This window comes from Eleutherodactylus coqui, chromosome 1, assembly GCF_035609145.1.
Source record: "Eleutherodactylus coqui strain aEleCoq1 chromosome 1, aEleCoq1.hap1, whole genome shotgun sequence".
NCBI lineage: Eukaryota > Metazoa > Chordata > Amphibia > Anura > Eleutherodactylidae > Eleutherodactylus > Eleutherodactylus coqui.
In genome coordinates, this window is record NC_089837.1 from 432,138,959 (window position 1) to 432,427,316 (window position 288,358).

Sequence of the window (288,358 nt, forward strand, 5' to 3'; positions counted from 1 at the left end):
ATAATATTATATATACTGTTTCCCTCTGCCGGGATGACAGCGGTGATGTAACGGAGACAGCAGAGACAGTAAACAATTTTGCGCAAGCCTGCTGTAACGCTTAGCTGCGTATTAATTAGGACTACTACCGCCAGCAGACACGCAGTAAACTGTACACGGTCACAGGCAGCCCAAAGATAGTATTTTTCCCCAATTTTTTTGAAAAAGCCCACTGCCTTTATAGACAGTATATCTCTTTCCCTGCCTCACCAGTACTGGCCCTATACTCTGTGCAATGACTGCAGACTGAGGACGCAATACTCTGCACGCCCGATATACAAAAGAAAAAAAAAAAATTGTGCAACACTGCTAAAAGCAGCCTCAACAGTCCTGCACATGGTCGGATGTGGCCCTAAGAAGGACCGTTGGGGTTCTTGAAGCCTAATATAACTCCTAACGCTCTCCCTATAGCAGCAGCAGCAGCACTGTCCCTGATCTCTGTCAGAATGCATCTGTGGCGAGCCACGGGCGGGGCAGATTTTAATACTTGGGTGTCACCTGATCTCCCCAGCCACTCACTGCAGAGGGGTGGTATAGGGCTGGAACATCACAGGAGGAAGTTGTAATGCCTTCCATGTCTTTCTATTGGCCAGAAAAGCGCGCTAATGTCTCAGAGATGAAAGTGAAAGTAACACGAACATCGCGTGGTGCTCGTCTCGAGTAACTAGCATCTCGAACACCCCAATACTCGAACGAGCATCAAGCTCGGACGAGTACGCTCGCTCATCTCTAATATTTAAGCTTAGGGTTTAAAGGTGTTTTGCAACCTCAGGATAGGTCATCAATAAAAGATCGGTGGGGGTGCTGGGTGTCAGGTTGATGCCCTATCATGAGGATCAGCTGTTATACTGAGTCGCGGCATGCCATAACAAGCACTCCCATTGCATTGAAGAGAAGAAAGCCTACAGTACCATACTGGTCTGCTACACAGTGTATGAAGCTATGCTAAGTCTGGCATGCAGTGGCTTGGAAAAATAGCTGATTGGCAGCTGTGCCATTTGTCAGATCTGTCGTTAGGATAGATCATGAATTAAAACAAGTCTGGAAAACTCTTTAAAGAGGTTTTCCAGGATTACATTATTGATAACCTACCCTCAGGACAGGTCATCAATAGTTGATTCTCCAGGTGCATTGCTCAGGATATCCACTGATTGAAGAGGCCGTGGTGCTCAGGTGAGCACTGTGGCCTCTTCTCATGGCCTGAAAGTAGCTCAGTTCCATTTCAGTGAATGTAACTAAGCTGTAATAGCAGGCACAGCTGCTATACAATGTATGGCATACTACCAGGTATGGACTAAAGTTTCAGTAAAGCTCACCCAAGCACCGTTATTACTTCAACTAGCTGATTGGTAGGGATCCTGAGTGGTGGACCTCTGCTGACCAAGTATTGATGACCTATTTTGAGGATAGGTTATAAATAGTTTAGGGCAGGAAAACTGTTTTAAGTGTGCACTAAACAATAACAACATTTGAAACACCTGATGATGCAATGGATTTTGGATACTTTGTATACCATATAAATGCATACATTATGATGCAGTATTCATCTTAGAAGGACGACCTGATTGAATTAGCAAAAGTGCCATACAACATTATTCTCTTAGGATAGACAACTAATCTCAGAAAACTGAGTTTTAAAGCTTTTTATCTTCACCAAATTCCTTTTGCCTATTTAAAGCCACAAGGTACAACATAGACATAACTCCCACTGAGCTGTGTTGCTGTTTTAATGACAAAACGTCTTAAAACAGTGGGGTGATTGCACATGCTGATGAAAATCATGTTTTATGTTGAGCAGGTGGTTCATAATTGATGGGAATGCATGTCATTATTGTATTAATTACCTGGTAGAGTGTGAGGAAAGGGACTTACTGTATTAAATCTAAATACCATGTAATTTTGTAGTAAGAAGCATAATAAGTAAATGGCACTAGAATTAAAATACTGTTGCTAGTCAAATAAAAGAATAGTGTAATCATTTCTAATTTGTTAAGAAGGTCCTCCACCTTTCTGTTTTGATTTGAGCCACATTTACATGAACCCCATCACAGACTTTTATGGAGTAGTGATAGGCGATTAGTGGAATAATCGGTTAGAAAAGAATAGTGTAGTCATTTTTAATTTGCTAAGAAGGTCCTCAACCTCTCTTTTTTGATTTGAGGTACATTCAAATGAACCCAATAGGAGGATTTTATGGAGTAGTTGTCATGTCCGTGCGGCACAAGAGCCTCACGCTCAGCACAGACGCAGGGCGACGTTCACACTGAATGCAAGTATGATACACCATGCAATGCAGGACAGTGAGCACTACTCCAGGTAGATAGAAAGAACCTGTCCCTAACAAACAGGGAACTGAGGTGTCCCTGCCTGCAAGCAGAGTAATTGTCCTGATAAGGACAGCCCTGCTGTCTTCCTCTGGGCCCTGCAGCAGGGTTCCCTATAGGAACTCCTGGAGAGATGGACTGACACAGTAACAAACAATAAAGGTAACCAAACACAATAGAAAAGATAAAGCAACACTTAACTGAAATGGGAGCTTATCACTTAGGATAGAGGATCACACCTACTCCAACCTCTCCTCTATTGAACTGAATAACCAGCAAGGAGGAAAGGGTGGGGTAAGAATATAAAGCTCTCCACATCTGCCGATAGGAAGAGCAGCTAGAGAACCACACTCCCAACTCTCTCCCAGGTATGACTAATAGTCAGCATGCAATTATGCAGCATACAGAGAGATAGCAAAGCAATATCTACCCAACATGCATTAACCCTTGTCATGCACAGCAACAGGGTGACAGGTCTGACCCTGCGTCATGGCCACCATGCCATAGCGGTGTTGCTACCAACAAGCCGTGACAGTAGTAAAAGGCGGTTAGTGGAATATTCAGCTTGAAAAAGGGGTATGGCGTAACCCTGAAATATATTGCCAGGCATTCATCTGTATGCACAAGTGTCGATACGTATTGGATATTTCATCAATAAAGAAATAAAAGAAGAAACCTTACGACCTCCAGCCTTCAAATCATTACAAGCTGACCTGGAATGGGGGGAAATGCGTAATCCCAGATACCCCCAGTGAAGTAAGTTTATCTTATTTTTTCATTTTTTTTAATGGAGTTTGTTTTTGCTCTTGATGTTTTGGCTTGTTTTTCCATTTCTTTCTTTGGATTACAATTTGTTACTTCCTTGCCTATAAATACAGAGACGTTTATCTTGAGAAACTACTCATAGACTATGTCATAAGGTTCGCACCCAAAGAGACTACTTGGAGAACCTTTTCAATTAAATTGTTGATTATCCTTTTTGCTTTCTCGTTGCCTAAACTAATCATCTCTTTCAGGCTATTTCATCGCCAGCATTAATGGAAATCAATAATTTCAGTTGTGATTCATGACTTGACTCATTTTTACTCCTTTCTATGTTGTACAGCAGATAGTTTGTTTAATATGTGTACTGCATTTTATGCTAAAAATGTAATTGCATAATGTAGCCTTTGGTGAGAAGTAAAATGTATAGAAATTGTATCCAGCACACATTTTTCTCACTGCTGCATGTGCGAGTCAAGGCTTCAGGTTTCTCCGTGAAACCTGTTGAAATTCACCTGTCCATTTTTCAAACATATACATGAGGTGAGCTGAATTGTTTCCTTTTTTGTTTTCTATATAGAATGTATAGACCCCATAGCCATTTGAGACCTTGGGTTCCGCTATAGCTCAATCTATTGTCCCAGGAAAAATGAACAAATTTGTTCTTTAATATCAAGCTGCCAGATCAAGCTGTCAACTTAAACCAACCTTTGAACTCATAGAGTAAACGCCGAGGATGGCTGTAGTTTTAGTAAGGGGGATTCTGTAGTGACTTGGATTGGCACTACAGGATAGAAATAATTTACCTGCAAGTTAAGAGCAACTGTTCTAACTACCAGTGCATTTAACAAAGAGTAGTTATGCTGGACTTCATTTAATGAGAAGAGGGAATCAGGATAGGGAACTAAATAGTTAATGGTGATTAGGCAGTTCATTGTCTTAAACCACGTAGCTGGAGCTTAGCTGTGACAAGCCCCAAGTGAGGAAAAAAGAGGGGGTTTCTGGCTCATTTTGTGTTGCGCAGTTAGAAATGATAACAGTGTTGAGAGACGGAAGTCAAGGGGAAGTATGGAGTGAGTCAGTGAGAAGTTCAGTGAGAGTAGAGATGGACCAAGAAGAAGGGGGTAAGCATGGCCACAGCCATGCTGCCCTCTCCTCTGTCCTGCTGTAATTAGAGACACATTATGTAAAGTGCCAAGCAATCCTGTGTGCAGTAGCTAATAAATCACCCCAACGCTGAGAGAAACTGTTGGTTCTTCAAAACCTTCCAGCCTGCTTTCTACCTGACAACAACACAGACACAAGCTTCAGACAAGCAGCAGAGAATCTTCATAGGAATTTTGGGAGTACTGGAGAAAGCCTGCGCACAGTGTTTCATGGTGGGCAATTTACTGTTAGTCGGAAGAAAAGGGTTTTCAGATTTCGTCAGTTCTCTCTCTATAGCTCCCCCTTAATTCAGATGCTGCCTCCCCAAGGCTTGTTTATCTGTGCATAAAGTGTTAAACTGGGAATATGCAAGTTGTATATGTAATTTTCTGGTGTTTATTATTATTGCAGACAGCCACATGCCCAAAAGTAAATTGTGTTCCTGTTGTTTACTTACATACGTGTGTTAGTCTTATTTCACTACTCAGTGCTTTTAACCTAGGCACTGACGTAATGATCACCTAATTCTATTAGTCGTCCAGATCCTGTTGTATTCCTTCCATGGGATGTGAGATTATAAAGAGCGTGCTGCCACTATGGCACGGCTTCTCAGCCACATCTTAGAAACCACTCAGAGAGTGCAGGTCTTTTCCCGCTTGCCGCACGTTGCAGCACCAGCAACAGTACCTTGAGAGCACAGTGTGCTCCTAGTGAAAACATGGGAGCTGCAGCTCTGTACTTCCATATTGACATATCTTTCATTTGTAGGAAGGAGGAAGAGGAAACATCGTGAAGGCACAGTGGGATCTTTGATGTAAATCTATGCTCAGATATATGTGAGTAAAAATTGACAGCATGCTAAATTATCAGGGGAATCTGACATGGCAGTGCAGAAGTCAGGTGAAATACATTCCTGGTTCATTTTTATAAATCTCAGGTGATCCACATTGTCAGTGGACAGGTGGATGTATCTCTCAGTTATCATACCCCCCAGATATGCTGAATACCCTTTCTGATAGCACACTGGTAGGGGCAGGCAAGCACCTCTAAAATATGTTGTGCAAGCTCGGGCTACTCGTCCAACTTAGACACCCAGAAGTCAAAGGGGCCAACACCATGTCTGAAAACATCCATGTAGGAGCTTACATACTCTTGGACCATCACGGGATGAGTACCACCTGTGACTGTGAGTCCTACCTTGTACTTTTGCTGCAGGCCGTGGTGAGCTGAAAAAACTATGCCACACCTCTGTTAGGTTTCCATTGCCAGCAGTAGTAGTGGTGGTGGTGCTGCTACAGCAGTCTCCTGCTCGTCTGCCATGAGCCACAAAGATACCATCCATTGCGGATGCATCCCCAACGTAATGGGAAAATGCTGTGCTCAAACTGCTAAACAGTCTGTCTTGATAGTGCTGCATTTAGAAGTCCCTCTCAACTACCAAAATGAAGAGTGGCCACCCAATAAGGATCTGATGTTTTGATGTGGGCTATACAATTGTCCTTCTGCAAACACTGCAGCATAAAAGCACTTATATGCCTCAAAGTGCCTAAAGGTGAAGGCCCACATATCTCAAGGTTAGGCCTAAGAGTGTCCTCCAGCTGGTCTTGCCATCTAACATAGTAAGATAGTAACATAGAATGTTAGGCGTCATTTGTCCATCTAGGTTAGCTTACTACCACCCATTAAAAAAAATTCCTTCCTGACTCCTGGTAATTGGAATAATTCCCAGATTAACAACCCCCTCTGAAGTAATTAGTGACTATAACATGTAATATTGTAATGCTCAAAAAAGGCATTCAGGCCCCTCTAAAACCATTTAATTGAATTCACCATCACCACGTCCTCAAGCAGAGAGTTCCATAGTCTCACCGCTCTTACAGTAAAGAACACCCTTCTATGTTGGTGTGGAAACCTTCTTTCCTCTAGACATAGAGGGCGCCTGTTTGTTACAGTCACAGCCCTGGGTATAAATAGATCCTGGGAGAAATCTCTGTATTGACCTCTGATATATCTGTACATAGTTATTAGGTCGCCCCTTAGCCATCTTTTATTTTAAACTAAATAATCCCAGTCTTGATATTCTCTGTAGGTATTGTAGTCCACCCATTCAATTTATTACTTTAGTTGCCCACTTTTGAACCTGCTCAAGCTCTGATTTGCCTTTCTTGAGTACCGGTGCTCAAAACTGTACACAATATATTCCATGTGTCGGGATACAGAATATCCATTGACTCTACCCGGTCCAGTCTAGAACGTATCTCCTTGTAGAAGCTTATCAGATTGGTTTGATAGAAGCAACCCCTGCTAAACACATGCTAATATGGAGTTTTACAATTATTTTCCTTGAGCATATCTTAGAAACACTTCAAACATTTTATCCATAATAGAAGTACTTACTGGCCTATAGTTTTCAGGTTTTCGACCCATTTTTAAATATTGGCACCACATTGGTGATGCACCAATCCAGTGGAACAGACCCCATAACTATAGAGTCCTTAAATAAAAGGATGTCTATCATATTACTTGATTCCCTTAGAACCTGGGGGGTCTATGCCATCGGGATCCAGCAGTCTATTTTAATTTTTTTAAGGTGGGTCTACACTTCTCCCTGGGTTAAACTGGTGACATTTAGTGGAGAGTTTACTTTATCACTCTGCATCTCATCTCACATTTCATTTTCTTCTATGAATACACAAGAGAAAAAGCTATTTAATAGATTTACTTTCTGCTTATCATACTATACAGGTTTTCCTACATTATTTATTCCAAGCTGCCCCTCACATTGTACCCCTATTATTCTATTAGGTCTGTTGGTTAATATTAAATCCAAAATGGTTATCCCTCTAGTTGGATCCTGTACAAGTTGGGTAGGATAATTATCTTTAGTTATTGCCAAATGTTACGATCGTGTGGGCAGGCAAAGCACGGGACCCACACGATCATGACCAAAGGGGACGCACACGGGATTCATGCAACTGACCCTGTGCTAACGGGAGGTAGACATGGCCCTACCTAAGCGGGGGCATTGCCCCAATAAGGGCAGCCCAGCGGTCTTCGGATCTGGGCCCTAGCTGATCCTAGGAGCCACGCACCAGAACAGGATGCATTCGCATGCCACATGACAGACCCAGAATACACCGCATACAACATGCAACCACTAGTAACAGATTGGAAGCTGAATATAAACACCAGGTATTGGTTGACATTTTGTACAAGATGTTGAAAGCTAGCAGGCCACTTCACGGCTCCTGGCTATACTGCTAGTCCCTACACTAACCAGGAGTCCAGCAGAACCGGACACCGTTCACACCGCATGCTGCAACAGGACAGGACACAGATTGCAGGACACACAGCAAGCTAACACAAAACTGACAGAATTTAAGCATACAAACGGACATGAAACAAGTCACACTGCAAACCTCACCAGACAAGCATTCATGACTACTCACCTGAGGGTCCATGCAGTGACTGACCAGGAGCTGGGTTTATATGTGAGCACAGATCCAGAGGATTGACTAGCAGACAGTACCACACCCAGCCAGCTCAATCATAAACACTGAGAGTGCTGTGCTGCTGGAATCACCATAGTACCAACATGTCTCAGCAGCACACGTAACACCAAATCTGCAGGTTTCAGCTTCCCAGTTTATATCTGGAATTTTAATGTTGCCTATAATAATTACCTCGTTGTAATTTGCTGCTTCACCTATTTTCTTCAGTAATAGATTTCGGTGGCCTTTGTTATATTTGGTGGCCTATAGAAAAACCCCCTTTTTATTATTGTTTTTCCTCCCATGTATCTCTAACCATAGGAGCTCTATATGTTCACCTCCCTCACATATATCTTCCTGTAGTGTGGGCTTTAAACAGGATTTTACATAAAGACAAACCCCTTCCCTTGTTCAAGGATTTTATGATGCCTTCTGACCAGACTCCAACCCTCTAAGTTCACCACCCTGTCACAGCTTTCATCCAACCAGGTCTCCATTGTTTCCACTATGTCGTAGTTTTCCTCAGACATTATTACTAGAGATGAGCGAACACCAAAATGTTCGGGTGTTCGTTATTCGAAACGAACTTCCCGCGATGTTCGAGGGTTCGTTTCGAATAACGAACCCCATTGAAGTCAATGGGCAACCAGAGCATTTTTGTATTTCGCCGATGCTCGCTAAGGTTTTCATGTGTGAAAATCTGGGCAATTCAACAAAGTGATGGGAACGACACAGCAACGGATAGGGCTGGCGAGGGGCTACGTGTTGGGCTGCATCTCAAGTTCACAGGTCCCACTATTAAGCCACAATAGCGGCAAGAGTGGGGCCCCCCCCCTCCCAACAACTTTTACTTCTGAAAAGCCCTCATTAGCATGGCATACCTTTGCTAAGCACCACACTAGCTACAACAAAGCACAATCACTGCCTGGATGACACTCCGCTGCCACTTCTCCTGGGTTACATGCTGACCAACCGCCCCCCCTCCCCCCCACAGCGCACACCAAAGTGTCCCTGCGCAGCCTTCAGCTGCCCTCATGCCACACCACGCTCATGTCTATTTAGAAGTGCATCTGCCATGAGGAGGAACCGCAGGCACACACTGCAGAGGGTTGGCACGGCTAGGCAGCGACCCTCTTTAAAAGGGGCGGGGCGATAGCCCACAATGCTGTACAGAAGCAATGAGAAATAGAATCCTGTGCCACCGCCATCAGGAGCTGCACACGTGGGCATAGCAATGGGGAACCTATGTGCCACACACTATTCATTCTGTCAAGGTGTCTGCATGCCCCAGTCAGACTGGTAATATGTACCTTAACAGTAACCGCGTTGGTGGTAATGTGGTGGTGATTGCGGACCTAGTAGCGCGGTTTTATTTTGTTGGTTTTCGGAATGTGGCCAGGATTAAGTGGGCCGTGGCGGGGGGATGGTGGGGGGGCTCTCTTGTAGTGTCGGTAAAGGTGAAATTCTTGGACTGCCACCAGACGAACCAATGCAAAGGCATTTGCCAAGAATGTTTTCCCTGTTGGAGGAGGAGGGGGATGTTTTTGAGGCACTACGTGTCCTCTCCACGTGTCCGTGGTTATATGCACCTTAACAGTAACCGCGTTGGTGGGAAATGGCCTCGCCACCATCATGTCTTTGGGAAGCCTCTGTTTCCACACCCCAGAGACATACCATTAGCAGCGGTATAGGCAGAGCCCATAATTCGTAACATTTCAGCCGTAGCATTAGGACAGGCCCCACTAACATATCACTAGCAGCATTATAGGAGGAGCGCAGTCTTCGTTCCATGTCAGCAATAGTAGCACTCAAGACAGGCCCCAGTAACAATTCCGAAGCAGCAGTATAGCGGGAGCGCAGTCTTCGTTCCATGTCAGCAATAGTAGCACTCAAGACAGGCCCCAGTAACAATTCTGAAGCAGCAGTATAGTGGGAGCGCAGTCTTAGTTCCATTTCAGTAGCCTTAGTATAGCCAAGGCCCAAGTTACATTTATGTAGCTAAAGTGTAGGCCAACCCCACACACACTTCTGTACCATGAGTGCAGGCGAAGAACATACAAATTGCTATGATTAAACTGTAGGTGAGGGCCCCAAAAAATTGGTGTACCAACAGTACTAATGTACCTCAGTAAACATTGGCCATGCCCAACCAAGATGGCAGGTGAAACCCATTAATCGCTTTGGTTAATGTGGCTTAAGTGGTAACTAGGCCTGGAGGCAGCCCAGTTTAACGAAAAATTGGTTCAAGTTAAAGTTTCAACGCTTTTAAGAGCATTGAAACATATAAAAATTGTTTCGAAAAATTAGATGAGTGAGCCTTGTGGCCCTAAGAAAAATTGCCCGTTCAGCGTGATTACGTGAGGTTTCAGGAGGAGGAGCAAGAGGAGGAGGAGGAATATTAGACACAGATTGATGAAGCAGAAATGTCCCCGTTTTGGATGGTGAGAGAGAACGTAGCTTCCATCCGCGGGTGCAGCCTACGTATTGCTTACGTATCGCTGCTGTCCGCTGGTGGAGAAGAGAAGTCTGGGGAAATCCAGGCTTTGTTCATCTTGATGAGTGTTAGCCTGTCGGCACTGTCGGTTGACAGGCGGGTACGCTTATCTGTGATGATTCCCCCAGCCGCACTAAACACCCTCTCCGACAAGACGCTAGCCGCAGGACAAGCAAGCACCTCCAGGGCATACAGCGCTAGTTCAGGCCACGTGTCCAGCTTCGACACCCAGTAGTTGTAGGTGGCAGAGGCGTCACGGAGGACGGTCGTGTGATCGGCTACGTACTCCCTCACCATCCTTTTACAGTGCTCCCGCCGACTCAGCCTTGACTGGGGAGCGGTGACACAGTCTTGGTGGGGAGCCATAAAGCTGTCCAGGCCCTTAAAGACTGTTGCACTGCCTGGGATGTACATGCTGCTCGATCTCCGCACCTCCCCTGCTACCTTGCCCTCGGTACTGCGCCTTCTGCCACTAGCGCTGTCGGCTGGGAATTTTACCATCAGCTTGTCCGCAAGGGTCCTGTGGTATAGCAACACTCTCGAACCCCTTTCCTCTTCGGGAATGAGAGTGGGCAGGTTCTCCTTATAGCGTGGGTCGAGCAGTGTGTACACCCAGTAATCCGTTGTGGCCAGAATGCGTGCAACGCGAGGGTCACGAGAAAGGCATCCTAACATGAAGTCAGCCATGTGTGCCAGGCTACCTGTACGCAACACATGGCTGTCTTCACTAGGAAGATCACTGCCAGGATCCTCCTCCTCCCCCTCCTCCTCAGGCCATACACGCTGAAAGGATGACAGGCAATCAGCCGGTGTACCGTCAGCAGCGGGCCAAGCTGTCTCTTCCCCCTCCTCCTCATCCTCCTCATGCTCCTCCTCCTCCTCCTGTACGCGCTGAGAAATAGACAGGAGGGTGCCCTGACTATCCAGCGGCATACTGTCTTCCACCGCCCCCGTTTCCGAGCGCAAAGCAGCTGCCTTTATGGTTTGCAGGGAATTTCTCAAGATGCATAGCAGAGGAATGGTGACGCTAATGATTGTAGCATCGCCGCTCACCACCTGGGTAGACTCCTCAAAATTACCAAGGACATGGCAGATGTCTGCCAACCAGGCCCACTCTTCTGAAAGGAATTGAGGAGGCTGACTCCCACTGCGCCGCCCATGTTGGAGTTGGTATTCGACTATAGCTCTACGCTGTTCATAGAGCCTGGCCAACATGTGGAGCGTAGAGTTCCACCGTGTGGGCACGTCGCACAGCAGTCGGTGCACTGGCAGCTTAAAGTGATGTTGCAGGGTGGCAGCGTCCGTGTGGGACTTGCGGAAATGTGCGCAGAGCCGGCGCGCCTTTACGAGCAGGTCTGACAAGCGTGGGTAGCTTTTCAGAAAGCGCTGAACCACCAAATTAAAGACGTGGGCCAGGCATGGCACGTGCGTGAGGCTGCCGAGCTGCAGAGCCGCCACCAGGTTACGGCCGTTGTCACACACGACCATGCCCGGTTGGAGGCTCAGCGGCGCAAGCCAGCGGTCAGTCTGCTGTGTCAGACCCTGCAGCAGTTCGTGGGCCGTGTGCCTCTTATCGCCTAAGCTGAGTAGTTTCAGCACGGCCTGCTGACGCTTGCCCACCGCTGTGCTGCCACACCGCGCGACACCGACTGCTGGCGACATGCTGCTGCTAACACATCTTGATTGCGAGACAGAGGAGGAGGAGGAGGGTGCTTTAGTGGAGGAAGCATACACCTCCGCAGATACCACCACCGAGCTGGGGCCCGCAATTCTGGGGGTGGGTAGGACGTGAGCGGTCCCAGGCTCTGACTCTGTCCCAGCCTCCACTAAATTCACCCAATGTGCCGTCAGGGAGATGTAGTGGCCCTGCCCGCCTGTGTTTGTCCACGTGTCCATTGTTAAGTGGACCGTGGCAGTAACCGCGTTGGTGAGGGCGCGTACAATGTTGCGGGAGACATGGTCGTGCAGGGCTGGGACGGCACATCGGGAAAAGTAGTGGCGACTGGGAACTGAGTAGCGCGGGGCCGCCGCCTCCATGATACTTTTGAAGGACTCAGTTTCCACAACCCTATACGGCAGCATCTCCAGGCTGATGAATTTTGCTATGCGGACGGTTAACGTTTGAGCGTGCGGGTGCGTGGCGGCATACTTGCGCTTGCGCTCCAACAGTTGCGCAAGCGACGGCTGGATGGTGCGCTGAACTACACTGCTGGATGGGGCCGAGGACAGCGGAGATGAGGGTGTGGGTGCAGGCCATGAGGCGGTAGTGCCTGTGTCCTGAGAGGGGGGTTGCATCTCAGTGGCAGGTTGGGGCACAGGGGGAGAGGCAGGGGTGCAAACCGGAGGCGCTGAACGGCCTTCGTCCCACCTTGTGGGGTGCTTGGCCATTATATGTCTGCGCATGGTGGTGGTGGTGAGGCTGCTGGTGTTGGCTCCCCGGCTGAGCTTTGCGCGACAAAGGTTGCACACCACTGTTCGTCGGTCGTCAGGCGTCTCTGTGAAAAACTGCCAGACCTTAGAGCACCTCGGCCTCTGCAGGGTGGCATGGCGCGAGGGGGCGCTTTGGGAAACAGTTGGTGGATTATTCGGTCTGGCCCTGCCTCTACCCCTGGCCACCGCACTGCCTCTTGCAACCTGCCCTGCTGATGCCCTTGACTCCCCCTCTGAAGACCTGTCCTCCTGAGTAAGCGTTGCACACCAGGTGGGGTCAGTCACCTCATCGTCCTGCTGCTCTTCCTCCGAATCCTCTGTGCGCTGCTCCCTCGGACTTACTGCCCTTACTACTACCTCACTGCAAGACAACTGTGTCTGATCGTCATCGTCCTCCTCACCCACAGAAAGTTGTTGAGACAGTTGGTGGAAGTCCCCAGCCTCTTCCCCCGGACCCCGGGAACTTTCGAATGGTTGGGCATCAGTGACGATAAACTCCTCTGGTGGGAGAGGAACCGCTGCTGCCCAATCTAAGCAGGGGCCCGAGAACAGTTCCTGGGAGTGTTCCCGCTCCTGAGCAGGTGTCATTGTAGTGGAGTGAGGAGGCTGGGAGGAAGGAGGAGCAGCAGACAGAGGATTCGGATTTGCAGCAGTGGACGGCGCAGAACTGCGGGTTGACGATAGGTTGCTCGAAGCACTTTCTGCCATCCAGGACAGGACCTGCTCACACTGCTCATTTTCTAATAACCGTCTCCCGCGTGGACCCATTAATTGGGCGATGAATGTGGGGACGCCAGAAACGTGCCTCTCTCCTAATCGCGCAGCAGTCGGCTGCGACACACCTGGATCAGGAGCTCGGCCTGTGCCCACACCCTGACTTGGCCCTCCGCGTCCTCGGCCGCGTCCACGTCCTCTAGGCCTACCCCTACCCCTCAGCATGCTGTATTACCAGTGATTTGATTTCACAGGCAGGAAATAAATTGGCGCAAGACTGCAGGCCAAATATAATTTTTTCCCTTTTTTGAAAACGAAAGGCCCCACTGCCTCTAGTGAATGAATAATCTAAGTTTAATAACTGTGCTGTGGCCCTGCTAATGTGTCACAGAACTTGAGGGTAGCAGAGTTATTATAACTCTGGCAGAGCAGGTATTTTTTTCCCAATTAAGGAAAGCAAATGGCGAAGCCAGCAGTAAACCGTAGCTGGGTGCGTCTGATTTTTAAACGTTGCACACGCAGCCGACACGTACACACAGCCCTTAGGACGGACAGAGGCAGGACAAATAGATTTTTTTTCAGTTTTTTTCCACCAAAAGGCAGCACTGCGTATATTCAATGAACATGAGAAGTTTAATAACTGTGCTGTGGCCCTGCTAATGTGTCACAGAACGTGAGGGTAGCAGAGTTATTATAACTCTGGCAGAGCAGGTATTTTTTTCCCAATTAAGGAAAGCACATGGCGAAGCCAGCAGTAAACCGTAGCTGGGTGCGCCTGATTTTTTAACGTTGTACACGCAGCTCACACGTGTCCACACTCCACAGGACGGACAGAGGCAGGTCAAATAGAATTTTTTTCACTTGTTTTACAAGCAAAAGGCTGCACTGCGTATATTCAATGAATAATAACTGTGTTGTGGCCCTGCCTACACAATTCTTTCCCTGTAGTATCAATGGAGGGTGCAATGCTCTGCAGAGGCGATTTTGAGAAGAAAAAAAAATGCAGCACAGCTAACAGCAGCCAGCACAGTACTGCACACGGTTAAATATGGCCCTAGAAAGGACCGTTGAGGTTCTTGAAGGCTACACTCACTCCTAACACTCTCCCTGCCTATCCAACACTTCTGTCCCTAATGCCGGGTGCAACGCTCTGCAGAGCCGATTTTGAGAAGAAAAAAAAATTGCCACTGCTAACAGCAGCCAACACACGGCTATCAGTTGCCCTAATAAGGACCTTTGGGGGTCTTGAAGCCTACACTAACTACAAATTCTTTTCCTACAGCAGCTCCGGTACAAACAGCACTGTCCCTTATCTAACTCACAAGGCATCTGAGGCGAGCCGCCGGAGGGGCCGACTTTTATATTAGGCGGACACCTGATCTTCCCAGCCACTCACTGCAGGGGGGTGGTATAGGGCTTGAACGTCGCAGGAGGAAGTTGTAATGCCTTCCCTGTCTTTCAATTGGCCAGAAAAGCGCGCTAACGTCTCAGGGAAGGAAGTGAAAGTAACCCGAACACCGCATGGTGTTCGTTACGAATAACGAACATCACGAACACCCTAATATCCGCACGGATATCAAGTTCGGACGAACACGTTCGCTCATCTCTAATTATTACTTCTATGTTTTTCAACCTTATTGGTCAGACCTCTAGCATTATTCTCCTTACAGTTTAGAAAGTTTTGGTTATTTTTTATTTTAATTGTATCCCTATTAACTGTTCTGCTAGGTCTAACCCTACCGCTCCACCCCATTTTCATTACTTAGTTCCTGCCTCCTTATAGACTGAACACTTCTTGTTGAACGAGTCAACGATGAATCTGCCAAGCTGCATGAGAGTTAACAATCTAGTGATGACGTCACCGGTTTGTTCACTTGTGTAAACGAGAATAGTTCAGTTTAAGAAGAGCCTTAGTGAGATGACTGCTGAAAAGCTTTCTCTACACATGCCAGGAAATAGACTACTATTAGGGCGCCCACCCACTGGCGATTTTTTTTTCTTTGCGTTTTGCGTTTTTTCTCAAGAGCAATTAGAATTGAATGTACTCCTGTCCACTGGCGTTTTATTTTGCGTTGCGTTGCGTTTTTTAACATAGGAACTGTCAGTTGCATATGTGTCCTTATTTTTCTCCTAATGTACCCATGAAAGTCAATGGAAATTAATGGAAAAGCCGCGAAAACGCCGCGAAAACACGGCAAAAAACGCCCCTTTAAGGTTCCCCATGGAAGAATGCAGACACAAAACAGTTTTTTATCTCAGACGTGTGCATCGCACGCAAGACATACTTACCCCCCATGAGTTGCTCATTCAATAGAATTTGAATAACAATTCAAAGTTATGAAATGCCTTTATCTCTCAAGAACATAAAATCTCAGTCATGGATTTGTTTAATTTTCACAACTAATGCATAGATGAACCTTTACAGATTAGTCTATCTTTTCTACAATATAAAGCATTGGTGCATGAGTTTTCTGTGACATAATATCAATGTTTTATTTACTTTTGCCTTAGGATATTCAGTTACTCTCATTGCTGCACTAGTTTTCAGTTTATATCTAGGTATAATCTACATAAGTAGTGGAATTAGAGTTGAGCGAGAGAGAAAAAAGCTCGGCACCCGGCGTCCCACATACAAAAATGCTTGAGTCTCCCATTGTAGTCAATGGGGTTCGTTACTCAAGTAGAGCTCTCGAATTTTACGAAAAGCTCGAATCAAATAACGCGAACCTGAGCATTTGGGTGTTCGCTCATCTCTAAGTGGAATAAATTATATGCATTGTACATTAGTGTACACACATAGCATGGGAGAAACAGAATAGTTTATGGTTAACAGAAGAGAAAACTGAGATGTGTTAGGCTTATTTAATACTTCTGTGTACAGATCTATGACAGGTATTCAGTATTACCAACATTAGTCAAGACAAGTAGCAGAAGTCTTCAGGAAGTCTCTCCTTTTTAATTACCAACTCAAAAGTCTAATAATTTGCTTAACTTTACTAATCCCCAAGTGAACTCTCCGGAGGCTCATCAATTCCAATGAAATCAGTATGTTGTAGAGTGTCGACCGCAATCACGAACTTGAGCCCAGGTGGCATCACCACATCAGCCCCAGCCCACATGATCACACTTTTTGCAGATGCCCCCAGTCATTCAGTCCTCAGTTCAGATGAATGCTTCTTTCCTGTCACTGCAAAAGTTCCCACAGGTGTTGTTTGTTGGGAATATATCAGTGTTAAATGTTCCTTCCTTCTCTTCCCTGCTACAATATCTCCTGTGGTTTATGGCTTGATTGGCTGACAGAGAGGTGTCTACCCTAGCCAGGTAATCAGCCATAATGCAAGTATATGTATTATGGGCCCGTATCTACATGGGTCTGTTTATTTTCCTGCTCGAGTTATCTGGTGTGGCTGCCCTCATCTGCAGCTAAGTACTGCACTGGTGATACTTTTACTGTGGAGTTTATTTACCTTTGCCTTGCATTTACATCTACTATATATCCTTCCCTATCCTCCAACTAGGGACAAACTAGGGTTGAGAGTTAGGGACGTCCTTTTCAGAACGATAACCCTACTTCTTAGCAGGACCCTCCTATATTGGTGCTTCCTACAAGTTGGTGTCTTAATTCACGTATATTTTTGTCCATTCCAAACATAAATCAAGTCAAGCTTTGACGTGTTGGTGACATCCGTGAGGGTCACTGTACTTGCGCCCTGCTCAAACATAATTTTGCTGCCATGTTTAGAAGATTAAATAAACTATGTTTATCATAACCTGTAGACTGAAATGGATCTTCATGGGAAGAACAATTCTGGTGAGACAAATCTGATTTATAGAGGAGGTCACCAAGGATCGGAATTACTTTATCTTTGGAAAGCGCTACGAAATATGGGTTTATTATGAGTATTTCAGCTCTACACCTTAAACATTGATCATTTGTCTTAATATTTATCATTGTAAGCTGTGAAGGTGTTCTATAGCATTTTGTCAGAGTTTTAGATGAGTTCTCTTGTATTCAAAGGTATTTTGAAAACCTAAGGGAGCGTGCTAGTTGAAAGCATTTTAAAGAATGTATGTGCTGGGATTGGTTGTTGGTCCAGTGATTTATTTTAAATGATAGTTGGAATTGGGAAGGAATTGTTTTACTTAAGAATAGGAAAATTTGCTTCCACCTTGAAGGGGTGATTTTCCCTTTCTCTGGATCAAAACTGCAGAGCAATAGATAATAGACGGACTTATATCTTGTTTCAACCTTACTAGGTTTGTTGTGCTTATGAGATATAGAATTCTGCTAATGATTACTGTTAATACCAATATCTGATTTGGTCATGTCCAATCATCACTTATAACATTTAATTCAGAAAGAGCCCACCTAGTGGAGCAGCAGGAATAACAGTAGGGGCTTTTCTCCACTCTTTAGGATATGCCATCTAAATCAGATCAGTTTGGGTCTGACTCCCGGCACTACCATCGATTAGTTCAGGTAAGCACTGAGACCCCTATCTTGTATACTAAGTACAATGTAATAAATTATATAGCAGCGGTGCCTGCTCTTGCAGGTCAGTCCCATTCACCTAAATGAGACTGAGCTGCAAAAAGACCATGTGACTGATGAACGGGACATCACAAGTGCCGTGACCCTTTCAAACAGCTGACCAGTCGGAGTACTAAGAGTCAGACCCCCACTGATTTGATATGGATGGCCAATCTTAAGAATAAGTCATCATTATTCATGTTCAGGAAAACTGCTTTCAGATGAGCGTATTTTAAATTCGTATTTAATGCGTGTTTTGCAGACCATAAAACGAAGCTAATAGAAATCTATAGGGCTATCCCCATGTGTGTTTTATGGAAGTGTTTAAAGTACACAGCATGTGTTACATTTCTAATTTTTTAAATTAAAAATACACCCATTAAAGTCTATGGAAAGCTATTAAAATAAAAAAGGCATCCATATTGTATCTGTATTTCACCTGTATTTGTATCTATATTTGCATTCATTTCTCTTTTCTATTGAGGAAAAAATAAAAGTCATTATTGTCAATGAAACCAATGAATGTAAATACAGGGGTAAATACAGACAACATACTAATGGCATATTGATACAAATTCAGCTGTAATACATCTGTATAATGGATTTATACGCTTGCATTAAACTGCGCTTAAATCGGGTTTCTGGGCTATTTTCATTGATGACCTATTCAGGATAAGTCATCGATAGTTGATCAGTTGCTGTCTGTCGCTTGGGATCCCCAATCATCAACTATTCTAGTGCCCGCTATCACATGCAAAACACACAGGGTACGGAGGGGAACTAGATAGCTCCGAACCCCCTGTAGTGGCTGGCACTGGTAATTGCACATGCAGCTCTCAACCTGAGGATAGGCTTATAATAAAATTACCTGTAAATCCCCTTTAAGAAAGGTCAGAGTTAAAAAACAGTTACTATAGTGTACTTGCACAGACTGAGGGTGGTGTAACAGGAAGCCTGTGTATTTCATGATAGTTGTGTGTTTAATACATACCATGTTTCCCCGAAAATAAGACCCTGTCTTATATTAATTTTTGTCTGGAAAGAGGCACAGGGTCTTATTTTTGGGGAGGTCTTACACTTCCCTAGCAGGCATCATGGTCCCTCCTGCTGCATTCTGGCTTTCCTGAGAAGCTTGCTTGCAGTTCTCAGCTCCGACAGAACATCGCTTGCTGGTAACGGAGTTTGTAAACTCCGCCTCCAGAAAGCAATTGCTCTGATTGGTTCTTAATCACCGCAGCTTAGTCAATCACTGCAGTACTCGATAAACCAAGCACAGCCATTTATTGAATAGCTGTGATTGCATCATCGAGTGCTGGCTCTGATTGGCTGAGCTGCAACGCTCGAGAACCAATCAGAGGCGTTACCAGCAAGCGATGTTCTGTCGGTGCCAAGAACTGCAAGCAAATCTGCCGAAATGCCAGAGAGCAGGGAGAGGGACCTGTACAGCGCCTGTAAGGTAAGCATTGCTTTTTTTTCATGAAGTGTAGCTAGGGCTCATTTTTGGGGTAGGGCTTATTTTTCAAGCCCCCTCCCCTGAAAATCAGGGTAGGGCTTATTTTAGGGGTAGGTTTTACTTTCGGGGAACGCTGTATTACTCTACTGTAGGTTTGTCATATTCTTGGAAAACTGATCTTGGTATCCAAATTGTGCTTTTTCCACAACAAAAATAACTATGAGGCAAATGGCATACAATATTTATTTGACTTTTTATAAGCGCAGCATGTCATAAAAACTGCATTTCAGCAGCAATTTGAGAGTTAGATTTTTTTTACTCCATTGACTACAATGTAATACGTTTTCTTGTGTCTAGACTATACTATATGTATATACCCTTGCTGACCACTGCTCTAATTTAATGGAAAAGCTAAGAAACCTGGATGATGGGGAAGACAGAAAACAAGTGTGTAGGATACCGATAGAGAGACAGCAGATAATGTAATGCGAGAGCACTTAGATAAAGACAGGAAGAAAAAGAAGGGAAAAGTGAATACATAAAAATCATAGTCTATTAATTTAGTAAAATTATATGCTGCTGATAGTAGTCCTGGAAAAAGGGGCTTCATCCACGTTTCCCTCCCGGCCCTTTGCAATTCAGCAATGCTTCCTGCTATCCCTCTACATTAGAGATGAGCGAGCGTACTCGCTAAGGCAAACTACTCGAGCGAGTAGTGCCTTATTAGAGTACCTGCCGGCTTGTTTCTAAAGATTCGGGTGCCGGCGGGGGGCGGGGAGCGGTGGGGGAGAGCGGGGAGGAACGGGGGGGGGGGGGGGGGATCTCTCTCTCACTCTCTACCCCCCGCTCCTCCCTGCTCACTCCTGCAACTCACCGCTCTCCCCCGCTGGCACCCGAATCTTTAGAAACGAGCTGGCAGGTACTTGCATAAGGCACTACTCACTCGAGTAGCTCACTCATCTCTACTCTACATCCTTTGCAATCTCAACAGGCCAATGATAATAAACTAAATAACACTTCATCTGTGAGCAGATAATTAAAACATAAAAGCAATCCTTGTATGTACATAGACAACACTGTCATCGAGTTGATAATACAGGCAATATCAGTGTAATGGCAGTCTACTTATCAAACATGTCTCTATTCATCATCCAGATTGGTTCTTGTAGCTCGGTGCAGAAGTCTGATGTAAAACCAGGTGTCTGGAAATAGCAATTTTAAGCAGAGAGACAGAAAATAAAGTGCATTGACAACCTAAAGGATTAACACTTCCTCTCAATTTTTATTTCACAAATAACAGAGTCCTAAAATTAAAGAATTTCAGCTTGATGGGGCTCTTGACAAGCGATCTGATAGCTTCAGAAGTGTATTCCAGCTCTATTAAACTGCCAATCAAGAGAATAACAATGGAAAGCACCTTCAAAGGTGGAATGGGATGTCGCCCCGTCTTTTTATATTCATCTCAATAAAAAGGGAATGGAGGTCTAAACTAGCAATCGCTTTCCTGCACCTTTCCCCTTTGCTTATGAAAACAATGTAAAATACTGTAAGATGTTCAACATGAAAATGGAATATATATTTTGTTCTTTGGAAATATTTTTTTTAAGAACTTTTAGTTTTATATGGAAGACTTGAAGAAGCTTTTAATTGCCATTAAAGGGGTTCTGAGATCAGAAAAGGATTTGCTGTCATCCAAAAACAGCACCACTTTTGGGCATAGATTGTGCCTGGTATTGCACTTAAATGGGATTGAGCAGTAATAACAGGCAGCCTATTGAAAAGAGTAGAGCTGGAAAAAAACGATTTTTAAAATCTTCTAATCTCAGAAAACCCTGTAAAGTGAAGATCCAGAAGGAACTACAGTGATACCCCGGATTACGAATGCCTTAGCTTGCGAGTTTTTTGATTTGGGAGCAGGCTCTCCCCCGAATTTCTGCTCTGCTTTATGAGCAAAAATTCAGGGTACGAGCCTGCTTGCAAGTCAAAAAACTCACAAGCTAAGTCTCAGGGCAGTAGTCTATACTCACCTGTTGCCGGCGTGTCGTCCTCCTGATGGTCTACAGCACTGCTGCAGGCTGTCGCTCCCTCCGCCATGCCGACAGAGCATTGCTTTCATGATGCGGGGCTTGAATGCCCCGCCTCCAGCAAGCTAATGCTCTAAATTGGTTAACTCAGCGCAGCGTCAGCCAATAAGAGCCGGTGCTGGGTAAACCAATCACAGCCATTCAAGGACATCATTGAATGGCTGTGATCACATGCGTGGGATAAAAATCACAGCATGCTACATTTTCTGCAGATTCCCACACGGCACGGGTTTCATTGAAGTCAATGGAAGCTGTCCGATCCGTGGCACACACGCAGCTGACACTGCATACGTGCCGCGGATCCATGGAAAATCAGGAATTTTGAAAAAAAAATGTCCTTGGCTGCAGGCACGGGTGGAATCCACTGCGGGATTCTGCACTTGGAATCTGCTCATGCCCTTGGACATCAGGCCTTATACGGGTGCTTTCAACTTCAGCATGCATAGTCATAGAATAAACCACTTATGCCTGAGAGGACGGACTCCTACTTCTGGGACCCTCAACTATTGGGAGTCCAGATTACTTTGTTAGGCAATTCCCTGAAACCACACAGAGCCTTCATAGAGTTCAGTGAAGAGATGCTTGCATGTGATTCTTTCCATTGGACTTTGTAGACTTCAATAGAGAGGGCCCTTATGGAGAATATAGTGGCAGGGAATAAGAAAACAGAGTTACTGGACCCCTTTTTTCCCAATAGTTGAGGGTTCCAGGGAAGGGACCTGCACTCACAGTATTAGGCATGTATATTATAATCTATAAATATGTCTTAAAGGGGTTCTGTCATAAAAAAAAAAAAAATCCTTCACTCACCTATTCCTCCCCTGTCAGTCTACTTACCACATCTTCTCCCCGCTGATCTTCTACGGTCTACTGCAGTCACAGGGGGGTTACCTCACCTCCAGCTGGCTGATTCTTTTGCTTCCTCTGACAAAGTATTCATTCACACGCATTCTTTTTCCTGCCCGGCAATGTATGCTACGTCACTAGTGACATAGTGTTGACAGCCTAGCTGGGAGTGCCGAGCAATTGCAGCGACTCTGCATGTGTGCTGTCTCTGCAGTAGATCAGCATTCTCCCTAGCCAGTGAACACTACGTCATAGTGACGTAGCGTACATTGCCGGGCAGGAAGAAGAATGTGAGAAATGCATGCTTCATAACAAGAAGAAGAGGATCTGGATGGCTGGAAGTGATGTGATCCGAGGGACTGGAGAAGATCAACAAGGAGAAGATGTGGTAAGGAATATGCCTGGGGAGGAATAGGTGAGTATAGATTTTTTTTTAAATGACAAAACCCTTTTAAGGGCCACTCCTGTTAAAATTAATATTTCATTCATTGTGTAAATAGCTTCCAGAATATACAGTATGTCAGCCAGTATTACCTTATTTAGTTACGAGGGGCTGCTGATAAGTCTTTGGCTTCGTGTTCTTTTTTTTGTTTCTATGGTAATGAATGTTACATCACCTGAAAGCCTTATGTATCTAATATATGTTTTCAAAATTTTGTGTTTGTAACTTATGGCAACAGTGATCTAGGCATGCGGGAAAACAAAATTGCGGAGCCAAAGTGGGTCCCCAAATGTTTGACAACAGATCAGAAAAGCATGCGAGTGAAAACTTCCCGGTCCATTTGTCAGCGTTTCCGGACTGAAAAGAACTTCCTGGATCGACTGGTCACTATGGATGAGACCTGGATTTATTTGTATGACCCTGAAACCAAGGAGCAGTCAAGAGTGGAGGCACAGTGGTTCTCCTCGCCCAAAGAAGTTCAGGGTGCAAAAATCAGCCACTAAAGTGATGGCATCTGTGTTCTGGGATAAGGAGGGCGTGCTGCTAGTGGACTACCTTCCAAATGGTTCCACCATCAATGCAAGGTATTGCATTGAACTTTTGGACCAATTGAAGGCAGCTCTGAAGGCCAAAAGGCGCAGCAAGCTGTCCAAAGGAATCTTGTTCCTGCAAGACAACGCCTCCGCTCACACTGCACAAGCGACTATGGCAAAACTGGGGGAGCTAGGCTTTCAGCTGGTTGACCACCCACCTTATTCACCAGATCTAGCTCCCTCTGACTATCATCTGTTTCCAAACCTGAAGAAACACCTCAAGGGTACCACATTTCACACCATTCCTGATGCCATGGTTGCTACGGATGACTGGTTTGAGGCACAACCGAAATCCTTCTTATTGCAAGGCTTACAGAACTTGGAATACCGATGTAAGATGTGTGTTGACATTAGTGGAGAGTATATGGAATAAATGTAAAGTTTCATCTTCCTATCTTGTTTCTTTCTGGGTAAAGCCAAAGACTTATCAGCAGCCCCTTGTATCCCTTTCTATCAGTAAATTTCTAATATTTTTCTCTTCTCATGGAAAAAAATTAGAGTTAAAAACAAGGCAAGCACTCTGACAATAGAATGAAGTATCCAGAGATAGCAAGCAAAAATGGGGAGATCTCACCTGGTGTGACTGGATTGCCCAATGAGGACAAACCATTACACCTATGGTCCTAGATGGCCATACTGAATACCCTGTCCAGTTGATGGACATCCACAATGGGAAGATCCTAAATGGCCTCAATCATGTGCTTTTTTTATGGAGGGTGTCTGGTATTCAAGTTCAGCCAGATTCAATTGAACAGAAATAAGCTGCAATGCCCGGAACAGACCATGGACAAGGTTAGTGTTGTTTCTGGAAAAGGCAGACCTTTTTTCTAAGCACTCAGATGGCCGTATTACAGACACTATCCATGTAGGAATTACATTTTGAAATCCTGTTAGAAATAATATTTAATTCCATAATGTGTTATCAGTAAAATCTTACCCAAAGATGTTTTTAGATAAGGTCTTCCTGATTATACATGACAGGTTCTGATTCTGATTTTGTATTTAAATATATGTTTCTTACATATGTTATGGATGTCTGAATGCAGCCTAAGGCTAATAATTAGCACATTGGTGCCATTCCAGACGATAAGGGTCCAGGTCAGTTCAGTATTCGACAGCTATAAAACGGAATGTTTGGGGGGGTAGCACATTTTGGAGCTCATCCCTTGGACACCAAAGCAGCTGGCCCTGGCAGAATTATGGATTTGTTTGCTTTTAACCAAAACCATGAGTAGATTCTAGAAAAAGAATGAAGGACAAGTTTTAAAAAACACAATAAAACCTTATAAATTACATCATAATTATCAGTCATTTCCTGACTATAGATGCAGGGTACAATTAAACTTGTGGTGTTGCAAAACTTGGGACCGAATGAGTCTCTAAGGACCCAAAGACTAAATGTCCACTTGTTTATGACTTCTTGCCATAAAAGGAGAAAGCAACTTGAGAACATGGAAGAGGTAAATTGCAGTGTTTGTAATTTATGGGGACACAGTGCCTGCCTGCTACTTTTGTATGGAGCTCCTCGGACGGTATTATATGGACAGAATACTTGCCATCATCCAGCATAAATCTGAATGATTTATCATTCAGTGTAAATGCATGCCCCGATTGAACGGCATATGAGAATTTGTTTGCTTCTCATTCGTTGTTCAGTTTCTGCATGCAGAAAACAGAATGATGGATTGGCCCATGTAAATAGGCAGTTGTTAATTTATGAACGACTGCCTGCTTACTGTGAATGTCAGCAGGCGGACGGAAACTATCCCCGGCCCGCTCCACCTCCATTTGCTCAGCAATGCTTGTTCCTGTGTGATAGCACAAAAAGGATTATTGCTGGGATGACCTTTCGAGCATCTGCACCCAACAAGTCGTCCCATGTAAAATGTCCTTAAGTTATGGTGTTGTTAGCGGAGGTGACAGGTAACTGGGGATATATATTTTTTTATACCCGCTCACTACCTGGCTCCTGTGCTGTGCTACCATATGCTGGAGATTGCGCGCACATGGCTATGTGAAAAAAAATCACATTTCTGGGTGGTACCCGATCTACGGCAGGTGACACTGCTGGGCCTAGGGAGCAGCTGACTATAGAAAGTACATCACCCTGATCCCTGTCAGCTCCCCTAACAGCACCATAACTTAGCCTATATACAAACACAACAGTTCAGACAGCGCCAACGGATATTAAGCAGGCTCCCCAATGTGCTTTTCTCCTATCCTCCGTGAAGGAGGAGAGCTGCAATGACAGTAAGGGGGGACTCTCACCAGGAGAGTGGACCCCCAATAAGAAAACAAACAGTAGGTTTTAAGTAAAAAAAGTTATGCGCTCGTGGATAAAGCAGCTAGGTCAAGCCAAATATAGAAAGTGTCCGTCCTGTGAGGGACAGAAAGGATATAAAATAGAATGGCACTTACTCGGAAGGAGGGGGGTGTATAGAACAAGAAGCGTACATAGGCTTGAAAAAGGTGCATGTCGCACCGAAACGCGTTGCCTTCTTGTAAACTTGATTTTATATGAATAAAACTGGACAAACCAACTTGCTTCCCGCAATTACCATCGGCGACTGAGAGGACTTAGAGGAGTCAGCACACAGAGGAGGGGGCTTCTTGTTCTATACACCCCCCTCCTTCCAAGTAAGTGCCATTCTATTTTATATCCTTTCCGTCCCTCACAGGACGGACACTTTCTATATTTGGCTTGACCTAGCTGCTTTATCCACGAGCGCATAACTTTTTTTTACTTAAAACCTACTGTTTGATAACTTAGCCTATGGTGCTATAGGGAGGTGACCCATTATCTTTAATATATTAAGAATAATTAATTACAAGTATAATTAAATATATCAATGACCCCCTTACCCTGGACAATAAAATGGAATATTCTAGGAATTACAAGTGCCCAGTTATTGTAGACCACAAAAGCTCAATGAACAGGACTGCCGAATTCTGAACTGTGTGTAAAAAGTTTAATTTTGAGTTTCAATCTACTTTCTGAAGTAATATGATAAGTTTTCACCAGGAGCTTTATGGGCCGCCGAAGCACAGTGCTACTGGCCTATTATAGTAGTTAAAAGATGAGCTTTAGGGCGCCCACCCACTGGTGTTTTTTTTCACTGCGAAATTCGCAGGTTTTTGTTTTTCTGCAGGGGGTCTATGGGACTTGTAATGTAAAAATCGCGATCGCGCAAAATCGCGATTTACCGCGATATCGCGATTTTGCGCGATCGCGGTTTTAGCTTTGCATGTCCCATAGCCCAAAGACCCCTGCAGAAAAAAAAACCGCTGCGAATTTCGCAGTAAAAAAACGCTAGTGGGTGGGCACCCTAAGAGTAACAAATCTACATTTCACCATCTAACACTCTGACAGAGGATTGAATGCCACAAAGAGATTTCCTATGTAAATAGTTAGTGCCAACTTACCTGATGAAAAATAATAGTCAGGGGTTCTTGTCCAGGCTTTCACTTTTGCCCATTTGCTTCAGAAACAGGACATCTAAATGCTAAATCCAACACTAAAGAGTGAGATTTTAGCAAATTGTGTACTTTGAACTTTGTAGCAACATTTTGAAGAAATTAGCATGGTAGTGCCCATCTGCACAAATGGTTTGTTGAGTTTGGGAGGAAGGAACTTGTCTGGTCTGCACTCATCCATGATCTAAAAGCCATTACATACTAGAATGCTGGACAAGAAACGGGTTTCATCACCCATCGGTGCCAAAATTCACTATTGTTCTTCCAATTTAATAAGTGCATGGAAATCCAACTAGCCATATTCCAATCTAGTGAAAAGGAGGAGAGTGAAGGCCTTTACTGCAGAAAAGGGGAATTAAGTCTACATTGGGGTCCATGATTTTGGACTCAGGTGTTGAACAAGCACATATTGATGCACTGTATAGGTGTCTGCATTATTATACCAATGTTATGTGTATATACAGTAATTCGCATCCTATACTAGCAGAAAGGTCAGGAACTCAGCATGTATAGTGCAGAAGCTGTTTTGCTTTTTGTACATCCCAAAGCAATCTATTTCAGTGAACCCTTGAATGTAGGATAGTATTTCAAATTACTTTTATTGATTGACACATTTTACACAGCTAGTTTTATGCTGTGAGAAGGAAAAAAGAGCACACAGATGCAGCTGTGCTTTGAGCTGAAGCCTATATTTTCCCACTCCAGTGACTTAACAGGTGACAGCACACATAATTTGTGTAATTGCAATGCAGCAACATTATAGTGTATACCTAGACTGTGAATCCTTTCATGTGAAAGGGAAAGACATTCTAGGTTGACAGCATGTCACTCTTCAATCTGTTGCTGAACGGTAAGTCCCAGCAAGCTTTACCAGCTACCTGCCAAGACAGTTTAAACAATACGTGTAGCATAAGGATAGAGAAAAACTAAAATAAAATCAGGACTTTTCAGAGTTCTTACACTAAAGGCATTGCAACTTTTCCATGTTCTTCAAACTGGTTTGAGACGGCTGTAATGTACATAAAAACTTTAAGATCCATATAATAGTGGAACAGATAATATTAAAAAAATTAATGGCACCAATACATTAGGCTGTCAACATAGGTAAGAATATTAAAAGGAAGAGAGACACACCATTGGATGATGCCATGACATAATCCAAGCACATTAAACTAGGTATTGCATCTGGAATCAATCATCTTGTACGGGCATGGGTTAACTAAATAACAATCCTCCCCAGAAGAACAGCTTCCTCGAAATCCACAAGCATGGAGCAGCCATAACCCAATAGCCATCTCAGCACAAAAAATATGAGAATAGCGTCTAGGTTGTAGTCCAAACTGAAGGACGTCTCCAACAATAGTACTAATACATAACTCGGATATATACTCTGATGGAGGGGAAAGAGGACCTGTCGGTACCACTCGATTCCCGAGATCTGAGACAGGTGTATAATAATCCATAAATGGAAAATCCAGTCCAGACAGATTAGGATTAATAACCATACACCAAAATGTAATGCTTTTTAGGGAAAACATACACGGTATATCTACTTTATCTCATGTTTTTTAAATTTGACTCCTGAACAAGTGGATACAGAGGTTTTCCCCATTCAGTTTTTGGGGATTTTATGCAAGAATTCCTCATTGCTGTATGATTATTATTAAATGAGCCTGTTTTTATTATTATATCCATGTTACATATTGGAATTATTATTAATCATCTCCCAGTTTGGTTACAACTGTGAGCAACTTTCCCATATTTTTTTCTCCTGAGACAGATATTATAGCAGAAAGACTCAAACTCCCAAACCCTAAGGTGATGTATGTTCAGTACGGCAGAACTAGACAGGGTCTGGGTCTTGTAGGCATAATATGGAAGTTAAAAATGCAGTCAGAATACTCTGAGGAATGGAAAAACAATACATATTAGACTTCTGTCTAACTTTTGATTATGCAATTAATAAACTATATTGGCTGAAACTGGAATTCTTCTCTAAGGCCCAATTACATATTACAAACCACTGCTAAACAATGGAGCCACTTTAATGGCAACCTGTTAGCACCATAAACTAAGTTATGGTGCTTATAGTTCAGGTGATGGGGAGGCTGTGTGCGCGTACTCACAGGGCGATGAATGGGAATGTGTACACAGCCTTCGGAAAGAAAGTCAAGCTGTTGTGCGCGCTGACTTTGCCAGGGAATACCGTAGGAACGGAGTCCAGGTGAGTATGAGACACAGTTCCCCAGACTCCCCATCACCTAAACTATGAGAACCATAACTTAGTTTATGCTGCTTATACTGGAGTTCGTTATAAAGTGTTTGAAAGGAAATTACATAACTATCAAATTTATCAGAGTTGTCCTGTATCAGTGTGTGTAATTTGGTAATAATCTGGTGGGTCTGATTCCCCAATGTTGCTAATATGGCATCATGAGTTAAATGTAGACACAATTTATGACAGTCTGGCAATTCTGTGCTTACATTCACTGATGTACTGATGAGCATCATGACTTTGCAGGTATTCATGCTTTTCTGTAAAGAAGTAATTCCAATGTTGCCAATATATTAAAGGGTTTGTCTCAGGAAGTCAACTTCAGTCCTTATACCATACAAGCAAATATGGACCTCATAAAGTGGGATCCCCTGCTCAGGACCTTCTAGGAGCTAAAACAGAGAGTAGTTCCATAAGAGCAGTTCCCACTGTGACAAACTCTAGCTGTCCATTCATCTAGAAGGCTGACATATAATATTATATTTGCCCTGCAGGAAAAAAGATATCTACATCTGGATTTGCCGGTTGGGGTGAAAGTCTGACCAGTGCCGATCAGCTGATGATGCAGCTCTTTAAGGAGACGTTATTTATGCAACTTCGTAATACAATCATTAAAGTGGATTCAAATTCTTGATTCTTTGGAAGCCTTCAGTCTCACACACTGGGCTTACCAGGTGTCAAACTTGTCTGGTAGGTGGAAGCCATACACAGTCTTCTGAATTCCACTTCTTGGGGCTGTTTGGTGGATGACTATAAAGTCCACTAGTTTAATAGGTTTATTGATATCTTGTTTGAGTTCCTCTCCAGAGTGCACATTATATATAACGCTGCACTTTTAGGAATGGTATCTTTGGAACTTGTGCTTTGTAATTCCATTATACTTACCCTCCATGCTGTAGATATCCACATTGCGTTTGCAAAATTCATTTGACTAAATATTATATTTCCATTTTAGAAGAAAACTTGGCTTCATGTAAACTCTGGGGACATGTTACCGAACAGAGCATATACTGTTCTATGCACATATTCACAACGCAGATATGTATCCCAGCCAGCAATGGTCTCCTGAGAACAGACATTAGATGTGGTAGATTTAGCACCTCTATTGAATGCTGACATCTTGGAGTGATGTTGAAATGCTTGTATCTGTTTTGCTGATTCCTCCCATCATTAACTACAGTGCTCATTGACCCAATAAAACATGAAAATCAAAATGTAATCTCAGAAAAAGCATAACATAACCGCTTTTTAGTCGATTAAAAGTCTCAACTTGCGAAAGTCATTTGAGCACTGACCTGCTTGAGAAATACAAAATATTTAACCTCTTAAGGATCCAACTATTTTTTTTGCCTTGGAAACCCAAGAAAGGTTTTTCCTTTTTGCCTAATTCAGAGTCCCATTTTTTAGTGCAGGATATTATATGAAGACGTGCGATTTTGTGCCACCGTTTATTGCTACCTGCCGTGTATTTACCACACACCGGCCCCAATATTTTATTTAAGCTTCCCTATTATTATTCATACTCTGTTCCAGGAGAAGGGTGAGTGCAGCATACTGAAGAAGTCCTGTTTGGATAAGATGAAAAATAAGCTCCCAAGAGCAGCATAAAGAAACTTGGGATGCACAAGCATGGTGCACGGACCAAGAAGTTAGGGCAATATCTTATACAGAGCACACACTGTCAACTTGACAGGCATTTAATGGTGATTTGAACATCTCTGATAAAGAAGTGGAAAAGCTAGTTTAAGGGCTAAGTAAAGATAGACATACGAAACAAGATTAATTGTTATTCTCCAGCTGGAAAAGCAAGAGTGTTTTTTTAAAAGCTAGTTCTAGATAGATGTATGCTTTGATTTACATTATGGGAGAAAAACAGAAAATACGTGATTCTATCAAGTTTTGTTTGTGCACTATTCACTGATCATGATAAAAAACCATATACATTTTTTGTACAGATTTTTACGGTTACAACCAAATGTGTCTATTTTGGTGTATTCCAATGTATATTTAATGACGTTTCATGTTTTGAGACATGTCCATTGGCACAACCTAAGAATATGGGCTAAAGACTGTCTCCATGAATTTGTTGAACATGTGCATAATAGACCTAAAACTAATATGGGGCATGTTCATTCTTCCCAGAAGAGCACGTGATTGGTTCATTTTTGTGGAATGCACTGTGACATCACTTGATTAACTCAACATGGTGAAACTATTTACAGTACTCCAAATTGATGAGAATGCAATTTTTTTATGAATTAGATAGTTTTTCTCTGCACTATGCCTGGAGTATTAAAGAGAGCTATTTTATATAGTTTTGGGCCTCCCGAACCGGAAGACCCAGCGTCATTTGGGCTTCTAATATTGGTTTATGGTATGTCCTTGATGACATCTCTGCTGAGCCTCCTGGTTGCTGCAGTGGTGATGTGAGTAAACAACTATGTGACCGATGCAGTCCTAAGTGAAAAGAAGACAAGAGGACAGGAGTGGCGGTGGGGAGGTGAGTAGTATGTGCTTTGTTCACTCCACTATGGATGAGGCATTTTCATGGTGCTGTTTTACCACAAATTTTGGAGCTGCTTCACCGCCTGCATCCCGCTGCGGCCATCTCTCTCCATAGAGAGGAGAGCGGCCACCGCGGAAACGGGAAAAGAATTGACATGCTGCGTCTTTGAATTCCGAGCTGCATGTCAACTTCAGTGTGGCCTGGCCACAACGGATCGCTCGCAGCGTGTGGACGAGATTTTTGCAAATCTCGTCCACTTTGCTGGCTAATTCCAGGATAAAAAGCCGCAGGCGGAATTTCCGTGCAGAAAGTCTACATGGAAATTCCGCAGCAATTACGCCCGGTGTGAACCCAGCCTAAAACATGAAATCTGCGCTGTAACTAGTTGTTATGCGCAACAAAGAGAGTTTTTCTGTTGGACAATTTTCATGAATCTGAATAAATGTGAATAAAAGCAAAGACAATAGTTAGTACTCTTAACCGGCAAATTGGAAGAACAACCGTAAAGTTCTTCAATGGACTTTCCGCCTATTTGCCTAGCTGCTGATCACGTCACAGGGCTTATGGACAATGTTGTGAACATTAAATCTAAGTGCCATGGTGCAGTAATATGTCTCTGGGGGAAAAGCACACCCATTGGTGCTGTAATATCATACTGCCGGAACGGGTTAAAGGCAGTGTTCACTTAAGCTGTGCACCTAGGAAAGGAAAGAGTTAAAATAACATACCTGTACGAATCCAAAAGGCCTAAAACAGCTCTACCTGTGTGCAGAATTTGGAATGTTTTACTCTATTATTTCCAAAGCCCACTGTTTATAGGAATCAGTGGTTATATAAGTTGAAAGTAGCACTTGAAGGGATGCAAGTAATGTTCTTCTAAAAGTATTTTAGTAATTGATTTTTAAGGTCATTAATGTAACATGTCAAATTTTGCCACATATTATCATTGCATGCCGTGCAAGCAATTGAACCATTTGCCCTGCAATCTGTCTTGTCGTTGTTACGTGTGCTGCTGCGATCTGTAGTTCTAAGCTTCCTAGCAGCATAGACCTCACAGGGTTAATTGATTGAGCTGGCTGGGTGTGGTACTTCCTGCTAGCCAATCTCCTGGGTCTGTGCTCACATATAAACCCAGCTCCTGGTCAGTCTCTGTCTGGTGTTCAGGGTGAGCAGTCATGAATCCTTGTCTGATGAAGTTTGCTGAGTGATCTGTGTCTTGCTGGTCCATGTCCGTTTGTTCATTTATATTCTGTCAGTTTTGTGTCAGCTTGCTGTGTGACCTGTGATCTGTGTCCTATCCTGTTGCAGCTTGCTGTGTGAACTGTGTCTGGTGCTGCTGGACTCCTGGTTAGTGTAGGGACTAGCGGTATAGCCAGGAGCCGTGAAGTGGCCTGCTAGCTTTCATGTTTTGTACAAAATGTCAACTAACACCTCGCATTTATATTCAGCTTATCATCTGCTATTAGTGTTTGCATTGTGGCTGCTGTATGCTGTGTATTCTGGCTCTGTGTGTCCTGTTGTTCAGTCCCTGTCATGTGGCATTTGAATTCATCCTGTTCTGGTGCGTGGCCCCTAGTATCAGCTAGGGCCCAGATCCGAAGACCGCTGGGCTCCCCTTATTGGGGCAATCTCCCCGCTTAGGTAGGGCACTGTCATTCCCTGTGTAGCACAGGGACAGTTTGCCAGCAACCCGTGTGCATTCCAAGTCCTCTCTTGGTCGCGATCGTATGGGCCCCGTGCTTAGTTTGCCCACACGATCGTAACAGTTGTCATGCTCCTATCCTATAATTTACAGTAACAGGGATGATGAGATAGATATAGATAGATAATAATACCACTAAAGTCATCTCAAAATACAAAATTCAAATATTTATTGTCTCTTAGCTCTCTTTTCTTTTGAATGGGTAACGCTGAAAACTAGAAATATGCTGCCATAAACTAGCAACATTAACATGATCCAAAGCCAGTGAATAAAAAAGTAATAATACCAAAATTGCAGATACGGAATGTACTATATGCACATGGCATGACTTATTAGATAAATATTCAAGCTAAATCATGGCTTGACATTGCTGATAGTATATATCAATGTAATGTATATAACAATACATATACTGTGCATATACCATCTCAACTACTGGAGATCTCAGCTCAGGGTCTACATTTTTAAACAGTGTTAATGGCAAACATATTAAACATTTAGGAGGAGATTTACTAAACAAAATGTGACCGTGTTCTGTTGCAAAGTGAAGTCTGCAGCATGCACCATTTTTTGGGGTGTTTTAGACTTTTTTTATACTTACATAAACAGTTTTTAGATAGAAGAGCAATCGTAAACTACACCAAATATAGTAATGTGCCTTTTTTAACTCAAATTATTGGGCAATGAAATGGCATAAGGAAGAGAAAAGTGTTTGACATGCCTAACAGGTTGCAACTAATTTATCATGCCATTTTGATAAATTTTGCACAATTTACGCCATTTAATGCACTCTTCAACAATATTGATAAATCTCCCCATTAGTGTTAATAAAATGAAGCTTGATGTGTTGGCCAGAGAAACCCTTGACACTCTGTTTTTCAATCAAAAATCATATGTGAGAATGGTAAAAATTAGTGGAGTGAAGGTTTAAAAACCTATAAAAATAAAGTTAATACTAACAATACAAATCAGAAACAAGACACAGAGCATTGCATTATGGAACTTTCCGCCTCTTAAACTGATATGGAAAATATGCTACAAAACGAAAATGATAAGCTCTTGGCACCCCTGGCAATCAGTTGATTATGCCATGGAAAGTCACAGCCAGCCATGCATTTTCCTTGCAGCAGCCACTGCAGGGGAAATGTAGTAGCATAGGAGAGCAATTCACATGAATGGCCATCCTGTAATCCATGACAGCACAAGGTCTGCTAGAATGGGAATGTGGCTCCTTCAGACAGACGTATGCGAAATTGCACACAGTTCACGGTGAAATGTATTTACACCACGGACGAGGTGCCTTTACGTACGCATTGACGTATTTTACTGTACCTTTTGCGCAAGCAGGGCATGTTCACACCCTTTACTGCTGCGATTTAAAAGGCCATGCGGCCTAATGAGGTCCAGATGTGTTCTTTTTATCATAGGATTGTGCAGCATATTGCACATTTGCGTGCGCATTGAAAACGCATTTGTGCACCTCCAATAGACTTCAATGGAATTCTTTTTGCGCAAATGAACACACAAAAAAAGCATGTCTTATTTTTTTTCTGCGCATGCAGAATTTGTGGCCAATAACAAATCAATGGGTTCTATTCTCTGTGTACTGAGTGTGCAAATTTTGTTACGCAAATATGTCCGTCTGAAGGGGCCCTTAATGAGCGGCTCTTCATTCCAGGTCATAGAAGGGGTCCCTAGCGCAGGAACCTCAATCTATTCCTTTGGCACAACTCCACTAATGCAATTAACATGGTAACACAAACCATGCAGCCCAAAAAGTTTTGTGATAAATTCAGCTCTGCCACATCAGGCTGTTTATGATATTAAGTAATATATCCTAACTGTAGCAACATAAAAGAACATCTAAAAATAATATTATTGTTACAGAAAGCAAGAATGCAATACTAACTGAAAAAACAAACAAACTTCTGAATCTATTATTCATCATCCACTGGGGGGGCCACTGATGATATTTGTATCTATAACTCCAGATAAACAAATATGGACATATAAATATACAACAGACATGGAAACAACAGATATCTTCACATGGTATCCTCCTGTCAATAGCTCTTGATGGGTCAAAAAGTTTTCACAGAAACTAAATCTAAATACATTAAAAAGAAATATTGCTTATACATTTTTGTCAGAACAACCTTTTCCTATATACAAGCGCTAAAAAGCCGAGGGAGAATAAAAAGCCCATTCGTTTGGATTTCCATACACAGATGTCCAGCAAATTACATTTCAGGTTGAGTAGCACAAAGTTTGCTTGCAGTTATTGCTATTCCAATGGCCAGACTTCCATTATCAGCAAAGAGCTGAGCCACTGAGGCATTAAGCACAAGGCAATCACTATCTGTAATTATAGAGTCAACACAGTCTAAGACAGAGCGGGGACTGGATTCCCACGTCAGTCTTCTCCGATTCCTGTTCAACTCTAGTTTGTAGTTGAAATTCTCAGCCTGCGCCGGCGTGCCAATCAGCATCATTGTAGCAAAAAATTGTGGGTATCCTTCATATTTTTCTTGTTTTCTGAGCACAAGCAAAAAGTGATGGCCCAGACATGAATGCGCAATTATCCAGTCCACCGGCGCTGGAAGGTGCATATCAGTAGCAAGAAAGACAATTTCTGTTCCATGTAGTATGTTTATTGTATGAGTTTGTGTTAAATGAGCAACAACCACCTCCAAGTGACCTTCCCATTTACAGGCATACAAAGGGCAGGAGCATGAAGTCAGCTGTGGGTCATGGACCGTTTCATGGCAATGATGATGCCTGATTTGTGGAGCAGAATCTTCAGGGACTGCACATCTGTTTGAAGCATTCTGAAAGAAAAAGAAATTACTGTAGAAAATAGGCAATAACACTCAACATTTATGGAATCCCTGAGCACAGAAGCAGTCAGACATTAAACAGGAAATGCATGATAATTAGTACATAGATTAAAATGGGAAAAGGCAGTAGCTGCGTGAACAAAAGCTCCTGGATTACACAGCGGGTGCAGTAAACTTGATGTTGTGTAATAAAGTCCCTGCTAATACTTGTCTAGCTGGAGGAGGCATTCGATTTTACTTGTAACTGTATTTATTTGGAAAACATATGAGACATGACATAGTAGTTAATTTAATTGCACACAGAAGTATTACACTGAAACAATGTGCAATGCTCGTGTAAGACTGCCTTTAACTTGTATTCGGGACATCAGATTCTCTTGGATGTCTTTTCTTTTTATAAAGGAAGGGAATGAATCCTAGCTCGAAGAGAAGGGAAAACTATCAATGAGTAAATTTTGGGAAGATTTATTTTTTCCTTTCTAATTATATCCATTCCCATTCTGCTAAAAAAAAAAGTAGAATGATGCAGCCTTGAAAAACATAAGCCATCATGCATGTGGCAAAGCCCCTAGAAGCAGTGTATCTATAGGAGGACACATCGCCTACCTCCTGTCTGTACACCACCCAGCCCGCTCACTCCGATCCGCTAACACACTCAGACTAAACACCCCTCCAATACGAACCTCACACGCTCACCTCCAGGACTTCACCAGAGCAGCACCCATCCTCTGGACCGCTCTACCCCAAGCCATCCAGACAATTCCCAATGCACGAAAGTTCAGACGCACCTTAAAAACGTACCTCTTCAGGGGGGCATACAAAATCCCCTGACCTAGTCCATTGCCCCTCCCTATGGCTCCCCATGCCTTCCACCCTGCCTATCACATATGACCTCTTACCCTGCACCTCCTTACCGCCCCACCCTGTTTGCTTTCTAATAACTGATTTCCACATGAAATCCGCTACTGCCTGTGTTCCCCGATGCCTCGCTCCCCCTCCCTTGTACCTCCTGTACCACCCCCCCCCCATTTGTTTCAAACTCATTGTACCTCACATTGTAATTGTTGTATTGTTTGCATTTATCCCATGCTTGAAAGAGCTGCAGAATACGTTGGCGGTATAAAAAAAAAGATTCTAATTATTATTAAAAAATAGTACAAATGTAGCAAATGTTAACTTGACATTTAACATGCTATGATAACTTAACTCAGCTTTATAGTACATTCCAGTTATCAAGATGTGCCAGACCTGTTAACGGTTAGCTACAAGATGGTCCTATGGAACACCATGGCACTATAAGACAGAGCGGTACAACACAATTCGATAGTACACCAGTGTGCATAAGTCCAAACTACAAATCAAATTCCTCCCAAAATTGCAGGTCACCGAAACTTTTGCATCCCACAATACTATTGTACTATTGCACTATCCTTTTTAGGTCCATGTACATTGCTATTGTCTCATGAATGTAGCACAATTGCACAACTCTGAAGAGGTTCTACTAAAAAAAATATCATGGCCATTACATTTAGAGCCCATTTACATGGGACGAATGTCGGCCAAATGATACGTGACACTCGTCTCCGCATGTACTCACTCCTGAGCAGCCGCACAGGAGCGTGTATCGCTGGCTCGTTCACAGAGCGGCCAGCAAGGGGCCGGGACAGCTGGAGGAGATTTCTTTCCCCCGCCTGTCTCCATTCACTTAACACAGAGGCCGTTCAGTACTGAACGGCTGATGTTTACACTGAACGATCATCGTTCAAGGTTTTAAGCTGCATACCTGCTCGCTCCATGTTTTTGTTTATTCCAGGCCCTTTCGCATTATGCCAAAGATTTTTTTTCTCGTTCTGGAACAGATTTTAGAATTTTGCTTTGCAGTTCCACAGTGTATTTTATTCCATCTATTTTCAGTTTATGTAAGCTGATTGTACCGCAGCTGTTTTATAGCTGAAATGGTGTATTTTGACATGCAGGTTAGAATTCCACACTTCTCCAGTGCAATTAGCTTGGATCTCCTTACAATTATGAACTTAATTATATATGTAATTATTGTAATTTCAGAGTTTAAATTCAATCTTCACTCAGTAATAGCTTGATCTGAGAATCTTACCATGTTCAGAACAGGCCTTGCAGGAGACATGGGTATGGCACACAGCCGCTGCTGCCATGCTCAATAACACTCACAGCACTGGGTAAGCTGCACAGGCTTGACAAATCTCCCATCACAAAAGCGCAAGGGAAGTGTCTGAGCAAAGGCTTGTAGTTCCAACTTCTGTCCAAGATTGAGTTTAAAATTTTTGGACTTGAGATTTATTTTAACAGCTCTTGTTATTGTTTGCATCGACATTTTGGCTTCCAGTTCAGGATATACCGTATGTACTGTAGAAGCATTCACTGGAGACACTTGGAGGCAGGCAACACATGATTCTCAGGATTCCAGATAAGGGTGGTAGGAATCTGTGCTGTTTTCTAACTATGAAGATGTCAAGGTTGGCAAATAAGGGAGGAAGGCATGACCCAAGGGTTAACACACCCTATTTCTGCATATTGCGTCATAGAAAATAGGGCTCTGCTCAATAAGCAAAATAGGACCCCTCCATTCCCATTTTTAGACAGTTGTTCCTTTGAATTTATACTATATCTAATTAATGGCAAATAATACAGCCATGTAGTGCTCAAATAACACCACCATAAACTGCCTAAATAATGCTTCTATATAATTGTCACAGTAATCTACCCTGGATACGCCAGCCCGGGTTGCCCTGAATCTTACCCGCAACCCCTGTCCCTGCCTACTTGCCTCTACTCCTGGCTAACCCCAGGCGGGCAACTGGGCTGCGGTCCCTACGCTATCTAGGTACCGAAAAGAAGCGCTGGCATACCTAGATGAAATGAGTAGACTACTGACAGGACAGGCAGATGAAAAAAAAACAATACTGATAATATCAAGGCAGATGGAACAACATAGCAGATGGTAACAATATAGCAGACAAGCTGACAGAGGCAGGAGACCTACAGATGCAGACTAGCTAGCAACATAAGGGAAACCAATAACTGGCAGTGATTGCAGTCACTGCCAGAATTTTAAACGGAGGTGGAAAGAGGGAGACAGCCAACTCCCCATAGCACATCAAAAGGGAGCTCGTGCACGGCAGCTGCACTCCCAGGTGCACGCGTACACGGCGCTGCCAGGACTACTGGGCATGCGCACCGCACCACGAGCCACCAGCACCAAGCCGGCCTGGCACTCGCCCCTCCAGCAGCCGGACCACAAGTTAGGGGAAAGCGCCCCGACCGCGGGACACAGCACACCTGGGTCTCGGGAGGAGCTGCAACCACCACATGGTAACAATAATATTCTAATATTATTATCATATAGTGCCCACTTTGTATTCTCATGTATTGCTCAAATAAAACTGCTATTCAGTATACTGATAACTCCATAAGAGACCCAAGTAGACCTCCTTTACAAAGTCCACCTAATACTGCTTATACAGCCCACATTATACTATTATATAGCACCAAAATAATACTGCCATATACTAGCAATATAATACAACCATACAGTGTCCAAATGATATGCACTATGCAAATGTTACTCTTCAGGAGAGGCAACATAATTTTGCCACAAGATTTCCACATAATTGTGCCTTCACACATAGCGGATTTTCTGCAGTGGAAAATGTACACCAAAATCCGCATCAAATTCTGCATTGAAATCCTCATCAACATCTGCACTATTGATGTGAACGTTAATGTGGATCCGCAGCAGACTGCACCCCTTCAATTGAAACAGTGAAATCTGTTGTGGATCTGTATCAAAAACCACATCAAAAAGTGCACATTTTGGGGGGTGGGGCTTAGCAGCCGAAGGGAGAGGATGCAGGGCTCTATCACTCCTGTTGTCTGGGGTTAAAAAAGGGCTTTAAGCACCTCTATCGGCCCTAAGAGGCAGCAGAGCAGATCACCCTTACCCTCCTCGACTTGGGTCGACTGCATCTTCTGCCGACCAGTGGCACTAACTTGTGGCCTGCTCTGGCCTGCTGGAGCCTGTAAACCTCCTGCCTGCAACCTCAGCCCCCCCTTGCCAGCCGACGTACCCCAGGTACTCCAACATACTGACCTGCGTCTGGCTCCTGCTCCTCTCTGCTGGAATAAAGGGGTTTCCCCTGCATCACCGGAGGCCCCAGTTACTTTTGTTGGCTCCTGCCCGCGGCACCGCGGACTTCCGGCACCGATGAGAAGGCTTCGCCACACTGCTTACTGCCGCTGAGCTCGTCCCTGCAGGCACAGGAGGCTGTGAGTGAGATATCGCTCTCCTCCCACCCCCAGACTGTTAACTGATAAGGGGCTCTGTAGCCCAGGATTTGCTGCTGTGGGGCTGCTGGCCCAGGATGAGGAAGCCCCCTGCACACTGGGAAGCCACCATCTTGTGAAGGCTCTACCCTGCAGCTGCAGAGAGCAGTGACGGTAGGAGGGCAGAAAGGCTGTAAAGCAAAGTGAAATGAAGAAGCGGTGAACTGAAGAGTCAGGGGAAAAGTACGAATAAGAGTGGAGTGGGAGACAGCCGCAGGCACCAGTGACCTGGGGATCCCCACAGCCTGATAGCTCCCCACCCCACCCCCCACTGTGTGACAGCAGCAGACATCTTGTCATCCTGCAGGGAGAGAGGAGAACATCTGCAGAGTGCCAGAGCAGCATTACACACACCCATTAACACCCCAGAGGCCCCTCCACCAACATATCTCCACATCCTCCCTGGCTTGCGCTCCATTCATCCCCTGCTACAGACTACCAGCTGGAGCAAACCAAAGACTTCCCCTGAGGTCCATTACATTTATCCTCTCTGATTAAGACTGCCTTTACCCTTTGAAGTACTATAAGGAAGCTTTAGCACCACCCAGTAGTGGGAAAGCAGTATTACAATCTACAATTACCTATAGAGGCACTAGACCTGAAGGACCTGCTATAATAAAACATAGTATGTGAACACAGTCTATTCTCCACCCTCCCAGCGTAACGTTATCCAGACAGGCAAGATGGGAATGCTTACAAAAATAGCAAATACTGAAAATGCCAGAGAATCTAAGACATCAAAAAGAACCCAGGATCCTGCGAAAAACTTCAGAAAATCCCCTCATGATATTCCTCATATAAACCAGCTAAAACAGATGCCGCCTGAAGAGGATAATAAAATCTACACCGCTTCCCCTCCAGGCTCAGAAAGTGAATCTGAAGACGACTCGCAGATAGTTTCTGACACAGAGTTAAAAATACATCAAAACCCTGCCCACCAAAGATTGCATTCTTTAAAAAATTCACACAAACAGTTAAAGAAGAGATATTAGATCTAAAAAAAGATGTACAAGAAGTACATACTAGAATCAACACCCTTGAGGAGTCATGCGCACAATAATCACTCATGCAGAGAAAGTTAAGGAGATCCTGTTCGACAAGCATAAAGAACTCTACCTCCAGAAATCCACATAGATCATCTGGAGAACCGCTCCAGACGGAACAACATACGTACACGGGGGTTTCCAGAAAGTGTACCTGACAAAGAGATCTCTAATAACCTCTCCCAGATTTTTAACAGCTTATTGGAGAGAGATGAAGGCATGGATCTTGGCCTGGAAAGGGCTCCTAGGGTTTTGAGATCCTGGTTTGTGAAATTGGATAGACCCCGCGACGTTCTCTGTTGCCTCCAAAGCTTTAAAACTAAAGAATAAATCTTACATAAAGCCAGGGTAGTCAAAGGAATAGAATACGACGACAAAGAAATCCAGATCTTCCGAGACCTCTCTAAATTTACATTAGATCTAAGAAGGCAACTTCAACCTCTCACAAGAACACTGAGAGAAAAACAAAATACCCTATAAATGGCTCTTTCCTTTTGGCCTGGCCATCCCAACTGAAAACAGAACTTGGATCATCAAAACACCGGAGGACCTCCCCCTGGTCTTAAACAAATTAGACCTTTCCCATATCCAGATCCCAGATTGGACATCAGCGGAGGAATCCCTTGACCTGCCTCCTCTTCCCAAAGCAGATTCCTGGAACCAAGTCACCCCGAATAAGCCAAGTAAGATGAGAAGAACGGAATCTAATCACACCAGATCACCCAGAAAAAGACCCCTGCCAGATGATCCTTAACCAGACGGGACATCACTCATAGCATTTCGCTCTCCCCTGCGGAGATAAGTAGTGATTTCATGTTTCTCACAAATGCAGTTTGCCTGTTTTCTATTTTTCTCTCTCTTTGTGTTTTCTAATTGTATTTTTGGTTACGCTGGAAGAAATGATGTGAACAAATTTGATTTGGTCCATTCAGTTGATCCTACCAAAATTTGACAATATAGGAGCGTAAACGTTCCTACCTTGTTTGTGGGCCCCCTCCCCACAAACTTTGATTACTTGCTTTTGAAACTGAGCAGCAGTTGACATTGTCCATAATCTCCTGCGCAGCTGCAAAACGTTACCAATTGTTTCTCTCAATTTCATTCTTACCGTATATACCGGCGTATAAGGCGACGGGGCGTATAAGACGACCCCCCAACTGTCACCTTATACGCCGGTATACAGTGGAGAAAAAAAAAAAATTTTTATTACTCACCTCCCCCGGCGTCCTGTCGCGCTCCGGCAGGATGTCGCTCGCTCCGGCAGGATGTCGCTCGCTCCTCGTCCCCGGCGCAGCATAGCTTTCTGAATGCGGGGCTTGAAATCCCCGCTTCCAGAAAGCTAATACACACGCCGGCAGCCATGACATCATTGAATGGCTGTGATTGGCTAAAGCACACGTGGCTTCAGCCAATCACACTATTCAATGACATCATTGAATGGGTGTGATTGCTAACACGTGCGCCTTCAGCCAATCACAGCCATTCAATGATGTCATTGAATAGTGTGATTGGCTGAAGCCACGTGTGCTTTAGCCAATCACAGCCATTCAATGATGTCATGGCTGCCGGCGTGTGTATTAGCTTTCTGGAAGCGGGGATTTCAAGCCCCGCATTCAGAAAGCTATGCTGCGCCGGGGACGAGGAGCGAGCGACATCCTGCCGGAGCGAGCGACATCCTGCCGGAGCGCGACAGAACGCCGTGGGAGGTGAGTAATAATTTTTTTTTTTTTACACTTTTTTTTTTTTTGTATTACCGGCGCATAAGACGACCCCCGACTGCAGAGCAGATTTTTCGGGGTTCAAAAGTCGTCTTATACGCCGGTATATACGGTATGTTGATGATGAAGTTTTTCCCTATTCTCAGCACTGCTGATCCTAAAATACAACTAAACCCAACCTTTATAATAATGAATGTCTAAGCTACACATCATATCCTTTAGGGCTCAGTCACACGGGCGCATCGGCGCCCGTTTTACTGCAGGAGGAAGACAGCCGTACCTCAAGACGGACGTCTCTCTGCAGTGCCAGGTGAAAGAACATGTGACCGGCTTCATTGCCGGTCATGTGTTCTTTCTTCAGCGCTGCAGAGAGACGTCCGTCTTGAGGTACGGCCGTCTTCTTCCTGCAGTAAGGGCTCAGTCACACAGGCGCATCGGCTACCGTACACAGGTGTCGATGCGCCCGTGTGACTGAGCCCTTAATGTGAAAGACATTAATGTCCCACAAAAAAGATCCCAGATCTTACACTATGTAGAAACTAACAAAACGGATATCGCTTTTTTTTTTTTTTTACAAGAAACGCACTTTAAGAAGAGCTACACCCCTTTATCCAAAAACAAAACATTCACTAAATGGTATAACGCTTCTTCTCTGCTTAAAAGACACAGAGGTGTGGCGATTATCCTAAATAAAAATCTCCCATTCCAATTCTTAGATGTTCAACAAGATCCAGAGGGACGTTATATATATTCCTCAAAGGCACAATCCTAGATAAAACTTATACACTAGCAAATGTCTATGCCCCAAATAATAATTAAGTAAACTTCTTTCTCAAAACTTTTGACCAGCTAGAAAAATTTAAAGAAGGACATTTAATCCTTGGGAGCGATTTCAATGTACCCCTTCAGCTCTCGTTAGACGCATCTAATGGCACATCCTGAATATCTTACTTAAACTTAAAGAAAATTAAAAAAAATTTTCTCTGAGCTAAATTTGGTTGACCTCTAGAGCACACAGAATCCCTCCACAAAAGACTTTTCTTTCTATTCACCAGTGCATAAAAAATACTCCAGAATAGACGACATATATATACCGCACCATTTACTCAGCTCTGCGATCAAATCATCCTATGACTCAATTCTTCTTTCGGACCATGCTCCATTCTCCCTGGAAATAGCCCTTACAACAACAAAAAAAGATGCCCAACTAACTGGATATTAAATGATAGCCTTCTTCAAAACACAGAGGACGTTGATACTATCAAACGAAATATCCAGACATATTTCAAAGATAACGCAAGTTACCTCACAAAATCTGCAATACTATAGGAAACTCATAAGGCGGTAATACAAGGCCTCTTAACACAAATAGATTCTAGAAGGAAAAAAGAAAGAGAGAAAGAAGAGACATAGCCAAACAAGTTTGTGCCTACTACTCTGACTTTTATAATATTGACAAACAAGATAAACCAGACCCACAGAAGCTTAAACAAATCCAAAAAATCCTTAAATCCATCTCCCTACCACAAATCTCAACACCCCAGAAAATAGCGCTGAACAACCCAACCTCCCCAAGAGAAATCGAGGACACCATTAGCGCCCTCCCTAAAGGCAAAAGCCCAGTCCCAGATGGCTTCAGCTCCATCTATTATAAAACATTAAACCCTTTCCAATCCACTGTCTGATGTCTTCCTACATTCTTGTACAGCTCTAATGTCAGAGGACATCCAACAGGGTATTCTTACCGTCTGTTGCCAGCCACTCCGCTGTCGCAGCTTTAGCCAGCAGATGGTACTGTTGTATAACAGCAAAAAGAGAAAGCCTTTATGGAAACCCTGAATGCAAAATTGTATTGGAAAGGGTTAAAGATAACTCGAATCCCGGCCCTACACAAATATTTCAACCACATTAATGCCACAAATGATTTCCCTAAAGAAGCTCTTACTACTCACATCTCCTTTATTCCCAAGGAAGGGAAAGACAATACCCTTTGCAGCAGTTACAGGCCAATCTCGGTAATCAACAACGACATCAAACTGTATGCAAAAATCTTCACTAACAGAGTTAAGCTGCTTCTCCCAAACCTCATCAACATGGAACTAGTGGGATTCACCCCCCACAGGGGAGCAAAAGACAACACTACTACACTTCTTAATGTGATACACCATGCCAGATACCCCATACCCCCTAAGCACTTCTCACCACTGATGAAGAAAAGGCGTTTGATAGGGTTAATTGGCAATTTCTCAAAATGACCCTAGAAAAATTTAGTTTCCCCGACAATTTCATCGAAAAGATCATGACCCTTTATAAAAAAACCCTCAGCCAAAATGAAAGTTAACGAAAACCTTTTCCCCTCCTTTAATTTTAAGAATGGTACAAGGCAGGGCTGTCCACTTTCTCCTCTTCTATTTGTTCTATCGATGGAAGTCCTCTTGGAAAGAATTAGGCAAAACCAACACATCACAGGTTTAAAATGTGGGCGAGTAGAACACAAGACAGCATTCTTTGTAGATGATATCCTGCTATTCACATTCAACGCATACTCCTCTCTCAAACCACTGTTGAGAGAATTTGAGCTTTTTGGTCAAATCTCAAATTTTAAGCTTAACTTTTAAAAATCAGAGCTTCTCAATATAAATATAGATAAGATTATGTGGGCCCATTTATCCAAAATATCCTCGTTTAAAAATACCTGCTTCCACGTCACATATTTAGGAACCAAAATCCCCTCAGACTTGTCTGACCTACACAATCTGACCTGTATTCTGCTACTATACAAATTGAAAAAGATTTAACTACATGGATAGCTCTCCAGACCAGGGGCGTAAGTAAAGGTTCAGGGGCCCTGATGCAAAAGGTGAGCTGGGGCCCCCCTCTATCTGTATCTGTACCCATACCCATACCTAAACCATGCTACACACAGACATAACTTGAAGCTTCTGGGCCCCAATGCAAAACCTATAACAGGGCCCCCAACTATAATGTTTTATTCATAGCACTGGGCTCCCTATATGGAGAAGAGAGGCCTTATGGGCCCCCTAAGGCTCCTGGGCCCGGGTGCAACTGCATCCCCTGCACCCTCTATAGTTACGCCCCTGCTCCAGACCTCATGGCTAGAAAGGAAGAGCCTAATTAAAATGATAGTTTTACCAAAAGTCCTCTACCTGCTACAAGTTCTTCCTCGAGAAATACCCCAATCCTTTTTTACTAAGCTGAAATGTCTAATTACTAAATTTATCTGGCAGGATAAAGGGCACAGAGTAAGCTACATAACTCTAATTAAGCACAGTAATCTGGGGGGCATTGGCTTACCTGATTTTGAATCCTACTGCAATGCTGTTCATGTAGCCCGAATAATCAAACTTACACACTTCTCCAACAACAAACTTTGGACCGAACTAGAACACCAACTCCTAGGGACCAAGTTCCACTCATTAACCTGGTTAACCCCACACAATAAACCCTTGCTGAAAGAAATCTCTACCCCTCTCACCACAACCTTCTTTAAAATCTGGCACAAATTAAACAAAAAACGCAGATTTATACCATATATAAGCGAATATTCTCCTTTCTTGAATTTAATGCCAAACAAACTTAAAAAACGCCTCAAAAGCTACCTTTTGCAACATGCTAAATATCTCACGACACCATCCTTGAAGCTTTTCCACAATAACCTGTTTATCTTAATACAAGATTTTCCAAAGGCGTTATTATGACAGCAACTCAATGAAAGGGACTATGATGCAATCAACAACTCAGTATCAGTTTTCCAGTCAGACATCCTTAAAGGGGTTGTCCCGCGCCGAAACGGGTTTTTTTTTTTTTCAACCCCCCCCCCCCGTTCGGCGCGAGACAACCCCGATGCAGGGAGGTAAAGAAAGCTCACCGGAGCGCTTACCTGAATCCCCGCGCTCCGGTGACTTCTCTACTCACCGCTGAAGATGGCCTCTTCCTCCGTGGACCGCAGCTCTTCTGTGCGGTCCATTGCCGATTCCAGCCTCCTGATTGGCTGGAATCGGCACGTGACGGGGCGGAGCTACACGGAGCTACACGGAGCCCCATAGAAGACTGCAGAAGACCCGGACTGCGCAAGCGCGGCTAATTTGGCCATCGGAGGGCGAAAATTAGTCGGCACCATGGAGACGAGGACGCCAGCAACGGAACAGGTAAGTAAAAAACTTTTTATAACTTCTGCATGGCTCATAATTAATGCACAATGTACATTACAAAGTGCATTATTATGGCCATGCAGAAGTGTACAGACCCACTTGCTGCCTCGGGACAACCCCTTTAATACCAATCATGACTTGCCTGTTCATAAGCTTTTTGGAAAAGGTTACCCCTTCAGAGGGATTCTCTCTAAATTGTACCATACACTCATGTATAACACAGATCACTCTTCATATATCAATCGATGGGAAAGCAATCTTGGCATAGCACTTTCACAAGATAAAGTTAAGACTATCTTAAAAAACTTGCGCTCAGTCCCAACATCAATGAGATACCAAGGGCTAAATAGTAAAATAATCTCCAGAGGGTACAACAGCCCAGATCTCCACAAAATCGATCCAAAACACCCCCCTCTATGATGGAGATGTCTCAAAGCGGAAGGTACACTCTCACATATACTGTACTCATGCTCATCTCTACAGCCTTTCCTGCTCGAAGTGCAAAGAATACTACATCTTATTTTGAAAGAGAAAGTAATACTCTCACCAAACTTTTTCCTGCTGAACATAATCCCCCCGACTTTAACGGGAAAGATGAATTCATTACTCCCATTCTTAATTGACGCAGCCAAAATACTAATCCCTAGACACTGAAAGGAAACGGAGCCTCCCAAAGCCCGGAAATGGCTAAACGAGACCGGCATATTTGGCAGCCTGGAAAAAACAAGACTTCTGTGAGAAGGAAAGGTGGAGAAATATCTTGAAATATGGTCTAAGTGGATTTCCTTTAAGAACAAATAATCTCCACCCCACAACTAATTTCATTAGCCAAGGTATGTACTTCTTTAATACGACTCACTTTTATTCAGCTCTGTGAAGGGATCAACAAGCAGAGCTTCTATCCCCCCACCCCCACCCCCTCTCAGTTCCTGTCCTGCACTAGAGATGAGCGAGCATACTCGTCCGAGCTTGATGCTCGTTCGAGTATTAGGGTGCTCGAGATGCTCGTTACTCGAGACGAGCACCACGCGGTACTCGTCTCGATTAAACGAGCACTGACCATTGAATTCAATGGAGCCGGCAATACAGCCGGCTCTATTGAAAGCAATGGGCTGCCGTCATCTAGAAATGTGTAAAAATAAAAAATAAATATATACTCACCTGGTCCCGGCAGAACCATGTTAGCCCATTGAATTCAATGGAGCCGGCAATACAGCCGACTCCATTGAAAGCAATGGGCTGCCGGCGATCGCGGGATGAATTGTCGGGAAGGGGTTAAATATATAAGCCCTTCCCTGCAATTCATCCAGAAATGTGTAAAAATAAAAAATATATATATACTTACCGGGTCCTGGCAGACGGAGTTCAGCACGGCAGGCTGCAGTTCTCCTGAACTGCTCTGAACAGCTGTGAGTAGTATTCAGCAGCCGGGGATTTAAAATCCTCGCCTGCTGAATGAGATGCCTCTGATTGGTCACAGCCTGACCAATCAGAGGCATCCCTGACTCACACCCATTCATGAATTCATGAATGGGTGAGTGAGGGCTGCCTCTGATTGGCTCAGTGGCAGCTCTCAGCTGTCCCTGTGCTAAGCCAATCAGAGGCAGCCCTCACTCACCCATTCATGAATTCATGAATGGGTGTGAGTGAGGGATGCTTCTGATTGGTCAGGCTGTGACCAATCAGAGGCATCTCATTCAGCAGGCGGGGATTTTAAATCCCCGGCTGCTGAATACTACTCACAGCTGTTCAGAGCAGTTCAGGAGAACTGCAGCCTGCCGCGCTGAACTCCGTCTGCCGGGACCAGGTAAGTATATATATATTTTTTATTTTTACACATTTCTGGATGAATTGCAGGGAAGGGCTTATATATTTAACCCCTTCCCGACAATTCATCCCACGATCGCCGGCAGCCCATTGCTTTCAATAGAGTCGGCTGTATTGCCGGCTCCATTGAATTCAATGGGCTAACATCGTTCTGCCGGGACCAGGTAAGTATATATATATTTTTTATTTTTACACATTTCTGGATGAATTTTAGGAAAGGGCTTATATATTTAAGCCCTTCCCGACAATTCATCCCGCGTACTCCGGCAGCCCATTGCTTTCAATAGAGCCGGCTGTATTGCCGGCTCCATTGAATTCAATGGGCTAACATCGTTCTTCTCTGCCACAGCTGTTACAGCTGTGGCAGAGGAGAATGATCTTTACGCTGACAGTGGGGGGGGGGAGGGTCTCACTCTTGCCGCTATTGTGGCTTAATAGTGGGACCTGGGAACTTGAGATACAGCCCAAAATGTAGCTCCTCGCCTGCCCTATTCGTTTCTATGTCGTTTCCATCACTTTCTTGTGTTTTGCAGATTTTCACAAATGAAAACCTTAGCGAGCATCGGCGATATACAAAAATGCTCGAGTCACCCATTGACTTCAATGGGGTTCGTTACTCGAAACGAACTCTCGAGCATCACTGAAAGTTCGACTCGAGTAACAAGCACCCAAGCAATTTGGTGCTCGCTCATCTCTATCCTGCACCTTACCCTTGTTAACTCAGTCTCACTTTTTGTAATCCTACTCATTGATGTTGCAATTTTGCAATTTTGCAATCATGATTGTTGTGAGAATTTTGGTGTGCTGTTACACCCATACACTCATTTCCCTCTTTTCCTTTTGTATCGCCTCAAACCTATAAATAAAGAATTTATATAAAAAGTGTAGATTTTGGTGCGGATCCCCACCAAAATCCACAGGGCAAATATGTGTCAAATTTTGGTGCAAAATTTGACAGATAACCAAAATCAGCTATATGTGAATGCACCCTAAGGCCTCATTCACATCAGCATTTTTACATGGCTAATTTAGCTGCGATAAAAAATCATGACCATCTAAAGCATTAGATTCCAATGCATTCATTCAGATGACTCATTTTTAGCCACGCCGAGAAAGATAGAACATGGGCGACTGAATACGGTGGCCAATTTTATACACACCCGAAAAAGATAGGTCTTGTCCTATCTTTTGGCCAATATACGTTGACGGCTCACATAGACTTTTATGGGAGCTGCCAAAAAAGGGAAGAGGAAGACGTTTAGCAGCGTCTGAGCCATTAGAAATAATTCCGGAAATTTATGCCAGCTGAGGGTTTTCTGGGCTGCGTTGTACATACGCCGCAGCCGCTTGTGTGAATGGACAAGAAAACGCAAATTTTGGTCGCGACTTAATCGCGGCTATAATTCATTCATTTCGTCCACAATGCAGCTAACGTGTGAAGGCCTAACACAGCAATCCAATTCTGAAATTATCCCACAATACACTGCTAAACAATACAGGGTATTCAAGGGTTGTTTCTTGTCTAGGGTGATAAGCTTCCTGGTTACGTAGGGTAGTGGAGGAAAAATGAAATCATTTTTTCTCCAAGGTTGCTGTAGCAGTGAGGTACTCTCTAGGAAATTTGGGTCCTGGGTGATAACCCAGTTTGCTACCCCATAAAAGTAGCCCAGCTCTTAAGTAGCGTAAAGGATGGAGATAAAAATGAAACTGGATGCCCTTATTCCCTGGAGAGGTAGAGATATATAGTGTTAGCAATAGAGGAAGCCCCAACTTTTGCTGTAAGCCCTTTTTCTATATGTATCCCCGTTTCTAATTCATTGTCCCTTCTCCTACCCAGTACAATAAAAAGAATAAAGAAGCTGCTTCTACAATGCTACATTTCACAGTTTATTAAAAAGCGCAGATAAATACACACAGCCTAGAACAGCATCCAAGACATTCCCCAGATAAGAGAAACTTATAATTATTCTTTGCCTGCTTGGTGGGCATTGACGATATGATTAATTTAACATCCTTTGGTAAACAATGTAGTGCCTGCAAACCACCAGGGATATTTTCATCTCAGAAATTTTAATAATGTCACAAGATGAATGCCAGTACTCACATCTAATACACTTACTGTAATTACTTCCACTAACCAAACTCTTAATGCAACATTAGCAATTAGACTAATTAAAAATAATGAACTTTCCTTTGCATTCTACTAAACCCCTTAGTATGAGTCAAGGTACTTAAAGCCCTCCATGACTATAAATGTTTCTATTAGGAAGCTGATTTTGAAATACCCTCTAAAATGAATATGACAATTAGAATTGGAAATGTTAACTTTAATGCATTAGTTCTTTCAAAAAATGGAGATGATTCAACATTTACATTCCGTGAACCATTAAATCTGTTAATTGCTTTCGCATAATTCATTAACCTTTAACAGTGAAGCTAATCGCAAATAATGGCAAGGTAAGACTTGTTTATCATTAAAGCATATAATAGATGAATAGTGAGTGAATGACTAATATATGATATATATATAATATAACTAATGCTAGTGTTAGGTGGAAAGCCTGGTGGTGAACTATGTCATGTGCCATGTGCACTGCCATTATGACACCCCTCACTTTCTGCTATGCTCAATGCGTAAAGTACTATGGATATTTGATATGACTAGTTTAAATCCAACTGGCCCCTACGCTTGTGTTGTATTATATACTCATATAACATAAATGGATAAAGCAATCGTCTATGGTACGTGGATACATAAATCAAAAAATGCCTTGTAGTTGCATTAAAGCATACTGCAGCCAAAACATCAAAATTGTACCACTAAATTGTAGCTCTTATGGTTCTTAGGGCGGTTTCACATCTGTGTTGGGGGTTCCGTTTTTCTGCTCTGTTTGGGGCACAGGAGAGGGGAATCTCTGTAGCCAAACAGCTCAGTCTTAGGACGGAATCAAACAGTGCCTATAATGGGGTCTGTTAGGTTTCTGCTCAGCTGCCCAACTTTTAGCTAGAAGAAAAAGTGTTGCATGCAGTTCTTTTTCTCCCGGTATTTTGTGTTGGATCTGCGGCGGAACGTCTAACCGGAGGTTCCAACACAGATGTGAAACCACCATTAGAGGGTTCTTCTCATTCACGGTCAACCAATTTCCTGGGAACCCAACTCTCTATTCCTCTAACTGTGTACAGATATGTTTGACTGTATCTATACCTGTAAAATGTAAAACTTGGTGGTATCAGTGACCAAATTGTTTTCTTGTCCATCAGGGAAGTGTCGCATCAGGCAGACACCGGTAATTCGCCCTGATGTATACAAGTTTAGCAGACATTTTTTCTAAATTTAAAAGCAGTCGACGGAAGAGACTTCTGTTTTTTGCTAGAAATAAATACAAACAACCTACCGTAGGAAAAATTTTCAAAAAGCGTAGCTATAAGATTAAAAAAAATAAAATAATGTAATTTCTTGTCGCCACATATGTCTTGAAATACATGTTTAAAGCTTTCGGAAAAAAATTACTTAGAGCTCTAAATGACTACATTATGGATACTAGAAAATACCATAAATATCTATGGCCCTAATAAATACTCTATGACCTTTAAGCCACTCTTACACACACGTTTTTTACAGCGTTTAGTGCGGCATTTGAAACGCCATGCTAAACGCTTTGAAACACCTCCATTAATTTCAATGAAGCTTCTCTAAAAGTGCTAGAAACGCTGCAATTTTCGAACGCTGTCTGCTCTACTTCAGTGCGCTTTCTGTGATTGTTCTCAGTAAGAGAAGCAAAGTAATGTTGTAGATATGACACCTTTCAATGGCTAACAAAACGAAATGATGTTATAGCGAGCTTTTGAACCTACGCAGGGTTTTTCCTCAGGCATAAAAGGAATAGATCCGAAGAGGCATATATATATATATATATATATGCACATATGTGTAAAAAGGCACAGACATGGTGTGATTAATTTGCACTTAAAACAATACCAGAAGAGAATGAGTAAGTACTTAATTAGTCAACTAATTAGGGATGTGAAAGTTTTATGGTCTCTAAAGTGGAGTTGAGGGGTTAGCACTTTTTAACGCACCTCATCACCCATTGTAATGATGGAGTGCATTAAAAAACGCTGTTGAATGCATTTCAAAATGCCATTCGAAAACGCTTTAAAATGCGGCATTTAAAATGTTGTGTTTTAACAGATGCCTGTGTGAGTGCAGCCATATAAAAAGCAAAATTATGGGGAATATATCAAAATTTGAGAATCACTATGAATATATGGGTTATTTGCCCAAACAAAATGTTAGCGCTTGTATGGATGTATTTGATGAGAAATCATTCTATAATTTAATTTGCTAATGTGATAACTTGCAAAAGTGCAAGTCCCTTTATTTACCTAAAATTACATTCTTGTGCGTAACAATTCCTGTAAAGTACTGGTCACTAGCGATCTCACTGCCTTCTAATTGCTCTCAATTGCCTGCTACCAAAAATGCCAGGCTCTCATAATAGATGGAGAAGAGGAAGTAGAGAAGGGCGATGACTCAAGCTGTCTATAGCAGTCTATGCAGAGGAGATGTGGAATCGAGCTCCTGGTGGGAGACGCAGGCAAAAAAATCAAACAGACATGCCTGCTGCTAATAGTAAGTGATTTACAGGAATCACATCTATAATGCTTAATACTGATGTATAAAAAAGACAACCACAAACTGGAGCAAGCTCAGAGAAGAGTTACCAGGATGGTGAGCGGTCTGCAAATCATGTCCTATGAGGAATGGTTAAAGGATCTGGAAATGATTAGCTTGCAAAAAAAAAAAGGCTGGCAGGAGACTTAATTGCTGTCTACAAATATCTAAGGGCTGTCACAATGCAGAAAAGACACAGATTAGATATTAGAAAAAGCTTTCTGACAGTGAGGGTGATCAATGAGTGGAACAGGTTACCACGGGAGGTGGTGAGTTCTCCTTCAATGGAAGTCTTCAAACAAAGGCTGGACAAATATCTCTCTGGGGTGATTTAGTGAATCCTACATTGAACAAAGCTTTGGACCTGATGACCATGGAGGTGTCTTCCAACTTTATGACTGTATGATTCTATTGCTATATGAGGATGTTATGCCTGTGTATACTACAGAGAGTTAGAGAAAAATGTATCCTGCTGTTCTCTGTGCACAGTGTATAATAGCAGGTTCATTCCACCACCTGAAAGAGAAATGAAACTAGACCTACAGCCTGCAGAGGGGTAAACTGGTGATATAATCTGGATACAAGTCATGTAATAGCTCCATATAGAGTTATTCTTCATATATACACATGGTAACTTATTTTTGAAAAGTGATTGAAAGTGCGAGTGTGCTTTAAAAAGGAATCTGTCACATCCTATAAGCACCATAAACTAAGTTATGGTGGTTATAGGACACAGAACGAGGAGTGTGGTGATCTGCTTTTCATATTTACTCGACTCCCCATTCCCATGCTGTCACTAGTGGAAGTCAACTTTAGGTCAGTCAGTCTGGCTCTTTTTTTCGGCCAGTGCATGTCCGATCCAATAGAGAACAGTGTGTATGTGTGCGCAATGACTGAAGAAAAGAGTCAAACTGACTGACCGAGTGCTGACTTCCACCGGTGACAACACGGGAATGGGGAGCCAGGTAAGTATAAAAAGCACATCCTCGGACTTCTTGTGCTTCTAGGACGCATCAGATTCCCTTTAAGGAAAAGCTAATAAAATAAAATACCTATATTAGATGTTATTATGATGGCATGTTTGCTCATTACTAATTAGTAACATGATAAAAATGTGTACTACAAATGATAGCATTAACACACCCCAGCCATCGTCTGACTCTATAGGAAGACTCTAAGGGCTCATGTCCACGGGGAAAATATGATTTAGGATCCGCAGCGGATTACCTGCACGCGGATCCGCACCCCATAGGGATGCATTGACCACCCGCGGGTAGATAAATACCCGCGGATCGTCAATAAAAGTGATTTTAAAAAAAATGGAGCATGAAAAAATCTGGACCATGCTCCATTTTCATGCGGGTCTCCCGCGGGGACGGCTCCCGCGGGCTTCTGTTGAAGCCTATGGAAGCCGTCCGGATCCGCGGGAGACCTAAAATAGGAATTTAAAGCATTTACTCACCCGCAGCGGGCCGCGAAGCTCTGCTCTTCCTCACGGCCGCATCTCCCTTGCTTCGGCTCGGCGGATGTGCCCGGCGCATGCGCGCGGCACGTCGACGACGTGCCGCCAGCGTCAGGAATTCATCCGCCGGCCGAAAATGAAGATCCGGCCGCGAGGAAGAGCAAAGCTTCGCCGCCCGCTACGGATAGGTAAATGCTTTTAAATTGCTATTTTCAGCGCTCATGTCCGCGGGGCAGGAGGGACCCGCTGCAGATTCTCCATGTAGAATCTGCAGCGGATCTGATTTTCCCCGTGGACATGAGGCCTAAATGGCTAGTTAACTCACTTCACTATATGCTCATTTGCTTCCATCATATGTAGCTAACTAGAACAGCATGAAATATCTAACTGCTATTTTTCCAGTACAGAAAATGATATTGTGGTCTAACGTAGGAAAATCAAAGCACAACTTTGAATACCAGAATCTCTTGTTCAGGTCCCCAAGGAAAAATGAGAATCATAACAGATGCATTTCATATCCAAATGGTATTGCTGCCCTTGAGGCATTACAATGATAGCTTGTGTTCTTGAAAACAAATTAATGGAAAAGTCTTTCCCACTCAGTCTCATGGCTGAGGATGATATGTAGGCTTACTTTCTTAAGTTTTGAATGCAACTGAATTTATAGAAAACCTTTTGTCTGGATGTTTTAGCTGCGTGATTTGTTTTTATGGTATTAACGTTCTCTTTCATATCAGAATACGTTGCTTATAAATAAAAATGAAGTGTTTCATCTGTACAGCAGAGAAGGTCAGTAACCTGCAAAATACGCCGAGGAAAAATGCATTTACACCATATATATTCTCCGGAGGGGTTTTCTACACTATTGTAATCGTGGCCTCTTTAATATTTTATCTGGCGCCATTTATCATGCTGCGCAAGAAAGCTGTATTTATTTGTGGACTCTTAAGGTAAAAGCATGCTCAAGAATGATAAATCACCAGTTCTAAACACACACGTACAGTATATATATTACATCAATTACCGTATTAAATTATAAATAGGTTTAAAAGGACATAATCTGTGCAAGTGTGTGTGTGTATATATATATATACACACACACACTTGCACAGATTATGTCCTTTTAAACCTATTTATAATTTAATACGGTAATTGATGTAATATTTAATAGGGCAGGTTAACAGATGTGTTCACTAAAGTTTTCTGGTTTCACAATAGTTTTCTGGTGAAAAAACTATGAAAAGCATATTTTGGTCAGAATACCATATTTACAAAGCCCCTGGGTCCCTCTTTCTGACCTATTTTAATTTACTGTAAAAAGTTGAATTTAATTATGTTAAAATGGCATACAAAAAATGGCGAACACACAAAAATAGTGCTTTCTTTCCCAAGAGTAAGTAGGTATGTAAATATGCAGTGTTTTGAGTAAAGCTCTCTTTCAAGCACATGGAGGAGCAAGGAAAAGGGACCAAAGTTCGCCTTTGGGGAATTAGGCTGGTACATCACTTTGACAGTGTGTAGTATTACTATATTTCCCACAAAGTCTTTATATCTTTTGTGTGTCCAGTGCCATGAAAAAGCATTTGCCTGATTTCTTGATTTCTTTCCCATTTTTATATATTTGTCACATTTAATTGTTTCAGCTCTTCATGCAACATTCAGTATAAGGCTATCCGCACAAGAAGCAGCCAAGTCACAATAAATGCCAAGAACTGAGCAGCAAAACCCACAGGTGGTTTACCTTCAACTTGTTGCAGTTTATCAGCAAATACAAGGGAAATACATGGCTTCTACCGAGTGTACAGGCACTCTATGAGAAAGACAACTTGGGTAAACATAAACTCAGCTATGAGCTTATTAAAGGGCGGGCATCATCCATCAACAATTGATCCTTTGTGAAATAGTAATTGCCTTATTAGCGTGCATTCACATGGGACGGAATGGCAAATGAACGTTAAGGCATGAAATATGAACACAATGTGACCATATGATAATTATGTGCGAAGAGAAAATGGACCACACAGAAAGCATATGTTTTAGCGAATTGGCCTGTTTTTACAATGCAGTTTTGGCGACGCAGCTTGTACTGGTGAAGCACATTGGAACCATGTGCTTTATCAGTTGCGTTTCAAAAAACCACATCCCAAAACAATGATAGTTTAAAAGATTCTGCTGTTTTGTCATGCGGTTCTCAGCAGCATGGCACACTATCTCCCCACCGCCACATTTCGCAGTCAAGTTATTTTCACAAATGGAACTTTGCTACATTTAAATAATGCTTTTATATAGGAAGCCTTCCTCTTTTTTAATTCACTGCTAAAACTTAGATTTTTGCATAAGAAGTATTGTTGATTGTTAAATGCAGTCCACAATGATAAACAAGCTTTGCGTTTACACTTATAATATCCACGGATATTCCAGGACTAATGTTAGAATAGCGCCACCTGCTGTTACTATTCTGTGTCCTCTTTAGTAATTCTTCCAAAGTGGTCACACATGCTCAGTCTTATAAAAGATAGTTTAGAACTTTAAAATGCGCCTCTCATGCTTTAAAAATGCTGTAATAGAGTATTATGGTGGACTTACCTGGTGCTCGAAGGGTTAATCCATTGATAAGTAGTTAACCCCTCGGCACCTGTTGTCCACGTTAGCCTCTAAGCGGTTTCTTTCCTCTCCATTAATCTTCTTTTGGGAGTGGTGTCCAAGGAAATACCTAGATCCGTGTTTGCAGACACGGTCGGATTAAACAATATGCCAAAAAGACAAAAAAAAATCTCGCGCCGTGGAAGAAACAATTTTCTTTTTAATGTAGCAATGCGTTTCGACAATCTCTGTCTTTGTCAAGCTTACAAAGCTTGTAAGTTTGACAAAGACAGAGATTGTCGAAACGCGTTGCTACATAAAAAAGAAAATTGTTTCTTCCACAGCGCGACATGCTCAGTCTTGCTTCTCTTTCTGCTTCTCTAGGTAGTGTATGTGGAGGGATCCCTGGTGTGGTGAAGCTCCAGTGTCCACATACTCATCGGCGCAGAAAGAATATGACTGAGCAGGTGTGACCATAGGAGTCTGTGGAGCCGCCAGCATGTTTTGGTTAAAAGATAGGGCAAGACCTATCTTTTTCGACCATGTGTAAAATGGGCTGCTGAATTCGGCTGCAGATGTGCTATTTTTTTCGGCCATCTGATTTTGCTTGGTTAAACATCGCCCATCTGAATGAATACATTGGAATCCAATCCTTCAGATGGTCGCAATTTCCGTCTGACATTTTTCACCACTAAATAGCTGCGTAAAAACGCTCATGTGAATGAGGCCTTATTCTGTGAAAAGCAGAACACATCTGAAACTAGTGTTTTAAATTATGGCACTGCATGTTCAAAAAGTAAAGTACTATGCACTGATACACCCGCAAATATTTTGAATGGAGTCTAATACACAAGTGATGTAAAAAAAATTGTGGTATGCTTCAACTTTTCGCGTTCCTCGGAACGCATCGCCTATTGATTTCAATGCGAGTTTAAATGCCTCGCATGCTGTGAAATCAATGGGAAACACTTCTGATTCTCTATTGCGCGTGAAACTTACACGAGAGGATTGGAATTTTCCCAATGCAAGGTGTTTTTGCCTGAAAATCGCCTCGCATCCGTGGGTAAATTGCACATAGGTGAATGCGATATCGCACTTGTCGTGTGTAGATAGTTTCACACTGAGATCCCCTTCACACAACCATATTTGTGGGCGTTTTTGTGTGTGCCGTATGCAGAGAATAGAACTCATTGATTTCATTGGGTTCATTCTCATCACTCTTTCTTGACCGTTTAGAAAAACGTGATTGTTCTCAGCAAGAGAAACCAAGTAATTTTGTAGATATGATAGCTTTTAATGGCTAATAAAAATACATGATCTTATAGCAAACTTTTGAACCTCTCAGGGTTCTACCTCGGCATAATGCAGTATTCTCTGTTCTTGTGAGCATTTGCACAAATACGCAGGTCCTATTTTTTCCGTGTGACCAAAATGTACCCTAAAAAAGACTTGAATGTGAAAGAACCCATTGACATTATTGGGTTCTGTTATGTGCGGAAAACACACACAAACACATCTATCTGACACCACCATGAGGGCCTCTTCACACGAGTGTATGCCTAAAAACGCTTGCGTAAGCTCAATGCGTTTTTGCCCTGAATTATGCGCTTTTGCGTGTAATACAGTAATTTTTGCGATTCTAGAGCCAGATCACATGGACGCGGGACACACCCCACCATGATTTTAAAAGCTAATATAGCCTAATGATTTCCAAATGCGTTCTTTCTCCTCCAGAATTGCACAGCGTCTTGCGCAACTGCACACATATTGTCTGCACACATCCCATAGACATCTATATGGACCTTTGGTGCACAAATGTGCACAAAAATATAGCATGCTGCGTTTTTTTCTTTTTTTGCAAGACCGAAAAATTGAAATCAGTGGGTTCTTTCCTCTGCATATGGCATGCGCAATTACGCTTGTGTGAAGGGGCCCAAACCATTAGAAATAGAGCGAATGATAACAGTATCTACGAGAGTTGCCTAGCAAAAAACACTGCTAACCAAGTGGAACAGAGCAGATTATATTTGCTGATCTATAACTCATAGAATCGCTTGAATTTAAGATCCGGCTGTAGAATTGGGTTTTGTTTGATCCAATTCTGTAAGGAGTTTTTTAGAAGCACTTGCTGTGATCATTACTGATAATGTAACCCATCAATGTCCAACACGGCACACAATTTTCCAGGTGTAGACAGATCAGTAATTACTGTTCTCCTGAACCCATTATCTTGTTTGCTTCTACAGCAGCTGTCTGGTGGGTTACACTCTACTAATATTCCCAACTCCTCTTCCATCTCAATTGCATGGAGCTGCAGCTCCCGTAATCTGCTCGTAGATTTGTTAGCAGGGTCTAAGTACATAAAATTACATTTTTGTTCATATCTGACCCAAATACCTTGAAAAGCAGCAATTCCAGCAGCAGTTTATACTTTTTTTTTATATGAGGGCCTTTTTTTATATTTGCGCACATAAAACTTCAATGGGTTGACTCTTATTTCTCATTTTTGTTTTTTTAAGTGTGTTTGCGTACCAAAGGTGCCCATAGAAGTCTACGCTCAATACACTGCCATTTAGTAAAAAAAACACATCTGGGCCTCATTAGGCTAAATAGGCTTTTAAATAACTCCAGGGGAAAAAACTGGGGCTGTCATGTGACCATGTGAACTATACCTGCCAGCGCAAAAAGTACAGTAATAAGCGCCAATATGCATGCAGAAACACAGCGTTGTTCACAACGCAAATGTGTTGCTCGTGTGAAGGGGCTCTTAAAGGGGTTGTCCCGCGCCGGAACGGGTTTTTTTTTTTTTCAAACCCCCCCCCCCCCCGTTCGGCGCGAGACAACCCCGATGCAGGGACGTAAAAAAAAAAAACGCTCAGCGCTTACCTTAATCCCTGCGCTCCGGTGACTTCTATACTTACCGGTGAAGATGGCCGCCGGGATCCTCTTCCTCCGTGGACCGCAGCTCTTCTGTGCGGTCCATTGCCGATTCCAGCCTCCTGATTGGCTGGAATCGGCACGTGACGGGGCGGAGCTACACGGAGCTACACGGAGCCCCATTGAAGAAAGCAGAAGACCCGGACTGCGCAAGCGCGGCTAATTTGGCCATCGGAGGCCGAAAATTAGTCGGCACCATGGAGACGAGGACGCCAGCAACGGAGCAGGTAAGTATAAAACTTTTGATAACTTCTGTATGGCTCATAATTAATGCACAATGTACATTACAAAGTGCATTAATATGGCCATACAGAAGTGTATAGACCCACTTGCTGCCGCGGGACAACCCCTTTAAGTAGATACAAAGCCTGCTAGTTCAGGCATGTCAACTCACCTGAATATACAGGGAATCGCTACATTCTTAGCCTCCTTCACCCAGTCACCCTGTGATATATAGCGGCAGGGGAGAGAGGCTGAAAATAGGGCACATGTGCAAAAAAATATACAAAAGAAAATCAGAACTCGAAGTAAATCAATAAATAGAGGCCTGTGTGCTTAAAACAACACTCCTGTTTCGGGACAAAATTCCGTCCTGGGAGCGGAGGGGGAGGCGGTGTGTATCGCCTGCAGTTGCTCTTCTCTGCAATCCCTCTGATCCTCTGGCTCCAACCTCTGTTTTCAGCCCTCCAATATGGATGATGCAATCTTCAGACAACTTAATCGTTCACATTACACTGGTTCTGTTAGACTACTAATGCATTAAACCTGCTTTCTGATTGGACAGATCTGTTCACATGATCAGCATTGGCCAATCACAGAGGAGTGTGCAGTGTGTAACATAGTTACAAAATACCTGCAAGTAATATACCCCCCTCCTGACCTGGGACAAAATTATGTCCCAAAATCAGAGGGTCGCTTTAAGGTCGTTTTACATAGGCTGATTATTGGGCCTGAATATTCTTCCAAGTGCTTATTCAGAGGACAATCTGGGCATGTAAGAGGACTAATCTTCAGCCGATGAATGAGATAATATGCGTTTGTCAGCTGTTCAGTTTCAGCAAGCATAAAAATGCTCTTTGATTGGCTGCACATCTCCCGAATTGTAATATTTCTTTAAATCCTGTTTCTCATACACTAACATAATAAAACAGCATATACTCACCTAACGGGCATTTGATTTACTCTGCAACCGGAATCAAGCCTACAACTAATGGATGTATGCACATTGGAACTCCAATAGAACAGAATCTTTGCTTGATGGATCTGTATTTATCGAGACATGTAACTATCATGTGGTTCTTACATTTGTGAAACTTTCTATAGTTGCATATGAGTAACGATTATGAAATATTAATGTTATCCGTTACGGACAACTGCAGGAACCTAGGGCTGAATGCACTCTACCACAAAGGTAGCAGAGAGTAGTGAAACAGATGACACATACTACAAACTCCAACAAATAGGGCAACATAAACAGACACAGGCAAATCCCCCAAAGACCAGGGAACACATCAGATAAAACATATTTTTAAACAGGTGTCTGCACACCTAAAGTTGGAGAAGAATTCAGGCATCTGCACATCTATGGATGCAGGAGAATTCAGGTGTCTGCGCACCTATGGGCGAAGGGGAATTCAGCTGTCCTCACACCTATGGACTGAGGGGAATTCAGGCATCCTCACACCTACAGACAGTGGAGAATTCAGGCATCTTCACACCTATAGACAAAAGGAAATTCAAGTGTCCTCACACCTGAAGACAGAGGGGAATTTTGGTGTCCTCCCACCTATGGAGGGAGTGGAATTCAAGCATACTCACACCTACGAATGGAAGGGAATTCAGGCATCTTCACACCTATGGACAGAAGGAAATTCAAGCGTCCTCACACCTGAGAATGGAGGGGAATTCAGGCGTCCTCCCACCTACGGATGGAGGGGAATTCAAGTATACTCACACCTACGAACGGAGGGGAATTCAGGCATCCTCATACCTACAGACAGAGGGGTATTGAGGTATTCTCACACCTGAGGATGGATAGGAATTCAGGCGCTCTCACACCTACAGATGGAGGGGATTTCAGGAGTCCTCACACCTAAGGATGGAGGGGATTTCAAGAGTCCTCACACCTATGGATGGAGGGTAATTCAAGTGTTCTCACACTTATGGATGGAGGGGATTCAGGCGTCTGCTCACCTTCTTAAAGAAAGGGAATACAAACAGAACCACAAACCAGAAGAACAGAAGTAGACACCAACTAGCACACAGAGATCTTCATAGCATTCAATTGCCAGTGTTCAGTTAGAAGATGAAAAGGTATAATGATCAGCAAGAGGGGCTGGTACTGATGTGCACAGACCGATGGTGATTGGCTGGAGCAATCCACACAACAGCAAGCAAAATCAGCCCACACCTGCACAGATGTGCCCCTGAAAGTGCATAGCACCATAAGATCCATATGACCAGCTATTTATGTATGGGATATTTGATTGTTCAACAGGCATTCTATTGGGGTATGTTCAGGTGGATAATTTTCAAGTGAGCCACTAGACACATGTGATAAACATATGACATGAATAACTGTAGATAACTTGAATATTTAGACCCTCATAATGTATCTCAGTGGATTATTATAGTACATGAGTACTTGATTCCAGATGATTTATAAGTGTAATTATGACTTTAAAGTATCCTTCCAGAAATCAGACTGATATATATATTTGGATATTGAATTAGTAATAAGAGATATTTACTTTATCCCCTGAACATGGGGTACAACAGGACATATATAATATATAACAGGTCTTATATATAAGGTTCCTGTTGGGATCACCCTTGTCAGGGCAGATTTAGATTTCTCAAGATTAATAGTGGGGGGCTGTTTTTGGTAGGGTCAGAATAGGTATAGCTTTACCTTGTCTCTCTTTGTCTCCTTTCCTGCTCCTTCTATTTATTGGATTATACACTATAGAAATTAGTATTTTAAGGTTCTAATAAAGGTTAAGTTAAAATGGTAGTCCATCTTGCAAACTGATTTATTATTTTTTGGTTCACCCTGTGATTTCTTGACTGCATTATCTAACCTCAATACGACAGATGCTGTGGATAACCAACAATTTCAATAAGTGTGTAAGATTCCCAGAAGACCACATCTATTATTTTTTATGATAGCTGGGTTTGTTTACTTACATTCTTTACTCTCATCATTGTCCTGTTCATTTGTTTGTTAATAACATATGGATTCTGCTTAAATATAGAAACCACAAACCAAAGGCGTAGCAAGGGGAGGTAGCCAAGGCACTTGCCCTGGGCACAGTCAGGCAGAGATGTTCAGGACATGGGTATATGTAAACTGAACATTATTATTGTGTACTGCTCTGCAATTGTTCCAGTTAAGTTAAAGGGGTTATCCAGGCTTTAAAAGTTGATGGCCTTTCCTCAGGATTGGCCATCAATATCTGATCAGTGTAAGTCTACCAGCCAGGACCCCTGCCTATTGACTGATCGAAGAAACAGAGCTGATTGAAGGGACTTGTGGATAATTCTCAATTTTAATCTTGATTAATTTTTATTTATTTTTTGCTACATGAACTGAAACAAATATATATATATATATATATATATATATATATATATGAGGCCTTGTTTTTTTTTTGCAGGATGAGCTGTACTGTTTATTGGTACCAGATTGGGATAGATATAATTTGTTTATCTTTTACAAATTTTGTTGGGGGGGGGGGGAGTGGAAAAAACACACAGTTTTTTTTTCTCAGTGGTCGCTACATAGCAAAAGGCAGTGCAGGATTTAACATTTATTGCCTCGCCTGTAATATGTAATTTTAACATATCCAGCAGCCCCTTTATCATGTATCTTCATATAAGTATGTCCCAGTGGTCAGACTTCAGCGATTGGCTGCAGCAGTCCGGTGACTTCCTGTGACATCATCTTGCACAACATACACCAGGAGAACAGTGAAGTTACAGTACTGGATCCCTACAGCAGAAGATGGGTAAGTACAGCTTTTTGTTATTTTAACACAGTTGGTGGTACAGAGGAAATGTTGTCCGTTAGCCAGAAAACCCCTTTAACTTGTCAACAAGATAGTTTCAGACAACACAGTCTAGTTGAGGTAAGTAGGGGAAGTACATAGTTTCATGCTAATTTAGTGGATGAAAAAAAGGACTGCACCCACAGAGTAATTGGAGTAGCATGACCGTCTGCCCATGTAGCTGACCTGTGTTTCCTATACCTGGGAATGCAGATGTGAGGACCATTAAATAGACTGGAGAAATGTAGTGTGACCACAGACCGTAGCCCACGTAGGAAGTGCCTGCATGCCTTAAGGCTGAGGATGCAAAAGCAACTGAGGCCAAATGGTGTAGCATCCTGAAACTGCAAAGCTGAAACTCTAGATGTAGTACCTGAAAGAATGAACTGCTATCTAGAGAGGAAAAGTAGTGGCTCTCACACATAGGAAAAAGCGCACACCGATGAGAAATGCAAGAATATATAAATCTACAGTGCAGAGATAATCACATTCCTGGAGGTACAGCCATATTGGGAGAAAAATCAAAGCAGGCACCATTACAAGAAACACTGTAGCGACAACTACCACACTAACAAGTAAGACTACTTTCACATCTGCTCTTGAACCTCCGGAGGTTCTGTCGCAGATCAGGCATAAAATATCCGCAAAAAAAGGGGTGCTTTTTTGGCTGGTAAAAGGCCGTGCAGCTGAGCGAGAGCCAAACGGATCCTATTATGGATCCCATTAGACAGATCTGTTCGGCTAAATTATTCCCTTTTCCTGCTCTCTAAATGGAGCAGGATGACAGAATCCCCAAGCGTTCAAGATAAGTAAACTGAGCCTCTATGATCAAGAATAATCTAACCACTGACCTTTTATTCAAGCAAACTGAGTTTGATTAAACCTGTCTCCTGGACTTCTTTGGGGTTTGTACCACTATTACATCACTACATATCGCAGGGGACAGTATCTCTTGATGTACCTTAGGCTGTCCACGGGTGTAGCAATATCCCGCGGCGGAGCCACCTCCTGAGAACTGGAGCATGCAGACGGATCTCCGCGGTCAGCCTAACTGACAGATAGGCTGACCGCGGAGAACCGCGGCAATTCGCAGCATGCCGCGGTTTGATGTCCGCGAGCGAAGAATCGCTATGATTCTCCGCTCGTGGACAAGGGGGCTGTGTTTTCCATAGCAGCACTATGGAAAGAGTGCATTGCGTTCCCTGCAGCCGGATTATCATTGCGCGGAATGCAGTGCAAAAACGCCTGTACATAGGCAGCCTTACTATTACACTGTGTGATAACTGGTTTGGGTAGCAGTACAGATATGGCCACTGTATAGCGAAACATCCAACACTGTGACTATTACAACTCCCTTGTTTCTATCCCCATCCACAGCCACCATAAGAAGAGTGTGCAGCAAGTTTCAGTTGTGGCTGTAAGCAGCATATTGATGGAGAGCCACAGCATTAATTGCCTGGTATGTGAGATTGGAGTTTGGACTGACCACCAGGCCACACTAAAGCTATTGATCCTGAAATCCTGTTGGGTGGTAACCTACTATCTGGTCATCTTGATCTGCACTCACTGCAGCCTTGCTTGGGAGTGAAGGATCTGATGATGCCCTTTAACTGGAGGTGTCCCTGGAATACTGGAGCACTTCCAGGCTGCTTCCTGGAAAGAGAGAGACTGTACAATGGGTTCAGCAAAGCTCAAGTGAATACTGCTATTTGTGGTCAGAGACTGTGGAAGTGCCAGCCCAAGTTCAGTAAAAGGAGTTGTCCAGTGGTAAACTATTCAAAGTTACAGTAATGTGTATGCCCCTTTACTGCGCCATACTTGAGTGGGGCCCTGCAATAAGGTCATGGGTCATATCTACAACAAACTCTCTTACATGCGTTTAAATGTAACGATTATCGTTCAAAAAATTGTTCAAACAAGTCAAAATGAACGATAATCATTTGGTTTAAATGTGAGCCAATGGCCAAACAACTAACAAGAATCGTTCAACTTTTCATTTGTCGTTCAGCTTTAACCAGCATAAAAATCATTGTCGGCCCATTCACTTATCATTCCGTTTAAACACTCCCCGCTCAGTGTTTCACTTGGGAAAGTTCTCAGTAAAAGAAACCAAGTAATCTTGTATAAATGATACCTTTTAATGGCTAATAAAAATACATGATGTTATAGCAAGCTTTCAAACCTACGCAAGGTTATTCCTCAGGCTTAGTGGAATAGATCAGAAGAGGTATATATATATATATATATATATATATATATATATATATATATATATATATACATATGACAAGGCACAGAGATGGTGTGATTAATTTGCGCTTAAAACAATACCCAAAGAGAATGAGCATGGGAGTAAATACTTAGTTAGTCCACTGATAGTATATGATCTCTGATTTTATGTTAGGGGGTAACCAGGCCTCTGTGCTTCAGATTTATCATATTTTCCACTGATGCAAGAAACCCCCTCTGAGGTTCATTCTGGTCCTAACAGTGTCAAGGTTGTTATAAATTTGTACAACTGCTTCTGTGATATTGGGATTTAAAGTTGCCTTTTAATATAATAACTTGGTGCAATCTACTATGCTGGACAAGCAGAAAAAGGAAGTATTCAATATCAATATGCAGGAAAGAAGGGCCATCTATAAACTCAAAAACAAGGAAATTGCCATTAAGCCTGCAGATAAAGGTGCTGCTGTAGTCCTCGTGAATACATCAGACTACATGAAAGAAGCAGACAAACAGATGATGGACACCAGATACTACACCAATCTGGATTAAGACCTGACTCAAAAATATGGGAGAGAATTGGGAAGGGCCATCAGAAGTCTGTCTATGGGCTCCACAAAACTTTTTAACTTGATACCAGTGAATCCCAGGGTTGGTGTATTCAACATGCTTTCCAAACTACACAAAGCTCACCAACCAGGGAGGCCAATTATCTCAGGTATGGGAACCCTCACTGAAAAAATCTCAGGGTGGGTAGAAGGTGCCCTCAAACCACTGGTGAGAAATACAAGCAGCTACTTGCAGGACACCTGGGGCCTTCTGAGCAAACTGTCAACCATGGGTCCAATCCTTATATTCCAACATGCCACACAAATATGGACTGACCGCCTGCCAGGCACACTTTGAGGCCAACAGGGTTGCCTTTGAATCAGTGTTACAACTCACAAGATTCATCCTCACACAAAATTATTTCTCCTGCAAAGAAAACATAGACAATATGAAAATTATTATATTAAAAGGCAATTTTAAATCACAACATCACAGAAAAATTTGGGAGTACAAATTTAAAACAACCTTTATCACTGTCAGAACCAGAATAAACCTTGAAGGGGGTTTCTTGCATTAATGGAAAATATAATAAATCTGGAACAGAGATAACAAACAGGCTTGGTTACCCCCTAACACAAATTCAGAGACCATAAAACTGTCACATTCCTATCAGTGAACTAATTAAGTATTTACTCTTATGCTCATTCTGCTCTGGTATTGTTTTAAGTGCAAATTTGTGAGGGTATATATATATATTGCCATATGTTCTTTATACTTTTATACCTATATGCAAGTTTTATTCAATTCCAAATGAGAAAAAAACTTATATGTCGCCTTACATCAGATATTCCAAGGCTTTAGAAGGCTGAGAGAGATGTTCTAGAAATTCAGAGATGATACCGAACCAGACATGAAGGACGCGTGTACTTGGCCGTTTTCCCAGAAGCCCATATCAAGATGTTCCACTATGTACATAATTTTCACTGTCCCAGGCCGGAAATCCGGACTTCTTAGAATTGAGTGGGTGATTCTTTGCACTGGAGTTAATTAAATACGTGATTTTCTGTACAAGCCAGAGGCGCCTCACTGTCTAAGGCGGAAATCCGGACTTCCCATATATGGTTATAAGCCCATCACCCCTTGATGGGGATGGGACAAAGGGTATAAGATCTCATGTAATCTGTAATAAAGCACGTTGGCACAGCTGAGAGCCATGTCCCGTGTGAGGAATTATACCAGACCTCTGTGTGGTGTTTTCTTCTTATCGCCGGCAGCGGGCAAGTGGGGGTGGGCCCGATTGGTGCTGTACTTAGAGAATTTTATTACCCTGATAAATGGCGCCCAACGTGGGGCGGTAAAACCAGGAGCTTACAGCGCAATTCACCCGGATCCACGCCACTGAGAAGCCGTCCTGCTGCAAACCGAGCCTGATCAACTCACAGAACTCCAGGTAAGACAAACATATATTTATGTTGTGTTTTACGCTGAGAGTCTTGCAGCAGGACTGACTATCTGTGGTTTGTGACCGGACGGGTTGGGTTAAGAGTTCTACACGGTAACTCGTGTGGGCTCCGGGTTTGCCGTCATGGACCACTGACCGTGATATGCGCACCAATCGGTCACCCAGAAACTAGTCTGTAGTCTATTTGTACTTTGAAGTTTTAACGTTTTAATAATAGTGGAGATTGTTGTATCTGCAGAAGTTTTTTTTCTCTCTTTATTTTCATTTAATCTCACAAGAGAAGGGACCCTCAGTTTAGTTTAGTTAGTTGTTAATGGTTTAGCAGAGAGGGATGCATTTTGTGAGATAGGCTTCATAAGAGAAGGGACTCTCGGTCGTTTTGCCTTATATATGGGGCTAACGATCTGATTTCAGAGAGATGCATTTTATGGGGCTGGTTCCATAAGGAGAAGGGACCCTCGGTTGTCTTGCCGGTATATAAGGGGCTGACAATTTGAAAATTAAGAGGGATGCATTCTATGGAGCGTGTTATTATTATTATTGTTGTTGTTGTAATATGCGTAAGACCTTATTAAAGAAGATAGAGCCCCTCAAGGGCTGCCGCCGTGTGGATGAATTTGTAGAATGTAAGAAAACTCTAATGAAAATGTGTGACACCGACCCGCACGGCAGATTACAAAATGGTGTCTGGGAGGAGGTCTTTAGGACCCAGAGGTGCCTTGAAAGACCAAGGTTTGCTAGAAGGAGAGTGAGACAGTCAGAGAAAGTATATACACATTATTTGTTTAAGAAAGTATCCGTAAGTGAAATGTTGAAAAGTACAGTAAGTGATCAAGAGGGCGTCAGGAGAGTGTCTATTGAAGGTTATATTGGCAGTTAGGTAGGGGAGAGAAGTATAAGGAGCAGGCAAAGTCGATAAGAAAGTTACAATGCATGTGATTTGTTGGCAAAGAAAGGAGGAAAATGTGTATAATACAAGATAGATAATAGATATGGATATATGTGTGTGTGTATATATATATATATATATATATATATATATACTGTATGTGCAAATAGTTAACTGAGCTTGCTTTTAGGGGAGAAGAGTTTTGTTGACATGTAGCTGCGAGTCTGTGTAAGCTTTCCAAGGTCAGAAGATAACAGCGAGAGAGAAAATGCAATAACAACCTTGGTTAATATCGCTGCTTGCTTACAATGAATTGAAATGAATTTAATTAGTTATACTGTCTTAGTAGGCAGGGAAATATAGCAATTTCTAAAACATATATTCTTACTTATACAGGGGTTGAAAATGAATGTTGCAAGGTCTCAGGATATGTGTTAATTATGATTTCAAAATGCAGGCAATAGTTTACGCTAAAACAATTCAGTCTGTGTTTCATAATCGCGGAGAGATAACAGTTTGTTTTAAAAAAAAGGTGGGGGCTTTTAGAATTCACTCCAAATTCAGGGTCACAGATTCTAAAACACTTCAGCGTTTAATACAGCATATAATAGCTTCAGTAGATAAGAAATATAGAATGTATCAGCAAACTTTTTTCACATAATTTGTCAAAGATAGCGCTCATTCACAATCTCATCTCAATAGAATCATGTACTTTATAAAATTATAGCACTCACCTCGGTGTTTTTCAGCTGATGTATGTTTGTTTGTCAAACTTTTTTTGTCTGTGCATCTGTATGGACTGGTACACCTTCAAGAGGGGTGACGGAGCAGACTTGAGAGCATGGATGGATGAGAGTTAGTGACCCGTGTTCAAGCTGTGGTGGAATGTGTGATGTGGATAATTGACTGGGGATAAAAGTCCTCCCCATGCATGGGACTTTGCTTGGTTGAGATGTGGACGTGTGGACTGTTACGCTGAAATGGAGTTGGGAAGAAAGTCGCAAGGAGCCAATATCGAAGGGGTGGAGCTAGATGATGTAATAGTACGGAATGTTTCATCCCTCTTGTCCACAAGGGAGGGGTGAGGATCTTGAGCAGCTAGTAAAAGTTTTTGTTTTGTTTTGTTTTTTTTTTCTCCCGTCTAAGACATTGCAGGCAGGAACAGACTAATAATGAATTCACTTAAAGGGATCTCACATTTCAAATATTAGTAGATGTTTTGTAGGTTATTCTGCCCCGATGTAACTCATGTTTCTGTTATAGGTGCTAACATCTTACAGGCCTTATCTGCATCCATCAAATCTTTTTACAATGTTGTACTACCTGAAACAGGGTACCCTTGTTCCAATTGAGTACCCTGGTTTAAAGGGGGGGAGGAGAAGGCATAGGTGATCTAGTTATTGCAAGTCAGCCATTTTTAAATTCAGCCATTTTTAAATTTTTTGCAAGCCATTTTTTAATTTTTTAATTTTTTGCAACAAGATTCTGATCTTTTTAAAATAGAATACCAGCCTGATTGTCTAGCAGTGATGCAACAAGAAAATTTAAGTTTTAAAAAAGTTACTGAAGCCCTTGTTAATAATGCATATTTTGGGTTGTTTTTTATAGATGGTACCCAGGGTGATTGACGATTCCACACTGGATATGCAGTGGTTACACAACAAGATGTCCTAAAAGCAGAATGTCTCCGCATGTCGCAGTACAAGAAGCGGAATTAAAAGCACTTACGGAGGCGTGTAGAGTGGAGGAAGGTAAGACGGCAAACATTTACACTGACTCCCGGTATGCATTTGGCATAGCTCATGATTACGGCCCAATAGGGAAGGCCAGACAGTTTTTTACCTCAGCAGGACAGCCAATTAAGAATGTTGCAGCGGTGCAGTCTCATGGAGACCCTACTTCTACCTGACAAGGTGGAAAGCTCACACCAATTCCTACACCAGAGAAGCAAGAGGCAACGCCATCACAGACCACACAGCAAAAGCAGCGGCCCTGAAGCTGTGGAAGAACAGAAGAAAAGAAGAATTTGACAAAAACTTGGACTTTGATAAAAACTTGGACTTTGATAAAAACTTGGACTTTGATAAAAACTTGGACTTTGATAAAAACTTGGACTTTGATAAAAACTTGGACTTTGATTTGAACATTGGACTTTGATATGCTAAAGACTTTACAGTTACGAGCCAGCAAGGAAGAAAAGGAAAAATGGACTAAAAAGGGACGGCGTATGGTGAACAGTCAACAGAACTTGCTTACCATAGTCCCTGTGCCCCATGATGACCCAGCTGACGCACGGAAAGACGCACCTCTCAAAGCAGTAATGATGTCGACGCTTGAACAAGGACGGGTGGCTCCTTGGTTTTCTGTAGCTGCTGCATCATTTGTCCAATTTTGCATGATCTTTGCCGTAAAGCAACAGGGCAGAAGTAAATTTGCCACATAACACTTGCCTAGACCACTCTACCCATTTCAGGGATTGCAAATTGGCTACACTCAGCTCCCACTTGTTGGAAAGCTTGAATATGTGCTTGTTGTTGTTGATGTCTTTTCAGGTTGGAGACCTACCCTGTTACCAAAGTAAATAAGCAGGTAATCGCACAGAAGCTCATGAATGACGTAATCTGCAGATATGGGGTACCGGAAGTGATTGAGTCAAACAAAGGTACACACTTCACAGGTGAAATAATGCAACACATCATGTCTGTTTTTGGGTATATTTCAGGCTTTTTTCACACACCCTACCATCCGCGGAGTAGTGGGAAAGTAGATACAAAAGGCAATGAAGAAAATGGGTAAATCTTGAATTGAGTGTCTTCTATTAGTTTTTCTTTTTCTTAGGAGGGTATATGCCACAGTAGATGAGTTTGGGGAATGATTTTCTTGTTAATTTTGTCATGGGTCCCTCCAAGGAATTGTTAGTAATCCATTCTGCAGTCTCTGCTTTCCTCCCAGGTTCTACAGATGAGTGTCACAATCTGAAACCAGGTGACAGGGTTTATGCGAAAAAGTTTGAAAGAGAGACCCGGTTTGAATGTCCTTACCAGATGTTGTTCACCACCCCAACTGCAGTCAAGCTTGAAGGAAAGCCCACTTGGATCCACACTTCGCATTGAAAGAACTCATGATCCTGCATATCCTTTACATGCTATAATGTGGTACAATTCCTCTAACACACACCTTTGACTACTGTACACTAGCCCCCTGTTTCAGAACAAATTAATACAATCAAATGTGCAATATGAAGACTACACTGAGGGTGAGAATCCAACACTGCATCGTGCTAAGAGAGAAGTTGACGCTCCAGGTGGTAACTTTGACCCACATGTATACATAGATACAATAGGAGTGCCAAGGGGGGTGCCAGATGAATTTAATTCTAGAGATCAGGTTAAAGCAGGTTTTGAGTCCTTATTTGCTATTGTCACTGTTAATAATAATGTAGATTGGATGAATTATATCTATTACAATCAGCAGAGGTTTGTAAACTACACCAGAGATGCTTTGCAAGGGTTAACTGACCAGTTAGGGCCCACTGCATCCATGGCGTTCCAAAATAGAGTGGCCTGGATATGGTTTTAGCAGAAAGAGGTGGGGTATGTAATTTCCTGTTTGTGTATTATCCCTTTAATGGTGACCAAAATTTCCCTTGTTTGAAAAAGATGAAGAGCCAGTTCCGATAATGCCAACCAGGTACGTTACCAGAAGAATGGAGAAATGGACTAGTACTGTGTCTGCCCCGGTCTCATAAGATGGACTGTCAGTGGAATTCCCATTTGCCTAGGGAAAGTGCAGAAGACCTTAGGTTCCGGCGAGGGCACACCCTGCGGGGTGTTAACTCGTACAGATAGAGGGTATGGATGCCCGGAAATAAGCCCAGGGAATCCATGGCCTCCTTCTGAGGTGAGGTAGGGATCCCTCCCTTTTAGGAGTAGGGACTTACGGGCAGTGGAGAAACCCTGACGCAAGGGAGAGGCGACCGAGGAAGAGTGCAAAGTCTGATGCTTGATCTCCATATTAAGTTTTTTAGGGGGGTTTGTGAGGGTATATATATATATTGCCATATGTTCTTTATACTTTTATACCTATATGCAAGTTTTATTCAATTCCAAATGAGAAAAAAACTTATATGTCGCCTTACATCAGATATTCCAAGGCTTTAGAAGGCTGAGAGAGATGTTCTAGAAATTCAGAGATGATACCAAACCAGACATGAAGGACGCGTGTACTTGGCCGTTTTCCCAGAAGCCCATATCAAGATGTTCCACTATGTACATAATTTTCACTGTCCCAGGCCGGAAATCCGGACTTCTTAGAATTGAGTGGGTGATTCTTTGCACTGGAGTTAATTAAATACGTGATTTTCTGTACAAGCCAGAGGCGCCTCACTGTCTAAGGCGGAAATCCGGACTTCCCATATATGGTTATAAGCCCATCACCCCTTGATGGGGATGGGACAAAGGGTATAAGATCTCATGTAATCTGTAATAAAGCACGTTGGCACAGCTGAGAGCCATGTCCCGTGTGAGGAATTATACCAGACCTCTGTGTGGTGTTTTCTTCTTATCGCCGGCAGCGGGCAAGTGGGGTGGGCCCGATTGGTGCTGTACTTAGAGAATTTTATTACCCTGATAAATTAATCATGCCATCTCTGTGACTTGTCAAATGTAAGTTTGTATATTTTTATATACATGCCTTTTTTGATCTGTTCCATTTAATCCTGAGGAAGAACCCTGCGTAGGTTCGAAAGCTCGCTATAACATCATGTTTTTTTGTTTGCCATTGAAAGGTATCATATCTACAAGATCACTTGGTTTCTCTTACTGAGAACAATGAGATTTTGCTAACACGGTACTAAATGTTTTTTTATTTTACTACATGGGAATGTGAAACACTGAATAGGAAGTGAACTGCAAGAGAATTGCAATGACGATCTGCCTGTCTAAACCTATGAAACTGTAAGAATTCAGTAACACTTAAAGGACAGGAGAAATTCTGTCCATAAGCCCAGGACTAGTGTTGAGTAAACTGAAACATTTGAACCCTGTTTCGAGTCGCATTTCATGAAAAGTTCAAAAATCCGAACCTCAGCCGCTTAGCTTGACCAAACCTATTAAAATTATTCCTTTTTGTAGCTTGCACTACTGCCTTGCAGTGCTGTGGTCCTAGGTTCAAATCGGGAAACATTTACCTAGAGGACCTAGCACTTCAAGGCAACAGTGGTAACTACTGAGCAACCATTTTGATTATTACTTCTTCCTCTAGAGGAGGAGAAGTAGAAGGAGATATTTGGAGGAAACAGAAGCACGGTGCCTAGCACTGTTTCCTTGCAGTGCTGGGGTTCTAGGTTCACATATGACAAAGGACAACATCAACAAAAATGTTTGTATGAGTTTGAAAAAACTCCTAAAAACTCTAGGCAAATGTTTCCCGAGGACAACATCTGCATGAAGTTTGCATGTTCTTCCTGTGTTTGTGTGGGTTTTTTAAACTCATACAAATATTCATGCAGATGTTATTTTTGATCAGATTTGAAACTAGGATCCCAGTGCTGCAAGGAAACAGTGCTAACCACTGAGAGGGGAAGAAACAGTTTTATGGCTCAGAGACAGTTTTATACACAAATTGTAGGTGTATCAGTGAAGTTCTAATTAGGTCCGAACTAAGTTGGATCAGCATGAAACATTTTGCTGAAATTGGGTGAACCAGCCAAGATGAGCTTTTCAAATTTTTGCTCAACACCATGCAGGACATATGGAAGTCATGTGGTGAATCTTCTGCTTGGGACCTCCCTTCATGCACCAGAGCAGAGATCCTTTCATGGGAAATGTACAGCTGTTTGCAACTTCACATACTTGGCAATTGATTTTATTCTCAGAAGGAGCTGTCATCATGAGACAACCCCCTTAATAATAATTCCTTTACTCAAATTAACAACTTCGATGGAAACTTTAGGCCTACTATATGAAAGCAAATAAAACACTTACTAACTCATCTATTAAAAAAGCATTTCAGGCTATATCTTATAAAACCTGAGACATTTTCTTAAATATTTTTATTTTATTTTATATACCTGAACCAAACTTATAACATAAATACATCACTCAAACCAAACTCATAGCATAAATGCAGCACCAGAAGAAAGCTCATAGCATAAGTACGGCATTAGAACTAGAGATGAGCGAACACCAAAATGTTCGGGTGTTCGTTATTCGGAACGAACTTCCCGCGATGCTCGAGGGTTCGTTTCGAACAACGAACCCCATTGAAGTCAATGGGCGACCAGAGCATTTTTGTATTTCGCCGATGCTCGCTAAGGTTTTCATGTGTGAAAATCTGGGCAATTCAAGAAAGTGATGGGAATGACACAGAAACGGATAGGGCAGGCGAGGGGCTACATGTTGGGCTGCATCTCAAGTTCACAGGTCCCACTATTAAGCCACAATACCGGCAAGAGTGGCCCCCCCCCCTCCCAACAACTTTTACTTCTGAAAAGCCCTCATTAGCATGGCATACCTTTGCTAAGCACCACACTACCTCCAACAAAGCACAATCACTGCCTGCATGACACTCCACTGACACTTCTCCTGGGTTACATGCTGCCCAACCGCACCCCCTCCCCCCCACAGCGCACACCAAAGTGTCCCTGGGCAGCCTTCAGCTGCCCTCATGCCACACCACGCTCATGTCTATTTAGAATTGCGTCTGCCATGATGAGGGACCGCAGGCACACACTGCAGAGGTTGGCACGGCTAGGCAGCGACCCTCTTTAAAAGTGGCGGAGCGATAGCCCACAATGCTGTACAGAAGCAATGAGAAATAGAATCCTGTGCCACCGCCATCAGGAGCTGCACACGTGGGCATAGCAATGGGGAACCTATGTGCCACACACTATTCATTCTGTCAAGGTGTCTGCATGCCCCAGTCAGACCGGGCTTTTTAATTCATAGACACAGGCAGGTACAACTCCCTATTGTGAAGTCCCTGTCGACCCACAGCATGGGTGGCTCCCTGGAACCCACCGGCGGTACACAGAAATATCCCATTGCATTGCCCAACACAGCTGAGGTAGTAATGTCGTGCTTAATGCAGGTGGGCTTCGGCCCACACTGCATGCCCCAGTCTGACTGGGGTTCTTTATAAGTGTACAGATGTAGTAAAAACTCTGTGTGCACCTACAGCATGGGTGGGTGCCAGGAAGCCACCGGCGGTACATAGAAATATCCCATTGCATTGCCCAACACAGCTGAGGTAGTAATGTTGTGCTTAACCCTTTCCAATCCAATTTGTATATGGTTTTCCTAGGGGGCTTACTCTTTTTCTGCCGTTATACAACGGCGCTATATGCTGGCTAAAGCCAGTACTGCATGAGCTGACACGTAGGATAGGCTCCGACAGCAGAGAGGCTGGCAATATACAGTAAGAGAACCCCGACGGACGTCTACCAACAACGGAGCTGTACAGCCTTAAACCCTAATGTCTTCACAGGTCACACAGTGGACTGGAAAGGGTTAATGCAGGTGGGTTTCGGCCCACACTGCATGCCCCAGTCAGACTGGGTTTCTTTATAAGTGGAAACAGATGCATTTATAATTCCCTGTGGACCCACAGCATGGGTGGGTGCCAGGAAGCCACCGGCGGTACATAGAAATATCCCATTGCATTGCCCAACACAGCTGAGGTAGTAATGTCGTGCGTAATACAGGTGGGCTTCGGCCCACACTGCATGCCCCAGTCAGACTGGGGTTCTTTAGAAGTGGACACATGTATTAAAAACTCCGTGTGCACCTACAGCATGGGTGGCTCCCTGGAACCCACCGGCGGTACATAAAAATATCCCATTGCATTGCCCAACACAGCTGAGGTAACGTCAGCTGTAATGCAGGTGGGCTAAAAATTAATTTGATTACACTGTAGGCGAGGGCCCACAAAAATTGCTGTATCAACAGTACTAATGTACATCCCAAAAATTGGCCATGGCCAGCCAAGAGGGCAGGTGAAACCCATTAACCGCTTTGGTTAATGTGGCTTAAGTGGTAACTAGGCCTGGAGGCAGCCCAGTGTAACGAAAAATTGGTTCAAGTTAAAGTTCCAACGCTTTTAAGCGCATTGAAACTTATAAAAATTGTTCAGAAAAATTATTTGAGTGAGCCTTGTGGCCCTAAGAAAAATTGCCCGTTCAGCGTGATTACGTGAGGTTTCAGGAGGAGGAGCAGGAGGAGGAGGAGGAATATTAGACACAGATTGATGAAGCAGAAATGTCCCCGTTTTGGATGGTGAGAGAGAACGTAGCTTCCATCCGCGGGTGCAGCCTACGTATTGCTTACGTATCGCTGCTGTCCGCTGGTGGAGAACAGAAGTCTGGCGAAATCCAGCCTTTGTTCATCTTGATGAGTGTTAGCCTGTCGGCACTGTCGGTTGACAAGCGGCTACGCTTATCTGTGATGATTCCCCCAGCCGCACTAAACACCCTCTCCGACAAGACGCTAGCCGCAGGACAAGCAAGCACCTCCAGGGCATACAGCGCTAGTTCAGGCCACGTGTCCAGCTTCGACACCCAGTAGTTGTAGGGGGCAGAGGCGTCACCAAGGATGGTCGTGCGATCCGCTACGTACTCCCTCACCATCCTTTTACAGTGCTCCCGCCGACTCAGCCGTGACTGGGGAGCGGTGACACAGTCTTGGTGGGGAGCCATAAAGCTGGCCAGGCCCTTAAAGACTGTTGCACTGCCTGGGATGTACATGCTGCTCGATCTACGCACATCCCCTGCTACCTTGCCCTCGGTACTGCGCCTTCTGCCACTAGCGCTGTCGGCTGGGAATTTTACCATCAGCTTGTCCGCAAGGGTCCTGTGGTATAGCAACACTCTCGAACCCCTTTCCTCTTCGGGAATCAGAGTGGGCAGGTTCTCCTTATACCGTGGATCGAGCAGTGTGTACACCCAGTAATCCGTCGTGGCCAGAATGCGTGCAACGCGAGGGTCACGAGAAAGGCATCCTAACATGAAGTCAGCCATGTGTGCCAGGGTACCTGTACGCAACACATGGCTGTCGTCACTAGGAAGATCACTTTCAGGATCCTCCTCCTCCTCCTCCTCCTCCTCAGGCCATACACGCTGAAAGGATGACAGGCAATCAGCCGGTGTACCGTCAGCAGCGGCCCAAGCTGTCTCTTCCCCCTCCTCCTCATCCTCCTCATGCTCCTCCTCCTCCTGTACGCGCTGAGAAATAGACAGGAGGGTGCCCTGACTATCCAGCGGCATACTGTCTTCCCCCGCCCCCGTTTCCGAGCGCAAAGCAGCTGCCTTTATGGTTTGCAGGGAATTTCTCAAGATGCATAGCAGAGGAATGGTGACGCTAATGATTGTAGCATCGCCGCTCACCACCTGGGTAGACTCCTCAAAATTACCAAGGACATGGCAGATGTCTGCCAACCAGGCCCACTCTTCTGAAAGGAATTGAGGAGGCTGACTCCCACTGCGCCGCCCATGTTGGAGTTGGTATTCGACTATAGCTCTACGTTGTTCATAGAGCCTGGCCAACATGTGGAGCGTAGAGTTCCACCGTGTGGGCACGTCGCACAGCAGTCGGTGCACTGGCAGCTTAAAGTGATGTTGCAGGGTGCGCAGGGTGGCAGCGTCCGTGTGGGACTTGCGAAAATGTGCACAGAGCCGGCGCGCCTTTACGAGCAGGTCTGACAAGCGTGGGTAGCTTTTCAGAAAGCGCTGAACCACCAAATTAAAGACGTGGGCCAGGCATGGCACGTGCGTGAGGCTGCCGAGCTGCAGAGCCGCCACCAGGTTACGGCCGTTGTCACACACGACCATGCCCGGTTGGAGGCTCAGCGGCGCAAGCCAGCGGTCGGTCTGCTGTGTCAGACCCTGCAGCAGTTCGTGGGCCGTGTGCCTCTTATCGCCTAAGCTGAGTAGTTTCAGCACGGCCTGCTGACGCTTGCCCACCGCTGTGCTGCCACACCGCGTGACACCGACTGCTGGCGACATGCTGCTGCTAACACATCTTGATTGCGAGACAGAGGAGGAGGAGGAGGAGGAGGAGGGTGCTTTAGTGGAGGAAGCATACACCTCCGCAGATACCACCACCGAGCTGGGGCCCGCAATTCTGGGGGTGGGTAGGACGTGAGCGGTCCCAGGCTCTGACTCTGTCCCAGCCTCCACTAAATTCACCCAATGTGCCGTCAGGGAGATAAAGGCCCTGCCCGCCTGTGCTTGTCCACGTGTCCGTAGTTAAGTGGACCGTGGCAGTAACCGCGTTGGTGAGGGCGCGTACAATGTTGCGGGAGACGTGGTCGTGCAGGGCTGGGACGGCACATCGGGAAAAGTAGTGGCGACTGGGAACTGAGTAGCGCGGGGCCGCCGCCTCCATGATACTTTTGAAGGACTCCGTTTCCACAACCCTATACGGCAGCATCTCAAGGCTGATGAATTTTGCTATGCGGACGGTTAACGTTTGAGCGTGCGGGTGCGTGGCGGCGTACTTGCGCTTGCGCTCCAACACTTGCGCAAGCGACGGCTGGACGGTGCGCTGAACTACACTGCTGGATAGGGCCGAGGACAGCGGAGGTGAGGGTGTGGGTGCAGGCCAGGAGACGGTAGTGCCTGTGTCCTGAGAGGGGGGTTGCATCTCAGTGGCAGGTTGGGGCACAGGGGGAGAGGCAGGGGTGCAAACCGGAGGCGCTGAACGGCCTTCGTCCCACCTTGCGGGGTGCTTGGCCATCATATGTCTGCGCATGGTGGTGGTGGTGAGGCTGTTGGTGTTGGCTCCCCGGCTGAGCTTTGCGCGACAAAGGTTGCACACCACTGTTCGTCGGTCGTCAGGCGTCTCTGTGAAAAACTGCCAGACCTTAGAGCACCTCGGCCTCTACAGGGTGGCATGGCGCGAGGGGGCGCTTTGGGAAACACTTGGTGGATTATTCGGTCTGGCCCTGCCTCTACCCCTGGCCACCGCACTGCCTCTTGCAACCTGCCCTGCTGATGCCCTTGACTCCCCCTCTGAAGACCTGTCCTCCTGAGTAAGCGTTGCACACCAGGTGGGGTCAGTCACCTCATCGTCCTGCTGCTCTTCCTCCGAATCCTCTGTGTGCTGCTCCCTCGGACTTACTGCCCTTACTACTACCTCACTGCAAGACAACTGTGTCTGATCGTCATCGTCCTCCTCACCCACAGAAAGTTGTTGAGACAGTTGGCGGAAGTCCCCAGCCTCTTCCCCCGGACCCCGGGAACTTTCGAATGGTTGGGCATCAGTGACGATAAACTCCTCTGGTGGGAGAGGAACCGCTGCTGCCCAATCTAAGCAGGGGCCCGAGAACAGTTCCTGGGAGTGCTCCCGCTCCTGAGCAGGTGTTATTGTAGTGGAGTGAGGAGGCTGGGAGGAAGGAGGAGCAGCAGACAGAGGATTCGGATTGGCAGCAGTGGACGGCGCAGAACTGCGGGTAGACGATAGGTTGCTCGAAGCACTTTCTGCCATCCAGGACAGGACCTGCTCACACTGCTCATTTTCTAATAACCGTCTCCCGCGTGGACCCATTAATTGGGCGATGAATGTGGGGACGCCAGAAACGTGCCTCTCTCCTAATCGCGCAGCAGTCGGCTGCGACACACCTGGATCAGGAGCTTGGCCTGTGCCCACACCCTGACTTGGCCCTCCGCGTCCTCGGCCGCGTCCACGTCCTCTAGGCCTACCCCTACCCCTCAGCATGCTGTATTACCAGTGATTTGATTTCACAGGCAGGAAATAAATTGGCGCAAGACTGCAGGCCAAATATAATTTTTTCCCTTTTTTGAAAACGAAAGGCCCCACTGCCTCTAGTGAATGAATAATCTAAGTTTAATAACTGTGCTGTTTTCCTGCTAATGTGTCACAGAACGTGAGGGTAGCAGAGTTATTAACTGTGGCAGAGCAGGTATTTTTTTTCCCAATTAAGGAAAGCAAATGGCGAAGCCAGGACTAAAAAGGAGCTGGGTGCGTATGATTTTTAAAGGTGTCACACGCAGCCGACACGTGTCCACCGCCCTTAGGACGGACAGAGGCCGGACAAATAGAATTATTTTCCGTTTTTTGGCACCAAAAGGCAGCACTGCGTATATTCTATGAACATGAGAAGTTTAATAACTGTGCTGTGTCCCTGCTAATGTGTCACAGAACGTGAGGGTAGCAGAGTTATTAACTGTGGCAGAGCAGGTATTTTTTTTCCCAATTAAGGAAAGCAAATGGCGAAGCCAGGAGTAAAACGTAGCTGGGTGCGTATGATTTTTAAAGGTGTCACACGCAGCTGACACGTGTCCACCGCCCTTAGGACGGACAGAGGCCGGACAAATAGAATTATTTTCCGTTTTTTGGCACCAAAAGGCAGCACTGCGTATATTCTATGAACATGAGAAGTTTAATAACTGTGCTGTGTCCCTGCTAATGTGTCACAGAACGTGAGGGTAGCAGAGTTATTAACTGTGGCAGAGCAGGTATTTTTTTTCCCAATTAAGGAAAGCAAATGGCGAAGCCAGGAGTAAAACGTAGCTGGGTGCGTATGATTTTTAAAGGTGTCACACGCAGCCGACACGTGTCCACCGCCCTTAGGACGGACAGAGGCCGGACAAATAGAATTATTTTCACTTGTTTTACAAGCAAAAGGCAGCACTGCATATATTCAATGAATAATAACTGTGTTGTGGCCCTGCCTATACAATTCTTTCCCTGCAGTATCAATGGAGGGTGCAATGCTCTGCAGAGGCGATTTTGAGAAGCAAAAAAAAATGCAGCACAGCTAACAGCAGCCTGGACAGTACTGCACACGGATAAATATGGCCCTAGAAAGGACCGTTGAGGTTCTTGAAGGCTACACTCACTCCTAACACTCTCCCTGCCTATGCAGCACTTCTGTCCCTAATGCCAGGTGCAACGGTCTGCAGAGGCGATTTTGAGAAAAAAAAAATTGCCACTGCTAACAGCAGCCAACACACAGCTATCAGTGGCCCTAATAAGGACCTTTGGGGGGTCTTGAAGCCTACACTAACTACCAATTCTTTCCCTACAGCAGCTCCGGTACAAACAGCACTGTCCCTCATCTAAATCACACGGCATCTGAGGCGAACCGCGGGAGGGGCCGACTTTTATGTTCGGGTGACACCTGATCTTCCCAGCCACTCACAGCAGGGGGGTGGTATAGGGCTTGAACGTCACAGGGGGAAGTTGTAATGCCTTCCCTGTCTTTCAATTGGCCAGAAAAGCGCGCTAACGTCTCAGGGAAGGAAGTGAAAATAACCAGAACACCGCATGGTGTTCGTTACGAATAACGAACATCCCGAACACCCTAATATTCGCACGAATATCAAACTCGGAAGAACACGTTCGCTCATCTCTAATTAGAACCAATCTCAGTTCATAAATGCAGCAGCAAAAGTAAACTCATAACATAACACAGCACAAAGCAAACTCAATATATAGATTCAATACCAAAACCAAGCTCATAACATAAATACAGCCCTAGAATCAAGCTCATAACATGAATGCAGTAGCAGAACAAAGCAATAGAGTTACAGGACATTAGAGGGGAGCCAGGAGAGGGATGATCAAAGGTACATCTAGTCAAATGCGCATTCTTTTCTGGGATTAATGATCCCAGAGCTGAATTGAGGAGTTCAAGGTATCTAAAGGGTGGTTTAGGGATAAACATTCAGATTTACTTTCAATTTCTACAGTAGATTTAAATTCTGAAAATGTAAGGACTTCCATCTAAAATAATTTCATATGAAATGAAATCATGCTGGGAAGGATCAAATTTCTGAATCTATTCCAGTCTCAGTTATAGATTATAACATGGTATTAACAGGCTGTGAAATGAACCATTTACACAAAGTCCTTATCACTACCCGATCCATTGTCAACAGTTGCATAACTCTCAGTACGAATGGGCCATATTCCATCCCTAGTTCCAGATGTAAACCTAAACTCCCGCCAACAATTCATACAATTCCCTGCGATATATTCAAAGACAAGAAATGGAAATCCTTTTAATCTTTGCATTCATGTCTCACTTACTATCTTCCCTGCATATGCTAATGGGATTTTGTAAAATCTCCGGGATGAAGCAAATCTCTTTGGCAAAGCCTTAGTATCCACATCAGAAATTAAGTTATCAAAATGAAGCCACAGTGTGAGAGATTTGCTAACACCAGGATCACAGGAATACTTTTAATTATGTAGAGTAAGTCTGAGGCTTAATTTGAGAACATTTGACAAATGGCATGGAAAGATATCTTTGAATATGTGATGAGGGACACTGCTATTTATCACAGCTTGCACCAAATATTAAATTGTCACAGACAATTTTATTACATTGCTCTAACTTTTTTATGTATTTATATTAATGAGGCACAAATTTAAGTAATACAAATATATCTGCTTGGATAAATGCATGTCATTGCTCTGAACAGCCCAAATCATTACTATGGCATCCATATCTTTTATACTGTATTACCTGCAGTTGTTCTTCTCTTCCACTCCTCCAATTCGCCGGTTCTATCCACCATTTTCAGCTGTCCTAGATGGCTGAATCAATTCTCTAACTTCCTAATTCACATTATGCACTGCTCCCTGATTGACCATTGCTGATCATATGAGCAGCTCTGGCCAGTCAGGGAGTAGGTATAGTAAATTATTAGTCTAACACTAACAATGCATTGTGGGGATTAGGTAGTCTAATATTACATTGGCCATCGTGAATGGCTAAAAACAGGACCTGGAACTGACAGATTGGAGAGATGGTATAGAAGAACAGCTACAGGTAATATACCCCCTTCCCCTCCAGTACAGGGACAGAATTTAGTTCCGAAATTGGAGGGTTGCTTTTAAAGTGTAAAATCGACCAGTCATTAAGGAATTAAAGAGAATTATTTTACATACAGTATGTTCATATTACTCGGGACGAAATTTTCGCGATGCTCGAGGGTTCATTTCGAATAACGAACCCCATTGAAGTCAATGGGCGACCCGAGCATTTTTGTATATCGCCGATGCTCGCTAAGGCTTCCATTTGTGAAAATCTGGGCAATTCAAGAAAGTGATGGGAACGACACAGCATCGGATAGGGCAGGCGAGGGGCTACATGTTGGACTGCATCTCAAATTCCCAGGTCCCACTATTAAGCCACAATAGCGGCAAGAGTGCCCCCCCCTTCCAACAATTTTTACTTCTGAAAAGCCCTCATTAGCAATGCATACCTTAGCTAAGCACCACACTACCTCCAACAAAGGACAATCACTGCCTGCATGACACTCCACTGCCACTTCTCCTGGGTTACATGCTGCTCCCCCCTTCCCCCCGCACGACCCAGTGTCCACAGCACACACCAAAGTGTCCCTGCGCAGCCTTCAGCTGCCCTCATGCCACGCCACCCTCATGTCTATTTATAAGTGCGTCTGCCATGAGGAGGAACAGCAGGCACACACTGCAGAGGGTTGGCACGGCTAGGCAGCGACCCTCTTAAAAAGGGGCAGGACGATAGCCCACAATGCTGTACAGAAGCAGTGAGAAATATAATCCTGTGCCACCGCCATCAGGAGCTGCACACGTGGGCATAGCAATGGGGAACCTATGTGCCACACACTATTCATTCTGTCAAGGTGTCTGCATGCCCCAGTCAGACTGCGGTTTTTTATAAATAGTCACAGGCAGGTACAACTCCGCAATGGGAATTCCGTGTGCACCCACAGCATGGGTGGCTCCCTGGAACCCACCAGCTGTACATAAATGTATCCCATTGCAGTGCCCTGGACAGCAGAGCTAACGTCAGGTTAAATGCAGGTGGGCTTCGGCCCACACTGCATGCCCCAGTCAGACTGGGGTTTTTTATAAGTAGACACAGGCAGGTACAACTCCCTATTGTGAAGTCCACGTGGACGAACAGCATGAGTGGCTCTCTGGAACCCACCAGCTGTACATAAATATATCCCATTGCAGTGCCCTGGACAGCAAAGATAATGTCAGGTTTAATGCAGGTGGGCTTCGGCCCACACTGCATGCCCCAGTCAGACTGGGGTTCTTTAGAAGTGGACACATGCAGTTACAACTCCGTGTGGACCGACAGCATGGGTGGCTCCCTGGAACCCACCGGCGGTACATAAATATATCCCATTGCATTGCCCATCACAGCTGAGGTAATGTCATGTTTAATGCAGATGGGCTTCGGCCCACACTGCATGCCCCAGTCAGACTGGGGTTCTTTAGAAGTGGACACATGCAGTTACAACTCCATGTGGGCCGACAGCATGGGTGGGTGCCAGGAAGCCACCGGCGGTACATAAATATATCCCATTGCAGTGCCCAGCACAGCTGATGTAACGTCAGCTTTAATGCAGGTGGGCAAAAAATTAATTGGATTACACTGTAGGCGAGGGCCCAAAAAAATTGGTGTACCAACAGTACTAATGTACCTCAGAAAAATTGCCCATGCCCAACCAAGAGGGCAGGTGAAACCCATTAATCGTTTTGGTTAATGTGGCTTAATTGGTAACTAGGCCTGGAGGCAGCCCAGTTAAAATAAAAATTGGTTCAGGTGCAAGTTTCAACGCTTTAATGAGCATTGAAACGTATAAAAATTGTTTACAAAAATTATATGACTGAGCCTTGTGGGCCTAAGAAAAATTGCCCGTTCGGCGTGATTACGTCAGGTTTCAGGAGGAGGAGCAGGAGGAGGAGGATGAATAGAATACACAGATTGATGAAGCTAAAAGGTCCCCGTTTTTGATGGTGATAGAGAACGATGCTTCCATCCGCGGGTGCAGCCTACGTATTGCTTAGGTATCGCTGCTGTCCGCTGGTGGAGAAGAGAAGTCTGGGGAAATCCAGGCTTTGTTCATCTTGATGAGTGTAAGCCTGTCGGCACTGTCGGTTGACAGGCGGGTACGCTTATCCGTGATGATTCCCCCAGCCGCACTAAACACCCTCTCTGACAAGACGCTAGCCGCAGGACAAGCAAGCACCTCCAGGGCATACAGCGCGAGTTCAGGCCACGTGTCCAGCTTCGACACCCAGTAGTTGTAGGGGGCAGAGGCGTCACCGAGGACGGTCGTGCGATTGGCTACGTACTCCCTCACCATCCTTTTACAGTGCTCCCGCCGACTCAGCCTTGACTGGGGAGCAGTCACACAGTCTTGCTGGGGAGCCATAAAGCTGGCAAAGGCCTTGGAGAGTGTTCCCCTGCCTGCGCTGTACATGCTGCCTGATCTCCGCGCCTCCCCTGCTACCTGGCCCTCGGAACTGCGCCTTCTGCCACTAGCACTGTCGGATGGGAATGTTACCATCAGTTTGTCCGCCAGGGTCCTGTGGTATAGCATCACTCTCGAACCCCTTTCCTCTTCGGGTATGAGAGTGGAAAGGTTCTCCTTATAGCGTGGGTCGAGCAGTGTGTACACCCAGTAATCCGTAGTGGCCAGAATGCGTGTAACGCGAGGGTCACGAGAAAGGCATCCTAACATGAAGTCAGCCATGTGTGCCAGGGTACCTGTACGCAACACATGGCTGTCCGCACTAGGAAGATCACTTTCAGGATCCTCCTCCTCCTCCTCCTCAGGCCATACACGCTGAAAGGATGACAGGCAAGCAGCATGGGTACCCTCAACAGTGAGCCAAGCTGTCTCTTCCCCCCCCTCCTCATCCTCCTCATGCTCCTCCTCCTCCTCCTCAACGCGCTGAGATATAGTCAAGAGGGTGCTCTGACTATCCAGCGACATACTGTCTTCCCCCGCCTCCGTTTCCGAGCGCAAAGCTTTTGCCTTTATGCTTTGCAGGGAACTTCTCAAGAGGCATAGCAGAGGAATGGTGACACTAATGATTGCAGCATCCCCGCTCACCATCTGGGTAGACTCCTCAAAGTTTCCAAGGACCTGGCAGATGGCTGCCAACCAGGCCCACTCTTCTGTAAAGAATTGAGGAGTCTGACTCCCACTACGCCGCCCATGTTGGAGTTGGTATTCCACTATAGCTCTACGCTGCTCATAGAGTCTGGCCAACATGTGGAGCGTAGAGTTCCACCGTGTGGGCACGTCGCACAGCAGTCGGTGCACTGGCAGATTGAACCGATGTTGCAGGGTCCGCAGGGTGGCAGCGTCCGTCTTGGACTTGCGGAAATGTGCGCTGACGAGGCGCACCTTTCCGAGCAGGTCTGACAAGTGTGGGTAGCTTTTCAGAAAGCGCTGAACCACCAAATTAAAGACGTGGGCCAGGCATGGCACGTGCGTGAGGCTGCCGAGCTGCAGAGCCGCCACCAGGTTACGGCCGTTGTCACATACGACCATGCCCAGTTGGAGGCTCAGCGGCGAAAGCCAGCGGTCGGTCTGCTCTGTCAGACCCTGCAGCAGTTCGTGGGCCGTGTGCCTCTTCTCTCCTAAGCTGAGTAGTTTCAGCACGGCCTGCTGACGCTTGCCCACCGCTGTGCTGCCACGCCGCGCGACACCGACTGCTGGCGACGTGCTGCTGCTGACACATCTTGATTGCGAGACAGAGGTTGCGTAGGAGGAGGAGGGTGGTTTAGTGGAGGAAGCATACACCGCCGCAGATACCACCACCGAGCTGGGGCCCGCAATTCTGGGGGTGGGTATGACGTGAGCGGTCCCAGGCTCTGACTCTGTCCCAGCCTCCACTAAATTCACCCAGTGTGCCGTCAGGGAGATATAGTGGCCCTGCCCGCCTGTGCTTGTCCACGTGTCCGTTGTTAAGTGGACCTTGGCAGTAACCGCGTTGGTGAGGGCGCGTACAATGTTGCGGGAGACATGGTCGTGCAGGGCTGGGACGGCACATCGGGAAAAGTAGTGGCGACTGGGAACTGAGTAGCGCGGGGCCGCCGCCGCCATCATACCTTTGAAAGCCTCCGTTTCCACAACCCTATACGGCAGCATGTCCAGGCTGATAAATTTGGCTATGTGCACGTTTAACGCTTGAGCGTGCGGCTGCATGGCGGCGTACTTGCGCTTGCGCTCCAACACTTGCGCTAGCGACGGCTGGACGGTGCGCTGAGAGACATTGGTGGATGGGGCCGAGCACAGCGGAGGTGAGGGTGTGGGTGCAGGCCAGGAGACGGTAGTGCCTGTGTCCTGAGAGGGGGGTTGGATCTCAGTGGCAGGTTGGGGCACAGGGGGAGAGGCAGCGGTGCAAACCGGAGGTGGCGAACGGCCTTCTTCCCACCTTGTGGGGTGCTTGGCCATCATATGTCTGCACATGCTGGTGGTGGTGAGGCTGGTGGTGGTGGCTCCCTGGCTGATCTTGGCGCGACAAAGGTTGCCCACCACTGTTCGTCGGTCGTCTGCACTCTCAGTGAAAAACTGCCAGACCTTTGAGCACCTCGGCCTCTGCAGGGTGGCATGGCGCGAGGGGGCGCTTTGGGAAACAGTTGGTGGATTATTCGGTCTGGCCCTGCCTCTACCCCTGGCCACCGCACTGCCTCTTCCAACCTGCCCTGCTGCTGCACTTGCCTCCCCCTCTGAAGACCTGTCCTCAGTAGGCGTAGCAAACCAGGTGGGGTCAGTCACCTCATCGTCCTGCTGCTCTTCCTCCGAATCCTCTGTGCGCTCCTCCCTCGGACTTGCTCCAATTACTACTACCTGAGTGATAGACAACTGTGTCTCATCGTCATCGTCCTCCTCACCCACTGAAAGCTCTTGAGACAGTTGCTGGAAGTCCCCAGCCTCATCCCCCGGACCCCGGGAACTTTCCAAAGGTTGGGCATCGGTCACGACAAACTCCTCCGGTGGGAGAGGAACCATTGCTGTCCATTCTGGGCAGGGGCCCGGGAACAGTTCCTGGGAGTCTGCCTGCTCCTCAGAATGTGTCATTGTAATAGAGTGAGGAGGCTGGGAGGAAGGAGGAGCAGCAGCCAGAGGATTCAGAGTTGCAGCAGTGGACGGCGCAGAAGTCTGGGTGGTTGATAGATTGCTGGATGCACTTTCTGCCATCCACGACAGGACCTGCTCACACTGCTCATTTTCTAATAAAGGTCTACCGCGTGGACCCATTAATTGTGAGATGAATGTGGGGACGCCAGAAACGTGTCTCTCTCCTAATCCCGCAGCAGTCGGCTGCGATACACCTGGATCAGGAGCTCGGCCTGTGCCCACACCCTGACTTGGGCCTCCGCGTCCTCGCCCGCGTCCACGTCCTCTAGGCCTACCCCTACCCCTCAGCATGCTGTATTACCAGTAGTGCAGAAACAGAGCGCTGTAATTAAATGTGCCGCTTATTGGCCTGTGGTTGGAGGCTGACTTCCCTTACGGAACGCACAGCAGAGCCAGGAAACAATTTTGCGCACGCCTGTAGTGAGACGTAGGTGCGTATGACTGAGCTAGTGGAATTCACAGCGCAGAAGCAATCAAGTGGCCAAAGGCCAGTAGTAGGCCTTAAGTATTTTGCTTCTATTTTTTTAAAATGCTGAGCTGATACAGCAGACAGATACTGTAGGCAGCGTATAATATTATGTATACTGTTTCCCTCTGGCGGGATGACGGCGATCATGTAACAGAGACAGCAGATCCAGGAAACAATTTTGCGCAAGCCTGCTGTAACGCTTAGCTGCGTATTAATTAGGACTACAACCCCCAGCAGATAGATACTGTAGGCAGCGTATTATATTATGTATACTGTTTCCCTCTGGCGGGATGACGGCGATCATGTAACAGAGACAGCAGATCCAAGAAACAATTTTGCGCAAGCCTGCTGTAACGCTTAGCTGCGTATTAATTAGGACTACAACCCCCAGCAGATAAATACTGTAAGCAGCGTATAATATTATGTATACTGTTTCCCTCTGGCGGGATGACAGCGCTGATGTAACAGAGACAGCAGATCCAGGAAACAATTTTGCGCAAGCCTGCTGTAACGCTTAGCTGCGTATTAATTAGGACTACAACCCCCAGCAGATAGATACTGTAGGCAGCGTATAATATTATGTATACTGTTTCCCTCTGGCGGGATGACAGTGCTGATGTAACAGAGACAGCAGATCCAGGAAACAATTTTGCGCAAGCCTGCTGTAACGCTTAGCTGCGTATTAATTAGGACTACAACCCCCAGCAGATAGATACTGTAGGCAGCGTATAATATTATGTATACTGTTTCCCTCTGGCGGGATGACAGCGCTGATGTAACAGAGACAGCAGATCCAGGAAACAATTTTGCGCAAGCCTGCTGTAACGCTTAGCTGCGTATTAATTAGGACTACAACCCCCAGCAGATAGATACTGTAGGCAGCGTATTATATTATGTATACTGTTTCCCTCTGGCGGGATGACGGCGATCATGTAACAGAGACAGCAGATCCAGGAAACAATTTTGCGCAAGCCTGCTGTAACGCTTAGCTGCGTATTAATTAGGACTACAACCCCCAGCAGATAGATACTGTAGGCAGCGTATAATATTATGTATACTGTTTCCGTCTGGCGGGATGACGGCGATCAACTGTGTATATAGCCTGAATATCTCTTTCCCTGCCTCACCAGTACTGCCCCTATACTCTGTACAATGACTGCAGACTGCGGACGCAATGCTCTGCACGGCCGATATAACAAAAAAAAAAAATGTGCAACACTGCAAAAAGCAGCCTCCACAGTACTGCACATGGTTAGATGTGGCCCTAAGAAGGACCGTTGGGGTTCTTGAAGCCTAAAATCACTCCTAACGCTCTCCCTATAGCAGCTCCGGCATCAGCAGCACTTTCCCTGAGCTATGTCAGAATGCATCTGTGGCGAGCCGCGGGAGGGGCCGATTTATATACTCGGGTGACACCTGATCTCGCCAGCCACTCACTGCAGGGGGGTGGTATAGGGCTTGAACGTCGCAGGGGGAAGTTGTAATGCCTTCCCTGTCTTTCTATTGGCCAGAAAAGCGCACTAACGTCTCAGAGATGAAAGTGAAAGTAACTCGAACATCGTGTGGTACTCGCCTCTAGTAACGAGCATCTCGAACACGCTAATACTCGAACGAGTATCAAGCTCGGACGAGTACGTTCGCTCATCTCTATTGCTTATGTGATAGACCTGGGCATAAACATGGCATATTGACCCCCTCTGGGGCCATGCATCAGACCACACTAACACCAGCAATAAGTATTAGGGCTTAGTCACACGGCGCATCGGCACCCATACACGGGTGCATCATGACTGAGCCCTTACTGCAGGAAGACGTCCGTACTTCAAGACGGATGACTCCCCGCAGCGCTGAAGAAAGAACATATGACCAGCAATGAAGCCTGTCACATGTTCTTTCTTCCGGCGCTGCAGAGAGACGTCCGTCCTGAAGTGCGCACATGTGACTAAGCCCTTAGGGTGACTACCCACTAGCGTTTGCGAATTTGCTGCGTTTTTTTCCCCCAGGTGTCTATGGGGCTCTCTAATGATAAAAACGCATCGCGACAAAATCGCAATTTACAGGAAAATCATGATTTTGCGTGATGCAATTTTAACATTAACAAGTCCCATAGACCCCTGGAGAAACAAAACGCTGTGAATTTTGCTGTGAAAAAGAACTGTAGTGGGTAGTCACCCTTAGGGTATAGTTACACGGCAGAATTCACCGCTGCGTTTTCTGCGTGAATTTCGCCTTTAACCCTTTCCAATGCACTGTCTGACATCTAAAGACATTCTGATTGAAGGCTGTACAGCTCCGATGTCGGAAGAAAGCCCCCTAGGAAACCCTGAATCCAAAATTGGATTGCAAAGGGTTAACCCTTTTCAATCCATTGTCTGACGTCTTCCTACATTCTGATTGAAGCCTGTGCAGCTCCGATGTCAGAAGATTCCAGCAGGGTATTCTTGCTATATATTGCTGGCCGCTTTGTTGTCGGGGCCTCTCCAGCATGTCACATACTGCAGTACTGGCTCTAGCCAGCAGATGGCACCATTGTATAATGGTAGAAAGAAAAAGCCCCCTAGGAAACCCTGAATCCAAAATTGGATTGCAAAGGGTTAAAGTCCACAGCAAAATCCCTGTCTTTCTACCACAGCTTTTGCTGTGGATCCACATACAGATTGAGCCCTGGCAATGGGCCAAGTTCATGTGCGAAATTTCCACTTGTTTTCGCATCAAGAAGTGACGTCACTTCCTGATATGGAAACGCAATTTTCCGCATTGGAATTTTGCCCATTGACAGGGCTAAATCTGCACATGGATCCTAATGAAAAACATGGCAGAAAAACACAGATTTTGCCACAGTTTTTAAAGGTGGAATTTACAAGGAAAATTGTGCTGTATAGACATATCCTATATGTACAGGTTTTAGTGTTTACATGTATGTATAGTCTAGATTTTAAAGTTTATTCCATAACTATACAATAATATTTATTCTATAATATTATAGGTATTATGTTAAAGTTATTCAATTGTAAGGGATTACATGTAAATGGACACATAACTACAGTTGCAATGAGTTTTCCAGGTCTTCCAAGCAAAAACAATAGGGTCCATAAGGACATTTTAACTGTTCCCTTATTGCAGTTATCAAAAAATGCACTTGATTTATATTAGCTCTTTGGCTACATAGTAACATAGTCATTAAGGCTGAAAAAAGACATGACCATCCAGTTCAGCCTATTACCCCCCAATGTTGGTCCAGAGGATGGCAAAAAAAAACCAATGAGGTAAAAGCTAATTTTCCCCATTTAAGGGGAAAAAATGTATTCCTGACTCCAATTTGGCAACCAGAATAATCCCCGAATCAACAGCCATTCTGAAGTTATTAATGATTATAACATATAACATTGTATCGCTCAAGAAAGACATCCAGGCCCCTCTTGAACTCTTTTAGTGAGTTCGCCATCACCATGTCCTCAGGCAGAGAGTTCCATAGTGTCACTGCTTTTACAGTAAAGATCCCCCTTCTATGTCGGTGTAGAAACTTTCTTTTCTCTATATGAAGAGGGCGCCCCATTGTTACAGTCACAATCCTGGGTATAAAAAGATGATGGGAGAGATCTCTGTATTATCCCCTAATATATTTACACATAGTTATTAGGTCGCCCCTCAGACGCCTTTTTTCTAAACTAAATAATCCCAATTTTGATAACCTCTTTGGGTATTGTAGTCCATCCATTCAATTTATTACTTTAGTTGCTCGCCTTTGAACCTGCTCAAGCTCTGATATGTCCTTCTTAAGTATCAGTGCCCAAAACTGTACCCAACATTCCATGTGTGGTCTGACCAGTGACTTGTAAAGGGGAAGAACACTGTTCTCGTCATGTGCCCCTAGATCTCTTTTGATACACCCCATGATCCTATTTGCCTTGGCTACAAAAGAAGAATAGCATTCCTGTTATATTCAGCTGTTAGTTCATTTCGATTTGCTCGGCACATCACATTTTTACTGGCTGAAGTTAGATTAGAAGGGAAATTAAAATGATTTAAAGTTTTTGCTTGTTCTTGAAATTCATTTCCATTCCTCCTGGCACATGAATGATTACTGACCCATGATACTTATTAGAGATTGCACAGGGGTCACCTCATTTGTTTTCTTAACACCAAAAATTAAAGGATGTTATAGTCCTGTCATTGGAGCACAATTTATAAGGAGCTTGTGTGTCATCTTTATTAGGAATTTTAGCGCAGTCAGAAGGAATGGTATCTGCAGTGATTAATATGAAGAAGGGTAATGTAATTCAGAGAACCAGTCTTTATCAGGAACATAATTCAGAATAGGCAGTGTTTTACTGTTTTACTCATAATTATAGTTTCAAGGTATAAAAGAAAGCACACAAATAAAAAGCCCACACAAACTGATTAAAAGGGCTAATATACTGTTATTTGACATGCAATTATGTGCAAATATCCAGGCTTTTAGGTTCAATCATTAAATGGTAAGTAAATCTTATTTATAATTGTAAATTACCACTTATTGAAGTCCGTACAACCCTACTGTAGGTCTAATAATATGTAAAAACATATATGACTTCTCAAAGACAGTAGACCTTTATGCCATTGAAAGCCATAGGGTTTTCAAGCTCAGCAATTTAAATCTACAGAAATTCCCAAATCATATGCGGATATGGGCTTCTTCTGACGGACATATTTGCACGAGTTTTTGTATACACCAAAATAGTGTTCACCAAATATAAAAAATAGAACCTATTGATTTCAATGGGTTTGTTCCCTTCACCCTTATTGCGGGCACTGAAAAAAATAGGTCCTACTCTATCTTTCAGTGTATTTCTGCAGCAAGGGGCCCCATAGAAGTCTATAGGAGATGTGCAAATATGCACAGGGATGTGCAATTCAAAACCCACGAGGAAAAGGACACATCTGGACCTCAGGCTAAATAGCCTTTTAAGTCAGGGCCGGGGGTGTCGCGCGGATATGAGCATTCCCTGCATGCGCAAAAAAAAACAATATAAGGGTGGCTTCACATGAGCGCAAAAAAAAAAAACAATATAAGAGTGGCTTCACACGAGCTTGCGCACTTATGTACTAGCAAAAACATGCATGTATGCAGCTATGTGCATTGCTTTCAATAAAGTCGCGGCTGCTGCCGGTGGCTCCATTGACAACAGTGCTCTGCCGTCACCCCTGAATTGTTTTTCATGGAAGGGCTTTACATCTAAGCCCTTCCCTGAAAACAATCATTTTAGTGTAAGAAAAAAAAAACTTGCCCTCCGCCGCTGCCATGACCCCCACGGGGATGAAGAACACATCTGCCGCATGCAGCAGATGCTTCCTTCACCCCCGCTAGTTAAAAGAATTCCCTGCTGCTACATCTACAGATGCAGCAGAGGAATTCTTCAGTTCTCTACCGCAGCTGTCACACATGACAGCTGCGGTAGAGAATCCTGCTGCCGGCATCCCCGTCATTGGATTTCAGTGAAGGGCTTTAAACATAAGCCGTTCCCTGAAAATCCAATAGATGTAGTGTTAAAAAAAAAAAAAGCATACTCACCTTTCTTCAGCTGCCGGAGCTCAGCCGCGACTTCTGGCGCTGTCCCTGGCTCTTTAGTTCTGAGCTATTAGCAGCCAGAGATTCAGCCAATCACAATCAGAGCTACCAGCAGGCAGGGATTTTAAAGCCCCGCATGCTGATAGCTCAGCAGTGCTACAGAGTCAAGGACCTCAGCCGTCAGCAGCCGTCAATAGATTTAAGGGAAGGGCTTCACAAGCCCTTCCCTGAAAATCTATTTAAAATAGTGTAAAAAAAAAAAATAAAAAATACTCACCTGCCTTCAGCTGCGGGCTCAGCCGCGACTTCTGGAGCTGTCCCCGGCTCTGTAGTTCTGAGCTATCAGCAGCTGGGGATTTTAAAATCCCCACCTGCTGGTAGCTCTGATTGTGATTGGCTGAAGCGTTCAGCCAATCACAATCAGAGCTACCAGCAGGCGGGGATTTGGATTCCCGACTGCTGATAGCTCAGAACTACAGAGCTGGGGACAGCGCCAGAAGTCGCGGCTGAGCCTGCAGCTGAAGGCAGGTGAGTATTTACTTATTTTTTTAACTATTTTAAATGGTTTTTCAGGGTATGCTCGCTCATCTCTAAATGCTAAGTTTTCACAGAAATCTCAAACCTAGTGGAAATTTTCACTAATCATTAGGTTTATACAGTAGTAAACTAAGGGTACAGTCACACATTGCTCTTTTGCTGCTTTTGGCTGTTGTACCATCTAAATAAAGTAGAAACCAGTTCAGCCTTTTATCTACGGTCTCTTCAATCATAATATACAAGTCAGACATTTGGCTTACATTAATGTCATTTTGCTTGTTACAGTCAGGGTCTACCTATCCGTATAGCTGTCACTCTGCACACAGATGGACAGCTCTCTATTCGGCTCGTTCCACACTGCCAGTGAAGAGATGTGATGTTGGATGAATCAATGGTGCAGAACAAAAATATCGGATTCAGCAATGCCGAGACCTAAAGTCTTTCTCAGAAATGTAATTCTGGGTATATTCAAAAACAGAGATGTGTAGTGTCATCCCCACGTATACGCAACTAATAAAGTGAGGGATCAACAAGTCCTCCATATAGTAATACAGTCTTTAACATAATGCAAATATTACAGCAGGGTTAAATGTAAGCATATTAAGACAGCAAATAGGTATCCTTTCGCTAATATCAGTACATACAAAAAGGAAATCTTTCTTAAGATTTAAATCTCAATGATTTGGCTGGAGGAGCTAAATGATGCCAGACCAAATTATTTTCTGAATTAATGTTCAACATAAGTAGCAGGATAGCAGGATCCAACCTCAGAAATGGAGCAAAACTCACTTGTGGCAACATTGCTTCTTCAATGTTATTTCTGCAGGTATATGGACAGTTATAGCAGCCAGAGAGCCTTCTTAGGCTGCATGCACACGGGCAGGTCGGATTCTGCAGGCGTGAGCCCTCAGCGGAATCCAAACCCTCTGCCCAGCCGGCATCCGTGCGTACCTGTATTTTCTTCTTCTTCTCTGTACTGCAGATGTTCCGCACGGTTCGCCGTCAGACATGCTCAGTACAGTTTTGTTTTTTTTTAAACTCCTGCTTTTCCCATGAAATCCACGACCCATCCGCAATGTTAATTATGGACCGGCTGTAGGTCAGACGGCTTCCATTGACTTCTGCAGGAAAATGGATCATGCTGCGATTTTTCATCCGCGAGCAGAAACCACAATCATTTTTGCATTGCATGCTATGGGTGGTATTTGCTGTGGAATCCGGAGGCGGTTGCCCGCTCCAGATTCCGCAATTCAAATTCGCCCATGTGCATTCACCATATGAGTGGTGAACCAGCTCCGATGCAAAAAGCCCTTGCTCCTGATGTTCGGCATTTTCTAGACTGGGGGCACAGTGTTCTTGTGTAAAGCAGCAGTCAGCAAAGGTAATAGTGCCATTATTGCTCTACACTGGAGTATTGTGCTGTAGCGTCCTCAGATTAAAAGTAAAGCTGGAAAAGAGAAGTGGTGGCCTCCTTGGTAATGAGTGCATCACCCACTTGTAGAGGAGCAGAGAAGTGCCAAGCTTGGTGTCACTATCTGTAATGTGGCATATACCACATGGAGAATTACAGCACATGCCCATATATTGGCTGTGTTCCCCTGCTGAGGAAGTGGGACTGGTTCCCTGCACATGGCTTAGCACAGGGACCTGTGTAGATCTGGGCAAAGTGTGTAGCACAATATTCAGCTAGGAACTCCAGGCAGTGGTCACTATGGCTGAGGTGACCAGAGGTTGGCTGCAGATACCAGAGGGGTCCAGTGAGAAAAGAGTTTCATTCTCACATGACCAAAGGTAATGACCAGGCCCAGGTTAGAACTAGGCAAGAGAGAGCAGAGTGTATGTGAGGAGAGAAAGTCTCCCTCCCGTAGGGTGACACCAAAGTGAAGGTGTCACGTTGTGCTCCTGGAGCTTGCAGTACCATGTACTTCCAGGAGCGCATCACTGCAGATATGAGTTAATTGGGCTGACTGATTTATGAATTGCTTCAATCAGCCAATCACCATGGGTCTGTGCATTTAAATAAAGGGTGCTGGTCATTATACCTACCTCTTCATTTCCTTTCAGAACACTGGTGATTGTAGTCATGTATGCTGTATGGAGCTTTGTATGTTTTTTGAGTTAAAGCTAGTTTGAGTCATTATCCTACATTCTCTGAAGATGGTCTGGACACCTGATTCCCCTTGTTTGCATGGTCTGTGGGCCCCTTCTCCCTTACCCTTTTGTCAGGTGTGGTTCCAAATATCGGATGTCTTTACTCTGTTAGATGGGTGATGTCTGACACCATAGTCCCTACTCCATCAGATGGGTCATTTCTGATGCTCTTGCTCCTTTCCGTTTGTAGTTGCTGCGTTTGTATTTGCTCTGATCCTGTCTTCTGCTCCCTGCCTTTTCCCTATTTCCATCTAGGGTGAGCCAGGATACCCTAAGTTCCTGCGTGGGGCCATCCTTATCGGGATGATCGCCCAGCTTTTAGGCAGGGTTCCCTGACTTCTGTGGTGTAGGGTCAGACTTTCCCCTTTCCCTAAGTTTGTTTTACATTTGGTCTGTTTGGTGATGATATATTATGTTCGTATAGGTCACTGTTCACATGGCCTGCTCAAACTTAACAGATAGTTGTAGATGACAGTGCTACAGATTTAGCAAAGTTTAACTTGACATTCCAGTGGAAACCAGTTATGAAGTAGAGACCTGTGCTTTTCCTTAGGCATACAATAATCATAGAGAACTTAGCACTTCATAGATGAATCAAGGATTGAGCGCCTTTTCACTCAGCTATTTATGTTGCTATTATCCCAAAGTTCAGCTACGACTGAGAGCTTTTCTTGCTTCCTGCAATCTGACTGTCTGCGGATGGTTCATCAACTAGACCAAAACATCCCTTACAGTGTCTGTGGATTGCTTATTAAATAAAATCACCATTCAACTATTTCCCCAAGTGTTCTATGATTATTGACTTGAGTGGAATCCTACTCAGGTACCACAAGCAAATGGACTGCTGTGTAACCTCTTTACAACATGCAGTATTTAATAGGGATACAGACATTAACTCCTACACCTACCTAGACTACCAAAGCTACATACATTAAAGGGGTTGTCTAGTTACAAACTATTAATGCCCTATTCTCAAACTGGGCTGGAGTGCCATTTCACTGCTCTGGTGCCACATTATGTGACGTGACCCAGTCTTCATGTCCCAGTGGTGTCTAGTAAATAGGTCAAGTAGGATTTTTATATAGAAACCCTTCCCTGCTTACGGGACCTCACTGATGGCATCTCATTTTAGGACCTAATATTGACTGCTTCAGCCACTGTAAGCAGACACTGGCTGGAGGATTGGTACGGCAGCGGCAGAACAGCTGGTCAGCGTATAGCTTTGAGTATATTTGTTTTTCAGATTTTCATCCCTGCCTCCTACTGCCACCAATGATTGTTTTAAATCAAAAAATTTTTCCTTAGGGTCCCAAGGATGTTAGCATTAATACCATCAAGTATAGACCTGAACACTATGGGGTACTATATGACTGCTGTATGGTTGATTATATGGGTTTATATAGTAATACTTATTTGATGCTGTTTTGGATTGTCTTAGGCCGGCTGCACACAACTGGGTCAGATTCCGCATGCGGGAGTCCGCAGCAGAATCCGGCTCTGACCACGGCTGGCAACCCTGCGTACCTGCCTTCTGCTGTGATTTAAAATCCCCACAAGGAAATCGCAATCGCTATTTGCTCACATTAGCGGATATACGAATGTACTATTTTTTCAATGTTTGCAGAATTCCATGGATCGTCCGCGTGGTTGATGATCGTGGATTCCGTAATTCAAATCCAGTTGTGTGCAACTGGTCTTACTTAGAGGGAACCGTGCCCAGGCCCCCTACTGCAGGGCTCACTTGTAATAAAGGGAATATTGCTTTTACAAACATTTAAGTGCACCCAGCAACTATGTATAAACTGATACTACTGGCCAGTTTATAGATGAGAGTGGCTTGTTTTAATTACGCAAAGGGTAGTAAAGTAGATTGAATCTGTCAGATTGCGAAGTAAAAAGCACGCTAAATTAAAGCTAAATAGTCTTTATTTTCTTCTAACTTTGTGAACTTTAGGCAGAATATAATTTTCATTTCATTTGGATTTCTTTAATTCCGGAAAAATACTCTTTGCAAAGCTTTAATTCTAAGCAAATTGAAATGCTGTATAAATGGCACTGAGTTAATGAGTGCTATGTGAAATGCCGCACTGCTCTGTGAAAAATGATACTGCTGCCGAGGTATTATAGTCCCCTCTGGTTCAGAACTCTCTGTAATATAAATTAACCAATTTTGCATTTCTGGCATGTTAAAAGTACTGATTCAGAATTGCTTAGTGTAGTTTCTTCTTTGTTACAGTCACGGTATAGCGTTAGAATATCATTCTTTTTACTGGAAGCATTTTATTATGTGCACAATTGATTTTGTTCTACCCTAAGCATAAATATCAATAAAACAGAGCCTTTGTCTGAGCCTAAGAGCAAACCATGATTTATGAGTACAATCACTTTCAGTTATAGTGAATTAATGTTAAATATACTGACGCAAAACTTTGGATTTTTTAAACCTTTAAAAACTCATGAGGGATCCCCATTGACAGGACAGGGGTCATTGTACAAAACCTGTTTGTTATTAGACAAATGGAAGAAGCAACACGCATAGGGCTGCAGGAATCCTGGCAGTAGATTAAATGTTACACACTTCAAGGGGTTTTCCAGATTTAAACTATTGCTGACTTCTCCTATGACCCATTCACTCCCATGGGAATTCTGCATGCTATATAATTTATTACATTAAATTAAAGGAGCTGTACCCGAATCAATGTTTACCAACTATCCCTAGGACAGGTGATAAAAGTCTGATCAGAGGGGGTCTGATCGTTCAGGTCAACAGCGATCCCAAGAACGGCGGTCCCATGTCCCCCTCTTCTTGTCACTGCAGGCTCACTTCCCCTACCTGCAGTGATGTCACATTAAATGGAGCAGTGGTCGTACATGCACGGCACCGCTCCATTAATTTGAATGAGGCTAACAGAAATAACCAAACACTTGTATTCGGCTATCTCCAGCAGGCCCATTGAAAATTAATAGAGCAGCACCACAAATGCGCTCCGCTCCATTCAATATACTCCTCACTGCAGGGAGTGCAGTAATCTTAGGCCGCCTGCACACGGACTGGTCGGATTCCGCATGTGGGATCCTGCAGCGGAATCCGACACCATACCCAGCTAGTGACCCCATGTACCTGTACGCAGTCTTTTAATCTGTGCTGCGGATGTGCCGACCATCGCAGCGGCACACATGTGCAGTACTGATTATGCTGCACCATTGCTAGGCAGTGACAGGGATCCCGTGACCTTTCTGCAATGATGATAGTGGGAGGGCCACTGGTTGGACGCCTTCTATTGACTTCAATGGAAGCCGTCCGCACAGAGTCCGTCTGAAAATAGAGCATGCTACGATTTTCCTCCTGCAAGCAGAAAATCGCAATTGATTTCATCTCGTGGGAAGGAAAAATTGCTTTTCCATAGCATGCTATCGAAGGTATTTGCTGTGGAATCCGGAGGTGGACCCCTGCTTCGGGTTCCGCAATGCAAATCCGTGTGTGTGTGCAGCTAGCTTTACAGTGAGGAGGAGTCCCCATGGAGGCCCAGAGATGAGACTCCATTGATCAGACTTATATTAAATTAAAAATTCTAAATTAAATATAAAATAAAATGAAAAACAGTATATTTCTAATAAGTCTCCTAAATTGATCAAAAACATTCAACATTTTTCAAATGTTCTTCCAGAATAAATTAAACAAATATATCTGATAAACAAATTGTACAATATGTATGCACATATTTGACATACTACAGTTGAAAATATGAAAAAATTGCAATAAAAAAATCCTCAATTTTCTTTTTTTTGTTTTTTTTAAAGATTTCTGGTATACAAGATTTGTAATTTTGATGCAAGCAACAACATCATGAGTTTTACAAATTTTTAAAAAGTGTGCAGAGCCTAGTGCTAGAGAGCAGGGTCACTAACGGCCCATCAGATTTAGTATAATTTATACCAAAAAGTAGCTGAACTAAATTACAACTGAAACCTACATCGGCTTATAGCTGATGAAGGCTTCAGTCTAGAACATGGAGGTTCCACTAGATCGCCTCTAAATAGATTTACTGCACTAAGGTCAGAGCATATGGCCTCAAAGCTGCTGCTGATGAAACGCTAGTCTAAGTAAATGTGCTCTATAGTACCTTCTTCTTTGACCTGCTATTCACCCATAAATGTCTGTAGTTGTCTTGATGAGTGGCTAATATTGCTGTGACCACCCAAGTGTCAACCACAAACGGCAGCCACATAGGTAAGCCCTTCACGTAAGGAAATGCATTAAGATAGCTATGTTTGCAGAAGCTAGAGAATATTACAACACTCTTCATTATGAATGGTTGTATTTCACATAGATGCATCTGGTATTATGGAAATTGTTCTGTAATTATGAAGCATCCATGAACTTGTTTTCCATTTCTTCCTATTAGTATTACACACTTTTCCTAACAAAGTCAGCGGTGTCCTTAAGTGCTCCTTACAGGTCATGTCTGGTAGGTTTCCAAGTGAATTTATCTAAAGAGTAAACAAAAAGATTACTCCAATTGTACTCATGCATGTCTAGTCATTAGCTCCAGGACAGTCGCAGATGGGATTAATAAATCCTAATGTAATACCGTAACTACTCCCAGTAATGTAATTTATTTTCCTGAAACAACGTGCAGCAGAAATATTGTATATACATCTGGATTATACAAATTGCAAAAAATGTCCCCATGTTAACATAACCTTGTTTTCTTCTTCAATTTTAGGCGCAATCAAATTATAAAATAGGGCTAAAATTAAAGAAAGTGTAAGCAGTGCTATTAATGATAGGATATCCATCATTGACTAAATCAGACATCTTATTGGGTTTTCCTAAGTGCTTATAACGTTTGTGGATTGTCTTGGGTGATTCTACAAACTCGATTCAATGCAACTTGAGATAAACATTCATTTTCAGAATGACAATGCAATCATATTTATGAACAGTTACGCTTTTAAACTTATTCCATCACCATTGTTCAATCTCAACCCATCTCAAAGAGCGGCGGATAGGATTTAGGTTCCATAGGGGAATACTGAACTGTCAGATTATAGAAGACAGTGACACAATTCCATCTAAACTCTAATAAATAATGCTGAAAGGATTTCCATCATAAAACGCTCCTTCCTATTCCACCTGTTAGATGACAATTTTGATTTGTGTGTAATTTTTCCCAGTCTATAAGAGGAAGAGAGGATGGGTGAGGATGAAGATGAGAAAAATACGTAAAAACTATGATGCTGCTAAATTCGTTTACATTGCTAGTAAAATTATATTTTGATCATCTTCACTACTGTCAGGTATGATTTGCATCAAGACAACACTTTGTGCACAGTGCTTGTAAAACTGCTATTTATATTGCTATATAATTATGTATTATCACCACATGGCGCCAAGATTTTCTCTGGTGCGCAGTACTAATCAGGACTGAAAACATAAAAATACAAGTATAATTATTAGAGCAAAATTGTTTCTAACATACATTTTGTTCAGTCTCCTAGTAGACACCCACTTCTCAAATAACTACAAATTTCTACATAAATTGTGTACAGTTTCACTAATTTGCACACTTACATTATAGAGATAAATGTTATTAGCATAAACCCTTGTTCCTTTTAGGGCTCTTTTACACAAGCGTATATTGGCCGCGTTTTCACGGCCGGCCAATATATGCTACCCATCTGATGCATTGGTTACGATCTCTCCCCCTCTCCACCCCTTGCCAGCGGTTTGCAATGAGGGAGTGGGCGGTTTGGGTTGGGAGCTAGTGTGCTAACGTCCTGCTCCCTCCCCTTGCCGGCAGCTCCTATAGGCTGGAGTGGAGAGGGGGAGAGTCTAGCTCTGCTAAGCTCCTGCCCACCTTGTCGTAAGCCAGCAAGGATGGCTGAGAGGGCGTGGAAAGGGGGTGGGAGTTTAGCAGAGCTAAACTCCCACCCCCTGGCTGATGGTATCCTGGGGTTGTGGCTTATATGTGTCACAGCCTCGGCCATCTGAATGGGCATTAAAATGGAAGTTGCAGCCGTGATTTGGTCATGTCTGCCTCTCGTGCATGCAACTCTCGGCTGCGCTGTGGCCGTGATACGGCGGGCCGAAAATCTTACTGCCCATGTGAATGAAGCCTAAGGAGGTATATTTTCAGTCACTTCCATGCAGTGCAGCCCCTGTCTGAGGCTTATCAGAAACTAGTTTGATGTTGCTTTCACTTTTCTGGCTATCAAGCTCATGATGTATCAGCACAGCAAGAGAACCAGCACCATCTTTGCCTGGTGGGGGAGGGGCAGTTTAATTATCATTACCTTCTATAATCATCAAAATAAGCTACAGGCAATATGTATACAATCAAGTGGATGAGTTGTGATCTCCTTTATTATAACTATGTGATTGGAGTTGTGTGATCATCATCAGTAACTGTGATAGGAGTGCTTGTATCCCCCTTTGAAGAGCATGTGTGGTACACATCATGTAATAGGATCACACACATATTAGGCTGATTAAGAAACTGACTAGTTTGAGAATACATAAACCCAAGTAAATCTGAGCTGGTCAGAATGACATCATATGACCCACCTAAAGAAAAAGAGGCTGGGAGAATCAGGTAGAAACGAATAACTAACCAAGGTAACACTAGCTCACTTATATAGATTGGGGAATGCTACTCACATAATGAATTTTTAAAAATTCACTGAAGTGGCCCTATAACACCTGTCTTACAGTTTGTGGAGAGAAGACAATATAAACCACTTTAATTCTATGATCAGACTTTGTGTAGCTCTTCAAAGATGACTTACTGCACAAGACAGTTCACACATAATGCGGAATGCCTATATGCTTTAAAGGATCTACAAATTTTGATGTTATAATTTCAGTTTCTGACTTTTTACACCGATTATGTTGACTGCCTATGGCACAGTGAAAACAGTAGATGTGTATTCAGAGGATCAGTACCTAGTACCTTGTCACCTATACAGAGCAATGCATCTGTCTAGCTTATGGATCGGAGCAGATAAATCATCTGAAGTTTCACAAACAAGTCCACCAAAGCAGTAACTGTTAGGCCTTAGTCAGACGGGCGTTTTTTGCCGCGATTTGCGCATGCGCATGCGTCCGGCGATTTTTTAAAACCATTGCTTCGCAATGGTATCGGACACATGAGCGCTTTTTATGCGCTCGTCCGAAAAATTATAAACAAAAAATCGCAGATCGCACCTATCTGCGATCTGCGATTCCTGTTCGCTTCTGTATATGCGCTCAATGGGGCCGGCGGCAGCAGCGCCGACCCCATTGAGAACATATAGAAGACAAATCATTCTTCTCTGCCACAGCTGTAACAGCTGTGGCAGAGAAGAACGATGTTTGCCCATTGAATTCAATGGAGCGGCAATACAGCCGCTCCATTGAAAGCAATGGGCTGCCGGCGTGCGCGGGGTTAATTGTCGGGAAGGGGTTAAATATATAAACCCTTCCCTGCAATTCATGCTAAAATGTGTTAAAATAAAAAAAAATTGTATACTCACCTTTCCGCTGCAGCCGGAGTCCAGCCGCGGCTGCTGTCAGTTCTCCTGAACTGCTTCTCGGCACTATTCAGCCGGCGGGGCTTTAAAATCCCCGCCTGCTGAATGATCTGCTCTGATTGGTCACAGCCTGACCAATCAGAGGCCGGTTTCACTCACACACCCATTCATGAATTCATGAATGGGTGAGTGACTGCTGCCTCTCAGCGCTGAGCCAATCAGGGGCAGGTCTGACTCACATCCATTCATGAATTCATGAATGGGTGTGAGTTAGGCATGCCTCTGATTGGCTCAGCGCTGAGCCAATCAGGGGGCAGGTCTGACTCACACCCCCTTCACACCCACTGCAGGACGGCTGCCCGGAGCTGCAGGCAGAAGGTGAGAATGCAATTTTTTTTATTTTAACACATTTTAGGATGGATTGCAGGTAAGGGCTTATATATTTAAGCCCTTACCGACAATTCATCCTGGGCTCGCCCGCAGCGCATTGCTTTCAATGGAGACGGCTGTATTGCCGTCTCCATTGAATGCAATGCGCTGGACAGCTCCGGCCCGTTTCTAATGAAACGCGGCTAGGAGCAGATTTTCGGGCGATTTGCGGGCGACTTGCGCGCAACGGTCACGCGATTTGCGGATGCGCATCCGTCATGCGATCCGCAAATCGCGGCAAAAAACGCCCGTCTGACTAAGGCCTAAGCTAGCAAGCATAAAAGCTTCTATGGGACTAGCATCTGATAGAGCCTTTTTCAATGCCAATTACATAGGCAAAAGTAAGCTAATTGGCTCACCCAAGAAGACACATCTGGAGTAAAGAATAGAAGTGGTTGGAGATAGACTTCCACTGATACAGTAGAATGAGTGTAGAAGGCTAGTTACAGCACTACAGGACCCAATTACAGCAGTTACTTGTCTATGCCATATGCCTTACTGTCTATGCCATATGATAACTTCCTAGTAATGCTCAAACTTTAGAGTTATCACTTCAGCAAGGTAAAAACTAATCCATAGACTGTCAATCTACCTAACCAAGTGGTCTCCTTAATTAGGTTGTTTGTTTCTGTAGTGTTCTACTCTCGGGAGACATCATAATTGACTGCATTACTTAGTCACAATACCAACCTTGCTATCTGTTTCCAGTAACATACTAATTCCACCCAAATGTAACACAATTCTATGTACTGTTGCAGTCAAAGCAACAGCAATTAGAAAGCACATTGTGACTTTTTTTTATAATTACTAAGTGGTGTAAGATTTACATCCCTCGTACTTTTTTTCATACAAACAATACTATATATTAACAATCCTGGCAACATTATTACTAGAACCACCCAGAAAAACTGCACCAAGAACAAATTAGTTTTTAACTCCTTCCTGCTCTGCACAGTAAATGTATGATATAGCTGGCAGGTATTTCCTACAAACCACCATACACTTAAGTCGCTTAGATGGCATGGGCTCAGGAGATAAGGCCATTAGCAGCAAATGTCAACTCAAGTCCTGGACACTCAACCTCTTAGATACTACGATCAACAGCAATCATGACATTTAAGCAATAAGACAGCAGGAGGAGGCTCCTTTTCTCAGTCCATTAGCATCTTGGCAATGCATTTACAGGGTGCTAAGAGGTTGTCATGGCAGCTGGGGGTCCAATTAAATATTCCTATTATCCTTATTACTATGTTAAAAAAAGAATGTCAAAAAAAGAAGAAAAAAAGCATACAAAAAATCCTCTAAAAATAATTCATTTTGTCAGTAAAATCTAAAACAATAGAAAAGTACACATTACAGGCATTGCCGCAACCATTGTAACAGTCCATACTATAAATTAAAACATTATTAGTCCTGCAAGGTGAATGCTAAAAAAAAACCTTAAGGAAAAATACTAGAATTGCTGTTTTTTTGTTCATTACACCTGAAAGAATGGATTAAAATGAGATCAAAAAGCTGAATGTGGCCCAAAATGGTACCAATAAAACTACGGCTCATCCCACAAAAACAAGACCTCATAGTGCTCTGTCAATGGGCCTCTTTTAAAAGGTTTTTCTGTCCGTATTCCATATGTATTTTTTATGGACCTAATATAGACAGCATACAGCACCAATGATTTGCAATAGGGTATGCAGTTGTGCGTTTTCAACACATGTACTTTGTGCGCTAAACAAAATCACAGTATGTCCTATTTTGGTCAACCAAAAAAAGTTTGGTACCATATTAAGGCCCATTTAGATGGGCCTTAACATGACATATGATGCCCGACACTCGTCCTCGCATACATTCACTCTTGTGCTGTTGCACAGGAGCTAGTATCACTGGCTCGTTCACAGAGCGTCCAGCAGGGGGACGGGGAGGCTGCAGGAGATTTCACTCCTTGATCTCCCTTGCTCTTCTCTATTGACTTAACATAGCGGCAGTTAAATACTGAATGGCCGCTATTTACACTGAACGATCAGCTTTCAGCTCATCGTCCACCATTTATGCAGCATAAACGATGGATGATGAGCTGAACAATCATCGTTCAGTGTAAATAGCAGCCATTCAGCATTGAATGACCGCTATGTTAAGTAAATGGAGAGGGGCGGGGTAGAGAGAGCCACTGTGAGCCAATGATACTAGCTTCCTTCCAACAGCACGAGAGTGAGTATGTGCGGGGATGAGTGTCGGGCACAGTTTTCTTGACATTCATTTCGTCTAAAGCCAGTAGAGCAAAATGTGATTGTTCTCAGTATGACAAACTGAGTCATCTTGTAGACATGATACCTTTTAATGGCTAACAAAAATACATGATGTTATAGCGAACTTTCAAAACAAGACAGTTTTTCCTCAAGGTTAAATGGAATAGATCAGAAGAGGCATCTATATATACACACATACGTATAAAAAGGCACAGTCATGGCATGATTGATTTGCACTTAAAACAATACCAGAACAAAATGAGTAGAGGAGTAAAATACCTAATTAGTCCACTGATAAGGGATGTGAAATTTTTAGGGAGCCATCAGGCCAGCGTGTTATCGCTGCAGATTTTTCATATTTTTCACTGATGCAAGAAGCCCCCTCTGAGGTTCATTCCGGTCTTGACTAGAAAAGTGCTCGGACACAGGTAAGTCTGTTCTTTTCTCTTTAATCGTGTGGCGATGAGATCTCATCCTTGCTTTCAGTTTTTGTCCTGTTTCTACAACATAAAGGCCCCCAACAGGACATTTACTGCACAGGATCAGGTACCCAACATCATTCCTGTTGTGTGTTGGGGATTTGCATCCTGTCCGTGGTCAGTACATGTGAGCAGGTCTTACAGCTCCTTACATTACAGTGACAAGTTTTTTTTTGTGTGTCAGAGGGAAAAAAATTCATATTCCTTATCAGTGAACTAATTAAGTAGGTTCAAAAGCTCACATTAACATTATGCATTTTTGTTAGCCTTTAAAAGGTATCATATCTACAAGATTACTCAGTTTCTCTTGCCTAGAACAATCACATTCTAATTTGATCCAAATCATTGACTAAAATCACCCATTAAGGGCTGTCTCACATGGGCATAAGCACATATACACTTTCTATCATGATGTATATGCACTATGCAAGGCGCACGATTGCGGGCTTTTACACCCGTATCGGCTCTTTTTTCTGTACTTTTTTGCGCTGCCAGGAATTCTGGTCCCAGTAGCACCATTTTTGTGTAGGCAGGGCAGCCTACTTAGTAAGCGGGTCAGCTGACTTGGTAGGCAAGTAAGTTGACTCAGTAGTCGCGTAAGCTGACTTGACAGGCCCAGGTGTTCTTGTTTAAGTCCTCGAAAGTGCGCATTTCACTGTGTAATTTTGGGAATATGGGGGCTTTCGGTGCGCAATTGTGCACCAAAATAGAGCATATCACAGTTTTTACCCATGCTCTAAATACATGCGGCAAAAAACCACATGCGAAGGAACCCATTGAAATCAACGGGTTCAATTTGCTGCACATTCAGCATGCAGAATTTGCAGCTGCAAATGCACGTGCAAATGCGCCATGTATGGTCACCTTAAGGGCACGCTCACATGTTTGTGTAGAACATAGCACCCATTGCTTTCAATGGGTTCATTCTCTCTTTTGCTTTTGCATACGCTTTTTGCGCACACAAAAAGAAAATGAACTGTGAGGGAAAAGAAAAAAAGCGCTCATGGGTATGACTGCATTCCAAAGAGTGAAGTTCATGTTCGCACGAGCTTTGTACGTCTTGCCATGCACAAAACTCTTACGAGATTTACACTCGTCTGAATATAGCCTAAGCAGTGTAGCAAATTGATTTACACTTCATGAGTATTCCTTGCTGATGATCAGTGAACCATTAGTTGTTAGTTGGGCATACTTCAAGATTACAGAAATTGATATGAACTGTACCATAGGTTTTCTCTTTGTCCACTGAGTCACTTTCATGGATGATCAGAAGTATATTTCATTAACAGATGATGTTATTAAGGCTCCTCATTTTGTGGATAAAGCCTCCCACTACTATCAGCGGGAATATCCAATGCAATTCATTTCTGAATAAACAGCATGCAGTAAATCTTTACTTTACAAATGAGCTTACACTTACAATTGGGACTGCAGTGGTTGTATTGATATTTCTCACTTGATTTAGAGCTCTTCCTGCTGTGTAAGAAATCATGGGATGACAATTTTCTTCTCATGTGCATTATGCATTAATCGCTCAGTCTTTTGTTTACTTTGCTTAGTATAAGGCAAATATAAATTATAAATGTAGTACATTCAGATGAGACATCCATCAGTTGGATGATTCACTTAATACAAGAGCTGTCACTCGCTCCTTTCTTCTACAGTCACTCACTATCTCAATAGCCAGAGTGATTAATATGCACTTTGCATGGGCTTTATTTTGGAAATGCAATGAAAGTAGAATCTGCATTAGCAAAGTAATCTGTGATTTTACTGGTTTGTATTGGGATTAGTCTGAACTGGATGCTGCTCCATTAAGTTCTCTCGCATTTTTTTTTACAGTTTGCTATGAAAACTCCAAAACTCTGGAATATAGGCCAGTCAGTTTTCACAGCCATTTACTTCCTACAGTACTTTGTGAATTATACTTGAATGTTCCAGTCCCATTTTTTATATATCTTTTATGTGGTGACAAAAGGGCTAGACATCTAATGTGACTGCACTGCTCATTCATATTTATTATTGTAGTGAATTTGGCTGGAGAATAAAAGACTGTTGTGCAATGTATTAACCCAATATGCTGTACCGGGAAGTGAATCTCCACCTTTGATTCAGGAGAGCTGCTGTTTCTCCTTGTGGAGAGCACCAAATAGGATAGAAATGCGGTATGCACATAGAAGATGGTATAATGCCTCTGCAGTGCCATCTATTTGAATGTAGCTTCCCTATAAATACATGTGCAAGCTTTTAACAGGCTTTGTAAGATAACTGGGGATATAAACCAAACAAGAGTTTACTCCAGAAGAGCCATGTACAAAGGCTCAGTCACACGGGCACATTGGCACCCGTACACCGGCGCCGATGCGCCCGTGTGACTGAGCCATTACTGCAGAAAGAAGACGGCTGTACCTGAAGACGGACGTCTCTCTGCAGCGCTGATGAAAGAACACATGACCTGCAATGAAGCCGGTCACATGTTCTTTCCTTTGGCGCTGCAGAGAGACGTCCGTCTTCAGGTACGGCCGTCTGCTACCTGCAGTAACACGGGCGCCGATGCGCCCGTGTGACTGAGCCCACAGGCTGTTTTGGGGGGTTTGCCCTTTGTCAGTATAGAATAGGTACCCAATTTCCCCGAAAATAATACAGTGTCTTATATGAATTTTTGTTCCCAAAGATGTGCTAGGTCTTATTTACAGGGGATGTCTTTTTTTATGAGAAAGAATTCCCATTTATTGTTGAACAAAACAAATGAACATTTATTATATACTGTACAGTAGTTGTCATCACAAACCAGCATAACCAGACAAACTGGGCATCCTATCAAGAATTTCTTGTTACTACCATTATTTCCATGCACAACAATCTATGGTACATTTACCGTTTCTGATATTTATGAACACAAAGCAAGATTTATCCAATGACAGTCATGTCATCATGTTCTGGATCATCATAACAATCCAAACCCTGAATTTCCTGGTGAATTTCTTGTGACTCCATTTCTTTCAGAATCATTGGCCCACATCTCCCATGTCTAGCAATAGCACTGTCCTTAAATTAATACTTCTTGTCTTGCCTGACTCAAACACAGGGCCACAAAAAATAAGGGCTGTATAGTACCTGGCTCCCACACACTGTCTGGAGACTGTAACGATCACCCACAACAGTTCCTAGACCACTTGTACAGCAGGGACGGTATTGCAGCTTTCGGCCACCAGGAGGAGCTCATCATTATTTTTAGGGGATGTCTTATTTTGGGGGAAATACGGTATCTGGCTGGCTGGATGAGAGGTCTGTGGTGTGGGTTGGGAAGGGTATACCTTCAAATAGGTGGTGCCACACAGGCATTGTACCATGTTGAATTTGCATACCATGGTCTATGAGTGTCCTGCTTGCTGATCTCTACAAAGAGCCCTCCTGATCAACATCAAATTTATCCCTCCTGATCAACATCAAAGGCCACTACACTATTCTATCCAGCTAAAATCCCGGAAACCTTCTTGCAGCTTTAGTCTCCATTTCAGTAAAGACAGCCTACGGAGCCATTCAAAGTTCTGTCTAAATGCCATTTTCAGGATTTCAGATGGAACCCCCGAAAAGGAAGGCTGAATGGACCCAAATGCTATGAGAATGTAGCCTAACAGAATAAAAGAGTTCAGAATCCCCTGCATAGACATATTTAAAAGATAACATGCTGGTTACCTGTAGGCACCTCTACATGGTGCATAGGAACTTTGTTTATACTGTCCTATTGAGTTTAATTTATAACAGTTCCTGTGGTCATATTGAATATTTTGATGGAGGGACTACTTAGTTCTCACCTTGCTAGCCTGTCCTCCTTTCTTCTTACACCCTCTTACAATGTCGGTTGTTTCTGACTGTAACACTTCAAATAAAATAATTGATAAGCTAAGACATTGTTGTGTGAAAGGTCCTAGCAGGGCTGTAGTGAAAATTCTCTTATTTCAGTTGCGGCATATCACAAATTTCTGAAAAACTTTACTACATTGCCAGTAGGGAAAAAAAAGTTTAACTTAAAGCGGGCACTAGATATTTTTATTTAAATCACTATATAATTATGTAATTTGTGTTGGAATTTATATTTTTTTCAAACTTCTTTATTAAACTTTTCCAAAGAGCAGTTAGGTCCTACAATATGGAAATGTTGGGTTTCACAGGGTCTATTCAAATCTCAAAAAGTAGAGTGGGATATAAATTATTCTAACATACTGGTGGTATTAAAAGATGATTAATGATAGTTCCTGATAAACATAATCAGCATTTTGGGGAATTATTTATATAGGGGCAATTAACAATAAAGATAAGAATTAGAGATGAGCGGGCATCCTCTTCCAAGCTTGATGCTCGTTCGAGTATTAGGGTGCTCGAGATGCTCGTTACTCGAGACGAGCACCACGCGGTACTCGTCTCGATTAAACGAGCACTGACCATTGAATTCAATGGAGCCGGCAATACAGCCGGCTCCATTGAAAGCAATGGGTTGCCGGCGATCGCGGGATGAATTGTCGGGAAGGGCTTAAATATATAAGCCCTTCCCTGCAATTCATCCAGAAATGTGTAAAAAAAAAAATATATATATACTCACCTTGTCCCGGCAGAACGATGTTATCCCATTGAATTCAATGGAGCCGGCAATACAGCCGGCTCCATTGAAAGCAATGGGCTGCCGGCGATCGCGGGATGAATTGTCGGGAAGGTCTTAAATATATAAGCCCTTCCTTGCAATTCATCCAGAAATGTGTAAAAATAAAAAAAATATATACTCACCTGGTCCCGGCAGAACGATGTTAGCCCATTGAATTCAATGGAGCCGGCAATACAGCCGGCCCCATTGAAAGCAATGGGCTGCCGGTGATCGCGGGATGAATTGTCGGGAAGGGCTTAAATATATAAGCCCTTCCCTGCAATTCATCCAGAAATGTGTAAAAATAAAAAATATATATACTCACCTTGTCCCGGCAGAACGATGTTAGCCCATTGAATTCATGGAGCCGGCAATACAGCCAGCTCCATTGAAAGCAATGGGCTGCCGGCGATCGCGGGATGAATTTTCGGGAAGGCCTTAAATATATAAGCCCTTCCCTGCAATTCATCCAGAAATGTGTAAAAATAAAAAAAAATATATACTCCCCTGGTCCTGGCAGACGGAGTTCAGCGCAGCCGGCTGCAGTCCTCCTGAACTGCTCTGAACAGCTGTGAGTAGTATTCAGCAGCCGGCTGTGACCAATCAGAGGCAGCACTCACTCACCCATTCATGAATTCATTTCTGGATGAATTGCAGAGAAGGGCTTATATATTTAAGCCCTTCCCGACAATTCATCCCGCGATCGCCGGCAGCCCATTGCTTTCAATGGAGCCGGCTGTATTGCCGGCTCCATTGAATTCAATGTGCTAACATCGTTCTTCTCTGCCACAGCTGTTACAGCTGTGGCAGAGGAGAACAATCTTTACGCTGACAGTGCGGGGGGGGGGTCTCACACTTGCCACTATTGTGGCTTAATAGTGGGACCTGGGAACTTGAGATGCAGCCCAACATGTAGCCCCTCGCCTGCCCTATCCGTTTCTGTGTCGTTCCCATCACTTTCTTGAATTTCCCAGGTTTTCACAAATGAAAACCTTAGCGAGCATCGGCGATATACAAAAATGCTCGAGTCGCCCATTGACTTCAATGGGGTTCGTTACTCGAAACGAATTCTCGAGCATCACTGAAAGTTCGACTCGAGTAACGAGCACTCCAGCATTTTGGTGCTCACTCATCTCTAATAAGAATATATCTTGGAAAGTTAAACAAGTAAGAGAAGTATAATCAGTTGTACAAGTTGGAAACTAAGGGATCGGTGCTGCATAAGGTTAGACAGGGATCCACTCCAACTATTTCTGGAATTTATATTATATTGATGTGTAAGCAATTATTACCATAAAACCTGCTACCTCTAATTAAAAAAGGCTACATTGATCACATGAACAGATTGATGGCATACCAAATAATAACATATAAAATGCATATCTTAGCAGTATATCATGAAGTACCAGTTATCCTTTTAAAGGAATTACATCAGTAGTTTTGCCAATGCTAAAGTGCTGAAAGATCTACAAAGAGGTCGGGTAATAGGGAGGCATCATACCTTTATTAAAGCTGGTAGTTAAAGCATCATTGTCAAATTCGACTTTTTAGTTTCAACAAGGCTTTATTGAATATTATCACAGAATAAATGGCATTTTAAAGTCTTAATTTCCCACGCAGGGGGGTAAATATTGCAAGTTTTGAAAACTACAAACTTTATTATAGCATTTAATTCCAATAGCAAAATGAGTAAGAGGGAGGGGGTAACAAAGAACACATAAAAGGGGGTCGTCAAGTATCCACATATGTTCTCTATAGTTTCCGTAGTTGGGAGTCGTAGCTAGTTAATGGTGGACAGGTTAGGTTGTTGAGATATTAAAGTATAGCCCCGGGGCTTCCAGGTGATCAATCCAGGGGTGCCAAATATTCGTTAAATTCAACTTTTAATCCCCAACACATGCCCACTGGAAATGCTTTTCTTCCTCCAGTGCTTTCTTCTGTGTGTGATCGGCTGCTTCACACTGAAGGAAGAAGTCCTGCCCATAGAGCACTCATAGACACATGCCAGAGACGAAAAGTTGAATTTGCCACTACTACAAGCTGTAATATTTAGGATGCCATACGGCTCCTCAGAAGCTACATACAGAGGGGAGCAGTTTTGCATGGACAAGACTGCTGGAAGTGATCTTGATGCTGAGACCCCTTACTGATTGCTGAAATGAAGTGCTACAGCACTCACCCAGTCACTTCAGCTGTGTTTGTTTCTCTTTGGCTGTTCTTGGCGGCGGAAGAAAGGCTCATAGAAGTCTATAAGGCCTACATAGCAGTATAACTTTTTGCATAATCATTAGTAGATGCCAACATTTTCTACGGGTAAATAACTCCATCATAGGGCATCTAATGGAGCATTCTTATGAAATCAGAGGCAAATTCTAGAGTGGAGACCTGTAGACTTTTATTGGTGCAGAATTATGAACCTGTACAACACAGAACTTGATACGGCCATGTACAGGAATCCTTAGGTACAAAATCCTCTAGCTTACATTGTCTCCTAGAGAGTCTATCCTATTCTCCAGATAAAAGCATATGGAAAATAAATGTTTTTCTAGTTTTTCATACTGTGAGTTGTTTGCTTCCCATAGCTGTTTGCTGTAAAATATGTCACCAACAAATAAAAACTAATTATGAGTATTAATTTACCGGGTTTAATCGGAGACCAGCTGATAGTCCATCTCTGTGAGGGATAGCAGCATGTAAATTTACCACATTATGGTGACGAGTGGGGTACCATCTGTTACTTATTGCTGACAATTAATATAGCATCTGTAACTGTCTTTATGTTGTCACAAATAAACATATTTATATCTTGTTGTGTGTTCGCAATGATACAAGCCATGGCTGAGTACATATCGAATAAAGTCAGTATTTCAGTATCCACATTTTGTATTTATTTTTAGGCTAACACTTCATCCTATTGCTATTCCCATCACACGCTCCGACTGTACAGGAAGTGGTTTGTGGTTAGTTACAAAATTCAGACTTAGCTTTGCCTTTAACATTTATGTTTTATGTTAGGAAACTGACATTCTGCACATATTTATGATGATACACAAACATGCAAGAAATTTGTCGAAGAAATCTAACGCATCTAATAAATCTGGCCCTAAGTCATCAAAAGCCATAAATGTAAGAAATTAGATGCAATATGCTGTATAGTAATAGATGATATGCCATCTGCCAGTGAAGGCAATCATTCTTAGCAAATGTGGAAGCCTTGAGTCAACTGAAAACTGGTTCCAGGTCACTTAGTAAATATAAGACGGATAGGGAACCAAAAAAGTGAGGTGTGCCTGACAGCCACCTCTACTCTGAAGACAAATGGTTCTGCTGAAGTTTAGATGCAAAATCCTGTATAAGGGCATGTTCACTCATTGTAGATTGTTTGCAGCTAAGTAACATAATAAGAAATGTATTTATGAAGCACATATCAACAAGTAAAAAACAAAGGAAGATCTTCCTGCGCTGGCCCCTCGTTTTAGAATTTAAAGGGATTGTCTTGAAATGGATAGCACTTAGAGCACCTTCCAGCATGCAAAATAAGAAAATGGTAAACACTACTCTAATATATGAGCAGGTGGTAAATAAAAATAGGAACTATCCTTAAAAGTTACAAAAAAAGTGGGGTGCCCGGCGTATCTCTCACCATACATTGCTGGCTTCATTTGGTTACAGACCCTTATTAAATGCCTTGTGTTGATTTATTAAGGATACCTCTCATCATCGTATATGCTGTGCCTAGTTGTGTGTAGGTTTGGATATGGAGCACTGATTGTATTTTTGTGTTCATAATACTGATTTGTAAATTGATATGACACTGTAGTGTTAATTTCTCTGTGTTTGGTTAATTATTCAATTAACCAAGTTTAAAAAAATGCAAAGGAAACTAGGAATTCACCATTAGATGACAAAGGCAGTAGATAATGGTAACTAGAAGGTAAGGTTGAAACTGGCAGTGGAAACTGAAACAGATGATATGGAACTTAAATAATGACTATAGAAACATTGCTACATTAACTATCCTCTTTCCTTAATCTTTCCTCAACACTATTCGTCAATGTGGGAGATGTCTTATATGTATTTTCTGTATTTTTGTCAACTGTGAAGATGCTATGTTGTGTTTCTGGTCTAAACCTCTGGGGGAAGGGAACATCACCCCCCACCTCCACAAGAATTGGAGGAGCAGTGCTCTGTGTCCATAAACTGGTCAAACCGGTTCTAACTGGCAAAAAACTATCTAGGATTGTCTTTGTCTTTATCTTGGTCAAGAAAAGAGGAGAAACAGGATGTTCTTCTCATGAGACCAAATTGAAGAATGAACTGAGCGTGCTTACCGAAGTTCCTCCCAGATGGATGACATCACAAGCTACCTCACAAATACCTCCTTCTGAGAATGACCTATCAGCTCACTAAATAATGTAACTGTATCCTAAATTACTTCACTTCCTGTGTTGAGATTTTATTTAATCTTTTACGCGCGTTAATAAAGACAGACTCTTTTGGGGACACATGATGGTCAGACGTGTGGTCTTTGAAAGGCTCTCCAGGCCTGTACATATTATCTAATTTGGAACACACAGTATATCGAATAGCGATAAATTGCGCTAACATCAACACAGGACACTACTGTCCCTACGTAGCCCTCAGTTGTCTCTACTGGTGGCCCTGCTAGAAATACTATCCTTCAAAACAAGAGGGTACTAGGATCCAGGCAAATAACTAAACAAGCAATGCTGAAATATGAACCAACACACATGGAAACAGGGAATGACATGGCAAACCGCAGAATCCTGACTAGAAGTAACTAGGGAACAAGGCACTCTGGCTAGCTAGAACAAACTAGACTATACTCAGATACTTGGAATTTAAAAAAAAAAGGTATACTGGATTAGACACATCCAGTTACTAGTATCAACCGCACCACACTGCTGAAGCCATGAATACTTAAAAAGAGGCTATTCAATGAAGAAATTTGGGCTGCAGCTGTGGGGTCAGATTATCCATTAAACTTAGATGACATGAGAAGACGATGCAGCTGGGAGAACCTTTGCTGATCATAACAGATTGGTTGCAACAGTGTAAAACATGGACAACCTGGCCTTTGTGCACCAAAGTGTTCCAAGAAAAATTGTCAATGTTCCCCATAGCAGCCTATCAGACTCTAGCTTTATACCTTCCATTATTTAAATAAGTCATGGGACATTATTAAACTCTCAATCTCTGCAGAAGTGCCCACAAGACCCCCAAAAACAGCCTAGTTTGGGTCATATTTGCATAAAGGAGTAAAGGAGGTCCATTTTACAAGAGCGCCTAAAAAAAAAAATGACAGGTGAGAAGTATGCCGCTTTCTTCTTGCTAGTGTTTATTATAAAAAATTAAACAAGAGTCTGATTGGTTGCTGTGAGCAGCATAAACTATTTTTCTTATTACACTTATCGTACATGAGGCTCCAAAACTTTTAACCAAAGTAAATAGTATACTTGTTGCGTCAGTTCTGGAATCGCTTCCCTGCTAGATAGTCTGGTGCAGGTTTTGTGTGTGTTTCTGTCTTCTGGATCTGGTGGGAGTGGTATTAGGTGAGACATGCTTGATCTCACCTGTGGGTATCTTGTCAGGGCTATTTAGCCAGGCCTGGGACTTGGCTTGGGTGCAGTTTATTTTCAGTCATCTGCTGGCTGTAGAGGAAGCGGGAAGCTTGTAGCTGCTTCCTCTGTTACCTGTAACTACGCTAAGCTGAGTACAGCCATTTATATTTATCCCATCTTGTTTTCTGTGTTATTCCTCTATCCCTCATAGGGTTAGCTAGTGGCCAAGGTACGAAGCCAGGTTCATCCTTGTCAGGGCAGGTAATCTGCGGGTTAGGCAGGTCCCTTCCCTGGTTTAGTTTATTAGGGAGAGTTAGTTTCTTTTATGCGGTTGTCTTTATAATTTTGTACAGTTTGGTGTGCAGTAGCATAGTGTTTTCAGTTTACGTATCCAGCGCGTCCTGTGCATGCGTGACAATACTTATTGACTCTTCACATTATGCAACTGATATTCCTTTTTATGCTTTTTTGATTCTTCTAAATCTAATAATATCTTGTAACTAATAGTTTACCAATGAGCTAATTAATTTTCAACTGATCAAATATTTGTCATTAGATATGTTTTGTGGGCCCATGAATGATACTGGACCAATTACTCTTTTGTATTGCATTACATATAACAAATTGGGGAGTTCACTGTAACTTTAAAGGAAATCTGCCTTCAACTAAACTAAATAATGAATTCAGGAATGGGTGATTGCTGCCTCTGATTGGCTAAGCGCAGGGACCAATGAGAGGCAGCTCTCAGCTGTCATTTAATAGCAGAGAGCTGCCTCTGATTAGTTACAGTGCTCAGCCAATCAGAGGCAGCCCTTTCAGCAGGCGGGGATTTTAAGTTCCGCCTGCTGAATACTACTCAGAGCAGTGTAGGAGAAGAGCCGGCTGGACGCGAGGTGAGTATAGATTTTTTTTTTTACACATTTTTGGATTGATTTTCAGGGAAGGACTTATATTTGAAGCCCTTCCCCGAAAATCACTGCAGCGCTTGCCAACAGCCCATTGCTTTTTAATGGGGCCGGCTGTATTGCCGGCTCCATTGAATTCAATGAGAGAACATCGCTTTCCTCTGCCACAGCTGTAACAGCTGTGGCAGAGGATTTCTTCATCTCAGCGGGGAGTCCCATTTTCACTAGACACTGTGACAATGCTGTCACAGTGTCCAGTGACAATGGGACTCTCCGCAGAGATGAAGAAATCCTCTGCCACAGCTGTCACAGTTGTAGCAGAGGATCGCGATGCTCTCTGTATGACAATGGGGCCGCCACAGCTGCCGCCGGCCCCATTGACCACAGGTGAAACCCCTGGATGTGACAGCATCCAGGGGTTTAACATCCAAGGAATCCCCTGCTGCAGCTGTCACAGCCGCAGCAGGGGATAGCGGGCAGTGCTCTTTTTGAGCGGATAAATGCTGCTACAGCATTTTTTCCGCCATGACGCCCGGTCACGTGAACTTTTGAACGCATAACTGATGCATTCAAAAATGTGTGTCAAAATGCCCGTGTGACTGAGGCCTGAAATAGTGCAGTTTGCTGCAATGTTTGGTCCAGGATTTTATGCCAGATCTGTGCCAGAGGGTCCAAACAAAGCCTCTGATGCAGATATGAATGTGGCCTTAGAAATATTTAAATCTATTCCTTTCTATTGCAAACACTTAGCTTCCATGTTTAATATTTGCTAAAAGAGCAATGAAGATGCTAAGAATGTAGTTGTAAATGTAAGTTTAAATTTCATAAATGAAAGGCCCCCAGTTGTTGAAATTGGATGTGGAGCAAGTCAATCTCTGTTTACACAGAATTGTGGTTGCACATTGACTACAAGTGATCATATATGTTGCAACTTTACTGTCCAAATCATGTTCCCTGCCAACGACTACATTTGGTGAGAGTCAGAGAAGTTATATGCTGTCCAGATCTCTTCGGGCAGCTTCACACAGTACTGCTTTTTGTGGCCATGTTTATTTTTTACTCCCAAACCAGAAATAGATCAAAGGGGTGAGAAGTTTTCTTCTTTATACTATTCCTCCCTTTATGATCCACTCCAGTCTTAAAAAATGCAGCAAACTGTACTTTATAATATTAACCAAACAGATCCTAAATAATGACACATCAAAACCATGGACTGACATACCATATGTGTAGCCTATAGAGCAGCAGAGGAGCCCAGTAGGTAGGGGACCCGATGAGACCAATAAAACAGCTTCATATAGTCTTCTAGACCAGTGTTTATCAATTCCGGTCCTCTGGAACTGCCAACAGGTCATGTTTTCAGGATATCCTAGTAAGAACACCTGTGGTAATATCTGAAGCACTAACCATGATTACATCATGTGTGCAATACTGAGGAAATCCTAAAAACATTGCCTGTTGGGGGTCCCTGAGGACTGGAGTTGAGTAACATTATTCTAGACTATATATAAGACATTAGGATAGGTCATCAATAGTTGATCGGCTGGGATCCGTTGCTCGGGACCCCGACCGATCAGCTGCGCGGGTGCATGCTGTCAGCACCCCAATAACAAAGAGATTGAAGCCGTGCCGGATGGCACATTCGCAATACGGAAAGGATGACTGTGGACAGGTACGCAGGGGTCACTGGCCAGGCACAGTGTCGGATTCTACTGCTGGATACGACCCAGCCGTGGGCATTCAGCCTTAATGTAGGGGACATGAGGTTACTAATTAAATCTAATTTATTCATGTAGTAAATCCATGTATGCAACTAACTTTAACGCCATTTGCCTTATATTAAACGTAGTAACACTAATGTGAGCCATGTGGGGCTACTAATTTAGCATCTTAATATATTTTATTTAACAATTTTATATTTTGTTTTTGGATACTGGAAACTGGAGACAGTGCACAGCTGCAAGAGAAAAGCACAGAGAAGGCAGTTCACAGTGACGCTGTGCCTCACCAACCACTTTCTCCTCCCTCCCTGAAGCTCAGTTGGTAGCAGTGGCAGCATAACTACTAACTTTTCAATGAACAAAAATAAGGACATATGAGGCGGCCGTGACAATATTTTATACCAAACCATAACAAATAAACTGGGATCAGGTTAGCGCTCCTCCAGAAGTGAATAAATGATGATTAGTGGAAAATTCAAAATGGTGAACTTAACCGGTACTTAATGAGGACCCATGGATGGGGTGCCTCACTAGTACCTCCAAATCCTGGAATGCCTATAAAGTGGATAGTCCTCCTTCCCAATCCTTGATGGAGAGCTGCTTGAGTTTTTGTGTCCCCAAAATAAAGGGGACCCAATGGTGAGTAGCTCCAAACAAAAAAAGAAAAATGACCAAAGCGCTTCTTGGGAGATAAGAGGGATCCACTATAAGGATTTTCGATTTGCAGTTTAATGCAAAGCGTTTCAGCCCGTAACCGGGGCCTTTTTCAAGCATGTATATAGTGGATCCCTTTTATCTCCTGAGAAGCGCTTTGGTCATTTTTCTTTTTTTGTTTGGAGTTATACCAAACCATGTAATTCCTGCCACAAAACACCCAGCTGTGCCCAGTAAGGGAAATGGGCCCGCTTTAACATTCAACTCAATCTTGACAGTGCTGCGATGAAGCAAGCAGTCAGGAATACATGTACAGGTGCGGGCACCGATGGGTCTCAGTACGCAGCTCTGAAGCTAAGAGGAATGTTTAGATGAGAGAAGTGTGGCTACCGCAGTGGGACAGTTAGAACTCTGGGGCCAATATAGCAGGAATGTGTACCATCCTCAGCTCTCTGCTGCTGCAGCATGTAAGCATTCATTCCCTTGCTTACTTTGTGCTGCTGCAGCAGGGAGCTCAGGAGGAACAATCTTTCAGCACTACAGTCTGCAACTGAACAGAGCGCTCATCCTGACTGAGGAAGGAGCACTCTAAAGCTGCACAACCACTGTGTTGTGCAGCTTAACAGGAACATTGCCCATTTCCCCATTTGAATAAAGTAACAATTGAGCATGCAGATTGCAGCTCCTTTTTAAGTCTATGGGACTGTTGGAAAGAAGCCGACTAGAGTTCCTGCCTACCATCTCCAGCCATAAAATTTCAATGGAATGGCAACGTTTCATGTTCTACCACTTAATTCAAACAGGGACACTGGACCCCAGTTCTCGTGAATAGTGGGGATCGCAGCAGTCAAACCCTAGCAGACCAGTTTTGACTTTGGGAAAATACTTTTAAGAAAGCTTTTCTGCTGCCCTTGCCATAGACATATATATGCAGTTTTGGTCCAACACCTTATGTATCTCTTATAGATACAGTTTGCAGAACGTGACACAATATATTTAAGCATATTACCATGTCTGTGTTCATACAGCATTGGCTGACGTATATGTTCTACAAGAAGCTAGAACTTCTGCTCTTGATTGAGTACCACTACAACTATGACAATCTAGAACTTTGATTAGTGATACATCTTTAAGTATTGATCCCTCCTTGATATATAATTGTCATCTTCAGTAGCGAACAGCAGATTTGTTGAGGTGCTTTTAAACTTTCTAATTAAACCGAACACATCCTTAAGAATTAAGAACTAATTAAGGACATCTTATTACAGGACTGTATCCATGATGGATGATAAAGACCATGGATATTGATTATTCTTTGCAGATGCATTTACACTAATGGCATTCATTTACACAGAGAAATATTAGAACAGACACATACTATGTATATTTCAATTGTTAGCTGTCCACAGCTGACTTTGGAACATCATTGCCTCAATTGTCCTTACTAGTGTTCAGCTTAAATCACTGGATTTTATGCTCTGAGTTTAGGTTTACTAATGGTGAAGGTACACTGTATGCTGGAGACTGTAGACATTTCTACTATATTCTTTTGATGAGTATTACTATACACCTCTATACACCATTCCACCAAAATATCACCGACTGTCTGTCCACTGTCTCTAACACCATGTCCTCCCTCTTTCTCAAACTTAACCTATCAAAAACTGAACTTCTTGTCTTTCCATCTTCCAGCTGACTTTCCCCAACATCTCCATAACAGTATCTGGGACCATAATAATCCCCAGACAGCACGCCCACTGTCTCAGGGTCACACTAGATTCTGATCTCTCCTTTACCCCCCACATCCAATCCCTGGCCCGAACATGCCACCTGCACCTCAGAAATATTGCTAAAATCCAGCCATTTCACTTATTGTCGCCCTCATCCATTCCCGACTCTACTACTGCAACTCGCTGCTCATCAGGCTTCCCTGCACTAGACTCTCCCCCTCTCCAATCCATACTAAATTCGGCAGCTAGACTCATCTTCCTATCCAGCCACTTCTCAGATGCCTCTGCACTATGCCAGTCACTGCATTGGCTGCCCATCCATTACTGAACTAAATTCAAACTTATCACCCTCACTCACAAAGCTTTCCATGGCGCTGCGCCACCCTACATTGCCTCCCTCCTGTCCATACATCACCCAGCCCACACACTGTGATCTGCTAAATGCCCCTCTAATACAAATCTCACAAGCTCGCCTCCAGGACCTCTCCAGAGCACCACCGGTTCTCTGGAATGCACTATGCATATCCGGACAATCTCCGACGCACGGAACTTCAGACTCCCCTTAAAAATGCACCTTTTCAGGGAGGCATACCAAATCTCCTGATCTAACCCCCTACCCCCACATGCCCCTTGCCCCTCCCTATGGCTCCACACACTTGCCTACTGTACACATTTTCTGCCCCTGTACCTCGTTATCACCTCCTCCACATTTTGTTTCCTAGTAACTAAATACTACTTGTAATCTTTGTACTGTTTATTTTCCCCATGCCTCATCTCCTGCCCCTGTACCTCCTGTATCACCCCCACCCCGACTCTCTCCAAATAATTGTACACAACATGTAATTGTGATTTTGGTTGTGTGTTCCCATGCTTTAAAAGTGCTGCGGAATAAGTTTGCGCTATACAAATAAAGATTATTATTAATATTAGAACGGATACCTTTATAAGATAGCATGATTTAATAATTAGTGCACAGGTTCATATTTCCTGCTGTTGTCCTGCAGATTCATTCTTAACACTACCCCAATAAGAAAATGACTCACTTGTATGGTAAAGTGTTGTGGGCATGCTTTGTGACCTGCACAGAGGACACTGTATGTTGGGGAAGGAAGTTAGCTGTGACCATCACCAATTCTCAGTGGTATCATCCTGTGTTATCTGTCAACAGCTTTACAACAGAGATGTTACCTTTCATTCTACCCCTGTCTATAATGATAATTATGATAAAATCTCAATTAGCACTGTAAAGTAATTTCTTCTGCACAATTTATTAATTTTACGAAACAAATGCAGGTAATAAAGAGTTTTCAAGTTTCTCTTTTATCATTAATTATTAAAGAATATTTTGTAAAAACTTAGTTAAAGGCTTTATATACCTTTGCACTACTTTTTTTTAATCAATGTGTCTTTGAAAAGGAAGACTTTTTGTAATTGCTTTTCATTAAAAAAAAAAGATTTTTTGATTTCTATTCTTGCATTGGTTTCCAAGGCAAGGCAGATTTGAAGGCTGACATATTAGCAAAATCTGTCAGTGAAAGTAAACTAAAGGCTGCTTCTCAGCCCCTCCTCCTGCTTGCAGTCCTGAGCATATAGTGAGAGACGGCCAATTACACAGTGAGGGATTTGTGATACACGACCATTCAGGAGCTTTTTGCAGTCTCAAGAAAAAAGCAGGTTATAGTCATTTGTAAGTTCATATGAATCTTCCACACAGGTAAGTGCAGTCTATGGAAAGCAGGCTGTCATTGTTTACTAGGGCTCAGTCACACCGGGTGCGGACGTCTCTCTGCATGACCGGCTCCATTGCCGGGCATGTGTTCTATCTGCCGGCCGGTGCGGAGAGTCGTCCGCACTGGCAGTGCAGCGGTCTTATCCTTCAGAAACACAGGCGCCCGTGTGACTGAGCTCTTACAGTGAATCCAAGTCATAAGTTGTAAAAGAAGATAGAAAACCTGTGATATGTCTACAGGGAGAAACTTTACTACAGAGGGCCTTATGACAGTGTTGAGAGATGTAAGGAGATTCTGATCATCAGTCCCCATGCCCTAGCATACTGCACCTTGTAGTACTACTATTTTGTCATGCTCTACTCTGCTCTCCATCCAGATCATTTGTCAACACCCTCCTGTCCATAGTACAATTAGGCTGTGTTTTTAGTAGACCTCAACTCCCACCACCTTGTCACTTGATCTAGAGATAGCACACCATTGTAATCAGCTACACCTAGCTTGTCTGTTCCACCACCGATCTGCCCAACACTAGTAAATAGTAAAGGAGAGATTGCATTATGTAGTGTTGAGTGAGTGTCGGTACACAGCCTCTGAAATAGGAGAAATGTGTAAAGGCTAAAAAATTGGTGTACTGGCACTGCCCTCCAATGAAGGTCACAAAACAGTAGGATAAAATATCCAACTTCACTTTTATTAAATTAATTGAAAACCAGCAGATACACTTTTCGGGGTGAACCTCTTCATCAGTCAAGCTGGGTATAACATCATTCTTGGGGCTCGGAGATGTGGACCCAAAAGTGCTGGTGGTACCAGCAAAGTATATAGCCAGGACTGGGAGCATCAAGTTACAGTGGACAGTTCTGGTGCTTGCAGTCCCGGCTATATACGATCCTGGTACCACCAGCACTTTTGGGTCCACATCTCCCAGCCCCAAGAGTGATTTTTTTACTCAGTTTGAGTAATAAATAGAGATGAGCGAACGCGTTCGTCCGAGCTTGCTATTCGTGCGAATATTAGGGTGTTCGGGATGTTCGTTATTCGTAACGAACACCATGCGGTGTTCTGGTAAATTAAACTTTCTTCCCTGAGACGTTAGCGCTTTTTTTTGGCCAATATAAAGACAGGGAAGGCATTACAACTTCCCCCTGCAACGTTTAAGCCCTATACCACCCCCCTGCTGTGAGTGGCTGGGGAGATAAGGTGTCACCCGAGTATTGAAATCTGCCCCTCCCGCTGCTCGCTATGGATGCATTCTATATGCGCTCAATGGGGCCAGCGGCAGCAGCGCTGACCCCATTGAGAACATATAGAAGACAAATCCTTCTTCTCTGGCACAGCTGTAACAGCTGTAGCAGAGAAGAACGATGTTTGCCCATTGAATTCAATGGAACCGGCAATACAGCCGACTCCACTGAATGCAATGGGCTGCCGGCGATCGCAGGATGAATGGTCGGAAAGGGGTTAAATATATAACCCCTTTCCTGCAATTCATCCAGAAATGTGTTACACTAAAAATATATACCGGCGTATAAGGCGACGGGGCGTATAAGACGACCCCCCAACTGTCACCTTATACGCCGGTAATACAGTGGAGCAAAGAATAAAAAGCATTACTTACGTTTTTAGATGATCTGCGGCGCTCCTGCAGGCTGTCACTCCCTCCTGGTCCACGGCAGACAAGCTTTCTCCACGAAAGACTTTAAATCCCTGCCTCCAGAAGCACATGTGCCTTCAGCCAATCACAGCCAATGACAATGATGTCATTGAATGGCTGTGATTGGCTGTGTTTCTGGAGGCGGGGATTTCAAGCCTAATCTTTTTATTCTAAAACTACTTCTTCAGTAAAATGTATCTTGCATATATACTTAGGAGAAGAACCAGACTAATAATTTGTGCTCCAGGGTAAGTTTTATTATATTACTGGTATTTCACTCAACAATTCACTCACTGTTAGTTCATCAAGCCTATAGTGGACTGCTGTAACATGACACATGTCTAACTGAGTCATCCTTAGTGCTAGATTGATGATGGTTTTTAAACATTAAGAATTGCCGTACATGAACAAGCATTTATCCACAAATGACGTTTCTTCATATATTTTCTCAAAATATAGACAGATATTTAGTAGATACAAACAATGATAGTTTAATACCTTACCAGTTACTGGTGTTATGAATTTAGAATTCTACATGGGTACTTTAATTTAAATAATAGAGGATGCCAGTGGATGATGAGGCGATTTTTCTTGAACTAATTGTATTCATAAGGCCCCATGTGCATTATGGTTACAATACAGCTTCATCTTGCATGGGGCCTCTTCTGTACCTTTGTTCGTCTCAGATATCAAACAGAGTTTGTTTTTTTGTGCTGATTTCTATATGAATCCGACAGACAGAATATCATGGTATATTCAATGGCATTCCTTATATACTGAGCATTGAATCTGGAGGAGAATATCTCCATACATATGGCACCTGACTGTGCCTGTACAAGAGCTCATGGAGGCCACAAGGCTTTGCACTAAGGAGGCATATGGCCTCCATGCACTGCTATAGAGGCTCCTTGCACACAGCTTTACTATGTATGTGGTGTCTTTTTGTACATGAACTTCAAGAACTTAACTCTAAATCTCAAGAATGTGCATTCATTGTGGCTGAAGAGCAGGGAATTAGCTCACGTTTCATATGGTGCACGCATTCACAATTAGCTCCTGCAGCCCACCACAAAATCCAACAAGGGAAAAGAAAGACCTGCATTCAAGTACTCCCAGAATGTTGTTCTTTATTATAAGTTTGAAGAGATAAAACCACAGTAATAGTCAGAGAGAAACACAGTCTAAGGGCTTAAATAGACGAACGTGTTTGCGCACATGAAAATCACACCCGTATAATGTGACGAATCAAAGCTATTGATTTTTGGTTCGTTCTCATGAGCATGTTTCTTCCACCCATTTTCTACGCAAGAGTTTCCTACGCAGCATGTTACGTAGAAGCTGCCATAGGAGTCTATGGCAGATTTAAAAAATCAGTGGAAGGGTGTGATACTGCCTGCGATGCAGGGAAAACAACGCAGCTGCCCGTTATTTGACTTTACATAGGCATTCTATTCTATGGAAAGGGAGTAACGTGCGCGTGTGAACTGGCATTGGGAGCACAAAAATTAAATTACTATGCACTGACACGTGCATATCAGCCTAATTATTGCCATCTCAAAACCTTGTTCATGCGCAAATACACTCCGTTGCAGCGAGTGTATTTGCATACACACTCGTCTTTCGAAGTGCTAGGCTACACATCCCAGACCTGTACAGTCCTTATTCGTGGCTGAGCGTATGCTAAAGTGTGTTTCTCTAAGTCTATTGCTGTTTGCATGGTTTATGCCATCAAATCTATAATAAAGAGAATAATGCTGGGAGACGAGTGCCGGTCCCTCTTTTCTACTCACTGTGTGTTGTTTGAATTTAGTGGATTACAAAATAAAAATCACAAATTTTTTAAAATTACCTAAAAATATGAAGTGTTATTGTGCTTTTAGGGGACGTGATAGGGAGCCGGGTAATGCATTTTTTACTTGTCCACTTTCGCGATCCAGCGGTGTTCCTCTCTGAAGTTGGTGCATAGCATGAAAACCTGACCCTTTTCAGAGTCCCATGTATGCACTTTTTCTATACAAGTCTATGGAAGAGCATGTGCAAGGGACTCTAAAAAGAGTCAGTTTTGCATGCTGCGTCACGACTCCAGAGAGGAATACCGCTGGATCGCCGATGCAGGTGAGTATAAAGAATACGTTATCCAGCTCCCTATCATGTCCCCTAATGGCATCATAACTTAGTTTATAGTGCTGTGGGGACGTGACAGGTTCCCTTTAAAGGAATGTGAGACTGCATCACACTCATAGTGGGTTGTCTTACTTTGCAAGCATTCCATACTTTAAGGCACACACAACATCTAGAAATAAAAAAAACTAGAAAGACAAATACATAAAAATCTTATTCAAAAATATTTATATTTGCCATTTAAAAAATAAGCTAAGATGGGTGAGGGTCATCATTATTTTAAATGACATAGATCCAGGTGCCCCCCTAAGGTGTTAGAAGTCATTCAGTAGTACTCGGCATCTTTGGGAGGACCACTACCCATAAAGACACATTTTCAGTGACTGATTTGCAATGACATTTTAGTCTGTAGCAGTCTTCCTTAAAAAGATCCCATTTGTAAAGATCACGGTAACAATTTTTTTACTCTTCTCTGCGCTGAAATAAATTGCAGCACAGAACAGCCAAGTCTAACAGAGGAAAGGAGGTCACAGAGGAGGAGAGGGAGCTGCCAAGCTTTGAATCTCCTGTCTTGCTCCTACTTCACAGTGCTGATACATCTCCAGATTGAGTGCTGTGCACTGGAGCAAGGTGTCGCTTACTGGAGAATGAGGGCGACTGAGGAGGGGGGTTGACAAACTTTATGTTCAGCAGATAACATGCTGCATGTGAATAGAGCTCAGTCCTTGCCATAAGCTGAAGTACAACCTACCACTACCTGTTGAGGAAGGAGCCACAATTTGAAAATAACTAAATTAACCATGCTGGGCAAATGAAAATGATATTAGTAGCATAAAGTCCTGAGTTATTCTGGAGTTGAGCCTTCCTACTTAAAGACTGTGGCTCCCTGTCAAAGTGGTTGAAGACACAGTGAGTGAAACTTGTTTTATTCTGTTTTAATACTTTTAAAAGTGAGAGAAGAGGCTATGCTAGGGACTGAAAAAAGGGAAGTTATGCTGGAAACAACAGCTCCCAGGACTCCTCATCCCTCTCAGGTGCACGTCGGTCAGACTCCATATTCCAAATATTATTTGGAATAAGGACTCCTCATCCCATCTCTCTTGAGCCCCATAATTTAGTTTATGGGGTTCAAACATACTAAAGTTCCCATCATGCACTACAAGTCATTGGTGGGGTAATCTGAGAAGGCACAGTATAGTGTAGGACAATGCTTTTCAGATGCAGAGAATTAAATGGTCACTTACTTTTTAGCAAACTTGTGCTTATATGATGGCCAATGCAATAACTAGCAAAAGTACAAATAAGTTTATTGACCTAAATCTATATTTTTGTGTTGAAAAATTGCTCTAAAGTGCTGCCCACCAGGTGTCTCACCTCCTAATTTGCTGTCCACTTACTGTAGTGTAAGTGAAGTTCATCTTTAATAGAGACAGTAAGACAGAATACAGGAAGTGAAGGAGGGTGATGGCTCAAGTTGTCCATATACAGTGGGGGGAAAAGTATTTATTCAGATACCAATTGTACAAGTTCTCCCACTTAAAAAGATGAGAGAGGCCTGTAACTGACATCATAGGTAGACCTCAACTATGAGAGACAACATGAGGAAACACATCCAGAAAATCACATTGTCTGATTTTTAACGAATTTATTTGTAAATTATGGGGGAAAATAAGTATTTGTTCAATAACAAAAGTTCATCTCAATGCTTTGTTATTAGAGATGAGCGAGCACGCTCGGATAAAGCAGTTATTCGAGCAAGCTACTCGAGTAACTGTTTACTGGTCCGAGCATGCTCGTGGTGTGTGGGGGGGTGAGCGGGCGGGGGGTAGCGGGGGGGAGAGTGAGAGAGATCCCCCCCCCCCACTACCCCCCACCGCCCTTTCAAGCACGCTTGGACCTGTAAGCAGTTATTTGAGAAGAGTAACTGCTTTATCCAAGCGTGCTCGCTCATCTCTTTTTGTTATATATACTTTATTGGCAATGACAGAGGTCAAACATTTTCTGTAAGTCCTCACAAGGTTGGCACACACTTTTGCTGGTATGTTGGCCCATTCCTACATGCAGATCTCCTCAAGAGCAGTGATGTTTTGAGGCTGTTGCTGGGCAACACAGACTTTCAACTCCTTCCAAAGGTTTTCTATAGGGTTGAGATCTGGAGACTGGCTAGGCCACTCCAGGACCTTGAAATGCTTCTTACAAAGCCACTCCTTTGTTGCCCTGGCAGTGTGCTTGGGATCATTGTCATGTTGAAAGACCCAGCCACATTTCATCTCCAGTGCCCTTGCTGATAGAAGGAGGTTTGCACTCAAAATCTCACGATACATGGCCCCAATTATTCTTTCATGTATACGGATCAGTCGTCCCGGTCCCTTTGCAGAGAAACAGCCCCAAAACATGATGTTGCCACCCCCCATGCTTCACAGTAGGTATGGTGTTCTTTGGATGCAACTCAGCATTCTTTCTCCTCCAAACACAACGAGTTGTGTTTCTGCCAAACAGTTCTACTTTGGTTTCATCTGACCATATTACATTCTCCCAATACTCTTCTGGATCATCCAAAGGCTCTCCAGCAAACGTCAGTCGGCCCGGACATGTCCTGGCTTAAGCAGTGGGACCTGTTTGGCACTGCAGGATCTGAGTCCCTGGTGGTGTAGTGTGTTACTGATGGTAGCCTTTGTTATGTTGGTCCCAGCTCTCTGCAGGTCATTCACTAGGTTCCCCTGTGTGGTTCTAGGATTTTTGCTCACCGTTCTTGTGATCATTTTGACCCCACAGGATGAGATCTTGCATGGAGCCCCAGATCGAGGGAGATTATCAGTGGTCTTGTATGTCTTCTATTTTCTAATTATTGCTCCCACAGTTGATTTCTTCCCACCAAGCTGCTTGCCTATTGCAGATTCAGTCTTCCCAGTCTGGTGCAGGACTACAATTTTGTTTCTGGTGTCCTTCGACAGCTCTTTGGTCTTCACCATAGTGGAGTTTGGAGTGTGACTGCTTGAGGTTGTGGATAGGTGTCTTTTATACTGATAACAAGTTCAAACAGGTGCCATTACTACAGGTAATGAGTGGAGGACAGAGGAGCCTCTTAAAGAAGACGTTACAGGTCTGTGAGACCCAGAAATCTTGCCTGTTTGTAGGTGACCAAATACTTATTTTCCACCATAATTTACAAATAAATTCATAAAAAAATCAGACAATGTGATTTTCTGGATGTGTTTTCTCATGTTGTCTCTCATAGTTGAGGTCTACCTATGATGTCAATTACAGTCCTCTTTCATCTTTTTAAGTGGGAGAACTTGTACAAATGGTATCTGACTAAATACTTTTTTCCCCACTGTAAGTTTATGAGAGAAAGGTAGGGAACAGAAGAGAGAGAAGTAGAGACTTATACATATGCAGCTTCTAGAGCTAATAGTAAGTGATTTACTGTCCAGCAACTACTGAAATAACATATACACTGCTCATTAATATTGTGTAGTGTCCTTCACGATGCACTTTTTTATGTTTGTGCAACAGAGAGCTAGAGAGCAGAATCTTCTGTTTTCTTTGTGCAGTGTGATAAGACATCACAGCAAAAAAGGTTGTATATAAGTCATGCCCTTTGTAATGAAGCCACATCCATCTTTAGAACTTTGCAAAAAAAAAAGCATCTGAAAGTGTCTTTAAGAATGACAGCCTTCTGAATGCGATAGGTGCTGCTCTACATGCTAGCTACTACAAGCTCTATGAGACAACTTGAGTAAGGACTAATTCACACGGGCTTATTTTTCATCAGTATTTTGGGAGCCAAAACCAGGAGGGAGTCTAAAATACGGAAGAAATGGAAATCATTCCGTTATACTTTCTTTCTGTTCGTTCCAATACTGATGCAAAATACGGTTGTGTGAAGGAGCCGTAAGATCCAGGAGCACCAAAACATCTTGACAAAGGTGTTGCATTTACAATTACTATCTCTTCTATTTTTTTTGCAAGCATGCTTGTATTCAAGATCGTAAATAAAAATAAAAATTTTACATCAAACAATGTACTTGCCTCAGAGTGCTGTGAATTTATCGGCTAAAAGTGTCTAAACACATATTTGTGGTGTAAATTATATAAGACAGCTTTCTAGTGCAATTTGCATTTTCAATAGTAAATCTGACCCATACTCCTTTTTCTCTGCCCTTTTTTCACATACCCAGAACATGCTGCGATTTTGAAAAAAATGCCACAGACAAAAAAAAACACACACCAAAAGCAGATTGTTTGTAGTTAGAGATGAGCGAACACCAAAATGTTCGGGTGTTCGTTATTCGGAACGAACGTCCCGCGATGTTCGAGGGTTCGTTTCGAACAACGAACCCCATTGAAGTCAATGGGCGACCAGAGCATTTTTGTATTTCGACGATGCTCGCTAAGGTTTTCATGTGTGAAAATCTGGGCAATTCAAGAAAGTGATGGGAACGACACAGCAACGGATAGGGCAGGCGAGGGGCTACATGTTAGGCTGCATCTCAAGTTCACAGGTCCCACTATTAAGCCACAATACCGGCAAGAGTGGGCCCCCCCCCCTCCCAACAACTTTTACTTCTGAAAAGCCCTCATTAGCATGGCATACCTTTGCTAAGCACCACACTACCTCCAACAAAGCACAATCACTGCCTGCATGACACTCCACTGACACTTCTCCTGGGTTACATGCTGCCCAACCGCCCCCCCCTCCCCCCCACAGCGCACACCAAAGTGTCCCTGCGCAGCCTTCAGCTGCCCTCATGCCACACCACGCTCATGTCTATTTAGAATTGCGTCTGCCATGACGAGGGACCGCAGGCACACACTGCAGAGGTTGGCACGGCTAGGCAGCGACCCTCTTTAAAAGTGGCGGAGCGATAGCCCACAATGCTGTACAGAAGCAATGAGAAATAGAATCCTGTGCCACCGCCATCAGGAGCTGCACACGTGGGCATAGCAATGGGGAACCTATGTGCCACACACTATTCATTCTGTCAAGGTGTCTGCATGCCCCAGTCAGACCGGGCTTTTTAATTCATAGACACAGGCAGGTACAACTCCCTATTGTGAAGTCCCTGTCGACCCACAGCATGGGTGGCTCCCTGGAACCCACCGGCGGTACATAAAAATATCCCATTGCATTGCCCAACACAGCTGAGGTAGTAATGTCGTGCTTAATGCAGGTGGGCTTCGGCCCACACTGCATGCCCCAGTCTGACTGGGGTTCTTTATAAGTGTACAGATGTAGTAAAAACTCCGTGTGCACCTACAGCATGGGTGGGTGCCAGGAAGCCACCGGCGGTACATAGAAATATCCCATTGCATTGCCCAACACAGCTGAGGTAGTAATGTTGTGCTTAACCCTTTCCAATCCAATTTGTATATGGTTTTCCTAGGGGGCTTACTCTTTTTCTGCCTTTATACAACGGCGCTATATGCTGGCTAAAGCCAGTACTGCATGAGCTGACACGTAGGATAGGCTCCGACAGCAGAGAGGCTGGCAATATACAGTAAGAGAACCCCGACGGACGTCTACCAACAACGGAGCTGTACAGCCTTAAACCCTAATGTCTTCACAGGTCACACAGTGGACTGGAAAGGGTTAATGCAGGTGGGTTTCGGCCCACACTGCATGCCCCAGTCAGACTGGGTTTCTTTATAAGTGGAAACAGATGCATTTATAATTCCCTGTGGACCCACAGCATGGGTGGGTGCCAGGAAGCCACCGGCGGTACATAGAAATATCCCATTGCATTGCCCAACACAGCTGAGGTAGTAATGTCGTGCGTAATACAGGTGGGCTTCGGCCCACACTGCATGCCCCAGTCAGACTGGGGTTCTTTAGAAGTGGACACATGTAGGTTAAACTCCCTGTGGACCCACTGCCTGGGTGGGTGCCAGGAAGCCACCGGCGGTACATAGAAATATCCCATTGCATTGCCCAACACAGCTGAGGTAGTAATGTCGTGCGTAATACAGGTGGGCTTTGGCCCACACTGCATGCCCCAGTCAGACTGGGGTTCTTTAGAAGTGGACACATGTATTAAAAACTCCGTGTGCACCTACAGCATGGGTGGCTCCCTGGAACCCACCGGCGGTACATAGAAATATCCCATTGCATTGCCCAACACAGCTGAGGTAGTAATGTCGTGCGTAATACAGGTGGGCTTCGGCCCACACTGCATGCCCCAGTCAGACTGGGGTTCTTTAGAAGTGGACACATGTAGGTTAAACTCCCTGTGGACCCACTGCCTGGGTGGGTGCCAGGAAGCCACCGGCGGTACATAGAAATATCCCATTGCATTGCCCAACACAGCTGAGGTAGTAATGTCATGCTTAATGCAGGTGGGCTTCGGCCCACACTGCATGCCCCAGTCAGACTGGGGTTCTTTAGAAGTGGACACATGTATTAAAAACTCCGTGTGCACCTACAGCATGGGTGGCTCCCTGGAACCCACCGGCGGTACACAAAAATATCCCATTGCATTGCCCAACACAGCTGAGGTAACGTCAGCTGTAATGCAGGTGGGCTAAAAATTAATTTGATTACACTGTAGGCGAGGGCCCACAAAAATTGCTGTATCAACAGTACTAATGTACATCCCAAAAATTGGCCATGGCCAGCCAAGAGGGCAGGTGAAACCCATTAATCGCTTTGGTTAATGTGGCTTAAGTGGTAACTAGGCCTGGAGGCAGCCCAGTGTAACGAAAAATTGGTTCAAGTTAAAGTTCCAACGCTTTTAAGCGCATTGAAACTTATAAAAATTGTTCAGAAAAATTATTTGAGTGAGCCTTGTGGCCCTAAGAAAAATTGCCCGTTCAGCGTGATTACGTGAGGTTTCAGGAGGAGGAGCAGGAGGAGGAGGAGGAATATTAGACACAGATTGATGAAGCAGAAATGTCCCCGTTTTGGATGGTGAGAGAGAACGTAGCTTCCATCCGCGGGTGCAGCCTACGTATTGCTTACGTATCGCTGCTGTCCGCTGGTGGAGAACAGAAGTCTGGCGAAATCCAGCCTTTGTTCATCTTGATGAGTGTTAGCCTGTCGGCACTGTCGGTTGACAAGCGGCTACGCTTATCTGTGATGATTCCCCCAGCCGCACTAAACACCCTCTCCGACAAGACGCTAGCCGCAGGACAAGCAAGCACCTCCAGGGCATACAGCGCTAGTTCAGGCCACGTGTCCAGCTTCGACACCCAGTAGTTGTAGGGGGCAGAGGCGTCACCAAGGATGGTCGTGCGATCCGCTACGTACTCCCTCACCATCCTTTTACAGTGCTCCCGCCGACTCAGCCGTGACTGGGGAGCGGTGACACAGTCTTGGTGGGGAGCCATAAAGCTGGCCAGGCCCTTAAAGACTGTTGCACTGCCTGGGATGTACATGCTGCTCGATCTACGCACATCCCCTGCTACCTTGCCCTCGGTACTGCGCCTTCTGCCACTAGCGCTGTCGGCTGGGAATTTTACCATCAGCTTGTCCGCAAGGGTCCTGTGGTATAGCAACACTCTCGAACCCCTTTCCTCTTCGGGAATCAGAGTGGGCAGGTTCTCCTTATACCGTGGATCGAGCAGTGTGTACACCCAGTAATCCGTCGTGGCCAGAATGCGTGCAACGCGAGGGTCACGAGAAAGGCATCCTAACATGAAGTCAGCCATGTGTGCCAGGGTACCTGTACGCAACACATGGCTGTCTTCACTAGGAAGATCACTTTCAGGATCCTCCTCCTCCTCCTCCTCAGGCCATACACGCTGAAAGGATGACAGGCAATCAGCCGGTGTACCGTCAGCAGCGGCCCAAGCTGTCTCTTCCCCCTCCTCCTCATCCTCCTCATGCTCCTCCTCCTCCTCCTGTACGCGCTGAGAAATAGACAGGAGGGTGCCCTGACTATCCAGCGGCATACTGTCTTCCCCCGCCCCCATTTCCGAGCGCAAAGCAGCTGCCTTTATGGTTTGCAGGGAATTTCTCAAGATGCATAGCAGAGGAATGGTGACGCTAATGATTGTAGCATCGCCGCTCACCACCTGGGTAGACTCCTCAAAATTACCAAGGACATGGCAGATGTCTGCCAACCAGGCCCACTCTTCTGAAAGGAATTGAGGAGGCTGACTCCCACTGCGCCGCCCATGTTGGAGTTGGTATTCGACTATAGCTCTACGCTGTTCATAGAGCCTGGCCAACATGTGGAGCGTAGAGTTCCACCGTGTGGGCACGTCGCACAGCAGTCGGTGCACTGGCAGCTTAAAGTGATGTTGCAGGGTGCGCAGGGTGGCAGCGTCCGTGTGGGACTTGCGGAAATGTGCGCAGAGCCGGCGCGCCTTTACGAGCAGGTCTGACAAGCGTGGGTAGCTTTTCAGAAAGCGCTGAACCACCAAATTAAAGACGTGGGCCAGGCATGGCACGTGCGTGAGGCTGCCGAGCTGCAGAGCCGCCACCAGGTTACGGCCGTTGTCACACACGACCATGCCCGGTTGGAGGCTCAGCGGCGCAAGCCAGCGGTCGATCTGCTGTGTCAGACCCTGCAGCAGTTCGTGGGCCGTGTGCCTCTTATCGCCTAAGCTGAGTAGTTTCAGCACGGCCTGCTGACGCTTGCCCACCGCTGTGCTGCCACGCCGCGCGACACCGACTGCTGGCGACATGCTGCTGCTAACACATCTTGATTGCGAGACAGAGGAGGAGGAGGAGGAGGAGGGTGCTTTAGTGGAGGAAGCATACACCTCCGCAGATACCACCACCGAGCTGGGGCCCGCAATTCTGGGGGTGGGTAGGACATGAGCGGTCCCAGGCTCTGACTCTGTCCCAGCCTCCACTAAATTCACCCAATGTGCCGTCAGGGAGATGTAGTGGCCCTGCCCGCCTGTGCTTGTCCACGTGTCCGTAGTTAAGTGGACCGTGGCAGTAACCGCGTTGGTGAGGGCGCGTACAATGTTGCGGGAGACGTGGTCGTGCAGGGCTGGGACGGCACATCGGGAAAAGTAGTGGCGACTGGGAACTGAGTAGCGCGGGGCCGCCGCCTCCATGATACTTTTGAAGGACTCCGTTTCCACAACCCTATACGGCAGCATCTCAAGGCTGATGAATTTTGCTATGCGGACGGTTAACGTTTGAGCGTGCGGGTGCGTGGCGGCGTACTTGCGCTTGCGCTGCAACAGTTGCGCAAGCGACGGCTGGACGGTGCGCTGAACTACACTGCTGGATGGGGCCGAGGACAGCGGAGGTGAGGGTGTGGGTGCAGGCCAGGAGACGGTAGTGCCTGTGTCCTGAGAGGGGGGTTGCATCTCAGTGGCAGGTTGGGGCACAGGGGGAGAGGCAGGGGGGCAAACCGGAGGTGCTGAACAGCCTTCGTCCCACCTTGCGGGGTGCTTGGCCATCATATGTCTGCGCATGGTGGTGGTGGTGAGGCTGTTGGTGTTGGCTCCCCGGCTGAGCTTTGCGCGACAAAGGTTGCACACCACTGTTCGTCGGTCGTCAGGCGTCTCTGTGAAAAACTGCCAGACCTTAGAGCACCTCGGCCTCTGCAGGGTGGCATGGCGCGAGGGGGCGCTTTGGGAAACACTTGGTGGATTATTCGGTCTGGCCCTGCCTCTACCCCTGGCCACCGCACTGCCTCTTGCAACCTGCCCTGCTGATGCCCTTGACTCCCCCTCTGAAGACCTGTCCTCCTGAGTAAGCGTTGCACACCAGGTGGGGTCAGTCACCTCATCGTCCTGCTGCTCTTCCTCCGAATCCTCTGTGCACTGCTCCCTCGGACTTACTGCCCTTACTACTACCTCACTGCAAGACAACTGTGTCTGATCGTCATCGTCCTCCTCACCCACAGAAAGTTGTTGAGACAGTTGGCGGAAGTCCCCAGCCTCTTCCCCCGGACCCCGGGAACTTTCGAATGGTTGGGCATCAGTGACGATAAACTCCTCTGGTGGGAGAGGAACCGCTGCTGCCCAATCTAAGCAGGGGCCCGAGAACAGTTCCTGGGAGTGTTCCCGCTCCTGAGCAGGTGTTATTGTAGTGGAGTGAGGAGGCTGGGAGGAAGGAGGAGCAGCAGACAGAGGATTCGGATTGGCAGCAGTGGACGGCGCAGAACTGCGGGTAGACGATAGGTTGCTCGAAGCACTTTCTGCCATCCAGGACAGGACCTGCTCACACTGCTCATTTTCTAATAACCGTCTCCCGCGTGGACCCATTAATTGGGCGATGAATGTGGGGACACCAGAAACGTGCCTCTCTCCTAATCGCGCAGCAGTCGGCTGCGACACACCTGGATCAGGAGCTTGGCCTGTGCCCACACCCTGACTTGGCCCTCCGCGTCCTCGGCCGCGTCCACGTCCTCTAGGCCTACCCCTACCCCTCAGCATGCTGTATTACCAGTGATTTGATTTCACAGGCAGCTAATAAATTGGCGCAAGACTGCAGGCCAAATATAATTTTTTCCCTTTTTTGAAAACGAAAGGCCCCACTGCCTCTAGTGAATGAATAATCTAAGTTTAATAACTGTGCTGTTTTCCTGCTAATGTGTCACAGAATGTGAGGGTAGCAGAGTTATTAACTGTGGCAGAGCAGGTATTTTTTTTCCCAATTAAGGAAAGCAAATGGCGAAGCCAGGAGTAAAACGTAGCTGGGTGCGTCTGATTTTTACAGGTTGCACACGCAGCCGACACGTGTCCACCGGCGTTAGGACGGACAGAGGCAGGACAAATAGAATTATTTTCCGTTTTTTTGCACCAAAAGGCAGCACTGCGTATATTCTATGAACATGAGAAGTTTAATAACTGTGCTGTTTTCCTGCTAATGTGTCACAGAACGTGAGGGTAGCAGAGTTATTAACTGTGGCAGAGCAGGTATTTTTTTTTCCCAATTAAGGAAAGCAAATGGCAAAGCCAGGAGTAAAACGTAGCTGGGTGCGTCTGATTTTTACAGGTTTCACACGCAGCCGACACGTGTCCACCGGCGTTAGGACGGACAGAGGCAGGACAAATAGAATTATTTTCCGTTTTTTTGCACCAAAAGGCAGCACTGCGTATATTCTATGAACATGAGAAGTTTAATAACTGTGCTGTTTTCCTGCTAATGTGTCACAGAACGTGAGGGTAGCAGAGTTATTAACTGTGGCAGAGCAGGTATTTTTTTTCCCAATTAAGGAAAGCAAATGGCAAAGCCAGGAGTAAAACGTAGCTGGGTGCGTCTGATTTTTACAGGTTGCACACGCAGCCGACACGTGTCCACCGGCGTTAGGACGGACAGAGGCAGGACAAATAGAATTATTTTCCGTTTTTTTGCACCAAAAGGCAGCACTGCGTATATTCAATGAATAATAACTGTGTTGTGGCCCTGCCTACACAATTCTTTCCCTGCAGTATCAATGGAGGGTGGAATGCTCTGCAGAGGCGATTTTGAGAAGCAAAAAAAAATGCAGCACAGCTAACAGCAGCCTGGACAGTACTGCACACGGTTAAATATGGCCCTAGAAAGGACCGTTGAGGTTCTTGAAGGCTACACTCACTCCTAACACTCTCCCTGCCTATGCAGCACTTCTGTCCCTAATGCCAGGTGCAACGCTCTGCAGAGCCGATTTTGAGAAGAAAAAAAATTGCCACTGCTAACAGCAGCCAACACACAGCTATCAGTGGCCCTAATAAGGACCTTTGGGGGGTCTTGAAGCCTACACTAACTACCAATTCTTTCCCTACAGCAGCTCCGGTACAAACAGCACTGTCCCTCATCTAACTCACACGGCATCTGAGCCGAACCGCGGGAGGGGCCGACTTTTATATTCCGCGGACACCTGATCACCCCAGCCACTCACAGCAGGGGGGTGGTATAGGGCTTGAATGTCACAGGGGGAAGTTGTAATGCCTTCCCTGTCTTTCAATTGGCCAGAAAAGCGCGCTAACGTCTCAGGGAAGGAAGTGAAAGTAACCAGAACACCGCATGGTGTTCGTTACGAATAACGAACATCCCGAACACCCTAATATTCGCACGAATATCAAGCTCGGAAGAACACGTTCGCTCATCTCTATTTGTAGTGTATGTCACACAAAAATGACAAAATGCCATATTTGCAAAGAAGACTGTGTGACACCAACCTTCGATGCTTTTACCTGAATTTTGTATATGTTTCTCTTTGACATGACCACCCCCATGAAAGACCGACTTTTTATCCAAAGAGATTTGGCCGCTAACCGTTGGATTTTTCTGATACTATGCTAAATTATTCATATTTTGTAACTTGATGTTATTTTATTTTCTAGAAACAGTCCTAAAAGTAAATTCCAGGAGTAAAGTCTATATAGAAAATAGGCACTTGAGTTATTTTTGTTACTTTGTTGCTCAGAAACCTCATTCTTTTTGCCTCATTATAAGCCTATCCCTCCTGCTGCTCCCATGCACAGTTCTGTGCCTGAGTTTCCCTAGGCCAATACGTGTAGACTTAATATATTCAATCAGTCTCAGCCTGGAGCTGCATTATAGACTGTAATGTAACGGGGAGAAACAGTTATTTGAGATGTGAAGAGACTGCATTTACCAGGTTTCTTTTTTTCCCTTCTTGTGCTGTGACAGTAACACAAGGCAGCACAGGATGAGATGTAATAGCGCTTACTAATGAAAATCACATATGAGTAAACATGACAAACGTAAAAAGCCATTTAATCACAAGCTCTGTAGTCATAGGAGGCAGTATATCAAGCAGCACCTGGGGCACAACAAGCATACCTCCCTTATTACCAAGGCAAAGAGTGACAGAGAAAAATTCTTTCATGGAGCAGTTCTAATAAATAATATATTACCGATACCGATGTAGAGGGATTGTCCACAATCCGAAAGAAAGTATACTTCAATTTAATGAGCTGACATTTCTTTCATATGCTCTCTTGATAACTAAAGCTAGGTTCACGCTTGCGCTATGTTTTGCCATTGTGTGGCTTCTCATTAGTAGGCAAACTACAGAAAAAAAACTCAAGCGCTGGATCTCCAAAATGACAGGCTTAAACGGTGCCCATCTTGTTTCCCGTCATGCCCTCCAGCATTTTGCCAGTCAGGGCTCATTCACATGAATGATATTCTTGTGCCAGTTTTGTGCAATGCGCACTAAACTCGCACAAATATATAATCCTTTCATTCGCACAAGTGATCTTTTCCTCACAGCATCAATGTAAATGCTATCTTTCGGTGTTTGCTTGAAACGCCTCGCCCATTGTTTTCGATGGGACCTTCAAAGACATTGCATAGCGCTGTGATGTTCAGGCGACTGTGATGTTTCTCATTGAAGGTAATGGAAAACACTTGTGATCCTTTAACGTGCGTGAAACACACACACGAGGATTGTAAGTCGATAGAAGCGATGCGAAGGTACACATTTAAGCAAGAGTTTTTCCATTAAAATAAAGTTTTTAGAGTGGTTTCACATGAGCCTAATACAGGCTGCATATGTATAAAATGGACCTGACCTTGGGTCTAATGATTAAAAATCTTGCAGCATCATAAATACTTGTGATTCACTTTGGTCAGATCATTCTACTCATGGTTGATATAGGATTTACGGTGCTAATACCAACAAAAAAGTGTGTGCATTCATCTCCTGTAGAAAAGGCCTCCATCGTTGTACAATTAAAAGCCATACAACTTCCTAGAAAACTTTGAATTCCTAACAGTTTTCGAGTTTTGTTGATGTCATCAGTGAATGGGAATAGTCTTGCTAACCACCAGGGGCTGAAATCTTTTACATTCCGAGTACTTTTCACAGCTGACATGTGAACACAATTGTTGCCAATTCTGGCAATCCTCCGAGAGCTAAATAAATCAACAGAAACAGCACAATTTTTTTTTCCTGCCCTGTTAGTTTGTTCCCGAGGACTTATATATCATAGAGGAAGCCCATGCGGCAGTTAGGGGGAACCTGGAAAGATGGCTTTTTTCAAGCTGGTCACAACCACTTTTAATGGATTGTGAGAAGCTCTACAGGTGCTCTTATGTTGGCAAAGAAGGAAGTGGAAAATGTACTTTAAGATGGGATAGGCCCCCCAGGAATTCCTCTTATGAGTTGTTAGGAGTGTTTGGGGGTGTTAAAGAGCACTTGTAAAGTGGTTTAAAAAGACTTTCAAAAATTCCTGTAGTTTGAAGAATTTTGCATTCATGTAATAATAATCTAATAATGATTCCTCATCTCAACTCTAAAGCTTACAATTCCAGTTCAGTATCATCTTTTGCAGCTTAGTAAATGGTATTGAGCTGCAATAAGTATAAAATATATAAGATATAGGCAATTAATAAGGCTCTTACCTCAGTGTTAGCTACCTCTGACATGGCTTTGACCCAGGAACCAAATTGTGGTGATATGCAGCTGCCTATATAGCTGGGAAGACACATTTAGGAGGTCTTAGAGCCAGATATGGGTCCTGAGCCCCTGGCTATAAAACACTACTCTAGAGACACTGTAATATTCATTACCATTTAAGATCTGTCAATGACTGGAAACACTCCAGGAAAATGTCCAGGGGCTGAAAACCATAGGGGTATGTTCATCCGAAGAAGATTTTTCCATGTCGATTCTGCCTTAAAAACCATGGCAGAAATTTCCATATTTTTGCTCTGCATTTTACCGCTGATCTTCATGCAGATTTAGACTTGTCAATTTCCAACAATATTCTGCTCATCTGTTGCTTTTTAAAGCATATCCATGACGAAGAGCATCAGAAATTGCGCTCAAGAATTTTGCCCATTCACAGGAAATAAATCCGCGTGCAGATTCCTCAACAAAAGAGAAAATTCCTGGCAGAAACACTGGAATTCATTTTATGTATAGAGCCAAAGAGGGGTGCGGGAATGGGTGGGAGGGTTTTGGTTCATTTGAAGAGAAGCACAAACTATCAGGCCATTGAGATTTGTTTATGACCCCTTCCTTATTTGGAAGCGATCAGAAGAGTCATTCAAAGATTTTGTGACATCTATCAATGCAAATGAACGGGACATTATATTTACTCCCCATACAGTACCATAAAAATAGAGTGTTTAGATCTACATAGGAACTAGACAATAACAACAGTCGCCCATTGGTTTCATACATTTGCCATCTTTTGCTATGAAGTCAGATTAAAATAAAAACTCAACAAATTAGCTGAGAACATTATTACTACTGAAATGCTGCATGTATTTCTTGTAGGAAATGAGAACAAAACTTATAATAACAGCAGTTTAATTACTGCGGATAGTGGGAAGTGAAGTCTGAACTATTAAATATGGCTTTTCAAAGAACAGTGGATCAATACCCAGAGAATGTGCTGAATACTATTACAGGGCAGAAGGTTCTGGTTTCAAGTGTATAAAAGATATTTAAACATTTCCATAGGATCTCTACATCATAACTAATGAATAAAGTATATGGTTTCCGCAGAAATTCAGGCTTCAGCAAAACTTCATCAAAAATTAAGTACGTTATAATGTAGCAGCACACATTTCCTCAATTTATTCTTGATTGTTTATAGGGTATCCAATGACCTCATATAATTACTGTAAACATGTGTATTAGTGGAGTTATCTACTCTTTTACTAGCAGCAGGCACTTGTCATATTTTTGCTGATAATGTCATGCTTTCGGTCACTTTTAATGGAGAATTTCTATTTAGCTTTTAATGGAAAAAGTTGCAAAAAAAAGTAAGCGAACCCTTTGAAATTACCTGCATTTCTGCATTGATCATTAATAAAATGTTATCTGATTGTTATCTACGTTCCAATTACTGTATAGACAAATACAGTCTAACTAAACTAAAAACACGCAAACAGTCGCACTGCTCATGTCTTTTATTGAGTACACTGAGTAATTATCCAACACGCCGAGAGGAAAAGTAAGTGAATTTCTGTATTAATGACTTCATCAAGAGCTAATTGGCAAAAAGCATTTCAAGAAAGCTACTTCCATCCAGACACATTTTGCAGATTTCAATGTAGCCCTATGACATGGGAATCTAATGGATGCAAATGAGGTTGGGTTGTGGCTCATAATTTGCCATGACTTCAACCTGATGATTGCAAGAATTGCAAACCTGTTAGATTTCTTGCGGCTGTTGGGTCACGGTCATGACAACTTGCAAGACACAATCCACCCTTATTCGCATCCTTTAGGTTCCGATGCTGCAGGGCCACACTGATGTTGGGTTCCATGATCTGTGTCACAGTTAAAGTCACTAGCCTTAAGGAGATAAGATTGCAAATGTGTGTTCTTCAGATGCTTTGCTCATTAAATGAAGGCACACAAAGATTGGTTACTAACATATCTGTTCTTCTCAAGAAAGATTGGTTAGTGTAAATCATGGTTCAATGCAAATACTTTTCAAAATACTTCAAAAGACATATTATAGATACACATGAATCTAGAGAAGACTACAAGGACACTGTTAAAAACCTAGGTATACATCAGTCCATAGTTAGACAATTTTTTTTTCAACTGTAGAAAATTTGGGACTGTTTTTACTCTCCCTAACAGTGGGTGTGCTATTGTGGTCACTCCAAGATAACCATATGCAATAATGAAAGAGGTAAACAAGTGATAAGAACCCAAAGATAATAGCTAAAGACCTACAGAAGGCTCCACAAACTACAAAAACCTCTGCTCACGTGTGCACTATTAGAAAAGCACTGAAATGCAAAGGACACCACAATTTTTCCAGAAAAACATTGCGAACAGTTTCAGGTTTGCCCAAGGCCACCAGAATGTTCCACAGAAGTTATGGAAAAATGTTCCACGGACAGATAAAACAAAAGTAGAACTTTTTAGAACATATGAACAATGCTATGTTTGGAGTTGAAGTAGCATTGTATGGGCTGCTTTGCTACCTCAAGGCTTGAACAACTTGTAATAATTTTGGAAAAAATAAATTCTAAGGTGTATCAAAACATTTTATAGGGCCACCAACTGAAGAGATGTTAGCTGACGTAACTAGACAATGACCCAACACACACAAGTAAATTAATTTAGAATCATTGAAAAAAAGATCTGTGTTTTGGAATGGCCAAGTCAGATTCCTGACCTTAACCCTGTTGAGATGTTTTGGCATGATCTGAAGAGGCAAGGTCCGCCACTGCAGTAGGAATATTTCTTTTATGTAGTATTGGGCATGGGGAGCCCAATATTATATAAAATAAATAATTCAGAAAGCATTTTTAATTATTTTGGTTTCCATTGACTGTTGACACATCATTTTGTTCTCAATGAATTGTGTACTTTATATCAGTAAAGATTTTCAACATGAAACTTTCATTCATGGAGATTTGATGTGTGATTTAAAGGGGTATTCCAGTTCCAAAAAGTTATCAGCTATCCATGGGATAAGGGATAACTAGCTGATCATGGGGGTCCAAAGGTGGGGACCCCCACTGATCAAGTGGGTTCCAATTCATCTCCAAATGAAGGAAGCGCAGGTCGGGCAGTGCGGGAAGCACAGATCAGACAGGACTGCACTCTATTCATTGCAATGAGAGCACCGAAGATTCTCAAGTGCATGACTTGGCTACTGTGCAATTTACGGAGCTGTCTGCCTGCAACAAAACAACTTGAAATGGGACAACCCCTTTAAGGGCTGCAATTTCTCATTAAAGCAAATCAAAACAACATTGCAACATGCTAGAAAAACACTCGAATTCTGCAATACAACATGATACAATATTGTGAAATCATGTCATTTTGAAAAGCTGCTTATCTCTTGGCACACATATCTGATTATATCCAGTGAAGGGAAAAGGTAAGGAAGGACACATTCATATGATAAATGCAGTTTTTGTTTATATATTTAATTTCCAGCCATTGTAATGGGTAATGAATTGTTCAAACACACACATATGCACAGCACAACATATGCACACAAATTAACTTTTTAAGAAGTTTTCAATTAATATGAGAAATTTAGAATGCAACCATATTTAGAAGTTTAAAGGGACTAGGCCAAATTAAAGGTATCCCCAATCCACAGGATGACTACATGATTGTTGGGGGGCTGATCACTGGGGCCATTGCAGATAGGCAGAATAGGTTTCCAAAAGCATCCCTGAAGGAATGCTGTGATGGTCACATATGCTCACCACCGTGCCATTCATTTTGGTGGGACCGTCAGAGATAGTCGAGTGCTTGAACTCTGCTATCTTCAGCAGTCTCATTTAAATGAATGGAGAAGTGGTGTACATGTGTGGCCATCTTTGGAAAAACTCCTTTAAACTCCTGGACTGTGTGGCCTACTCCATATAGTTCACATTTAGTCCCTCTGTATAGGATGATTATGCTTCAGTACCTGAGCTTTTTATCTTTCAAGGCCAGAGAGAGCTGTTAACTATATGGAAAATCTGCAGCTAAACTAATATATATTATCATTAGAGTATAGTGAAATGTGAAGGCCTTACAAGATAAAAGCTTCAGCGTATGATTAATGATAGCAGGCTATGACAGAACATTGACATTTTGAACCATTCACTGCAAGCTATTAGCTTTCTTTCATACTTCCCCCTGATACAGATGCATTAGGGTCTGCTCTCTAGAATTAAATTCATTTTAAAGTTACAGATACAATAATGTCTCCAATTTTTGATGTGTTTATGCTGCATTCCCTGCTGCTTATTTTACTTACCTAAATTATAGGCTTTTTTAAATAAACAATTTTACAATGTACGGTGTGCCAATAATAACACTATGCAGCAAATTTGTAAAACTTTTTCGTTACAGAAAATAATTGATACGTTTCTGTAAAATTAAAACCTGCTGATTACACCGGTAAAACTGAATAATAGCGACGCGTCTCATTTTTAAGTTATTTAACCCCTTAGTGACCAAGCATTTTTTTTGTTTTCGTTTTTTAAAAAAAATGGTAACTCCTTTATTTATCCATCAACGTAGCTGTATGAGGGCTTGTTTTCTGTGTTTTTTTTAATGAAAGACATTAAATTTTTTTTAAATTATTTTCTGCCACCATTTTCCGCGCCCAATAACTTTTTTATTTTTCCGTCCACAAAGTTGTGCAAGGGCTCCTTTCTTGTCGGACATCCTGTGGTTTGCGTTAGTACTATTTTGGAATACATGCAACTTTTTGATTGCTTTGACAGCGGGGTAGGGATCCGGAATTGGCTCCTCCCCCACACATGACAGGTGTCACATGATCGCATAGGATCGCAGTCATAGCAAAGTGTGCATCGTAGCCGGCATTAGGCTGCTGACAGCGGGGCAGGGATCCGTAATTGGCTCCTCCCCCACATGTGACAGGTGTCACATGATCGTATAGGATCGCAGGCACATCAGTGCTGGCCGGCATAATAGTCTGTTCAAAGCAGGGCATCTATCTGCACCGGGCTCCGTCCCGACGGGATGTCATGTTATTATACACGAATAGCTGTGTTTGCAGACTGTTTAAAAGCGGGGCATGGTACCGTAATTGGCTCCTCCCCTACACATGACGCGCGGTCACGAGATCACACGCTGACATGATGATGTCATCGGCGGCTGTCATCCGATCTGCATAGTGGCAATCTTTGCAATCGGGCTTTTCATCATTTAGCTGCAATCGCCGCTAGTCCGCTTTTATCATCTAACTCAGAGATCTGTCTGAACATTGTTTTTTTTTGTTTTTTTTTTTCTTTATGCCTCATGCCCTCCATAGCAATGGGAGACTGGATCCTCCCAAGGGGGCGTATTTCTTAATTACCCCTGCGTAGACATTGGTTAATGGGAACACACCCCCAGGGGGGAGTGTACCATTCAGCCTCTTTAAATAGACACAGTCACTCATAGACCACATTAGCCTCCAGTCTACCATCCAGACTGGAGGTGCTGCTGCATATCTCTGTCTCTCCTATCCTACCTTCTTGTTATTTTGCTCTACTGGTGCCAGCATAGGTTACCCGTCTTTTTGCTAGTAGACTAGCTGAGATTTTTTGGTCATATACCAACCTATTTAGGTTTTACTGTTGAACCACTATTTTATGGTTCAGCTGACCATTTACCTACACTACCATCTCCTTTAGGTGTATGGCTTTGGTGTTGCCTTCTCACCACTTAGGAAGGAGTGGGCAATGGGTGCACAGTCTGAAGGCCACTAGAAGGTTATTATCGGGCCATCTGCCTAGAACTGGTGCATACCTCTTGTCCTTAGATTACGGCAGCCCTATACTCATATATTGCTACAGGTTATTTTACCCACTTTTGGGATGACAATTTTTCCACTATAAGGTTCCTGATGAGTCAGTTCTTGACAGAAACGCGTTGAACCAAATAACATTTGTGAACCAATGAATCCGTGTTGTCCGGTTTATCTGGATAACAGGCATATGAGTCGTGTACCTTACCTCTGGCATCATTCCAGAACTATAATTCTCATTGCCAAAACTATGAGTCATTGACCTTCATTTTGGTCACTAGCCCCTAATCACGGCCGGCTGGCACTAATCTATAGGTGCCACCACATTTTTTCCGTGAGTCAATTCTCAAAGTAGGGTGCTCTCATAGTATTTCTGGCCACTAGCTCTTTGTTGAGCTTATTTTTGTTTTGTATGTCTATTTGTGTATGTGATATCGTGTCAGCGAGGCACCTCGAGTTTTTAAATATTATGTATTAAAAGTTATGTTTTAAGGAATACACACAGTGAATATTTCCAAAAGAATTTCTTTCCTCCAGTATTCCTCTGCCTCTGTGATTCCTGATTCTTTTATTTAGTCTAACCCATGACCTGTAAAAACACAGTTCATTATTTACAACTTACTGGTGGAGGATCTGCAGTGTTTTCACCAGGTGAAAACATACCCTATATGTTACATAAACCTACCCTTATTGTGTTCAGTCAGCATGTGGTGTGTAATTGTGATTGCAAAATAGTTGCACATTCACTTTTGTTATTCTTTTTATTAGGCAAGGTTACTGGCGGGCCTACTGGATTAACTGTATAGGCATATTTCAAACAAATACAATACAACGGCAATTGGATTACATTATTTCCCATAATTGGAAAACCTTACGTGGCAGAAAAAAAACGGATATCATATTCAAATTCAGCACACTAAAGTTACTATGAGCCGCCTGTATCTGCTTGTCGGTTACAAAAATTGTATTGCACAGTGTTATCTTATGTACCATCATTAATAAATCAACTTCTATAACAGCACTCTACAAAGATTGGCAAGGGAGTTTACTGCTGTCTTATACTTGCTTCCTCATGCATTTGGGGCAAAATACATGGAAAAGCAGCTTAAGGAAAGCTGAGAGCTCTCAGTATTAACCAGCATTAATTGCAGAGGGTGGAGAGAGTTAGAAGTCTGTATGGTGTATTCTCAACCAACAGCTGCAGAGCTCTGAGAAGGGGGTGCAATCTTGGCAACATATGCTGCATGGCCCACTGGGTTAGGAATGGTATGATTTCTCCTTAGGGAGAGCACCTAGAAGGCATGAGCAGACTTATAAGGCCATGCATGCTCCTCTTGGAAATGTATGCAAATAATAGGATGGAATAATGCTTCTACAGCACCACCTATTGGAAAGCTGCATTCTTGCAAGTCAATATCGGACCTTTTAACAAGCCTCATAACAATGGCTGAGAATATAAGCTAAAGCCAGAGCTTTATTCAAGGAGAACCATGCCCAAACAGACTGTTTCAGGGTTTTTGCTCCCATCAGTGTGCAGTAGGTTGCTGGTTGGGCTAAATGAGAGGCCTATGATGTGGGTCATAAAGGGTATGGTTCCTCCTTAGGAAAAGCATTTAGAAGGTGTGAGGAGACTTACAAGGCAATGCATGCTCCTGTGGGAAATTTATGCAAATAGGAAGATGACACAATACCTCTGCAGATCACTAACATGTAGCCATTTTATTATTTCCTGTGGTGTTAAGGACTTAGGCCTCAGTCACACGGGCGCATTGGCATCCGCACAGCGACGCCGATGCGCCCGTGTGACTGCATGAAGGAGACGGACGTACCTGCAGACGGCCGTCTCTCTGCAGCACCGGAGGAAAGAACATGTGACCGGCAATGAAGGCCGTCTTAAGGCACGTCCGTCTGCTGGTGTCAGTCACACGGGCGCATCGGCGTCGCTGTACGGATTTGTTGAAGCAGAGTAAAAGAACTAACAGCCCCGCTATGTTAAATGACCCTAGTCATAGCTATCAGAGAGGAAGCTATAGAAATTGAAGTTGCCACATTAGAAGATACAGTATTTTAAATGTCACATATTAGAGAAAGGGAGGGGGGGGGGGCAGTTCACAGAAGCTTCAAGTTACGCCTTAGGCTACCATGACATCTTATGTCACTACCATATTAGAAGATACAGTATTATAAAGGGCACATGGAGGACAGAGTGACCCTATAATATTACGTATTTAGCTTCAAGGCCCAGAAGCTTCAGGTTACTCTTCAGGCTCCCGCAACATCTGCTCTTATGCCTATAACAGAAGTGCACAGTGACTAATAGACAGTGCATCCTGTGTTACAGTATCTCTCAGGGGTAATACCAATATAATAAATATTATAAAAAGACTGCAATCAAAAGTAAATTTGAAAAGGATGTTGAGGACAAACCTTGCATTATGGTAATTTTTACACTAAACTGCTGCCTTTCTTATCAAAGTTCCAATTAATCAACATATGTTGACGTACATGCACATAAGGGAGCTTTAAAACAAACGCCTTTAAACCTGTTGATGACGGGCAATAAATATATTCTTCACTTGAACAGTGTTCTCTCAAGTAACTGTATTCATTTCTTCTGGGACAATCATTGCATATGAAAAATATTGTAACTTGGGACCTTTACTCTACAAAGATGTACATACCCAACAAGGAAACCATTCAAACATGGCTTCAAACAATGCATGGAAATAGCTTATAAGTGGAAAAGAAGTAACAGTAAATGGGATGACATCTGCTCAAAATCACATATAAAGGCCATACTTACTGATACAAGGGCAGGTATCAATCCTAATTCCCACCAGCATGCTGAAAAGGTGAAATGCTGTACTGGCTGGGGTGGGGGAAGAAAAATACTAAAGAACATTCACTCACACGCCTACCACATTCATCAGAGGGATGGTTGCTCAGTGTTAGATTTGCACATAGATAAGTCTTGCCTAGGGTGCCAATCACACAGTTACATGTAGTACACCATGCAGGTTTACAGCCTATTAGTTATGACCATAATATTAAATCAGGCATGCTTTCCCAAATGTTCTAAAAGAACCACACAAGGTACTGACACCCCAGCCTCCCCTAACATTTCACAACTAGACTGTTTCCTGCACCAGATATTAGTTGATACCTTCGACCAGATACTGTGCGTAAGCTCACAACCCATGTCAGGAGTCCTCATTTTTTTTTTGCAAAGTTCTACACTAACTTTGTATACATATGTACAATACATAACTGTGTGACTGGTACTCTATCAAAGTCCTGTACAAGTACAGTATACTGCTAAGCAGCCACCCCACCCCCTTATGTATGGTAAGTGTGTAAGTTGCTCTTCAGTATTTTGCGGCTGTGCAACCTCTCTCATATAGCATTTGGCCTTTTCTGCATGCTGTTGGGTATTGGTCTTTGCCACTATGTATCAGTAAGACCTTGTTCCTATTGGCACTTTTGTGTACCATTTTCTGCTCCATTATGGGAGCAAGGAAACGACACCCAGTGGCTGAACTGAACCGTTATATGATGGAACCGAAAGGAACCAAATAGACACCATTGACTATAATGGGGGTCATTGGGTTTCTGGCTGGGGTTCCACATTTTTTAAGACAAAACAGCACAGCATGCTGCGCTGTTTTGTCCTGTTTTAATAGAATTCATTGACAAAGGTTCTGAAGGGTCCTCTGATGTGGATATGAACAAGCCATAAGTATGGCTCTTTGGATAAAGTATGTTTGACGACTTCACATACCTAACAAATCTCAGAGCCTATAACTTTTTTTCATTTAATCAAGCTTAGCAAGTTCAGTTCACTTGTATTAATCATATTTACAACATACATAAACAAATGATTTGGGGTAAAATGTGGAGAATTGATTGATTCTTATTGCAAAAATGCATTTGTATACTCTTATAGATCTGTTATTTACAATGCTGTCATACTTGACAATCAACTGCCCTCAATGAACTAATTTCCATTGACCTATGTTCTTGGTAAATATGTGTTGAAGTAACAATATTAGTTATGAAGCAAATGTACTTTATTTCAGTTTACCAGACCAGAGTGAACAAAGTGTTATGAGTTGCTTTGGATCCTTTCAAAATCATATAGTTATTAATGTAAATGCATCAATATACATATTACTCCACTATACATTAAGAATATTAGACTGAGCTCTGTATGATTAAATGGCTTTCTTGTGTTTTTAACAAAAGCCCATTCATTTACCGTAAAAAAAAAAGTTAGCAATGGGTGCCAAATTACAAAATTAAGATGGTGAGAACATCAAGCAATATAATGCTTTTAATTCTAGCAAATCACATCTAACCGTCTATTTCAAGGCCCCTAACAAAAGTCACCTATCAGAGTAGCTCTTTGTAATTGACTGATTGTTACACATTTCTTCATCCCACATCTCTTTGTTTACACCTCTACCTGCTTCCCACACATTGGCGCTCTTACTAAATTATAGAATGAGATATATATAGCAGTTATGTTGCTGATACAAATTTCTGTAGTGGCTTCACCATTTATATTACCCATACAGCATACCATATCATCTATATAGGCAAACTCTATAAATTAATTACAGACAAATATTATAATAAAACATATTTGGACAACAAATTTATAAACACTGGATATTAGACAAAAATTTTGTAAACATTAAAGCAATGACACTTTAGAAAATAAAAGGTAATTTAAACAAATAAACACTGGTGATATTGAAATTTATCAGCTCAGTTCAAAGCCAGTCAACAGCATGAGTTTAATTCAGAATAGTTGTCATAGAGTATATTACACAGTACCATACATTATATTCAGCTGCACTGCACACACAAATAGTAATTGCTGACCCATGGGAATTAGTCCTATTATTATATATACCTCATCATTACTAGTAGCAATTACTGATCCATAGAGCTATTAGTCTAATGATATACTGTATACTATAACATTACCTCCTGCTTAAATGTAGCTGTACATCACTGGATGACTGACATCTCACAGTGGTCTATCAGGGGTTGAAAGCAGAAACTGATTCTAGAAATCACTATTCTATTCTTAGAATACCTCTAATGACTAGATACAATAGACAGACAGATAGATAGATAGATAGATAGATAGATAGATAGATAGATAGATAGATAGATAGATAGATAGATAGATAGATAGACCAGAGGCACTACATAAATGTTCATAGTAAGGAGAAAAAGCGTAGTAGGGACATGTATCTGGCTGCTATACTTCACACCGATAACTGTTCAGCTTCAGCACCAGCAGTCATGGACAGCAATAACAGCAGCTTTTCCTTCTATAGCTGTAATGAGCTGTCTAGTTCAGACCTACAGAAATAGTACCAGTTCAGCATTAACACATAGGGGCTACAAGCTGCCACACACCAACAGTTTATCATCGATTTCCTGGAAGTCTGTACACATCCTATCATTGTTATTGACTACAGGCAGTTACTAATTTGCCTACACACAGTGTCAACCAGTAAGGATTAATCACCCTACACATGAAAGCATGTAGACTATGTTCTGCGTATAGACTCCTTTAAAAATGATAGCTCTTTTGGTACAGATGTCTTTTCCTTCAGCTTGACTCTTAATGAGATGTGATGTAGTATACTGTGCTTTCAGGATGATTTATTTACACTTTAAATTGCTTTGCAATAGGTTGTGTTGTGTTAAGATAAGAGAACAATAGCTTTTTAATGGGTAAAGATAAGATAACTTTCTGCACAGTGCTATCACAATCAAGATACAATGTGCTGAATATGTCCTTCTTCAACATTTCTGATGCTGGCTTCCACATCTATTGAAGTCCACACAAAGTCTATCACGTTCTACCAATAGTAGAAACTACTTTTGAGACTCAACCAGATCATTTAGGACTGTAATCTGTAAAACTCTCATGCACCTACAAGTGGCACAGATTATGCAGGAGATTTAAGCCATCATCTCGGGTGCATCTATAGTAGCAGTGTAAACACGTTCTCTTTCCTTCACCACATCAAAGGAACTTAATGTAATTGCTTTCCGAGATTAAAACCCATTTGCCCTGCAGTTGAATTTTAACATGCAAATTAAATTATGAATCCCATTATGAATGCTCTGAAAATCACCTCTTACATAACACACTAGCAGAGCAGCCGAGCAAGGAGAGAAGCAATGAATCAATAGTGCTGCTGAGCAGAAGAAGGGAATTAAGAAAAAGCAAACCTTTCTTACAGATACATATACCAATGCATTGGCTTGTATGGCTGTCCAGGGTAGACTCACCTTTGAGTTTTGTCTTGGGGTGACCACACAGACCAGTTGTCCAGCTGAGGAGAAGACTCTCTTTGCCTGGTAGTGCTGAAACCTCAGGTGAATAAGATCTAACACTGCCCCAAAGCACTGAGTAAAGAAAAGCATCACAACAACTTTCTGCCTTTTCCCCTGTCTTGTTCAGGGCTATGGGAAGAGAGCAGCCTGTCAGTCCTGGAGAGGAGTGTAGCCTTGTGTGAGCACTACACTCCTGCACAGCCTAGCATGCCTTCATATTTATCATCAAAATAAGATGCTTAGAATCTTGCAGCAGTCTACTGACCAATGAAAAGAGCAGGAATGTTATCCTTGAGGACCAGAGGCAGCCAATAACAGATGCCTCCCCCTACTGAAGCTCCCTGATGAATAGAGGTAGTGCTGGGGAACGTACTATAGCACATTACCATACATCAGCGCATCACATTAATCTTTCCATTACAGACTAGCCTACCCAGCGTTACACAGAAGCCTGCAGAAACTGATTGCTTAATGTCTTCATTTATTAATTGACTCACTTCACTCTCTCAGCTCTCTTTAGCATCGGTATTAAAAAAAAAATCAAGCATTAAAAAAACTCAGAGAAAGTTAAAGAGCAGCTCAGCTGTGGTTTACATTACTTGCAAGCTGCTGTGATGGTACTTCTAGTGTTGAGGATTGAGAGCTGTTAGATAAGGTTTACAAACAGTGTGTCACTGGTGTGATCTTCATGGTGACATGCCAATGTCTGGAGCTGGAAAGCACATGCCACGCACAGGCAAGGGCACTGCAATAGTATGCAGGGAGCATAGCAACGTCTAATGTACAGTTGTGCCTCTAAAAATAGCACGGGCATGATAAGTGATTAATGCATGAACACAGAGTACGGAAAGTCACAAAGAGAGGGGAGAGAGGTCTGCAATGTACACTGCTGATCTGCACATTGGCAAGCAACAAATTGCTCTTACACTGTGCATTGTTCTAGACAAGAAAGAATGGTTAAGGGGGAAGGATACCACATGCTAATTCATGAATTGCTTGTACAGTTTCTATATATTTTCAGGCTTTTAATATGCTGGATTTGTGTTTGATTGCTACATAAGACCTAATATATGTCCTCCTTACTCACATGTTCTGGAAGATATATTGCATTGCTATTTACACTGGAGGAGCTACAGGGGTTGCAATTGTGACTGCAGACCCTAAGTAAGGGGGTCCACAGTGGTATAATTAGCAAGGGGACGGGGGAAATAGTACTTTATGGGAATGAGGTGGTGAATAAAAAATACCCGTGCTCATAAGAAAAGTGTAGATATAGAAGCAGTACTTACTGGGAGGGGAGGGATCTATTATCAATAGAAAACCCCTCCAGAATGGCGTTAAGACAGCGCAATAAATGGTGGAATGTTGATGATGAGAAGATTTATTTTTTAAAACACAGGTAGATATCAAGAAGGTGCGTTGGGATTTTGTTTTCCAAAATTGTCCATTTTGGATCTCACTCTGACGCTCTCCTACTCCTTGGATGCATTAAATGCATAAGAAGTGCATTTGGCTTCCAGTTGACCAGGGTTCAAGGTGTGGTAGCTGTTCTTTGATTAGGCTAGTCATCCACACCAGGTGAGTCTTTTTCCGTACTTTCCGTTTTATGTGTTTTTTCGCACAAGGCGCTATTCTTCTGATTTCTTATATTACTTTATAGGGGAGGCACAAAGAGGGATTATTATTATAGTAGTGTGTATTATTACTGTGTAGGAGCATTAATAATCTGTACTATTCCTGTGTGGCATATATAATACATTATTTTGTGATGAGCACAATGAGTGAATTACTAGTGCATTGTGGTGGCACTGTTACTTAGTGGGTCATAAGAAGGAGCGCTTATACAGTGTGGAGCACAAAGGGGGCACTATTACTGTGTAAAAGCACAGTAAGGGCACAGTAAATCACTGGATTTAACCACATTGTTGTCACATTACATTGTGTAAAACTGGTATCTGACCATAATTTAGGGTACTTCTACAGGGAACAATTACAGAAGGGATCATGGCTCACTGAATGGAGGCAGAGCACACCAGAGATTTTTTTTGGTCACCCGTCCCCATTCAGAGTAAACAGGCAGTCATTTATAGATGAACAACTGGCTGTTTTCATTGGCCGACAGTCACTTGGATCATTGGTGAGCTAAAAACCAAGCAACTCCAACAAGTGAGAAATTATCGCTCACTTGCCATGCTGGGTCTCATGCTTGCATGGGTCAACAGTTGCCCTTGCTGCTGTTTTGACAACTGTACTTGGGCAATTGTAAAAGTATCCCAATCACTGCCTTATTTAGAGTTTAACTAGTATGCATAAACTCAAGATGCTAAATCTAAGCTGGCCATTTCATAAAAGCTGTCTTACAGATATGCTGTCTATAATACATATACAGTTATAAAGAAAATTATTCAATCCCCATTTCAAATCATCAGTGTTTTGCACCTGTGCAAGCTCCTCCTCCTGCAATTTGACTGTTCACATGCTGAGGGATGTGGTGTCTATACCTGCTCTTGCATTTTGTATTAGTATATCAACAAGTATGGCCGCATTCTGTGGTTTTTTAAAATTTACATATCCCTCTTCTCTCAATGCCAGTGTGGTTCACTTTGAAGTGCAGGGCAACCCACTGAGCAGAATTGTATGTGGCGTCATTAATAGGTTGTAAGCTTGCATGGTGCACTACACGTATTATTTGGCCTGGCACCCTTTGTATGCCTTATCCATGTGTGAGTATAATACTAAGCAGCCATTCCCCTCAATGTATGGTAGGTATGTGAGTGGCTGTGCTTATACCTGCCCTTATATTTTGTATCAGTATATCAGTAAGTATGGCTGCATTCTGTGATTTTTTTTAAATTGATATATGGCTCTTCTGTGATTCCCTCTGCAAATTAGGTTTATTTGCTAAATGTGCAAACTTTCAGTTGTTCGTAAACAAAAAACAATCAAACAAAGAACAATTTAAATAGTTCACCACAATTAATATAATAAGTGGTTTCTCCAAATTCAATATAAAATGCCACTTTTAATTACTACTGTAGTCTCGAAAGTATTAAATCCATTCTCGACAAGCATCTTTAGTACTTACTAGAACACCTTTTTGCTGTTGTCACCTGCTGTAAACATGATACATAGCCAGACACCAGCTTCTGACTGAGTTCTCGAGGAATCTTTACCTATTTGTCATGGATAATGGCCCCCAGTTCACTTATATTCTTGATTTGCTTGCTCTGCAACTGTCTTCTTCGAAACTCAGCAAAGATTTTCTATGGGGTTCACACCAGGCGACTCTGATAGCCATAACAGAATCTTCTAGGATTTCTGAAACCAAGTCTTGGAGGACTTTGGGGTATGCTTGGGATCATTGTCCCGTTGGAAGGTCTAATGGCACCAAAGCTTCAGTTTCCTCACAGAAGGCATTACGCTTTTTCCTAGGATTTCCTGATACTTGATTGAATCCATCTTGCCCTCCATATGCAGAAGGTTTCCAGTGCCTAAGCTAAGAAGCTATTCAGCCACAGCAGAACTGCTCAACAGACTTTTCTCCACTTCAATTACTCAGATCTCTGAAGGTCTCTTGGGGAAGTCAATGGCAAACCACCCCGCAAAAACAGTCTGCCAAGAAAACGTCACGTTATGATGTCACCCCAGGAGTCAATCATGACTCGGTGCTTGCGCCAGGGGACTTTACTTTACCTTAGCTGAAGGTCTCTGAAAAATAAGTGGTGCTAGATAATTCCATGTCAGGAGCAGGTAAAAGCACTAAAGTTCAAGCAGAAAGGTCCAGCACTCGGTCCAGTGAAAAATATACTGTATTCTTCTGACTATAAGAGACAGTTTTCAGCAAGATAAAATCTTGCTGAAAAGTGTTTGTTCCTTTTTGTTCAAAGGCACGAAGGTCTGATAGATCCAGAGACCCCTGAATGCTGCCTTAGGCCTCCCTCACACAGGCGTTTGCAGAAATGCTGAAACTACTCCTGGGCCGCCTCCCCCTGCAGAGAGAGACAGCATATATCGGCTGGGCGTGAAAACCTGGCTGATATACGGACGTCTGAATAAGCCCTAACTATGCAAATGGATTCTCAGAAATCTGTAGCCAGTTTTTTTTAACTTAGACCTTGCAAACTATGCTTCCAACTATATCTCTGGAAACATTTGATACATTTACTATCCTTTAGTATCCTTTTCCTTGTTTGTGCAAGGCAATGATCTCTTCTCTTTGCCTTTGGACCCCTCTGTTGACTTAGCCTTATTTCTAGCAAGCAGTCAAATGTCACAGCCAACAAAGACCCAACCAGTCCAGGTATTTGATGTCATTTATCTCAAGCACACCTGATGCTACTTATGAAGTCCTTGATTAGTTGCATCAGGCATGCTTAAGATAACATCTAATTTGCAAATATGTACTTTTAGGGCTCAGTCAGATGAACGTTTTTTTCACGGAGTATAGGTCCATGAAAACGAATCACAAAACACGTTTTTAAAAATTGTGTGACCGAAGCAGCAGATGCGTTTTTAAATGCACACTTGTTTTCCGAATCCCTGTGTTCAGTGACAAGGGGACTCCTTACAGGGATGAAGAATTTCCCTGCCACAGCTGTCACAGCTGTGGTACAGGAGCGGGATGTTCTCCCATTGCTTTCAATGGGCCGGCGCTGCTGCTGCCCCATTGAAAGCAATGGAATGAAGGCAACCCCCGCAGGCATTTTTGGGGAAGGGCTTTAAATATAAGCCCTTGCCTAAAAATCATCCTTAGCTGTAGAAAAAAAAGGTAACTCACCTGGAAGCGCTGTCTGGCTCTTCTCTCCATCCCCGACAGTCATCTTCTGTATTTGGGTGCCCAGGGATTGAAAAAACCCCACCTCCAGAAAGCGCTGCATCTGATTGGCTGAGCATTATGACCAATCAGAAGCAGTGCTCAGCTATTCATAGTGCGGCCCCATTGACAACAAGGTGAAACCCCTGGATGTGACAGTATCCAGGGGTTTCACATCCAAAGAATTCCCTGCTACAGCTGTCTCAGCCGCATCAGGGAATAGCGATCCTCTCCCATTCAATGGGGCCACACTGTAAGTGCGGATTTTACATGCATGTGCGAATTGCTGTCCTATTTTTTGCAGGTGCGAATTTTTGTGCTTGTAAACATCTAACATGCGGGGGGGAAAACGCTCGTCTAACTGAGTCCTTATGAGGGAGTCTATCCAGGTGGTTAAATAGTTCTGAGTAACCATTACAAATTCACAAATGTAATGTTGCAATAGGGTTTGAATTTGAACAATATATATATATTTATATACACTGAACCATTAGCATTTAGATTCACGCAATCAGTGTTAAAGGGGTTGTCCTGCGAAAGCAAGTGGGGTTCAGCACTTCTGTATGGCCATATTAATGCACTTTGTAATATACATCATGCATTAAATATGAGCCAAACAGAAGTTATTCACTTACCTGCTCCGTTGCTAGCGTCCTCGTTTCCATGGAGCCGTCTAATTTCAGCGTCTAATCTCCCGATTAGACGCGCTTGCGCAGTCCGGTCTTCTCCCTTCTGAATGGGGCCGCTCGTGCTGGAGAGCTGCTCCTCGTAGCTCCGCCCCGTCACGTGTGCCGATTCCAGCCAATCAGGAGGCTGGAATCGGCAATGGAACGCACAGAGCCCATGGTGCACCATGGGAGAAGACCTGCGGTCCACCGTGGGTGAAGATCCCGGCGGCCATCTTCGCAAGGTAAGTAAGAAGTCACCAAAGCGCGGGGATTCGGGTAAGTACTATCCGTTTTTTTTTTTAAACCCCTGCATCGGGTTTGTCTCGCACCGAACGGGGGGGCTATTGAAAAAAAACAAAAACGTTTCGGCGCGGGACAACCCCTTTAATGCAGCGTGCAGTCATTCGCTTCTCTTTCAACGCTCAGTTTCTGCATGCAAAATACTGAACGACGTATCATTCCGTGTAAACGGGTAGTCCTTCACTTATAAAAAAAACAGCTTCTTACTTTAAATAGAAGCGAGCAAGAACAATTTCCGTCCCACTCTGCTTCCATTTACTACTGCCCCTCTATTCAGTCAGTGATGCTCATTACTGTGTAAAAGCAAAAAATTCACAGGTGCAGTGAAATCTCTAATTTTTAACAAGATATTCACAGGAAAGGGACCCTAAAAAGTAACTTTTATTGATATAATTAAAATTGATTTGAGGAAAAAAGACTAAGAAACAGAAAACAAAAAGGAGACACACACTCCTCAAAGTGTGGGGTACACCACTCAGAAGTAGGTATCCCACTGAGGATGGCAGTGAAACAGAAGGAGTGTAGTATGGAAGTATCGAAATATCTGTATACGCAGACGACCTGCTGTTCTTCATATCCAACCCAATAATGACTTTCCCATGTTTAATCGAAGAATTCCAAAAATTCCAAATGATTTCCAATTTCAAAATAAACTTTCAGAAATCAAAAGCACTAAACATATCACTATCACTACCTCAATCTTTACAAAGCTTTCTCTCCTCCTCATTCCAATTTAAAGGGTTCCATGAAGCCATCAAATATTTGGGTGTGTGGATCCTAAAAAATCTAGATGAACCCTATACACGTAACTGCGTTGCTATTCTCAGGGTTATCCGGGAAGACTTATCTTGTTGGTCTAAGGGCCTACACACTTGGTTTGGACGATGTACGATGTACAAAATGAACGTGTTACCACATATTCTATACCTCTTCCAAACCCTCCCTATCAAAATCCCAGAACATTTATTCAACTCTGCTTCCTCAGACCTGAAGTCCCAGGCTGTGGGGCTACCTGACCTACAGTGTTACTATCAGATCTCAATATTACAAAGAGTCCTCGTCTAGTGTAGTCATGCCTCCCTTAAACAGTGCTTTTAAATTGAACACACCTTCGCTCCAACCCCTCTACATCTCCTCCCATGGGTATCCACACTGCTTCAACCCTCACTAAGAAGACACTCAACTATAGTAGGAAAATGTTTCCCAAGGAGACTTTAACACCAGACCCTTCACATGCTTTTCCAGTAATAGGGGACCCTCAATTCCCCGTGGGGCTGTCCCCTGGATCATTTCAATCCTGGCACCTTGCTGGCAGGGGTACATTTCCTAGCAGTCTCCAAATGGATGTTCTTTGCTTTTGGAGGACCATTCAGATAGCTCCCTTTTTGTGAGGAGTTGACAGTGATTCTGTTGATCTAACTTCGGCTTATGTTGTATTCTTAATTGATCTTTACAGAATATTATCACAATGTTGATAGAGGTAAATACAAGAACATAACTAGGGCAGGGCTGGCGGGGCATGTGCTGAAGGTTTTGGTGACAACAAACCACTTTTGAAACTATACTCGGGTGAAAGAAACCTAAGCCATGTGTCTGTTGGCTGATATATCTGCTCTGCTTTGCTAGTAAGTAACCACCCTATCTAGTTTAAATTGGGCAAACACTGCAGACACAGATAACACTTGACATAAATTATTGCTCCTGCCACTAGGTTGTTACATAGGTCAAGTGATAAGGCTCAGAAACATCTTCAGGTTGTCATTTGTTGCCAAGCAGTTTTGTGTTTACAATGCTCCACCATTTTCCAGACTGCAAATGTTTTTGCAGCTAATGTAATTACTGACAAGTTCACAGTAGCAGATGAACTGGAAAGCAAATGTCAGGATATAATTTCATTTTTTGGATAAGACCAATCAATTAAAGGGTCAAAGAGTTAATGAAATTGGGGACTGGAATCAGCCCATCATAATGAGCAGTGAATGTGGGACAGACAGAGCAGAACATTGACATTATATCATTTTATTGAGTTGTCTTAAAACAACCTGAAAAAACCTTTTTGAGGCGGTAAGTATTGCTCAGGAAGCTCATTACATTGTGTGTCATTACACTGTTAGAATGATGGGTCTCTAGTGCAAATCAATACTGGAGTATTTTATTTGCTAGTGTTCTGAGCAGAATGGAAGAGCACCATTTACATAATGCAGACACTTGGCCATTGTCATGCAATCAGCTAGAAGAGGGGGATCATTTTTATGCTGTGGAGGTGTTTATCTAAGTTCTTTATTACCCTTGGCTAGTACCAGGAGACACGAGAATTAAATTATTGACAAATACATATTAAGAGGTGTATCTGAAAAGGTATCCTGCAGTATCTATTTGTAACTTTTGCAGCCAGTTACCTCTTATTCAAATCAGGAAATGCATGCGCTGCAGCTGAGTCGTAAGTATCAGTTATGACATTTATGGGAAAGATTCATATTAAAGTAATTGAATAAAAATCTATTAAAGCTGAAAGATGAAAAAAATCAACGCTGCTATGTTGTGATGTAGTTTACATTGTACAGTAACTCCACTCTCTTCTTCTTAATTTACCTCTTGTTCATGGTCACATATTTTCAAAGAAAGGAAATGAAGGCTGCAATAGTAATGTTAATCTTCAGCTGTAATATTTGTAACTCCACCTAAAGATCCTTAGCACTTTAACTACCGGCCATCTTTCAGGTTTTCATTTTTGGGATTTTTTTTTTCATCTCTCCAACGAGCTGCTCCACAAATCTAATTGAGACTTGTAGTTTTCAACCAAGAGATAACAAGTCATTCAGAGCTTAATCAGAGAAAACAGCAAATTCTGCTCCCTAACTCTCTATAAATAACTTCAGCATAGAGAACAGTTCTGAGCAGTATAGATGTGATTACAGTAGCTATGGGACAGTAAATCACCATTAGAGGTCACATCTGTGTGAGTCTGCTTCTGTTTGTTTTCCTCCACAACCCTCTCCTTTCTATAGACTTCTATAGGCAGCGTGAGTCATCCTCCTCCTCACTTTCTTTTCATCTTGTGACCTGTGTTACTAGGGACAGTTTTCACATGACAAGTAGTCAGAAGATTGTGGTGGCCATCTTCGAAGACCCAAAATGGTGCCCATAAATTAGCAGCTCTCAGGGTCAACAGTATAGGGTATAAACAGCAAGTAATATAACTTCCCCCTCCGTTCCCTGGATAGAATTCTGCCATGGAATTGGAGAGTCATTTTCACTTATCTGATCCTAATGATACAAGGAAAATAAGGGGGCATTCAAACATTGCAGAAATTGATTTTCCAAAGTGAAAATTATTACTATTAAAGTGAATGGGATTAAATAAATCTGGTAAACATTTAGAAGAAAAAAAAGAAATGTGAATTTTCTGCCATAAATGTACTGTAACTCGAACCTGAGGTTTTGCAGTGGAAATTCCACAACAAATTTGCAGCATTTCGACAATGTGTGAATGCACCCTGAGGCCTTAGTCACACGGGCGTTTTTTGCCGCGATTTGCGGATCGCATGACGGATGCGCATCCACAAATCGCGTGACCGGGGCCGAAAAATCGCCCGAAAAAACTGCTCCTAGCCGCGTTTTAATAGAAACGGGCCGGAGCTGTCCAGCGCATTGAATTCAATGGAGCCGGCAATACAGCCGGCTCCATTGAAAGCAATGCGCTGCGGGCGATCTCACGATGAATTGTCAGGAAGGGCTTAAATATATAAGCCCTTCCCTGCAATTCATCCAGAAATGTGTAAAAAAAATATATATATATACTCACCTTGTCCCGGCAGACGGAGTTCAGCGCGGCCGGCCGGCAGTTCTCTGAACTGCTCTCTGTAGTATTCAGCAGCCGGGGAATTAAAATCCCCGCCTGCTGAATGAGCTGCCTCTGATTGGTCACAGCCTGACCAATCAGAGGCAGCTTTCACTCACACCCATTCATGAATTCATGAATGGGTGTGAGAGCTGCCTCTGATTGGTCAGGCTGTGACCAATCAGAGGCAGCTCATTCAGCAGGCGGGGATTTTAATTCCCCGGCTGCTGAATACTACAGAGAGCAGTTCAGAGAACTGCCGGCCGGCCGCGCTGAACTCCGTCTGCCGGGACAAGGTGAGTATATATATTTTTTTATTTTTACACATTTCTGGATGCATTGCAGGGAAGGGCTTATATATTTAAGCCCTTCCTGACAATTCATCCTGCGCTCGCCGGCAGCCCATTGCTTTCAATGGAGCCGGCTGTATTGCTGGCTCCATTGAATTCAATGGGCAAACATCATTCTTCTCTGCCACAGCTGTTACAGCTGTAGCAGAGAAGAATGATTTGTCTAGTATGTGCTCTCAATGGGGTCGGCGCTGCTTCCGCCAGCCCCATTGAGCGCATATAGAGAAGAGAACAGGAATCGCAGATCGCAGATAGGTGCGATCTGCGATTTCTGTTCTATAATTTATCGGACGAGCGCATAAAAAGCGCTCATGTGTCCGATACCATTGCAAAGCAATGGTTTTATAAAATCGCCGGACGCATGCGCAAATCGCGCGAAAAAACGCCCATCTGACTAAGGCCTAAAGGGGTTGTCTTGCTTTAAACTATTCATGACTTATTGTCTCCTGGTTGGATGCTACTGCTGTCAATCAGATCTGTACACTCTACATGAAGAAAACAGCAAATAATGCTCCCTAACTCTCAGTAGCATGCACACAATCATTACTGCAATTACTCGTCCCTGTACCGCTATGAATGGTCAGCTACACATCTCCCTGTTTACACTGAGAAGGAAGCAGCCAGCCACCCTTTTTATGCTTGCATAAACAAACTGATCAGCCAATGATAGAGCGATTCCTTTTTTTAAAAATTTCAAGACATTTATACATGCACTAGCTGATATACCCGGCTTCGCCCGAGTTAATTTAGTACTGGTGTTTATCTGGTGTTCACATGGAAAATCTTATGAAGCGGTGGTTACTTTAGAGATACTGAGGAAAAAAACATGCAACGTTTCCTTTATATAAAATGACATCAGGAAGTGAGAGAATTAGATTACGTACGTAAAATTTGGATGCTAATTATTTTGCGCTTAGAATTGAATAATCGAGTTGGGACCCATTGGCTTTTCCTATTTATCACATAATCAATGCTCGTGCCAAATTTCAAGTTTCTATGACATCAGGAAGTGAGAGAATTAGATTCCGTACGTAAAATTTGGACGCTAATTCTTTTGCGCTTAGAATTTAATAATCGAGTTAGGACCTATTAACTTTTCCTATTATGACATAATCAATGCTCGTGCCAAATTTCAAGTTCCTATGACATCAGGAAGTGAGAGAATTAGATTCCATACGTAAAATTTGGATGCTAATTCTTTTGCACTTAGAATTGAATAATCAAGTTGGAACCCATTAGCTTTTCCTATTTATCACATAATCAATGCTCGTGCCAAATTTCAAGTTTCTATGACATCGGGAAGTTGGAGAATTAGTGGCGAGTCAGTCAGTGAGTCAGTCAGTGAGTCAGTCAGTCAGTGAGGGCTTTCGTCTTTATATATATAGATAAGTATGATATATATAGAACATATCACTACTTCAAATAATACAATCAAGCATAACTATATTTAAGGAAATCATAATGACCCCCACCCCCCCCCCATCCTTCCCCCCCAAAAAATGTAGCTACATACAGAAACAAATAACCTTCTCACCCTCATCCCCTCCAAATCACAACAGCTTTTCTATAATACCTCAATACAACCAACACTCAATATACACTATCTATTATACATATCAGACCATCTTCAAACTTAGTCAAACAGACTCTTTTTTTATATATACCCTTTGCAAAGATATAATCTCTCTTATTTTTGCATCAAAATCTCCTATTGTCAGGAGGTCTGCATCTGACAGACAGTAATCAGCTTCTGGGCCTGATACAGTGCTCTGTGAATTCCCAAATGAGTGTGCCCATCAAACACACCAACATTATCCAATATACAAGTTCTGGGATTAAGGCCAAGATATATTGTTTTAAATGATCTCTAGTAACCCATTTGATAAAATTATAATGGTAGATTGTCACCCATTCTTGAATGTCAATCTGCCACCTTTCTGATTTCAGGAAAATTGAGTAGATCTAGGAAGATGGAAAGCAGAGCTCATCATTCATTCAACTATCTTTTACACTTGTACAAGAGGGGCCTTTGATCCAAGGATGTCCTTTGTTGCAATGATAGGAAAGTTCCTAAGTTACAATGGGATGTCAGTTGTTTATATCCCTCCACCATTGTCTACCATCCTGCCTGAAATACGCATCCTCCAAACTTGCTGACTACAATTTCCCTCCATTGAGATCAGATAAAGGAAAAAAAATCAATAACGGACATTATGGGTCATCCAAAGGTTCTAGCTCAACAGCAATTATATTTTCAAAACTGTATGTGTACCAGAGATGCAGTGCATTCACTCCTGTCACTGTGCAACACCCAGGAACTACAGAATCACATATCTGCAAAGCTAATCATCTGACACATCTCATATATGGTATCCACGTGTAGGTAAATTCATGATATAAAACATGGTAGCCATAGCATTCCTATTGGAGTGCTTCCTAGGGAAATATTGCTGAAATATTAAATTGGGTTTCCATCTGGAAGATGTATGTGTGTATACTCAGCCCGGCCTTTGATGGTATCACAAGGGAAGACAGAGGTGTGACTCAAGGAGGGCTTTAAAACTAACCCCCACCCCAAATTGTCTGATCCAAACTTGCATCTAAATGTAGGACTGTCCACCTTTCCTTCCTCTTTGTTTTCATACTGTTTTGTGTGTATTTGTATGCTCTTTACCCTTTTGTAAATATCTTCTTTTTATATTTGTATATAAGCAGTGCCAACCCTTTTTAGAAACCAATCTGCCATTGAACCCCACCCCATTTCTTTCACTACACCCCTTCAAATGTTGCAATTAAGACGCCAGGAAATATATCCAAGCATTTGGAATTGTCAACTGACTAGATCGTTTATCCCTTTAAAGGGTCTCCAATTTTATCCTAGCTGATTTGCTATTCCATTCCAAAAAAATATCATGATGGAATCCAAACTGGAGAGTTTAGAAGTATATAAAGGAGTTGTAACATCAAAACCATTTTGATAAGATTTTCCCTGCCAATTATTGACAATAGGAGATGATTCCAGACCCTGACCTTAACCTTAAACATTAGAGATGAGCGAGCACGCTCGTTTAAGACTGATACTTGAGCGATCATCGGTCTTCTCGCGTAACTGATTACTTATCCGAGCAAATGCAGGGGGGCGGCAGGGGGCAGAGTGAGAGGAGAGAGAATAGGGGATGGGGGGGGGGGGAGGCTGCCTTGTTCACCTCTCTAACATCATCTGTCCAAAAATACAACTATTTACTCTCAGAAGCATTCTATAGAAAACAAAAAAAATAACATGTTCCTAGAATAACCGTTCAAATTTTATAGCCGAAAATCTTGATTTGGGGGAAAAAAATTGCTGTTTTAGAATACTTTATGGCTGATGTGGCAGGTCTTAATGTTATACAATCGAGCTGAAACTTTGACAATCTCACTTTTACACCAATTGGCAACTTTTTAGGGGTTCCTGTCGAAGACACGATGGAAACACTTTCCCCCCTATGTTTTGCAACCACCCTTTTGAAACACATGGATGAAAATCCTTGTGGTAATAATGGATAGTGAAAATGGTTGCGTTTTTTAAATTTAATGTATCCGTAATTAGACAATTATTTAAGAAAGAAGAGTCATGGCTATTTTAATTCATCTCTTCAAAAACATCTAGAATAAATTCCGTTCTGAATGTATGGTATGGTGGGGGATTTGTGAATATTAGGACTTCCTCACACAACCTTATTTGCAAATGTTTTTGCATGCAAAATACAGAAAATAGAAATCATTGATTTCAATGAGTTTGCATCCATTATCATGTTTAGGCCTTGCATTTTGCATACACAGATAAAAGTAGTACCTGCTCTATCTTTCTGCATTTTGTGCAGCAAACGCCCCCATAGAAGTCTATTGTAGGTGCGCAAATACGTAAGGGGATGTGTGAAACACTGTGCAAAAACGCAAAAAAAAACAAACATCTGGACCTAATTAAGCTAAATAGCCTTTTAATTCATGGAAGGGGAGTGTTTTCCTTGTGTGTGAACTAACCTTGAGTGTGCAAAAAGTACAGTAATATGCACAGACACCTGCGAAAATATATCTCATTAACCTTGTTCATGCGCAAATACCTTGCGCTGAGGTAAGTGTTTTTGCACAAATGCTCATGTGAAGCCGCCTTTAAGGGCTCGGTCAGATGAGAGTGGTTTACACACTGCTACAGTAGCGTGTAAACCAAGCTGCTATAGCAACAAATAGGTTGCTATGGAAGCGTTCACACAGACCCTTTTTAGAAGCGTAGGATCTGCACTTCTAAAAAAGAACGGACAGTGAGTGCTGACTCACCTGTCAGTTTTGTGGTGTGTGCTGTGCAGGGTGCTTTCCATAAGCTCCTATGGGAGCAATGGAAGCACGCAGCCCACACCACGGATGTGTGACCGGCCTGCTCCACGGAGCTAGAGACAGCCTGGTCACATGATTCTTTTCAGGATGACAGCAGCGTGGTTTACAAGTTGCTTAGCAGCGTGTAAACCGGGCTTGTCTGACCTTGGCCTAAAGGTAGATGTTTTTTAGCTACTTTAATGTAATTTATGATCTGTATACTTTGGGGATTTGGCTTTTTTTCTACTAGCTCTAAGTCTGAACACATTCATATGGTGAATGAATTGAAGCAGAAAAAAAGCTGAGACAGCAAAATATTCTCACACTAATGATGTACAGTATCAGCTCATTATCCAATATCACAAATGTCTCTAGCACACTAATACATTTGGCTAATGTACTTTTGTCCTAAGCTGATAGGGTGAAAATTTGCTTTTACCAAAACATCTAACTATCTGTTAACTCTAATTCTGATTTCTCCTTGTCTTTTGTGGCTGCAGTGTATCCAGCAGGAACATGAGACAATTTTTTTTAATGTGAAGGGCACAATTAAAACACTTCAATCTACCGTGTTTTATCAGAATTATATGAGTTTAGCAACACACGAGTATACTGGCACATTGTTAATGTTCTTGCATTGCTACAGACTTTAGTATTGTGCAAAATTAACAATGCCGCCCACATGACTCATTATAAAAGTTCATTTACAAAATAACATTGTATCTCAGCTGCTTATTCTGTCATACCTGCTATCAACAGCGTACATATAACCTGAAATTGTAAGATGTGAATGACCCTAATATTCCAGGCAAAACCTCTGGTCATTCTGGGGAATACGTTATACAGTTAATGTAAAAATACTATGTAGCCATCCATCTGTTGGTCAGCTTTATATAACTCTACTCCTAAATAATAAAACAACATGGCAGGATGTGGCCATATATAGATATCGACTGTAGGTCTAGATATACCTATGGCCACAGTTTCCCCCAGAATGAGGTGAAATTGGCTTCTGCCTCACTGGATTTTTTTGGCCTTCCTCTGGATCAACAAGGGGGAGAGAATAGGCTGAACTGGATGGACAATTGTCTTTTTTCAGCCTAGCAGACTATGTATGTTACTTCTCTGTGCATTAGTATGTAGCGGTAGTTTAAGACACTGCATGCTGTTCCTACTGGCCAGCACTGCTCATGTGGGTAACACTAGTCAGTCAAAGTAGATGTAGTGTCTTAGACTAATGGGCCATTTACACTGGCCGAGCGCAAAAAAATCACTCACTATTCGTTATCGCTGACTTTCAGTCAGCATAAAAACTATTGCTGGATCATGGGCTTGTCATTCAGTGTAAACGCTCCCCGCTCAGCACTTCGTCTTCTATGTGGGAAGCTAGCGAGACCCAGTGGCAAAGTTTGTCTGTCTAAACGCTCTGCACGAGTGCTAACAAACTTAGTGGTGACGTCAGCGCTCCAGCAGTTGTTTAGCCATCTGTAGGCTTATGTAAAAGGGCCCAAATGTTTCATACTAATGTACAGTGTGCAGCTGGTAGTCAGAGAAATGGTACAGCCATCTTTGTTTATCCAGGCCTGGAGAGTCCTTTACCTTAAGCCATTAAAAGAACTATGGCTCTCTTATCAACAAAAGTGTTTGGAAAGTAATTGAAAGGGTAAACAAACTGGGGCACAGCGAATTATCATTAAGCATTACAAATCTGTATCACTTAAGGCATGATCTACATGATGGATGTAGGTACGAAGGTACCAAATGGTACCTTTATACTGAACAACTGTCATCTGGATAGTCACTCAGAAAGGTTGCTGAGTTGTACAAACAACAGTTATTTGATAGCTTTTACATGGAATACTTATTGTTCATTAGTTGTTTGCCGAGATATTCTTCGTAGGGGGTATTCCCATGCAAATTTTTTTCACAAGTCGTTCAAAAATGAATGACTGTGACATTTAGCAACATAAAGAACCAGCAAGGGAAAACGTGTTTTGGGTCGAGCCCCCTCGTCAGTTTGGCAGGATTAAACACGACAGGATGCAGGGGGTGACACAATTCCAAAGGTTTTTGGATGTGCCAAAAGTTCTGTATGTGACAGGGAGACAGGGAGGAAAGAGGCTCTTCAGGCGTCCTCTCATGTTTAATCCAGCCAAACTAACGAAGGACCTCGACCCCCAAACACGTTTTCCCTTGCTGGTTCTTCATGTTGTTAACTAAAAAGAAGTGCTTTCACTATCACATCTTGGATATTTAGCTTCCAACTAGCTTAGAGTGTTGCGCCTTCACCACCAGTATTTTACCACATTCTCTTTTGCTATACTCATACCTACCTTGGTGGAGCGTCATCTGGTTGGCAGCACCTCCATCATGTGAAACACTTTTTACTCCACAACTATTTCAACACTCTTACTGGGTTATGCTCCACCCTTCTTTTTTATTTTTTAGTTCTCAGATTTTTTAGGTGAGCCGAAACAAACTGACTAGCAATCAGTGAGCAAATTATCACTTTTCACCTGTTGGTGGCCATGTTGACACAGAGTGACTGTTGTTTGCATTCCCCATTTCAAGCAATACATTTTGCTGGTTGCTTCTTCCAGGGGTCAAAATTGACCGAGTATTGTGCTGGAAGAAGCAACAAGCGAAACATACTTCGGGGCTTTGGGATGGTTTGTGTTTGGGCTGAATGTGGTGGCAGTGCTTATTTGCACTAGATTTATATGATATTTGCCTTTCTATCCATTGATTATGAGATATAGCTGATATATATGTTATGGTAAACAGCCTTCACACATATCTACGTTATGGACATTACATTCTTTATTCCAAATTTTGGTATGCAGTTTTAACTCTTTGCATTATTGAATAAAGTATTTTGCTTTCACACTTTCTTGCCCTGTGTGTGGATTTTATTTGGTGCCCTATTTGTGGTCACAGTAAATCATACTTATTAATGGGATTACTTTAAGTGACGGTGTAGCTTTTACTAAACCTGCCAAGCATTATGATGATATGTCAGAAGTGGCACTTTCCTGACAAATGTGCTATCTGTAATTCGCAGAGTGCTACTTTCACTTCTTCCATTAATATTACTTTTATTTCTGAAAAGCCAATTACAAAAATGGGGCATGGCCATATAACGAGTGCCACTTGATTAATTCCAAATAGAGGATAAACTAAGGTAAACTAGGTCAGTTTTCTTGTATACTTTACTTTGCTACACACGATCTTTCCCAAATATAGACTTATGTGCAGAATCATTTAACAATAGAAATTTAGCAATATCTGTGAAATGACAGAAAACGTAGGACTATTTGTAACAAATAAACCAGAGTGTATCTTGTGGTAGACATATTGAATATATGCTGCACTAGAGCTTTCAGGCATTTCATATGATCACTATTTCCTCTGAAACCCCTGTATACAATGTAGAATGTGAATGGAAATGATTATCAAAATGAGTTAAAGAGCAACTATCACTTTACTGATTGCTGTATTTATTAGACATTTCTATATCAGTAGGTTCAGTGATGTGCATGTTAAGTGCCATGTTTTATATATGTTATAGGCTCCATGCTATAGGGTAAGCATGCTCTGTATAACTTATTCCACAGCGCTTTCAAAGCATGGGGGAAACACAAACAATACAACAGTTACACATAGTATATATTTTTGGGAAACACACCGGTAGGGGGCCTACACCGAGTAGCTTACACACAACAAGGAGGAGGTGATACAGGAAGTACGGGGGCAGGAGATGTACACAGAGATGTAGTATATTGTTTAATTATTCTATATTATTAAAGGGGTAATTCCAAGAATGACTTTTATCACGTATCCATAGGATAGATGATAACAGTCTGATCAGTAGGGGTTTCACTGTTTAGACCTTGGCTGGTCCTGAGAACAGGAGTCCCACGTCCCCCTAGCCTCCTCATTGCAGGCTTACTGCAACCCCAATGGTGACATGGAGACTAAATGGAGTGGGGGCCGAGCATGCATGGTGCCACTCCAATCATCTTTAAAGGGACTACCAGAGATAGCCAAGCACTTATACTCAGCCATTTCCATTAGCTCTATTGAAATTAATGGAGCGGCACCATATACGTTCCAATGTCGTTTTACTCTGCTTCCATGCTATTGCAGGGGGAAAGTGAGCCGTAGGGAAGATCAATGGGGAATACATGACCCCACTTCTTGGGATCGGTAAAGGTCTCAGCAGTCAGACCCTCACTGATCAGACTTTCATCACCTATCCAGTGGATAGGTGATAAAAGTCAATTTCGAGAATAGCCTTTTAAGCTTTATTATACAGCCCTAGGTAATACTCTGCATTATAGAGAGAGACTGAGGGCAGTGAGTTACTATTATATTTGCACTAATGTGGTACTACTAGATATGCATTATAACCTGTAGTATGACCAAGCGAATTCTACATTGTTAATTAATTATCTGTTAGCAAATTTTTAAAAAGTTATAATTTTTTTAAATAAAGGAAAATGGAATTACTGTTTTACAATTTAAAATATACAGATCAGATGTTATATACAAATGTCGTCTCTTACATGAAAGTGTAGCACAGCATGGAACTTCTTTGACCAAGAGCAATGCCAATCTGGATTTTCCTCAGTATCTATAAATGTGCACAGACAGTAATACCGAGGGGGATAATGTAAAGAAATATAATCTGACTTATAGTTATACAAATATATAGTAAAAAAAAACAACGTGCATCACGACCTTGGTAAATTCCAGCTGCACTTTACACAGATTGAGATATATATATATATTTATATATATATATATATATATATATATATACTGTACTGTGTAAACGTTTTAGGTCGGTGTGGGAAAAATGCTGCAATTAAGAATTCTTTCAGAAATAGAAGTATTAACAGTTTATTGGTCAATAAACAAAATGCAAAGTGAATGAACAAAATGGAAATCTAAATCAAAGCAATATTCGGTGTGACCGCCCTTTGCTTTCAAAACAGCATCAATTCTTCTTGGTACTCTTGCACACAGTTTTTGAAGGAACTCAGCAGGGAGGTTGTTCCAGATATCTTGGAGAACTAACCACAGATCTTCTGTCTCTTCACGTAATCCCAGACAGACTTGATGATGATGATGATGATGAGATCAGGGCTCTGTGGGGCCATATTATCACTTCCAGGACTCCTTGTTCTTCATTACGCTGAATATAGTTGCTAATGACATTGGCTGTATGTTTGGGGTCATTGTCCTGCTGCAAAATAAATTTGGAATCAATCAGATGCCTTGTATTTCTAATTTGCAGCATTGTTTTCCAGACCTGCCTAAAACTTTTACATAGTACTGTACTTTATAACTGCTTATGTGACCTATAACCCAATTGCTCAGCCACTGATATAAAAAATAAATTCCTCTGTCAAAAGAAAAATGACATTTACTGTTTGTTTCAATTATTTTCTGTGAAATAGATGTGCCAAGTTATTTCTGTACTTTTTTCCTCTATGTAATACATAACAGCTGGACTCCTGAAATACAGTGTTATACCGCTGTAGAACACACTGCTGTACAGGTAGTCAAGTGATTGCCAGCAAATATAGCTTCATTTAACACAACAAGGCTGAACAATGTAGATTAAGGAAAATAAAATGTTTATTGCCTATATTTAATGGGTTTACAGGGGCTTTCTTTTAAAGCCCCATTACATGCATATAGGAAAGTTTGATGTTCATTACCACTTTGAGATCTAATAATGTATATCAGATTTGTAAAGCTCCTGAAAGATGTCATACAGCAAGGACTGTCTATTATTTACTGTGCATTTCCCTTGTAGGCATAAAAAACAGATGTTGTTGCAGCCTGTGGAAGAATTGGAAGTTTGGAGGTCTCAATGCTAAATATGTAATATTGTAGAGTATTTATAATACTGTGTCGTCTAACATGGGGGACTCTATAACATGTATTCCTTATAGCTATTTTCCTGATGGTTATGTGCAGATATACTGTAAACCCAATGTTGTATTTATTTACTACATCAAAAAACGAAGGAACTTTGCAAATTGTCTTGATTAAAAATATCCTCCCATTTTGTGTATACAACTCCTATGCGGACATAAGTGTCTATATGGCTGCATAATACAAAGAAACCTTAAGTATAGACCGATCCTTCAATCATGTGCTACCCTACTCTTCAGCTGTCTGAAGGGGGTGGTAGAATTGGAAAGATACATGAGTGAAGTATCAGACTGCACAGTATTTGTAGTCTGTAACCAAGGATTATAGCAATAGAAACCTTGATTGCACAAGTACAGATTGACACTCTGCTCATGAGATCCATTCTCCTTGCACAGGAATGAATCATATCATAAAAAAGAGAATGGACACATTCCCAAAGGAAATGATTGCAAATGCGTCCCTTCTTGTGTGAGCTTGGATATATTCCAAGGACAAGAGAGCAGGTTTGAAGAACCAGTGCCAGCCTTAAGTTTAATGGCACCCTCTGTGGAATTTTTTTTTTTGCGCTCCTCATCATGGAGCACATATGTTGAACTAATAGGCAGTCTACCTGTATACCACTGGAGTGAAAAGCAGCAAAATAGCAGCATAACCACACCAGAATAGCACAGTGAATAAGTACAGCACCAGAACCAACCTCAATACATAAATACAGCACCAAAACCAAGCTTATAACAAATACAGCATGAACCAAATTCATAATATAAATACCGTAGCAGAACTAGCAACTGTGTTGCGGGGGCACCGATGGGCTAACACGGTGCCTCAGAACATTGGAAGGGAAGAGACAGAGCCAGAAACAGGATGATTCATGTGACTCTAGAAGACACAGAGATCCTCTGGCCGGGCAGACCCATTGGGGATGATTGCCCCTAGCCTTTATCTGCCTGATGCCCCCTTATAAGCTGGTGGCCAGCAAGGTTCAGACATAGCTAAGGCTAGGCATGTCATGACCACAGTGCGACTGAAGTTTAGGGAACTCGTCGATCTGTGATGAACAGAAGCAGCAAATTTCGTTTTTGTTGTCAACCTTCTTGGTGAGAGATGAGCTTCAATATTTCATCGTGTGTTACATTCATATTGCACAGTTGGACCCATTAGAATCCATGAATAATCTACTTGACAGTTAAACTTCTAAATGGATTGTTGCTCCTATATGAATTGCTCTATCTATGACACATAAGGAAATCATATGTGTCAAATCAGTACCCAAACAAGCACATCAGCATTTCTGTATTATTACTTATTGACGTTGTCCACTTTGGATAATTTATTTTTGTCAGAAGGGTCCTGACAATAAGCTGGTAAAAGGATGCCGCGAGGTCCCTTCCAACTCTACCATTCACGTACAATAAGCAGGTACAGCAGCACACAAAAAAACTCCCAAAAGGGTAAGGTGGATAAATTGCAAGCCACAGTGAGAGCCTAAACCACAAGACTCCAATAGCAATTTAAGTATACCTGATTATAGTGGCAGCATGAGCAGAAAAGCAATTGTTTAAATAAAAAAAGCTTTATGAATCCATGGTCAATAAAAAGTAAGCAGGCTATGTTTCGGCCATATTAAGCCTTTTTAAAGCTTGGGTATACCCAACTCTACGATTCAATGATGCCCCGCTGTTGAGACCTCTATAGATCAGTTATAATATTTGGGAAAACCTGAAGGCAGGTGTCCTATTGACATACAGCTCCCCTGTAGGGAAAATAAAGCATTACACACCATCCATTCAAATCCATAGGCTTTCCACGTAATGCATGGATGTGCAAGATGAACTAGAGTGAGAGGCACTCTTTGTGGCCAATCTCTACTCTGGCTAATAAATGAGGGCACTGAAATGCTGACTCCCCTTTGTAATTTAGAATTATCTAATGGAGTATTTACATTTTTTTCTAAACTAGACAACTTCTTAAATTGTATACTACACAATACTTTTTAAACTTTTTTCATGCAGCATAAGTCCTCAGTTTTATACACTTAGTAGTTGGAATTCATTAGTTTATATTAATTTAGTGACTGATTAAATAATGGATTACGATAAGTATTTTAAGATAAAGTGTTTAGATTTGAAGCCTTGTCATTTCCATACAATTTTGTGTTGGCATTTGACTTCATTTCTATTATTGTTGTACAATTATTGCTTGGCATTTTGTGAATAATTGTAAATGGTCCATTTTTAATATTTCACATGTCAAGCAGCGCTTTGTCTTCAAACAAGAGTTTTGAGTACATCATAAAAATGTGCAACTTCTATCCTCCATCTCTTGACATATCCACTTAAAGAGGAATTGTTAATTTCAGCTTTCTGTATTCATTGACACATCACAAACACTTAAAATTGTAGGTCAAAAAGGGACTTGCATTGGTTTTATGTGACACAAAAAAATGGCTGTCAAGAAAGAATCAATAATTAGCCTGTTAGCTGCCTGTGGCGAGATATAATTATTTAATTGTCATTTTTCAAACATGATCAAATATCCTCCATTTATGATTTGCCTTGTAACCACTAGTTAATTACATTAGTTATTGTTCTATGTACATGGCCTGAAAGAACAAATTTGAATGGAGCTGCCTTAGTTGTGGCACCTGATTTATAACATTTACACAAGTAAATATGCACACAAAATGGCACATATACATATAGATACAAACACTTGAACATACATGTGAACACATGGATGTATAGATACTTACAAGTACATATACTATATGTATTCACTTACAGAATACGGCAATGTACGCTTTGTCACAGGAAGAAGAGGATCCCGCCGACAGGAGGTGAGGTGACCTGGGGGTGTGGAGGAACCAGGAGAAGATAGGTGAGGTGAAGATCTAGTAAGAAGGCTGCCTGGGGAGGAATAGGTAAGTGTAGAATTTTTTTTTTTATGACAGAACCCCTTTAAGAGTACTCTCAGATAGTGTAACAACCAGACTGTCACAAGAATCATAGATATGAAGCTTGTTTGAACACAGTAATAAACGCAATATGAAAAGAAAGCATTTAAACCACTAAAACAAGAAGGCAGTGAAGAAGCATTAAAAAGCTATAAGGGAAAAAATTAATCATGTAAAAAGCAAATAAAAGCAGCAAAGGTAGAGAAAGAGAGACTCATCGCCAAAGAGAGTAAAAATAACCCTAGACTGTTCTTCACAAGTCTAAGCCAGGAAGAAGTGCAGATCTGCCTTAGGCCTCAGTCACACGGGCGTTTTTTCCCGCGATTTGCAGATCGCATAACGGATGCGCATCCGCAAATTGCGTGACCGGGGCCGACAATTCGCTGAAAAATCTGCACCTAGCAGCGTTTTCAGTGAAAGGGCCCGATCAAAGGAGCGCTGCCCGCTATCCTCTGCCACAGCTGCGGCATAGCTGTGGCAGAGGAGAACGATGTTCGCCCATTGAATTCAATGGAGTCGGCAATGCAGCCGGCTCCATTGAAAGCAATGGGCTGCCGGCAAGCGCCGTATGAATTTTCGGGGAAGGGCTTAAAAGATAAGCCCTTCCCTGAAAAGCATCCTGCAAATGTGTAAAAATTTTTTTAAAAAGTATACTCCTTTTTTCTGCAGCCGAAGTTCAGCCGCGTCCGGCCGGCAGTTCTCCTGATCTGCTCTCTGTAGTATTCAGCAGGCTGGGATTTAAAATCCCCGCCTGCTGAATGGGCTGCCTCTGATTGGTCACAGCCCTTACTAATCAGAGACCGCTCTCACTCACCCATTCATGAATTCATAAATGGGTTAGTGAGTGCTGCCTCTGATTGGCTGAGCGCAGGGACCAATCAGAGGCAGCTCTCAACTGTCAGCCGGACGCGGCTGAACTCCGGCTGCAGAAAAAAGGAGTATACTTTTTTCACACAATGTTGTGTGTTACTATGTTAAATTCAAACTAGGGATTCACCATTACATGACAGGGCAGAATAACAGTATGATGAGAATGAAAATGATGATGATGAAACTGACAGTGACAACTGGAGCAGATAGCAAGTACAGAAATAAACAAAGAGAAATCCTCTTCCTAATTATAGCTCTACTTACCTTTTTCTTTAATTTTAAACTGACACTGTCCTTCAAGACAAGACACCATTGTCCCTAAGTAGCTCTTAGCTATCCCTACTAGCAATCCTGTCTGAAATACTGTCCCTGTGATCAAGAGGGCACTAGGATCCTGACAAGAAGCCAAACAAACAAGTTGAATAATTAACCAATATTAAGCAGATCCAAACAGGGAATGAGCAGACCAAACCAGATGCTAGGAAACAAGACAGGTCTAGACAACTGTAGCAACAAAACTACACTGACAAGAGCAAATTAGACTAGAACAGGATACTAGATCTTAAACCAAAAATACTGGATTTAAACACACATTATTACTGCTATCACCAGCAACCACACCGCAGAAGCCACTTAGAGAGAGGCCAGCCAAACAGGAACTCTTCCCTAAATGAAGTTGATTGAGCAATGAGGTCTACTAAACCAGTGTTCCCCAACTCCAGTCCTCAGGGACCGCCAACAGGTCATGTTTTCGGGATTTCCTCAGTATTGCACAGGTGATCTAATTGTCGGTGCCTCAGACATTGCCACAGGTGTTCTTGCCATAGGATATCCTGAAAACATGACCTGTTGGTGGTCCCTAAGGACTGGAGTTGGGGATCCCTGAGCTAAACTACTCCAATAGATCAGCTGTAGGAACAGTTGCATAGCAACTATCCCAACAACAAAATAGAAAGTGGGAAATGTTGGTCCAGCAGAAGAATTCCTGTTGATCATAACATACAGTATATATAAACACATAACTGTGGAATGTGAGCCCCATACTTAAAAAGAATGTGTTAGGTATAGCATAGGTCTGCTACTCTGCCCTCTCTGTTATCTGAGTTTGTATTTATTTTGCTTGAGCATCTCCGTAGTTAATGGTTCCTGACTAGAGATGAGCGAGCACTAAAGATGAGCGAACACCAAAATGTTCGGGTTCGCGTTATTCGAAACGAACTTCCCGCGATGTTCGGGTGTTCGTTTCGAATAACGAACCCCATTGAAGTCAATGGGCGACCGGAACATTTTTGTATTTCGCCGATGCTCGCTAAGGTTTTCATGTGTGAAAATCTTGGCAATTCAAGAAAATGATGGGAACGACACAGCAACGGATAGGGCAGGCGAGGGGCTACATGTTGGGCTGCATCTCAAGTTCACAGGTCCCACTATTAAGCCACAATAGCGGCAAGAGTGAGACCCCCCCCTCCCCCCCCCCCCCCCCCCGCACTGTCAGCATAACGATCGTTCTCCTCTGCCACAGCTGTAACAGCTGTGGCAGAGAAGAACGATGTTAGCCCATTGAATTCAATGGAGCCGTCAATACAGCCGACTCCACTGAATGCAATGGGCTGCCGGCGATCGCGGGATGAATTGTCGGAAAGGGGTTAAATATATAAGCCCTTCCCTGCAATTCATCCAGAAATGTGTAAAAATAAAAAATATATATATACTCACCTGGTGCCGGCAGACGGAGTTCAGCGCGGCAGGCTGCAGTTCTCCTGAACTGCTCTGAACAGCTGTGAGTAGTATTCAGCAGCCGGGGATTTAAAATCCCCGCCTGCTGAATAAGATGCCTCTGATTGGTCACAGCCTGACCAATCAGAGGCCAGCCCTCACTCAGAGGCATCTTATTCAGCAGGCGGGGATTTTAAATCCCCGGCTGCTGAATACTACTCACAGCTGTTCAGAGCAGTTCAGGAGAACTGCAGCCTGCCGCGCTGAACTCCGTCTGCCAGCACCAGGTGAGTATATATATATTTTTTATTTTTACACATTTCTGGATGAATTGCAGGGAAGGGCTTATATATTTAACCCCTTTTCGACAATTCATCCCGCGATCGCCGGCAGCCCATTGCATTCAGTGGAGTCGGCTGTATTGCCGGTTCCATTGAATTCAATGGGCAAACATCGTTCTTCTCTGTCACAGCTGTTACAGCTGTGGCAGAGAAGAAGGATTTGTCTTCTATATGTTCTCAATGGGGTTGGCGCTGCTGCCGCCGGCCCCATTGAGCGCATATAGAAAAGATTTCTCAGGGAAGAAAGTTAAAGTAACCCGAACATCCGAACATCGTGCCGTGTTCGTTACGAATAACGAACATCCCGAACACCCTAATATTCGCCCGAGCATCAAGCTCGGACGAGTACGTTCGCTCATCTCTAGCGAGCACCAAAATGCTTGAGTGCTCGTTACTCGAGTCGAACTTTCAGTGATGCTCGAGAGTTCGTTTCGAATAACGAACCCTATTGAAGTCAATGGGCGACTCGAGCATTTTTGTATATGACTGGTGCTCCGCTAAGGTTTTCATTTGTGAAAATCTTAGCAAATCACCAAAGTCATGTAAAAAACACAGAAATGGATAGGGCAGGCGAGGAGCAACATGCAGGGCTGCATTTCGGGCTCCGAGGTCTAACTATTAAGCCACAATAGTGGCAAGAGTGAGACACCCCCCGCACTGTCAGCATAAAGATTGTTCTCCTCTGCCACAGCTGTAACAGCTGTGGCAGAGAAGAACGATGTTAGCCCATTGAATTCAATGGAGTCGGCAATACAGCCGACTCCATTGAAAGCAATGGGCTGCCGGCGAGCGCGGGATGAATTTTCGGGAAGGGCTTAAAAATATAATCCCTTCCCTGAAAAAGAAACATTTTAGTGCAAAAAAAAAAAAGAATAAAAAAAAACGTACCTCTCCGCCGCTGCTGTGACCCCTGCATGCGGCAGATGTATCCTTCACCCCCGCTAGTTAAAAGAATTCCCTGCTGCTACATCTGCCAAATCTGTGGCAGATGCAGCAAAAGGAATTCTTCAGTTCTCACATGACAGCTGCGGTAGAGAATCTTGCTTCCGGCATCCTGTCAATGGCTTTTCAGGGAAGGGCTTCATAAGCCATTTAAATTAGTGCAAAAAATAAAATTAAAAAAAAACAATTCCCACCTCCCTTCAGTTGCCGGGGCTCAGCCGCAACTTCTAGCGCTGTGCCAGGCTCTGTAGTTCTGAGCTATCAGCAGCCGGGGATTTAAAATCCCCGGCTGCTGATAGCTCAGCAGCGCTACAGAGGCGGGGACAGCGGCAGAAGTCCCCGCTGAGCCCCGGCAGCTGTTAGTGGCTTTGCAGGGAAGGGCTTAATAAGCCCTTCACTGAAAAGTCTTTTAAAATAGTAAAAAAAAGACAAAAATAGGTACTCACCTCCCTTCAGCTGCTGGGGCACAGCCGCGTCTTCTCCTGCTGTCCCCTGCACTGTGTTGCTGAACAGCTGATCTATCAGCAGCCGGGGATTTAAAATCCCCGCCTGCTGAAAGAGCTGAATGTAATTGGCTGTGGTGCTCAGCCAATCACAGGCAGCTCTCACCTGTCATTCATTCGGGGAGAGCTGCCTGTGATCGGCAGTTCAGCACCACAGTGCAGGGGACAGCAGGAGTAGACGCGGCTGTGCCCCAGCAGCTGAAGGGAGGTGAGTATCTATTTTTTTTGTTTTTTAAATCACTTTTAATTGATTTCCAGGGAAGGGCTTATATGTAAAGACCTTCCCTGAAAAACAATTCAGGTGTGCCACAGACCATTGTCTCCATTGGAGCTGCCGCCAGCAGCAGCGGCTCCATTGAAGTGAATGGCTGCATTTTTTTTTTTCACCAAAATTTTTCCTTTTCAGTTAAGAGCCTATATGTTAAGCTCTTCCCTGAAAAACAATTTGGTGGTGCCAGCAGACCGTTGTCTTCAATGGAGCCGCCGGCAGCAGAAGCGGCTCCATTGAAGAGAATGGCTGCATTTTATTTTTTTTTACACTAAAATCTTTCTTTTTCAGGGAAGGGCTTATATGTAAAGTCCTTCCCTGAAAAGGAATGCGGGGAGCCAGCAGGCCATTGTTTGCAATGGAGCTGCCGGCAGCAGCCGCGGCTCCATTAAAAACAATGTGTGCATTCCCTATGGTGCACGCATGTCCTATCTTTGCAGGCACGCACCTGCAAAGTACGGACATGTGCACACACCATAGGGAATGCAGTGTTGTAAATACAAGCGTGTTTTTGTGCGTGCGTATGCTCGCACCAAAACACACTCGTCTGAACGAGCCCTTAAGGATGACTTTCAGGTAAGGGCTTATATTTTTAAGCCCTTCCCGAAGATTCATCCCGCGCTCGCCGGCAGCCCATTGCTTTCAATGGAGCCAGCTGTATTGCCAGCTCCATTGAATTCAATGGGCTAACATCATTCTTCTCTGCCACAGCTGTTACAGCTGTGGCAGAGGAGAACGATCTTTATGCTGACATAAATTTTTTTTTTTTTTTTTACACATCCTAGGATGATTTTCAGGTAAGGGCTTATATTTTTAAGCCCTTCCCGAAAATTCATCCCCCGCTCGCCGGCAGCCCATTGCTTTCAATGGAGCCGGCTGTATTGCCGGCTCCATTGAATTCAATGGTCAGTGCTCGTTTAATCAAGACGAGTACCGCGTGGTACTCGTCTCCAGTAACGAGCATCTAGAGCACCCTAATACTCGAACGAGCATCAAGCTCGGATGAGTATGCTCGCTCATCTCTATTCCTGACTTCTCCATGCAGCTGGAGGCTGTTTGCCAATCACTCCACTATGTAGCTTCCCCAGAGCTGCTATCCGTTGTTTCCAGGTTGTTGTTGTACTCCTATGACGGCTCGTAGCTGCTGCTCCTGCAATCTCTCTGGGAAAACTGATCTCAAGTCTGCTGTAGCTGTAAGCCACTTGTGCTTTATCCAGATCTTCTGTTCCTGCTCACATCCTTGGTTCCTGTTGCAGTTTGATACATCCTGTTGCGGTCAGGGCCTTGACAGGGTTATTCAGCGCCCAGGTTCCTTATCGGGGCTGTCCTTATCGGGGTAATTACTCTGTTAAGCAGGGACTTCATTACCCCACTCCAGCTCAGGGCTAGCTCAGTCCCAGTCTCTGCCTTGTACCAAGCTACATGCCGAGAAGTGAGCATCGGGTCTATGGGTCGGCTGTCAGTCCTTCAGGGTGGGTTCCCCTGTTTGGGGGAATGACACAGTGGTTCTACATCCAAATACATAACAGAATGGCAATTACATTGGTTTTTCAACCAACTACTTCACACAATTGTGTAAATTAAGGACATTATTGAAGATTAGGTGGATTCTGAAACTTGCAATTTTGCTGATTTGCTGACTTTCTATTTTGTTATTTTGGAGCGATATTCAGCCCATTAGATGTTATGCACTGTTTCTATTTCTCATACTATTAAATGTTCTCATTTCTCTCTTAATAGAAAAAAGAATAAGGCATATGATTTAATATATGTAAAAGAATTTTCATGTTTTATTAAAAATGTATATTTGCAGCGGGTTAAACTAAAAGAGGCTCTCTGGGAGTAACACATACAGTTTACTGAAGTCAGCATAGTTTGTGAAATTCTCATATGCAGTGATTCTATCCTGAAGCACAAATCTTAGATGTGATGGATATAGCTGCTTCCATTTTTATTTGCAAAAAGTGTGTTCAAAAACGTATAGATGACTACTGGAGATAGCTGGGAGTCCAATTCTTCACAGATGTATTAATGTAAGCAGGACTGTTAGCTTCCTTAACTCTGGAACACAGTAGGAGATATTTATTAACCCTTTCCAATCTACTGTCTGATGTCTGAAGACATTATGATTTAAGGCTGTACAGCTCCGATGTTGGAAAACATCCGTCGGGGTTCTCTTACTGTATATTGCCATCCTCGCTGCTGTCAAAGCCTATCCAACGTGTCACCTCATGCAGTACCGGCTTTAGCCAGCAAATAGTGCCGTTGTATAACAGCAGAAAAAGAGTAAGCCCCCTAGGAAAACCAGGGTACAAATTGGATTGGAAAGGGTTAATACCGGTGCAGCTAGATCAGTTGTTTTCTGTGCTACACAGTTTTTCATCTGCAGTTTGATTAGTGATTTGCACAGAGGCAAAAGTATGTTCTTGCCATGAGCATCTATGCCTACTTTGATGCAGCCTATCGTTCTGTTTGACTTGGCAGCAACTGCCTGGCACTAGTTACTTAAGTTTACTGGCCACTAATATTTCCAAGTGTTTTTCAGTACCAGTTTTACCGAGTATTTTACTATTTAATGCATTATTGTACTTTATGTTTCCTTGTCCCAAGTGCATCACCTTACATTTATCCACATTAAATTAATTTTTGCCATTTTGTCACCCAACCCTCCAGCTTCCCCAAATCAACCTTTAATATTATATTATGCAACTATATAAGTCCTCTACAAGATAACTAATAAGCACATTAAAAAGAAGAGGACCCAAAATTGATGTCTGGGTCAGCTTACTGGTATTTGTGACGCAGTCTGAGGAAGCAGTAATAATTACCACCCTCTATTTTCTATCACTGAGCCACTTCCTAACCCGATTACACATATTTTAAAAAAAGTTGTCTTTGACTTTTAGATAGTCACTGTCATAATTATTACATGAATTGTTGGTAATAGAAGCAAAAAAACAGGATGGAAATAAATTTCATTACATCATCAAGCCAACAGCTAAAGAAATTAACCCCACCGACATACATATGGCTGTATGCGCCACTTACTAATACTAATAGATATTGGAGTTGGTAAAATATTTCCGTACAAATGGTAAGCTCCTGGCCTTATTTACAATTTTGCTGAAAATTGCAAACAGCTAAAGAAAACTTCAGTGAATGTACAAAATAGCAATACTGATACTGCAACATTTAATCCTGTGAAGCTTCTGAAGAGATTGGAGTTTGTAAAAAGTGAAAGTGATGGATTGGTATATTCAGCAGTATGCTGAGGAAACATGTTCGCTCGTTGCCTTTGCATATCTGCTGCACGAGATGTACAAACTTCATCTGGTGGCTGAGGTGAAATCATGACTTGTCACTGTGTCATGTAAGCTGCATTAGCTTCACGGCGGTGTTGAACCCTCTGTGGTGACGCACGACAATGACGGTTTGTTTCAACACTGGGCAACGGTTCATGATTAGATGAAGGCTGGACTGGTGTTGGCTCCATTAGCACCTGAGATGACATGATATCATGTTCAGGAGATGTGAAAATAGTGGGGAAGGACTATGCTTCAATGTTGTTGGTCAATATGCACTGCCAGCTATGTATGTGGACATTTGCGAGGTGTCATTTATTGGAGTCTCCACACAGGTGTCCAGCTGTCTCACAACATACAAACTGCAAAGTGGGTACAGCTATATCCATAGCAACTGACACCGTGGGGGTTTGTGAGGACTTGCGATGATGTCATGGGGCGGAGCTCAGAGACCATGGACTGATGACATGCAGTGACATCACAGGTCCTGTGAGCACAGGGTTGCTCGCATGCTGTGTGTTTTATATTTATGCTTTAGGAGGAACTGCCGTGATGTCATGAGGTGGAGCTCAGACACCATGTGACTGATCACATGATGTTTGAAGCCAGTAAAGATTCCAGCAGCACAGTATAGACCCACAAACTGGGGGAGCCACGATGGTGCACGCTCAAATGAAACCCAGACTTCTCAGATCCTCCAAAGCAAACTCCATTCCACACTGTAGAGCAGCACATAGGGATTAAAAAGAAACATTCAGCACCATAAGGTGCCTCCTTTGTTATTTCTCCATAAAAACAGCAATGTTTTGGCCAAATCAAGGCCTTTGTCAAGCTTGCTCTACAGTGTGAATTGGTGATCACATGCTGGTGACATCATCACAGGTCCTGTGAGCACACGGCTGCTTGCAGGCTCTGTGTTTTACATATGCTTTAGATGGACCTGTGATTACGTCACGGCACAGAGCTCAGTGACCACGTGACTGTGTGATGATGTCACTGTCAGGTGATCAGGGGCGGAGCTAAGTGCTGGTGGCTGATCACGTGACTGTGACATCATCCAAGCTCCTGTGAACACACAGCTGCTGTCATACTCTGCATGTTTCATGCTGTAGGACTTGCGATGACGTCACCAGCATGTGATCAAGAGAGGAGCATGAGAAGCACCCACACACATACATACATACTAACAGAAAAGTGGTCGTTAGTAGTTTGATAGCCATCCACACAATATAATGTGTATGAAGCGGGCTTGGGAGCCAAACCTGCTCCCCACAAGATGAGTATCATCTGTCTCTGACAATCAAAACCCACCCATAAGAGTGACATTTAAATGACCTGATCAACTGGGGTTTAAATGTCACGAACGCTCCACTCCCTCCCCCCCCCCCCTCCTTCCTGATAAGGTCATGAAGGTGCCATCTGCGTATCATGTCAGCATGGGGGCTTCTGAAGAACCCTAGGGCTATCATGTATTTCTGCCTATTAAAATGTGCTTGTAGCACATCTTTAATAGAAAGCCTGTTAAACACAGTATAGTGCAATACCATAGTATTGCATTATACTGTATAAACAATGAAATGATCTAAAAAATTGAATAAAAAGCAATCAGAAAGCTGTATGTTCCTGAAAATGATATCAATACAAACTACAGGTCATCCAGCAAACAATGAATCCCTGCATAAACTCATTAATGGAAGAATCAAAAAATAATGATGGTCAAAAGATGGCGATAGTAAGCAATTCTTTTTTTTTTTTAAAGGTATTTTTTTAAGCATTGCGCAATAAAAAGCTTAATATGCATATTTGGCATTGATATAATTGTACTGACCCACAGAATAAAGGGAACATGACATTTTTACTTCATCATGAACGCTGTAAAAAAAATGATGCAATTGCAGTTTTTTTTTGCCCATTTCGCTCCACTTAGAAATGTTTAAAAATCATCCAATACATGTTATACTCATCCCACAAAAAAAACACGCCCTCATGTAGATATGTCTCTGGGAAAAATAAAGAAGTTATGATTTTTATGAAAATGGGGATGTCAGATAATGCAGAATGCGACCTGAACGCGGGGGCTTCAATGACCCTTGGTCATGAAAAGGTTAATCATGGCCATAGATACAAGGACCAGTTAATAAAATAATGTCATATGAGTTGAAGCAAGATACTCACCTAAACCCCCATGAAAAGCACATATTCCTTCTAAGGGAATTGAAATCACATTTTTGTACACAATTGCATAGTAATTGACCTACTTTCCAATAATCTCCTCTGTTTAATTCTTGTTCATTATGATCAGCTTTCAGGAATATAATATTTGAGAGCTAACTGGAATCTGATGCAAGAACAATGCTGACAAATGTCTATTCAGCAGAAGGTGCAGAATACAGTAACATATTTACCGAATGATTATAAAACCCAATCACCCTTGAGCTTAAAACTACTCATCAGCTCCATCGTCATGCTGCCAGCTCTCAGACACATTACCATCTTCAGCCTTTAACAAATTATTTACACTGGCTGGTTAAATTAATTTCATCAGTGTACATCATCCTTACACGCTTTGGATACTTCCCATAGCATGACAGAAATTATTAAATAGAAGAACAAAGATTTTTGAAGGTTTCATAAAATAACCGACTTGTTGTTGTAGCTTCTTGTTTATTGGGAATGTCATCCTTTACTGGAAGAATCTATTACCTTTGTTCTTTCACTTCTTTATGTTTCAGTGAGTTTTCTATTTTCATGTACATTTATGTCTTGTCTGTTTTATAAATTTCACTGATCAAATTTAGTCTTAATATTCCATGGAAAGCTGCAGGGCTTAATGTTGTGTAAATACTCCTATATGTCTTCTTCATCATCCTGTTTTTCTCCTATGTTGGGTACACAAAAGAATCAATTTCTTTGGAGGCATTTCTATAGTGTGAGGAAACCAAGTTATGGGGAGCAAAGCCACCTAAATATACATACCCCATTCACATGTTATAATAAGGTATAGTGATGAGAAAACTTTTCAAAAATTAGTTCCGCCCAGCTCAACGAATTTTGCCAAAAAGCTTGGTTCGGTCCGAATAAGTTTGAACCAAGCCAAAACTTCACCAATAGCCGTAAAAAAGTGGTGGTAGTGTTGGTGGTGGATTTGGCCAAGACAAACTGTTCAAGGGTCAAGCTTGTGCTGAAATCAATGTTTAGCAAAGTTTGACCTGAAACAGGGTTTGACTGTTTTTAGTTCGCGCTACACTAATAACTTAATATGCATACTAATTGATTGGCTTTTAGCCTGTTTATACCTTGGGAGAGGATCTGTATAGGTAACCCTGTTATGCAGTACTGCATGTCTGAAGGAGTTTACGAAAGAGGTGGATAGTGTACAACAAGTTTAACAAATATCCCCAGCACTAAAATTTCCTTTGTCTGCATGATAATAATAATAATCTTTATTTATATAGTGGCAACATGTTCCCGAGTGATTTTTTTTATGTTGAACTGCCTTGCCACACACTGATTTGGCTATATCTGAAGGCAGCACTTGGGGAACCCAGATTTTCAATCTTGACCGCTCAATGTGAAATTTTTGTCTTTGCTGCAAAATCTCCAAGTCATTACTCACAGAAACAGTGTCAATAGTGTGACTGTTGATGCTACACAAAGCCAAGGCATGGTACCCGAGGATGAAAACACAGACATAATACAAAGACAAGCCAAGGTCAGGGCAGACAGAATCTATTTCAACACGATATAACAGGAAGTGGGTTAGGACAGGCAGCAGATAATAGTGTGGTCCAGAAGTGAAGCTGAGGTCAGGGGTACAGAGGTCAACATGAGCAGAGTCAGGCTAGGAGTCAGAAACCAGAGAACACACTAACGAGGACTTTGTCATAACTGGAATGGAACCAAATTTCTTGGGAATCCACAGTGTGGGAATGAGGACCTTGACCGACTACAGCCCCAGGTGACTGTGGCGGTATGCCGTGACAGAAGTAAAGATTCTCCTTGAAAGTAGGTGTTACCCAAAGGGACTGAGGCTTCCAATTGAAAAATTAACTATGACTGGTTGTGACTAGATACTTTGCTCTAAAAGAAAGTCAGTATACAGTAGGTTTGACCAAGAAAGGGGCAGACAAAAATTATATATATAATTATCTATGAATCAGGCCTTCCTCTGGGTTAACAAGGGAGTGGAAACAGACTGAACTGGGTGGACATTGTCCTCTTTCGGCCTAAGATACTATGTTACTATGTTAGTTGCCATTACATAATTATTTTACTATACTGTATATATGAGGCTCAATGAGCCAGAGCTTTGTGTAACACAAATGTAATCTGCATGAGAGGACTAATAATGTTCTTGAAGCCAGTATAGATATGTAATATGATAAATATTTTAATTCAGAGAGATTTTTAAAGCTTTAGGGAGTCAATCCAGTATTTTAATTTAGGTCAATCTTGATTATGACACCCTGAGGGTGCAATATCACTATAAATTAGACTTCATAAGGTCCCAGTGAGCGACAGAGATCCAAAGTCTGCTCTTTGTCCTAGCTCAATACTTGATATCTCATGCAAACGCGCTTGTGTGAGTAAGCCTTAACAGCCTATAATAAATGTTGTTGCTTCAAACACTGCTACCCAAACACCAGATAATCAAGGGAAGTGAGAAAGTCTATGGGGCTTCAGCTGAGTTAGTTGGAATGTAACTTAGTATCACTAAAATATAGAAGCTTTACAAATTAATACTGCAGGAACTCCATCTCCACCTGTTTTTGATGCCTGGCTAATCCCGCTTCCATTAAAGATGGCCCGATCTTACACAATATCATGTCTATCTCCTGAGACCTGTGGTTCTACAGGTTCTCTGGAGCTTTCCTGTTTAAGCGTGGGGGATTGTGCTGGCTGGGTGTGTGTCTCCAGTCAGCCAATCACTCTAAGTCAGTACACATTAGAGCTGTCTTCCCAGGTGTGGGTGTGAATAGAAAGATATGTATGTCAGCGCCTCTTACTTGAAGGATGGGATAAAAATAGTGAGTATTGGTCTGTCCTCACTTGTTGCTCAGTGGAATTCTCAGGACCGAAAATCCACTGGCACCCCATATCCACGACGGCTTTCTAACCATCCTGGGTTCCTGATCCAGATAACTAGAGAGACGTCTTCGGGATGCAGCCCATTCGTGGGCTGTAAATTAACGTATGGAGTATATTTAATGGAAAAATCCCCGCGCTCCGGAATCCCCAGGAACCAACAGAAGACTCTCCGGTCCGTAATAATCTTTTATTTATGCAACGCGTTTCGGCAATACACAATCTTTGCCCTTCTCAAGCATATAACATGTCCCTAATCCATCTACATATATATATATATATATATATATATATATATATATATATATATATATATACTAAAAATTTTAAAAGTCCACTTATGTTTCTCACGATGCACCTGGTGTGGGTGTGTTAAGCTTTCTCTGTTTTCACTCTCTCTCTCTCTCTCTCTGTGGTATAAGCAGGTTCTATGTGTGGTGGCTGCAAGAAACTTTGGGTTTTGGGTTTTGTTTGGCTATGTTGCTGGACTGCTGGTTAGTGTAGGGACTAGTAGTATAGCCAGGAGCCATGACGTGGCCCGCTAGCTTCCATATTTTGGCCAAAATGTCAACAAATTCCTGACATTTATAGCATTAATATCTAGTACTAGTGTTTGCGTATTGGCTGCTATATGGTGTGATTATGGCTCTGTGTGTCTTCTTATCCTGTCCATTTCCTAGGGGCAGCAAGAGCCCAGATCCAAAAAGATTGCTAGGCTACCCCCTATTGGGGCAATGTTCCCACTCAGGACGGTCCTAGGCCATCTCCCTTTGTAGAAGACAGGGAGAGGTGTTCTTCGGTGGTAGTTTCACCTGGTGTTCCCTATTCTGGTAACGTTCATGTGTGCCCGGTGCTCACTTGCCCACACAAAAGTAACACACAACTATGCATATGCAGACTAGAAAGGAAGACAACAGGCAGCTCCAGTGCAAACTTAAATTGTGTTATCTACACCCAATAAACGGCCACTGGCAATTGTTATTTCCTCTCGACCATTCTTTCAAGAATACCAAGGATGTCACACACAGACATAAATATCACCAGAGCAGACAACAATCTTGTAATGTATATTGACACTTTAGACCGTAGAATGACATTACTAACTTGCAAGCAAGGAAAGCTGACAGTGACTCCAACAAACCACGGACTGCGTACGAAGAAGTAATAAAGAGCAAATATATATATTGTATAAATAAAGTAAGAGAGAACATTCCATGCTACATTAGGATTGCACAGTGCTTTATGCTCCCCAATTACAATGAGGCAGATTATGTTTTCACATATTCATGACTCCTGAATCCAGAGGCGCTGACATTCAGCCATTAGGTGCGAGCGCAATAAATCCGTTGTTGGAGATTTTGAAGGATCATTTTAAAACAGTTAAACAGTTCTCCCCAGACATATGTAAGCTGACAGGGTGATTGGCCTGTCTCGGGTTTGTTATTTCACTGGCCTACATGAAGCAGTAATGTCATACATTTTGTGTTTGCTTTCAGCATAAGTAATAACTGCCTTGCAAGCATCTGTCAAAAAAATGAATATTGGTGTGACACAGTCTCCATGACCTGATGTTTATTACCATAACCGCTTATGATAACGTCTCATGCAAGTTTTATTGATAATTTTCACCTAAAGTGTGGCTTGTTTTACAAATGGTCAAAGTACTTACTAAGAGTCCATAACGAGGTGCCAACCAGCCACAGAAATAACCAGCTCATGCACAAGTAGAGGCAAAGATATCTCAACCAACACACTGTGCAATGGACAGTTATGTAATATACACTCATGGGTATATTTCCAATTTAATGTTTGTTCTATATACTATAGTTCAGTAATATCAATATACCACAAATAAGAAGAATTCTCGCAGTGGGATTCGAGCCATGCCCCTGTAGTGACCCGCGGCTCACCTGCTCCCGCCGTCTCGCTCCATTCTGCTATGTGCCAGCTGCCGCCCAGCCAGCACATGCACAGAGCCGAGCATGTGCATCACCAGTGATGTTTCTGTGCGGGCCTCTGCGAGGCTGGCACAGAAATTGGACATGCCGCGATTGGTTTACCGCTCGAGTTTTCACACGGTCAAATCATGGCTGTCTGCATAGGATTGCATTATCTAATGCAATCCTATGGCAGCAGGCACGGGCGGAAATTCTGCGGGAAGTCTCGCCGTGGAATTTTCGCCCGTGTGCTGGAGGCCAAATAAACATGTTTTCTACTCTTACACGATGTTTACAAATTAATTGAGCCTAGACTTCCTAAAGGTATATTTACATGGGCATGTGCAATATTGGTCTGAGAAACATGGACCGATATAGCACTGGCCATACCGTGATTTTTTAAATGCAAGTGTGATGCATTTTGTAAGAAAAACGTAGTGCATTGCATTCCTGCACTTGAAAAGCGCACATGAAAACTGCATGTCATTCCAATAGTAGAAAAAGAAAATAGCATTACACTCGCATGAATCTCACATGCGCATGCAAACAGAATGCGATTTTTTTTTTTTTGGCTCCCATTGGGAATAATGGGTAACTCTTAAACATAATCGCCCAAAAATAGAACATGATGCTAATTTTCTATCTCAAAGCATCACTGTGAGAAAAATCATGCTTGTAACTGGACCCATTTAAAATAATGGGTTCTTTTCCTGAGTGATTTCTATGCATCTTGTAATGCAAAGAAATTGGGTGAGAAAATTGTCTGTGTAAATGCATCCTTACATTTTTTTCTCATCAAGGCACATATGTAGCAAAGTTTACCATGACTTTTAACGACTTGTGATCATTTTTAGGCTGGGGTCACACGGGGCACAGCGGCAAAAAACGCGAGATTACCGCCAGGAGAAGCGCCACGGAAAAACCCGCAGCGGCTTTGAAGCGGCCTGGCCGCTCGCTCTTCTACTGTGGCTGGCGCTCCCATAGAGGAGAGCGTGGCCGCAGCGGAAAGAAAAAAGAATGGACATGCTGCGGTCGGCAAAGCCGTGCCGCAGCCGTGGTTTCAGCCGGATTAACCGCAGCGGATTGGCCGTCCCGTGTGGATGAGATTTCTGAGAAATCTCGTCCACATGGCTGGCTAATCTCGAGATTAGCGGCCGCAGGCGGATATGGCGCACGGAAATTGCGTCTGGAATTTCCGCGGCAAATCCGCCCTGTGTGAACCCAGCCTTATAATGCTTTTTCATGTTTAGAATAGCTGTTGAATGTCTTAAGACAGAACTTGTTGCAGAAACGTATCACAGTCAAGTTAAACTTTGCTACATCTGTATCCACCCTTGCAAATGATCATAGTATTTATTATTTTGCCTAAGTAATCCATATACATTACAAACTAGTTTCTTTTATTTATTTTCAAAACTTCAATGATTCAGTGTATTAAAATTAATAAACCGTAGTGTATATACAGTATATACTGCTAACATATTCCACAGCACTCTACAGAGATTGTCATCATTTACATCAGTCCCTGTCCACACTTCGGCTTACAAACTAATTTCTCTGTCTGACACATACTTTTATAGGGAGATTATTAGCCAACACTTCCTAGGAAAGTGAGAGGAAACTGAAATAGTTGGATAAAACCCTCACAAACACAGGGAAAGCATACAAAACTCCATTCAGATGTTGTCCTTGATTGGATTTTAACCCATGATACCAGTCTTGTAAGGCAATAGGGCTAAATGCTGAACACCCAGTCTCAGTGGGCTTCAGCTATGTATTCTGGTTACATCACATATTACAAATACTTACTGTTAGCGACCTTCATTGGAAGACAAAATATACTCAATGTGTTTGCAATATGGAAATTAATTCTGTGTATGGTGCTGCAGAACATTACAGCGCTATATAGTAAAGAGATAAGGAAAATACCTGTCTTACGTCCATTCAGGGCCTATTCTATGTGGCATACACGGGATCACATGTTATGTCCTAAATGGGATGAATATACATACAAGGTACAAGTGTGAATAATGCAAAATATGTTTATTAAGAACAAAACAAGTAATCCTAACCTACTAATGCCTATAAGCAGGTTTATCACCCTGATGAGGGCAGCCCCATATTAGGAACCAGGGGTGACCATGACTTTCCCTCAATGGGGACTGAATGCAGCAAATGAACGACGAACAAGAACTAGTTCACTTCTCGTACATCGTTCAGTTTCTGCATGCAGAAAACCGAACAAAGTATCGTCCCGTGTAAACAGGCAGTCGTACACTTATGAATGACTGATAGTTGAATATAGACGGGTGGACTGAAACGATTCCTGACTGACTCCACCTACATTCAGTCAACAATGCTTATTCCTGTATAAAAGCACACTCTGACAACCTGTTTGGCATCTATTGGCCGACAGATCATCCTGTGTAAAAGCACCCATAAGGTTAGATTACATGTATGCAAATGTAGCAACCACAATAGAACAGGTAATAAGATGTAACCACATCTCAAACAAGTAAATGAACAGAAGCCTTAGCTTAGTTTGAGTACCCAGAACAGGCAGGAGTCAGACAGACTAGACCTTCAAACAGTATCATCTGACCAGACAGAATGAAGCAGGAGTATAACCGGTGCCCTTTGTGAGGAGGAGCTGGAATAAATGTACACAGACTAATGCTGATTGGCTGGCTGGGCAGTCCCACCTACCAGCACATCAATCTCCCCATACACTGCTGGCACCCATTGCCTAAATGACAGTGAGTACGTGCCGGCATGAGAACATCACAGGCTATTAGCTGACATCATGACGTTACCCTGAACCCAATTCTTGCACTGCGGCCAGTAGCCATGACAGTCTGATCCATAACTAATAATCTGAATACAACTGTAAGATCTGGTAAATAGAGTAAACTTATACAACCAACACTGGTGACCTATAAAGTCAATACAATCTATAACACTCATTTGTCTAATTGATTCATACGGGGGTTTTAGACCAAGCAAATGGTGATAGCATTAACACACAGCTTCTCAGGTTCTACCCTTAGAGACCACTAACAAGCAAAAAATTTGTGAAGAAACTGAACCATTAATTAACTTGGATGTTTAAGCAAGGATAGACTATAATCCCTGCTGGGGAGTGATGCATAATGGTTAGAAGTAAGAAATATTGTTCGAAGAGGTCTATTGTACCCATGAGACATCCGCACAGATTTCATGCACATATGTTTGATGGAGTCATGTGAATTGGGGTATTATTTGTGCATACATTTAATTATAAAAGTTTGAAAGACATTGCAACTTTCCATCTATATCAACACGTTCATGTTAGAATAATGGCTGATTCCCACAGACACTTAAAATGTTAAATAGTAAGTAGAAATACTGGCTATTACTCCCAAAAGGAGCCCGACAGTACACAGCTTTGTATGATAAATCACATCAGATGCTAAAATGCTGCATGAATTGTCATGGAGCTAATGTGGCACAGTAAAATTAAGCATTATTACATGAAGGCATAGCCTGGTATCGACTAATTCTATACTCAATTTTACTTAATCGTCCCCACATTTCTCGCAATTATTCCCTTGAATGGGACTGATCTGCAATATCAAACTCAGCCCACGTATAAGAGGGGTTTTGTTTCAAAAAAAGTAAAAGAACTTCTTTAAATACTCTTCAGTACAAGTGATTTGGCCAAGAGTTATTGACTGCAGAACCAATTTAGTACTCTAAATTTAAATGTAAGATCACTACTTTTTTGAACCTATAGACTGTTGTAAAATTTGCATGAGGAACTGATTACATTCTATTAGGAAATTGCGCTGATTTATGGAATATTACTTCTCCATCTAAAGTGATATAATATCCATTATTATTAATGCTTTCTGGGAATAAACCCACTGCTATATATTTATACAGAGTACCCTGAGGCTCTTTACTTTGGAGCAGTAGGCACTCCATATGCTGCTGCATGGTCCTGCATGAGGCACCGCATATCAGAGAAATTCTCCACTATAAGCAATACTTCTAGAATACTTTGGTAATGCAATCTCTGATAGGATAGGCAGGAATTAGAGATGAGCGAGCACGCTCGTGTAAGGCAATTACTCAAGCGAGCATTGGTATTTTCGAGTAACTGCATACTCGTCTAAGAAAATTCGGGGGGGGGGGCTGGGGGAAGAGTGTGAGAGAGATCTCTCTCTCCCCGCCTCTCTTCCCCGCAACCCCCCGCTCACCATCTCTGCTCCCTCTCCCCCCTCGAATTTTCTCATCTCTAGCAGGAATACATTTCTTAAGTGGTTGAAGCTCTATTTTCTGTTACAAAGCTGAAAAACCTCTGCAAACCTATATAGTTAAATTACAAAATTCTGCCACCAATAGGTTGAGCTTGGAAGCTTATTACAGATTTCACTGAGTCACTGCCAATTCTCCTGGCATCGGCACGCACACCCTGGGTGCCATGAGGACAGGAGTTCCGATGGTGACGCTGCAGACTCTAATTGGTAGGCAGTGGTCATCTAACTTCTGCTGTCAACAGAGATTGGCATAACCACAAAGCTGCAGCTTTGGATCGCTGGGGCCGGGAATGGGGAAGTACCGCTCTATTTTAGATTTTTACACATCTGCACCTCACATAAAATTTTCAAAAGTAACAGAACAACTTCTTTAACACTATGCCTAAGCAAGGAATTTGGGGCTCTGCATGAGAAAAACTGATTGTTATAAAGATACGTTAAGAAATCAATTAGCACAGAATGTTGAACCTATAACACCGCACCCGGCTGTCTGAATGGGCAAGGAAATGGGAGATGCAGCCGCAACGTGGTTCATGCGATTTTCCGATGTGATGCTGGCTCCCAAAAAACGCAGTGCCCATGTGAATCAGACCTCAATTGCACACAATTCTACCTCAATTTGCTCCATATCCTGGCATCCATGCCCTGAGCCACATTTATTATGCACATCTTCGGAGTGCCTGGTCTACAGTTTTCACTGTCTACATATTGGACGGGATTAGTAAATGTGCCCCACTGTTGTTTAGTCCTTGAAGCAATGCTATGAACGCCTTTAGATTTTATCAGTGTATAGAGTTTTGCCATAATCAGCAAAATAGACATCATTAGCAGCTTCTACTAAACTGTTTTCTTTGCCAAGAAAGTTATGTTCTAAATGCCTGTGCGCAGTACTACCAAGCTCAATGAACATTTTCATCAATCAACATCAACCTTACTTTGTCACCATATAATAGTTGGGATCAGCTCTAGATAAATCGAAAGCAGACAGATGAAAGGAGCACTAAACCTAGAAATGAACCATAAAAGTAAATAGAAGATAAACTCGCTCCCAATATTTGTCAGTCTGCAGAATTTTCTGCATGTTCTTGAAACAGTCTTCTAGAGATCCTGCAAGGAACACCAAGGTTAATCTCCTGCTGCTTCCATTTTCATCTTGTTAATAGCTAAGTGGGTTGGGGCTGATATGGAAAGACACCAAAAGTTTAATTAGAATAAAGTTTCAAAGTGAAAATAAGTCTTAGGCTGCTCTCACACGGGCGCATTGTCATTGCACGTCGCACACACAATTTTGCCGTGCATGACATTCATTACCAATAGCCCATTGATTTGTATTGGGCCACTCAAACCAGCATTTTTTGTGCACATATTACTCATGCGAAAAAAATTGCAACATGCCCTATGTTGGCGCGTACTATGCGCATTCATGCCAAGATAGTACATGAGCCCTTACAGGTTTAAGAGTAAAATGTAGTGACACATGATAATATGGTCCAGAGACTTCTTGCCAAAAGATGGCAAGAATATGTCTTATTTTCTATGGAATATACTTTTAAGCCATGATTCTAGCTAACTGTCAACATGAACAACATTAAATATTGAATACAGAATTCAATTTAAACTCACTACCCTCATCCGCAAAGCCCTGCACAGCGCAGTGCCCCCTATATTGCCTCCCTCATCTCAATCCATCACTCAGCCCGGGCTCTCCGCTCTGCTTACGAAACCAGACTGAGCGCCCCTTTAATTTGAACTTCTCATTCCCGCCTCCAAGACTTCTCCAGAGCAGCACCGGTCCTCTGGAACGCACTACAAAAGGCTACCCGAGCAATCCAGGACTCGCAGAACTTCAGGCGTGCTCTAAAAATGCACCTCTTCAGGGAGGCATACCGAATTCCCTAAACAAACCTCTCTGTACTCCACCTGATAACATGCTCCCTGACCTACTGACTGCAGTCCCTGCTAGCCATCATAAACCGCTCCTGCAGTCATACCGTTTCTGCCGTCACACGGCTGAACGTCTGACCATTGTCTGTATGTAGAATCCCTTACTCTCCACCTCATCATACCATGCACATCTCCAGCCCTTTACCTTCTGTATCACCCCATTACTTGCAGTATGTAAGCTCGTTGGAGCAGGACCCTCACCCCTATTGTTTCCATCAGCTGAATACTATGTAACCGTGGTTCTGTAATTTTTGTCGTCTTTCTGTATTCCCCCTGTCTATGTAATGCGGAATATGTTGGCGCTATACAAATAAAGATTATTATTATATTGATTGACCTATCACCATCATCGATGGATTCACATAATTAGCACATTCTTATTTACATCGAATTTACATTGTTTTGATTAGAGTAATGCTGCCTTTACATGGAACAATTATCGTTCAGAAAATCGTTCAAACGAGCGAAACTGAATGATATCATTCAATCTAAATGCGAGCCAATGACTGAACGACGAACGAGAATCATGCACTTCAGTTTCAGCCGGCATAAAAATCAGCGGCGCTCATTCACTTATCATACCGTTTAAACACTGATCATTCAGTGTTTCACATAGGAATGATTAGTGAACAAGAACTGCTGCCCAAGCGTGAACGAGCTGGTGATGACGTCTTCGGCTTATTCGCTCTGCCTAATGAGAAACCCTTGATTCATGTCCTGTATAAAAGAGGCACTAAAGGGCTCTTTCAGACAGGCACTCCAATTTTTGGCGAAAATCTCATGAACAAGAGGCAGCAGTTGTGACAGCATCTCACGCTGTCAGCCAGGGGAAAATCGTTCAGCTCTGTTAAACTCCCTCCCCCTCTCCACCCCTTGCCAGCTGTCGGCAAAGGGAGGGGGTGGTAGCTTAGCAGAGCTAGTTAGCTAAACTTCATTTCCCTCTCCATTCCTTGCCAGCAAGGGGAGGAACTGGGAAGGGGTGGGAGCATAGCAGAGCTAGTCCCTACTCCTCCCTCTCAAGCCTATGGGAGCTGCCGGCATCTAGCTGCTGCTAAACTCCCTCCCCTTTCAGGCAGCTCTCATAGGCTCCCATTGCAGTCTATGGGACTGGCCGATGTATTCCTGCAAAAGATAGGAGAAGGCGTGCGGAAAATCAGCCAGATGGCATAGGCATCATATGCGCTATCTTTTCCGTTCCGTCGATTTTACGCACCAAAAAATTGCCTATCTGAACAAATGCATTGGAATCCAATGCTTGAGATGGTTGCGGTTTTCGGATTGCGTTTTATTGCGACAAAATAGCTGTTATAAAACACTTGTGTGAAAGTAGCCAAACTGATTTTTGCAGGTCAGACAAAGACTTGAATTATGTACGTAGAGAAGGAGCACTTCTCTTATGGCTAAGCAGTTGTTTACATTAAGATTACTTGAAGCACATTTAGTTATTCCAGGCCTTGTAGCGTTTAAAGCAAATGTCAAACCAATATAACAGAAAGTATACAGAAATATGGATTTCTTACTCACAATATATGTTATTTAATTATTAGCTAAAGCTATATTGACTATTTTCTTTATTAGGGCTTAGCAAATGGTGTGGGGTTTAGCAATATTTTTGTACTACAGCAGACAGGGCAGAAGGGAGAGGCTCCTGCTGCAGTCAGTTAGCTTACATCCAGCCACAAGATAGTCAGGGGGAGTAAAGGCCCATTCAAACACAATGATTATTGCTGAAAAGATGTCTTTTGAGTGATTATTGAGCGATAATTGTTGTGTCAATTACAGCGCAAGATGATCGCTCAAACGTTAAGCGATCACCTTTCTCTCCGAGCGGAGGATGCAGAGGACAAGTGAATTGGCCCCGTTTGTCTTCTGCATCCAGCTGTTCCCTGCTTGGAGCGCCTGGCTGTTATACAGCCGAGCGCTCCAAGCGGGGTATGGAGAACAGAGCTGGATCTGTTCTTCATACCCAGCCTGTCTTCAGGGAGCGGGATACAGCTGAAACAATAGTATCAGCTGTATCCCGCTGTGAATCCCTGATAAGGCTCATTGTTGACTTTCAGCACGCTGAAAGACAACGATGAGTGACGGTTTAACGAAAACTGCACAATGTCAGTTTAGTTAGACACAATGATTATTGCTCAAAGGACGGCTTTTGAGCGCATTTTGAGCGATAATTGTTGTGTCTGAATGGGTCTTAAGAGGGGCATAGATGATCTCCTGGGACGCACAAAGAAGACTTTATATGCTTATCAGTATTAATTGCAATATGAGACAGAATGTGATAAAAGGAGAATAGGAGATATTGTTGGAATATTGTTTTTGTGTTATTTTTCTATATTTAGTGTCTTTTTTAATATCGCATATTCGTAGATCTTGGCCTCTCATAAAATACAAATTGAAAATAATCTTGAGCCTTATATTGAGGGGAAACTAGTAAAAAGCAGTTCCATATTAATTCACCAGGAAGCCCTAGCAACATGAACAGAAGGCAAAAAGGGACAATTTCAAGCTCTTTAGGCTGTATTCACACGGGCGAGTGCTATTTCGGTCAGTGAAAAGCTAACCATTTTCCATGCAGTTTTCATGCGCTTTCACGTGTGTTTTTATTGTGTGTTTTTCTCTGCTCTGCACTTCTATCTTCTTTTTTGCATGTGGTCCCCACAGTAAACTGCATTAAAAATGCATCGTGCTCACATGCAAATTGCATGCAAATCACATGACATGCATGTGCAATGTGCTTTTTCACACTCCCATGGAAAATAATGGGTGATACTTGAACTAGAAAAATACCCAACAAAACCAAAAATAGGGTATGCAATTATATTTCTAACTTGGACTATCGATTGTTGGAATTCACCCAACTAAATTAGTTCTTTTCCAGTGCATGTCCTGCTTATCTCAGAATCAGACAGAGCATGTGCAGGAAAATCGCCCTTGTGAATATATATGCTTAGGCCTCATTTACACAAGCGTGGTTTTAGCGCAGAATAGGCACATGAAGGGATCGCATCTAATAGAACCAATGGTTTCCTATAGAAACATTCAGATGAAAGAACTTTAGACACGCAAAAAAAATCGCACCTTACAAAGATAGGACATGCGACTACAATGCTCGCATCTAAGGACCGTGTTGCATGAAAAGATAGGACCTGACCTATTTTTGGTGCATGATGCGCGTGAGTTTCCATAGACGGGAGCTGGATAACATGCAATACGAACCTCCCGATCATGTGAATCGACAACTTTACCTCTAATTAAGCGCAGAACTTGATTGGAAATCACCCGCTCACGCAATTTTGGTTATCCTATGGAAAGTGTGTCATGCGAGCTCCATGTGCGATTTATCTCCGCAGATCTTACAATGTCTATGTCAGTTGTGGTTGTTTTTCCTTTGTTCTGGCTTGTGTTTCTGTAGAGTTTCCTGTATTCATCGGCCCCCATTCATTATATAGCAAATCCATGTGCTTAAACCAGAGCACCTCTTTAAATAGACAGCTAAAAAAGAGACATTTTGACTTGTTTGTCTCGCTGTCACGTTCTTAATTTTCTTACATGCCTAATAATATGCTTTTCTAACATTTGTCGAGTGGTTTGCAGCATAATGGTAAAAATAAAAATAGACTAATTTTTTTTTTCTTCTTTGCTCTTTTTAGAATCAAATTGACCACTAAGGAGGATTGTCACTGTATTTCCAAGCATACATGAAGATCTGTACTCATGGGGTGCATAATGTAAGGAGTTGGATGCATGATATCAAAGTAAAACTGTCCTGACAATGTCTAGACATATTTCTCTTCCAAACAGAGAGCTGAACAATAGCGGTTCTGAGCATGTATCACAGGGAGCACAATGAAAGCGCTACATTTGTTTGTTAAAAATTCCATGTCTACTATCTTTTTCATGCAGTTTGACTGCTATATTGATTTTCTTTTCAAACTCAGCTAGTAGCAGAGCAGATAGGTACAGTACATGTACTTCCCAGCACTCCGTGTTGTTCAACTCGTTTCAGAAAATAAGAATTAGTATAAGGGTGACGGCTATACACCCCTGGTGGACAAGTAAACATTTGATCACTGGTACCAAATTACGTTTCATTACCTATAGGCATGTATTTTTGGTCGTGTTCACTTACACACAGTTGTGTGTATATGTATGTATGCATTATATATATACTGTATAAATACCATTCATTTCTCCTTTTTAAATATGGACAAGGCTTCATTTCAGCCACGATATATGTCCAATTTGGCTGGTAGTCTCATGGTTGCCTTTAATTTTGCAGGCGATGACTCCAACTCAGTGATTATGTGCTCTTCGTTTTTAACTGTTGCAACAGCTTTTATTCTACTGACAATTTCTTATAGGTGACATTTCCTGTTTCGTCACAATGTTTAATAGGTCATGTAATATTTTTCTCCGTGGCGAAGGGGCACCATATTTCTTGAGTATTTGCCAACAAATATCAGAAACTGTTTGATACTGAAAACAATCTCACATAGGCAATACGCTTTTCTAGCAACAACCTCTTTTCTGCCATTTTCATACAGAATGCATTGACTATGGCACACTTCATGTATATGCACCAGAAAATACAGTACTTTTTACAACTGCTTTAGTGGTAATTTGAAAGAATGTTGCAGTAAGTATATTATTTAACACATTATTGCGTGTTCAATAATGTCATTATATATAAATATATATATATATATATATAGGTATATGTGTGTATACATATATATATATATACACTAGAAGATATACCTGTGCGTTGCACGGCGATTTTATGACTAGCAGTCCTGGAATATACAAAGTGAGCCACAACAATGAGCCCCGCACCGAACTGTGGTTGCTATGGGCAACAGTTTTTAATCCTCGGTTGCTCCATGTATTCCTGTCTGGGGACATATCATTTCCTGAAATACAGATTGTCAACGCTCAGTATGACTCTTCTAGTGGGAATTACTTGTTGGAAATAACCAGCAATACTGTCACAGTGTCCAGTGACAATGGGACTCCCTGCACCTCCTCTCAAACTGCTTCGAGGCTGGACGAAAAATTCACTCTCTTGCGGTACCTCCGACGTGAATTTAGTAAAAGAATCAAAACATGGATGAAACCCATAATTGCAAAAGAAAGGAGATGTGCCTTTAGACTCTAAAGATCTGTTGTTCAGAGCAGACTCTTCCTGAGGTAAGTAACCAGACCAGCGATCCTGATTCTCCAAAACAAAACATCGCAGATACTGCTCGAGACTCTGGTTACACCTCTCCGTCTGGCCATTTGTCTCAGGATGGTAAGTGGACGAAAAGTGGGAAGTGGACGACCCAGCGGGAAGATTCTCTTATCTATTAGGCCAGCAAGTTCCCCTGACTGAGACCCTCATAAAGGACAAACCTGTATAAAGTGTTCTTTATGGCCGCAGAAAAAACAGTGACCTCTGTCCCCTTGCTTCTTCCTTTTTCCTGTACCACTAGATAAAGAGCCTTATTGCTTGGGTTCATTAAGCTCAACGGGTTTTACGGATGAGGCAAAGGATAGCTCAATTGTCCGCTCTCTCAACTTCTGACCAATCCGTATGGCTAGGGAGATGGCCTCGTCAAGAGTTCTAGGTGTGGGATGTGAAACCATGAGATCCTGTGTCCTATCGCAAAGCAAAATTGGCTCCACAATGCCGGGTCATTCCACTGTAAATCATTAGAGCAACAGCGAAACTCTGCGCAAAAATCTTCAATAGGTGATTTTCCCAGAGGTAGGCCTCCGATCTTACCCTCCGCCAGGAATACCTTATTAGGGGCCTTAATAGATCAGACCCAAAGCCGAAAAAAATGAGTCCACCAACAAAAAAGCCTCACAGGTGGGAGGCAATGAAAATGCCCAGGCCTGGGGATCTCCCTGCAACCTGGAAATTACCAGTCCTACCCTCTGAGACTCATCACCAGAAGAAACAGGGCGCAATTTAAATTACAATTTACAGGATTCTTTGAGAACAAAAAACTCCTGCCTTTTAGCAGAAAAACGATCTGGCAGATCCAGCTTAGGTTCTGTAACATCCATGCAGCAAAGGCAGACAGCACCAGCAGCCTCTGCAAATGGTGCATTAACCCTTAACCAGCTAAACAAGGCAACAGGTCTTTACCTGTGTTGAGGCCACCATGCTATGACGTTGTCGTAATTGACAAGTCGCGACAGATAAGCTAGAAAAGGGTCAAGTGACCAAAGCAATGCAAAAATTAAACCGGAGTGCTATTTGTGTGTGTGTGTCCAGGTCTAAAAATTTCTTGACAATGTAACATGTATTTAGTACGGCTGCTTTCTGCAGCAACATGAATATATGTTTGTTTAGATGTAAAGTCTTTAGACTTTTGTGTAGTGTGTGTGGTACAACCCCAGTGTTGCAGCCGTTCTGAGGTTTCCACCTTGCTTTCAGGCCGGACCAGGGTTTGGCAGCATTCATTTCCTGGAGCTGAGGGGTGTGGTGGAGGCAGGAGTGATGTCATTCAGCACTTGCTGCTGACTAGCTCAGCTGCTATTTAAGCTGTGCTTGCTTTGACCTCTGTGCTGGTCAATTCACTGCAGTTCTATGTTGGACAGCGACAGTGCAACACACAGAGGTGGAAGTTCTGCATCTTAAAGCTAAGTGCTTTGCTGTTTTGGTTTGGTTTTTGTTTTCCTTTTGGTTTTGTGCTAGGGCCCCCAGTGAGGGACTGGTCAGTGGCCCAGGTTCGAGTGCAGGCTCGCACTTATCAGCGCGGTCGGTCTGCCGAGTAGGCAGGGCCCCGTCCTGGGTTAGGGGACGATAGGGAGAGCATTCCCCTTTAGTTTTTGTTTCCTTTTGCACAGTTGTGCCTTTGTTTTATGTTATTGAGTTTGCACGTTCATAAGATGCAACACCCAATGGTAGAAAGGAAGACAGGCTTCCTTCTTTAGAATTCCTTTTTCTATGTGTAGTGTTTTATATTTGTTTCTACATCTGTATGTCATTGGAAAATGAGTGTGTAATATTTAAAAGGTGATTTTAGTTGTGCTTGTGTGGCAGCGTAGTTTTATGCCGTCCATGTACACGAGATGTGATAATGTAAATTGTGATATTTTGTCTTGATATTGTATCCATAATTGGTATTGTTTAATCTGTTGGATAATGGGTTTAAGGCTAAACAGAACCACAGTGGGCTCAATAAATCTCCTTGGAAGATTCCTTGCCTAATGTGTATTTGATTTGTTTTTACAAATATAATTCTTATTATCATTTGTATTATATAATACAGTGGTGCCTTGGCATACGAGTTTAATCCATTCTGAGACAGAGCTCTTAAGACGAAAAACTTGTATATCAAAGCGCTTTTCCCCATTGAAATGCATTGAAACACTATTAATGTGTTCCAATGCATTTCAATGGGGAAAACTAACTACAAGTAAAAAAATCAATACTCACCATTCCACGATGATCTGCGGTGCTGCTGCAGACTGTCGCTCCCCCTCTCCATGCCGTCAGAGCATTGCTTTGTAGATGGGGGGCTTGAATGCCCCGCCTCCAGCAAGCTAAGGCTCTGATTGGTTAACTCAGCGCCGCATCAGCCAATGAAAGCCAGCGCTAGGTTAACCAATTGCAGCCATTCAATGAGCACCACAGACCATTGCGAGGATGAAACGCCGGCGATAGGTGAGTATAGACCCCTTCCTGAGCCTCAGCTTGCGGGTTTTTTCGACTTGCAAGTAGGCTCTTAACCTGAGTTTTTGCTCGTAAATCAGAGCACAAATTCGGGAGAAAGCCTGCTTGCAAGTCAAAAAACTCGCAAGGTAAGGCGCGCGCATCCCGAGGTATCACTGTATTTGTATTATATTGTTTTTACTAATATTATTATTATATGTTAAATTTTTAACTCAATTAATACCAGTGCCAAGTGCTAAGCCGTACAACGGTCAAGGCAGAGTGATCAAAGCAATGCAAACCTGTGTGTTTTCGCCGGGTCTAGAAACTTCTTGACAATGTGACATGTATTTAGTACGGCTGCTTTCTGCAGCAACAGGAATATATTTTTGTTTAGATTTAAAGTTTGTGGCAGAACCCCAGTGATAGAAAGGATGACAGGCTCAATAAGTGCCCTATCCATTCTCCACAGGCGTCTCATCTCCTGTGCGAGTTCAGTGTATTTATTGATTTTCTCAGTGTATGTATTCTGAATATTGTGAGTGTTTGGAATGGATATGTCTATGATGGATTTGGTTTTGTTATGTTTGTTAATGAATGTGATGTCTCGTTTGTTGTGGTAGATTGATTTGTCTGTGATTATGGTCCTGTTGTAGTACAATTTGAGTGTATTGTTTTCCAGGACTGTCTGTGTGGAGTGCATTTGTAGTGTGGAATATAAGTGCTATTATTATTATTATTATTATTATTAAAAATAATAATAGATTAGCTACAGAACATAACTATACAGACAGAGGATGAACTGTGATCTCCTCTATTATAACTGTGTGACAGGAGGCTCTAATCATCAGTGATAACTCTGATAGGAGTTTCTATTCCCGCTGTGAAGAGCCTGTGTGTTACAGTCCATGCAGTTTCATCACACAGGAAGTTCTTGTGACTGAGCTTTTGTGACCTACGAAGAAAACAGAAATGCAAGTAATTCATGAGGAGTCACCATGAGATTACATGACCTAACTGAAGGGTTTTTTTTTCAGATAGAAAGGAATAACTAAATGTAATATAGTAATAAAACCTATATATATGGGGGGACTAGTTCCATAATGAATGTAAAAAATCAGTAGAATGTCTCTTTAAGGAGCAGAGTCTGATATTTTTTCCATGTGCAATGGATGGGAGCCATTACAGTAAACAGTGTTCACTCACCAATTTAGGAAAGACTGAAAATTAAAGATACAGCTTGCAGAGAAAAACTGGGGGAAAAAGTTATATGCAAGTCATATAATAATAATAATAATATTTATTTATATAGTGCCAACATATTCTGCAGCGCTTACAAAAACAGAAGGATACAGAATGACAAAAGTACAAAAATACAAAAACGATGGTTACATGTAGTAATCAATTGATGGAAACAGTAGGAATAACAGTCCTGCTCCAACGAGCTTACATACTACAAATAATGGGGTGATACAGAAGTTAATGGGGCTGGAAATGTCGATATGGCGAGGTGGAGAGTGTGGAATGCTATACACATAGACAATGGTCAGACTTCAGTATGACTGCAGGGGCGGTTGATTGCGGCTAGCAGGGATCAGTAGGTAAAAGAGCATGTTATCAGGGGGAGTGAAGAGGAGTTTGATTTAAGAGATGTGGTATGCCTCGCTGAAGAGGTGCGTTTTTAGAGCGTGCCTGAAATTTTGTGTGCAGGGGATTTCCTGGATAGTTTGGGGTAGTGAGTTCCAGAGGAATGGTGCTGCTCTGGAGAAGTCTTGTAGGCGGGAATGAGAGGTTCGAATTAAAGGGGCACTCAGTCTGATTTCATTAGCGGAGAGGAGGTCCCCGGCTGGGTGGTGGATTGAGATGAGGGAAGCAATATAGGGCTGTGCGGTGCTATGGAGAGCTTTGTGAATGAAGGTAATGAGTTTAAATTGAATTCTGTATTTGATGGGCAGCCAGTGTAGTGACTGGCACAAAGCAGAGGTGTCCAAGTAGCAGCTGGACAGGAAGATGAGCATGGCTGCCGCATTCAGGATAGATTGGAGAGGCGAGAGTCTCGCATGGGGAAGGCCGATCAGCAGTAAGCTGCAGTAATCGAGGCAAGAGTGGATGAGGGAAACAGTGAGCATTTTTAACATGTCCACAGTTAGAAAAGGGCGGATTCTTGAGGTGTTTTTGAGGTGCAGGTGGCATGTTCGGGCCAGAGCTTGGATGTAGGGGGTAAAGGAGAGATCAGAGTCGAGTATCACCCCAAGACAGCGGCCGTGCTGTCAGGGAGTTATGGTGCTGCCACACACTTAGATGGAGATGTCAGGATGAGGTCAGTTAGTAGAGGGTGGAAACACCATTAGGTCAGTTATTGAGAGGTTCAGTTTTACGTAGAGAGAGGACATAGTGTTAGAGACAGCAGACAGTTGGGGATGTTTGGAGGAAAAGTGCAGAGATGTCATGGGAGGAGGTGTATAACTTGGTATCGTCAGTGTAGAGATGTTATTGCAGGCCAAATCTCCTGATGGTTTGTCCAATAGGGGCTGTGTAGATGGGGAAAGAGAAGGGGAGGTGGAGCCAGCAAAGGAGACACTGAATGAGCGGTCAGATAGGTAGGAAGAGAACCAGGAGAGAGCAGTGTCCTTTAGTCCAATGGAGCGAAGCATACTGAGGAGTTTGTGGTCAACACTGTCAAATGCTGCAGAGAGGTCGAGGAGGATCAGTAGGGAGTAGTCATCCTTCGATTTGGCTGTCAGGAGGTCATTTGACACCTTTGTAAGGACGGTTTCTGTCGAGTGTAGGGACTCAAGAAGAGAGTTTTCTGATAGATAGCTTATAAGGCAAGAGTAAACCAGGCATTCTCGTAGTTTGGAGATGAAGGGGAGATTTGAGATGGATCGGTAGTTGGCAGCATCAGTCGAGTCAGGAGTCGGTTTCTTTAGCAGTGGGGATATGATGGCATGTTTGAAAGAAGAGGGAAAAGTGCCAGAAGTCAGGGAGAGGTTGAATATAGTGGTGAGATGGAAGATAATCACCAGGACAAGGGACTGAAGGAGATGTGAGGGAAGAGGGTCGCTAACGCAGGTGGCGAGACAATCAGAGGAAAGCAATCTGGAGACTTCTTCCTCTGTCATTGGTTTGAGTATAGAAAGCAAGCAAGAAATAGATGCAGTACTGACGAGACTAGTGTCAGGGTTAGTCTGGAATTGGGAGGCTATTTTCTGACGGATGTTGTCGATTTTCTTTTTGAAGTAAGCAGCCAGCTCTTCAGTGCTGAGATCCGTCACGGGGATGGGGGGGGGGGGGGGTTCAGGTTAGGGTTGAGAAGAAAGGGAAATGTATCAAAGAGTTGTTTAGGGCTTTGAGATATTGAGGAGATGAGAGAGGTGAAGTAGACTTGTTTGGCATGGTGGAGGGCAAGGTTGTAGGTTTTGAGCATGAATTTGTAGTGGAGAAAGTCTGCACACTTTTGTGACTTTCTCCACAGCCATTCAGCACATCTAGAGCACCGCCGGATGAAGCATATTTGAGGTGTCAGCCAGGGATACTGAGGTCTGCTTCGGATTGCCTGAGTCATGGGAGGTGCCGCTTAATCTAGGGCATGTTTAACAGTGGTGTTGTAGGGTGTGTCAGACAGGTTGGGGCAGGAGAGAAGAGAGATAGAGGACAGAGAAAACTGTAGGGACTCAGCAAAGTTTTAAATGTGAATGGCCTGAAGGTTCCTGTATGTACGGTAAGTAGGTTGGTCTGAGGGGATGCTAGGAAGCTTGACAGAGAAAGAGAGGAGATTATGGTCCGAGAGCAGGAGAGGGAAGTAAGTGATATGGGAAGCAGAGCAGAGATGGAGGAAGACCAGATCCAGAGTATTGCCATCCCTGTGAGTGGGAGAGGCTGTGAGTTGTGAGAGACCAAGAGAGGTGGAGAGCAATAGAAGCTGAGAGGCAGATGGGGTCATTTGTGGGGATGTTAAAATCACCTAAGATGAGGGTTGGAATTTCGCAGGATAGGAAGTGGGGGAGCCAGGCGACAAAGTGATCCAGAAACAGGCAAGGAGCACCTGGGGGGCAGTAGATGACTGCTACTCACATGGACACTGGACAAAAAAGTCATAGCATACGTCCCTCAAATTATTGGAAATGAAGTGAGGTTACGGGGCGGGGATACATTTCAGGAAGAGCACCTACTCCTCTGCCATGCCTGTTTTCCGGTATTGGGGTATGGGAGTACTGCAGGCCATTGTAAGACAATGCAGCAGGGGAGGCAGTGTCAGACTCCTGTATCCACGTTTCTGCGAGAGCTCACAGATTTAGAGATTTAGCAGTAAAAAGGTTGTGGATGGTGGGGAGTTTGTTGCATGCTGAGTAGCAGTTCCATAATGGCCATAAATAGTGTTATTCCTCATGACACACACATGGCAGCTTATCCTGAAAAGTTATCTGAAAAGTTAAATATGCTTTAAATGACATGACTGGTTAATAAAACATGGGAGGTAAAAAATGTTTTGTACAGTGGAGTGAAGCATGACCAAGTATATTAATAGAGGGCTGTGGGAATAGTTGTGTCATGGATGAGACACGCAGGGCTCTGCAAGCCGTTATTACTTTCTTGGCCTACCAATGAAAAACACAAATGGTCCCAATGCCATAAGTAAAGCCAATGATGTAGATCAAAGTGGAAGCACTTTATTTAAAATCAGCAGGTAACATATTTCAAGGTACGTAAACCTCTTCATCAGACAGCTGGATGGAACATCTAACAGAACATCATTTTCCTCATCGTCTGATGAATTAAGCAATCATGTCCATTGGCGGCTACCAGGAAATTATAAGCATCCAAGGGCAAATGGTCATGATTGTTTTATTCATCAGGCGATGAGGAAAAGGATGTTCTGTTATATGTTTCATCCAGCTGTTTGATGAAGAGGTCTACATACTTCGAAATACCTTACCTGCTGGTTTTAAATTAAATTCTTTCCCTTTGATGTACATTAAGTAAAAAAAACAACCACCTGCCAATAGGTTGCGACAGAACCTTAGTTCCTTCTTAAAACCTTCCACCCCAACCTTTCATGCTAACACAACCTTTAGTCACTAGTGTCCGAGGCCGGCAGCGCCTGATTTATACTGTTTCCATTAGAGCATTTTATGTAACTGCAGAACTTTGCTCTACTCCTAGTTCGTACTTCTTTACCCTCAGTAGTGCTCAGCCCAGCTTTCCCTTCAGTATTCATAATTAAAGAGAGGAGGTTAGAGGGGTCTTGGCACTGCTTCATTCCACTATGCTTTATTTTGCCTGGAATATGCATTTTAATAATTCCCACAGGCATGGTAGAATTTTTAGTATTAAGTCAATGATGAAGCTACTATGTATGTAACAATGCATTGACTAAAAATGTACCAATAAAAGGGAGCTACACTTCAAATATTTGAATGACAATTTAATAAAGGAATATGACAATAGTGGAATACTATTGCTGCCAACCAGTACATTATTATAAAAGACATCTGATGAAATGTAAAAGGAATGAAACAAAGACAGCAATACGTAATATGCTATAAACAATTCCCTTTAACCTGCTAAAACCGTAGATACAGATGGCTCCATTATTCTGCCTATGATTAAAAGGTAACAATAACATCCATCCTGTTAAATAAGTGCATTCATTCATTTCTAGAATAAAGCACATATATATGTTCAGATTGAAGCACTGCCAATATGAGACATAGCATATTTCCCATTCAATATAAAAACCCCTCCATTTCCTGCAATGTATTTATGATCTCTCCTTCATGCTTGTGCTCCGGAGACTTCATACAAAAGAAAATAGCTTTTCTGTGGATTCTTTTGTTCAAATGTCAGCATCTCTGAAATAATTACACAGGCAGCATGGTACTGATGAAACTATAATCAATCCAATCTTTAAGGTGTAGTTTTGTGAATTTCAATGAATAACTATTTCTTGTCTAGTCTCAATACTAGGCTTCTTTTCTATCAGTCATCCTTAACTTCATAGGGAATGGAGCAATATGTGGTAAAATTACACTCTTGAGCCTTTCCTAGCTCAAGAAAGGAATATTTTTTCTCTTAGTATCTAATGAGAAATGTTTCCACCATTCCAAGTCTCATAATACGGTAATGCTTTTCCTTTGATATTCAAGTGGGTTTCTCTAATGAATGACCTGAAACCATTTTGAGATCATCCTTTTAGAAGACCTTTGGAGACAGTTTTCTTAATTACTTGGCAATTCCACAGAGATTAATTTCCCTGCAGGAGTAATGCAGAACAGACATTACTGTGGAAAGCACTTGCTCAGATTTACAAGAGGTCTTAAGGATGAAAAGACATTTACATGATATCAGTGTTTCAAAATATCCTTTCCTATATTGTACAGGGCAAATAAAAAAGGCTTTTTTATATTGATCTTTTACAAAATATACTTATTTAAGTAATAAAAGTGTATAACAGGGTTGTTTTAACCAACTAGTCACGTGCCTGCAGTACGGCCCAAAAAACAGGGAGGTCCTGGGAAGATGTAAGAAAAAGTATGAAAAAGGTGAAGTCTTATTTTTTTTTTACCAATTGAGATTGTTAGAAAAAGTTCAGTATCAGTACAATGTACAGCGGTACTGAGCAGTGTAGATGTGATTACAGTACTTGTCAGATACAGTAATTAATTTGCCAATGCCATTTCAGTATTATCAAGGCAGAATGAATCAAAAAAGTTTTTTTTGATGAAGCAATACCATAGTTTGCGCATAGAAAAATTTAAAAAATCAGGTTCTTATTCTGACTTGCTTAAACTGCTATTGTTTTATACACAAATAATATTTCTAATTGCAATCTATAAACTAAAACTATTTGTAAGTAGTACTGCTACACCTGTGAGTTGATATTTACTTTTGGGTAGTTATTGTGTATATTCGGTTCGGAAGGGTCCAAATTCACCATTGTGCCTAGGGCCCGGCATACTGTTAACCCACCCTTAGTAACAACATACTCATGAATGCAGATACATGTTGAGAAACTGGTATGTCCAAGCACAGACTCCATGCTTCCCAGTTCTTCTCATGTTCTGCTTAAATTGCAGATTTAGCACTTTCGTGCATATAGAAAAATTGTTTTATGTCCCACACTTCAATTAAAGAGTTGTTCCTTTGATCTGTGTCAATACATGCAGTCATTCATCTATGAACGGCTGCCTGTTTACTGTGAATGGAGGCGGCTGGAAGTGATCTCCGTCCGCACCACCTCCATTCATTGAATGATTATAATTAAAGCACAGGTACAATAATGCTGTCATTTCTGTAGGTGACTATGCACCCAACAGTCATCCCGTGTACAAGGACCCTAAGGCAGCAGTGGGCATCTGCCACTGAACTCTGAATTAGCAGATTATAGGCTTCCATTCATAGAAGACTGTAATCTGTGTATAATACTGTCATACAACAGCCTGTGTCTGCTGATAGTCTGGAGGAATTTGATTTCTCATCTTTCTCCCCTTCTCAAAAACAGAGTATGTCCAATAACATAGCTGCGATATATTAGGAAATACTGTAAAAATAGTGAAAGCTGTCTATTGATGCCACCCAGCTGTTCAGAAGTTCTAGCACCCTGGATGGTACCAATCACAAATAATAAGCAGTTGAAGTAGTTAATATTTGTTGTCCTAATAACATTATTTCTGTGTCCATGGATGCGCCACACATGAGCGGAGGTGCAACTGTAGGGGAACAACATTTTTAAAAATATTAGGTCCAACCTTGCACTTTTCCATATATAATATTGAGAGAACTAAGAACTTCAGGCAACAAAAGGGTTAGATGCCACCATGGCTGCAACCCAATATTTCATATGTACTGTTTTATAGTTTTATGTTTATTAACAAGGTACTGAGAGATGGATAACACAGCAGAGAATGGTCTCTGTATTGACAATGGTCAGTCACTAGAGATGAGCGAATATACTCGTTTCGAGTAATTACTCGATCGAGCACCGCGATTTTCGAGTACTTCCGTACTCGGATGAAAAGATTCGGGGGGCGGGGGGAGGCGTGGTGGAGTGGGGGGTAGCAGCGGGGAACGGGGGGAGCCCTCTCTCTCTCCCTCTCCCCCCCACTCCCCGCTGCAACCCCCCACTCACCAACGGCGCCCCCCGAATCTTTTCACCCGAGTACGGAAGTACTCGAAAATCGTGGCGCTTGGGCGTGGCCGAGTAGGTTCGCTCATCTCTATCAGTCACACATATATAAAGGTTACATAAACCTTTTTTGATCTGAGGGCCACAACCGATCTGTTTTAATGGAATGAAATGAAAGAAAAAGAGATCCTGATTGATCCCATTGACTTTATCCACCCGGCTTCTCTATTCTGCATAGATCCCAGCTGCCATGAGAAAAATCCCACCCCAAATCAAAGGTGATGTTAACAGAATATTTGTCTACATTATTTTGCAAGAAAACAGAATAACAAAGGAGAAAACCATCCATGTGAATAGAGCCTTAGTCATTCATTTCTGTGTCTCAAGGGTCACAAGTTACAAGCCTTTTCGTTCCTTTGAATACTTGCATCATAATTTGAAAATCCAGTTGTTTGCTTGCATGTAAAAGTCTAAAAGAGAACATCAGAGGAATAGTGAGAGGAGTTTTCTTGAGAAACTAACCATATTCTCAGAAATGGTGATCAAAGCATTGATTGCTTGTATGGATTGGATAATAATGGCTGAACTTTTCTACCCTCTTCCATTATTCTCTGCAGTTTAGTCCATAAAAGACCATTATTTAGAAAACAATTACTGTCAAAGCCTTCAAAAGCAGAAATGTTGTTGCTGTAGAATAGGAAGAAAATTATTGGTGATTTTAAAATCAAGCGCATTTTCAGAATGTGACAGAAAACATCCAAATGTAATGCAGTCCTGCCATTTATTTTCTTAGCTGGGGGATTTATTTTGTAGAAAGTATTCATTTAACCTTTTCATTTTTGAATGGTGCTGTTGTGCATCACGAAGGGCTATCTACTGTATATTGCCATATATCACAGGAGAGTGATGCGCAGGGTGAGGTTGCTCCATGTTCTCTGCTGCATTATTTGGTATGATGCAATATGCCAAGGTAGTTTGTTGTGGGTAATACTTCTCTCTCGCTCTCTCCTTATTCCTGATAATACTGTATGTTGTTCCAAATGTATTATAAACTATGACTATTATCTTACGAAAATACTGGTGTATATGTACAAGAAGCATTAGATAATATAAGGTCTTACTGCAATTTTCATCGTATCCCAAAAACTTAAACGCCACGCTGTTGTCTGTGTGTTCAGATCACATTAACCCCTGGGGCAAAGTGTGGTCTTTGGCCGATGTGAAAAATATTATGTGTCCGCAAGATTCGCTCTCAGGCATTGGCTAGGGCGCCTTCTTTTATTAACAGTACAATACGTAAGCGGAAAGTCCTCTGCGCTCATAAGAGGAGTAGGTTACAGAGGTGTAAATACACTTACTTTGCAGGAGGTGGGTATGTTATACAACATATACCCCCTCCATAAGGTGCCATCTCGCAGGTCAGAATTGGAGAACCAGATCCAAATGAAGGATTTTATTAGGTACAGACAAGTAACATAGTATGTTAGGCTAAATGAAGACAATGTCCATCTAGTTCAGCCTGTTTCAACCCCCTAGTTGATCCAGAGGAAGGCAAAAACCCCAATAGGCAGAAGCCAATTAGCCAATTCGGGGGAAAGAAATTCCTTCTCGACTCCATAATAGCAGTCAGAATAATCTCTGAATCAACCTTTGATAGTTCCTACCTAAATGTAAGACCCGGATCAACAACCCGTAGCACAGTGGACATAAGACAGGCAATGCGTTTCCGTGTTCAGAAAACATCTTCCTCAAGCCTTAACAACAAGTAAAGGCCCATTTAGACACAACGATTATCGCTCAAAAGATGTCGCTCAAGTGACTTTTGAGCGATAATCGTGTCATTTACAGTGCAAGATGATTGCTCAAGATGAGCAATCACCTTGCGCTGCGAGCGGAGGATGCAGAAGACAAGCAGAGTGTCCCCGCTTGCCTTCTGCATTCTGCTGTTTTCTGCACGGAGTGCCCAGCTGTTATATAGCCGAATGCTCCGAGCGGAGGATGCAGGAGACAAGCAGGGTGTCCCAGATTGTCTTCTGCATCCAGAAGTTTTCTGCACGAAAAGCCCGGCTGTTCTATAGCCGAGCGCTCCATGCCGGGTATGGAGAACAGAGCTGGACGGCACGATGTAAGTGCAGTTACATACAATGATAATCGCTCAAAAGACAGCTTTTGAGCAAATTTTGAGCGATAATCGTTGTGTCTAAATGGGCCTTAAGTCAATTTTTCCATCTCATTGCTTAAATATTTTGATCTTTATTTCCTGAGACGCTGTCATTTATTCTCTATTTCTTTTATTAACGGGTGCTTTTGGGGTGCCAACCCCATACACTGCTCAACGCTATAGAGAAGCAATCATATTTGAAGATCCTCTGTATAATATTCATATTACAGAAGCATGCACAAGCTATAAGGCAATTACGCTAAGAGCATCTGATGTAAAACTTTAGTTCCTGCCCAACTTTATACTGTTGCATAACTCACAGGTTTTGGTCTTATCTACTTTTGCCAGAATCTTCCTGGAATTCTTACTGCATGGATTCCGTTATTTATATATGTCCACTACTTACAGTAAATGGTTTAATAAATATGGGGTTTTATAAATAAAACAAAGGCTACCATATATGCAGTTATGCGATGATTAGTCCAACAGATATTTATTTACTTAGAACCTCCTCACATCTCCTGCTAAAACTCTGAATATGAATAACATAATCCATGCAGCAAGAATTCAAGGAAGATGCTGGCAAAAGTAGATAAGATCGAAAAGTAGATAGGACTAGAGATGAGCGAACACCAAAATGTTCGGGTGTTCGTTATTCGGAACGAACTTCCCGTGATGCTCGAGGGTTCGTTTCGAACAACGAACCCCATTGAAGTCAATGGGCGACCAGAACATTTTTGTATTTCGCCGATGCTCGCTAAGGTTTTCATGTGTGAAAATCTGGGCAATTCAAGAAAGTGATGGGAATGACACAGAAACGGATAGGGCAGGCGAGGGGCTACGTGTTGGGCTGCATCTCAAGTTCACAGGTCCCACTATTAAGCCACAATACCGGCAAGAGTGGCCCCCCCCCCCCCCTCCCAACAACTTTTACTTCTGAAAAGCCCTCATTAGCATGGCATACCTTTGCTAAGCACCACACTACCTCCAACAAAGCACAATCACTGCCTGCATGACACTCCACTGACACTTCTCCTGGGTTACATGCTGCCCAACCGCCCCCCCTCCCCCCCCACAGCGCACACCAAAGTGTCCCTGGGCAGCCTTCAGCTGCCCTCATGCCACACCACGCTCATGTCTATTTAGAATTGCGTCTGCCATGACGAGGGACCGCAGGCACACACTGCAGAGGTTGGCACGGCTAGGCAGCGACCCTCTTTAAAAGTGGCGGAGCGATAGCCCACAATGCTGTACAGAAGCAATGAGAAATAGAATCCTGTGCCACCGCCATCAGGAGCTGCACACGTGGGCATAGCAATGGGGAACCTATGTGCCACACACTATTCATTCTGTCAAGGTGTCTGCATGCCCCAGTCAGACCGGGCTTTTTAATTCATAGACACAGGCAGGTACAACTCCCTATTGTGAAGTCCCTGTCGACCCACAGCATGGGTGGCTCCCTGGAACCCACCGGCGGTACACAGAAATATCCCATTGCATTGCCCAACACAGCTGAGGTAGTAATGTCGTGCTTAATGCAGGTGGGCTTCGGCCCACACTGCATGCCCCAGTCTGACTGGGGTTCTTTATAAGTGTACAGATGTAGTAAAAACTCCGTGTGCACCTACAGCATGGGTGGGTGCCAGGAAGCCACCGGCGGTACATAGAAATATCCCATTGCATTGCCCAACACAGCTGAGGTAGTAATGTTGTGCTTAACCCTTTCCAATTCAATTTGTATATGGTTTTCCTAGGGGGCTTACTCTTTTTCTGCTGTTATACAACGGCGCTATATGCTGGCTAAAGCCAGTACTGCATGAGCTGACACGTAGGATAGGCTCCGACAGCAGAGAGGCTGGCAATATACAGTAAGAGAACCCCGACGGACGTCTACCAACAACGGAGTTGTACAGCCTTAAACCCTAATGTCTTCACAGGTCACACAGTGGACTGGAAAGGGTTAATGCAGGTGGGTTTCGGCCCACACTGCATGCCCCAGTCAGACTGGGGTTCTTTACAAGTGGACACATGTAGGTTAAACTCCCTGTGGACCCACTGCCTGGGTGGGTGCCAGGAAGCCACCGGCGGTACATAGAAATATCCCATTGCATTGCCCAACACAGCTGAGGTAGTAATGTCGTGCGTAATACAGGTGGGCTTCGGCCCACACTGCATGCCCCAGTCAGACGGGTTCTTTAGAAGTGTACAGATGTATTAAAAACTCAGTGTGCACCTACAGCATGGGTGGCTCCCTGGAACCCACCGGCGGTACATAAAAATATCCCATTGCATTGCCCAACACAGCTGAGGTAGTAATGTCGTGCTTAATGCAGGTGGGCTTCGGCCCACACTGCATGCCCCAGTCTGACTGGGGTTCTTTACAAGTGGACACATGTAGGTTAAACTCCCTGTGGACCCACTGCCTGGGTGGGTGCCAGGAAGCCACCGGCGGTACATAGAAATATCCCATTGCATTGCCCAACACAGCTGAGGTAGTAATGTCGTGCGTAATACAGGTGGGCTTCGGCCCACACTGCATGCCCCAGTCAGACGGGTTCTTTAGAAGTGTACAGATGTATTAAAAACTCAGTGTGCACCTACAGCATGGGTGGCTCCCTGGAACCCACCGGCGGTACATAAAAATATCCCATTGCATTGCCCAACACAGCTGAGGTAGTAATGTCGTGCTTAATGCAGGTGGGCTTCGGCCCACACTGCATGGCCCAGTCAGACGGGTTCTTTAGAAGTGTACAGATGTATTAAAAACTCAGTGTGCACCTACAGCATGGGTGGCTCCCTGGAACCCACCGGCGGTACATAAAAATATCCCATTGCATTGCCCAACACAGCTGAGGTAACGTCAGCTGTAATGCAGGTGGGCTAAAAATTAATTTGATTACACTGTAGGCGAGGGCCCACAAAAATTGCTGTATCAACAGTACTAATGTACATCCCAAAAATTGGCCATGGCCAGCCAAGAGGGCAGGTGAAACCCATTAATCGCTTTGGTTAATGTGGCTTAAGTGGTAACTAGGCCTGGAGGCAGCCCAGTGTAACGAAAAATTGGTTCAAGTTAAAGTTCCAATGCTTTTAAGCGCATTGAAACTTATAAAAATTGTTCTGAAAAATTATTTGAGTGAGCCTTGTGGCCCTAAGAAAAATTGCCCGTTCAGCGTGATTACGTGAGGTTTCAGGAGGAGGAGCAGGAGGAGGAGGAGGAGGAATATTAGACACAGATTGATGAAGCAGAAATGTCCCCGTTTTGGATGGTGAGAGAGAACGTAGCTTCCATCCGCGGGTGCAGCCTACGTATTGCTTACGTATCGCTGCTGTCCGCTGGTGGAGAACAGAAGTCTGGGGAAATCCAGCCTTTGTTCATCTTGATGAGTGTTAGCCTGTCGGCACTGTCGGTTGACAAGTGGCTACGCTTATCTGTGATGATTCCCCCAGCCGCACTAAACACCCTTTCCGACAAGACGCTAGCCGCAGGACAAGCAAGCACCTCAAGGGCATACAGGGCTAGTTCAGGCCACGTGTCCAGCTTCGACACCCAGTAGTTGTAGGGGGCAGAGGCGTCACCAAGGATGGTCGTGCGATCCGCTACGTACTCCCTCACCATCCTTTTACAGTGCTCCCGCCGACTCAGCCGTGACTGGGGAGCGGTGACACAGTCTTGGTGGGGAGCCATAAAGCTGGCCAGGCCCTTAAAGACTGTTGCACTGCCTGGGATGTACATGCTGCTCGATCTACGCACATCCCCTGCTACCTTGCCCTCGGTACTGCGCCTTCTGCCACTAGCGCTGTCGGCTGGGAATTTGACCATCAGCTTGTCCGCAAGGGTCCTGTGGTATAGCAACACTCTCGAACCCCTTTCCTCTTCGGGAATCAGAGTGGGCAGGTTCTCCTTATACCGTGGATCGAGCAGTGTGTACACCCAGTAATCCGTCGTGGCCAGAATGCGTGCAACGCGAGGGTCACGAGAAAGGCATCCTAACATGAAGTCAGCCATGTGTGCCAGGGTACCAGTACGCAACACATGGCTGTCCTCACTAGGAAGATCACTTTCAGGATCCTCCTCCTCCTCCTCCTCCTCCTCAGGCCATACACGCTGAAAGGATGACAGGCAATCAGCCGGTGTACCGTCAGCAGCGGCCCAAGCTGTCTCTTCCCCCTCCTCCTCATCCTCCTCATGCTCCTCCTCCTCCTCCTGTATGCGCTGAGAAATAGACAGGAGGGTGCCCTGACTATCCAGCGGCATACTGTCTTCCCCCGCCCCCGTTTCCGAGCGCAAAGCAGCTGCCTTTATGGTTTGCAGGGAATTTCTCAAGATGCATAGCAGAGGAATGGTGACGCTAATGATTGTAGCATCGCCGCTCACCACCTGGGTAGACTCCTCAAAATTACCAAGGACATGGCAGATGTCTGCCAACCAGGCCCACTCTTCTGAAAGGAATTGAGGAGGCTGACTCCCACTGCGCCGCCCATGTTGGAGTTGGTATTCGACTATAGCTCTACGTTGTTCATAGAGCCTGGCCAACATGTGGAGCGTAGAGTTCCACCGTGTGGGCACGTCACACAGCAGTCGGTGCACTGGCAGCTTAAAGTGATGTTGCAGGGTGCGCAGGGTGGCAGCGTCCGTGTGGGACTTGCGGAAATGTGCGCAGAGCCGGCGTGCCTTTACGAGCAGGTCTGACAAGCGTGGGTAGCTTTTCAGAAAGCGCTGAACCACCAAATTAAAGACGTGGGCCAGGCATGGCACGTGCGTGAGGCTGCCAAGCTGCAGAGCCGCCACCAGGTTACGCCCGTTGTCACACACGACCATGCCTGGTTGGAGGCTCAGCGGCGCAAGCCAGCGGTCGGTCTGCTGTGTCAGACCCTGCAGCAGTTCGTGGGCCGTGTGCCTCTTATCGCCTAAGCTGAGTAGTTTCAGCACGGCCTGCTGACGCTTGCCCACCGCTGTGCTGCCACACCGCGCGACACCGACTGCTGGCGACATGCTGCTGCTAACACATCTTGATTGCGAGACAGAGGAGGAGGAGGAGGAGGGTGGTTTAGTGGAGGAAGCATACACCTCCGCAGATACCACCACCGAGCTGGGGCCCGCAATTCTGGGGGTGGGTAGGACGTGAGCGGTCCCAGGCTCTGACTCTGTCCCAGCCTCCACTAAATTCACCCAATGTGCCGTCAGGGAGATGTAGTGGCCCTGCCCGCCTGTGCTTGTCCACGTGTCCGTAGTTAAGTGGACCGTGGCAGTAACCGCGTTGGTGAGGGCGCGCACAATGTTGCGGGAGACGTGGTCGTGCAGGGCTGGGACGGCACATCGGGAAAAGTAGTGGCGACTGGGAACTGAGTAGCGCGGGGCCGCCGCCTCCATGATACTTTTGAAGGACTCAGTTTCCACAACCCTATACGGCAGCATCTCAAGGCTGATGAATTTTGCTATGCGGACGGTTAACGTTTGAGCGTGCGGGTGCGTGGCGGCGTACTTGCGCTTGCGCTCGAACACTTGCGCAAGCGACGGCTGAACGGTGCGCTGAACTACACTGCTGGATGGGGCCGAGGACAGCGGAGATGAGGGTGTGGGTGCAGGCCATGAGGCGGTAGTGCCTGTGTCCTGAGAGGGGGGTTGCATCTCAGTGGCAGGTTGGGGCACAGGGGGAGAGGCAGGGGTGCAAACCGGAGGCGGTGAACGGCCTTCGTCCCACCTTGTGGGGTGCTTGGCCATCATATGTCTGCGCATGGTGGTGGTGGTGAGGCTGTTGGTGTTGGCTCCCCGGCTGAGCTTTGCGCAACAAAGGTTGCACAGCACTGTTCGTCGGTCGTCAGGCGTCTCTGTGAAAAACTGCCAGACCTTAGAGCACCTCGGCCTCTGCAGGGTGGCATGGCGCGAGGGGGCGTTTGGGAAACACTTGGTGGATTATTCGGTCTGGCCCTGCCTCTACCCCTGGCCCTGGCCACCGCACTGCCTCTTGCAACCTGCCCTGCTGATGCCCTTGACTCCCCCTCTGAAGACCTGTCCTCCTGAGTAAGCGTTGCACACCAGGTGGGGTCAGTCACCTCATCGTCCTGCTGCTCTTCCTCCAAATCCTCTGTGCGCTGCTCCCTTGGACTTACTGCCCTTACTACTACCTCACTGCAAGACAACTGTGTCTGATCGTCATCATCCTCCTCACCCACAGAAAGTTGTTGAGACAGTTGGCGGAAGTCCCCAGCCTCTTCCCTCGGACCCCGGGAACTTTCGAATGGTTGGGCATCAGTGACGATAAACTCCTCTGGTGGGAGAGGAACCGCTGCTGCCCAATCTAAGCAGGGGCCCGAGAACAGTTCCTGGGAGTGTTCCCGCTCCTGAGCAGGTGTCATTGTAGTGGAGTGAGGAGGCTGGGAGGAAGGAGGAGCAGCAGACAGAGGATTCGGATTTGCAGCAGTGGACGGCGCAGAACTGCGTGTTGACGATAGGTTGCTCGAAGCACTTTCTGCCATCCAGGACAGGACCTGCTCACACTGCTCATTTTCTAATAACCGTCTCCCGCGTGGACCCATTAATTGGGCGATGAATGTGGGGACGCCAGAAACGTGCCTCTCTCCTAATCGCGCAGCAGTCGGCTGCGACACACCGGGATCAGGAGCTCGGCCTGTGCCCACACCCTGACTTGGCCCTCCGCGTCCTCGGCCGCGTCCACGTCCTCTAGGCCTACCCCTACCCCTCAGCATGCTGTATTACCAGTGATTTGATTTCACAGGCAGGAAATAAATTGGCGCAAGACTGCAGGCCAAATATAATTTTTTCCCTTTTTGGAAAACGAAAGGCCCCACTGCCTCTAGTGAATGAATAATCTAAGTTTAATAACTGTGCTGTGTCCCTGCTAATGTGTCACAGAACGTGAGGGTAGCAGAGTTATTATAACTCTTGGAGAGCAGGTATTTTTTTCCCAATTAAGGAAAGCAAATGGCGAAGCCAGCAGTAAAGCGTAGCTGGGTGCGTATGATTTAGCAATGTTGTTCAAGCAGCTCACACGTGTCCACCGCCCTTAGGACGGACAGAGGCTGGACAAATAGATTTGTTTTCAGTTTTTTTCCACCAAAAGGCAGCACTGCGTATATTCAATGAACATGAGAAGTTTAATAACTGTGCTGTGTCCCTGCTTATGTGTCACAGAACGTGAGGGTAGCAGAGTTATTATAACTCTTGGAGAGCAGGTATTTTTTTCCCAATTAAGGAAAGCAAATGGCGAAGCCAGCAGTAAAGCGTAGCTGGGTGCGTCTGATTTAGCAATGTTGTTCAAGCAGCTCACACGTGTCCACCGCCCTTAGGACGGACAGAGGCTGGACAAATAGATTTGTTTTCAGTTTTTTTCCACCAAAAGGCAGCACTGCGTATATTCAATGAACATGAGAAGTTTAATAACTGTGCTGTGTCCCTGCTTATGTGTCACAGAACGTGAGGGTAGCAGAGTTATTATAACTCTTGGAGAGCAGGTATTTTTTTCCCAATTAAGGAAAGCAAATGGCGAAGCCAGCAGTAAAGCGTAGCTGGGTGCGTCTGATTTAGCAATGTTGTTCAAGCAGCTCACACGTGTCCACCGCCCTTAGGACGGACAGAGGCTGGACAAATAGATTTGTTTTCAGTTTTTTTCCACCAAAAGGCAGCACTGCGTATATTCAATGAACATGAGAAGTTTAATAACTGTGCTGTGTCCCTGCTTATGTGTCACAGAACGTGAGGGTAGCAGAGTTATTATAACTCTTGGAGAGCAGGTATTTTTTTCCCAATTAAGGAAAGCAAATGGCGAAGCCAGCAGTAAAGCGTAGCTGGGTGCGTCTGATTTAACAATGTTGTTCAAGCAGCTCACACGTGTCCACCGCCCTTAGGACGGACAGAGGCTGGACAAATAGATTTGTTTTCAGTTTTTTTCCACCAAAAGGCAGCACTGCGTATATTCAATGAACATGAGAAGTTTAATAACTGTGCTGTGTCCCTGCTTATGTGTCACAGAACGTGAGGGTAGCAGAGTTATTATAACTCTTGGAGAGCAGGTATTTTTTTCCCAATTAAGGAAAGCAAATGGCGAAGCCAGCAGTAAAGCATAGCTGGGTGCGTCTGATTTAGCAATGTTGTTCAAGCAGCTCACACGTGTCCACCGCCCTTAGGACGGACAGAGGCTGGACAAATAGATTTGTTTTCAGTTTTTTTCCACCAAAAGGCAGCACTGCGTATATTCAATGAACATGAGAAGTTTAATAACTGTGCTGTGTCCCTGCTTATGTGTCACAGAACGTGAGGGTAGCAGAGTTATTATAACTCTTGGAGAGCAGGTATTTTTTTCCCAATTAAGGAAAGCAAATGGCGAAGCCAGCAGTAAAGCGTAGCTGGGTGCGTCTGATTTAGCAATGTTGTTCAAGCAGCTCACACGTGTCCACCGCCCTTAGGACGGACAGAGGCTGGACAAATAGATTTGTTTTCAGTTTTTTTCCACCAAAAGGCAGCACTGCGTATATTCAATGAACATGAGAAGTTTAATAACTGTGCTGTGTCCCTGCTTATGTGTCACAGAACGTGAGGGTAGCAGAGTTATTATAACTCTTGGAGAGCAGGTATTTTTTTCCCAATTAAGGAAAGCAAATGGCGAAGCCAGCAGTAAAGCGTAGCTGGGTGCGTCTGATTTAGCAATGTTGTTCAAGCAGCTCACACGTGTCCACCGCCCTTAGGACGGACAGAGGCTGGACAAATAGATTTGTTTTCAGTTTTTTTCCACCAAAAGGCAGCACTGCGTATATTCAATGAACATGAGAAGTTTAATAACTGTGCTGTGTCCCTGCTTATGTGTCACAGAACGTGAGGGTAGCAGAGTTATTATAACTCTTGGAGAGCAGGTATTTTTTTCCCAATTAAGGAAAGCAAATGGCGAAGCCAGCAGTAAAGCGTAGCTGGGTGCGTCTGATTTAGCAATGTTGTTCAAGCAGCTCACACGTGTCCACCGCCCTTAGGACGGACAGAGGCTGGACAAATAGATTTGTTTTCAGTTTTTTTCCACCAAAAGGCAGCACTGCGTATATTCAATGAACATGAGAAGTTTAATAACTGTGCTGTGTCCCTGCTTATGTGTCACAGAACGTGAGGGTAGCAGAGTTATTATAACTCTTGGAGAGCAGGTATTTTTTTCCCAATTAAGGAAAGCAAATGGCGAAGCCAGCAGTAAAGCGTAGCTGGGTGCGTATGATTTAGCAATGTTGTTCAAGCAGCTCACACGTGTCCACCGCCCTTAGGACGGACAGAGGCTGGACAAATAGATTTGTTTTCAGTTTTTTTCCACCAAAAGGCAGCACTGCGTATATTCAATGAACATGAGAAGTTTAATAACTGTGCTGTGTCCCTGCTTATGTGTCACAGAACGTGAGGGTAGCAGAGTTATTATAACTCTTGGAGAGCAGGTATTTTTTTCCCAATTAAGGAAAGCAAATGGCGAAGCCAGCAGTAAAGCGTAGCTGGGTGCGTCTGATTTAGCAATGTTGTTCAAGCAGCTCACACGTGTCCACCGCCCTTAGGACGGACAGAGGCTGGACAAATAGATTTGTTTTCAGTTTTTTTCCACCAAAAGGCAGCACTGCGTATATTCAATGAACATGAGAAGTTTAATAACTGTGCTGTGTCCCTGCTTATGTGTCACAGAACGTGAGGGTAGCAGAGTTATTATAACTCTGGCAGAGCAGGTATTTTTTTCCCAATTAAGGAAAGCAAATGGCGAAGCCAGCAGTAAAGCGTAGCTGGGTGCGTATGATTTAGCAATGTTTTTCACGCAGCTCACACGTGTCCACCGCCCTTAGGACGGACAGAGGCTGGACAAATAGATTTGTTTTCAGTTTTTTCCCACCAAAAGGCAGCACTGCGTATATTCTATGAATAATAACTGTGTTGTGGCCCTGCCTATACAATTCTTTCCCTGCAGTATCAATGGAGGGTGCAATGGTCTGCAGAGGCGATTTTGAGAAGCAAAAAAAAATGCAGCACAGCTAACAGCAGCCTGGACAGTACTGCACACGGATAAATATGGCCCTAGAAAGGACCGTTGAGGTTCTTGAAGGCTACACTCACTCCTAACACTCTCCCTGCCTATGCAGCACTTCTGTCCCTAATGCCAGGTGCAACGGTCTGCAGAGGCGATTTTGAGAAAAAAAAATTTGCCACTGCTAACAGCAGCCAACACACAGCTATCAGTGGCCCTAATAAGGACCTTTGGGGGGTCTTGAAGCCTACACTAACTACCAATTCTTTCCCTACAGCAGCTCCGGTACAAACAGCACTGTCCCTCATCTAACTCACACCGCATCTGAGGCGAACCGCGGGAGGGGCCGACTTTTATGTTCGGGTGACACCTGATCTCCCCAGCCACTCACAGCAGGGGGGTGGTATAGGGCTTGAACGTCACAGGGGGAAGTTGTAATGCCTTCCCTGTCTTTCAATTGGCCAGAAAAGCGCGCTAACGTCTCAGGGAAGGAAGTGAAAGTAACCAGAACACCGCATGGTGTTCGTTACGAATAACGAACATCCCGAACACCCTAATATTCGCACGAATATCAAGCTCGGACGAACGCGTTCGCTCATCTCTAGATAGGACCAAAACCTGGAAGACATGCAAAAGTATAAGGAGGGGCAGGAGCTAAAGTCTTGCATCAGATGCTCTTAGCGTAATTGCCTGATTGGTTGTGAATGCTTCTGTAATATGAATATTATACCAAGGATGTTCAAATATGCCTTATGATTGCTTCTTTATATTATTGAGCAATGTATGGGGTTGGCTCCCCAAAAGCAACCTGTTAATAAAAGAAGGCACCCTAGCCAACGCCTGAGGCCTCGGTCAGACGACCGTTTTTTGCCGCGATTTGTGGATGCGCATGCGATCTGCGCATATATAGAACCATTGCTTCACAATGGGATCAGTCACATGTCCGCTTTTTATGCGGATGTCCGATAAATTATAGGACACGAGGAATCGCAGATCGGGCCTATCTGCGTTCTGCGATTCCTTGTGTTCTATATATGCGCTCAATGGGGCTGGCGGCAGCAGCGCCGACCCCATTGAGAACATATACTATAAAGATCATTCTCCTCTGTCACAGATGTAACAGCTGTGGCAAAGAAGAAGGATATTCGTCCATTGAATTCAATGGAGCTGGCAATACAGCCGGCTCCATTGAAAGCAACGGGCTGCCGGCGAGCGCGGGATGAATTTTCGGGAAGGGCTTAAAAATATAAGCCCTTCCCTGAAAATCATCCTAAAATGTGTAAAAATAAAAAAAAAATGTATACTCACCTTTTTCCAGCAGCCAGAGTTCAGCCGCGTCTGGCCGGCAGTTCTCCTGAACTGCTCTGTGTAGTATTCAGCAGCCGGGGATTTAAAATCCCCGCCTGCTGAATGGGCTGCCTCTGATTGGTCACAGCCCTCACCAATCAGAGGCAGCTGTCACTCACCCATTCATGAATTCATGAATGGGTGAGTGAGTGCTGCCTCTGATTGGCTGAGTGCAGGGACCAATCAGAGGCAGCTCTCAGCTATTGAATGACTGCTAGAAGTGTCAACATCTGCATGGAGTTTGTGTATTCTCCCTGTGTTTCATAATAATCACCTTTATTTAAATATATGCAGATTTTACCCTTGGTCAGACCTGAACCTAGGACCCCAGCACTGCCAACCACCAAGCCACTCACCCCACCCTGGTACAGCCAGCACTAGAGGTTAATGTGTAAGCAACTGAGTGACTCTGAGAAGGCACAAATTGTGATGGCTAGATGACTGGGTTAGAGTATTTCTAAAACAATAGGTCTTTTGTTCTTGGTATGCTGTGATGAGTACCCATCAAAAGTGGTCAGGGAAAAGACAACCTTCATTTGATTTTAGGCCCTCAATTCGCCATTGCAGTCGATCTTAGATCCAAGGACAGTGAAATCTTGGACTGGTTCAATTTCCTCATTGTCGACTGTTATGCGTGGTACAACATTGCTTGCTGTTATCAGAAGCTTTGTTTTCTTAATATTTTGATACAGTCTCATGTGTTCGCTTTCTTATTTGACTCTTTGAATTAGGTATTAGGTCATTTTCATTTTCAGCAAGTAGAGTTGTGTTTTCAGCATATCAAAGATTGTTTATATTTAGAGATGAGCGAGCACCAAAATGCTCGGGTGCTCGTTACTCGGGACGAAAAGTTCGCGATGCTCGAGGGTTCGTTTCGAATAACGAACCCCATTGAAGTCAATGGGCGACCAGAGCATTTTTGTATATCGCCGATGCTCGCTAAGGTTTCCATTTGTGAAAATCTGGGCAATTCAAGAAAGTGATGGGAACGACACAGCAACGGATAGGGCAGGCGAGGGGCTACATGTTGGGCTGCATCTGAAGTTCCCAGGTCCCACTATTAAGCTACAATAGCGGCAAGAGTGGGCCCTCCCCTCCCAACAATTTTTACTTCTGAAAAGCCCTCATTAGCAATGCATACCTTAGCTAAGCACCACACTACCTCCAACAAAGCACAATCACTGCCTGCATGACACTCCGCTGCCACTTCTCCTGGGTTACATGCTGCCCAACCCCCCCCCCCCCCCCCCCCCCGCACGACGCAGTGTCCACAGCGCACACCAAAGTGTCCCTGCGCAGCCTTCAGCTGCCCTCATGCCACGCCACCCTCATGTCTATTTATAAGTGCATCTGCCATGAGGAGGAACCGCAGGCATACACTGCAGAGGGTTGGCACGGCTAGGCAGTGACCCTCTTTAAAAGGGGCAGGACGATAGCCCACAATGCTGTACAGAAGCAGTGAGAAATATAATCCTGTGCCACCGCCATCAGGAGCTGCACACGTGGGCATAGCAATGGGGAACCTATGTGCCACACACTATTCATTCTGTCAAGGTGTCTGCATGCCCCAGTCAGACCGCGTTTTTTTATAAATAGTCACAGGCAGGTACAACTCCGCAATGGGAATTCCGTGTGCACCCACAGCATGGGTGGCTCCCTGGAACCCACCGGCTGTACATAAATGTATCCCATTGCAGTGCCCTGGACAGCAGAGCTAACGTCAGATTAAATGCAGGTGGGCTTCGGCCCACACTGCATGCCCCAACCTGACCGGGGTTTTTAATTCATAGACACAGGCAGGTTCAACTCCCTATTGTGAAGTCCTTGTGGACCCACAGCATGGGTGGGTGCCAGGAAGCCACCGGCGGCACATAAATATATCCCATTGCATTGCCCATCACAGCTGAGGTAATGTCATGTTTAATGCAGGTGGGCTTCGGCCCACACTGCATGCCCCAGTCAGACTGGGGTTCTTTAGAAGTAGACACATGCAGTTACAACTCCGTGTGGACCGACAGCATGGGTGGCTCCCTGGAACCCACCGGCGGTACATAAATATATCCCATTGCAGTGCCCAGCACAGCTGAGGTAATGTCAGCTTTAATGCAGGTGGGCAAAAAATTAATTGGATTACACTGTAGGCGAGGGCCCCAAAAAATTGGTGTACCAACAGTACTAATGTACCTCAGAAAAATTGCCCATGCCCAACCAAGAGGGCAAGTGAAACCCATTAATCGCTTTGGTTAATGTGGCTTAATTTGTAACTAGGCCTGGAGGCAGCCCAGTTAAAATAAAAATTGGTTCAGGTGCAAGTTTCAACGCTTTAATGAGCATTGAAACGTATAAAAATTGTTTACAAAAATTATATGACTGAGCCTTTGGGGCCTAAGAAAAATTGTCCGTTCGGCGTGATTACGTGAGGTTTCAGGAGGAGGAGCAGGAGGAGGAGGATGAATATTATACACAGATTGATGAAGCAAAAATGTCCCCGTTTTTGATGGTGATAGAGAACAATGCTTCCATCCGCGGGTGCAGCCTACGTATTGCTTAGGTATCGCTGCTGTCCGCTGGTGGAGAAGAGAAGTCTGGGAAAATCCAGGCTTTGTTCATCTTGATGAGTGTAAGCCTGTCGGCACTGTCGGTTGACAGGCGGGTACGCTTATCTGTGATGATTCCCCCAGCCGCACTAAACACCCTCTCTGACAAGACGCTAGCCGCAGGACAAGCAAGCACCTCCAGGGCATACAGCGCGAGTTCAGGCCACGTGTCCAGCTTCGACACCCAGTAGTTGTAGGGGGCAGAGGCATCACGGAGGACGGTCGTGCGATCGGCTACGTACTCCCTCACCATCCTTTTACAGTGCTCCCGCCGACTCAGCCTTGACTGGGGAGCGGTGACACAGTCTTGCTGGGGAGCCAGAAAGCTGTCAAAGGCCTTGGATAGTGTTCCCCTGCCTGTGCTGTACATGCTGCCTGATCTCCGTGCCTCCCCTGCTACCTGGCCCTCGGAACTGCGCCTTCTGCCACTAGCGCTGTCGGATGGGAATTTTACCATCAGCTTGTCCGCCAGGGTCCTGTGGTATAGCATCACTCTCGAACTCCTTTCCTCTTCGGGTATCAGAGTGGAAAGGTTCTCCTTATACCGTGGGTCGAGCAGTGTGTACACCCAGTAATCCGTAGTGGCCAGAATGCGTGTAACGCGAGGGTCACGAGAAAGGCATCCTAACATGAAGTCCGCCATGTGTGCCAGGGTACCTGTACGCAACACATGGCTGTCCTCACTAGGAAGATCACTTTCAGGATCCTCCTCCTCCTCCTCCTCCTCCTCCTCCTTAGGCCATACACGCTGAAAGGATGACAGGCAAGCAGCATGGGTACCCTCAGCAGTGGGCCAAGCTGTCTCTTCCCCCTCCTCCTCATCCTCCTCATGCTCCTCCTCCTCCTCCTCAACGCGCTGAGATATAGACAGGAGGGTGCTCTGAGGAATGGTGACGCTAATGATTGCAGCATCCCTGCTCACCATCTGGGTAGACTCCTCAAAGTTTCCAAGGACCTGGCAGATGTCTGCCAACCAGGCCCACTCTTCTGTAAAGAATTGAGGAGGCTGACTCCCACTGCGCCGCCCATGTTGGAGTTGGTATTCCACTATAGCTCTACGCTGCTCATAGAGCCTGGCCAACATGTGGAGCATAGAGTTCCACCGTGTGGGCACGTCGCACAGCAGTCGGTGCACTGGCAGATTAAACCGATGTTGCAGGGTGCTCAGGGTGGCAGCATCCGTGTGGGACTTGCAGATATGTGCGCAGAGCCGGCGCACCTTTCCGAGCAGGTCTGACAAGCATGGGTAGCTTTTCAGAAAGCGCTGAACCACCAAATTAAAGACATGGGCCAGGCATGGCACGTGCGTGAGGCTGCGGAGCTGCAGAGCCGCCACCAGCTTACGGCCGTTGTCACACACGACCATGCCCGGTTGGAGGCTCAGCGGCAAAAGCCAGCGGTCGGTCTGCTCTGTCAGACCCTGCAGCAGTTCGTGGGCCATGTGCCTCTTATCTCCTAAGCTGAGTAGTTTCAGCACGGCCTGCTGACGCTTGCCCACCGCTGTGCTGCCACGCCGCGCGACACCGACTGCTGCCGACGTGCTGCTGCTGACACATCTTGATTGCGAGACAGAGGTTGCGTAGGAGGAGGAGGAGGAGGGTGGTTTAGTGGAGGAAGCATACACCGCCGCAGATACCACCACCGAGCTGGGGCCCGCAATTCTGGGGGTGGGTAGCACGTGAGTGGTCCCAGGCTCTGACTCTGTCCCAGCCTCCACTAAATTCACCCAATGTGCCGTCAGGGAGATATAGTGGCCCTGCCCGCCTGTGCTTGTCCACGTGTCCGTTGTTAAGTGGACCTTGGCAGTAACCGTGTTGGTGAGGGCGCGTACAATGTTGCGGGAGACGTGGTCGTGCAGGGCTGGGACGGCACATTGGGAAAAGTAGTGGCGACTGGGAACTGAGTAGCGCGGGGCCGCCGCCGCCGCCATCAGACTTTGAAAGCCTCCATTTCCACAACCCTATACGGCAGCATCTCCAGGCTGATAAATTTGGCTATGTGCACGTTTAACGCTTGAGCGTGCGGGTGCGTGGCGGCGTACTTGCGCTTGCGCTCCAACACTTGCACTAGTGACGGCTGGACGGTGCGCTGACAGACATTGGTGGATGGGGCCGAGGACAGCGGAGGTGAGGGTGTGGGTGCAGGCCAGGAGACGGTAGTGCCTGTGTCCTGAGAGGGGGGTTGGATCTCAGTGGCAGGTTGGGGCACAGGGGGAGAGGCAGCGGTGCAAACCGGAGGCGGTGAAGGGCCTTCGTCCCACCTTGTGGGGTGCTTGGCCATCATATGTCTGCGCATGCTGGTGGTGGTGAGGCTGGTGGTGGTGGCTCCCCGGCTGATCTTGGCGCGACACAGGTTGCACACCACTGTTCGTCGGTCGTCTGCACTCTCAGTGAAAAACTGCCAGACCTTTGAGCACCTCGGCCTCTGCAGGGTGGCATGGTGCGAGGGGGCGCTTTGGGAAACAGTTGGTAGAATACTCGGTCTGGCCCTGCCTCTACCCCTGGCCACCGCACTGCCTCTTCCAACCTGCCCTGCTGCTGCCCTTGCCTCCCCCTCTGAAGACCTGTCCTCAGTATGCGTAGCAAACCAGGTGGGGTCAGTCACCTCATCGTCCTGCTGCTCTTCCTCCGAATCCTCTGTGCGCTCCTCCCTCGGACTTACTGCCCTTACTATTACCGCACTGATAGACAACTGTGTCTCATCATCATCGTCCTCCTCACCCACTGAAAGCTCTTGAGACAGTTGCCGGAAGTCCCCAGCCTCATCCCCCGGACCCCGGGAACTTTCCAAAGGTTGGGCATCGGTCACGACAAACTCCTCCAGTGGGAGAGGATTCGGAACCATTGCTGCCCATTCTGGGCAGGTGCCCGAGAACTGTTCCTGGGAGTCTGCCTGCTCCTCAGAATGTGTCATTGTAATGGAGTGAGGAGGCTGGGAGAAAGGAGGAGCAGCAGCCAGAGGATTCAGAGTTGCAGCAGTGGACGGCACAGAAGTCTGGGTGGTCGATAGATTGCTGGATGCACTTTCTGCCATCCACGACAGGACCTGCTCACACTGCTCATTTTCTAATAAAGGTCTACCGCGTGGACCCATTAATTGTGAGATGAATGTGGGGACGCCAGAAACGTGCCTCTCTCCTAATCCCGCAGCAGTCGGCTGCGATACACCTGGATCAGGAGCTCGGCCTGTGCCCACACCCTGACTTGGGCCTCCGCGTCCTCGGCCGCATCCACGTCCTCTAGGCCTACCCCTACCCCTCAGCATGGTGTATTATCAGTAGTGCAGAAACAGAACGCTGTAATTAAATGTGCCGCTTATTGGCCTGTGGTTGGAGGCTGACTTCGCTTACGGAACGCACAGCAGAGCCAGGAAAGAAGTTTGCGCAAGCCTACTGTAACACTTAGCTGGCTGCATATGAATTAAGACAACTACCCCCAGCAGAGACCCAGTACACTGAGGACGGTCACAGGCAGCCCAAATAGATTTTTTTTCCCAAATGTTTTTGGAAAGGCCCACTGCCTATATACAGTAAATATGTCTTCTGTCCCTGCCTCACCACTACTGGCCCTGGACAATGTAAAATTACTGCAGACTGTTTCACTGTGGACAGGAATACAGCGGTGATGTAAGAGGCAACACAGAGCTAGGAAAGAATTTTGCGCAAGCCTGCAGTAACACTTAGCTGGCTGCGTATGAATTAGGACAACTACCCCCAGCAGAGACCCAGTACACTGAGGACGGTCACAGGCAGCCCAAATAGATTTTTTTTCCCAAATGTTTTTGGAAAGGCCCACTGCCTATATACACTAAATATGTCTTCTGTCCCTGCCTCACCACTACTGGCCCTGGACAATGTAAAATTACTGCAGACTGTTTCACTGTGGACAGGAATACAGCGGTGATGTAACAGGCAACACAGAGCCAGGAAAGATTTTTGCGCAAGCCTGCTGTAACACTTAGCTGGCTGTGTATGAATTAGGACAACTACTCCCAGCAGAGACCCAGTACACTGAGGACGGTCACAGGCAGCCCAAATAGATTTTTTTTCCCAAATGTTTTTGGAAAGGCCCACTGCCTATATACACTAAATATGTCTTCTGTCCCTGCCTCACCACTACTGGCCCTGGACAATGTAAAATTACTGCAGGACGCATTGCTCTGCACGGCCGATATACAAAAAAAAAAAAAAAATGTGCAACACTGCAAAAAGCAGCCTCCACACTACTGCACACGGTTAGATGTGGCCCTAAGAAGGACCGTTGGGGTTCTTGAAGCCTAAAATAACTCCTAACGCTCTCCCTATAGCAGCTCCGGCATCAACAGCACTTTCCCTGAACTATGTCAGAATGCATCTGTGGCGAGCCGCGGGAGGGGCCGATTTATATACTCTTGTGACACCTGATCTCGCCAGCCACTCACTGCAGGGGGGTGGTATAGGGCTTGAACGTCGCAGGGGGAAGTTGTAATGCCTTCCCTGTCTTTCTATTGGCCAGAAAAGCGCGCTAACGTCTCAGAGATGAAAGTGAAAGTAACTCGAACATCGCGTGGTGCTCATTTCGAATAACGAGCATCTCGAACACGCTAATACTCGAACGAGCATCAAGCTCGGACGAGTACGTTCGCTCATCTCTATTTATATTCCTTCCACCAATTTTCACTCCAATTGGGGATACATCCAGATTGCATCGCCTTATGATCATTTCGGCATACAAGTTGAACAGGGCTGGGGTTTAGAATGCAGCCTTGTAGGACATCTTTCCCGATTTCCAACCAATCAGTGTTACCAAAGGCAGTCGTGACTGTGGCTTCTTGGTGCTCATAAAGTAATGTTATCAATCAAAAGAGCTACTGTAACACAAATCGCAATATATGTTGGCTGTGATAAAAAAATACATTACTGCATTTAGGGTTTCATTGCTGCACAGTAATCACAGTGTCCATTCTGATCCATGTCTACCACCAAAAACACCTACAACAGACACGAGCATCAGAACTGGACCATGGAGAATAGGAGAAGGTGGCCTGATCTGATGAATCATGTTTACTTTTACATCATGTGGCATTTTATTTATATAGCTTAGGAAGAAGGAGGAGGAATAGAAGGATTAATATTAATGGTGGCTCAGTGGTTATTACTGTTGCCTTGCAGTGCTGTGGTCCCAAGTTCAAATCTGACCAAAGGCAATATCTGCATGGAGTTAAATAAGGGTGATTATTCTGAAACACAGGAAGAACATAGAAACTGTTGTCAGATGTAAACCTAGGACCCCAGGCAATAGTGCTAACTGCTGACCTACAAGAGAATCACCACCACTAGGCAATCGTATTACTAAGTGGATCCACAAAGCAGGTCTTAATTACTAACTTGGGCCATATATGGGGTCTTATTATTAAGTGTAGACACATACAGGGTCTTATTACTAAGTGGGATCACACAGGGAGTCTTATTACTAAGTAGAGCCACATACAGAGTCTTTTTACTAAGTAGGGCCATAGAGGGAGTGATTATTACTAAATGGGACCACAGCATAAACATTATTACTATGGGGGCACTGAAAAGTTGATTAGGTGTTGAAGCAGAAGAATGGAGAGAGTGTGCAGAGGCGAATCATGGTATTTATAAGTCTCAACTGCGGTCTGTGCCCAGAGAGAAGAGCAACAGCACTGTATTTATGTAATAAGCTTGCTTCTGGTGCTGTATTCATGTTATGAGCTTGCTTCTGGTTATGTATTTATGTATGAAGGTTAGTTTTGGTGCTGTATTTATTATTTATAAACAGGTTAAGAATGGAAGGACACAGTGAGGTTGGCTTTCATGGTCATACCCCGCCTACCCACAGTAACCAATAGCCGCACAATTTCACCAGTAATTTGTGGGGCCATGGTTTGGCAGGGTGAAGGTAGCTGCACAGTGCGTTTTCACCCTAAGGCCTCAGTCAGATGAGCATTTTTTCCATGCATGAATAGGCACACAAAAAGATCGCCCATCGTATGTGCAAAAAATTGCTTGACTGGTGAATTCCAGCTATTTAAAGTAGCCAATTCACATGATCGTAGGTACGTGGTGCACGTTTTCCAGCTCCCATAGGAGTCTATGAAAAGCACACTCCAAAGATAGGACAGATGCGAGTTGTACTAGCATGTCCTATCTTTGGCAGGTGCGAGTATTTTGCGCCTCTAAAAAATGTACATGTGAACACTTTCATAGGAAAGCATTGGTTCTAATAGACACAATCTTTTTGTGCGCCTATTCGTGCACGCAAAAATCGCTTGTCTGGCCAGAGCCTACGGACGTGTTCACATGTAGTGGACTTCTGTGGATTTTCTACAACAGAAAAATTTGCAGCAAATCTGCACCAAAAATGTCAAAACTAGCATCTTTTGGTGCAGATTTTGACACAGATTACGAGGATCCTCAATAGATTTCACCCCTTCAGTTAAAGAGTGAAATCTGCTATGGATATATCTGGAAATACCCATCAAAATCCACACAATATGGTATGGATTTCCTGGGTGAGCTGCTACTCTTGGGCCAGTGTTCTATGCTTACCCCCCAGGATAACATTAGCCAGTTAGCCCCTATATGTGGGTGAGGAGGGGTGTTACACCAGTTCAATACAAAAACAACAAGCCAAAAATGAAATTGTCATTTCATTGCTCATAATACTTCTATCAAGCAATATTTTGAGGGTTTTATAGACACAGTTGTTATCACTAAAGGTAACTTACCAATGAAGGCTGAAATGTCCCCACTCTGATTTTATTTTATATTAGACCAAAAGCTACTGCATAGGAAACAGCTTCAGACATATCTACAATAAATATCTACTGTAGCTGACATAAAATGGGATTTGATTTGCTAGGAAACTTTTAATTGGTACTCTAGAACAGGGAAAAGTTTCCTACTTCCAATTTAGACACACAGCACTAATGCCTCCTGTAACCACGAGATATAGAAAGAGACATGGCTGAAAAATGAAGCAGATTGGATTCAAGGGTACAATAGATTGTGAAAAATAATGTTTTCATATATAAATATAGTATTTTTTTTTCAATAATAAAGAAATACAGTTTCTAGACTACCGGAAATAAAATAAGACTGCGGGATTATTCTATGGGCAGATTTAGATAATCTTTTAACACCTAGAAGTAGTTTTTATGGAACTTGAAAGGCATTGAATGGCAGGGAATAACATACATTGTCTCACAAGTTTTAAATGAAGAAGATTTGCTATATCCTTGCTCTCCAAAAGCTTTCTTATGTGGATATGAAACCAAGAATGGATAAATCCAGGCTTTCTGGATATACACTGGGTGTATAAAGTGCTCAGATGTCCCCAATTTGTTATTTTTAGAGACTCTTTTTTTATTAAAACTTTGAATGGCAAATGCATTCTGTATAATAATATGTAATAGACGGGATACAAATTAGGTGTAACCATGTATAACTGTATTTCATATACCAAATAATGTACACATTATAGATAAAAAAAAGTCCTGCTTAATATGTATTGTAAAAATCCAACCAATATTGGAAATATAAAAGGTAAAGTATTTCATAAAAGAGGGATATAGACATAGGAGGGAGTTTATTATGGCTGCTGTTTCGTATTGTAGTCTTAATCTGAAGTGTGCTGAAGCAAGATGTGCCAAATTTATGAAAAGGTGTGTGTCTCTTCATAAATTTGGCACATCTTTGGCTGTCTATGCACCAGAAAATGAAATGTATGCCAGCTATGAGCTTTGTCATAATTAATGCCAATTTCTCGCATAAATTTGTGTATCTGTCAGGCTGTGTGACGCTTCACCCCTTTCTCTAAACACCACTCCATTTCTTAAAAGGGGGAGTACTGAAGTAAAATTGAAAAAGTCACACATTTTATGCAAAAAGGCAAAATGTGTGCTTTTTTGCACCAGAAAATTAGCAAAATTTGCATAGCTTAATCCCCCCAGTGAATGGAGGAATCTAATTGTGAAAAAATTACATATACAGAAAGATTCCTATTGAAAATTCTCTAAACGCCAACGTTAATTCAGTTTGCTTTACGCATAAAGAAAGTTATTGATAATTGCTAGCAGAGTGTCGTTAGTGAACGAGCCAACTGAGGGTACTTTTATACCTTACTATTTCTTCTAGATGATGATGCTGATCAATAAGATAGGAACTCATCTACCTGGCTTTTACACATGCTGATTCAGGCTACTAGAAGACAAACGAAAGTTTACACAGGGGAATGTGAACATTCAACTAAGGGCTCATTCACACGAGCGTGTTAGTGCAGCTAACATACCAGCACGAAAAAATCACTACTATTAGAACCAATGGATTCTTGGAAACATTCAGCTGAAAGAGTTTTAGGCACGCAAAATGATTTTCACCTAATATAATAGGACATGCGTGACTGAAATCCCGCAACTGAAATCCCCTGCTGCGTGCAAAAATAGGACCTGACTTATCTTTGGTGTGCGATGCGCAGGTGTTTCCACAGACTCTTAAGGCCTCATGTCCACTTGCACACATGGATTCCTTCTGCTGAATCCCGCAGCGGAATCCAGCCGTGCCCGCAGACATGGACAAAAAAAAAACATTTTCTTACCTGTCCAAATCCAGCGTGGGTCTCCTCCGTACCGGCTGGATCTTTTTTCTTCAGCACATGCAATTAAAAAAAAAATCTCCTGCTTTTCTGTGGATTCCACGGCACGTCTACAGTGACAGCTGTGGGTGTGCCATAGATTGGACGGCTTCCATTTTCTTAAATGAAAGCAGTCCCGTGGGATCCACAGAAAAATGGAGCATGCAGCAATTTCCTCCCATGTGTGCGATCTGCAAGCCGGGAAAAAATTATATCCGCACACTTTTAACTGTTTTGCGGATGCTAATGCATCCCTATGGGCAGCTTGATTTGCAGATCTCCCGCACAGGTGCCCCACGCGGGTTCCGCAAATGTGTTCCTTTCTCCACACATCCCCTTGCGTATTTGTGCACCTCCCATAGAATTCTATGAGGGCCTCTACTGCACAATACACAGAAAGAGCAGGACCCTCACCCCTATTGTTTCCATCAATCAATTACTACATGTAACAGTGGTTTTTGTTTCTTTGTTATTTGTATCTGTTCTCCCCTGTTTTGTAAGCGCTGCGTAATATGTTGGTGCTATATAAATAAAGATTATTATTATTATTACTGCTCCCACAGACCAAAAAGTGACAATAAAAGTCATGGAAGCCTTCACAGTAGTAACCTCAAAACTGTCTGTGTGGGACATCTGTGCAGGCAGTGGGAACAGAGACTGACACAGACACAACCCAAATAAGGGTTGGAGGGCATGAAATAGGAGTAATGTACATGCATACACACTGGACACCTACATACAACATAATGTGTATGCAAATAACAACCATCACAGCCATCAGGTGACAAAATAGCCATGTATCACGACACCCAGACATTGGGAGTGAACAGTCCTGTTCTGTGGATAGTGTGAACAGGGGCTAGTACAGTGTTTGTGCAGGGTGCCAAACATTAGGTGTGGTTAGCCCTGTTTTGTTTATATGGTGTGAACAGTGTCATGTTCTATATGTCTGTGCAGGGTGCTTGACATGAGGAGTGAACTGTCCTGTTCTATGTTGTTGTGTGTCTGGCATGCTAACCCTAGTGTGTTGCTGTGTGATTTGCGTTCTGTGCTTCGGTCTGTTCTAGTTCTGTGTATTACCCCTTAAGGGATAGTCAGGACTGAGGTTCCAGCGCGGGGCTGCCTTTATCGAGGCGATCATCTTGCTTATTAGGTAGGGTCCTGCCATTCTCCCTGCAGCTTGGGGTCAGTTGTCTTGCTAGTGTAGGGACCCACAAGACACTGAGGAGCCTTGATCACGCCTTGCGGGCTTAAGTATTTAGGCCAATATATGAACCAATACCTCGTACTTTAATAGCTATGACATCTGCTTATGTATACAGGTGTGCATGGTGAGTGTGTGTCATCAGTCAGTTCCTGTTTGTGTCCTGGGTCACATTTGTGTGGCCCGGTGTTTGTTTGCCGACACGAACTTAACAATAGCCTTTTAAATCACCAAAGGGGTGTGTCGCGAGCATGTGAACAAGTCCTGCATGCGCAAAAAGTACAGTACTACTTTTTCCAGATAAGCGTGCAAATCTACCTCATCAAACCTTGTTCACAGCACAAATATGTTGCACTGCAGCGTGCACTATTACACATACGTTCGTCTGAAGGAGCCCTAATTTACATGAGTAGAACCACAAAGCTTCAAAATTCAAAGCATTGTACAATAACTGAAAAAAAGATCACTGCAGAAAGTATATCTTTGTGACACCCATACTGGAAGAGTTATTTGTCATTTCCCCAATGTCATATTAAAAAGAGACAAATGTCTAATTCCTGGTATTTTTCCAAAATTATACCTTTCAACAGATAATTTGTGGCATTTTTCCAGAGTAAAAATCGTTCGTGTCTTTGAAGATATAATTAGAGACAACACCTTTCTTTAAACATTTTAAAGCATGCAGTCTTCCAAGCATACTGGAGCCTGAGATGACAAGGACTTCTTAGCAAATGCCATTAGTAAGCATCATTGTTATCAGGATAAGAATAATTTAGTCAACTTCAAGAAAAAATCCCACTCTAAAGGAAATTCCAAGTTAAGAAAGTGACTACGATGAACACAGAAATTAAAATTTGTCGTATGATTGCTAAACAAGTTGCATTTGTTAGAAAAAAACTGAAATTAAGTACTTTGCTAACAGCAAAGAGCACAAATTACACCACTCACAGATTGGAGAGTCAGGGGAGGGGAGTGCTGTAGACACTTTATGCAGGAACAAAGGATTGTATTCCTCTAACACAAAGGCACATCAGGTTTAGTATAGGTTCCGGAATAGTGGTGCAACAACTTAATGGTTATATTCACACTGGGCCCCACTTCAAAAGTCATCCAGGAGGTCAGGCTGGTTTTTGGCCATCCATCACTCACCAAAATCATGGTGACTTTCCTACCCAGCTAGTGATGTTGTTCATGGCCCACCACTGTTACAGGCCATCTGTCTTCTGCAGTGAGGAGATTCCTGTTACGTGTCCTGCTGAGACATGTTGTACTACTGTGCTTCCAGCAGCACAGCACTCTCAGAGTTAGTCATTGAGCTGGCTGGGTGTGGTTCTTCCTTCTAGCCAATCTCCTGGGTCTGTGCTCACATATAAACCCAGCTCCTGGTCAGTCTCTGTCTGGTGTTCAGGGTGAGCAGTCATGAATCCCTGTCTGTTGAAGTTTGCTGTGTGAACTGTGTCTTGCTGGTTCATGTCCGTTTGTTCGTTTATATTCTGTCAGTTTTGTGTTAGCTTGCTGTGTGACCTGCTATCTGTATCTTGTCCTGTTGCAGTGTTCTGTGTGAATGGTGTCTGGTTCTGCTGGAATCCTGGTTAGTGTAGGGACTAGCAGTATAACCAGGAGCCTTGAAGTGGCCTGCTAGCTTTCATGTTTTGTACAAAATGTCAACTAATACCTGGTATTTATATTCAGCTTATGATCTGTTACCAGTGGTTGCATTTTGGCTGCTGTATGCTGTGTATTCTGGCTCTGTGTCCTGTTGTTCAGTCCCTGTCATGTGGCATGTGAATGCATCCTGTTCTGGTGCGTGGTTCCTAGGATCAGCTAGGGCCCAGATCCGAAGACCGCTGGGCTGCCCTTATTGGGGCAATGTCCCCGCTTAGGTAGGGCCAGTTCAACCACCTGTGTAGAACAGGGTCAGTTTGACTGAAACCCGCGTGCATACCCAGTCTAATTTGGTCATGATCACAACAAATGGTGCCCATGGGAGCTTCTATACTCTGGCCCCTTTGAGACACCACTGGTGATATGTGACTGTGTCCTCAATCAGCGTAGCTTCATCTGGAGACATGCTTGGAGTGCATTGTTGCTTGTTTCTTCAAGGGAGCTGCTCTACTCTTTTACATTGCCACCCACAGCAAAGTAAGTACAGCGTGTATGCCGCTAACACTTTCATTAACACTAGAGTGCAGTCCCTGTTCAACGTGTGTTGAACAGGGACTGCACTATACAGTTTGGGTCCAGAGTCCTTATGAAGGGGCATAGAACCTCTTTAAATCGGCTTGAGCAGTATCTATTTTAATCACTTAAAGGGAATCTGTCAGCTCAAGCTTGCTGTCCAAACTGCAGATATCATGTTATAAAGCATGCGGAGCTGAGCAGATTGATGTTTAGTTTTATGGGAAAAGATTTAATACTCTGAAGTGCTTTCAGCAGGCAGGGATGTAAAAAAGACAATGGTTACATGAAGTAATCAATTGATGGAAACAGTAGCGGTGAGGGTCCTGCTCCAACGAGCTAACATACTACAGATAATGGGGTGATACAGAATGTAAAGGGGCTGGGGATGTGCATGGTATGGCGAGGTGGAGAATGAGGGATGCTATACACACAGACAATGGTCAGGCCTCATAGTGGCGAAATCGGGATGACTGCAGGGGACGGTTGATTACTGCTGGCAGGGATTGCAGTCTGTGGGACAGGGAGCATTTTATCAGGCGGAGTACTGAGGGGTTTGGTTTAGGGGATATGGTATGCCTCCCTGATGAGGTGTGTTTTTAGAGCACGCCTGAAGTTTAGTGTGTCAGTGATTGCCTGGATATTTTTTGGTAGCGCGTTCCAGAGGACAGGTGTTGCTCTTGAGAAGTCTTGTAGGTGGGAATGAGAGGTTCGAATTAAAGGGGCACTCAGTCTGAGTTCATTAGCAGAGTGGAGGGCCTGGGCTGGCTGGTGGATTGAGATGAGGGAAGCAATGTAGGGCGGGGCATTGCTGTGGAGCGCGGAAGCAATGTAGGGCGGGGCATTGCTGTGGATGAGAGTAGTGAGTTTAAATTGTATTCTGTATTTGACAGGCAGCCAGTGCAGTGACCTGCACAGGGCAGAGGCGTCCGAGTAGCGGCTGGACAGGAAGATGAGCCTGGCTGCCACATTCAGGATGGACTGGAGAGGGTAGAGTCTGGAGCAGGGGAGGCCGATCAGCAGAGAGTTTCAGTAATGGAGCCGGGAGTGGATGAGGGCAACAGTGAGCGTTTTTAGTGTGTCCTCGATGAGAAAAGGGCGTATTCTAGCGATGTTCTTGAGGTGCAGATGACACGTTCAGCCCAGAGATTGGATGTAGGGGGTGAAGGAGAGATCTGAGTCGAATATGACCCCAAGGCAGCAGGCGTGCTGTCTGGGAGTTATGGTGGTGCCACACACTGAAATGGAGATATCAGGATGAGGTCGGTTAGTATTGGACGGGAACACCAGTAGGTCAGTTTTTGAGAGATTCAGTTTTAGGTAGAGAGAGGACATAGTGTTGGACACAGCAGACAGACAATCGGTGGCATTCTGGGGGAATGTTGCTGTGACATCCCGGGAGGAGGTGTATAGCTGGGTATCATCAGCATAGAGATGGTACTGGAAACCAAATCTCCTGATGGTCTGTCCAAAGGGGGCTGTGTAGATAGAGAAGAGGAGAGGGCCGAGGACCGAGCCCTGGGGGACCCCAACAGCAAGGGGAAGAGGAGGGGAGGTAGAGCCAGCAAAGCAGACACTGAAGGAGCGGTTAGATAGGGAGAAGGAGAACCAGGAGAGGGCAGTGTCCTTTACTCCAATGGAATGAAGCATAGTGAGGAGAAGTTTGTGGTAAACAGTGTCGAATGCTGCAGAGAGGTCGAGGAGGATCAATAGTAGTCGCCCCTCGATTTGGCAGTCAGGAGGTCGTTTGACACTTTAGTCAGGGAGGTTTCTGTCAAGTGTAGGGGGCCAAAGCCAGACTGTAGAGGGTCAGAAGAGAGTTTTCTGAGAGATAGCTTACAAGGCGAGAGTAAACCAGGCATTCTAGTAGTTTGGAGATGAAGGGGGGGTTTGAGATGGGTCTATAGTTGGAAGGATCGGTCGAGTCAAGAGTTGGTTTCTTTAGCAGCGGGGAAATGATGGTGTGTTTGAATGAGGATGGGAAAATGCCAAAGGTTAGAAAAAGATTGAATATAGTGGTGATGTGGGAGATGGCCACCAGGGAGAGGGAGCGCAGGAGGTGTGAGGGAAAAGGGTCGCTAGCACAGGTGGTGGGGCAAGCGGAGGAGAGCAGTCTGGAGACTTCTTCCTCTGTCGTTGGTCCAAGTACAGAGAGTGAACAGGAGCTAGATGCAGTACTGACGAGACTAGGGTTGGTGCTAGGCTGGGATTGAGAGGTTAATTTCTGCCGGATGTCATCAATTTTCTTTTTGAAGTACGCAGCCAGCTTTTCTGCATTGAGATCTGTCACGAGAGGCTGCAGTTTTGGGCTGAGAAGGCAATGGAAAGTGTCAAAGAGTCTTTTAGGGTTATGGGATAGTGAGGAGACGAGAGAGGTGAAGTAGACTTGCTTGGTGTAGTGAAGGGCAAGGTTTTATGTTCTGAGCATGAATTTAAAGTGGAGAAAGGGGGGCGCGGCTTCATCCAATACATGTTTGAGAGCGGTGTTGTAATGTGCAGCAGCCAGGTTGGGGCAGGAGAGGAGAGAGATAGGGGATAGAGAAAATTGTAGAGACTCAGCAAAAAATTATTGGTGCGAACGACCTGAAGGTTCCTGTTCGTACAGGAGGTAGGAGGGTCTGCTGTTAGGACCAGAGTTGTGTAGTCTGGTCTCAATGTACAGAACGTACGGGAAGTTCTGACCAAGCAAGATTCTATTAGATACATAATATCGGCAAAGTTCTCATGAAGGAAAATGTACATAATATAATATGATGGGCTGAAGCATACAAGATCGAAGATGGAAACAAGATAGATACAAAATGGATACAAATTTATTACTCTAACAGGGTGAATGAAAAAAATGCAATTCTGTCATTGTTGTGTAGGTATTGTTTTTACAGCATGCACTGTGTAGTATAAATAACATGTTAACATTATTGTTTGGGTCAGTATGATTATGGCAACACCAAATTTATATAATTTATATTATAGTTTTACCACTTTTACACATTGAAAACATTCCATTTTGCCACAGAGCCATCCTTTTTTGTGCTTTTCATCGATGGAGCTTGTTTTTTACAGGATGAGATGAAGTTTTCATCAGTACTATTTTGAGATACCTGTAAAATTTTGATCAATTTTAATTTCATATTTTGGGAGGCGTGATAAATATTTTTATAAAACAGCAATTCTGGTATTTTTCTTAAAAATTTTTTAAAGGGGTTGTCCAAATACCTTCTGCAAGCATTAACATAACAAATCAGCCTATCCTGACCTCTCCCCGCTCCTGCTGTGTCCCATGACAGTGCTCAACCCCCCGCTCTGGTCTTTGTTGACAGCTGCAGTATTTTACAGGATGTCACAGGCACTGCCGCTAGTAACAGAACTTAGTGATTGATTTCTCACACACACTGACCTCTATGGCTTTCTCTTGCAAGGGACCTGTTGGAGGGATGTAAATCTCCAGGACCTCTCTCTCACACTTTATTCACACAATACAGTAACTCATGCTCCGCTTTTGCTCAGGCTTCAGTCACTAGTTCACTTTGTTGGCAGCCATATTTGAAATAATGACAGAACGCCTTGAAGATTTCTAAATATCTATCAATGGTTCTGTTGGCATAAAATTCTTGGACATGAGGATATGATTAAAGACATAGTAAGAAGAGCTGTTCATATGCCCTAATAAGGTTTTTAGCTGACCATCATCCCACTACTGTCATATTGGCTATCATGAAATACCCTTAGCAAACATCTAATGGCTACCTACTTTACAGCACATTTTTATTTTTTACTGTGCAGAGGTCAATATATTCTTCACTTTCTTCAACTTGGAAGAGGATAATACATTCACTAATTAACAAAAATATTTGTGATGCAGATACGTGCGTACTATACAAAAGTATAATTGGGTGAATACAAGCAACGCAGAGAAGGGAGTCATAGGACCATATTGAATATGCTCATCCAAGGCAGAACACTCTATGGTCATTCTGGTACTTGTAACTTCATAGTTTGCTTGAAATAGATCAAATATTAATCTCATAGTAGACTCTGTTTCTTATGCAAAGGAGACATACACTGAGATGTGTCTTAGCTGGATGTACACAAATGTATTGTTGGTATTCCTTTATTTGTACTTCTGCAGTTAATTGGGGGTCTAGATCAATGTAGTAAAAGTTTTATAAACACATTATTAGTATAATTGGCATAGCTATCTCAAAATTCTGTGATTTACAACCCTCTATTTCATAACATTGTGACTGCTTAGCCATTCTTATTTAGGAGAAAATAGTATAATTTGTTAATACACATGGCAGACATTCCATATCTTGGATACACTTATATATAACCCTTTGCTATATGGCACTTTAGTGCCCCCCAGAAGCAATGCAATGATGCTTTAATAGAACCGAACAATGGAGTGTGTCACAATTTTTTCTGTTGCATTCTTAAGGCTCGGTCAGATGAGCGGGGTTTTTTTTCCGTGCCTACATGCGCAAAAAAATGCGCTCAACGGATGTGCAAAATGCGCGTGATTGGACTCCGTGCTGTTATTTACATGTGTGTGGAGCAGCTGTGCTTGTAGAAGCTCAGCTGCTCCACGAAGGTCCCCTCATCACTGAACACTGTGACAGCACTGTGACACTGTGACAGCACTTCTCCCCATCCCCGGCAGTCTTCATCTATTCAGTATTCTGGTGGCTGGGGATTCAAAAATCTCTGCCTCCAGAAAACACTGCCTCTGATTGGCTGAGCACTGTGACCAATCAGAGTCAGCGCTCAGTTGTCATTCAATGAATGGCTGAGCGCTGCCTCTGAATGGTCACAGTGCTCAGCCAATCTAGGTGCTAGATCACAGCTAGGGATGATTTTCGGGGAAAGGCTTATATTTTAAGCGCACCCCCCCTAACACCCCAAAAATCATCGCTGCAGGGGTTGCCTTCATCCCATTGCTGTTAATGGGATAGAATCGTGGTCCTCTGCCCCAGCTGTGGCAGGGGATTCTTTCATCCCCGCGGGGAGTCCCATCATCATTGAACACTGTGACAGCACTATCACAGTGTTCAGCAATGAGGAGACTCCCCGCGAAGATTAACGGAACATCACATGATGTCTTTACGGGCAGCACGGACCTTACCGTCGCACATTATAGGCATGCATGTCCTATCTTTTCCAGGTGCGAGAATTTTGTGCCTCTAAAAAATAGCTATTTGAACACTGCATAGGAAACTAATGGTTCTAATAGACACAATTTTTTGTGCACATAGGCACGCAAAAAAAAATCGCTAGTCTGACTGCAGCCTTACACAATTATGAGAAAGAAAAAAATCTTTTTATGCCTCCATATCACACAGGAGGCATATATAGGTGCAGTATGGCCCCACAGACTTTGGGAGACATATTAAAGCCATATTATATTTTTAGATATATTTTCTAGTAAACTCAAATTTCAATAAACATATGAAAGATGCTTAAATAGAGAAAAGGATATTATGATTAAGAAAAAAAAGGAATATCATGCGTAGCCTGTGCAAAGGCCAGAAATAAAAATTATGTTTTATGACAAAGAATAACAATGCAAGTATTTATGCACTTAAATTCTCCATAGGATAAGGTGCACATTGGAGAAAAGAGACTACGTCCAGTAAAGTACATCAGCACATGTATCGACCAAGTAAAGACAGTATGCAAGAGCAAGTAGCCATGTTGAAGCAAAGTGGAGAAAGAAAATGTTAAAGGAAAGAGGATAATGGGATAATAAAAGGAGAGGGGCAGGAAACAGTTCTAGGGGAGATATGGAGATATGATTCATCAAGATCACTAAGGAGCCTAGCTAACATACATTGAGAGAACTCAAGAGGTTAAACTGTTTTTCAGAGGTATTTATTTTCCTAAACAGGTTGTCCATTAAAAAAAAAATCCTATTCTCACCTGTCTTGGGTCCTTGCACCTCCAGTACAGTGCTTCATTCGCATCGCCAGGTTTGTTTACAAGCTACAGAGACATTCACAGTCCTCTTTGGTGTAACACTGAGCTCTGTGATTGGCTGCAGCAGATATGACATCCCATTAACATGCTCCCTGTAGCCTATAAACACAAAACCAGCAGTGAGAATGGAGATGTGGAGACCTGGGATGGCTGAGTACAGGATCTTTTAAAAAGAAAACTCAGAAACCACCTTTGAGGATCAGTTCTACTGGGTATTCTCAAAACATAACCAGCAATGCCATGAATGGAAAAACTTGTCTTACATCCTGCAAGGATGCCATTAGATCTTCTCATCTCCTGAATGTGCTAAAACCAAAGGCACATTGGCTCCTTTCAGCAGCAAGAGACAGATGCATAGAGGTCTATAGACGCTCTGACACATCAAAAGTTTGTAAAATGCACAGTTACTAAGCTCCAGCTTTCAGACTATTCTTATATGGACATATTACTTACTAGTAATGGATAGCTGTTGTGAGGTCTGTGTGTCCAGGATGTTGCTGCCTTCTCCTGCTCTCGCAGACGAGCACAGGTTTATTCTTGTACTAATTTCCCCTTCTACAGCCCGTGAGATATCTCCTTTGTGCTTTCACACCGATGCTGAGTGTGTGATTCACCCATCAGCAGTCTAACATAAATTTTCTCCTCTTTCTCTACATAAACTGATATACAGCCTATGTGACGCACCCCCTTCCCTGCAGATGCCATGTTTCTGCTCTCCTCCCTATCCACAATATGATACAGTATAACTTATGTCATTTTCCTTTTTATGGAAATTAAGAGTGGCATCGCACAGGACGACTATTGTCCAAATAATGTCTCTAAAGGTAGAACACAAATGACAGTCATTCCATGTAAACATGGCTACCAACAAGGCTACGAGCGATAATTCACTAGTCACTAGCTGTTTCGTTTCTGTCTACCTAAAGATTAGTTGCTAGTTGATCTGAAATCATCTGGTGTGAAATTGTAGTCATTTATATTTGATTAACTTGAGCACAAATTTGCATGGAGATACTCCCTGCAAACGATAGCTCAGTGAACAACTAATGATCAAAAAGCATCCTGTGTAAAAGCCTTCAAACAATTGTCCTTCGTACGCTTTAGTGACTTTTCTGAGCAATTATCTGAATGATAGTTGCCCAGTGTAAAGGTATTCTTAGGTACTTTCCTCCCTCTTCACACCCTGATGTGATATGTGAGGAGGAGAGTGAAGAGAACAAACAAAGCCAGGAGCAGTGTGCTGTCCTATTTATGTCGGCAGCAGCAGGAGAGCCAGCTAACTATAGGAGTTGCACAGACTCTACAGCAACAAAATAGTAGGGCCTTTTTAGTGGAGACTATTTAAACAATTGCTTATGTTTGCATCTAGAAACAATAAGAAATGTCAGTGCAAACGTGTCCACTGTCCTAAAGGCTACATACAACTATGTACTTAGCCTTATCACATCCTTGTGCACAAACCCTAAAGGATAATTTCACAAAAAGTGTGGGAATTGTATATGAATATCTTTGTTTGCCAACAGCAATTGTAGGGTATTTTTCACAAGACTTACTGAGGTCATATACGGATGTCATGCTTATAAGAACTTGCTTTAAAAAAATAAATTCATTTAAGCATTGGTTGATATAAAAATATTGATGGCAAAATGGTAGAAAAATTAAATTACTCAATTTGTGGGCATTTATTTGTGTTTTTCATATATAGGTAAACCTCACTTTTGTTTATCTATGATAGACATGTTATTTTGTTATCACATTTACCATCCTGAAATTTGGATTGTTATTTTATGCAGAGAAAGATTGTACTCATGATTGACTTCAGATAATGCAATTCTAAACTCCATTACAGTAGAAGGCCATGGTGCAATTCAATTTCCTTTTGAGAAATCTCTATGAAGTTTCCAAAAATTATTATTTTATTGACTATCTTTTCTTGTGCAGTATTTGTTTATTTTCTTCACAGTTTACAGATGGGATTTTACTTTCTTCGAGATGTGAAGCATGTGAACAGAGGAAATTCTATTCTAGAGAAGGAACTACCTGGACTTTCATGCACCATCTGCTGCTTCTTTAACTTGGGACACTTCAGACAGCTGGTACATGCAAGACAGAGGTTGGAGGTTACAATCAAAGAAAAAGAAAGAAACTACAGCATCGAATAATTCCCATTAGTACTACATTGTTATTTAGCCATGAAAGCACAGAATCAAGGAAAAGAGTTGAAGTTTGTGTATGAAGTTGAAAGCAGTGGCATAGCAAGCATAAAATGTCATTACTTTGAAGCACTGGCTTCAATAAGAAATGCATCGTTCTTCAAATCTTTTTAATGTATATACAAAACAAAATGCAAAGTTGAATGCATGAGGCATTCCCAAAGGACGGCTTTTATCTGTATTTGACCAAATGTGCTTGAAATTGTGGGGGTAATAAACTTGTGTATGAGTTATTTCTGCTGAATTGTAGACCTCCATAACGTAAAAATCAATGCCCAAAAGGTGTATTGAGAGTTTATGGGCAACTATATAGAAGGTTGCTTATTTACAACTGGGTGTTGGCTATCTACAAGTAATAAAGCCAAATGCTATGATAAAACCACAGATTGATGAGTTAAACAGATAGGTGTGATTTTGTCCCGTTATGCGACCATGATAATTATGGCTGCAAAACTGGATGAAACTAAACCACTGATTTCAACTAGAGATAAGCGAGCACCAAAATGCTCGGGTGCTCGTTACTCGGGACGAAAATTTCGCCATGCTCGAGGGTTCGTTTCGAATAACGAACCCCATTGAAGTCAATGGGCGACCCGAGCATTTTTGTATATCGCCGATGCTCGCTAAGGTTTCCATTTGTGAAAATCTGGGCAATTCAAGAAAGTGATGGGAACGACACAGCAACGGATAGGGCAGGCGAGGGGCTACATGTTGGGCTGCATCTCAAGTTCCCAGGTCCCACTATTAAGCCACAATAGCGGCAAGAGTGGGCCCCCCCCTCCCAACAATTTTTACTTCTGAAAAGCCCTCATTAGCAATGCATACCTTAGCTAAGCACCACACTACCTCCAACAAAGCACAATCACTGCCTGCATGACACTCCGCTGCCACTTCTCCTGGGTTACATGCTGCCCCCCCCCCCCCCCCGCGCGCACGACCCAGTGTCCACAGCACACACCAAAGTGTCCCTGTGCAGCCTTCAGCTGCCCTCATGCCATGCCACACTCATGTCTATTTAAAAGTGCATCTGCCATGAGGAGGAACCGCAGGCACACACTGCAGAGGGTTGGCACGGCTAGGCAGTGACCCTCTTTAAAAGGGGCAGGACGATAGCCCACAATGCTGTACAGAAGCAATGAGAAATATAATCCTGTGCCACCGCCATCAGGAGCTGCACACGTGGGCATAGCAATGGGGAACCTATGTGCCACACACTATTCATTCTGTCAAGGTGTCTGCATGCCCCAGTCAGACTGCGGTTTTTTATAAAAAGTCACAGGCAGGTACAACTCCGCAATGGGAATTCCGTGTGCACCCACAGCATGGGTGGCTCCCTGGAACCCACCCGCTGTACATAAATGTATCCCATTGCAGTGCCCTGGACAGCAGAGCTAACGTCAGATTAAATGCAGGTGGGCTACGGCCCAAACTGCATGCCCCAGTCAGGCTCGAGTTTTTTATAAGTATAAACAGGCACGTACATCTCCCTAATGGGAACTCCATTGCATTGCCCAGCACAGCTGATGTAACATCAGCTTTAATGCAGGTGGGCAAAATATTAATTGGATTACACTGTAGGCGAGGGCCCAAAAAAATTGTTGTACCAACAGTACTAATGTACGTCAGAAAAATTGCCCATGCCCAACCAAGAGGGCAGGTGAAACCCATTAATCGCTTTGGTTAATGTGGCTTAATTGGTGACTAGGCCTGGAGGCAGCCCAGTTAAAATAAAAATTGGTTCAGGTGCAAGTTTCAACGCTTTAATGAGCATTGAAACGTCTAAAAATTGTTTAGAAAAATTATATGACTGAGCCTTGTGGGCCTAAGAAAAATTGCCCGTTCGGCGTGATTACGTCAGGTTTCAGGAGGAGGAGCAGGAGGAGGAGGATGAATAGAATACACAGATTGATGAAGCAAAAAGGTCCCCGTTTTTGATGGTGATAGAGAACGACGCTTCCATCCGCGGGTGCAGCCTACGTATTGCTTAGGTATCGCTGCTGTCCGCTGGTGGAGAAGAGAAGTCTGGGGAAATCCAGGCTTTGTTCATCTTGATGAGTGTAAGCCTGTCGGCACTGTCGGTTGACCGGCGGGTACGCTTATCTGTGATGATTCCCCCAGCCGCACTAAACACCCTCTCTGACAAGATGCTAGCCGCAGGACAAGCAAGCACCTCCAGGGCATACAGCGCGAGTTCAGGCCACGTGTCCAGCTTCGACACCCAGTAGTTGTAGGGGGCAGAGGCGTCACTGAGGACGGTCGTGCGATCGGCTACGTACTCCCTCACCATCCTTTTACAGTGCTCCCGCCAATTCAACCTTGACTGGGGAGCGGTGACACAGTCTTGCTGGGGAGCCATAAAGCTGGCAAAGGCCTTGGAGAATGTTCCCCTGCCTGCGCTGTACATGCTGCCTGATCTCTGCGCCTCCCCTGCTACCTGGCCCTCGGAACTGCACCTTCTGCCACTAGCGCTGTCGGATGGGAATGTTACCATCAGTTTGTCCGCCAGGGTCCTGTGGTATAGCATCACTCTCAAACCCCTTTCCTCTTCGGGTATGAGAGTGGAAAGGTTCTCCTTATACCGTGGGTCGAGCAGTGTGTACACCCAGTAATCCGTAGTGGCCAGAATGCGTGTAACGCGAGGGTCTCGAGAAAGGCATCCTAACATAAAGTCAGCCATGTGTGCCAGGGTACCTGTACGCAACACATGGCTGTCCTCACTAGGAAGATCACTTTCAGGATCCTCCTCCTCCTCCTCCTCAGGCCATACACGCTGATAGGATGACAGGCAAGCAGCATGGGTACCCTCAGCAGTGGGCCAAGCTGTCTCTTTTCCCTCCTCCTCATGCTCCTCCCCCTCCTCCTCAATGCGCTGAGATATAGACATGAGGGTGCTCTGACTATCCAGAGACATACTGTCTTCCCCCGCCTCCGTTTCCGAGTGCAAAGCGTCTGCCTTTATGCTTTGCAGGGAACTTCTCAAGAGGCATAGCAGAGGAATGGTGATGCTAATGATTGCAGCATCCCCGCTCACCATCTGGGTAGACTCCTCAAAGTTTCCAAGGACCTGGCAGATGTCTGCCAACCAGGCCCACTCTTCTGTAAAGAATTGAGGAGGCTGACTCCCACTACACCACCCATGTTGGAGTTGGTATTCCACTATAGCTCTACGCTGCTCATAGAGTCTGGCCAACATGTGGAGCGTAGAGTTCCACCGTGTGGGCACGTCACACAGCAGTCGGTGCACTGGCAGATTAAACCGATGTTGCAGGGTCCGCAGGGTGGCAGCGTCCGTCTTGGACTTGCGGAAATGTGCGCTGACCCGGCGCACCTTTCCGAGCAGGTATGACAAGTGTGGGTAGCTTTTCAAAAAGCGCTGAACCACCAAATTAAAGACATGGGCCAGGCATGGCACGTGCGTGAGGGTGCCGAGCTGCAGAGCCGCCACCAGGTTACGGCCGTTGTCACACATGACCATGCCCGGTTGGAGGCTCAGCGGCGAAAGCCAGCGGTCGGTCTGCTCTGTCAGACCCTGCAGCAGTTCGTGGGCTGTGTGCCTCTTCTCTCCTAAGCTGAGTAGTTTCAGCATGGCCTGCTGACGCTTGCCCACCGCTGTGCTGCCACGCCGTGCGACACCGACTGCTGCCGACGTGCTGCTGCTGACACATCTTGATTGCGAGACAGAGGTTGCGGAGGAGGAGGAGGAGGGTGGTTTAGTGGAGGAAGCATACACCGCCGCAGATACCACCACCGAGCTGGGGCCCGCAATTCTGGGGGTGGGTAGGACGTGAGCGGTCCCAGCCTCTGACTCTGCTGCCACACCGCGCGACACCGACTGCTGGCGACGTGCTGCAGCTGCTGACACATCTTGATTGCGAGACAGAGGTTGCGTTGGAGGAGGAGGAGGAGGGTGGTTTAGTGGAGGAAGCATACACCGCCGCTGGGGCCCGCAATTCTGGGGGTGGGTAGGACGTGAGCGGTCCCAGGCTCTGACTCTGTCCCAGCCTCCACTAAATTCACCCAATGTGCCGTCAGGGAGATATAGTGGCCCTGCCCGCCTGTGCTTGTCCACGTGTCCGTTGTTAAGTGGACCTTGGCAGTAACCACGTTGGTGAGGGCGCGTACAATGTTGCGGGAGATGTGGTCGTGCAGGGCTGGGATGGCACATCGGGAAAAGTAGTGGCGACTGGGAACCGAGTAGCACGGGGCCGCCGCTGCCATCATGCTTTTGAAAGCCTCCGTTTCCACAAGTCTATATGGCAGCATCTCCAGGCTGATCAATTTGGCTATGTGCACGTTTAACGCTTGAGCCTGCGGGTGCGTGGCGATGTACTTGCGCTTGCGCTCAAACAGTTGCGCTAGTGACGTCTGGATGCTGCGCTTAGAGACATTGCTGGATGGGGCCGAGGACAGCGGAGGTGAGGGTGTGGGTGCAGGCCGGTAGGCACTCGTGCCTGTGTCCTCAGAGGAGGGTTGGATCTCAGTGGCAGGTTAGGGCACAGGGGGAGAGGCAGTAGTGCAAACCGGAGGCGGTGAACGGCCTTCGTCCCACCTTGTGGAGTGCTTGGCCATCATATGCCTGCGCATGCTGGTGGTGGTGGCTCCCCAGCTGATCTTGGCGCGACAAAGGTTGCACACCACTGTTCATCGGTCGTCAGGCGTCTCTGTGAAAAACTGCCACACCTTAGAGCACCTTGGCCTCTGCAGGGTGGCATGGCGTGAGGGGGCGCTTTGGGAAACAGTTGGTGGATTATTCGGTCTGGCCCTGCCTCTCCCCCTGGCCACCGCACTGGCTCGGTCTGTGCCCACACCCTGACTTGGACCTCCACGTCCTCGCCCGCGTCCACGTCCTCTAGGCCTACCCGTACCCCTCAGCATGCTGTATTACCAGTAGTGCAGAAACAGAACGCTGTAATTAAATGTGCCGCTTATTGGCCTATGGTTGGAGGCTGACTTCGCTTACGGAACGCACAGCAGAGCCAGGAAAGAAGTTTGCGCAAGCCTGCTGTAACACTTAGCTGGCTGCGTATGAATTAGGACAACTACCCCCAGCAGAGACCCAGTACACTGAGGATGGTCACAGGCAGCCCAAATAGATTTTTTTTCCTAAATGTTTTTGGAAAGGCCCACTGCCTATATACACTAAATATGTCTTCTGTCCCTGCCTCACCACTACTGGCCCTGGACAATGTAAAATTACTGCAGGACGCAATGCTCTGCATGGCCAATACACAAAAAAAAAAAAAATGTGCAACACTGCAAAAAGCAGCCTCCACACTACTGCACACGGTTAGATGCGGTCCTAAGAAGGACCGTTGGGGTTCTTGAAGCCTAAAATAACTCCTAACACTCTCCCTATAGCAACTCCAGCAAGACAGCACTTTCCCTGAACTATGTCAGAATGCATCTGTGGCGAGCCGCGGGAGGGGCCGATTTATATACTCGGGTGACACCTGATCTCGCCAGCCACTCACTGCAGGGGGGTGGTATAGGGCTTGAACGTCGCAGGGGGAAGTTGTAATGCCTTCCCTGTCTTTCTATTGGCCAGAAAAGCGCGCTAACATCTCAGAGATGAAAGTGAAAGTAACTCGAACATCGCGTGGTGCTCGTTTCGAATAACGAGCATCTCGAACACGCTAATATTCGAACGAGTATCAAGCTCGGATGAGTACGTTCGCTCATCTCTAATTTCAATGGTTTAGTTTTCACTAGCGGTCTTCTCGGCCATTAATAGTACGGAGAGAAAGATAGGACTTGCCCTATCTTTTTCGCACCTAGTTAATACTCCTAATTCTTTTATTCCTGTAAAGTTTGAACCGCTCATGGTGAGTATTTAAAATGTTTTTAAATATTTCCCATTTATTATCTGCACTCTTGTTTTTGAAGCCATGCCCCAGTCAATAAGGTTAAGGGCATCTTTGAGCATCTTTTCCTTCCATGACCCGAGCCATCCGATGTAGAACGCGGCAACCCTGGCTCACGTCTCAAACGCGCTTCATCCGGCGGTGCTCTAGAAGTGCTGAACAGCTGTGGAGGAAGTCGCAAACGTCCACAGACTTCCTCCACTACAAATTCATGCTCAGAACCTACAACCTCGCCCTCCACCACGCCAAACAAGTCTACTTCACCTCTCTCGTCTCCTCGCTATCGCACAACCCTAAACGGCTCTTTGATACTTTTCACTCCCTTCTCAGCCCTAAACCACAGCTCCCTATGACGGATCTCAGTGCTGTAGAGTTGGCTGCTTACTTAAAAAAAAAATTGATGACATCCATCAGTAAATAACTTCCCAACCCTAGACTAGCCCTGATCCTAGTCTTGTCAGCACTGCATCTAGCTCACTGTTTGTACTCAAAATGTAAACCAGGCAGCATCAGATGTACTTAAAAGACGTTTTGCTTTTTATTCCTCCATAAAAAGAAGACTGGTGACGTTTTGGCCTCAACTGAGTCTGCACAAACAACCAATGAATTAAGTAGGAAGATGCACAATAAGATATGGCTGCAACAATTACAGTAGCAAACACATGCTTCAAAACCCATACACACAATATCCACATAAAAATGCATACCTGTTGTTTAAACTAACACAGAAAATGCAAGGTTCTTAGTGCATAATTTGATCAAACTATGCAGACCCACCGCCATGTCCAGGTGAATCTTAATGGATGTCTAGCTAGCTCTACAGACACCTCTCTTTGGGATAAGAAGTCTTCACTTGAATGGGAAAGCTGTGAACCTAGCTATATACTATCACTGAACCACCTGGGGCAGATGGATAAATGGAGTGTATGACAAATGTGCAGGCAGCCGCTCCTACACAAAAAGAACCAAAGCCTGCACATCCAACAAATGAATTAAATGTGAAGGTGCACATTAAGCCATGGCTGTAACAATTACAGTAAAACACATTCTTCAGCACTCACCTGGCTGCCTTTATATGACAGCTCTTCAGGGAACCGGCCTCTGATGGACGCCTTCTAGAGTCAGGTGAGGTAATTAAACACTTAGCAATGCAAGAGAACAGAAAATCCAATTCACAAAACCAGTGAAGCAACACAAACACATGAGGTTCTGATTCAATAGAAGACAACCGGCTTGTTTACCAACAGTGTAATGTCCCCTATCTCATTACATTGGTATTATAAACAAATTGCCTCAGTTGTGAAACTTCTACAGATTTCATGCTGGTATAAAAGTGGAAGGGAAATATACATCGCATATGGAGATCTTTCTTAACACTTCTGGCTGCTGAAGATGTGTTGGCCACGAACCAACGAAACAAGTATTAGAGGAAAACTCAATGACTTAGGCAACATTACTACAATTAAGAATACTTAGCTTGTTATGAACTTTGCTTGTGATATTTAGGCCTCATGCACACGGGCGATGCGATTTTACGCAGCCAAAAATCGCTTCAGTGAGAAATAGCCGCAATCGAGTCCCGAGATTAATTAGCGTTTTCTCGTCCATTCACATGAAAAATATGCTGCAGCGCGGAATTCCATCGGTCGGAAGAAATCCTCCCAATAGCTTAAATAGACAGCTGTCTTCTTTTCTGAGCGCCGGACGCAGGTAAACTCCCTTCTCCTCCTTTTTTTTCCAGCTCCCATAGGAGTTTATGGGAGCCTCCAATGTTTTTCATCACAAGATAGGTCAAGACCTATCTTTTGACGCAAGGTAAAAAATCGGCAACTGAAAATGATCGCCCATTTGATGTTTTAACGATGTGATTTTTTCACGCACCAGAAAATCGCCCATGTGAATGAATGCATTAGAATCCAATGCTTCACATGATCGCGATTTTCAGCTGACGTTTTATCGCATGCGTAAAATTGCCTGTGTAAATAAGGCCTTACACTGTGGACCTATGTTAAATATACAATAACAATATTACCCTTAGGCCAGTTTCACACAGGCAGATTCTAATTGAGGAATACGCGATCAGAATCTGAACAGAGGATCTGTGGCAAAGCACGGGCATCGAAAATCATTTGCTTTTTCGCCCACACTCACGGATACAAACTGTGTATTCCGCGTGGGGAGTAAAAATTGCAGCATGCTCTATTTTGCCATGAATTCTGTGTAGACAGCATCCATTAAAGTCAATGGAAGCTGTTCAACCTGCAGCCATACACAATGTTAATGATGTCACGTAGGGGATGTCACAGGTGCTGGAGCCAATTAAGTATTGATCTCTGGACACAGTTGGAGTCAAGAGAAGTGAGTGTAAGGGTTCCCACACACTTGCGTTTGCATTTTTTGTTAACGCGATTGTCAATGCAGTGCAACTTGTGTTTTTGGTGCGTTGCGTTTTTAACATTAGAAAGTACCATTGACAATCGCGTGAACAAAAAACGCAAACGCAAGTGTGTGGGAGCCCTAAGCCTATTTGTTATGTTGCTACATGGTGAATGCATTTTATAACCCCTTTAAGGTTGGGCTTAACTATAGGGGATGCAGTTGCACCCGGACCCACGAGCCTAAGGGGGCCTATGATATAATATAATATAAACTACCATCAGTATGCAGTAAGGGCAACTAAAAAGCACAAATTGCACCTGTTGTAGCATGAGAAATTCTGCTTGAGATAGTATATAAGGAAATGGCAGATAAGGCACTATCTTAAAGGGCACCTGTCAGCTCTCCTGCCTTCTCTATATTAACACATCCCTGGATTTCCCATAATATAACAATTCTGGGGCATATTTTCTTATAACTCTATGTTGTGCTGTTCCTCTGTCATCCCAACTAATATTATATGAATAAATTGACAACTAGGTTGTACAATTCCTTTGTTAAATAGATGTGTCCTTACATAGTCTGGCATTCTCTGCTTGAACAGTGTCAGACTGTGTAAGGACACACCCATTTGACAAGATTGAATGGTAACACCCAATTGTCAATTTATTCATAAATTTCTACACAGAAGAAGGCACAATGTAGAGATCGAAGAAAAGATGCTCCAGAATTGGTATTTCATGGGTAATAAAAGCCTTTACTAAAACGTACAAGTCAGGAGAATAGACGGGTCTTCTTTAAATACAACCAGATGATATTAAACTTTTCTAGCAGTCTACACTTCAACCAAAGGCAGAAATATTTAAGTAAAGTGTACATCCTAACACTAAATAATTATAATGTTCTAACCATAAAATACTACATCCGAATATGACTTTAGTTTGACTTTAATACAAGTTCATCAGATGTTGTAAGACCTCAACCAAGGAGCTTCTCATATATCATATAATAGCAATCTGAATGTTCAAACTCCTACCAGGAAAATGAAGGCTTTCTGTTCAACCAAACAATGTAGCCTGAAATGTTATTATACTTGCCTTACAATGCACTTAGCCACTACATTTCTCACGTTTGATTTCTTTTTATAGGCAATCCTGTGGTGGTGTGTGGGGGAAATTGAATTGAGCCCCCTGGGAATTTCAAGGAGCTGGGCTTTAACCTAGCTCAGTAATAAGCCAGTAACAATATGTACGGGACGGCTCCTGTTTTTTTGGTGTTTCTGTTATTAATCAGATGAAAAAAAATAAACGAGTAGGTAAAAATAGATATAATCTCCAAGCTGGCCAAATAATATTGAGTTAATTTTGTATTTCTGACCTTTCATTCCATAAACCAAAATGTTCAAGACAGTTTACCTCTACGTGCAAAACAAATGCAGTTTCTGCTCAACGCAGAAATCCAATCAGTGAAGCTTAAACTTCTATTTATGATTACAGGGAAGCTTTTACACGGAACGGAATTGTCCGCAGATGCAGATTTTGTCAATTAATGTGGATTTTGTTGCATTTTTAGCTGCAGAATGTTTTCAGTGGAACGTCTTACGAATTCCTTGTCTTTTTTTCCCCGCAAACTTTAATTATGGAATTACATGTCATGTATGTTGGAAATCCACAAGAACGGTTCCGCAAGATGTCCTTAATATTGCAGAAGAAAACTTTTCCACTAAGTAATTTAATCTTTTTTTCTTTTAAGTAAAGACGAATGGATTTTAACAGGTGTGGAACTCAAGCCCCATAGGCATAACACTGGGACGCAGAAATTCAAAAACTAATTCCAGCCAATGTGAGAGGTCCCTTAGAGAATTTGGCGAACATTGTAAACACCAAACACCCCACACCACACAGACATCAAATAGGCTGAGAACATTAATACATAATTAGATGAATGCAACTAAGTATGGGTTTTTTTCCGTTTTCTTTATTATATTGATCTTTAAGACATCAAACCTTTTTTTCCAACTTACATTTCTCCCCATTTAACCCCTAACAGTCACATTGGGACTAGAAAAACCCTCCCAAATATATCACTTTTTATTTTAGATTTTTAACTCTGTCTCATGTAAGTAAATTTGGTGCAAAATTCAGTCACTGTAAGTCTATTTTTAACCCCTTATTGTAATTCTTGACTTAAGAACAAGTAAATCGATTTCTCTTTTGCATTCCAGCTTTTAAATTTTTTTGTCAATGTAGCTGCATAACTTTTTGTATTTTGCAAGATAAGTTCTAGTTTTTATAAGAACCAATTTTGGGTATATATAATGTATTTAATAACAGTTAATTTTTTTGCCATGGTGCAATGGAAAAAAAAGCTTTTTCAGTTTTGATTTTTGGGATATTTTTAAGGCACTCGCTATGTGGTGTAAATATTATATTAACTTTATTTTACAGGTCATCACAATTCAGGCAACACCAAATTTATATAGTTTTTTTATATATTTTTTTTACAAATAGACTTATTGTGTGTCATCAAATTCCAGGACCAGAGCATTTTTATGTGCTTTCTCACTCCTTTTCTTGCATAAAAAACTCCTCTTCATCTGTGACAATCAGAGAGCAAATATGTTCTCTGATTGATAAGGGGGTGTTTACACAAACAAAAATCTATATTACCCTCCCCTAGAACAGGGGGATGGGCAAGACAATCACAGATCTGCTCTGTATACACACTGAAAAAACAGCTGTAAATGCAGTAAATTCAGTATTCCCGACCCAACGTCAAACAGCTGTTGCTCTGGTTCTGTTGGTGTTATGGATAAGCTTCTGGTGTAATTTAAATCCAGGAATCTTAATCACTGATAGAACTGGAGCTACAGTTGTTTGAAACAGAACAAGCTCTGTTCATCCAAAACTGTAATGCCCTTTTCCTGTAGAACTAACAGAACTGGTCATAAACTGTAGGAAGGGTAAAGTGACCTTCCGGCCTGGGACAAAATTTGTCTCAGAATTGGAGGAGGCAATAATATGACTTGTCACCCTCCTTTCTCACCATTCTTCTCTGAATCCACTCTTTCCCAAACTCCCTTCTCTCTCTTGCAAAATATCCCGACCACTTCACTGACTGCCCAATACACACTAAGCAATGGTGACACATTCAGTAAGCAATGATCACTCCTGTGTGAAAGATCAGGAGCGATTATCGCTTGGACAGTTTAGTGCTCAACAGTCGTTCCATGTAAAAGGACACTTAGACACTACTTGCTGCTCTCATTGGCCAGCACTACTCATGTGAACAGCACTATTCAAGCCAAAAAGCAGTATGAAGTGTCTCAGACTATCAATGTACAGCGTGCGTCAGATAGTGAGAGCAGCAATGTTTGATTTCTATGCTTGTATTGTTTTCCAAGTCACTGCAGACTCGAGGACTGAAATCTTAGCAAATCCTGTCAGACTGGGCTCACAAGAGTGGGTCAGATTTCGCATGGGGGTGACCTGCAGCGGATTCCAGATGTGAGCCCAGCCGATGACCCTTTATTGTATTGGGCATGACCACAGAGGCTCACAGGCGGTCATGAACAGTACAGTTTTTTAGTTTCTTTGCTGGTATTTCCCGTGTCGCCACTTAGTTATGAAGCAGGTACCCGTAGCCCATAAGCAATGTTAATTGCGTATGCGCTGCGGGCTGGATGCCTCCATTGACATAAATGGAGGCCGTCCACACAGATTTTGCAGTAAAATAGAGCATGTTCAGATTTTATTTCAGCTCACAGAATGCGCAATTCGTATTAATGAGTGTCAAGTAAAATTTGAAAATGTAAGGCTTTTAACCCCTCAACGCTATATGACGTAAGGTTACATCATGGCAGCGGGGTACTTAACGCAACATGAGATAACCTTATGTCATGCGGATAGCGCAAGATCAGTAGAGATTCCACAACATGCAGTAGCCAGCTGTGACTGATAGAGGACAGCGACCCCTGCTGTTAACCCTTTGTAAGGAGAATTTATGTGTTTATCAAAGAGAAGACGATCCCAGATCCCGTGCAGAAGTCTGGGCCCAGGAGAAACACATCACACCAGCCTGTGCTGTATCAGATGATTTCTACTTTATTCTGAGGTGGACAAAGTATATATATCCTAAATGACATCACAGTAAAAATTATATATCTCCAAAAATGGATAGAATATATGATAGGCTAAAATAAAAATGATTAACATAAGTTACACCTTCTAGGGTGTATCTATTACATACAATGAGACCATTATGAATTCAGGAGAAAGGAATGCATGTAATGCTTTACAGACCTACCCCCTGTAATCTATAGTTTCCTGTCTATAGATATGCATACATGGGGGGTCTAGTAGACTCTCATCTTTCCTGAGAAGACATGGAGGCCTAAAGAAGGGTTATATTTAACCCTTTCACTACTCATACTAGTATCATGCTCTACAATGCAATATAGAATAATTAACTGATACATTGATCTACAATTTTCTTAACATTCCCCACTTTAGATCAATACATCAACACAGTATAATAGTAAATACACATATATAATGACTCTACCACAGACCCCCTGGCTGAGGCCCGAAGCTTTATTACCAGGACGCCTGGGTTTACACTTCAAGACTAAGTATATAATTATTTCATATAAAAGCATTACATTGATATATATATATAAAGTCATTCCACCAATTGTACCCACAATTAGGCCCGCCCCCAAGAGAAGCTTGGCCTTGATTTATTATGAGATTGATGCTCCTTTCTTCATATATAAATGATTGTCCATCATGATATAAAATCTTACTTATCGAAGTGTCCATCAGTTATTTAGAGCAATCCTCCGGTACAATCAGGACACACTGGAATCAAAATGTCACACTTCAAAATCATCAAAGTAAAATGGCGCTTTCTTCGTAGAACTTTTACCCATCACTTGTCAGACAGAGGTGGTCACCTGACCCAGTAAGCCATCTTGTTCTTCATCATCTTGTATATTTTGGAACATAGTTTTGGTGATGGAAGTGTTAATAATAAGGTTTTGTAACAGTCCTCGGATACAGCAGCAACCGCAGAGTACTAGAATGGAGGCAAATACTGACATAGAGACTAATGTGGAGTATATGACTTGTGACCAGTGTCCGAACAAGTTTTCCAACCAGTCTGTGAATGGATAGTCTATTCCAGAGTTATCAGCTAGTTCATTTTATTATGCATTTAACCCTTCCAGTGCTCAGGTATCATCTGGTGCAGTGTTATTAGGAATGATAGTACAACAATATCCTCCAATCATTTTTAAAAAAACTCTGCTAGTAACATATAACAAGAGCCATTCTATTTTGCCATGCAATGAGTGTAAGGTGTGTCCTAGTTGTTCCTCTAGGCCCTTGATTGCATCTCTTGTATAATTAACAAATCTCTGTTGGTTATAGTATGTGTAATTAATCCAGTCTACATCTTTATTCACTGTTACCCACCATACAAGAAGAGACTCAAAGCCCCTGCAGCCATCCGATTTCTCGCCCTACACTCGTCCGGTACCCCCCTTGGGACCCCGATGGGTCAGAGGAACCTTTGGGAGAGGTGTTCCTAGTTCTCCGGACACGGCCTTTGCTGTTGCCCTCGGAGGTCATGAGGTACACAGGCATTATCAGTTGTACCAAGCACAATCCCATTAGGGGCTGTACCTGGCACCTGTTCTAGGCCCGGTCACCACACAACCATCACACGTCTGTGCGTGCTCTCTGTAGCTCAGGCCATATCCCAGAGACAGCGTGCCCTTACGGTTCTCCTCTCCGCCCAGTATCCCTCGGGCAGTCTCCCGTAGTCTGCCTTGGTCCCATTACCAGGTAGTGCGAAGCAAGTATAACCCCAGGATCAGAGGCAACAGCAGGTATTTGGTCCCCGCTCACAGGTGGAAACAGCAAACTCAATGTATAACATGGATCACTTATCTATGGGGGGTAGGTACAGTGAAGAAGCTTAATCACACATTTTACGTTCATCACAGCGTGAGGACTTGTCATTAACTTTTATCTATCGTGGGGTCAAGTCTTTCTATCTCATATAATTATTAACATTCTCTGTACACAATATTTACTGCATAACATTAAGATTCACACAAGTACTACTACTCCAATCATCTGCAGTCGCTTGATCCTCCAACCTTAACAACCCCCCTCAGGAATTTCTCTTATCAGGGAGAGGTGATGGAGTAAGATAAACAGAGCTTTAACTGTGGCTGGACTACTACAGATAACTGCAGCATCCTTGTGATATCCTCCCCTTAATAGGGACACTCAGCTCTCACATTATCAACAACTTCATTATTATTATATCTTACATGACATTATCACATTGAAAACACCATTTAACAATCAAAATCACTGCAAACCAATCACAGAACTGACATGTACACAAATAACAGCAAGAATGGACGTTCCCTATTCACACAGGTTTATACTAAACTTCATTCCTGATCATCTTCATTACAGGTCTATTCATATCAAGCAAGCAGAGCATGGCTAGAGTCAGTCACACTCCCCCCCTCCCTTTTTCTCACTGAACTCTAAAGCTAAAAGGTGGGGGTGAGGGTGAAAGAAGCATTCCCATGTAACAGACGATTTAACCATTTGTGAGCTGACCCCACCACACAGAGCAGCACTCAGGCCGTTGTCATCTTCATCTAATACTGCTGTAAACCTTCATTCCTTCACTGTGTGATCCCTGGACTGTCTGCATCATGTAATCATCCCTTCTGTCCTGCTGCCTACTATCCCTGGTCCTTGTCAGCAACACCGTCACCCATAGCAACCTGTCCCCTCTGACACTTATCTGAAGGAGACCTTACATATTCCTCTGCTACGACTAAATATCCCACAGTATCATACTGACCCCATCTTATAGCACACACTTAATAAGATAGACAACATATCATCAACACACAGAGGACAGTGATGGAGGCTGCTGACTATTCCTATGCAATTCAGAGAAGGCACTAATCACTGGTGTTGTGTACTACAAGTGCAAGCATTGGGATGCCAGGTAGAAGGTACAGCTATGGGATGTAAGGAGCCAAGATGGCGTCTGGGCGGCGGCCGAAGGTATTACAGCAGGTACTAAAATGGCCGCAGGCCATGACTAGCACTAAGATGGCCGCCAGGGACGTGGCCTGACTAGGAGTACTATCAAGCCAGGCAAGCATCTAGCCACACCTTACCCCTTTGTGTGCAATGCCAACAAGTCCCTCATCTGACACACATCTATAATAATCTTTGTGTATAGCACCAACATATCCCGCAGCGCTTACATAGACAGGGGGATACAGAAAGACAAAAGGACAAACATTACAGAACCACGGTTACATAGTAATCAGCTGATGGAGACAATAGGGGTGAGGGTCCGGCTCCAACGAGCTTACATACTACAGGTAATGGGGTGATACAGAAGGTAAAGGGCTGGAGATGTGCGCGGTATGGCGGGGTGGAGATGTGCACGGTATGGCGGGGTGGAGATGTGCACGGTATGGCGAAGTGAAGAGTGAGGGATGCTATACACATAGACAAATGGTCAGACATTTAGCCGTGTGACGGCAGAAACTGTGTGACTGCATGAGCGGTTTATGATGGCTAGCAAGGATTGCAGTCAATAAGTCAGGGAGCAGATCTACCAGTATGGCGCTCGTCACTCCTTCTATAGAAGTTACACTCAGAGCTCTCCCAGCATCCCCCATGTGTCGGACGGCGCCCCCTCCTGGTCTTATACTCCCTTCTGCATTGTTTAACACAAATAATACAAGACAAAAAATTTTTTTAGAGTAGTTTGTAAACCCCTAGGCTGTGAACACTGTCCATATGAGTGCTACCATCCCCCCTGTTGAGACATGACACAGGCCATGGCTCAAAACTGCTGCACATCTGAAGAACAATTTAGGTAAGATAGCTTTTTTTTTTTTTTTTTTAACGGAGATGTACAGCCCATCTACAAAGAGTGTATTCAGCATCTACAAGAGATACATCCTGCAGATCTGGTCTGGATAACACCTTATGTGCCATCTCTCCTAGACAGTTGTATGGAGGAACGTCTGAAGAAATAGGCAGTAAGGTAGATGGATGGAGCGTAGTACATCCCAACGTTGTCAGGTGTGGCTGTGAGCAGTAGTGTCCTGCAGGGGGATGTCTAGAAGGACTAAGATATGAGTATAACTAACTGCGTGCGGTACTCAGTGTGTGGGGGGACAGCACTATAGTGGCAGAAGGTCTGACTACCGCTTGTACACAGGCTGGGAGCGCTCGGCCACTGGATCTAGTCTGCTTCCCACCGTGTTCCTGAGTTAACACAGAGGTGATATATCCTTCTCCTGAGTCAACAGTTAGCACAAAGGGCTTGCTGTAGTTCAGCAGCCCCCCAGACTGATGTGCCCACCAGAGTCTGTTTTAACCTGACAAAGGCTTCCTCAGAGGCTCATCTCACTGGATCCGGTCAACTGCAGCCAGAAGTTCATCACAGATGAGTCTGGTAAGAAGCGCTGTCAGAGATGCAGAATTTGAGATCCAGGAGCTGTAGAAGTTTGTCTGTTACGATCGTGTGGGCAGGCAAAGCACGGAACCCACATGATCACGACCAAAAGGGGACGCACACGGGTATCACCAGGGTCACACGGGATTCACACCGGTTTCAGGCAACTGACCCTGTGCTACAAGGGAGGATGACAGTGGCCCTACCTAAGCGGGGACATTGCCCTAATAAGGGCAGCCCAGCGGTCTTCGGATCTGGGCCCTAGCTGATCCTAGGAGCCACACACCAGAACAGGATGCATTCACATGCCACATGACAGACCCAGAATACACTGCATACAACATGCAACCACTAGTAACAGATTGGAAGCTGAATATAAATACCAGGTATTAGTTGACATGTTGTACAAGATGTTGAAAGCTAGCAGGCCACTTCACAGCTCCTGGTTATACTGCTAGTCCCTACACTAACCAGGAGTCCAGCAGAACCGGACACTGTTCACACAGAACGCTGCAACAGGACAGGACACAGATAGCAGGACACACAGCAAACTAACACAAAACTGACAGAATATAAACGTACAAATGGACATGAACCAGATCACACTGCAACCCTCACCAGACAAGCATTCATTACTGCTCGCCTGAGGGGCCATATAGACTGACCAGGGGATTGGCTAGCAGACAGTACCACACCCAGCCAGCTCAATCATTAACCCTGTGAGTGCTGTGCTGCTGGAAACACAATAGAACAACAAATCCCAGCAGCACACGTAACATTGTCATTCCCAAAGAGGACATCATTTGCTCATAGTTTTGGGACCTCCAGAGTTGCTTGCCTACCTTCATCTGACAGGTTATACCCCAAATATTTAACCGTTTGCTGACCGTATTGGAGTTTCTACATGTTTACTTTTATGGCCTTGCTCATAAAGAAACCTCAAGAGTACGACTGTGTCCCCCCCCCCCCCCCCACAATTCTCACCACTGTCTGCTGCTGGCTACCAACATACAGTAGTAGCTGACTACCTCTAAGAGGCTGGAACTGGGCTAAGTGTGCTGACATAGCCTGGGAGAAAATTGTTGGAGGTTCACAGCAGCCCTGAGGTACTCTGGTGAAGGTATACCTAATTTTATCATAATATCTCATCTCAACACATTTACTGGACATATTCAAGACTATATAATCTGACATTCACAGGCTTATTTGTCTCTAGGTCTGTTATAACGGGTTCAGAGAGGGATTCCCTGTGGGTCCGGCCATTAACCCCTCTGACCAGGATATGACTATTAATACATTTTACATCAGGTACATCATTGGGATGTATTAATGTCCTAGTGGCTCCTGAGTCCACCAGGAAAGTAATCATCCGCCCATTCACCTGGAGATCTATCTCAGGCAGAGTAGAAATTGCCAAGAGATCCTCCAAGTGTTGTACATCCACCTCTTCTAGTCATTTTTCCCAAGGTGTCCGAGAGTATTCGTTCTCTGGACATCCTCGGGCAATATGACCAGATTTCCCACAATTCCAACACACAATTGAGTCCCTGAACGGCACCCGACCTCTGCTTCTCCCTCTACCTCTACTTCCACGTCCTCTCGCTGTCCAATGACCTCTCTGACTTTCCTGAACCATCGCATCACATTCTTCCCCCTGTATAAAAACTCTCACTCTCTCACCCTTCTTTCCCTTCTCTTTGTAAAATGTTTCCGCATGTTTTGCATACTCCAAAACATCCTGCAATGATCCTGTTCTAAGGGTAACCATATGCTTTGTTATATAACCTCCTATTTCTTTCTTAAGTCCACTTACAAACGCATTCTTTAACTGCTGATTATATGCAGCGTTAGGATCATCCCTCTCTTCCTGATTTCCCTCTGGTGCCTCTAGTCCGCTATAGATGTTAAATACTTCCTTCAGTCTGTGATAATACTGATCTGCATCCTCATCATCTCTCTGAGTACATCTATTTATTTCCACCCAATTCGTCCTTCTAGCCCACCTATTCCTACATCTTTGAATTAAATTGTTTGTTCTCTCTATTAAATCCTGATTATCATGTGGAAGAGGTCTACCATCTCCTCCCCTCCCATTCCAATTGCCTTCTACAGAACTCCAATCTGGCCCTAGAATTCTTCTAGCTGCTCTCTCTATTTCTTCCCCATTCAATTTATAACTTCTCATTAACCCTCTAAATTGTTCATCAAACTGTCGAGGGTCTATTTTTTATCTGAGTATGGCGGGTTTGGGCTTCTTTTAACCAGGCTTCAGCAGCGGATAATCCGTATTTCTGCTGATCTTTAGTTGATTTTGTCCGTATTTTATCACATAATTCTTTACAACTATTAACTTTCAATTTATTTCTAAATCCATATTTCTTTTCCCACTTGTCACAATATTTGACATAGTCAGGATCTAACTTGTGCATGTACTTCTTATCCCCTTTCAGTTTCACCAAGTAGGGCCTGTGAACATCGAACACAATAAGGGGCTTGTCCGAAAACAACCTGCGCAGCAAGGTTGGTCCTTAATGTGTCCTAGAGGTCAATGCCCACGTATCGGATCCACTCATCTCAATCACTCACACATTCAATATAAGACAGCAATACAAATATTACAATATGTTAGTAGGCGGCCGCCCTCTTCATATTCTTAGTTACTCTATAACACAATATCAAAGAGAAAGTAATAGAAAGATAAGAAGTAAAGTTCCTGGACACCCCTGTGTCCCATGACGTCATCTAACCACTTTTTACGTGTCGCACGGAGTTAATTCTTTCCTGTAGCCTTCTCACAATGGCTATGGTCTCACATAGACTACTGCTATTGCCCCTTTGGCAACCCATTCGTCTATACTTCTCATTTACCTTACACATTTCACATAGACTACTGCTATTGTCCCTTCGTCTATGATTGCCTCTCATTTACAATACACATTGTAAATTCTACTAACACTAAAGTATACAGAAGAAGAAGAAGAGAGAAGAAAAGTTTAACCATTGTTATACTGACTACACGTTATCTGGGAGGCTTCTAAATTCTCCGGCTAGTTCGGAAAAACGTCACTGTTTCAGACAGGATGCCCGACTGGCCTCTAATTACGTCTAAGCAAGACGGAGGTCTTTTAATGATCGGAGAGTACTTCAGACCCACCTTTTCACAGCCAGGCTGTCCTCTCCCTCTGCAGTGAGTGATTCCGGCTCGAAGGACCAAAAATGTAAGGAGAATTTATGTGTTTATCAAAGAGAAGACGATCCCAGATCCCGTGCAGAAGTCTGGGCCCAGGAGAAACACATCACACCAGCCTGTGCTGTATCAGATGATTTCTACTTTATTCTGAGGTGGACAAAGTATATATATCCTAAATGACATCACAGTAAAAATTATATATCTCCAAAAATGGATAGAATATATGATAGGCTAAAATAAAAATGATTAACATAAGTTACACCTTCTAGGGTGTATCTATTACATACAATGAGACCATTATGAATTCAGGAGAAAGGAATGCATGTAATGCTTTACAGACCTACCCCCTGTAATCTATAGTTTCCTGTCTATAGATATGCATACATGGGGGGTCTAGTAGACTCTCATCTTTCCTGAGAAGACATGGAGGCCTAAAGAAGGGTTATATTTAACCCTTTCACTACTCATACTAGTATCATGCTCTACAATGCAATATAGAATAATTAACTGATACATTGATCTACAATTTTCTTAACACCCTTTACATGCCACAATCAATGTAAATCGTGGCATGTAAAGGGCTCTCAGAGAGAGCACACTGCCTCTGTGATGTCATTGGCCCCCTGTGAAGCAATCGCAAAGGGGAAATGTGTTGCCGTGGCAACAGGATGCAAGCTACAGGTGTCCTGCTTTGCTGTTACCTATGATCGCTAATACAAGCGATAAGGCATTGTAGGACAGAAGTCCTGCAATGCTTTTTCATAGCTGCTATGGCTTAGGTCCCCTACAGGGATTTAAAAAATGTAAAGAAAAGTTAAAAATAGTATAAAAAAAAGAAAAATGTAAAAAAAAAAAAGTAAATCCCACATATTTGGTATCATCGTATTCTTAACGATTCATACAACTAATTGCACGACAAAAAGTATTTCTAAAAAAATTGAGGCAAAATGCTTATTTTGTTGTTTTACCTCCTAAAAAAACACAATCAGGGCTCGTTTAGACGAGCGCTGTTTTCACTCTGTTAGCATTGAGAAAAGATTGTGGCTATAGTGCTGAAAAGATCGTGTTAACGGGCTGCTTCAAGCTACGTGAAGTAGCCTGTTCACATGATCCGTGGTGCGAGGTGTGTGCTTTCAATGCCTATGGAAAGCCTATGGAAAGCACGTAGCATAGATAGTACATGTCCTATCTTTGCGCGCACCTTGGAGCCAACATGCATTTACACTCGCATGTCCTATCTTTTGTTAGGCGCGCTGATTCAGTTGCGAATGCCCCACCAGGGAACTTTACCTTTAGGGTCTCATGTGGCACAAAGTGTTTAGGTAGCAGAAATGTAGTCCTAAGATCTTGCTCATGACCTGAAGGCTGTGGGTTCATTTCCTGCTTGGTTCAGGTAGCCGGCTCAAGGTTGACGCAGCCTTCCATCCTTCCGAGGTCGGTAAAATGAGTACCCAGCTTGCTGTGGGGTAAAAGATGACTGGGGAAACCACCCTTCAAAAACAGTCTGCCAAGACAACTGCACGATGTAATGTCACCCTAGGAGTCGGTCACCAGTGGACTTTACCTGTTTTTACTAAGTGATTATCCTAGACAACCTTTGGAAGAGAAGAAGGGAAGTAGAACTGAATTTGTACTTGAAAGAGACCAGCTTATCAGTGCTGAAAATCTAGGAGAGCCTGCAAACCTAGTATGAGGCTTTCTGCCATGTGTCCAAGGTACATTTATGTCTTTCATGGGCCAATGTGAGGCACAGTTGGCGATGACACAGAGTCATCAACCCTTGTCAGTCTTAGGCTATTGAACCCCAGTTAAACACAAGGTACACTGCATAGTCATTGTGGAAATTTGTCTAACATCCCCACTGTTGTATTGCTGGGGCAGTTGGTCTATTGTGACACGTCGTTGCAGAATACTAGACATGCCACCTGACATTTGCCTCCAGGATCAACTGCACATGGCCTGCTGCTGTGTGATCTTTTGTTAGATGTCTGTCCATGTTTCAACCAGTCTTGATGTCATGGTACAGGAACAGCCAACAAATGCGACTGTTTTAGAAATACTGGCACCACACCACAGGGCACCACTCATGACACCACAGGGCACCACTCATGACACCACATTAACCCATGACTGCCTAATGTTGCCTTCTGTTGCACTGAAGAGAGGTCGACATATTATCTGAGAGCAGATCATGAAGGGCTCTCAAGTGGTACCACATTATTAATCACAAGATAGATGTCATGTGCCAGCTGATCATAATGCAGTGATTGTTCAGTGTATGAATTATATAAACATATTGGAAACTTATCTTCATTAAAATTACTAAAAGGAATTGGTCTGTTTTTCCAATCATGAAAACATGGCCTTAAACATTATATATTTAGCCTCAGCCTTGGCCAATTTCAAAAATGCAAATTGTGAACTTTTTGGGTGAGCACTTGAGGATTGGAGTTGAGAAACACTGTTTTAGGGTAACTGATGGGGTCCAGCAACATGCCTCAACCAATCTGTGAACAAAGTCAATATATTTTTACTTAAGGGGAACCTATAATGCGGATTTAAGCCCCCAAATGGTCACCAACCTGTTATCCAAGATTATGACAAGTTCACATTGATGTGTTTGACTCAGGAACATAAATATGAATCACAGAAGTGGACTGTGCTGGCTTCTCCCTACCCTCAGCATGTAGACTGACAGCCTTCTTCCCTTCTGTGTATGGGGAGAGAGCTGTCCGCAAGTTGGAAACGCAATTAATTTTAATAACACATATTTCTTATCTTTTGGTAGGGTCACTTTTATTTTTTTTTAAAAACTAACTATTTTCTACAGGTGTAAACTTAGTCTTACAGTCAGTGATTCACAAATGATGTCTCCTCTGATTGTAGTCTGGTTTCCCTTTTCTTCTCTATCCAACCCAGACCTCAATGGAGACTTTCTCTAGCTGTGTTTCACCTGTGCACACAAGCTCCTCATTCTGCTGCCAATTGTAATGCTTGCCTCAATGCTCACAAAGTAACAGTTTCCCCAGACTAATAATTCCGCAAATGAATAACAGTGAAGTCGGTCTCACTTCGGAATCCCTCATCCTTTGCAGCTATTCAGCAGCCCAGGTAGTTATAGATATGTATTTTTTCAGAATGCAGTCTTTAATTTATTGTGGTATCATGGGCGTAACTATGGGGGATGCAGAGGTAGTGGATGCACCTGACCCAAGAGTATGAAAGGGCCTAAAAAGTTGCTTGGCCCCTTCTGAGAAAACCAGCACTTTAGATGACACATGACAGCTGAGGGCTTAGTTACATATTTGGCACTGGGTATCAGACACTTCGTGTACCCCCTCCATCTAACATCTTTTTCAATATACAAAAAAGTTTCATTTTTTTGTTTGTTACAGAACATTAATCCCCAGTTGCCCTAGAATTTGCTGGCATTTCAGCAGCTCAGTAAGAGGTACAGTATACACATCTATATATTGATTGTGGTTGATGAGCACCATGGCAGGAAGTTTCATGGGGAACTGAGGTCCATTGTTATGTAGTAAACAAACTGAGCTCTTATACAAAAACTGGAACACACTGCTTTTGTAAATGTGAACCAATGTTTTTTTACATAGAAAAACTCAAGGGGCGCAAAAGAGGCATTCTGTAAAATCATGTGGAATGATTAGATTTCACATAGCAGGAACTAGAACAACATAAAATTCTCACGTCTTAAGCTGTATAACATTTGGAAGAACACATGATTACACCGTGCCACAAGAGAATTGCAAAAAGAATAATCATGGTCTAGGATAATCAGAATGAAGAGAGTAAAATATGGGCACTAATTCACATGAGGATCATGCCACATATCAGAAGAAATATTCCCTGCCAGTAATATGTAATCCAAGTGCACATTCCCAAAGTTATTGCTATTTTTGGGAAAATGCTACCCTAGGCCTCATTCACATCTGCGTCCAGTACAGACTCCATTTAAAATGCCGGAAAAGATAACATAGAAAGTGGATAACATGGATGCGAATGCAGACGTATTTTCTTTGTAATATTTCTGTAGCTGCTTACGCCGTTCTCTGCCCTCTTGTATCCATTCCTTACTACTTATAGCTTGTAAGCAGTGGGTAGGGCTCCTCCTAATGTATCTTATACACCCCAGTATGATGAAAACTTCATTTTCAGAGACAAACCTTATTTTTGAACCAAATACATACAAACAATATCACATTTTTGCACAATCTGCAGTGTTATTTTTCCACCCCAAAAAGACGAAAACCTAATGGAATTGAAGCAAACAAAAGTCTTTCTGTTTTTTATACTACATTCTAATCAATGGGGACAAAAATGGTTCAGCTTTATTTCAGTTCCTCTCCTCCAAAAATGGAGCAGAGAGACAGAAACTCTGAACTGAGCCCTAACACAGCCATATACATATTATACTGTAAATATTGTGTTTATATTTGCACACACTTAGGCCGATCTCACACGGAGTGGTCAGATTCCGCCTGTGGCTCAGACCATGGCCAGCGACATACCTGTAATTTCTTTACTGGCCATGACCATGGATGCTCGCCGTCGGTCATGCACAGTAAAGATTTTCGCACACAAAAATAGAACATGCTGCGATTTTATTTCCACTTGCAGAAATTGCACTTGCTATCTGTTCATCTGAGCGGATATGCGAATGTTCTATTTTTGTAATGTGTGGGGAATACAGAGGATCGTCCGTGCGGGCGACAATCACAGATTCTACAATTCAAATCTGGTTGTGTGAGACCAGCCTTATACACATTACACACATACTATATATCCACACACACACATTCTAAACAAATATACATGCAAACTACACACATATTTTCACATATACACACTTGCACACTTAGGCTGCCTGTCCACGGGCGTATATTCATTGCGTTCCCTGTGGCAATAATCCGGCCGCGGGGAACGCAGTTATAGCTTTCCATAGCTTTCCGTTGCTATGAAGAGAGATTCCCCCTGTCCACGAGCGGAGAATAATTGCGACTCTCCGCTCGCGGGCCGTAATTCGCAGCGAATTTACCACGATTCTCCGCTGTTAGCCTATCTGTCAGATAGGCTGACGGCAGAGATCCATCTGCCGGCACCTGCTCCCGGATGTGGACAGGCAGCCTTATTACACTCAGATTTACCTTATCTGGGTGCTGCAGCGGCAGTGCTTAAGCCTGCAGATGGAGGGCGCTGCAGAACCTGAATGTGCCTGAGATCCATATAGGGAAAGTAGAGACGGGGAATTCTCTCCTCCTTGCACTGCTGTCATCACTGACAGAGGGTGAAAGAGAGTATGTGGCCTATAACTGATATGTGCTGTGCACCACTCGTGCTGTGAGGGGGCGGGGTACACTCCAATCTGGCAGGCAATCCTAAATATTCGCAAGCGGACCTTGTGCATTGTAATAACCCATTTACATGGGAAATCTTTCTCTTGCAGCAATGATAGAAATGTCGCAGCATGGCTTATTTTTGGGTGCTATTTTCTATGGAAGTAAAATAAAAAAAATAGCATTGCACTTGTATGCAGCTGAAACTTTCAGCTAAGTGCGATTTTTTTCTTTTTGGAACAACACACGATTTTCATGGTGTGAAAAATGCATGTGAAATTGCATGTGCAGAGATCCGATGCTTTTTTCTCACAAAATGTATTGCAATCACAGGGAAAATCAGATGTTTGCAAGCACCATATTGCTTCAGGCTTCTCGGACTAATATCGCGCTTGCACGTATAAATATAGTTTATGTATAGCAGGGCTTCTAGTAGGTACCTTAGATCAGTGTTTCCCAATTCCATTCCTCAAGGCACCCCAACAGGTCATGTTTTCAGGATATCCTATAGTAACACCACCTGTGGCAATGTCTGAGGCACTGACAATAATCACATCACCTGTGCAATACTGAGGAGATTCCAAAAACTTTACCTGTTGGGGGTCACTGAGGACTGGAGTTGGGAAACACTGCCTTAGATTAAAAAGGTCAATCACCATGACACATTCCCTTCTATACACAAAATTTCTGTGTAAAAGCACTGTGCGAGGAAACATGTGTCCATAATAAGTACTACATGCATAGTTTAGCAAATAAACCAGCTATAATAGATTAGGAAGTGTTAATGGAAGGAATTGTGCCAAGCTCTTCAAAATTTCCTATTTCAGACTTTTATCACACTGTAAATTGGTGATAACTCTAGACTGACCCAATCTAATGGAAAATAGCTGTGAAAGACAGCACTAATGTTGACCACAATCTGACATTAGAAAAAGACAACCCAACACTCAGGAGTAAATAAAGGGAACATTTTCAAAAGGATATTCTCATCTCAGGAATCCTATTTCAACATGTTCAAAATTGCAAAACAATACATTCATCCATAAGATGTTTATTTCCAAAGTGCTCCGTTCTCCAGATATTGCAGATATTGATTCCTTTGTCTTCCGGCTGTTTACTAATCATTGCAAGGAAAATGGACCACCTCTTGTATGAAAAGAAATAGCAGGGCACAGCGGTAGCTGGTGGCCAGGATGAAAGCTAGTCCACATGACAATCCAAGGAGCTCTCTGCTGAATTTCAGGTAATTTGCTCTATTTTCTTGTTTAAATTCAGGAAGAAGCAGCTGATGTGGATCAGAAAGCTCTCAAAATGACCACTATTACATGATACGCCAATGGGAATTGGCAAAAACCTCTATAGTGCCACCTGTTAGAAAACCGGCCTTGCAACAAGACAAATCAGAATCTTCTCCATAAGGAAAATACACCCGTCTACAGACAGCTGTTTGGGGTTCTTGTCCCTCATCAGAGTAGAGTTCTACCTAGCTGGGTGAGACGCCTTTGACGAGTTTCTGGAGGGAATCTACTTTCCAATAGGTGGCACTACAGAGGCATTTTTCCATCTCCTGTTTCCATATCTTATTTCCCAAGGAGCATTGCATGACCTATAAATCTCTCTACAGCATCTTGAGGGTCTCCAGAATCAGTGTTATGTGAAAAATGTAAGCAGGGGATGGATGGAGCAGGAAGTCTGTAAGGTATTGCTCGGCCAATAGGAGTAAGTATTGTCAGAGAAGGGGGGTAAGAATTGGGCAAGTTCTCTGTGTAGTCATTGGTTTATTTACTGCAGTGTAATCTAAAGGTAAAGGCTATCCTAAATATTGGTAAAATAAGGGTGGCTGCACATCTGCGACATACCTTCCAGTCAGAGGTTTCATCATAGATGCGGCTGAAAATACCGCAAGAAAAAGTGCTGCATGCAAAGCTTTTTCTTCCATCCAAAATCTGACCCACTGGGCGGAAAGCAGGTGGACCCCATTATAGTTAATGGGGTCCACACGGCGCTGTTTGGTTCCGTTCACAGACGGAACCGTTCGGCTGCGGGAATTCCCCTTTCCTGCTTCCCGAAAGGAACAAACAAGCGAAATTTCTGCCGCAGATTTGAAACCACCTTAAAATCTGAAAATAGTAGGCAAGGCTCACAATGATTATCTGAAATCATCGCATAGTAGTTTCTGATGTGGTGTAACTGTAGCACTGCTTCTAAACTCCTAATAGAAATTCTTTTTAAAGCGATCCTAAAACAATAGCATTTATCACATAATATTGATGTGAGAGAGAAATGAAAGCCTGGGAGATAACATATGGATGCTAACCAGCCAGAAGTAAAATGCTTCATATTAGCTGTGACAGGCGTATAATAGAGACAAAAGTTCCGTTCATTCTGCTTCAGTTGTGCTGACTCAATTTGCACTTTTAAAAAGTCAGTGCTATTTTAAAATTTGTCTCTACGAACAGCCTTTCCGAAAAGCATTTATAATATCGAGTGCTGAGGCAGTGACAGCCCAGACAAAGAGGAGGAAGAGCTTGTTGTCTGTAATGCCACTTAAATGTCTAAGAGAAGTAAATTATTTCTCTCCGTAGTGTCAAGTCTATCTCCCTTGAGTCAAATCCATTTCTTCATGAACATGAATCCTTTACTACCTAGCTTAGTCCAAGCACGTTTTTTTTTTTTTTTTTTTAAATGGTGATGTACAAGATAGATAGCTATGAAATAGATATGAGATGGATAGATAGATAGATAGATAGATAGATAGATAGATAGATAGATAGATAGATAGATAGATAGATATGGGATAGATAGATAGATAGATAGATAGATAGATAGATAGATAGATAGATAGATAGATAGATATGGGATAGATAGATAGATAGATAGATAGATAGATAGATAGATAGATAGATAGATAGATAGATAGATAGATAGATAGATAGATAGATAGATATGGGATAGATAGATAGATAGATAGATAGATAGATAGATAGATAGATAGATAGATAGATAGATAGATAGATAGATAGATATGGGATAGATAGATAGATAGATAGATAGATAGATAGATATGGGATAGATAGATAGATAGATAGATAGATAGATAGATAGATAGATAGATAGATAGATATGGGATAGATAGATAGATATGAGATAGATAGATAGATAGATAGATAGATATGAGATAGATAGATAGATATGAGATAGATAGATAGATAGTTTTTGTATCCAGTGATTTACCATATGCAATCAATAGCCACTTTATTTATACATCCATACAGCTAATTTTTAAAACTAATATCTAATCACTCCATGCACGAGTCAAGCAAGAATGGCAAGTATGTTGGAGTCTCTATTCAGAACCAGCATTGTTGATTCAGTGCAAAATAGGTGTCAAAGAAGCCTTAGTTATTTGGACAGTGAAAGGGGCAATAGAAAATTTTATGCAAATCACGAGAGTTAAAAAAAATCTTAATAATAAATTATTATCCCTTTCCAATCCACTGTCTGACATATTCCTACATTCTGATTGAAGCTTTTACAGCTCCAATGTCAGAAGACATCCGGCAGGGTATTCTTACCGTCTATTGCCAGCCACTCCACTTTCGGAGCCTCTCTGGCACACACACTGGCTTTAGCCAGCAGATGGCACCGTTGTATAACAGCAAAAAGAGTAAGCCTTTTAGGAAACCTTGAATCCGAAATTGGATTGTAAAGGCTTAAAGGGGTTGTCCAGGACTTTAGGGATTTTTTTCTATTGATGACCTATCCTCAGGTTAGGTCCTCAATAGTTGATTATTTGGGGTCATCCGCTATGGATCCCCACTAACCTGCTGATTCATGCTGTCAGTATGGACAGTACAGGAAGCAGATCCCACAGCCTGCACTGCAATGGCCTGGTTTGGTAGTGCGTGGGTATCTCCTACTGAAATCAGTGGGAGCTGCACCTGCACTACCAAACCAGGACGCTGCAGTATGGACGGTGCAGTCTGCTTCCTGTATTGTCTGTACTGATAGCAGTGCCAGGAATCAGCAGGGATCCAAAGCAGCAGATCCCCGACTATCATATATTGATGATCCTGAGGATAGGTCATCAATAGAAATAAAAAATAGAAGTTCTGGAACTTTTGGGCCTTGAAAATTTTGCCCCCTCCATTTCATCTACATACAGAATATTTCCAGAATATTGTCACAGAAGAAAATCCAGAAACTATATACGGAAGAGTTAAAGAGCAGGCATCAAATTATTCAGTATGCCTGTTAATACCTATAAAGGTACTTACATTAGTACCTGCCCGCTCGTCTCTAAAGATTCGGCTGCCGGCGCGGGTGACAGGTGAGTTGCGGCGGTGAGCAGGGGGGAGCAGGGGGGAGAGGGGGGGAGAGAGGGAGAGAGAGATCTCCCCTCCGTTCCTCCCCGCTCTCCCCTGCCGCTCCCCGCCCCCTGCCGGCACCCGAATCTTTAGAGACGAGCGGGCAGGTACTCGAATAAGGCACTACTCGCTCGAGTAGTTTGCCTTATCAAGTATGTTCACTCATCTCTAGTGTTAATGTTTAATATTCCTGATGATAGAGGTTGGCTTGAGGTTTACCTTTTCTAATAGTTTTGGGTGTCTTAGGAGTTATAGCTGAATATATCTAGTTATCTAGAGTGGCTTTGGGGTTAATGATAATATCCCTGGTGGTCTAGGGTGAGGGTCTATGGCGAGATACAGATATATATATATCTTTAAATTTACATAGGTGTATCTATAAACAGGATAAATAATATGGCACCTCATCAGTTTATTTAGCTGATTTAGGTTTTGCAGTAGAATTATTGTCACAGCAACTTCTCAGGATCAAAGCAACACACGCACACATGTAAAGGACGGCTGATATCACTGACTTGTTGTGATAGCTGTGGATGTGTGAATTATTTAGCCTGGTGGGGAAAAAAACTGGTCTTTTGAAATTAGCTCATTACTCCAACACTACAAGAAATGTCAAAATATTGCCTTGAAGCGGTTAGAATCATGCCTTTACAATGTCATTGAAAGTCTACTGTGGACCGATGTGTATGGGTGTGATTAACCCAATAGTCCAGAGAAATGTGTCACATTAATGTGCTACTTAGATGTCATTGTGCAATGGAGGCAGCTTATAAAGCACAGTTCCAATACAACTTGACACACCATCGAGTAATGATAATTCTAGATATACAAAGAGAAGAAACAAACATGATCCAACAACATTAATTTCACCCTTTTGCATAGACTTCATGAAATAGACCTTTGACTAATGAGAATTAGGAAATGCAATTAGTAACATCTGCAACTGGAACTAGGAATATGGTAAATTGTCTTATTTACGTCCATGAAGGGAGAATGGTTCTTATTTCTTGCTAGCACTTTCAGCTCTATAAAAGTGAATGTACGGTATGGATTGTTAGTGCCAATGGTATAACGCTCTTTTCACACTGCGTTAATAGCTTCCGTTAAACATATTTGTTAGGAATAGCTCCCGATATATATGTTTAACGGAGGCAGCGGCAGATGCCTAACAGTGGTATTTGTCACCTCTACGATATAATGGCCTCCTGTTAAAATACATATCTGTTAAATGGATGCCAATATAGCCTAAGGGAGATGCATGCCACTGTTAAGCATCAGTTAAACACATTCGTCAACCAGCGGCTATAATGGTATCTGTTTAACATATATTTTATGAAAAACTATTGAAAAGCTTATGATGTACCCATTAAACAGATGCTTGTGACTGATACCATGCAGTGACAACTGTCACCCATAGACTATTATGGCATCCATCTAACTTCTGGATCTGTATGTTTATGGATGGAATAACACAATCGGATGAGCTAATCCATCCAGAAAAAATGGTATCCCCAATGGATACCAATGAACAGGGGCCAAAACAGCTTCTGTCCAGTGAATGGGGGGCTTGTATCCTATTAACGTATGCACCATGTCAAATGGAGCCTAACAGTTCCTTGTTGACAACTGGGGTTCATAGCTTCATGGGTCTGCACCAAAGACCAACCCTACCATCAGCCCAAAGCAATTCATACTGTGATTCACTGAACCATGCCACATGTTGCCAGTCCTCTAGCGCCCAGTTGGCAACCTCAAGAGCCGAGGTGAGGAGCTGTGTCCAGTGTTGGGGTGCTAACAGAGGCACTCTGGTGGGTCATCTGCTCCCATGTCTCATGGAAGCAAAAGAATGCTACATTGACCTGAGAGATATGTGTGTGGGGTTTCCTTCACTGAATATTGCTGTGATTTCTGCTTGAGTTGCTTGACTGTTCATATGGACTAGTCTAGCCAGACACCACAGGTCACAATTCTTAAATACCTGTGGGCAGTCACTACGCTGTCCACTTTGGATGGTAATGCCTTCAACAACGTACTCCTGGTACACATGTGACACTGTGGATCGAGGATTGTTAGAAGTCCACACTATTTTTGGGTTTATATACATTGGTATGTGTTGCTGATACAATTTCGATGGCTATTCAATCATTCACTGACCCCCAAGAGTAGCTCTAGATGGCTGTATATTAGTACAATTAAAGTTAAATGTCTGCATTGTTGGTTTGTAGAGATGAGCGAACGTACTCGTTTCGAGTAATTATTCAAACAAGCACCGCGATTTTCGAGTACTTCCTTACTCGGGTGAAAAGATTTGGGGGGCGCCGGGGGGCGGGGGGAGGCATGGCGGCGCAGGGGGTAGCAGCGGGGAACAGGGGGGAGCCCTCTCTCTCTCCCTCTCCCTCCCACTCCTCGCTGCAACCCCCCACTCACCCACGGCGCCCCACCGAATCTTTTCGCTCGAGTACGGAAGTACTCGAAAATCTCGGCACTCGGGCGAAAAAGGGGCGTGGCCGAGTAGGTTCGCTCATCTCTATTGGTTAGCTATCTTTCCAAGATTTGTCTCATTTATTGTCCCCTCCATTTCTAATCTAATTAACAAGATATTTTGTAAAAATAGATAGCATATGTATTACTAAAAAACAAAAGAATAAACAGTCAAAATGATGCTTCTTCCTAAGAAACCATTTCCTGTTTCTCAGATAAATGTTTCATCTGAAATATATTAATAAGATATATCTCCAAGTGTTTCATGTATACTTCCCCTAGGTCAACAATTTTTTTTTCCTTGTAGCAATTAATTTCCTTGTAATGAAACTATGGGTGAGAATTCTCTCTTGGACAAGACAGCTTGGGGCATGGCGGCCACAAGCAATACAAGAATAAGCTAAAGTAGACAAGGAGCAATGAGATGAAGAACAAGAGTCTTGTTTTATCAGATGGGCTGCCTTCTCATGTTATTATTTATCTAACATAATCTTTACTCTGGCTAATAATTCATAGAACAGATTTCATTACCAACTTGATTCTTTATGATAATGAATTCTTGATTGAACGACATTAATATTGGCTTGGGTGCCTGACTCCCCCTCATTGCAATCTGCCGGCAGTAGATAAGTATGACAAGTTTCATTTAATCTGCAACAGAACAGTACAGTGTGGGGGAAAAAAGTACAACCCATTTACAAAAAAAAGGAACTGATGCTTTCCAGGATCCATCACTTACCAATACTAATTTACTGAAGCCCCTCACAAATCATGACATTGTCTCCGTTTCTTGCATAGTGAAATTGTACAGTAAGAATGATAATCAGAGGTTTTCCACCCACAAAGATTAATTTCAAGGCTGGGAAACAAGAAATTGTTTTGTAGGAGGAATTCTTAATACGTTATTTAGGAGCTCTGCAGACAAAGCTAGCAAAGTCTGTAGGCATTAACTTATAATAGGAGTATGTATCGTTTCTTATCAGATTGTTATTAGACAGGAGTATTCACCTTGAATTCATTGATCAAAACAGCGGTGACTTTCCTATGTGCAAGCTTGCATTGATCCAAAAGAGTACCTTGGGTTGAGCCAAGTACTAATTAGCCTCAAAGGTCCAGCAAAAGATAGCTCTATTTGAAACTGACTTAAAGCTAATTATTTGCTGCCAGTGACAATTCTTATGGGTTTAACGTTATTAATGATGTATATGACATAAGGCCTCGTGTGGTGCAAAGTGTTAGGGCAGCAGAATGCAGTCCTAAGCTCTCACTCAAGAACCGCATGCTTCAGGTAGCCGGCTCAAGGTTGACTTAGCCTTCTATCCTTCCGAGGTTGGTAAAATGAGTAGCCAGCTTGGTGGGGGGTAATAAACAAATTACCTGAAAGTGCTGCGGAATAATTTGGCGCTATACAAATAACAAGTCCCTTCCCTTTCCCCCACATGTATGCACAATGATAACTGGATACTTTAGGACATAACCTGGAGTAGACATGAATATCTTCTATGTAGAATAGTGAGCTGAAGGCCTAAAGCCTGGTTTAGACACAACGATTATCGCTCAAAAGATGTTTTTTGAGCGATAATCGTTGTGTGTCTTTATAGCGCAAGGTGAACGCTGAAACGTTGAGCGATCACTTTGCACTCCGAGCGGGGTGTGCAGAAGACAAGCGGGGCTGCTTGTCTGCTGCATCAGCTGTTCTCTACTCGGAGCGCCCCTGCTGTTATACAGGTGAGCGCTCTGAGTGGGGGATGCAGAAGACAAGCAGGGGGGGGCTTGTCTTCTGCATCAAGCTGTTCTCTGCTCAGAGCGCCCAGCTGTTATACAGCTGAGCGCTCAGAGGGGGGGATGCAGAACACAGTTGGAATGTTGTGTTCTTCATACCCCGGCTGTTCACGGAGTGCTCAGCTGGTATACAGCTGTGTGCTCTCCGTGTGGAGTATGAAGAACACAGCTGGACCGCTGTGTTCTTCATACCCCGGCTGTGTTCATGGAGTGGGATACAGCTGAAACAATAGTATCAGCTGTATCCAACTGTGAATACCTGATAAGGCTGATCGTTGTCTTTTAGCATGCTGAAAGACAACAATGAGCGACTGGTTAACGAAAACTGCATGATGTCAGTGGATTTAGACACAATGATTATCGCTCAAAAGATGGCTTTTGAGTGAATTTTGAGTGATACCCATTGTGTCTAAATGGGCCTTTAGAGCTACACACAGACGCATTGCTTGCAAGTCACCATGTAGCCATAGCCAAAATACTAATTCTCCATATTTTCTCTCTTTTAGTGGGGAATGATCAACATACATAATCCATAAAAAAGGCTCACACAGTCTGTTTTATCAAAGTAAGTTCATGATATAGGTTGTAGAGGTGCACTACAGAGAGGGGCCTGTAGGGGCGCCAGACAGGCGTTCTGGTGCCTCAGAGAGGCGAGAATGCCCACAGGTGTGGTTAGGAGGTGGGATATAGATGTGCATTCTGGCTGCAGTCAAGAGAGATGTTGGCTAAGAGAGCCAGGGAGACAGCTCAGTCGAGCCCCAGGGTCTAGTGCAGACCAGGCAAGGCAGGAGGTTGATGGGGGTGACCACCGTAACCTCAACACTCAGGTGGGGTGTATATGGACTTTCTGATCCAGCCTGACAGCCTGAGGAGAGGCACACAGCCTGAGGAGAGGCACACAGCCTGACAGCCTGAGGAGAGGCACATAGCCTGAGGTGGGAATGTCATCTGTGTGGGCCTGAGTACCCTGCGTGGTGCACCTTATCGGATTATAAGAACTTTGTGATGCTGTTTATTTGAAGTGTGCCGTGCCAAATTAAGACTAAAGTTGAGTTTATGCACGTTTAATTGTCCAGTGTGACGTCGTCACTCCTCCCCTGGAGGACAAACTATCACAAGGTTCATACTGTTTTGTACATTCTCCCTTTTGACTTATTCTATATGATACTATACTTAGGGATCTATAATGTTGACGAGCTACTGGAAAGAGTGACATGTTAGTGCAAAATGTCTGTAATTTATTGCACTATTACAAGTTTGTTCTTTTTCATGCTGAGCTAATAATATCATTATTAAACATAGGATAAACGTTTATTAGAAGGTGACCACTTAAATCCCTTATCGTTCATCTGGTCACTTCAGGTAACACAGTAT

General features: G+C 43.5%; 1 protein-coding gene across 1 annotated transcript; it reads right to left on the reverse strand.

Annotated features, from left to right (window-relative positions):
- Window positions 1-35,240: 35,240 nt before the first annotated feature.
- On the reverse strand, window positions 35,241-156,729 carry SIAH3 (siah E3 ubiquitin protein ligase family member 3). The gene is made up of 2 exons (XM_066582040.1): window positions 156,505-156,729; window positions 35,241-36,134 (listed from the first exon to the last, which is right to left on the reverse strand). The coding sequence occupies exons 1-2, from the start codon at window positions 156,637-156,639 to the stop codon at window positions 35,547-35,549; spliced, it is 723 nt and encodes a 240-aa protein (XP_066438137.1). The 5' UTR covers window positions 156,640-156,729; the 3' UTR covers window positions 35,241-35,546.
- Between the last annotated feature and the right edge of the window lie 131,629 nt (window positions 156,730-288,358).

Bases quoted from the DNA above. Each gene is read 5' to 3' on its own strand.
- SIAH3 (XM_066582040.1), bottom strand. From the start codon at position 156,639: ATGCTTTTCTTTACTCAGTGCTTTGGGGCAGTGTTAGATCTTATTCAC. The intron at 36,135-156,504 runs GTGAGTCTACCC...TTTTTCTTTCAG, and splicing joins CCCCAAGACAAAACTCAAAG to AATGCTTCAAACAGATGTGC.